This window comes from Sinohyriopsis cumingii, chromosome 3 (assembly GCF_028554795.1).
Source record: "Sinohyriopsis cumingii isolate HCF-2022 chromosome 3, ASM2855479v2, whole genome shotgun sequence".
Lineage (NCBI taxonomy): Eukaryota > Metazoa > Mollusca > Bivalvia > Unionida > Unionidae > Sinohyriopsis > Sinohyriopsis cumingii.
The window spans coordinates 70,079,783-70,368,140 of record NC_142963.1 but is presented as its reverse complement, the minus strand read 5'-3'; the positions used below and the strand labels follow the sequence as shown (position 1 = coordinate 70,368,140).

Below are 288,358 nucleotides of genomic sequence, written 5' to 3'. Positions count from 1 at the left end.
CATAAGTTCAGAGCATAGTCTACATGTCATCTAAAATTATTTTCATGTTAGCGAGTTAGTATTATACTGAATTACTAATTTACACTTTTTTTCTCCCCTTCCTGTATCGTTTCAGTGGGAATGTCATCTAGATACTTAAAATGCAAAATGTTTGAAGCATAGGAAGATAATCATGACTCCTGTATTTTATGTACTAAATGTACATCATTGATGCCATGCAGCGTATGTAATAACTGGTCAGAGGAAGTCTGTGTTGTAGTAGTCTAGGAGGCATCTAAAGGGAAGAAAAGACAGAATAAGTTGAGGAAAGATAGCACTGACATCCTCAGTATACATCCCAAGTCATTCTCTTTTGCAAGTCTTGTGGGGGACGCTGGGTTCCCCCACCCACCAAAAGTTTTTTCATGTGCAACTGTCAGTCTCAGGAACATTATTGGCAGGGGAGGAGGCTCATGTAGAAAGGGTACAACTGTCTGCCTTTTTCTGACTCCATGGAGGATTGTGCCCCCAATTTTAGGCAGCCTTGTGGGCTTAACACATTAACCCCTGGAGGTGTTTGCCATTTTTGCCTGAAAATCAAGTAGGAAACAGATTTTGAAAGCTATTTCTGAATAGACTCGAAAACACCAAATCCCCAGTCATCTTTCAATAACATACTGCCTAGTTGTGTTAGAGACATCATTTTTCGTTGGCTATTGGACTTGCGCATGAGCAGAAGGGTAAAAGTTGGACTTCTTTTCTCTTTTTTTGCTAAACGGAGCCATTATTTTTGTATGGAGACCACTCTTTATTCCAAATGCCCATCTTGTCCTACTTTTTGCAAAGGCTTATCGGTCTGTTTGCAGTTCATACCGGTTTGCCTTAGATCTGAGACCAGTAAGTCTAAAATCCGGACACAAAATGGGATTCCGACCACGGGCGAATTTTGCGTACAAAAAGGTCGGGTAAAAAAAAGGAGGTTTTTCTATCTGTATTTTGTAGTGCAACTAGATATTCCAGATTATTTGGTACCATTGTAGAGCTACATCTGTTTACCTTTCTATAATACCACCCACTTTAGTGTATCCTGCCTGACCATGACGCTACAGAGCTCGGCAGTAGGCTACTACCTCCTGCCCCGTAAAGTCGTCACTAGGGGTTAATGTGTTAAGACCCACCTCATATCGCACCTGTAAGTCAGGATGCATGGGATTTGTAATTGGATCCATTGAATTGAATTCATAATACAACCACATCGTCACCAGCTGTCCTGCCATCACAGGCCAGCCAGCCATCCCAGCATGGGAACCTTTTGTTAAAATAGTCCAACTAACTAAGATTTATAGGGATCTTAGTGACATCCATTCATCTAGCCATACCATTGGCAACATACCCTTACCATGACAAATATTTCAGTGAGAAATCTGTACATCCCGCTAGGCCCTTGGAGCAGCCAGTACCGTTTATAGCCAGACCAATTTCTATACCACCAGTATCCAGACCAACTTTACAAGGGGCAAACCAGCTGGCAGTTCTGGTTGTTCCAGACTTCAGTATGTTCACTACTTATCAACAGCGGAGAGCTAGTAACATTCTCAAAGGGAGTGGAATTGAGTTATCAATGCCACCTGGTATGATTTACCCAGAGTTAAAAGTGGACCCAGATTGGGACTCGACAGGCATTGAGTGTGAATAAGCACTTTTAAATCAGCCATGCTCAGATCCAACCTAAGGCTACAGTCAAAGAAATGTATAGGGTGTTGGCAAATTCAGAATGCCCTTCACCCCCAGTCACAACTCAAGACTAAGCATTGACTGCTTTGGCCAACTTAGACCTGTTACAACATAATGCCTGTCTGCGGTCCATGTTGCTCAAGCCTCATCATACCTAGGCTTTACTGATAACCCATCTTTGAGTTACCATTGATTTTTGGAGGAAGAAGTGACAAAGTTCAGAGGCAAGCAGCTTAGGAAATGCCCCTGCAACTCACTGCTCAATCTACACTGGTGTTTTAAACATTCAGCTGCCACCATTGTGGAGGGGCAATAAGATGCCTTGGGACAAGGGATCTTTTTAGTCAGACTTAATGTCTTGGCCAACACTCTTGCCAGGAGAGGTCAAGTCCTTCACACCGAATGGTCTCTCCATCAGTTGGTCTTTACCCAGATCTGCACCTTGTCGCAGAAAGATCGATCATCAGATGCCCCAAAAGTTAACCACCTTCATCTCTGGAATCCCAGTCTCATAAGCTTGGGCTGTGTATGTACTGTCAATCAGTTGGGAGGGGTTGTGGGCATTTGCCTAAGAACCGCTTCCCAGTCCTGATACCCAGAAAAATCCAGAAGTTATGGGATCAGAAATGCAAGATGATTCTAATAGCCCCTCTCAAATGGGACAGATCCTGGGTCACCGATCTCAATCTAGTGATAGATCTACCCAGGAAGATTCTAGCCAACCCAAATCTTTTCAAACAACCAGAGTCATGGGCGTTCTATCCCTGCCTGGGCTGTCGTCTTCTTCATGCTTGGCTGTTATGAGGGTAGTCTTGCAAGACAAACAATTTAAACCTTTGATTTTGGAGAGGATCTAAGGAGCAAGAAGTCCCTCCACTCTGAAGACTTACAAGGGAAATTGGTGTATTTTCAGGGACTGGTGTCCCATATTAATAATATCCTTCCTCTGAGTGGTTGACTTTTTTCTCTGGCACTTTAAAAAGAAACAGTTGGCCCCAATTACTATCAAAGGCTACTGCTCCATGATATCAGACTTATTCTAGTATCATGGTAGACGTGATATTGAGCATAAAGATCTATCTGACCAGAATCCTTCACTTTGTTTTCAAAATGGAATATTACCTGCATTTTAAGTTGGAGCCTTTAGCGCACACTTTGCTAAAGTTACAATTGATACAAAGTATGTTTCCTGATAGCTTAGTTTCAGCATGCAGGTTAAGCAAGATACATACCTTTTCTGTTCATCCAAACTATCTTCAGATCGGATGGTTCGGGGGTCCTCTTGACACGAGTCATCATTTGCTCGCTCTCTTCCATGGAAACGTTTGGAGCAGTAGCCATGCAAGATCCTGTTTGTGCAATAAAGCATTACTTCAAATACACAGAAACAAGTCGTGGCATAAGTAAATGCTTCTTTCTTCCAGTGAAAGCTGACAAATAGGATATCACTCCTCAAGCTCTTTCTTCATGGCTGAAATGGGTTATATGCTCAGCATACCCTGAAGTCTTAAAGATCAGAGTTGCCTCATGAAGGTTACTGTTCATGAGATTAGAGAAATTTTGTGAGCCTCGTGTTTCGAACGTAACCTTTTGATCCAAGATATAATAGAAGCTGTAGGCTGGAATGCAGAGTCAATCTGTTCAAGTTTTTATCAGAGATTTAGCTTCACAGAGGCAAACTTTGAATCTGGTAGGTTAGGTGGCAGCAGCCCAGATGACCACCAAACACAATTAAAACAGTCAACACAGCCTATCAGCTTCACTGAATTCACCATTGAAATTTTGTAGGTAAGAAGATTTCAATATTCATCTTCTTAACCAAATGTAGAGGTCACAGATAAAGTGACCCTAGGCTGTGATGCTTATTTCATTAAGAAAATGGATTATCATAAGCATGGGGTATCCAGCCATCATTGCCTAAGGAGGATACCCAAGGTAGAAGTCGGATGCTCAGCATTCCCTCCTTCAATTACCTGTTTTCCTAACATAATGTGATTGGGTAATGTATTCAAAGGAGAAAGCAAATGTGTAAGTGAATTGTTTTTCAGAGAATACTTACTGAATCACATTACTTAAAAAACCCTCCAACCACCCCACCATGCGAGCATCCGAGTGACTATGTTGCTAGTGACACCAGGGGGAGGTAATTGGCAAGAGTTATTGCCCTTTGCCTACATGAGAGAAAAATACAATATGTCTTTTTGTAGGGATGGATTTGCGAGGTAGCAGGCTAATATTCCTGTTATAATGTTTTTGGGAGAGATTGTAGAAACATAATTCACATTATAATTTGCTTTCACCAAAAGACTTCTTATGATGTCCAGTTGGTCCTAAATGAAAATGGTGCTGATCTGATGTCCAGTATGGTCACCACAGTGGCCATCCTGAAAATCTTGTTATTGCTACTCCTTCTACGAGGATGGTCATATCAACATGTGATATTTTTACTAAAAACTTCTTATAATGTCTAGTTGATCCTAAATGAAAATGGTGTTGATCTGATGTCTTGTTTAGCCACCACAGTGGCCAGCTTGAAAATTGTTATAACTACACCTCCTACTAGGATGGTCACATCAGCATGGTTTTGTTTTACTAAAAGACTTCATATGATGTCTTGTTGGTCCAAAATATAAAACTTGTACGTCTGAAGTCCAATATGGCCACTACAGCAGCCATCATGAAAATCTTATCACAACTCCTCCTGACATTGGGTTTTCACCAAAAGACTTTTCAGAATAGTTCTTATGGTGTCTGCTTGGTCCTAAGTGAAAATGGCTAACCCTCATTATGGCCACCATGGTGTCTATCTTGAAAATATTTTCTTTACTAGTCCTAAATGGATGGTATGTCAACGAGGTGTTTTCACCAGTAGACTTCTTATGATACCTAGTTTGTCCTCAATGAAATTTGTGATTGCCATATGTCCACTATGGCTGTCATGATGGCTGTTATGAAAAGCGTCCCTTCACTATACCCCATGATCATTATGACCTGGTGTTTTGGTCAAAAGAGTTCTAATGTCTAAATTGTCACAAATGAAAATGGTGCCAATAGAACATCTATTATGTCTGCCACAGTAGCTAAGTTGAAAATCTTATTATCACCAAAGAATATCAGACTAAGATGGTTTAAACACTCAGCATTTAAAAGGAAGAAATAGTCTCATCTTTAATTTTTGGAAATTCTTTTCACCCAGTAGAGTGTCAGTCCCTTCAAGGGACTCTTGTTTCTTTTATTTTCAGAGACACAAAATGCTTGTATTCATCTGAAGTACTATTTAATGTTAAATTTAACTACTGTTAGCTCACTTGTACAAAGTCCTTGAAAGCTTCTTCTGTGACCTCACTGTTGTCAATATTAACAGGTTAAAGTTTGTTAATGTGAGCAGTACAGTATGAACATGTATGAAACTTGACAAATATATTGAAATTACATTGGATAAAAAAATCTAAAAATAAAACGTCTTTCAAATCGCACATTATGAATTCTGTGAAGATGCTACTAGCTTGTAAATAAGATTTTCTTGACTAAGTGAGGTTCTTGATAGTTGTAAAATTTGAACATTTGTAGGAATAGACTGTTGATGCAAAGTTCATCAAGTGACAACTCAAAGTGATATCGTTTTTCCCCATTGCATTAGTATGGGATATTATCACCAACAATTGATCCATGTGTAAAAAGTCACAAAACCTTGTAGTGACTATGAAACCCCATAATGGTTTTGGTCCACAAAGTGCCATCATGTTGTGTAACATATCAAGCAATATTGAGACAAATAAGTTAACTGAATGTAATAATGCATGTGTATCCTTTTGGTTTAACAAAACCAGAGGATGCTGGGATTTGGTGGGGGATATGATATGCTTCAGTGATGCAGTTGTCAACTTAAAATAATGCATATTAAATAAGAAATACTTAAAATAGTGATATATTTTATATTTAAGTTTTGGGCAACAAATCATGCATTGGTGCATATATGTATAAGAGAATTAGCAACTGAAAAGATTTTTTTCAGCTAATAATAATGTAATAATAATGAATTTAATCTGGTACACAGCTATTTAACTTGATGAAACTGCCTCAGAGAGTCTCTTTAGATACATACAATGTTACCTTTAAACTAGGCTCAACAAAATTTGGATATAACCATTCGATTTCATGCGTAAAAAATGATTATTAACAAACAGTGTAAAAGACTGAAGAAGGAAGATGAATTAAGCCCAGTGTGGTTTGAAACATGCATTGATTCAATGACTTTGTACTATACAGCAAAACAGGTAGCGATTTTGATTATAATTGCAGATCCCTCTATAAGTGCATTACATAATACATTCCGTCCTTTCTGAAGTTTGGCAGCACCATTGTTTACTTCAATTAGGTATCATTTTTTTCTTTTTCGAAGCATTATCCTTTAATTTTCAACACATTGTTTCGATTTTTTTTCTTCTTCTCTTTCTATTCGCTGCTTGTCATGTTTGACTAGTTTGTACCACTATATATGTATGGGGAAGGGCTTATCTAATGTTGGGAGAATTTGTGGCCTGTGCCCCTTTTGCACAAATTAGCGTATAAAATGTGTTTAAACTAATATGTACTGGCCTAGCATTACAGTAAAAAGTGATTTGAAGCTGATATCATCAGCATTTCTGACTTCATTTTAAGCAAATAAAAAGGACACAGTCAGCATTTAAGTATATGGGTATAGTGATATGATGACTTTGAAAACTTTTATGAAAGACATGATGACAAACTTTTCTTTTGATCCCTGTAATATATATCCATGATTCCTCTTGTTGTTGTTGTTGTAGGGTTTAACGTCATTTTTCAGCACAAGATAGGCTCTACATGGCGGCCAGTATAAATGGTGGAGGAAGAACCAGGGAAAATCCCGGAAAGAACCACCAACCCACAAGAAGCTACTGGCAAGCTTTCTCACGTACCCACATTGGCAGAGCCTGAAACTCGAACCCACACAGATAGAGGGCAGTGATCTATAACAGTGAGCTCCTTAGACCACTCTGGGCCCTCGAATCCTCTTGTATGTACACCATACTGTATTACAAGGGGGTGTGCAAGACGAAATTTTTTATAAATAAAATGAATACTTTTTTCAGATTGTAGGGTCTCAGATTATAATCAGACAAAGGCATCATAAGTATAATATTATATAAGTACAGTACCTTATATATAATTGCTTTTAAATCTTGTCCAACTGCAAACAACAAATACCCTGATTTGCCATTTCTAAATGTGCTGGCAGATCAGGGTCTGCATTGTCTTTTCTGTCTATTACTCCTAACAATCTGAATAGATAATAGGCCAGTGTATTATGTAATAGCAGATCTGGGTCATTGCCATTTACAGTTAGATCCATTTTGTACACAAGTATATATGTTAGTGGTGGTCTTATCAGCAACTATGTGTTTATAATAGGATTAATATGGTATACTGCTACCTTGACTCATATATATATATATATATATATATATATATATATATATATATATATATATATATATATATATATATGTGTGTGTGTGTGTGTGTGGAAATTTTACAGAAGTCAAGAAACTTGGGGATGGATGAACTTATGGCCTGGAAACACCTGACCAGCAGCTCTCTACAGAACTATCCAGTAATTATTGTACCTTACATTTTCCCATTTCAGATCAAACAAAAAGAATTTTCATTTGTAAGATATATTTTTCAGAATATACATTTACTTAATGTAGATAAGTACACTTAGTATAGACATTATAAAAAGATGGCTATAAAACTGTTGGCTTTTATTACCAAGTTGATACAAAGAGACCCAACATCCGTGGCTGAATAGGGTTTGGTACACTGATCGTTGAGTCAGTATGTTGGCAAAGTACCATGAAATGACTAGCACTGCTCTTGTCCAATACTAGAATCAGAATATTACTAGTAAACATTAAAGTGGTTTAAAAACAGAAGTTCATATTTAATTACAAGTATTAGATTGCCATTAATTGGGGAGGTCAACTTCTTGTGATGTGCCGACTGTGTTCATTTAATTTCTTCTGTAAAATTAGCCTGATAGGTAGGCATCAGTTAAACCCCAGTCTGGTTATTAATCATAAATAATCATCTATTTTATTTCAAACTATGACACTTTTCAATAGAGCTACAAGAATTATGTAGGACTAGATCTCTTATTGCAATATATATAAGCAGGTATTTTAATCATCAAATGATTGCAGGTTTATTCTAGAAAGTGTGATTACAGGTATATTCTAGAATGTGTGATTACAGGTATATTCTAGAATGTATGATGCAGGTATATTCTTGAATGTTTGATTACAAGTATATTTTAGAATGTGTGATTGCAGTTATATTCTGGAATGTGTGATTACAGGTTTATTCTAGAATGTGTGATTGCAGGTATATTCTAGAATGTGTGATTACAGGTATATTTTAGAATGTGTGATTGCAGTTATATTCTAAAATGTGTGATTACAGGTATGTTCTAGAATGTGTGTTTACAGGTATATTTTAGAATATGTGATTACATTATTCACATTAATTTCTAAAAAATATGCCAAAAAATTACATAAATGCATGAAAGTCATGCATCACAGTTCTAAGCCTACCTTTATTTATTTGTTAAATGTCCCTTGCATTTGGAAAATTCCCCTTGCATTTGGAAAATTCTACCATTCAGATATGGGGGTGGGGATTTCTTTCCTAAACCATCAGTTCTAGAATAAACCTTGATGATTATATCATTAAATCTCAGTTCATAACATTTTAGGACAATTCTTCTGTTTTGCAGATGTGGTACCTACACAATGTGAAGGAGCTCATTTCTTTCTTGTTCTTCTGTGAAACAAAAGGCACACTATTATGACAGAAATCAGTTTGTGGTTATTAGCAAATCATGAAATTTGTCATTGTAGTTTTTAATTTTTTTGTGCAAGAAGTTAATCTCCCCTCTCAAGAAGACCAAAAGTGACAACACAACTACATTCATAGAAATTAAATATCTCAGCTATGTACCTGGCATGTTCAATGCCATTCAGATATACAGAACAGTTCCATTATAATGTTTACACATGTTCTTTTACAAATAAAAATTACTATATAGTTGCTTTTTTGTTGGCCTTTTTTTGCTGTTTGTGTAAATATACTACCATGGCATATAGATGTGCACAAAGAATTAGTTTGTGTTAGTTAAAAGTTTCCAACCAAATCACCGTTTTCAGTAAGAGTGACTTCCCTATTTTTGGCACATTAGTCTGTCCATCAAGTCAACACCAATGCATTTATAAATAGAAGAGATGGGCCTCAATCCTGAAAATGTTATGGCCTCAACATAAAAAAGTACAGTTTGTTTATTAATGTAGTCTGTATTGAAAGTAAAATTAGTTTGGCCCACTCTGCAAACATGTTCACGAATAGAAATAGCTTAGATAAGGTGACAGTTTGGCAAGAATGAAGTGATCCTTCAAGGAAACAAATATCTCCAGATGTTACCTGCCTGTCTCTGGCCCTCTCAGTCATTAGAAAAATATTTTAAACAGTGCTGGGACTATATTCATGGTAATTAAAATGGTCTCAAGGTCGGACAGTCCATTTGATCACCTGAGGGTGTTTTAGTGTAGTTAAGACATCTCTGGCCTTATATTCCAAATTAAATGTTTTCTGTTGTTGTTAAAAGCACACATGTTGTCTACAAATTTTAAGTCTACTGAAAATTATGAATTTGTTTGCAAATATGGTGTCTGAAATATTGGAGGGTACAGAAATTTGGATTAATAACAGTAGATGTCAAGATAGATTCTCATCATTCTGGTTTCTACAAATACTTTTGAATAGCAGTGATATACTTCCTACCAATATTGCAATATAGATTCCTTACACAATTAGGGTCTCGAGATATTTTCTCAGTCAAATAACCTTTGCAGTCTTGATCATGAAGTTTGAAGAGTGATTGCTTATTCTTGGGTTTATCTGAATCCTCATCCTGGGATGATGTGATGAGAATCACCTTTTAGAGATCTCATACTACCATTTCCTTTATTGCCTTCAATCTTTGGCATAGTAAAACAAAGGCAACAATTTTTTGTTGAGCTCGACGTGTTAAGTATTCTACCAATATAAGTCTAATGCCAGTTCTTCTGAGGCCATCGGCCTCCAGCCTAACTGATGAATTCAGCAATGAAATATTGGTAGGTAATGTGTTACTGTTATTAAAATACAGATTTTGGAGTTAAAACTGAAAATAATGTACCAGTAATACTTGCATATCAATATTGAATGGACACCCTTCCAGTGGGCCCCAAAAAAGAAAAAGTAACCAGGATATGGGGCTGTGAGACTGTAATCAGTTTATTTTCTAAGTTCTAGAATCTTCCATCCTAATAGGAGGAAGGAATTATGTATGATAAAGTATAATCTATAACTTGGACATGGGACTTCGGAATATAAGCAGTGCAGTACTGGTATGTAAGTATTACCCTCCCACCAAATTAAACTATGTATTCGAATTAAAAAATTTAGGTTCATCGTAGAACAAGTGCTTGCAGCATAAATTATACCTTCAGTAGCTTAGGTATTAGCATTAGGCGGCATACAAGCTGAAGGAACTCAATGAATTTGTGTAAGCAATTAATCCTAGTCTGTATGTACCAGAACATTTGATCTCACCTGTAACCACTAAGGTACAACCCTCACAAATCAACTGATCTTCTCACTTCATGCAAAGAAAATTTGACATGGCATGAGAAAATTAAATCTGCCTTGAAAATGCCCAGTTGAATTTGGTTGATTGTTACAACTGTGCATTATATATGCACAGTTCTATATCAGCCAGATGTATGGTTTGAAATGTAAACATTACTATGTTAAGCATTTTGTATATTGGGAAGACAGTTATGATACATTTTGCTTTGATAAGGAATTTGTTCGCATCTTGGTAAGTTCATACTTTATATTTCTTACTACAAGTATTACCACCACTAAAATGTGCAGTGGTTATGTACAGGGACAACATGGAACGAACAATCACTAGGTGGAAATTCAAAAAGTTAAATAAATATTCCTAGACCTAAAGGCAATAAAGTCATTGGTGGCTTATATGAAATTGTTCCAATGAATTACAAAAGTACTGTGCATTCCATTGCATTGGCATTGTCATAAAGAGAATACAACTACATAAAACCTAAGTTTTAATAAAAATTATTGACAAGAACTCTTTAATATATAGCAGTTATCCCAAATAACACTTCACTCGTCAAATCTCAGCCATTATCTCCTTGCATAATCATTCACTTATTGACTTATTTTACTCTTTTTTTTAAAATTTGCTTCAGTTATTTCTTCTTTGTTAATCAGTAAAGTAAATGTTATATGTGCTCAAGTTCTAATTACAGCAAAAGTTATATAATAATAATAATAATTATATTGAGGACTTTGTATAGCACCTAATCTTTAGAAGCTCTAAGCACTTTACAACATTAGACAACACTTATAACATAAAAACATATATAATGATATGATTACAAAAAACAAACACCATGAAATTAGAAAACAAAACACATGCTGAAAATATTTAAAGTAGGAAACATTATTAGGTCTTTAAGTTTGTTCTTGCAGGCAAAATAATTGAGTTTTAAGAGCACTCTTGAATGGGATCACTGTGTCTTTGTGTTTAAGTTCAGTGGGCAATTCATTCCACGTTGCTGGGCCCTGGTATGCAAAAGAACGTTGTCCATATGACATCGTTTTCATAGTGGGAATAATGAGTATGTGATTGTCAGAAGAGGAGCATAAGTATCTTGCTGGTGTGTACACATGGGTGAGGTTGGATAGGTGTGTTGGACTGGAGTCTGTCAGTGAAACGTAGCACAGAGAACAAATTTTGTGTTTGATTCTGGATCAAATGGATAGCCAGTGTAGGGTACAGAGCAGCGGGGAGGTGTGCTCTGATCATGGTACTCTAAGTATGATCCGAGCAGCTGTGTTTTGAACTTTTTGAAGTTTCTGGAGTAGATATTGAGATGAACCAGACAAATGAGTTACAATAGTCCAGTCTTGAAAGTACTAATGAATACACAAGTGTTTTAGTGACATCAACTGAAAGATATTTGCGAATGGAGCTCAAGATATGCAGTCTTGCATATGTTCATGACATGTTGGTGCCATGTGAGAGTGCTGTCCAGAGTAACACCTAGGTTTCTTACTGACTCTGTGAATTTAATGTTGATGTTGCTGATATTTATTGTTTGAGGTAAAGGATGTGAATGAGAAAGTCTTTATATTGTGATCATAATGGCCTCAGTTTTATCATCATTCATCTGCAGCTTGTTACATGTCATCCATGATTTCACATCAGAAATGCACCTCTCTACACCTTGGATGGGAGCATCAACTTCAGTTGGTTGGCTAGATTTGTATATTTGGGTGTCATCAGCATACAATTAGTGAGACACTGGATGATGATCTATGACACTTGAGAGCGGCTGAGTGTATAGAATGAAGAGAACAGGTCCAAGAACAGACCCCTGTGGAACACCACAAAATAGATTAACTGGGCTGGAGTGTATTCCATTTGCAGACACAATTTGTGTCCTGTTGACCAAGTAGGACTTGAATCACAGTAAGGCTGTATCATGAATGCCAAATACATGCTGGAGACAGTGAAGTAATATATCATGGTCTATTGTATCAAATTCTGCAGACAAATTAAGGAGGGTGAGGACATTAATCTTTCCGCTATCCAAAGCAGAGAGAATGTCATTAACTACTTCAGAAGAGTAGTTTCAGTACTGTGGCAAGGGCAATATGCAGATTGTACATTGCTAAAAGACTGTTTGAATTCAGATGAGATACAAGCTGGGATAGAACAAACTTTTTTAAGATATTTGATATGAATGGGGGATTGAAACTGGGCAGTAGTTCTTTAAATCGTTATGGTCTAGTGTTGGTTTCTTCAGCAGAGGCTTTACAATGGCAGTTTTGAAAAATGATGGGAATTCCCTGAATGAGAGAGAGGTATTAATAACATCAGTTAGTGAAGGCAATACTGGATCTAGGCACTCAAGCAGCAGTGATGTTGGAATTGGATCAAGTTCACGTGACTTTGGTGCACTCTTCATCAGGATTGTATGTACGAATTCCATAGAGACAGGTTTAAATGCTGTGTACCCCAACTGTATGGTGACGACAAGTCAGTTGAAATTGTGGTGTCAAGCTTATCTCTAATGGTTTGCACTTTGTCACGGCAGAAATTTGCAAACATGTCCAGAAGGTTGACTGGAGAGAAGATAGTTGGAAGTGGTGTACATTTGTTCATTGACATTAGCTTGTTAGTAATCTCGAAGAGCTCTTTGCAGCTGGAACTTTCCATGATCTTAGTACTGTAGTGGGATGATTTCGCTTTACGGTGGTCTCTTTTAGCAGTGTGAAGCTGGTCCCTAACACTGCTATACCATGGAGAACAATTTTGAATTGATACTCTGCACTTGGTAGCTGGGGCATGTTTGTCGAGCAATGAATGCAGGTAGTTATCGAGTTGTTCTGCTGTAGGAGGGAAGCAAGTTATTAGGTTTGCTTGGATGTCATGCATTAGTTTGGTTCTATTTATCATACAGAGGTTTCTCTTAGTAGCAGATAAAAGTGGAGGGTTAGGGACTGATATGTCAAGATGGCATACAATGCAGAGGTGATCTGATGCAAGTTCATGGGATACCAGGGAGGACCGTAGAATGTTATCATCAGGTCTGTAAAGAATCCAGTCTAAAATGTGACAATGTTTATTTATGGGTTGGTTAACTGACTGTTTGAGGTTGAAAACATTAATGGAATCTAGGACTTTTGATGTGTTTGGGTTTCCGGGACAGTCGGAATGAAAGTTGAAATCTCCAAGAATAATCAGGTTGCCGCCTATCGAATTTCCATACTCCAGGAGATTCGGAAACTGCTCCAAAAAGAGAGATTCAGTCAGCTTGTTTTCTCTACTAGGAGGAGGGCAGTATAGACAGAAAAAAATGGACTGACCTTTGCTCTAGTGTGAGTGTGGTTTAGACTAGCTCAAACAATGTGTGGTCAAAATTGAATGTTGTGGTGTGGTTATGACGTTTGATCATGGAGTTCTTTGTGATGACAGCAATTCCACCTCAGCGAGAGGGGTGGGGAAACAACTTGATGTGTGCTCAAATTCTAATTACAGCAATATTCTCTCCATGGTATCATCTCCAAGTTAAATTGACACCAAAGTTGTCAATTATTAATCTGCATTCTATTTTCTGCAATTAAAAGGATCAGTAATGATTTTATTGATTTAAACAGGTTGGAAAAAAAAGTTTTTAATATTCCTGGTTTGACAGTTTTATTGCCTGATCAATATTTTCTTGGTTCTTTCTTTATCATTAAGTTTTATTGATTATATATATATATATATATACACACACACACATGCACACAGTAATGGATGTTCATGAATGACACTGCATAACAAACCAATCCAAGTCAAGGTAGTTAACGCAGTTTGTAATTTTTGGACTGTCATACTTGCCATTAATTTTTGTGTTCAATTTTGGTAATTCAGCAAAATTAAATTGTACCATAAATGTAGATTTTTAAATTTTCAAATACTGTTGAACAAAACTGGATATAAAATTTACTTATTGAAGATTTTCTCAATATCTGGCCATTAAAAAAGTCTGTATTTAATCCTTTGCAAGAGCTGCAACAAAAACCCAGTTTTTAAAATACTTCAGTACAGTTGCTTCAAAGTAAATGCATATATTTTGTAAGCTTTACTTTAAATTATGTATGTTTTTTTTTTACTTAAATGTAATTAATATCCAACTGAAATATAGTAATTAATATCCAACTTAATTATGGTAATTAATATCTAACTTAAATGTGATAATTAATAATCAACTTAAATGTGGTAATTAATATCCAACTTAAGTATGGTAATTAATATCTAACTTAAATGTGATAATTAATAATCAACTTAAATGTGGTAATTAATATACAACTTAAATGTGGTAATTAATATCCAACTTAAATATGGTAATTAATATCTAACTTAAATGTAATTACATGTAATATCCAACTTAAATGTGGTAATTAATATCCAACTTAAATATGGTAATTAATATCTAACTTAAATGTGGTAATTAAGATCCAACTTAAATATGGTAATTAATATCTAACTTAAATGTGGTAATTAAGATCTTTTTTTTTTTTTTTTTTTTTTTTTATTAACCCCGTAATAGTTTGACCACTGGGTCGGGGAACCATCCCAGGATCACCTTACAATCAAACATTTCTGGTTATCAGATAATCTAGGGATAATAAATATAATCTACAGAGAAAGTAAAAAAAGAAACACACACACACACACACGCATATACACATGCATATGGCACAAAATCTAGGTGACATGGCTTTTGTGATATTACAGTATTTTGTTCCTGTTTACCCTCAAGTCAGAGACAAGTTAAATGTTCATTGTTGAGGTCCATTTTTGAAGAAATTGGTCCTCTTTTTTATTTACCTTGGCAGTGTAATTTTCAATGTTCTTATGCATTGCAACTATTTGCTTAAAAGCAAAAATAGAAGGATTTTTCATATTGAATCTGCAAGTATAAATATAATATTTTGCCAAAATAAGCAGAAAATTACCCAAACTGTCCAGTTGTTCACTTCCTAAAAATGTTTCTTTTTTGGACAGATGTACAATATTTGGGCAAAAAGGTGCAAAAACTTCAATAAAACGGTACCAAAACTGTGAAGTAATACTGCAGTCATAAAAGAGATGCTCAATACTTTCAGTTTCACTCTTACAGAAAGTACATTTGTTGTCATCAAATATGTTAATTCTTTTAAGAAAATCATTAGTAGCGATTATTCTATGGATTAATTTAAAGTTAAAAGAAATCAACTTGGTATCCTTGGTACAGCATTTTGCCCGGCTATATATATCAGACCACTCCTCACTACTTATATTTTTATTTAATACTTGCATCCAAGTTTCTTGCTTCGCAGTGTGTTGCCTTTTAGCTTCCTGTAAAAGATCTTTGTAAATAAACTTGAGTGAATCTTGTTTTCGCAAGTTCGTTATTTTATCCTCCTGCTTATCAAAATTATTATGTACTAGGTGGTTTTTTATGGCATCTTTCCATGCTTTAGGAATTCTGGATATTAAGGAGAAGTATTTCAAGAAATCATCGCTTCCAGTTTTTTGTTTTATTATCTCAAAAGGTATTAAATTACCGTGAACATCTACTAGATCGTTCAGAATTTCAAAACCAGCTTCTGTCCAGGATTTGTATTGATAGATCATTTTAGGGGGGACAAAATTTAAAATACTCATGGATAGATACTCGTTAGGATTTTGCGGTTCTTCTTTCCATTTAGATACTGCCAAAATTACATCTCTCCAAAAACTGTTTTTAATGAACTTACAAAATTCTTCTAATTTCCTTCTCCCTAAATTCCAAATATCCTTTTTATTTCTGAGTATAGTTGTATTGACTAAGTTCTGCCACGTTCCATCTTCCTTTTCCAGCAATATTTTAACCCATCTTATCTTAATATACCTAATGAATGAAAATATGTGTATCATATTTAGTCCTCCCTCGTTTTCTGGGGAAACTAGTATATCACGTTTTATTCTCTCTACTTTTCCACCCCATACAAATTTAAATAACATGCGATTTAGTTCTGCTTCAACTTTTGCTGATGGGTTAGGAAGTGCTGAAAAAAGATGTATGAATATGGGCAGAACAAGAGTCTTTACAACAATTACTTTACCAACTATTGATAGATGTCTTTGACTCCAGCTTGCCAGTATTCGTTTTGCCTTTGTTAGTTTCTTCATATAATTGATTTCCACCATCTGTTGTAAATCTGGAGAAAATTCTATGCCAAGGAGTGTAAAGTTAGAAGAGGACCAAATTAGGCCCATTTCGGGACATATTCTTTCATTAGAAAATTTCCTGTTTCCAATCCAAATAGCTTTTGTTTTTGTTATGTTACATTTAAGTCCCGATAATAGAGAAAAACCTTGCAAGATATTCATAGTTGCTTCAAGAGAAAAACTAGATCCATCAAGAAGAATAAAAGCGTCATCGGCATACTGACCCAATTTATATTCACTGGCGTCAAAGATTACTCCCCGTACATCCACGTTTTGCTTTAAAGTTATAGCTAAAATCTCAACTCCAATGATAAACAAATAAGGTGCAAGGGGATCTCCTTGACGACATCCTCTTTCAAGTCTGAAAAAAGATGACATATGTCCATTATTTATAACACAACTATTAGAGTCATTACAAAACAGTTTAAACCACTTACAAATGGAATCACCAAAATTAAAAGATTGTAGAGCTTCTTCTACAAAGATCCAGTTAATTGAGTCAAAGGCTTTTTCGAAATCTATTAACAATAATAAACCATATCTGTTTTCATTCTCAAGTTGGTCCATGATATCATATAATAGTCTGGTGTTTTCTCCAATGAATCTACCCTTCATATATCCTTTCTGAGTATCGCTGATTATTGATGGAAGAACCTTTTTAATCCTAGCTGCAATTGCTCCCGAAGCAATCTTATAATCAGTATTTAAAAGTGATATAGGTTTCCAGTTTTTAAAATATCTTCTGTCTTTTTCCTCCTTTGGTAGACAGGTGATGACTCCTTGAGTCTGAAAATCTGAAAGTTTTCCTACAGTATATCCGTAATTTATTGATCTACATATAAATCCCCCCAGAGACTTCCAAAAGAATTTATAGAACTCTACAGTGAATCCATCCGAGCCAGGACTTTTTCCATTTTCCATCCGTTTTAGAGACATACCAAATTCATTAATTGTAAGCAGACCCTCGCATGATTCTCTTTCCTCTCGACTAAGTTTAATATTGTGATTAAAAAATCTATTTCGAGTTTCATGAATAGCCTCATCATCAAGCTGAGCAATTCTACTTTTGAACAATTCCATATAAAACTGTTTTTGTGCTTCTAAAAAATCTATTTGGTCAGATATATTTGTCCCATCATCTAAAATAATTTCCTTTATTGTCTTATTAACATAGTTTCTTTTTTCAAGATTTAAAAAGTACTTTGTGCTTTTTTCCCCAAATTCATACCATCTAGCTTTAGATCTTAATATAACACCTTCTATGTATTTTTTCCTAGATTCCTCTAATTCTGTTTTTTTTCTCTCTAAATTTTCCAGAATTTCCCCATTTATGTTATTCGACAGTCCCCCCTGAATTTCTATTATTTCCTGCTCAATTTTCTTTAATTTTTCCCGTTTCTCTTTTGATTTCCTAATAGAATAACCTATAGTTTCAGATCTTATTTTCATTTTCAAAATTTCAAAGAACATTTGGTCGTTACAGGAAAGAGAAACATGGAGAGAGTCATCTTTATTTCCCCCTACATAATATTCATTTACAGTGTCAGTTATACACTTTTTGACCAAATCAGTATACTCAATGTTCCTCAACAGTTGGGTATTAAATTTCCAATATCCTTTTCCCCTTGGAAACGTTGAAAACGCCACACTCAAAACAATAGCTGAATGATCAGTCTTGTACCCTGGTAAGATACATGCATCAGCTGTATTCATATGAATGTCATCTGATACAAGAAAGTAATCTAGTCTACTTTGTTTCAAGGGAGATTTTTGCCTCCAGGTATACATCTTTAAGTCTTGGTTGGAATTTCGCCAGGGATCAATTAATTCCAATTCGTTTTTCAGGTCTTGAATCGCTGCCCTAGACTGTTGGTGTTTGTCATGTAAAATATTATAAGTATCCAAATCTAAGTCTTGAACAGTATTCCAGTCTCCGCACATTATAATTGATGAGTTCTCAAAACATAAAGTCTCCTCCTTTAACTTTCTAAAAAAGCTAGGATTATCATCATTATAACCATACAAATTCACGAGGGTTATTCTGTTGCCATTAATTGTAATATCTAAAATAATAAATCTCCCTTGACTGTCACATCTTTCTCTATGAATTATAAATTCAAAAGTATTTCTAAAAAATATTGCAACCCCAGCACTCTTACTAGAGCAGTGGCTAAATATACATTTGTATCCCCATTCAGCTGCCCAATATATTTCATCGTTCTTTGTACTATGAGTTTCTTGCAAGCATATTATAGATACATTCTTTTGTTTTACCCAGTGAAAAATATCCCTTCGTTTTAAGACTGAACCTTGCAGGCCTCTAACATTAATAGATATAATTTTTATTTTATTATCCATGAAAACAGCAGAAATTTTACACATACATATTCTTGTACAGGAATGTATGAAGTAATTATCACCTTGAGTTTATCATATGCATGGCTTTCACACTCACACTCACACAGAATACAAACATCCATAATAAAATCATCCATGGTGTTACAGTAAAGGCTGTAGCTTTGGCTGCATTTGACATTGATACAGTATACTATGGACAACAAGTGAAACAACTCCATTTGTGATAACTCTTATGCACCTCTGACAGACCTTTCTGGAGCTAGAGATAGTTTTGTAAACCAAACGGCACAGATTAAAAAGGATATAAATTACAACTTAATGAATGAAAAAAAGGGGTAAAAGGGAAGAAAAAGAAAGAGTGAAAGAGCGCATACAAGGAAGTGGTGGGTGATTGAATGTATGAGCAAAAAATGTGAGACTGAGAGATTTATCATGGAAGAGTAATGTTGAGAAAAGTGAGTAAACAACTTAGTAAATGTGTATATGAGAGTATAAGAGTGAAAGATGATTTATAAACTAGTGAGAGAATTTATTAGGGAGAGATATAACAGTGGACCATTGAATCATCAGACATATAAATTATGGATAAAATTGGTGAGGGAAAGAAGTGTCTTATAAACAAAATATTAAAACAAACTAGAGTAGAAAAAGGAGTATAAAAACGAAAGTTCACATACCTATTCGGTCAATTTCATAAGTTCACAGAATTGCATATTACACTTATAATCTAATTTTCTCATCAATTTCATCATAGATGTCAAATTTTATCCTTTTTCCTGATTTGGTTTTACCATACACAGATCCATTAAAGTACCATGCACTGTCAATTTCTTGATGCCTAGATAATTTATTTATAAGTTCAGTATTCAGCCTGGTTACATCCTCTACCAGTCTAATTCCTTTGTACTGCAGAAACTCCTTCCGCTTCTTGATAATTGGAAGTTTACAATCCAGACTCCAGAATTTGACAATCACTGGCCTTGGTTGTCCCTGTCGACCTGGAATCCTATGCACAGCCACTATGTCCCTGTTATCTAAATTAATTTTTGTAACTTCCTTCACCAACTTCGGAATTCTTTCTCTCAGATTTTCATTTTCCTCCTCCTCCAGCCCTAAAACTTTTATGTTCAGCTTCCTTGAATATTGTTCGAACTGGTTTGAAGCTGCACTTGCTTGCTTTGATCTCCTCTCATAATCTTTCATATCAATCCTCATTTTATCATTTTCCTTCTTTACTTCTTGTAATTTTTCTAACAGTTGGTGGTTTTCAAATTCCAGTGAATCCACCCTGTCCATCAACTCTTCTGTCCTCTCCTTTATTACCCTCTCACTTTCTGCTACTATCTCCTTTCTCAGATCTTCCTTCACATTCTCTAACAGTTTCCTCACAATAGTTGTAACAATTTCTGCTAGGTCATCCTTTTTCACCAAGTCAGCAATAGCAGATGTGAAATCTGCTTTTGAAATGCTCCCTCTGAGACTTTGCTTTATTTCATCCAAGTCCAGCTGAATTGTACTCAAGGTTGATTCACTCATACTTGTGTCAGATGTCTCCATTAGGGTGCCACTCTGTCATCTGGTTTTTATTTGTTGCTTGCCTTGATCTTTCTTTCCACTCATACTTGTAGATAATCTTGTTTGGACTAATTTTTTCTCACTACTCAGTTGTGACACTGACATTTATTACTCACCATGTGCCAAACAATTCTTACAATTGAAGGCAAACTACACTGAAGTAAGTAAATGAGTCAAACAGATCAGGTAGGGAATGTCTCAAAACTGCACCACTAAACTTCCATCTCTATTCCATCATATTTGAATTTTGAATGGAAAAACATATTTTTTTTCAAAACTGATTAAGATCTACCAATAATGTTGTATGTCCTGCATTCCTTGAATATTCACACATAATCCCAACAAGTATGAACCATTTCACTGTAAAAATAACCACTTATAACTGCCAAAATCTACAGAGCCCACTTTACTAGCTTCCACCTATAGCCGCCATTACTGCCATCGGTAATTAAGATCTAACTTAAATGTAATTACATGTAATATCCAACTTAAATGTGGTAATTAATATCCAACTTAAATATGGTAATTAATATCTAACTTAAATGTAATTACATGTAATATCCAACTTAAATGTGGTAATTAATATCCAACTTAAATATAGTAATTAATATCTAACTTAAATGTGGTAATTAAGATCCAACTTAAATATGGTAATTAATATCTAACTTAAATATGGTAATTAATATCTAACTTAAATGTAATTACATGTAATATCCAACTTAAATGTGGTAATTAAGATCCAACTTAAATATGGTAATTAATATCTAACTTAAATGTGGTAATTAAGATCCAACTTAAATATGGCAATTAATATCCAAGTGAAATGTAACTAATATTCAACAAGGGTACTGTGAATGGCACATTATATACCTTCCTTGTGTTTAATGGTCTTCTATGTTGATAACTACCATATATATGCGCTTGTAAGTCTAGTCAAACTGAAAACAAAAATGTCATGATCTGCTGTAGTATAATGTGCCTGCAGATCAGAATCTATGTTATTTGTTCAACTGATTACTCCTAACCAACTGCACAGACCAAGATCTGCCAGTGCATTGTGTGATGGCAGATCTTTCTCTGCGCAGTTTGCAGTTGGATTCATCTTATAAGCCAGTAAATGGTAAGTTTTGGTCCGAAATCATTTTTTCCTCTTTCATTCAGAGTGACTTTTACCATTTATGCATAAGATTTTGACATGACTGTATATGTGTGTGTGTGTGTGTGTGTGTGTGTGTGTGTGTGTGTGTGTGTGTGATTTTGATTTTTAACGTAGCTTTAAAAAAATTGCTATGATGTGTGCAGTGTGGCAGTTTATAGTGATGTCTAGCACTGGGGCATCATACCGAAGACATGTAGCATGATGTCCCACCCAGTCACATTATCCTGACACCAGGCCAACCAGTCCTAACACTAACTTCTTAATGCTGAGCGCCAAGCAAGGTAGCTGTTAGTACCAATTTTGTAAGTCTTTGGTATGACTCGGCCGGGAATCGAACCCACGACCTTCCACATCCAAGGCAGATGCTCTAACCACTAGGCCACCGGTGCGTACATGACTGTATAAAAGATTCAATTGCTGTTTTGCTCAAATCAATCTTTTTTACAACTTACACAGCCATATTCATTATTTGGCACAGATACATGGATTGAAATTAGCTTTCCTACAATGGAGTAACTATAAATAAAAAAAATATTTTAGTATCAAATGTTAGCAAATATTTAATTTTGAAATATCAACATAATTTTTTAGCAAATTTCTAAGGAGCAAATATAATTTTCTTATTAACAATTTACTTTGCCTTTGCAGAAAAAAATATGTTTTAAATATAGCATTATGCTCATAAATATTACTGTTACAGTTTGATTAGAAATATATTATGTGCACAAACTTTGCTCAAAAGGCAGCCTTGTTAAATTTAATAAAACTGTAAAGCTCACAAAAATTTATGGCATATGTGTCACAGTACTTAATGTAAACACATCAAGCTTTAGAAGCACATTGTGAAAACTGGCATAGATTAAATGTGACCTATTTATATGCAGTTGTGTTCTGATGTGCAATGCTTGTCATTTATCTAAAACTGATACTTTATTTTTCTTCATGAGTTAATCTGATTGTAAACTGACATTTCTGGAAACTCACGTTAACTTTTGGATATTGTATCCCTTGTCATAAAATGATGGAACTGAACTAAATATTAATTCACAGATTTAAAATGTAATTTTTGTTGGACACTTTTATGCTTTATTGCCACATGTAGGAGCATCCCTCAATGATTTAGGGATCAACCATTTAAATTTTAGTAGGGGGTGGGGATTTTTAGGTATCTTCTGATTGGGTTTCCCTTTCGATTTACAAGTATGACAAGAACTACATTACTTAGAAATATCACTTTTAATTTTCGGCCAATAAAAATAATTTAAGATCTTGTGATAAGACTTACTGACTCCTAAATGACCAGCCAATGAGTTCCATAGGTAAGACTATGAATTTCCTATCAATATGAGTTCAGATCAACAATTTGAACACTCACTGATCAATCATCACCGACAGGTGGTCTCCGTCGTCTCAAAAGGACCCCATTTTTCAGAAAATAACTAACTGGCACTTTTGTGGCTTCAGTTTTACTAATAGCCCTCTGAAACAAATAGGATATCTCAGGATCTTGTTTATATTCGACAACAAGTGATTGTTTTGTCACCCAATTAGAATAAAGAGAATGAGTAATGAAAAGAGGATCACTGTTATCAAAACCTTCTGGCTGGTCAAACTAGGAGCAAAAGTGACCCCATCAAAAGACTAACCAATGTATCACCTAAAGGAATAATTTCCCAATCAACATCAATCTTAAAAGCTTTTTTTGCCATAGATCTAGTAACTGCACAAGCAAAGGTTATAAATCAGGGATTTTATTTTCAACAGGTTCAACTTTCTGATCCAAACAATGCTTGTCAGTTACAAGTGGATTAACAACAACCTTATCTCCAGCTAGGTCATTGCTTTGTAATAAATTATACCCTCGCAGGATAAAGAACGCACTGTTCCAACAGTCATGGGTCCTGAGACTACGTTTGATGCCAAACTGACACAGTGGAGAGGAACATTAACAATGTCACACTCGACAGTGAATTGCAGAGTTCACAAGCTTTGCCAGTAAGTACAGTTTATAATAACAAAAATAAATGCTCACTTAGCCATTTAAGATTTTCAGCAATGTTCTCAAAAAGAGCAAAGTATTGATATACTTCGTTTTCTTTAATATGGATTACTAACCTAATATTTCTGGTAACATCAAAACCTGTACACGTGTGTAAAGGGGAGGGGGTGTTTTTCCCATCAGTTTTTATTGTTTTAATTTCAATGTACTCTCTCTCTCTCTCTCTCTCTCTCTCTTAAAATACTAGGGATTAAAACTGTTCCGAAACTAAGTGAATTTAATTTTCAAATATTGGTTTTTGGTTTTTATCATATATTCTGACATTTTCTTACTACAGTGATAAGAATTTCAAAGACCTGTACCCAAATCCTTTAATATGTATTTGAATTATGTGGTGGGTCGTGTGCCAATATATTCCCTTAAAAGGCTTTAGATGGGCCACTACTGAACATAGAAATACACATACATTTAAACGAATTATTTGAAGTGCATCTTGTAGCACTCGAAAAAGTGGTCCCCCAAGAAGGTGATTTAGTTAAGCTACAAAAGAAATTAACAGCTGGCAAAACAGATACAAAATCATCAGTCTAATCCCATTGTTCACTCTCAAAAGTCAGAAAAAGATATGACACTAATTACTATAGCTCAACGTTATATTCATCATTGGAATCCCGCATATGATCAATTCCGTTAGGGACTGACCATCTAATTTTCTTGGAAGGTAAGAGTGTAGGGTTGGGGTGCCAGGAATTTTTTTGCTAACGGAGGTTTGTTGTTGTTTTACCTGAATTTTTTTTTTAACTAATAGAATTGATATAAGAAGTTCTTTTTCTCCCCCAGTAAATCAGAGCAGGAATAGTTCTTTCAAAGTATTTTAGGGCATTATTTAACACCCCAAAAAATTAAATGGTTGATTCCATACTACTGCATTCATCACTGAAATAGCATGGAAGTCGATCACAAGTGGGTTTCCTACAATGCGTGATATTTACAGTTACTTCAAGCTGAACAAGAGTCATCAAGCCATGCTCTGAAAAGAACAACATCTGCCTAAAACGTAGAATTACCTAACAAAATCTCAGAGAATAATACAGCATTTGGAAGCAAATGGAGAATGTGATTAAGAAAATTATTGTTTAAATAATTGTCACTACTTGCTATTTTAACAATGGATTTTCTAATGTCAGCACGGTGTCAGACTTTCACAGTAGTTGCTACAGCGTAAGTTTAATCATTCCACTTTAGTTACTGCTTTAGGATTTCAACTAATACAACAAATTACAGACACTTAGTAAATTCGTCTAGTATAAGATACTGGCTATTTCATTTTCGGGGGAGGTTAGGGGACTGTGATTTTTCTTTAGCTGATATACTGTCTTTTCTTTTATCTCAAGGTAATTAATTTTTTTCTTCAAAATAATATCATAGATATAATATGGTCTATTTTGCTATAAATGAAAATAAAAGTTATATTTCCATGTATTGACAGACAGAAATTAAACAACAAAGTTCAGGACCCTGCCCCAGTACACTGACTTGTTGGTTCCTAATATAATTCCAGTATACCGTGCTTTGTATGGCAGTATGTTCAGAAATACTGCTTTATATCACGATTAAAAAAAGTCTCTGTACCAAGCTCTAGTGATCTAACAAGCGTTCAGATCCAAAGCGTCATTCTCGACGTCATTAGGTGGTTGTCATGGGAGGTTGTAAGTATTAGTCTAGCGCCGTGCTTGTATTTAATACGTGTTTTTTTCAGACAGTGATAAATTTCAACAAAATGGTAAATTTAAAGTTATTTAATGGACTCAGGATTAGCTAGTGTATTATCATAAGTACTATTTCACACATCTTGCTTTGTTTTCAATGTCTTGCTTTGTTTCAGATATATCTTTAAAGGATATGAAGGATAACGTAGGTTGCGACATCGGTGTCGGTTACATATTCTCATATAATGTACGACTTTTAAACTAAAAATTTATCAAACAAGTATCCAAGCCTAATGATGTTGTGAAACAACCTGGCTTTATTCCAGTGTTTTCATATCTGAGTCAACATGATTATTAACTTCACTCGTATGCAGTGAATATCTAAATATGTTGCAGCATTAATTTAGTGAATGGTAAATAAGGGAGCCTGATAAGTTGTTAGGCTGTATGCTGTAATTAGTTGTCATTTATCTCAGTCGATTTAACTGCTTAGATGGCGAGTTGGTAAATAAGTCATTTAGCCGCTTGCATAGTTATCCAGCGGTTAGATGGGTACTTAGCAAGGAAGACAGGTCGATGCAGTGTAAGTCTCAACCTCTTTTGTTAGTTAAAATGTTTGTTTGGATCAACCGGATCAATTCACTCCATCAGTCCATGTATCAAGTCATTTATTCATTTAGCCAGACGGTTAGTCAACGCATCTAATGTGTCATCCAGGCGAATTCACTGGCAGGTAGTCAATCAGAATTATCCAGGCAGACATACTTGCAGTTAGCTAGTCGGTCATTCCATGCAACCACTTAGTAAATCGGTCCACCAATTCATGCATCCGCTCAGTTAATCGATTAGTCAACTTATGCATCTAATTAGTAATATAGTCAGTTGTTTCAGTCCACTGTTTGGTACATTGATAGTATTTGAAATAATTGCAACTTTCCGTCTTTATTTCGGGCATTTAGCTGCATGAATAATGGTATTTATTATGTGTTAACTCAAGTTATTAGAATTACAACAGAGCAAACGAGTCATGCATCTCTTTTCTTCAGAGACTTTCCATTCTGGTCCTCTGTGATGCAATTATGTACCCAGCTGGAGAGAGAGTTTGTAGAGAAGGCGGAAAAATGGTGCAAGAATGTGTCTGATAAAGTTAATATTCTGAGACAACTCACCTTTGACTGTAATTTTTCTACATGTTTTGCTGTTTGCTTCTTTAATAAGCGTTGTTTTCTCGATGATATTTTCATTCACAAAAGGAGGTGGGGTGAGGTGCGCATATCATTTCTTCTTTAGTAAAAATTAATCATTTGACCATTTTTACTTGCGAAAAGGAGTAAGACGGATCACCATGCTTTTCAGCTCTAGATGGAACGCTGCTTATTGCTAAGAACCTTTCTGTGTTTGTGTACTGAAACGCCAAGTACTTTATTGTTTAAGTAATAACAAAATACTATAGTTACCCTTCCATCTATCCATCATCTTCCAGGATATTTATGAACTGAATAAATGATTTGTCAACTAAACATGCGACCAAATAAAGTCTATCACTCAGTCGTTCTCCTTCTCCCTTCAAAACATTTATTCCGTCAATGCATTCCCCATACATTGACAAATTCATCACACATAATGGGCTATCTCAGTCTGTTTTCAGTTAGATATATAAATTCATAATCTCTTTTATGATTGATTTATAGGTATAACTCAGACAGAATCTGCTCTGCGATTGGAAATGGAAAAGATGGAAGAAAGGACAGGTTTTGCTTGTGTATCCTCCTGTTTATATGCAGAGGCTGCCAATCTGTTTTTAGGCGAGTAAAATTATTGATATAGTTTGCACCACTCATCAACAAAATAAAACAAGACAGTAATTTATGCAATGTAAAATATCGTATCCTCAGATAAGAACAATGATAGACGACTCATACTTTGTAAAAACTAATAGTACCCTGAAGTCAATAAGTCATAGCACACAGTATTGCTATCTTTGATATTATAAATCAGAACAATTCATTCATTTTTTCAAAGAAACAAAATTATCCCAGATTAACTGACTATAGTGGAAAGCCAATCACTGGACAACTATGACACCATTCACAGTCCTTTCTATGAAAGAAGTATGCTATCGTTCAGTTGTCAATATTGCTAGTAAGAGAGATAGAGGAAGGGGGGGGGGGTATAGTGTGAGACATGAACAGGCAGATATCGATCAGTTGATCAATCGATCGAGAGATCGTCATATTAAATACATTATTAAGTTATTTCTACCAAATACTCAAACTCATTCTTATGGATGTTATCTTTAACTTACGGGTCATATCCGTCCCTATTGTCTTTTTTTTTTTTTTCTTGTTCTAAGGGGACACGGAAAGTTGGGAATGAAATATACCCCAACATGTTATTTTGTAGGGTGGCACTACAGAAGCTACTACAATGCAACTTTCGCAAAATCTTAACAGTATCCAATAATGAAAACTGGATATATGACTTCTATTGACTGTCTGTCATTTTGCTTCTTTTCATTTTCAAACCGAAATAATCAGGTTCCGAAATATGTTGCAAAAGATGAAGATGGAGAAGAAACTAAAGAGGAGAATAAGCCTGTGATTGTCTGTACAATCCTTTCTGTTTTAATTGTAAGTGCCTTTTTGATAGACGTTCTTGAACAAACAGGGATAAACAAATATACAAATAATTTCCACAAAACTCAGAAACTCGTAATAAGATTGCAGCACTCGACGATATTATGGCTGAATAATATACACTCTTTGTTCCCATGCTATTCGTAAATTCATGCAAAGAACGTCTAAACGAAATTAAACAGTCGCAAATTTGCTTGCTTAGAAATCGTATGAAATGCGTTTAATAGTGGGTGCGAGAAATTGAATAACCCTGTAATAGCTGGATATTTTGAAACCATGAAAATAAATTGTAGTTGGGATTAAAAGTAGCTTGACAGTTGTCATATTCTCCCTGTTTCAACTCTTGCGTTGATCATTTTTTGAGTTGGAATAGGGTATTTATCACGTCAGTCTGATATTATTATTTATTTGTTGGCTCTCAAATATCAGTTCTCCGTAGGTTATTGGAAATTATGAACTTCAAGCCAAGATGTTCGTTTAAACGAAGACTTATTCTAATTAACCCTCCAACGCAAATTTAGGAACTTCCTCCAACTGATGAAATCTTAATTTGCTTAATCAGACCAAACGTCGGGGATTCACATCGATGTCTTTAGTTTTTTTATTTTTAAATTTGGATTGAAGGTAGGAGAAGGGTGAGAGCATTTGATCCGAAATCCTGCTTAAATTCATATTAAGTATAATTAAACCAAATAATGAATCGTTAGATATGATATTGTTTTCACAATGTACGTTTACTTTCAACAGATGAACATAGAGAAGAAAAGAATGAGGTGGAGTATGACAATATCCTTACCCAGCCGATAGTTACGATAGACTATAAAATCCCTTCTGCCCAATGGTAAATTAAGCGTCTAAAAATGTTGACACAAATATGATCTGTTTAGACAAATTATGAATAAAACATAATTGATAAATTCAGATAACTTGAAATAGTTGTTATGAGAAATGCCTCGTAACATAAATCAACATTTGTACATATAATTACGTGTAGTTGTAGTTGTTTTGGTGTTGTATTCACAATGAACATTTACGACAGGTATCTGCCACAATGTCTTTCAGCAGATCAATCATGGTGAACAAATGAAAGGAAATTGAGGAGAACAAATCTATTACACAAGCCATAGTTGAAAAATTGATAAGACTTGATACTGTTTTGCTATAAAGTCCTTATATCAAAAATCAACCTTTAGATTTCTCGATGTTGTAACTCCTTATTTTGATAATGTGCATTTAGTCTATTTATTTACCAAACTGTCTTTCGGGAGATGAACATAGCAAAGACAAGAAAGAACTCAAAGGGAACGACCCCATTACCATAGTGGATAGTCACGACAGAATGCATGATCCATTGTGTCCAATGGTAAGTTTCGTATCTAAAAATTTATACACAAAAAAAAGTTTTTATTGAAAAAAGTTGTGACGAAGAATATTTGTTAACAAATGCATAAGACTTAACATTGTAAACCAAAAAACAACTGTTTTACCAATTGGAAGTATTTTTGTTGTAATTGTGATTATTCTTGCTTTCACAATGTGCAATCGGTACAGTTACATGCCACAATATTTTCGAAGATGAACATAAGCAAGAAAAGAAGAAGGTGGAGGAGAACAATCCCATTAGCCCAGCCGATAGACCATATAAACCCATCATGCTCCAGTGGCAGTACGTTCCGTGTTTAAAACAATATGCACAAGTATGACCTGTTGAAATCAATTATGAAGGAGAACATGTTTCATAAATACATAACACTTAATATTGCTATGGAGTTAAAAGCCATGTAACAAAAATGAACCCTTGTCCGAAATGGAATTATCTATGATTGTTGTAATTGTTGCCGCTTACCAAAGCTAGAGTTTCAGAAATTGTTTCAGATTTTGCGCTCATTTTGGTCACAAAATATTTAAGGAAACAATTTGATACACAAATTATATAAAAATATCTAAAACAATTTGCAACATAGCTTGTACAAAGCGCCACCTACATTTTATTCCAGGAGATGAACATAAAGAGGAAAAGTAAGAAGAGCATAAGCCTTTGACCCAAGTTGACAGCTGTGGTAGGTTACATCCATTCTGTTCCAATTGTAAGAGCCTGTACTTATAGCTTCAAATAATATAAATACACTTTATTCCTTAATATTCGTAACGAAAATACCAGTATTGAGAGCATCAAAATGCATAGTGTACACTCTCACTCCAATAAGAGTAAAAAATTAAAAAGCCTTTCAAGCTTATGTAAGAAATTCGAGACTGTTTTATTATTTCAAATGTCTTGATGGATGAACGGAGCCTGATTAGAATCCATTGCTGTTATTTCCTAACAATTTTTGTGTGTGATAGCAATTAATACATCACCAGTAGAGATTTAGCTCACATACTTTTCCTAACAAGGGTTATAGTAATAATCAGTAGATCACTGGTACACATCTAGCTCCACCTACTGTTCCTTACAAGGGTTGTGGTAATATTCAAAAGATCACTGATACACATTTAGCTCCACCTACTGATCCTTACAAGGGTTGTGGTAATAAGGAAAAGGTCACTGATACACATTTAGCTCCACCTACTGATCCTTACAAGGGTTGTGGTAATATTCAAAAGGTCACTGATACACATTTAGCTCCACTTACTGATCTTTACAAGGGTTATGGTAATAATGAAAAGGTCACTGATACGCATTTAGCTCCACCTACTGATCCTTACAAGGTTGTGGTAATAATCAAAAGGTCATATACATATTTAGCTCCACCTTCTGATCCTTACAAGGGTTGTGGTAATAATCAAAAAGTCACTGGTACACATCTAGCTTCACCCACTGATCCTTACAATGTACTTTACAAGCTGTTAGCTTTCTTTCATTAGATCTTCTTTTGTTGGGTGAGAAGACTTAACCGACGTGCAAAGGCTGTGGCTATTAATGAGCACAGAAAGAAGGAATGTCTGGAAATGAATATCAGGTGAGAATTTTAACCTTTTTTAAATTTATTTATCTTTTGTTTTTGTTTAAATTTTTGTTTAAGAAATGTTGAAAAATTCCTTTTTATTTTTCTAAATGCCTATAGTCACTATACAGTACATCCTATAAGGGTCGGTTAAATTAAGGTATCCCTTATTGTTGTTTTTATGGCATTGTTGAATTTTTCAATTTTCAGTGCACATTCTGCAGTTACACATACTTATATCAACTTGTTATAATAAAATTTTGAGCAATCAAAAGCTCTAACAAATTTTGCAGAAAATGTATTCTTTAAAAATGTTTTCACCAATGACAAATAGTAAGAATGTCAATTATTTCCAATATATTCGTGTCGCTAATATGCTGAGTTGACCTTTTACAAAAGTGAATGAAGCTATTACGATTTACGGTGTCTATCTTTTTCTAGGTGACAATGTGGAGCAGATGACACCTCCCAACTCCATAGGAATGGTGTATGGACAGAGGACATCAAGGATCACGAGAAAGAAAATGGGTGGATTGATTCCATCCAAGTGTATTGTACCTGCTTAGAAAAGAATTGCTCTAATATACAGACTCGTGTAGAAGAGGACATTATGACTGATGGTCAAATCTCGATTTCACCTTTCCTCCTTCAGTCATCGTTTTTTTTTTCTTCATTTTATGTGTGGATATTTGAATTGGATTTCATTGTTTTGATGTAAAACTATTCAAACATGAATATGTTAGTTCGAGCTCTCTCACACACTCACTTGGATCTGTTTGTCTGTTTCTCGATCAAAAAATAGTAAGTTCTTAATTTCTTCATATTGTTTGTATGCCATTTTTATATGCATTGAACCGTGAAATAAATAACTAAAATTGTACTTGAAACATTTCTATTTGATTAATTTAACTGACTCTACCCGAGTTCCTTAAGAAAAAGAGTGACGGTACAATCTGTCCTTTCTTTCTGTATTATTCCTTCTTCTGTGACTTTAATTTTGCAAGTCAGATTTCACTTTGGTTATTTTGAAAGACTGTAACCTGATGGAACAGATACTACGATTGGAATTAAATAAATCTTTTGCAAATACACTGAACCCATGTATAATTATTATGAAGATGAATATAAATATGTACATGTTGTCAATAGCATTTTCTTTAAAATTCTTTTAAGCACTAATGCATGTCATAGTAATAGGTGTAAAATGTAGGAGTAAATTCCAAAGTTAAAATAAGAATAATTAATTCTGTTGATCTTACAGAACGTTACATGAAAACCTAAGACAAAATAAGAGGACTAGGATGTGGGTCATTTGCCCATTAAATTCATGAACAAGGTCAGATCTGTTTACTTAAATTTAAGTAAACAACATGACCTTAAATTTCAGTAAAGAACATGACAACCATCAGGTAGACCAAAGTTGTTTTTTCCCCATGGGAAAACCTATTGTTTTGAATTCAGAATCCTAGTAAACAAGTTGTTTACAAATCATCATTATCTTAAAGTATAGTCTACCAAGATGGGCAAAAGTTAGCTATGTAATATGATTTTTACAAATAACAGTTACAATCTACAATCATAGGCAAAAAGTAAACACAATATAGATATACATAAAATTTGTACATAGTAAATACACATATAATTAAATTTACACAGGAAGCTGTCCTATGAATGATACAAAAATATATATAATCTATATTACTTTTATGCACGTGAAAGTACATCTGCAATCAGATTATATTTTTTCTAATATCAATGTTACATCTCAGCAATTTCAAACTCCACCTCCACAGTTTCTGGTTTGTTTTTCGTTTTGTTCATGAAAGTAAGGTGTTTGTGATCTTGAATCAGTACTCCACCAACCCTATCATTATTCGCATCAGCAGACTTTTTAATTATTGACTGAAATCTGGAGCTGAAAGAACTGGTGCACCCGTTAATATGGCCTTTAATTTACCCGTTTTGGTGACACTGTACACCTTGCTATAGACAGTACACATGCAGAAAGTATTATGTGTTTCGGCACAAGAATACATGGAGCACGCCAATTACTTTTACTTGGTTCTATGATATCAGTCTTCAGCAAATACTGAATTAATATTTTCAAACATTCTTCTTGAGAATTCAGCTTGTAAGGATGCTGTTTCACAGGTGTAAAATATACGATTACAACATCATGATAGATTGTATATTTCATGTTTGATCTGGAAACAAGTGCTTGTATTCAGATAAAAGCTGTAATGGTTCACTTTTTTTCTTGTGGATGTAGATATGAACGTTTCTAATCCATATTGTTTAATATTTCAGAATTCCGAAGATTGATTAGACCAAAGTCACAAAAGTCAGATAGCACGCCATCGTTTAAATCCTTTGTGTGTGTGACAGGTGCAACTAAATTTACTCAATGATCAACAGATCTATCTTTATCAACATACTCCTTTAACATGTTTATATCTCAGAGTTGTTTCTGTTTCCTTCTGGCATCAGGGATAATGATATATTTTACGTCACTTACTTTCTTTTCAATTGAATTGAATTGAATACTTAGTTGAAGAGGATTTGAGAATGGTCAAACTCTATGACCAGGCTGAAAACTCCTTCCCTTTGTGCTTGTCATATCTTATATCATTTTTGAATACAGTGAAAATTAGTTCTTACTTAATTACAAACCTTAGGCACTTTATACTTGAAATCAGAGACATAGCCAAGAAGAGTTATATTGAAATCTTTATTTGAAATAAGTTTCTCTTGTAATAACTTCAATGGTCCAGGGACAGAATATTCAAACGCTAGCTCAAAGGGATCAAACCTAATGATTCTTGAACTGACTCCCTAAAAGCAAACAATAGCAAATAAACACCCTCATCCCAATCCGAATTAAATTTGATGAAATCTTTCTAAAGCTCCTTGACTTTCAGGGTGATAGGCAGAAGATATAAACTGTTAGATGCCTAACGCCAATGCATAACTTGCTGGAAATATCCAGACGTACAATTGTATCCTTCGTCAGACTGGAAATCTATTTTAAATGAAAAATAGTGTTTATAAAACTTTATCAAAGCTTTTAGTATGGTTGAAGTTTTAATATTCCTCAAAGGAATTTTGCCTCTGGAAATCTTGTGAATGCATACAATTATAGTTAGCAAGTATTGATTGCCTGACTTGGTCTTATGTAAGGGACCAATACAGTCTAACATTCTTCTGAATGGTTCATCAAATACAGGAGTAAGTTGCAGATGAGCCTTAGGTAACTTCTGATTGTGTTTCTCTACTATAAACTGGGCCTTGTTTGGCTTCAGTTTCACTAATAGTCATCTAATATGAGTGATATAAAGATTTCTGATCAGTCTAATGAGAATTTGATTCCTAATGTTGTGCCAGAGTGAGATTTGAAAGTACTCATATGAGACATATTTTACCCAAACTCTTTCTGAGAAGATTTATTGACATATTGGTCTTGACGTCACTATGGAAGCAATTCTTTGATTTTTCAATTAATATGAGCTGTCTCCATTAATTTTAAAAGGGGCATTAACCTAACATTTCTGGTAATATCAAATCCTGAATTGTGTGTAAATGTTGGGGACGTGCTTTGCCTGCCAGTTCTAATTCTTTTATTTCAACTCTCTCTTGTACAAAGTTGCATTTTCGTGTTTTGTATGGCACTTTACCCTAAACATACTTTATAAAAGCACACATTCTCTTTAGTTCCAACTGCAATTTAAATTAATTATTTTTGCTAGACTTTGAGCATTTTAGCGGTACCTCGTCTTGAAAGCTGAAAAGTCCTTATTGATCAAAACGTTACAGAAAAGAAGATTCACCCCTGAATTCAATGCAGCAATTTGATTTTCAGTCGGGTGACTTTTGTTTGCTTTTTCTATTATTTACAAGAACGCGTTGTTTATTGATATTGATTGCAACATTTTCTTCTTTGCTTTTTACAGACATTTAATATAATCTATTATCACTGATCATGTTTATTGATTCGTGCTTTGGTGTAAATAACTCTTTCTTAGGAACAAGTTGTAACTAACCGTGGTTGGTGCTACTCCCTAATTTCGACATTGATAAAATACGGGCACGCGAATTAAACTAATTGGAAATTATATTGTATATTTAATCAGTTGCGTATTAGTCCACCGTTGATTTAATTCTGTTTAAATATGAGTTAATTGTTCAATATATGTTGTAGGTCTGAAGATTGTACCAACTAGAGGTCAATTTGCGCCTAGCAGCCAGGTTAACAGAACCGTTATTTACTGACTAAACAAATTACAGGTATTTATCGCTATTTATAATGTATTCATGTATGCAATATAATGGCGGCTAGAATGAATACATATCAGATTTACTGGGGACAGTTATTCTGTGTTCAATAGATGTAAAATTTAATTATTAAGACTGACAATTTATTTATGAAAGTTCAGTGAATTGTAAACCAATTAACTTTGTAAATCTGCACAATGTACAGAATAAACGCTGTGCAAATGTAGCATGGTCCTATTCATGGATTCTTACAGTTTGCACAGTGTTTCCATTCATGCAATTTTAAATTATAAGCGGTCAATCCTGATAGATAGATCACGTTTAGAGCAGTCATGTTTGCATAATGTGATTTATGCAATGATGAGTATTATGAAAATATTAGAATGAAAGAAGGATACACAACAAGAGCAAATGAAGGAACTTTTAAGAAGATAGATGGACGAAGTGAAGGAACAAAATATACTAAAATAATCCAATATGCCACTTTCTTTTAAATAATTTGTCTCATGATAAAACCCGTCAATTGTCTTTAGTAAAAAAAGAAAAAAACAATGTTTTTGACCTTTTTTTTACGAAAACAAAATAAGTTTCCAAAATCTATAGAAATCAATATATTGTTGGAATAAAATGCCTTGACTAAAACGAAATTCATGAAGTGATGTAATAATGTCAAAATCTATAAATTAAATGTGATTAAGATTAGAATATCAGCATGTTGGTCGTTTGGTTTATTCAATAATTTCTGGAACAAAGAAAGGATACGTTTTCAGAAATCAATTGCAAAAGATTATATATATATATATATATATATATATACGATGAACTCGCAAAATCAAAGTCTTTATATCATGGAATGAAGGTAACAGATAGAGAACTCCGGCTGCAGTTTCAGAATGATGCAAACAGCTATCATGGCAAACTTGTAGAAAACTTAGATGAGAGATTTCATGAACAATCAATGAAAAAACCTTCAGCTTCTAAAGACTATGCTGAACCCATCCAAAGTCCCAAGAAATGCCAACAGTCTTGATGAACATGGTGAAAATGAACTTCAGGAATTGATCAATATTTATAGTGGTGAGGGTGGAATTACTGATGGTAAGAGAGCACAAACTGATTTCTACCAAGTGAGGGTAGTCATAAAATCATTGAACTGCACACTGACAGACACCCATACAACTCTACTGCAAACGTATAGAGATATCTTTCCAGACTTTGCAGTCCTAGCTGCAATTATATTGGTGTCACCAGTGACAGCTGTGGCATGCAAGAGAGGATTCACTGTGCAGAACAAAATCAAGAATAAAACATGAGATCGTTTTGCAATTGATGGGAGTGAAAGAAAAGGGACAGTGTGGAGGAATACAACTGAAAGCAAAGCATCAGAAAATTTTGTGAAATGTGATACGGATGAAAATGAACTATACTGAAGTTAAATAAAATATTTTTACATGATATTAATTGTAATACAATTTTTTTTAAAGAATAACAAATAATTAAAAATAAATGAAAAAATGACCAAGTTTTGTCTCTTTATTCATGGTAATTTTAATAGACATTTAGCCACATCAACATGCCTCTGGGAGGGGGCTACAACTTTTGCTGGTGGGACCCATATTTATACCAAAATATGAGGTCCTGGACTCCTAGTTTTAAAATCCTAGTGATAAGTAAACTTTCATCATTAAAATAGTAAACAAAAAAAACCACTGCAGACATTCATGGCATCAGCATAATGATTTCTCACATGGACAAGATATATGACACATATACACGAATGAGAAAAATTATTAGCTACTGATGTAGTACCAACAAAGAAACAGATGAGCATGTGGTGTTTAAAAAACTTTTGTTTATAATGTTAATATAACATCACACATTGTTGGCATTGAATCATGTCATGTTCAGTTTTCCAATCTCTTGTGCTGAAATAAACAAACACTTTATCTGTTCTGATTTAATATGAAACTACAATCACTTTTATTCAGAATTACTAATTTAAAGTTTTTCCCATCAATAATTATATAAAACTGTGTTATCAATATCCTAAAATGAGAGATCAACACAAATGTAATGATGCAACATATCGTGGTTTACAGTATAATTATGGATGGTCTCTAATGATCTATTGCTGAAATTCACCAGATGAACATTTTTAAATAAATTCCAATGATTTCTATTTCTTATCCATAAATTTAAAAATTGTGGGAATTCTAACATTTATATTGAAGATTGCTCTAACTATCACGAAAGCAGTAAAAAGTGCATTTCATCAGTAAAACTCATAAATTCTATCAGAGTTTCACAATTTAATTCTTATATTGATTTCAGTGTGGTTGCTGACTCGGAAGACCATATATTGTTCTATTCAATTATAATACATTCATTACTCGCTTATAAGTCAAGTTAAACTGCAAACAACAAAGATCTTGACCTGTCATAGCATAATGTGCTCACATATCAGGGTCTGTGTTGTTTGTTCTACTGACTACTCCCAACAAACTGCACAGACCCAGATCTGCTGATGCATTAGGCAATGGCAGGTTTGGGTCTGTGCAGTTTGCAGTTGGACTTCTCTTATAAGTGAATATATACAGTACACCATGTGAATAGTGGTCTAATTTTTACAACGCCTGTCCCTGACACAATTTTATTTTACTCATCCATATAAAATTAAGACTAATTAATGCCTCCTAGCCACTTTAATTCATTTAAGGACCTTTTCATGGAACAAGAGCATATGTTTGCTGCATTGCTTGAAACTGTTGATATTTTGATTTTAATATTAAATATCCCCACCAATAGCTCATCACTTGTATGCAAAGATGAATTCAAACATATCAATAAAGCAGGAATTATACAAAATATTTACAAAACTTACATAACCAATTGCAAATCGCTTAAAGCATCTAGATCTACCCAGCAAAAATTTACAATAGACCTGCATCGATCATTTTCTTTCTTCATCATATGTAAAACATTCTTCGACAATTCATACATAAAATCTCTGTAAGCTACCATGTAATTTTAACAAGCTCTAAAAAAACTTACAGACAGGTCTATTACCATGTATACTTGCATAAAGGTCAAGTCCAACTGCAAAGACCCAGATCTGTGTTGGCATAATGCATCAACAGATCTGGGTCTCTGCTGTTTGTTAGGAGTAATCAGTAAAATAAATAACATATATTCTGATCTGCCTGCATTTATGCACGGCAGATAAGGGTCCAAGTTTGCAGTTGGACTCAATGTTAAAGCTAGTATATATGGTAATGATGACCCAATGCTTAACTTTTAGGCAATTAAAGAGACCTATGTGGCTGAAGTGAGGTCTTATCCCAAAAACAAACACCAACAGAACTGTATCAAACAGGATCTTTGCCCAAGAACTTTCTTTGCTCATTTTTTATTTTGTTGCATTGGTGGAGTTTTAGTCTCCTTAAAATAGGTTCAAAATAATGGTTACCATATTTGCCAGCCTATAAGACAATACTTCTTTACCAGAAAATGTTAGCTTCATCTTATACTCTGAATCGACTTATATATGGATTATGTCATCCAAATTGCTTTATCATATTTTTGTATGGAAAATAATTCTCCAAGAGTACAAAAAATAACGTGTAAAAATATTTCATTCTGTATTAAAAAATATAGGATCCCACATTGAGTATTTTAAACAATTACATGATCGTCAGTATTAAAAATTAACATAGATCAGTTGTAATTGCGCTAAAGCAGCATGCACCAGTAATGTAAGTTGTTTGTAATATACATTAAATTTGAATGCGTTAGAATTTACAACTTACAAGATGAATAACCATGACAAAGACATATTCCAACACAATTTTCTTCTTGCACCTAATGATCAAATAAAACATATGCCCCATTGAGAGAGAGAGATAGATGTCTTCACGATTGTAAATGTATTGTTCACTTGCCTGATGACTGATCTTACTCATGTACAAGTGCAATACCATATTCCATTACCAATTAATACCACTAGATAAGCAATTCCTTCTAGTTTTTGTTGCCACTTCCATTATTAAAGGAATCATATGGTGTTGTAGTGGTATTTACATGCTAATTAAATATGCTACGGCTGTATTCAGTCAAAGCAAAGATATGTTTGAGGTCAAGATTCGGAAGACCAGATCAGATTAGCAAGGCTACCAATAGGAAATGAGGCTACCCATGGGTATTACGAATGGCGTACCATATACTGAAAAGAAATGCCAGGTGGTTACTAGTGTAAACTTCTCAGCCAGTGACATTTTTTAACTTTCCAATGGAAATAACAGCAATTTAAAGTACATCTAGCATGAGCAAAAATCAAAAACAAATTGCCTCCCAAGTACAGGAAGAGTACATGCAATTTAAACAAAATCTTATTTGTTGGGAATGGAGAGGTCATTATACTTGCAAAGAAAATTATATAACATGCAAAATGGTCAATCTTGGGATTTAACCTAATGGAGACATATACGGATATAACTACTGTGACTATTTAAACCCTGAAGGAGTATGGTATGTATTTTCATAGTTTACATTTACTGTTTCATTTATTAATGTTTTCTCTCTTTGACAAAAACTTCACTAACACATGATATGGTGAGAGAAAAAACACGAAGGGCTGAATTTTTTTCTCTCTCTCTCATATATCGGACAATATCTTATTTTGATCACGGGGTGTAAGAATAACAAACTTGTTTTAACGGATGCAAAACCATCCCATTTGCTGTTCAGGTCTACAACAAGATTTTCAAGATGGTCACATTAAAGGCTGTGATGTTCATAAAAATATCGAAATATGCACATGGAATATAATGTCCAAAATAATGTCCTTTAACTGAAATGATTCAAAACTCAACCTTTCACTTGATCTGCACATTAAGCTTCCATAATGTGTAAACCACCAACAACGTGCATGCAAAACCTCACTCAAATTTCTCATTTGCTGCATGTCTTTTAGCTCTAATTATGACAGGATTCAGTTTTTTAAACATGTCTTTGCTTAATATAGCTGCCAATTTAGGTAAGGTATCCTAAGGATTGTTGTGATATCGTTTTGTACCCCTAGATACATTCACAGGATGAAGAAAAAAAAACATAATGCAACCTGACAATATCGCTTGGATATGTGTATAGAATGTTTTGTAGAACCTACAGTTACCATTTGAAACAGCAGTAGCTTACAAACATAAAATTTGTTTTCTTTTTGTTTTCTTGAAAATAAAATGTTACTCATCAAATATTTCTTAACACACATTTTTCCACCAAAAAAAATTAACAGAAAAATGTTACCAAACAGTCATTATAAGCAAATACATGGAAATATTGTCACTAAAATTGGAACTTGCAGTTCCTGTGTCAATGAATGTCACATGCATGTTCATTTACAGTTACTAATTATGTAAACGAGCCACAAGGTGGCCATGTTGGAGACCTGACAGCCATCATCCAATGGCCATAATGGATGTTGGATCATTTTGACATGAACTGCATATTTCAAGAGAGAAGTGATTACTACCATTTTGGGAGGTTAATATCAGTATCATTTTAATTAAAGACTTATCTCATTTAGTAAAAAGTATTTCATTGAAAACACCATGTCAATACCATCATCCCTTCAAATAAAATGGCAATAAAAATATTTTGAAGATTGTTGAAATTGAAATTTGATTAATATCTGCAACTTTCATATCACATTTATAAAAAGCCATATGAATTAAGATCCCATGTCGATATAACCATATGTTAAGAACAGAAGTTATTGCAAGATTTTCAGGCTGGCTATCATTATGGCTAATTAGAGGTCTGACTGGCACCATTTTCATTTAGGAGCAACTAATAACAGGAAAAGAATCTTTTTTTAAATAGTTAATATGTTGATACAAATATCTGATTAGTTTAAGTGGTGAGAAGATTTTCAAGACTCACCAAGGTGGCTATGATGGATGTCAGATTTGCAGCATTTACACAGAAGACCAACTAGACATCCTAAGAAACCATTTTAGTTTTAGCGAAAATCCCACCCCATGAGGAGTAGCAATAACAAGATTGTCAAGATGACCTCGGTTATGACCAAACTGTATGTCCGAGGGGCAACATTAAAATTTAAGGTCAACTAATCCCAAGAATGAATGTATGTTTAAAATTTTATGGTAATCCTGCTAGTAGTTTAGAAAAAAAACTACTAATGGACAGACAGTTGCTGGATGGACACAACACCAGATGACAGGCCATCTGGTTTTTGACCAGCAGAGGTAAGAAAAGCAGCCGTATGAGAAAATCATGCATCCCACAAAACACCTGATTGTATAATAATTATAGTAACTGTGGTGATCTCTGATGCTTGTTGGCATCCTGTCACTGAATTCCAAACTGACCAATAAATTTATGTTGAAATGTGTTTTTAATAAAAGCAACATGAACTCATTTCATTTACAATGTAATTTACCACTGGTCGTGGTCAGGTGGCATATTTTTAATCAGACCCTGAATCCTGCCGAGGATAATTTCATTAGTTCCACAACAGTCCTCTGGACCATAGGGTGGCTTTATCACTAAGGCATCTGAAATTGTGAGCAACTCTCCATTACTCCCTGACACAGTCACAGGTATCCTATTCTTACACAACCATAATTTCAGCAGCTCCTGTTTCTTTTTCAGCTCCTCCTGTGACAAATTGTTCAAGGTACCATACCTAAACAGGCTATCTAGACGCTCTCTGTTAGTCTCAGTGCTGTCATTTAGAATGGTGACGGTTCGCACAGCATGCCCAAACACAAGCTCCAACTTATATTTTTCTCCACTGAAGCTAATGAGGACAAAAGTCTCTGAGACTGGATCCACAGTATACACCCAACCAATGTGATCCCTTTCATCATCAGTTGTGATGCTCACCTGAAATACAGTCAGAAAGCAATGATTTCTTCCAATCATCATGCATAGATGTAGTAAATTGTTCATTCTTGTTCTTCACAGGTACCAAATAAGGATCTTCCAAACTGACTATATTTATGAAAAATCAATGAATTCTTTGTTTAGTGAAAACTCAGAAATTGTGTGAAAAGAAAATAACTATTCCTTCATTATAACAAACCTGTATATAGAATGAATTTCTGAAGACAACATTCTTTTCTGGATTACAAAAAGACAAAGTTTGGAGCACTAAAGCCTGTCTCTCCAAATTTCAAGGTTAAATTCCATCAATTCACCTCAAAATAATTATGAAAAGCAATAAAGAAATATGTCAATCATCAGTTATTCTAATATATGCATGATTAGTTGTAATAACAATTGTAACTGCTCTGATGAGGCATTGGGCATACATAAAGACAAAGGTGTTATAATAAACAGATGAAGACATCTCTGACCATGTTATTTTTGGATTGCTGTGTGGGTTTCAAAAATAGACGCATCCATTATAATATTCCATCAAGCAACAAAAAGGAACCATTACAATAACAACTGAATGAACTCATCCTGAAAACAAAAATAACTTTTTAGGAGACAATGACTTCATATATCCAAGACAATATGTATCAGCTACATAATAAATCCTAATGACACACGATGCTAGCATGATTAATCATAATCAAGATTTACAGCACTCCAATGGCAACAAGTGACATCTACTTTAGGCAGGTCATCAATCATCAGCAGATGACACTACCTGGAGATTTATGGAAACCTGCAGCCAGACTCAAGGATATTGTTTTTGGGGAATATTTTTTAATTCAAAAGAATCTTGTCATCCCTCAGAGATGGTTGTTACCATGGATTAAATAACAGTAGTGATCATATCTGGTTTTGAAATGCAGTTGTTCACAGTAGTATTGAAAAGTATCCAGTGAATCCCAGCCACAACACAATGGTGAGGATCCACAAAGTTCATCATGTTATGTAACATACATGTGCCATATAATATCCAGACATGCAAGCAACTGAAATATTGTATGTGTATCTACTTAACTATAGAAGATCGCAGTAAGGTGGTGGGGAGTAACCAGCTTACAATGATGCAGATTAAACAAGGCATACTTAAGATGCTATTTACATAATTTTAATTTCATATACCTTTTGGGAAGAGAACCATGCATTTGTACATACATATATACATATACATGCACCTTAATAGCGTAAATAGTTAAGAGTATGTGTATGTAGCAACCAATCCCACTTTATCCACACCAGCAGTAATTCTGTTGTAAATGTGCAAAAAGAAACACAATTTCTCTAGGTTGAATCAGAATCCAAATACTCATTTTCATACTAACTTGAAACACTATTTTATGACACATTCATACATGCCTAACATGTCAAAAGGAACCGATTTTTGACCAAGAATAAAATGCATAGATCTAACAATGGGAAGTTTATAAAACCAAAAAAATTATTTAGATTTAGAAAGTACTTTAACTGAAATCTGCACATGATTACTGACCATGGAATGTACACAAGATTCAGCAGGTGTATAACTGCCTTAACCAAATTTGGGCAAAAAACAATCAAGTTTAAGTAATATTAAAGTCAAAAACAACAGTTAAGTCATTCTCTAAGACAGAAAGAAGAAAGAAAATGAGAACTATATTCATTGAAACATATGCTGACAACTACCATTTTGCACTAATTCAAGCAAAAATAGTGACACATTCCCTCAATCCCTACAGCTTAAATGGTTCTGTTCCAGTAAGTATTCAACAACTGTACAGATGTACACACAACTTGAGCAATACCATGACAACTGACCTATGTATATCTGGGTGATTTAAAGCCAATGTGGGGTGGGTCTTGGGAAGAGGGCAATCTTTACATGTATGTGACAATGACCAAAACTGCTTTTGGCTATTTGGGTTATGGTATACTGGTGTGCATGACCACTGACTGAGCAGGCATTAATGGTCTATTGTTTTCCATTAAATAGTGAGATAAATTCATTTTAGACCACTACACTGTTTGGTACTTGGTTGTGTATGCCAGGTACTGAACAAACATCTGTTAGCCAATGTTTACACTGGACTGAGCAATCACTATACACAGGATGCATTAACAAAACTGAATGAAGACAGTATGACTTATAATGACAATCAAGTCATATTTAGAAAAACAATTATTACATTATTACAGAGGTTACATCTTTTAAACTAAGCACGGAATTTCTCCAAGAATAAAAACACATCTTGCCAAATTATTCAATTAGACTCTTGTATATTTCAGCACTTGTAAACTTTGGTTAGCCACACAACAACAATGTTCTATCAGAATCTTGTTGTAAAAAAGCATGATGTGGCAGGTTCACTGTGGCTGCTAGTTGCATTTTCAGCAGACAGTTGCTCACAACACATATAATGAAAGTGATTCATGTATTACGATACTGCTCATAACAGATGTCATTAAAATCAGGTTTTACTATTCGCTGCTGTAGTAACTGAAAAAGTGTTTACAGAAACTGAATGCTTTAAGAAAGTTCCTGATATAAACACAAAACATAACATGAAGAAGAGACACTTTCTGACCCACCCACATTCATGGTGGGCACATTAAATGCCATGTTTTAAAAAAGGAAATCATTTACTACTATGTAGCATTACAGTTCTGTTGATACCTGTTTGTATACATACTGCATCCATTCTTCCGGATCCTTCTTGAATATCACATGGACATCTTCGCTCTCTTCATCAGTCATTCTGTGGCAATCTTTCTATTCCAGCTTAACTATTCCTAATAGATTACAATTATCCACAAGGAAACAGTATTATGAATGCAGACACAAAAGTCTCACAGAATCTTCAAATAATGATGCTGCAGACAAATTATAAGGTATATTAAAAAAATGATTACAGAAAACAGTAAACGAGATTAAATATCAAATGTAGACAAATTCTTGTATTTCTGCAGAAGTTCTGTTTTATTGGCCAGTTGCTGCTTCAAAATGTCTATCTGTTTAAGCTGATCATCCTTACTGTATTGAGTACCAGGCAGTTTCTCTACAACTTCACGAGCTTTGAGCAACTGGTTTCTGAAGTCTGTCATTTTCTGATTAACATCAAGAGAATCTTTCTCAATGCTGAAAAGAGATGATACCTTAGTTCCTTAATAAGGTCTATCATGTAAAATTATACTCATATACTCAAGTCCAACTGCAAACAAGACAGACCATAATCTGCCACTGAATAATGTGCCAGCAGATCATGGTTTCTGTTGTTTGTGCTACTGATTAATCTTATCAAACTGCACATAACCAGATCTGCCGGTGCATTATGTGATGGCAGATTTGGGTCTGTGTCATTTGCAGATGGACTAGACTTTTAAGCATGCATATTTACTATACATGTCTGTTGTTTAAATATAAAAATCAAACCATTCTCACTCGAGTTTAACCACAGATAAAAATGAACAATCCATACAGTTCTTCTTTTATTAAACATGTACACACAATTGTATGCAGGCATAAGGCTGTAATGACACATCAACAATACTGGTTATCATTACCATAGATTCAACACAAACAAGAAATGTCACAAAATTATTGAAGATTACAAAGCTCTGAGCAGCTCTGAAAATGCATGACGGTGGCACGTTTTAGCAAATAAAACAAGATCAGTAAACAGCCTATAGTGACTCTTTAAAAAATGACTGAATTTGAAATAATACAGCAAATAATATCAGCATAAAATTTCTTACTACCAACATTGTTTGTAAATTATAAGTTATTCTCAAAGCATTAACAAGTAGGCTGTAGTTACTAGCTAACAGAAAGGGAGTGGGGGGGGCACTTGTAACTTTCTTTAATGTCCCAAAATGTAATAACTCTAGGGCTAATATTTGCCAAGTTTTAAAAATCACAACACAAAAAAAGACCAACATCATTTACAAATAATTCTGTAGGTTTTCATAACCTACTTACTGTATGCTGGCCTATAATGATTCCAGATGCTTCCTTACAGAAAGTTTAATGGCAACAGAATTGTCACCGTCATAGCGTTAAACTGAAACCTGCTTCAAAACATTAGTCAGGTCCCAGTTTCTGACCCTGACACTACTTTCTAGGCAAAGCATTTAATTTGTTCCCTGTTAGTAATAAAAATGGTGGACGGTGCATGTGTTTGAATGTTATCTGTGAATTTATCCGAAAAGATACCAAGAAAATGAATTCATTTTTAGATTCAACACACTCGAATTATTCCAAAAACATTCCATTTTTATTTATTCTAAAATTCTGAAAAAAATTCATCCCATGTTGCTATATACATTTATCGTATGTATTGGAAGATTGTAAGTGCCCAAAGTCAGATAGTAAGTATCGGAAAATTATATGTGTACAACAGATTATTTTTTTAAATTTTGTATATGCATGCAATATTTTCCAGTATTGTTAGTATATATTTATTAAAGAAATATAATTTTTATATATAAATATTTGCTTTGTCTACGCTATATGTTAATCGTTTCTATAAATAATTAAATATTTTGATATATGGAAGTTACTTCTATTCTTCATTTTTCTTACTGACCATGAAATGTCCTGGTGTAACTTTTAAAAAAAATTATTTAATTACGGTAACCGTTAAGTGTAGTCCTACAACGTAAGACACATCAGCCGATATTGTTTGTTGGGGGAGGGGAGGGGATGGCACTAAAACAAAAGCAACATATGCTATGTCTTACATTGTAGGACTACCGTAAGTGTTGAGGGAGGGAACAAGACATGCCTAGTCCATCACCCCCTAAAACAAAAGTATCGAGTGATATGTCCTACGTTGTAGGGCTAAAGACACGCCAAGACATAGTCCTACATGTAAGACCTGACGCTGATATTTATGTTTTGGGTAGCACCTAAACAAAATCAACATGTGCTATGTCTTACATGTAGGACTAGCTAAGACACACACACACTGCAAAAAAAAGTATAGTAGAGAGACCGAAACAGAACATATATAAAACAATTCTGCATCTAATAATTATTTGAATCCGTTAAAGAATCTAAACAAAAGATGATAATGAGGTCAAAACATTACCTTTTAATGATGTCATGAACAAGAGGAAGAAAATTCAGTTCATTTTCAGCGGCTTCGGCCATTGTTTTGTTGGAACAACGTTGAAATTCGGAATATATTTGGTTTTATGCTATAATTTTGGATTCATTCGGACTGCATGATCATAGTCTGCTTCCCTGACCTCTCTCCATACCGTTATGAGTGGAGAGAGGTCAGGGAACCAGACTAGCATGACCCTTGCTTACGAGGGAAAAAATGGAGGTCACGCTCAAAAGTTTCGTAATTTGCATGGGTTTATAATTTTAAAGAAAAAGAATTTCCCCGGGTTTCCGCAATGGTTAAACTTGTTATATAAAAAGACTATATATTTTAGGTATTGTTCAAAGAACATTTAATTCCCTTTATTTTGCTTTTGATTGATGGGTATAATGGTAGTCTCTCGAGTCGAGGAAGACAAGTTGTGCGATTTCATTCAACGGTGGATGCGCATGTGGCTCCTGAGTCCAAATTCCGATGCACACAGGCGGTTGCAGGTGGGGCATGGGACACCGGTGGTTGGTGGTATTTGTGAATCAGTTCTGTGACGTCTCTCCCGAGTTGCAGCAAGACGCTGACGGCGGTCATCCTCAAAGGTGGAACAGGCTTTTCTGGTCAGCGCTTGCCAATGGCTTCTGTCTAAGGCAGCGAACTCGAGCTGGTGGGGTTGGAGGTCTGTCCATTTGATGTTCATCTTGAGGTTGTCTTTGTACCTCTTATGAGGGCGGCCTTGGTTTCGGTTTCCCTGGGCTAGCTCGCCATAGAACAACTGCTTTGGGATTCTGCTTTGATCCATGCGGATGACATGGCCAGTCCAACGAAGCTAGGCCTGGATTAGTTTGGCTTCGATGCTTGTTGTGTTGGCTCTGTCAAGGACTTCCTGGTTGGTGATTCGGTCCTGCCACTTGATCCGCATAATGGATCTCAGGGAGCGCTGGTGGAATTGTACCAACTGACTGATATGTCTTCGGTATAGTGTCCACGTTTCACAGCCATACAAGAGAGATGTGAGGACAACTGCATTGTACACTTTCATCTTTGTGACAGGCGTATGTCCTTGTGCTGCATAACCTTGGTTCGAAGTCGTCCGAGTGCTTGACTGGCTTTTTGGATCCTCGCAATGATTACTTTGTCCAGGGAGCCGTCACTAGATATTGTGCTGCCAAGGTATTTTAAACTGTCCACATTCTTCAGCTGCGTGTCGCCAATGGTGATACAGGGTTGTGAGGGGACAGTGGTTGGGGCGGGCTGGAAGAGGACTTCTGTCTTTCCTAAGCTGATTGTGAGTCCAAATAAGTTGAAGGCTTCAGAGAATCTGTCCATGATTGCCTGTAGGTGAGTCTCTTCATGGGCCATGAGGGCACAGTCATCTGCAAAGAGTGCTTCAATGATGAGTCTTTTTACCGTCTTTGTTTTTGCAGCTGGGCGACGAAGATCAAACACTGATCCATCCATGCGATACCTAATGTAGATGCCAATGTCAAGGTCACGGATGGCATGGAACAGTACCTGTGCGAAGAAGAGGTTGAAGAGTATCGGAGCAAGTACACAGCCCTGTTTGACACCATTCGATATTGGGAATTTCTCAGAGGGTTCACCGTCTGAGAGAATCTCTCCAGTCATGTCAACGTGGAGGAGCCGAATGAGGTTGGTAAACTTCTGAGGACAACCAAGTTTCTTGAGTACTACCCACAGTGCGTCTCTGTTGACTGTATCAAAAGCCTTTGTCAGGTCCACGAAGACAGCATACAGATTCATGTTCTGCTCAAGGCATTCTCTTGGACTTGTCTCACTGCGAAAATCATGTCAACGGTGCCGAGGTCTGGGCGAAAACCACACTGAGACTCGGGGAGGTTATCTTCTGACACTGCCGCAATAAGCCTGTTGAGGATGATGCGAGCAAGTATTTTGCAGCTATGGGCAGCAGGGAGATGCCTCTGTAGTTACTGCAGTCCACACGTGTGCCTTTATTTTTATAGACGGTCATGATTGATGTGTCCCTGAGGTCGTTTGGCATCTCTTCTTCCGTCCAGATGCTGATTAGCACATCGTGGAATGCCTCAAGAGTATGTTCACTGACAGCCTTGTACACCTCCGCTGGGATGGGTATAGTATGGGTTATATAGCATACAGCTTGGCTTTATTCAAGATGCGCATCTTTCAAAAACTGCTAGCTCCGCTTGGTCATTTTAACTTCCTGGGTTTCAGAGGTAAATTGTTACAGCAGAGAGAGTGAACAGACCTTTTGCTGAAACGTCATTTTTGAAAAATAAGAGCTCATACTAAAAAAAAAAATACATATAAGCGTAATTACGCTAAACCGAAGCCTCTAACTTACCGAGAGTCTGTCTAATTGGGTTAGTTTTTGTTTGTTACTTTATCTTTGTCGTTAGTGTTTTTCTAAATTTGTATGTACGTTTTCGTTTACCCGTCAGACGTTTTATTGTGGTCGCACCCTCTCTGCTGCTGTAAATGTGTGAGTAATTAAATCATTATTAAAGCAGTCTCTCATCCAAATATTTTGTCAAGACCTAAACGATATCGCGATCGAGGATCGTGTAAATTTAATGTTATAAATCCGTGTGGAGCAGATTGTGCTTTTGAAAAGATGTTTTTGAACCTAATCATGTCCATATCCTCACTACATCAAGTCTGATGAATATTTCGCAGAGTATGTGTATCAACTCCATTAAACACAACTAGAATATTACAGTTATCTCTGATCACTTAAGGTATTTGTGTATCTCGCTGAGTAACATAAATCACATCAGTATTTTTATGTCTGCCTCGAGAAAATATTCTAGATGGATTTGATTGTCCAACATTACTTCGTCATATACTACTAAATTATTAATAAATCCATCATGGTCATCTACAGATGGGGCTTTATCAATATCGGTGATAAAATTAATATTATCATTACCATCTTCGTCCAATAATTTTGCATTTTCATTAAAATCTTTAAGAACATCGTAACATCTCTGTTCATCAACTGACGGAGATACTAAATACAACTTATCCCATTTGATCCATTTCATTATTAGATTAAGTAATAATTGCGTCTTACCCGATGAGGATGGACCTATTATCATCATTTTGATAGAATTCGGTAATGCTGAAATATGTTTTACTGGCTCTTGTTTTCGTGTCGCTGAGGAATCAATGACATTCATGTTATACAAATATAATAACTAATATGGATTCATTTTGTGTTCGATGTAGAGCATCCACCCCCACAAGTGGATTAACAGCAATAACAACAAAAAATAAAAAGCGTGCACTTACATGTAAATGTGTGAAATGTGGTAAAAATACATATAAATTTATTTCTAATAAACAAATTGGTGATGATATCGCTGCTTCATTAGGATAATAACCAGGAACTCCATGGGCTCAATACCCAGGAGAAAAATATATCACTGGATATAATTATTTTGGTTCTGGAATCTGACTTGATATACAACTTGACGAGCGAGATCAACCAAGACCTTAAAAGTATCCAATAAATGCTATTGATCAAGCATGTCACGCTCATGATGTAGCTTATAAAAGTAAAGATCTTCAACAACGACATATTGCAGATGGGAAGTTGATTCAGTCTTTAAATTCCATAAAAAAATAAATCTTTCAGAGAATCATTTGCTTATTGGTTGGTAAGATCCGCGATGAAAGGTAAACTAGTATTAGGAGCCGGTAATTAATCATCCGATTAATATAAAATAATGGAATCGATATATTATAGCCCAAGAGGATATTGGAAAGGTAAAGCACTATTAGTAAACTCGCCGATGCAGCAAATGTTACACGTTCTGTTCCTGCAAAATAGTTAGCACGACAGACAATGTGGCAAATTTATTCACCACCACCTAAACAAATTCCACATGCACATTTTGATTTCAGTGCTCCTAATGAAGTTCATCAAGCAGATATTTTATTTTTACCACATAATACTATTCAAATTGGTAGACGTCAATTAACATACAAATACGCGTTGACTGTCGTTGATGTTGCAAGTAGATATAAGGAAGCAGAGCGTTATCAACTAAAACAGCATTTGAAGTTTCTTCTGCTTTTGAACGAATTTATCAAAGAGGACCCTTGCGATGGCCACAATTAATACAGGTTGATCCTGGCAAGGAATTTCTTGGTGCAGTATCATCTCTGATGAAAAAACATAACGTCAGTAGCTAATGGGGTCACTTTAGCAACAATGAGACTTTAATGTTAAAATAGGGGGTTTGCACTTTGGCGACAATGGGAATTTAACATGGGAATGTCACCTGGAGGTCAATGGGATTTGAACATTGGGAGGCGTCATGGGATTTATAGGGTAGAAACTTTTTATAGGGTGAAATATATTTGTAGGCACAAAGAGTTGATAGGGACAAACATAGACATACAGAAACAAACAAAGCGTCAATGGAAAACCCAGTCAAAAAGGTCGTGGGCCACTGTAGCTTCGAGGTAAATTGAACATGGGGAAATTAATGGGCCATTATAGCGTCAAGGGGAATTCAACATGGGAATAACGGGGTGGTATAGTCGTTATATGTTAGCTTAAAATGTAAGAGAAGGAGATACAATCTCACAAAATAGACGATCTCTAACACTGCCGAAAATGCTATCTGCAAAAACGCTAGTATCTAATTATAGTCACCACTGGTAGGAAATTCCTTCTGAAAAACCTAGTATCTAGTTTTAGACCAATACATACACACTTCAATCGTTGTGTTTCCTTAGAATGTAAGAGAAGGAAATGAAGTCTCACAAAATATCTATCCCTTGCACCACAAGAAACACTACACATTACACCCACAATACCATCCATTATATCATACTCACTATCCAAACGCTTTGTGTTCGCTTAGAATGTAAGAGGAGATAAAATCTCACAAAATACACTCTCTTACACTAACAAAAACACTATGTGGAAAAACGCTAGTATTTATTTGCAGTCACCACTGGTAGGAAATTCCTTTGGAAAAACCTAGTATTTATTTTTAGCTACAACTTGCGGGAAATTCCTTTGGAAAAACGAACTAAATAGACTCTTACACTAACAAAAATACTATGTGGAAAAACGATTCAATGACATCACTGTACTAGACACTAAGGGAATAATGGGAAAAGTACTGCGAGTGGCTGACCTGAATACGTCTTACTGTAGATAGATAGGTAGGTGAAATGAATTTGATAGAGATAAAGGAAGTTTTATATGGACAAACAAATACCAATACATACACAAACAAACGTAGCGCTCACATATACACAAACACATATACACACACACAAACGTATGCACTCACACATACACAGATAAAAACACACACGCACGTATGCGTACGCACACATATAATAATACACATACACACACGCGCAAACACACAATCACAAAATGACCAATACACATACACGCTTCAATCGTTATGTTTTCGCTTAGAATGTAAGAGAAGGAGATGAAATCTCATAAAATATATCCCTTACACCACAAACATACTATCCATTACACCCACTATTCCATTCATTATAACAAAGTCACTACCCAAACGCTTAAAATGTAAGAGGAGGCAATAAAATATCATAAAAAAGACTATCTCTTACACTACCAAAAGTACTTTGTGGAAAAACGCTAGTGTCTTTTTATTGTCACCACTTATTGGAAATTCTTTTGTTGCAAGTGGCTGACCTGAACACGCGCTACTTTAGGTAGGTAGGTCGGTGGTATGAATTTGATAGGGATAAAGACAGTTTTATAGGATAAACAAAGACCAATACATACACAAACATATGCGCGCACACATACACACATACAAACACACACACACACGTACGCACATGTGCACAAACGTAAAAACCAAGACAGATAAACACACACACTTCAATAATTATGTGTCAGCTTAGAATGTAAGAGAATGAGATGAAATTTCCCAAAATATCTATCCCTTACACCACACAAAATACTACCCATTACACCCATAATACCATCCATTATATCATACTCACTATCAAAACGCCTTGTGTTCGCATATAATGTAAAAAAAGGAGATATATAAAAAATCTCACAAAATAGTCTCTCTTACACTACGAAAAATACTATGTTGAAAAACGATAGTATTTATTTATATTCACCACTTGTAGGAAATTCCTTTGGAAAAACCTAGTATTTATTTTTAGCTACAACTTGCGGGAAATTCCTTTGGAAAAACTGTTTATTTATAATATCATTCTGCAGGAAAGTCCTATGAACTAACATAGTATCTATTTATAGCTACAACCTGTGGGAAGATCCAAGTCTATATTTACAGTCTCAAAATTTCCAGCTTTAATGACGTCACTGTACTAGACACTAGGGGAATAATGACAACGGTGTTGCAAGTGGCTTACCTGAATACGCGCTCATGTAGGTAGGTAGATAGGTGATATGACTTTGATAGGGATAAAGGCAGTTTTATAAGGACAAACAAATGCTTATACACACAAACACAAACGTACACGCGCACACATACAAACACACAAACATACACGCACACAACAAAAAGACCAAGACATACACACGCACACACACACACACACACACTTTTCAATCATTATGTGTTAGCTTAGAATGTAAGAGAAGGAGATGAAATCTCATAAAATATATATCCCTTACACCACAAAAAATACTATCCATTACACCCACTATACCATCCATTATATCATACTCACTATCCAAACGCTTTGTGTTCGCGTAGAATTTGAGAGAAGGAGATAAAATCTAACAAAATAAACTCTCTTACACTACCAAAAATACTATGAGAAAAAACACTAGTATCTATTTATAGTCACCACTAGTAGGAAAATCCTTGTTATATTAAAACAATACTGCATTCTTATGCAAAAGCGTAGCCAATGCAACCATCTTATGTACAATTACCTCTGGCGATGTAGGCCAGAGTGGCTTGCCAGGAACAAATCCAAAATGATTGGGTACGGGACCTGACCCATTGCCTCCACAATGGCAAACACTAATGATGTTTACGAAAAACAAAGGAACGGGTACAGGACCTCACATGATATTTCCCAAGGTGGGCAGATACAAAAGACATTGGAACATGTTTTGGGAAGCCACTCATAAGACCACTTGTGAATAATAAATAAGAACAAGGATATCCTGGAATATGATAATTAATGCTGGTGGGAGTTGTTGGAAAAACACAAAAAAATATTACAGGGAGCCCCTATCATGTAGGCTAGAATGGTTGCCAGGAACAAATCCAAAAGGCTCAGGTACAGGACCTGACCCAGTGCCTCCACAATGGCAGACTGAGCCCTATAGAAGGCAGATTTGCTATTCTGGTCCCTTAGTGTTAAATAAGGATAAGCCGACACTTCTGATTGTATAATATCATTGACCTGCTTTGCTAAGTGACAGGACATATCCATGTAGTTTTTACCGGCTGCTTCATTGTTATGGTTAAGTATTTCCACGACCCCCACTTGGTCAAACGTTGCCGGGAATCTAGGTATGAGCTGACAAAGAACGATATATTTAACACCATATTTCTTATGTAAAAGCATAGCCAATGCTACCATCTTATGTGCAGTTACCTCTGGCGATGTATCGGCGTTTACATCGTTGTCCTCCATACGTAGAATTACCCCCATGTCGGCCAATTCTGCGCGTCGAGTAATTCTGCGCAACGAGAGGTCATTTCTGTAAACATTGGATCACGTGTTTTTTTCGGTCAGAAAACCATTTTGTATCAAGAAAGAACGATCGTACTTTAATTAAGGAAAGTGATATTCATAAAGTGTACAAAAATATCCCACATTTCAACTTGAAATGCATATGAGAATGTGATTTCTAAATGTCAACATTAAGACCCACTCCATGACCTTTTTGAACCGGTAACCCAGAAAATCCGATTTACTATAAATCTTTTAAAATCATACAAATAAATAAATTATATAAAAGATCGAAATGTATATCTTAAAACAATATTGTATTCTAATCCAAGTTTCCATTTTTTGCAAGAAGTTGTCCCACACGTACAAAATCGTCTGCTACCCAACGTGTCAACTTGCCTCTAGAACATAAATTCTCAAGAAATTCCCCGGCGTATAGTCTGTTTTTAAATTCTTTAGTAATTTTTCCCCATCAGCAAGACGTTGTAAACACATTACATCCTATTCATTGTTGTTTCTAGTCTACATAATAGCTTATTATTTTTATATTAAATGTTGACCTCTACTAACTTTTTTGTACAAGATCGGTTTAGTTTGCTTAATATATCTTGCCATTTATTGGTATTTTTAAGTTGAATTTTGTAAAACTATAAACCTGACCTAATTACTTGACTGAATTGCTGAAAGAAACAGTCCAAAGTAATGCATTTCATTTATATAGCCCGATTAATAAATATTACATTATTTCAACGCTGTCTACAGAAAAGGCCGACATATCGCGAGTCAGGAAAACATGGGGGTGGTATCTCCTGTGTCCAAAATTAGTATTATTTTGAACAGAATATTCTGGTGACAATTGCCTCTTTCAAATGGTAAGCATTGCTGTATTTTATTTTGGTCAATCGGTCGAATTCGGTATGCTTTTTGCTTCAATATTGGAGACGGAAACCTTAGGTGCGCAGAAATGCCCGACAGCATTGTACACTATCGGCTTCTTAAGCGCACTTCGTTCATGTCAAGGCTAAAAAAACTTGTCGATTGAGCTCCTTCCGACACCCGTCTTGTTTACATTACAAACTTCCATTATGCTGAAAGACGGAACTAGTCTAAGATCCGTCCAAAACCTCAAGTACCGATCCAACCATTAACAAAGGGAATGACCCATAATAAGTGCTTTTGTCGTTGTCTTTCCAAAAAATAGACGAAGGCTATGTACAAAAAGAAAAATCTACAAACATTATCCTTTCCAGAGTGCGAGCAAACAAATGCTCCTTACAGTTATGAGGAATAATAGTGCACATAAACAGGAAGAAGTAAAGGGAACGCAAGGAAGAAAGAAGGGAAAATGTAAAAACCATGATCGCAAAATATACAACCCGTATCTCCAAGAAATCTTTTGCAAGTGACGCTACGAATGCTGACCCATATATTTGTATACCTTAAAACTATATTCCATTTGCTGAACGAGTCATGTGATCCCATTCCTGGATGTGGTTGACCCCAGAGGGTCTGTATTGCTTTGTTTACAGTGCCCAACAAGACCCATTCACCCCTCATCAAAAAAATCCTTACGCTGGCGCAAATAGTTTATATATATATATATATATATATATATATATATATATATATATATATATATATATATATATATATATATATATATATATATATATATATATATTCTAACAAAGAACAAATGCAGCTGGCTTATGGTAGGCTCTACAATTCCTTGTGACAAACGAATTCTGCGGGTATCATTTACAAAGTGTACGGATATGGAGTTTATGATCTAAACCGTGTTTGAGATGTGGTGTTGGAGTTAAAGAAGAAACGCAATTGTGTGTGTGCAATGTGGCGCTATTAAAGCAGAGAACTGAAAAGATATTATGATAAAAAATAACAACGCTAATAATGATAAAGTTATAAGAAATGTGAAAGAATATCTAGCTATATTTTAAAAAGAATAATTTAGAAAAATAATCATTTAAACAAATAAGATTATATATAAATAGAACAAAACGAATTTATGAAACATCCTATCATCAGACACTGTCAACTAAAAAGACTTTTGGTCGGAAACGTTAATAATTTTGGTTATCCAAGATTTTCTGATGGGAAGAAAAGATATTTATGTCATAGATTTATTTTCGAATGTTTCAACGGATTAATTGAAGATGGTCTTGTGATCGATGTTATTGATTCAAATAGGATAAACAATAAATTATGTAATTTGCGAGCTGTAACACAAAGTTAGAACTGCAGATTTGGAAATACTGGCAGTAATGATGATATAGCCACAAGCAGTTATATCTACAAATGTAGAAATAGGTGAAAGAAAAAACAATTTCGATCGAAATATGCAGCTGCTAAGCATTTCGATATTTGCAGGTCTTCAATGCATTCTGTTGCAAATAAAATATACAGATCTGGATTTTCGAAGAAATATAAACAAGATAATTTTTCATTATTGTTGAAGGGAGATAACTCTGTCGATCTCCGGTAGAGTAATTAAGTAGTGTTGTCACTAATATTATATTACTATTTATTTTATTTAATTATTGTGTTACTCTACTCATTGTTATAATAATTATTGTTAGAATAATTATTTTTCACTCCGTAACTTCCATCGTTGGTGGGGAAGCAACCATTTTCATGTAATATATACTCACACATTTATAGCAGCAGAGAGGGTGCGACCTCAATGAAACGTCTGGCGGGTCAACGAAAACGCGCATACGTTTTATAAAGCACAAATGATAAAAGATAAAGTAACAACAACAAAAACTAACCCAATTAGTGAAACTCTCGGTAAGTTAGAGGCTTCGGTCTAGCGTCATTACGCTTATATTTGTTTTCTTTCGTATGAGGTCTTTTTTTTTAAAAATGACGTTTCAGCAAAAGGTCTGTTCACCCTTCCTGCTGCTATTGTAAAAAAGAGCCGATAACTTTTTTTTACATTTTATATATGTAGTTATTCATTCATTGCACTTTCAGAAGCTAGTATAGTCTAGCTAGGTAAAATATATTTTCGATATTTGAATAGGCAGTGTATCCCCTAAGGATGCAAGACTGAGAGTCAAAAATCTCCTTGGTGTCAAACCTGGGGGTCAAACTGAGTAATAATAAAAAAAAATTGGTATCAAAACTTGGGATAAAATTAAAATTTGGGGTTTTATGAAGCGCAAATGAGGGTAAAGGGAAACACTGAATAGGTGCTAAAGACAGTGTACTTTCAACTCATTCAGGCTGATTTGTTTTAGCACAAAGGAGCAGTCATTTTAGGTAGCAGTGTGCTTTTATCGTGTACAATTTCCATAAGTACAATATCCAAAGAAATGTCAGCCACATTACATGAAATTAGCATAAAGGTATTTCAACATTCTCTCCACTGTGCATGTTTCAAATGCAAACAACTTCATCTTACATACGTCACCCTCTCAAAAATACATAATAACTGGTGAGCGCCCCCATAACTCCCAGACGCCAAAATTATTAAGTTCTCGTTTCCCTGTAGCAAGAGGGTGAGTATTCTGGTACCCTGCTTCGTTAGTCTGGTTCCTGTTTCGTATGCTACCAGCGTTGCACACCGCTATACGAACATTCGTATCGCGGAGTGCAACGCAGGGATCATACGAAGCAGGGAACCAGACTATGCTCGCATGATGTAGTACTAATATTAGTACCCCTACTCCTACTTCGTGGACACATTCACTTTGGCGATATTGAGGGAGTAACGTCAGAGCCCTGGCTGGTATCTTGACGGAGTGGTATGTGGGTACATGGGAAAACATGCAGCACGTGCGGTAACAGGGACCCACAGAATTGTGGAAGAAGAAAGACAGAAGTCCGGTAATACCTGCATATCAACGAGTTTCCTACTATTGAATAATAGAGGAGAGTACTGCTGTTGTTAAAAGGAAACTTTACACTTCAGTATGCAAGCAGATTACCAGCTGGGATGTTAGCAGTCCAATGGACTGGTGGACCCTCGAGCCAAAGAGTGGTACTGGCTGACTCGTGTGGACTGACGATAGCAGCGCTGTAAATCAGGTACTGCCTTACTTTCTGATGACCCCCGGAATCTCGATATGGAAAAGGTCGAAGCTTCCTGCCAAAATTGACCAAGTGAATTATGCAGTTTCCAATTTGGCTGTAAACTCCTTTTGATAATATCTCTATTTTCAGTATCCCAATATGATCCGTTCGGTTACCGCCATCAAAATTTGTATTCTCTACTTTTTATTGTGCGTGATACAAACTATTCATAAGTAATTTTGACTTTACCGATTGGTACTTAATTAGTATATTAAATGTACACTCTGTACACTAAATTCCAACTTCATAATGAATAATTTTCAAAATTTCTGACTTGGTTGATTTGAACAATTTCACAGGTGGATTACACATTATTGTCATTTTTTATTGTCCATTAAAAAACGACTCAATTTAATCAAGTACGGGCTGGCGTTTGATGGCTCTTGTGCGGTCGCGCCTTTTTTGCCAGGATCCTTTCCATCTTTGCCTATCCCGGACTTTCGTACATTGACGGAGAAGTGGAACTATTTCCACCCGTCTAGCCTGGGTGTCCCGATGTGACGTCATAGTGGCGACCAATCGCTACCAGCGTCACATACTGCTTTGGTCGACACCTAGCTCAGTGATGGCAGACTGAAATTCTTCTACTTAGGCATGAGTGTGTGTTGTGTCCATTCCCACTCATGTCAGCCCTACATTCAGGTCGTTAGGGACTTAAAATAATAGTCCCACGACCTGACGGCTGAATTAAACAGTGTTTTGTGAACACATAAATGCCTGGGGGGATGAGGCACTTATTCCTTCCCCCAGGATTAAAACATCCCGCTGTGCATGAATTAAACCGACGTTCATGCCCTTGTTGGGCGAAAACGTCGTTAATTCAATATATGTAAGTAACCTCGTGGACGGGGTACTAACATGAGCATATATGTGACAATGGAGCAAGCCGGGTGTGAATCACACTCGGCACTCTTTTAGCCTAATCTCAACAATTTGAACATATTCCTTGTATATAATGATATAAACTGAGTAGTCCACTTATTTGTACGAGAGCTTGACACCACAGTTTCAATTGACTTGTCGTCACCATACAGCTGGGATACAGAATTTGAGCGGCAACCATTAGCAGCATTTGAACCTGTCTCTATGGATTTCGTACGAACAATCGTGGTGAAGAGTGCACCAAAGTCATGTGAACTTGATTCAATTCCAACATCACTGCTGCTTGAGTGCTTAGATCCAGTATTGCCTTCACTAACTGATGTTATTAATACCTCTCTCTCATCTGGGGAATTCCCATCATTTTTCAAAACTGCCATTGCAAAGACTCTGCTGAAGAAACCAACACTAAACCATAACGATTTAAAGAACTACCGCCCAGTTTCTAATCTCCCATTCATTTCAAAAATCTTAGAAAAGGTTGTTCTATCCCAGCTTGTATCTCATCAAAATTCAAACAATCTTTTTAGCAATGTACAATCTGCATATCGCCCTTGCAACAGTACTGAAACTACTCTTCTAAAAGTAGATAATGACATTCTCTGTGTTGGATAGCGGAAAGATTACAGTCCTCACCCTCCTTGATTTGTCTGCAGCATTTGACACAATAGACCATGATATATTACTTCACCGTCTCCAACATGTATTTGGCATTCATGATACAGCCTTACTGTGGTTCAAGTCCTATTTGGTCAACAGGACACAAATTGTATCTGCAAATGTAATACACTCCAGCCCAGTTGACCTATGTTGTGGTGTTGCACAGGGGTCTGTTCTTGGACCTGTTCTCTTCATTCTGTACACTCAGTCGCTCTCAAGTGTCATACATCATCATCCAGTGTCTCGCCATTTGTGCGCTGATGACACCCAAATATACAAATCTAGCCACCCAACTGAAGTTGATGCTACCATCCAAGGTGTAGAGAGGTGCATTTCTGATGTGAAATCATGGATGACTTGTAACAAGCTGCAGATGCATGATGATAAAACTGAGGCCATTCTGATCACAACACAAAGACTTTCTCATTCACATCCTTTACCTCAAACAATAAATATCAGCAACGGTAACATTAAATTCACACAATCAGTACGAAACCTAGTTGTTACTCTGGACAGTACTCTCACGTTGCACCAACATGTCATGGACATATGCAAGGTTGCATATCTTGAGCTGAGACGCATCAGCTCAGTTCGCAAATATCTTTCAGTTGATGTCTGGTTCATCTCAATATCTACTCCAGAAACTTTAAAAAGTTCAAAACACAGCTGCTCGGATCATACTTAGAGTACCACGATCAGAGCACACCTCCCCGCTGCTCTGTACCCTACACTAGCTATCCATTCGATCCAAAATCAAACAAAAAATGTGTTCTCTGTGCTACATTTCACTGTCGGACTCTAGTCCAACATACCTATCCAACCTCACCCATGTGTACACACCAGCAGGATACTTACGCTCCTCTTCTGACAATCGTATACTCATTATTCCCACTATGAAAAGGAAGTCATATGGACAGCGTTCTTTTGCATACCATGGCCCAGCAACGTGGAATGAATTGCCCACTGAACTTAGACACAAAGACACAGTGATCACATTCAAGAGGGTTCTCAAAACTCACTTATTTCGACTGCAAGAACAAACTTAAAGACCTAATACTGTTTCCTACCTGAAATATTCTCAGCATGTTATTTATTTTTTAATGTTTTTTTTCTTCTAATTTCATGTTGTTTGTTTTTGTAATAATAGTATTATGTTTCTTATCTTATAGATGTTGTCTAATGTTGTAAAGCGCTTAGAGCTTCTAAAGATTAGGCGCAATACAAAGTCCTCACTATTATTATTATTATTATTATTATTATTATTATTATTTAATATCGGAAATATTGGAAGTCATTGTAGAAATAGTTGTAAAATCTTGTTTACCTTTCTTATCCGATATTTTTGTTTAGATCGTCCGCCATATTAGTTCAAATAATGATTAATTCCGTTTTCAGCCTCGTTTGTTTGTGTGCCATATAAGGACATTGAGGTCTTTTCTGGAAACGCACACAAATCGTAGTAAAAATATGACGCGGTTTGATTCAGAAATTCTGCGCATTAAAAGTAAATAAGGTTTATCAGCAACTTTGAAATTCCACCAAGAAGTCATTATTCGCCACTTGATTGATAGCAACATAGCGTAGAATATTTGAAATGGTCTGGCAAGCCATATATAGAAAAGGGGTCACGGCGATGGTCTCGCGTTATCTGTCATGGCGGACACAGTGAGGTTAGTGTAACCATGTTAATTTATTTTATCGTGTAAGGCCTTAATAAATTCAAAATAAGTCAAACTTCTTTCGCAACAATGTAGTAGATTTCTACACTATTTGTTTTTCTGACTTTAGTGATGATTTTTTTGCTCCATTACATGATATGGGATCAGTTCGTAGCCTCAACCACAACAAATCAAGTTGAGGCTACGATATCGTAGCTACGTATGCTCCTGTTTTGAACGCCGACGCCATATTGTCACGTGATCAAAACAAATGTCATGAAGAGATATAGTTAATCTAACCGTAGCACATTTATTCCTTTAATATTTTGTTTGTTAGTGATACAATGTGAACTTTACTAATACTTTCGATCTGAGCTAATTATTTTTAGAAATTGGCGAAGATGAAGGAAAAGGGTTTATTATATGCTCATTTTTTTTTTCTCCTTTAACTTTACATTATCAGAATCGTTCAATGTTTTACGATATTGTACACCTTCATATTGCACCCACGCGCAGGACACGTGTGCCCAATGGTGTATTAGGAACTACTTTGTAAACAAATCATGTACATTCGCATAGAAGGCGCAATACGTTTTGGTTGATTAAATTTGTTTCTGAATGAACTAAAGCAGATGTTTCGTGGACTGCAACATACCAACTGCTTTGCTACATTACACGTTAACATTTTGATACATTGTTTCAGATTTTGCGATAGACACCAGATTTCATAAAATTGCTTGGTACCTACAAATAGCATGCAAGCCATAAAGGCATAAGCTGTCTCCTATAGCTGGTAATACGAATGGCAAAAAAAATATAATTACAGTTTTACATCCAGAATTTCCTCAAAATGTACTTTCTTAGTTCTGCAAATCAGAATTACATGAGCCGTATCATGAGTTTGATTACACGTTTCGAAATTTTACTGTAATTTCGACTATATTCCATGTGCAATTCCATCTTCCTTACTGTACTCAAAATAAAATAAACATTAAATTTAATAGCATGTTTTTGATGATTGCAATTGAAACACTTCATATTGTTCCAACATTATGATTTCAAATAGTCAACGACAGAACAAACACTTGCTGATGTAAACACGCTTCTTCGATCCGATGTATTTCATGTACAATTTGCACAGATGAATCCAGTCCAAAAACACGAACTTTCGTAGAATCGAAATAAAATACCAAAATCTATTCATTCCAGATCAAATGGAAAAGTTGTTTCAGTGCACATTCATTCACAATATGACTGCAAATTTCAATTTTAACTAGACACGCCATTTTCTTTCGAAAGTTATGTCGAGCGCGCGACTAAGTTCAAATTTATCTGGGTGGAGTTATGTGCGCATTAATAATGCTGTTGTGTAATGATGAATCTGCACTCGTGTATTTAGTTTGGAATGCGGCATACATTTATTTACGTTGTTTCTTGTAGTATATTTTGTTTATATAATTAAGTCTTAGGTCGAATAAGAAAAAGCATATAATAAAAAGGTTACTGCATTTGTATGGGAAAATATGAACTCGTTTTGTCGGATGGATATAATTCACTCCCAAGGTCGTGCAGTATTCCATCCCAAAAGCTCGACCATATTTTCCCATACAAAAGCAGTAACCTATAAACACACAACAATATTTTGTTAATATTGCATATTTTATACAGCGTCATCTCAAAAATTCATTCTGCAACTGATTCCTTGATCAATTTTACAAAGAAATTGATATGAGGTGACGTACGTCAGCCTAATTTTTGGCCCAATATTAAGACGATAATATCACATCTCATTTACGAGGGGGTGATGGTAATGATCGTCTTGCAAACATTGTTGTAATAAATTCCTTGATTAATTTTAAATCGATATTGATATCTCGTTGTACATGATTCCTCAGACTTTGCCACATATTAGGATCTAAATAGAAACCCTATTCTCTGAGGGGTGAATGTGACGTTATTTGGTCCGTTATTTCTACTGCATCATGTATTTTGTAAGAGATTCCATTTGCAATGAATTCCTTTACAACTTTTACATCAGAATTGATTTAAGACCAAAATACTATTCCTTCTATGAAGACGGACGGTTAAGGGAAGGGGTGTGTATTGGGTTGTCTGGGTGAAGCATTAATGATTGAATAAAACTTACGTGTACTTGCCAAAATTTGTGATCGAGTTTTCATGGTACTAAGTCTTGTATAAAGGAGAACTGTAATATTATTGTATGTTTAATTAATTAATGTTATTTAATTCATTTTAAAAAAACAGCAGCACGTTAAAAGTTCTATGATATTGACGCAAATAATGGCCTTGCCTAATGACACACAATGAATATAATGTATATGAAATAATATATCAGTATCAATGTAAAATTGTTCAAGGAATGGCATAGCAAGAAATTAAAAGACTTACTCCACCCAAACTTAAATCTGGGGCCCCCTCACCCCCAAAAAAGTTGTTTGATTGTAATTTGAGCTCCAACCCCTTGTTGTGAGGGTTGCTTGGGCGGTTGATAAGCCACTTTGTACGGTCTTCTAAAATGGTCCTTTGCAGGTAACGTTTCTCATTCAGTAATCTCTGTTTGGCAGTATCGCGTTTATCAAACCAATCTTGAATGTTGTGCATGGTGGCTCCGAGGGTTTCGGATGCTGCTGTGTACGCAAAGTCTCTGAAGGATGCCCATTTTTCATCAACATGCTCTGAGTTTGCATCAGTTGTTTTTAGCTGGCTGCACAGTTTTTCAAGAAATGTGAATTTCACCTTTTGTTTTATTTTGGAGACATGGGCTTTTTTTAAATACTTTTTTGCCATGGTGTCATCTGCCAAGGCCGAAATGGATATTAATCATGGAGACAAGAAACATGTGGTTAATCCACTATTCTACACATATAATCTTCGTCACTCTGACATTCTGTGTGTATCTTTTCCTGATTAGTATGTAAAGAGTAAGGGGGTGACAGTGCTTGGAGAGCGGGTGCGTTCAAAATGTCATGTTGCAGTTTGGCAGGCGGAAGGTTCTGCTGGTGGTTAGAGGTTGTAAGGTCGTATGCAGCGCATTTCCAGAGTCAGAAGAGTACTTTGTTCTGCATTTGTCAACGCAGTGTTTGCCAGTGACCCCTGACCATGTCTGGTGATCTATACCAAGTCTAGCGTTTAAGTCACTAAGGATGATATGCTTGTTTGCCCTTGATCACATCTGGGTTGGTTATGGTGTGTGCGCTGTTGATAGTTGCATGTCTTTTATCAGACATTGGGAGTCTCATTTACATTAGTCTGTCATTCAGGACCTTTTTTTTAAAATTTATGAGTTTGCTGGCTAGCTCTCATTTGATGGGCAAACAGCGACAGCTGCTCGTATTTTTCTTTATTTCGGCCGTTCCAGAAGACGGTATTGCCAGCTGCTGCGTCGGTAACTTGTCGCTCCTCAATTAGGCAAATTCCAGGCATATCAACACTTACAGCGTTGGATTTATTTTGGATTACTGCTAACGTTTATTCAGAGCATTAATCATTAGGGCCAGAAATCACATGTTCAAATAGTGACTAACAGTGTTAATATACAATTTGTTGTTTTCAATTGCGTTCCATTTTTCGATCGCGTATTTCTGTCATACCGGCATGTATAGGAAACACCGCTCAATACATAAACATCTCGGAGGCCTGTCAGATTTGGAAAAACCCAAGCGTTGATGGGCATGTGTTCACATTTCAAAGTGAAAAGGTAACAACCGACATTATTTGTAAACTTTTTTTGTGTATGAATTTGAATGTTTGGGTTTGACAGATAAAAGAAAAATGATGGAACTAAGAACGATGTGCATAAAATATGGAAGCATACAGCTGACGATATTGAATTGGGAATTTTACATCCCTAAATTGACCCTGGAATCTCTTCTTGAAATTGGATTTACTGCAGTTGATATAATCGGCGTGTTTAACGTTTCTTAAAGTACAGTATATCGTAGGATTAGGCGCCTTAATCTAGGTAAATAAGTGATGAATACATGGATGGCGTAGTTTAAAGTAGCCCGGAAAGCTGCATTATCTCTTTACTTAATGTTCTTATCGGTACATATTCAAACTGTTTTGCTATTACTGCTTACTTATAATTCATAATGTTTCAACGACTTTCTCTCTTTCTATTCTATAAAAAAAATCTTTGTCAAATCGGAGCTCGTAAAAAAAAAAAAAAAAAAAAAAAAGAAAAAGCATATGGTGGCTGGCCCAGAATAACGTTCCACGGGGGAACAATTCTATATTATCGCGTTAGTTGCCAAACTTACGTATGGTAGCACGCAGGTATTATAATAAACATAAAATACAACTTGCCTATGAGAAGAAATGTCAACACTTCGACTGGCATAATATTTCCACAATAAACGAAAGGATCCAATAATAAAATAGAACATAAAAATGTAACTCAAGTGTAAATCTATATCGCTGCTTCATTAGGAAAATACCAAGAGCTCCATGGGCTAAATACCCCGGAGAAAAACATCTTCTTGGATATAATTATTGTAATCCTGGGACCCGACTTGATATCAGACTTAACCAGCGAGATCAACCAAGGCCTGGAGAGTATCCAATAAATGCGATTGATGAAGCTGGTCACGTTCACGATGTAGCGTATAAAAATAAGGATTTACAACAACGACATATTGCAGATGTGACGTTGATTCACTCGTTAAATTCCCCCAAAATAAATTTCTCAGAGAATAATTTGCTAGCTTCGTAGTAATATCCGCGATGAAAGGTAAATTAATATTAGGGGCCGGTAATTAATCAACCGAGTATTATTATTTATAATGAAATCGATTTATTATAGCCCAAGAGGATATTGGAGGGGTAGAACTGCGATTAGTAAACTTGCTGATGCAGGAAATGCCACACGTTCTGTTGCTGAATATTGGTTATCACGACAGGCAATGTGGCAAATTTTCCACCACCTAAACAAATTCAGTACGCACATTTTAATGTCAGCTCTCCTAATGAGGTTCATTAAGCAGATATTTTGTTTTTACCGCATGATACCATTAAAACTGGTAGACGCCAATCGCGCACATACAAATAGGCGTTGAATGTTATTGACGTTGCAAATAGGTATAAAGAAGCATAACCACTATCAACTATAAAGAAGCATAACCACTATCAACTAAAACAGCAACTGAAGTTGCATCTGCTTTTGAACGAATTTATCAACGAGGATCCTTGCGATGGTCACAGTTCCTACAGGTTGATCCTGGTAAGGAATTTTTTGGTGCAGTATCATCTCCGATGAAAAACATAACGTCACATCGTGATCATGCAAATGTTGAACGATTTAATCGAACACTTGCTGAGCGAATTGGTTGCGCGACTACCAAGTGTAATAGCTGCATTAAATAATCAAAGTACTCGTGCAATTTCTATGAAACACATCAATGCAATCACAAAAAACATATACCAATACAACGACATGACTCCTTCTCAAAACAACCAGTACTAGGTAATGTGACTGTAAGATATTTATATGAACCTGGTGAACTTGAAGGTGGTAAAAAAGAGCAACTAATCATATTTGGAGTGTGACAACGTATACAATTTCCAGCGTGGTAAGATCCACGGGTAGACCTGCAATCTACAGACTAGATTCAACTGCTCCTCAAGTTGGATTTGTACGTGAACAACTACAAGTAATTCATGAAGACGCACAATTACCTCCGCGTTCACTTTTGTGAGCTAGCACCTCGACGTCGATATTATTCAAGACAGGTCAGCATCACATTTTCGTGTGTATGACCAAGACTACTATTAAGTCTATCTACGGGAAACTGTCTTGGATTATTATTTGAATACTGCCACAACATTACTGTGTTACAACTCACACAATGATTATTATATTTTTTCAATGTCATGATAAAGTCAGCATCGAGATCAAAGTCGCTCTTATTTTGTTTGTCATTCTATGTATAACTAAAAAATTTCTTACTACATCATAGTTAATTTCCTGAGTTTGATTATTATTCTCTGTGAAGTCTATGATAACCTCCGCAACTGAGATATTCGTCTGACTCGAGACACTGCGAGATAAACTAAATTTGACCATTCGACAATCCAAATATTAGTATCCGAAATAGTTAATCATTGTGACAAATAATTCGTTATAGCATATAGCAGCGTCCATGGAGTTTTTTGTCTATTGTTAGCGCTCTCCCAACAACACTGACATGAACTAAAACAATATCATTTAACACAAGATTTTGTTTACTACCGCAACCTGGAATTTCAACGTCGATATTTTGCCGTCGAGTATGATGGGCGATAACACAATGGTAGACATATATTTGAAAACTTTACTTTATGTAACAGAAATAATTGTTGTTGAAATGTATCAAGAACTATCTTTCTACTTGCAACTATCAAATTATCTGGTATCCACATATTCCAAAAATAATTCATAGGAGTTTCTGAAATTATCTCACGCATTATTTCACACTGAATTTGATTTGGTTGTAGTCTGAATAATTTATTAAGCTCTCTTAATTCTGGATCATACTCTCTATGATATTTTTTTCTTAATAATCCACGAACTTTTTCAGCCACTAAGGTGGGGATGATCCAACAAAAGGATGTGCTTGACCATGATAGCCACACATGATAACATCAGTATTTTTTGTCAACAACCAATTAAGAAATATTTTAATGTCTCCAGCGAGACTGTACATATTTTATCCCATATAATAATCTTTGGAACATATTTTCCACCCATTCGTTCAGGAAGTTAGGTATCTCCCTTCCATCGAAAGAAGTTGTGATAAGTATGAGAATTTATTCCTCGTTCTTTCATTTCTTAGGCAAGCCTGTGTGTACGGGTAAACACAATTATATAAAGTCCACGAACTAATTTGATCACACGTGTTGTTTTACCAGAACTCCCGGTCCATTAAGATAAAATGTCTTGTCTGGTCACAGGATCATATACCGATGGTGCAGATGACAATTTTGATATTTGATTATCTTTGTAATACATATCTTTAATGTCAACGTCGGCAAATTCAGAATAATTAGCTCATACTAAGGTTTGTCAATACCAGTCAACATCCCTGGTTTGGAATTTTAACGTAACAATATTTCCAGTGTAAACACGGACAGGGTCACGTTGTCACGGATAATCCAAGTATCGTTTACTTCCGCGGTATCTACCGCTACAATAATTGTTACTCTAAAACAATTTTTTTATTGTCGAGTAATTAATAATCGTTGCCGCTTGTTGGTCATTCATTGTAGCATCGACAACACCATCGGTGTTGCGCTTGATTCTGAATGTTGACCACACATGAGATGCACCATTGCCGCGAAATACTTTCTATGCGCCACGAATACTTTCAATCAGATTATTCATTGGATCAACCAGAGCTCGCCTCGTCAAGTCAGGGGTTCTTCTGTCAAGATCGAATCTAGCTTTAGAAGGTTCATTTGTACATAATCTCTCAAACTCTTCCATATTATAATTAAGGCAAATATATAGTTAACTTGAGGTATGATGGGAATGAACATTATTACTCGCATAAGTTTATTTACGAGATTTTCCACGGAATACTCGAAGATGGTCTTGTGATTGATTCAAATCCGAAAAAAGAATTATTTCATAAACTTAGGCTACTACACAAAGTCAAAATACTGCACGTGGTGATACTGTGAAATATAATAAATTTCGTTAGGTTGTTAAATCTGTAAATACAGCCAAAATAGCTAAGCCACCGCATCCAGTCAAACTTAAGTTGTTCAAATCTGAAAACTGTTCCGACTTGATTGATGCAAGGGGAACACATAACTTGAATGGATTTATAAATAAGCACTTTTCCACTGCCCGTCCCTGTTTGTACATATACCTTTCACTTAAATACACCTGTAATGGCTTCTCTCTGGAACGTAGTCATACTGTCAATGTTAAACTTACAAAGCATCTTATGAAGTCAATTGCCGCCACCATTTTCGGCCGGTACAATGCACTGCGGTTACACACTATTTGTTATTTGGCATTGAATACTACGGGAGGCAACTCATGAAATCCAATAGATGTCGCTATGACAAAGCACTAAAATATCTTCTCTATCTATGATAGGCTTACTATATCAGAACCGTGGCTAGCGAATATGCCAGCGCCGCACTTCGTACATGCCTGTTAACAGTTGAACATGTCTTAGATTACTTTTGCACAAAACAGATGTTGTGAGCGCAATGCGAAAAGACCGTTCCTTTTTACATTATTTTGAATTTATTTTGTAAAACAATCATTTATTGAATTATTATGTTACTTGTGCATATGCTCTTTCATTATATTAATTTAGCGATTGTTTTTACTATTAAATACAAAACTGATAGTATTTCAACATCTGACTGCTGCTGTAGGACAAATAAATACAAAATTAATAAAATAGTATCACATCCTTTCAGTCATCGAAACGTGATAAATGAAATTTAAAAAAAAGAACTGACTTTTACTTTCTTAAGTGTTAAATCTGTTTAAAATATATGTTCTAAATGTAATGATATTCTTAACATCGTTATATCAATATTATTCATGACTCTATTAGTGTTTATTAATACATTTTTATTTTCTGTTCGACCAGTCATGCTGTGTGTTTGTTTTGCGGCTCCCATTGCACATGTAATAAAGTAAATTAAAGCCCTAACGAAAGTCAACTTTTTCAGGTAAATATATTTTCAATCTGATTAAAATCAGATCTCCATTGTCATAGGTGAAGATCTGACAGCGACAGCTCAAGGATCATGTTCTGTGACCTGTGTTATTACCACAAACGCCATTTTTTTCCAGCCAGTCAGATGCACTCTCATAGACATCATGCCGATGTAGTCATGTCATAGCATAATCTATGTCGTACATAGACATCATGCCGAGGCAGTCATATCAGCCTACAACGACTTGCATTTTCGCGGGAAAATATGTAGTTTTCTGCATTGATTCAATATATCATTCATCTTTCGACGTGTTTATTCTTCATTTTAATTTAGCCAAATTAAGTGTTTAATTCGTCATTTATTACACATTTCAATGAGACGAGTCATATTCGACAAAGTGGTGTCATATCCGCGAATTTGATTCATATGCTTGCTTTAGCTATATCGTTTTATCATACTACTAGGAGCTTTTGTTTCATTTGGAAGACCTTGGAATATTGAATCATTTGAATGATATGCATAGTTTTACATTGCACCATGTCTTTTGGCAAAACATAAACGACAAGCTGAAAGTCTAGCGGTTAGCATCGGCATGGCCCCGTTTACGGAGAGTCCATTCATTTCCGTTAAAAATGTTTACAGCCAGCGTTTTAAATCAACATGTTTACGTAGCTACGTTAGGTTCTGGAACATATGGTGTTGATGGTGTATCTGGTGCAAATAAAGAGAAAGCAGACAAAAACCCTAGCACAATATTTACTTAACCGACTGGTTCATTAACAACAAGCTGTCAAGATGAATTGATGTACAATGTCCGTGGAATTGGTTTTCGTTGAACACTGGTATGGACATTTACAATAAAGTAATATATGTTCTAACAACAGTCACCATGGACACTTGATGATATTCAAGTCAGACGGAAAACTGTAGTTACTTTCTAAATTACAAACATGTCCATAGACATACATTAGTTTCAAGGTTCTGTGATTACTAGCAAATAATTTGCTATGGTTGACAATTATATTTTAAACTGGATATACTGACAATTTGTTTTACTGACTATATTAAGTGATAGGATACTTTATGAGTAGTTCAAAGGTGTTTCTCGATGTGTTACAATTTTTATTATTATGTTCTAACAACAGTTAAATTTTGGTATCCATGTTCTAACATTTGTTATGCATAAATTTCATGTTTAAGAGTGTTTTTTTTTTCATAAATAAATAATTAGAAAATGTTTAAATTGTTATTCCAGTATTAGTTTCGAGTCTGACGTTGGTAATGGCAAGGAATTTGGCAGTGAAAAGAACTATTGTTGTCTCGTCCATGAACAACATAGTAATATTTCCGAAATACTTCCAGCCGGTCCTGAAACTTTGGGCGTTATTGCATGCCGCCCTATAGGAGGATTACATTTATAGAGGTGCAACATTAAAATCTGAACATAATTGTGATCTGAAAATGAAAGATAAATATAATATTAAAACCTGCAGGGTGTATTTTTTATTGACAAGCAATATGTTACTGGTCACTAAACAATAATAATTAACATCTTAATATGACATTCTACAAGATATCGGCCGATTCAAATATCTTGTAGGGGTCTCAGTGTCCGAGTGGTCTAGGTTGCTGACCAAAATTCGCTCGCTTCTCACCAGCTTAAGCTTATTTTATTTCTTTGTTTTCTGGCTTTAAAGAATATACAATAGAGTTAAATGGCAGAGTGTTCAAAATGGTAATGTTATAAAGTGCGATTGTTTGCATGACTATTAGGCTGGTGAATATGCTTATAAATAAGGTGCATACATTGCAAACAAACATTTTTGGTGTCAACAGGTATAATGTGTATTTATTTGAGCGTTTTAATTAGCAGAGACGTATGCCTTAAATTCAACAGTATAATTTAAAACAAAACACCATAAAACAAAACACCAACAAATCCATTGGTAAGTTTAAATTACAAAAGATATGATTGAAATTAACATCATTGTAGTGAGCTTTTCTTATACAATGAGAAATATAATACTGAAAAACAATAACCATAGTGTCTCTACGACAACCATGTTTTCTTGGTTAGATGTGAATGATCTGTCAAATGATAGCTGTTTAAAAAAAGTTGTGACGAACACGTGAAAGTTTTACGTATAACTATTGTGAAGTGGTATAAGTAACAATTTTGCTACCTTCAAGTCTCATTGAAATTCATTGAAAACTCTAGAAGGAGCTAACCTTTCAAACAGATGAAACAAGGGCAATAAATTGGTTTAAAGTCCATGAACCAGAAAGTTCTGGTGATATGCCAAATTTCAAAACATTGGTTGAAATCCGTTTAAAATTATTGGAGTTAAGCGGCAACCATTTAAAAACATGAAACAAGGCAAATAACTCACTCAGAAATCATTGAACCGGAACACGCCAGCGATATGCGAAGCTTCAATTGATACCAAAGCTTCCTACCAAGTTTTGTTAAAATCCGTGGAAAACTTAATGGGAATTACGAAGAAACAATTTTAATAGAAGAACAAGGGCAATAGCTCTCAAAAATCATTGAACTAAAATGTGCTGGTAAAATGAACAACTTAACTTGATACCAAAGCCTCCCACCAAGTTCGGTTGAAATCCGTTGAAAACTGTAGGAGTTAAGCGGAAACGATTTAAATATATAAAACAATAAGTCACTCAAAAATCATTGAACCGGAACTGAAAGTTTCACTTAACAGTATTGAGAACATTGCATAACTGTTAAATCATCAAATCAATTAACTGAAGTTTAACCCAACAGTATTCTGAAGACTGTGTAACGGTAAAATCCTTAAATCCTAAAATTGACAGTCGAACCTAACAAAATTATGAACACTGTGTAACTATGAAATCCTTAAACGTTGAAATTGACAGTCTAACCTAACAGTATTATGAACACTGTGGAACTGTCAAATCCTCAAATCATGAAATTGACAGTCGAACCTAACTGTATTATGAACACTGTGTAACTGTCAAATCTTCAAGTCATGAAATTGACAGCCAAATCATGAAATTGACAGTCTAACTTAACTGTATTATGGACACTGTGTAACTGTCAAATCTTCAAGTCATGAAATTGACAGCCAAATCATGAAATTGACAGTCTAACCTAACTGTATTATGGACACTGTGTAACTGTAAAATCCTCAGATCATTAAACTACAAATTATAGTATAACCATATAGTATTCAGAACACAGAATAACTTATCAGCAAGCCATAAAACTGACAATTTAACACAACAGTATTCCAAACATTTTAATACCTAATATGATAGCTGGTTACTAATTTGTTTAAAGCATCAGCAAATGCAGTCATGCAACTTAAAAAGAAACTCTTGTCCAGGTAATGGAATTGAGTCGATTAATGCATGTATTGGAAGTTGGCAAAAATGAAATTTATGTCGCTATAAACATGATAGATGGATCTTAAGAGTATATAATCACTGGTGCTTTCATCTGATCATGTGATAAAACGAAACATTTTTACTTCTACCACCTGCAAACAACAAAAAGCATCTTAAATCTGATACTTATAACACTAATATTTCTTATTTGATTTACTGGCACAGGTAGATAATTTACTGCAATAAACTAAAACAATGAAAATAAGATTTTAAATAAATTCCATGCTTTATTCTGTTCCATTGGAAATCTCCATTGCACAATTTAAATTGTCATGATGTATATTAAACAAGAGGCCAAATGTCATTGAATAGTTCTGCTGATTTAAATTTATCCCAGGCCATCGTTTGACCTACTAATTCCCCAAATAAAAGGGGTTTCGACTTTTACCAGTACCTAGGTAAGGTTTTTTTTTTTAAAAAAAATTATATATGAAATGTTAGATTCATGGATCGAAGAATAACCTACTTAAGTTCATCTACGGAATAAATTTTCAATAAATCAAGGACCACAGTTATGCCTCTTAACGTCGAATCTGATTGATCAGTTGACGAGGCGTTAAAAGGATATAAACAACTGGGTTTGGTAGAGATCTAATAGTGCTAAAGACTGCGCACACATTAAGAAATAAACCCTATGGTTCTTTTGCCAGAAGGGCTAAAAAGAAAGCCTTTTTTTAATAAAAACTTTTCAAAATATATACTTAATGTTTCAAGTTAGATTTCGTTAACGTTTAAATAAAGAATATATTCAGGTGTCACGGTTTCGTAACTCAGCTGTAATAATTAAGTCGGTGAAGAAACACACTGAGTATAATGTGGCTAAAGTATTGATTATGCACGCCGTCAGTGGCCTTAAACAACTAGTCTTGAAGTGCATATGCGAGAAACTTCCATGTTGTCATATTATTTGATAAATGACCCAGTCCCGTGAAATTCAGGCTTTAAGAGACTAATTAGCTTCTTGAAGGTCAGAGGCACACAGGTCTGGCCCTAGGGCAAGGCGAACGAGGCAACCGCCTTGGGCACCGCGCTCTCACACAATGCAATGTTTTTGCTTGGGGCCCCGCGCTCATCGCATGCTGCCTTGGGCCATGCACATCCAAGGGCCGAGCCTGGAAGCACATGGCTTGGTCTGAAAAGGTGAAGAAAACTTCAGACAGAACTGACATAGAATCCCTGTTTCGCTTCAAACTCAGATGGACGCTGATATTGAGTCAGATGTTGGTGGCAAAATTGTACTATGTCTTTTTATCTGGGCAGACATTTCATCTTGTCCAGGCATACAGTTGTGTTGTCAGTAATGGTAATCAAAGGTCATAAATCGCAATCACACTTTGCTTGACTGACCACAACTGTATCAATATATATTATGTCAAAGAACAGCATTGTCAGTATCCTGTTCAAGACAGATATTAATCCTCTGATTGTGGGGGTTGGGGAGTTACTTCAATTACATTTGTCACTAATTGTTATGCATAGTTTCCACATGAGATTTTAAATGTAGTACATGAACTGAACTACTTTGTTAGACGGAGCATTAAAAATATTAGTATTACTAATTGCAGGCTTGTTTTAAATGTGCCTATTCAAAAACTACTTTAATAAAATTTAATAATACGGTTTTCAGAAAGTTTACTTTAAGCATAACTTTTTGTGAATAAAATTTAAAATACAATTTCATTTTACTAAAGGGCTGAATTTAAAGCATGTTTAGTAAGTATTTTAGTTTATATAACCCAAGGGCATCGACGCCAAGACGCAGCTTCTGAAGTGCAGGCCTCAGACTCTCGCTTTCAAAAGGTTCAACTATGATGTCTGCATTAAGTGCTGTTTTCTTTGTCTTATAAACGATGCTTAGAGCTTGAATAAATACAATTCATGTATGAAGTAATTTTGACCATGTTAAAAAAGTACCACCTACTGTGGCAATAAATGTTTGTTGCTTAAATTGGGAATTTATTGTATGACCTTCTTTGCTTTGGAGTCCACACATTCCCAAATACAACAATTTAGTTTAGCGATTGTGAGTTCATTGTCTTACCGTTACTAATAAACATCACGTTAGACTTAAGGTTTTAGGAAATGAACGTTTTGGAACATGTAATCCTTTAAACAAGATAGGTTTTCTCTTTTATATCATACTTATTAGTGTGTATATGGAAAGTTACAGAATGTTTTTAATGCGTACACAGGATTCATTAGGCTAGTTAATGGTTTGACAGCTGAAATGTTTGATGTTATCTGCCAAAATTGTTCAAACGATTCTAAATTCAAACCTATCGTTTCCTTTTTTACATAAGCATAATAAAAGTGTAACAATATATCGTTAAATCGATATTTGTGTTGTTAAACTTGTACATTCTACATTTTTGAATATGTACAATGATTGAATTGCAATCAATAAAGGACATTACCATAAATATTTATAACAGTCTCATATTCCCCACTGATAATATTACTAAATGGTTCAAAGTACATCTTCTGTGTTTGTTGCATCATCAGTTTAAAGAATTCTTTGCGAGGGCCTGCTAAATCATCTGCACTCTGGAAAAGTACATATCTCAAAAATCTAAACAAATACATTTGCTGTTTTGCTCGCCACATTTGTGCACGTTGTTGTTTTTAGCTCCTGCACATCAGCTAACAATGTTTTTTTTTTTTTGGGTCAAAATCCTCTGTACTGGCCTTAAATAAATTTTGCCCTGAAAACCAACCTGGTTGATAAAGTCTGAAGCTCACGTCAGTTCTGACTGCATTTTAAAAATTCATATCGCCCAGCATGTTTAAACTGAAGAAATTCAGTTTCTATTTTCATGTTGTATCTATCGCTTCAATAATTCAAGTTAAAGTAAATTCGTCTGTGACCCAAGCCACACACACACACACACACACACACACACACATATATATATATATATATATATATATATATATATATATATATATATATATATATATATATATATATATATATATATATATATATATATATATATATATATATATATTTATTTATTTATTTATTTATTTATTGATGCAGTAGTTAACCACTAGCATCTATCTGCACATGTTTGGATTACGGTATGCCAAACGCAAATGTTCCAGTCCGGATTTTCTGATTTTTTTTTCTTTCCGTTCCTTTCGTTCCTCGCTCCTCCAGTATTACATCTAAATAGCATTGATTGCTCCTGTATACAGTCAGAAGCACTTATTTCAGCTAGACCTGCAGCAATAATTAAAAGACAAAAAGAAAACAATTAAATACACTGGTATAGCCTACTACGTCTGCCATAAGCAGAATTCGTTTGAAGGGTTGAAACATTGTTTATAGCTGAAGGAAATAACATTTAGGGAACCAACAATATGAAAATGAAAAGCCAGTTTGCAACATTTCACTGTAACGTCAGTGATAAAAATTTTAGTGCAACGTGAAATGTCTCCTCGCACGAATTCTCCCACTGAAATATATAACCTCAACAACAATATATTCATCTCGGTATAATACCTAAGCAGAATATACACAAGTTTAAAATAATAATAATTTGAAAAATAAGTTTGACAAACAGTAGAAAAACCAGAATTTATTTCAAAAGATTAAACAAGGGCAATAACTCTGTCATAAAGCACTGAAAAGAATGTGCAGGCACTTTGGGGAAATACACTTGATAAGGAAGCTTTCTAGTTTCGATGAAAGCTGTTGAAAACTATAGGAGATATTCAGTAAACTAATAAACAGAAGATGCCTTCAGAAAACCTGCTTAAAGAAGCGTGCTGACAAGTCTGGCACATATTATTAAATCTGTTTGAAAGACAAATACTAGAGTGAAAAAAGTTTGAAAATCGGACATTGGTTGATAAATATATTCGTTTTAAATCCATCAATGTGGCCGAGAGTGGACGCTGTCGTCATGAAGATTATGACGTCACCTACCCAATTTTAGAGAACTAATTTCTAGTTTTGCAAACATGCTCATTAAATTTTCATCACATCTTATATTGACACGTCAGATTATTTAAATAATACAGATTGAAATAAGAAGCCGTTTCTTGCAGAATAAAGAAAATATATGTGCGCCATTTTCTTTTTTTGCGTTGGCACGGAAAAAAAGTAGCTGACAGTTGTATACAATTTTTAAATGAATATATTTCCCTTATTTCTGTAACCTATTTTGAAAATTCTTTCAATTCCGTAAATGGTTTTAAAAGTTGTTAATTTTATGTCTATTTAAAAGATAATTTCTAGCAATCATGCAAAATTTCTCTTGATGCTGCAGTTTCCCAACGAGTTTTGCTGAAAATATTACGATAAGTTAAGTGGCAACCATAACAAGAACGTTTGAAATTAGTTGGGTTTACGGCACACCAACACAATGCATGCTATATGGCGCCAAACAGGAATGAAGATTTCGGATTCACATCTCATTTAAGTCGAGATAAAAATATGAGATATGGAACCAAAACCTACTGGAATCCTAAGGGGAAAAAAAATTCTAAGCATTCATACCATTTTAGTCGTCTGTTACGATCATTTTAGGGTAATAAAGTGACTCCGATTCTAATCTACTACCAGGAAAGTCAAAGAACCACACAGGGAAATAAAACGAAACTAGGACAATAACTAAGTCAGAAATCACTGGCCCGCATTAAACATCGGTAGGATCAATATATGCAAATATACTGTTGATACCGAAGCTCACCTCGAAGTTTTCTTGAAATCCAGCAAAAATGTAGGAGATGTCTGGAAAACTTTTAACAAGAGCTCCGCCTAACACGGTGTTAAACACCCGTGTAAAGCATTTTGAAGAAATTTTAAGATCGAGGATTCGTCACAAGTTAGTGTCAAAGTACATATGTGAACAAGATTTAATTTTTGGGCCTATAAGGTGTTTGCGACACAAAATTATATTACATATCTCACATATCCTAAATCCGAAAAGAGTCAAACTGTAGCAAACTTCCCTGGAATTAAATCCCTATGACATATGTACACCCACACTTTGGGATGAACATGTCGAGCAAGTTAGATCAAGAATTTGTTTTTGTCTAAGAGGAGTATGTGCCACAAATTTCATTATATATCTTAAATACCCTAAGTACAAGAAGGGGCCATTTTCGCTAGCCAAGGTTCCGATGTGATAACCCTATCTACACCTTGGCGTATCGAGCAGACATTTCTGTGCTGGGAGTCTGTGAATTTCATCAAATCCAATCAAACTTAAGATGTTCAAATTTGAACACTCTTCCTACACGATTGCGACAAAGGGAGCATACAACTTGAATAGACTAATAAATAAGCAATTTTCCAGTGCTGGTCCATGTTTGCAAAACTACCTCTCACTCAAACATATCTTTAATGGCTTTCCTCTGGTACATAGTCATACTTATGATATAAAACTTCCAAAGTACCCATTTTAAGTCAATAACCACACAATTTATGCACAATGCACAACAATGCACCACGCTATTGGTTTGTTGGCATCATATACTAAGAGAGGCCACAAATGAAATCCAACAGATGTCTCTAGGACAAAGCACCAATAGATATGTTCGATCCGCCAAGGTGTATATAGGGTTATCACATCGGAACCTTGGCTAGCGAAGATGAAGGAGCATACCTCTTGCACAATGAATCGGAGTTAGTTCTCCTTGTCACTGGCACAAGTACACTTTGAGATGAGCAAGACCAATAAATTTTGCCATGACAGCAGTTGTCGCTTAAGAGTAGTAGGCGACTCAACACTATACTTTATATCTCTTATATATACTAACTCATAACTCTTGCCAAAATGATAGGTATTATTTCCACTTGTAACATGTACAATTTCACATTGTGGTGAACATGCGCACTAAATTTGGTCGAGACATACCTTTGAAAACTGTAGGAGAAGATGCGCAGACACAGTTACATATAATGTATAGATAGTATAAGTCAATAAAGGGCCATAATTCTCGTAAAAGTGATCAAATAAAAAATCCATAAGAGCAGTGCAAATGTTCCTAACATGTGATTTGAATGTCAAGCCTGAAGACAATCCCTTGAAAACTTTAGCTGGAATTGTGGAGACACGATAAACTTAACGTACTGACAGACAGAGACGCCATGACATAATGTGTCCCTTCAAGCTTATAAAACGTCATGATGGCCAAATGACCTTACCGACTGAAAAAACATATGAAATGAATACTTCATAGATCTAAAAGTAACAGAAGTACATAATTCAGCAAAAATAAAAATTCAGTAAAGCTTTATGTTACTATAAAACATCAGGGATCAGAAATTAATTAAATGTTCAATCTTTTTAATTTTTTCTTCAAAAATATCAACACATCAGCAGCTTGGAAACTCAGCATATTGTAATAAATTCGGAGTATGCACATTTAGTTATAGCTCCCCGTTTTAAGGAATTCTTAGATTTTTGTGATTACTTGTTTGATTATTGGAACTCGGTCTTGTGGAAATATTCCTAAATTAGCCAATTACTAGGAGCGAACGTCACGGAGTGAAGTATTAGCTATTTTCCATGATGCCATGGTTTACTTTGGTGAATTTAGGTCAGAGCTGCATGAGTGTCCCTGTCGTTCCATAGTCCCTATTAAAATCTAGTGGTGTACATTGGTTTTGTGACACCATGACGCGGTATTACTAAACATCTTAAGTGTGTTTTTCGACTCAAATTTTGAGATTTTCCTCAAGATTTGAGATTTTTCTCGAATCCGGTTTCACAAAGAACAAATGAGAAAAAATCTAAACTCAAACTGGAGAACTGTCCTCAATTATCTGTGGTAAATTACACAACGGAATAAATAAGAAGGGGCTGTTCCGTCGTCGGCAGATACTGTTTATGTCACCATGGTGGCAAATGTGACGCAATTAAAGGCGAAATGTGGCTTAAAAACCATTGTCTGTCTGGCCTAAGGTGGCTTTGTAAAAACAGTTCCCTCTGTTAGGGGAAGTTGTATAGTTTTACGGCGTGAAATGCTGACGGTACGGAAAGTTGATAAAGAGAAACCATGCAGATGTTCGGTTGATAGACAATTGGAAAGTTGTGAGATCTGTGGTCTTGTATTGATTAGAGAAAAATTATTTATAGAATAGATACGTTGGGCTCTCTAATTTACAAAGAAGTTGTATAGAAGTCTTTGGAATTTGGGTAAACGTATGACTTCTAGCAGAATCGCGCCGGGGTTTGACACCACTCGGTCAGAGCAAATACCCCTGGTTTGTAACAATATTTAATTAAATTTTATAATAAATTAAGCAAACATGGTAAAATTAATTTACTCCCACAGCAAAGTCCTTGAAGCAATGAAATTAGAGAGATTGCGAAATTAGATTTTATCCGAGCAATAAACGCTTAGAGATCTTCAGTAAAGGAGGTAGCTAATGACACAAGTTTCGTGAATGTTTATCGATCCGGGATCAGTATTCCCACAACATTTTAAAATGTTTTTTGTATCCCTGACCACGGGAAACTTGGGTACATATTTTTAACGAGGGTGGGGGTGGGGAGTACACATAATGTATGAATATTAAACACTGGTATAAGTGTAATATACTGAAGTCCTTAATTAATGCATCCCAGTGATTAATTTAATAATCGTAAATGACACTGACACAGATGCTGCTGAAATAACTAAATTATAATAACAGTAAGTCGTATCTGCCCTGTACTATCCGAAAATAAATATACTCTCGGCGCTTTTCTGACTTTACGTTTTCCTGGATATTTTTCTCATGTTTATTTTGTCAGAACATTAATTCATTTTAAAATAAAGTTCAATGATATTAATTTCATTTAAAACTTAAACAATGCTCTTATATTCAGCGGGAAATGCTGAAAAATATGTTAAAAATATGTACCCCAGTCTCCCGTGGTCAGGGATACAAAGAACATTTAAAAATGTTGTGGGCATATTGCGTCAAATATTTTGTTCCCTTGGCTGTTTGACGCCATTTTGAATTTTATTGTCGAAAATACTATATTTTCGTAATTTAAGCATGCATAAAAAATGGCTTCATAATGTTATCCTTTTTTATTCAGGGTGAATTCCGAAGGATCGCAACTACTCCGATGTTCCCGTAAGCAAAGAATTTTTGCCGGGGACTTCCGGCATTTTGCTAGGCTCTTTTCCCCCAACATTTGCTGGAGGTTTTAAATGTTTTTGTCACATACAAATGATACATGCACGTTTTTGATACAAATTTCAACTTTAGTAATTTTGTAACATCTGATACTTTTGAATTTATTTGTGCAACATGAGTATTATTATCATCAATTATCTTTGGTAAAATCTCAACCCTTTTTCTGCTTTCATTTAAAAATATATATACTTGCTTGTAAGTAAAGTCAAATTTCAAACAACAAAGATCCCGTTCTGCCACAGCATAATGTGCCTGCAGATCAGGGTTTATTTGATTGTTCTAATGATTACTCCTAACAAACTGCATTGACTCAGATCTGCCAGTGCATCATGTGACAGCAGATCTGGATCTGTGCAGTTTTGCAGTGGGATTTGTCTTATAAGCGAGTATGAAGTAGTGAAGTATTTCCACATTCTTGTCTTTATGTTGTCAAACGTTTCCAATGCCCATCTGTTGGAGTCAGTCGAAAATTAGTCTGTGTTTTCCTTTTTCAGCAAATCCTTAACTTTCATGTGGCAGAACTCTTTTCCCTCAACACTGCATCTGTTCATGTTTCCTCTCTCAGAAAATTTCTTAAAAAGCATCATGTATGTCATCGTTTTTTTGTTTGGACTCTTGTGAAAAATAAGTTAAATGTGGTTTGTATCCATTTGTTTTCACCAAAAAAAAAAAGAATCAACTTTTCCTGGTGTAGTTGTCATTTCGGAACTTAAGATACCAATTTAGACTCTTTATTCAGTCACATTTTAGGTGTGTGTATAATTTCAGAGATACTGGCTTTCAACTCAATACATTTGCAAAATAACCACATTGCTGGGGAAAGATGTAAACTAGAATATCTTCTAAAAACATTTCTTATATTAAGTTCTCTAATGAAAAAGAATTGCTACAGTATGGGCAGATAGAACAAAAAGTGTGCATGTCATCTGGTATTAAACTGAATCATATCATCACTTAGGAACATAAATAGTGCTGTGGAAATAATTTGGTTCACTCCACCTTTCTCTATTAACTGAACATCACAAAGAATCAAGATTGTTAATCAACATCAGCAATTTTGTGTTGCATCTGAGTTCCACCCTATTTCAAAGACATCATAACACCACAATACATGCACACACACCCAATAATCCATTAATGGAAAGTCATTTTTATCAGACACAAGTTGTCATGCATACTTTTTAAAAACACTATGCTATTCCATCTGCTTTTTTTATATATGTTAATAGAAGCATGAACAAACTTTTCCACACCTGCTCTACATCTGCTGAATTCTTTTTTGTTTACATAATCTGATGCTACAAACTTCTTACAAGTCATTCACAAAAGTCAGACAAAGGAAGACGCAAAACAGAAAAATTATATCTGATCTTTATTAGGATCCACATGGATCACAGAACTGAAATATTCGATAAAGTGACATTCATTTTTTCTTCATAATATACAAGAAAATGTTCTGTTTTTTTATGTGAAACATTGTGTGAATGGTTCATGATTATCCATTTAAATAGAATTCAATGAAGATTGATCTCCTTTTACTGCATAAACAACACATACATCTTATGTGTACAAAAGAATTTCACAGTAACTTTAAAGAGACTGCATCATTATTTGATGATTTCACATACAAACAGAAGAAAAAAATCATATGTATATTACATTCAAAAATGTATAGCCCATACAACTTTTTTTGTACCTAAAAATGTGTAGGTAAAATGGTTGATTTGCCCTTTCTGTGTGATGATATTCCCATCATCTTAAAACAGATCAAACTTATTTCAAAGCACACTCAAAATGCCATATTTGTCATGAGATTTAGCTTCATTTCAGACTAGTGGAGACGGAGAAAAATGTCAAAAGTATCAACTTAAACATCTATCCTGCAAAATATATTATGATAACATGAATCTAGTTTTCACTTTAATTATTAGTGGAAAGTCTAAAACACAACAACTTTTCCTTCCAGCTTGAGCAGTAAATGAAATTAGGCTACAGTGTGCATGCTTGTGTGCATTGTATATTAAAGCATCATGCATGGAACAAATAATACCTTTCGGTAATATTTAAAGTGTTTCACAGAATATTGTGCCTCATGTGAGGAGTTTAGCCTGGATCATCTGACCCATACTGGTGTTCATTGCCATGCAATGAAAGCCAAATCATTGTCTGGGGGTTAAAATGGAGTGAAATCAAAACAAGGCACCCAAAATACTGGGGGGCATTAGGTGGAGCTGTGAGTGTCAAGATTAAAGAAGTTAAGAATGAGAACAAAGCTTACCAATTCAAACCTTTATGGCAAAGGAAACTCAAATTTATAACAGGAATATTATTGTAAGAACAATTTAGTTGTATACATGCCTAGCATCACTGTGATGTCATGTACTTTTTGACTTGTAATATTGTTGAGGTCAATGGTTTCTCAAAAAAAATATCCACTTGATTAAGCAAACTGCATGGGAGTGTCATGTTTACTGTTTACCTAGTCAGATACAGTCTGAGACGCAACAAAGTAATGTTGAATCTACTATGCTTTTCAAAAACTTAAACATCAAATCTCACTGTTACTGACACCAACGCTGCCAGCAGCTCTGTAAAGCATATCAATATTTCATCATTTTATAATGGAAGCATGACAAAAAGAGTCTATCAAGGGGCCTATACAGAATTTGGTTTCCAAAACATTATGATGAAATAGAGCAAGATTCATCAGTACAGTGAAATATGAGAAGAAAAATAAAATCAAATCATGAATTAAGACGTTCTACTAGTTAATAGTTATGGTAATTAAATAGCCTATACCAACTGACATCGGCAGCAAACGAGAAATATGTCCCAATTCTGAGTGCCCCCTTTCTTTAATCAAACTGAAAAATGTAGCATTAAGGTAGAGATCAAATGGGAAGGAAAAGAAATAGTGTAGACAGGCTATCAGCACAAAATCACTCTAACCTACTACACCTAAAGCAAGTGCATCTTTCCCCCATATTTGTAGTGCTTTTTTCTTTTTAATAGTATTTTTCCCCATGGAAAAAGATAGCAATATTTATCAGCCTATATAATCATGTGATTAGTTCTGTTGTGTCTAAAAAAATTTATCTGACAAGTTATTATGCATGTGCACAAAAGATTCTCTATAAACCATAGTTATGAACTGTCTATTTCTTTATTTCTTGAAAACAACCTCACAATTTTGTTCCTGTAAGCTCATGAATCAATGTTAAGATTTTTCATTTAAATATGAGCATCCAATTCATTCTTAGACTGGTAACAGAACTCTTTCTCTCCCCTTTATCCACAAGAAATTTGGTCATGAAATACTTCTTCCATTACATAATTAAATTCATATTATTTAGGGCACAAATCAAGGCACATCTTTTAAGAGTACATACACTATACAAAGACAATACTTTCTGTACTGATTTTATACAAAATGAAACTCTTGTGCATACACTTCTTATTTTGAACTGTATGTTGTTTGAGAACAGTACTCTCATGTCATGTCTAATAACAAGATCTCATAACAATACAATAAATAGGAGACATTATTCATCTCAATGAGTGTCAAATTGTTAATGTCCCACCAACACAAAACAGATCAGAGAAAATTGTGTAAAATTTTTCTATTACAAAGGGAAACTGTGGTAGTTCAGTTGTTAGGGTGTGAGACTCATAATACATGGGTTGAAGGTTTGATACCCACCCATGTGAGCCCAATTTGGCTACCTTGGTGTGTCCCTAGGAATGGCACTTAGCTCCCAGTTCCTTGGCATGATACAGCCAATAGTGTGCCAAAGGTGCCATTACAAACCAAGAATAAAAAATATATCTATTGCAAAATAGGTTCCTGTGAGTGAAATCAGTGCATATAGCTTCAATCATTTACAATAATGCCCTTGTTACATGAAAAGTTATGAAAAAGTTACTACTTTCCTTGTAAAAAGACAGAAAATTTGTAAAATCCACCACAATGATTCAAAAACCCTGTCATAAGTGAAGGAATAGGTTACATTCCCATGTGATATTTCTTAGCAAATAGCAGTCAGTTTTGTGAAAAGACAAGTCAGATTCCATTTATCAAACCAAGCAATCCACAACCAATCAACCACTTCTACTAATTTGTATCATTTATATATTTATAAACTGATACACATTTCTTATCACATTCATTCACGAACCACAACTTGATTTTAAACATATCACATTTAACCATCAGAAGCACCTGTTCTGTATGCTAATTACTGAGGGTCCTGTGATAGACACTCTAATATATCATGTGAAACATCAGTCTTGGCACAATTGCACTTGGTACATGACAACACTTGTATCATATCAACAAAGTTTCTTTTCACCCTCTTGATGAATAAGCTGATTATTCTGATGATGATGATGATGACTATGATGATGATGAGAATGATGATGGCAGTAACAAAGAAATATGATGCTGTACTGTGATGGTTCTTTTTCAATGTAACCCACAACATCATTTTATTTCCAGATGACAAACTTGAAACCTATCAAGAACTGAAAACATCCCTTGTAATTCCTCAACACACATAACAAGAATAAATGTACATTATCCTTATCTGGCAGTTGCAACTGATGATTTGAGTTTTTCATTAGTCTTTTCTTCTTTTTCTAACTTGTGCTTCTTCTTCTTGTGCTTATGCTTGTGTTTCTTGTGCTTCTTGTGTTTGGAATGTCTGTGTTTATGTTTCTTATCTTTATCTTGGCTTTCTTCATCCAGCCTTTGTTTCTTAGCAGGACTGGTATCTGAGCTGGGGCTCTGACTTTGACTGGCACCACTTCCTCTGCTGCTAGCTGTCTCTTTGTCTGTGTTGCCCTCCTCTGAATCACTTGTCCTTTCATCATAATCAGGTTCAAATTTTGACTCGTCTATAACAGACTCTTTCCTGGGCAAGGCTCTATGAGTTTTCTCAGGTTTTCTTCCCTCTCGTTGAACTGGGGTGGCTACTGAACTCAAAGTATGTGACCGCTCACTTGATCCTTTTGAATCTCTTGATTCTCTTGACAACTTTCTGTCTCTAATGAGTTTATTACGGAGATCCTCCTCTCCAGTAACTGTGCGCTTCTCTGCACTGGATGACACAGTTATCTGAATGGAGTTTTTAGAAACCCGTCTTTCTTCAGGTTTGCCCTCACTGTCCAAAAAGACGCGACGTCCAGTTTTTGCAGGCTGAGGTTTTATGCTTGTTGTACTCACTGCTGAAGCTAATGTAGGTCGCATAGGCTTCTGTGATAATACCTTCTCTGCACTCTCTATGACAGACCTGTAAAATAAAAGCAAAATATTTATATTCTCTAAGCTGTAAATTGATTCCCTTTCCAATGAATCTGCAATCAAGAAGAAGCCCAAGTGGTCCTGAGGTTACTCACATGGCTGACCTCTGTCTAATAATCAAATGCAAGCACAGTTGGGGAAAAAATCTGGTTCAGTAGAATGATTTATGCACATATTTTTTTCCACTGCGGTTGATGAATTTGTTAAGAAAACAACCGTTTCAAGTCTTCTTTTGTATCTTTATCCATATTTGATGACACATCAGTAGCATCTCTCCAATACTGAAAAGTCTCTCTATTCCAAGATGCTCTGTTAAAGTTGGTCAAATTCTGTAATGTTTATTTTGTTGGGGGGGTGGGGGGGTAAACATTTTTCAAGTTTTGGTAGTGGTGGCCATAACTGATGATGCAATGCATCAAATTTTGGAAGGCCTTCATACTACTATGCTTTCAGCTGAATTTGTTAAAATTCTGCTAAGCGATTTCGGTTCTTTTAAAAAAAATAGGTTTTTAAAAAAATTTCAATATTTAGTAATATCAGCTAAAACTGATCATGGCTTGGCATGATTAATTTAAAATTCAAAGCCTTTCAAGTTAAGATGCTTTACATCAATTTTGGTCTAATTCTGTGGAGTGGTTTCTTTGAACAAGTCATTCAAATGATTTTGTATTTTTATTAATGGCAATCAGATCTGCATTATTTGTGCAATTTTTGTTGAAAGCCCTTAATGTCTAGACACTTTGTTAATGATGTCACATTCTGCTAAGCAGTTTCTATTTTTCGAGTAACAGAGGTCATATTGGTGGTTGGAATGATCTATACAAATCTCAGTAAGCTTTATCCAAGATGCTCTCCATTAAATTTGGTCAAATGCTGTTAAGCAGTTTATGAGAAGTCACTTCAGCATTTGTCTGTTTTTAGTAAAAGTAGCCACATCAGAATGGCATCACTTGTACAAACCTGAAAGCTCTCAATGCCAGGATGCTTTCTGAAAAATTTGGTAAACTGCTGTTGAATAGGTTTTGAGAAGTCATCTAAAAATTTCTCTATTTTTAGCAAGATACCATCGATACTGTATCAAAATGGGAAGCATTAGTGTATCATCGTTATTCCTTGTTGCCCAAAGAGATTTAATGATATAAGGAAAAAACAAAAGAAATGTTATAAACAATGAACTATGGCCTTGATCCTGAGGATATGATACAATGCTACTCATTTTCTATTGACGACATATAAGTACATAGATTACATTCATCTATTTGTCTAAACAGTCATTAAGTTAAGAAGCAGAACGGTAAACAACCTAAAATATATACATGTAACCTTGACCTTAATATAACCCCCAATGCTGTATGTGATGTACCTTTTAGATTTGATGTACATATGCACCAAGTTTCATCCCTTAATATCATAGTTATAAAATGAAAGGGAAAGAGTGACTTAGAATGTAAAATAGTAAGCCATGACCTTGACCTCCAAGACAGACCCAACACACCTTCTAGTTATGATCAATAATTACATCAAATTTCATCCCTTAATCTCAAATAGTTTAAAGATCATAAAGTGAAGGGAAAGTGATGGACGGATTGAAAAGTTACAAACATCAGAAGAATTTTGCAAGAAATTATACATAGATTAAACATTGTTTTGTTTCATGTTTTACAACACAGCAGCACAAGTATTTAGTGCTGAAGCAATTAAAGTGCCTTGCCCAAGGATAAACCACGGTCGCCAACCCAGGCTGATCTGATGGTAGAATTTGAACCGGCACACATCTGGTCACAAGTTTGGAATGCTAACTGCTGTCCTATATAATAGTGACATTTTATTACATGCAAGAAGGCACATCAAATTTACTCCACATCCCCAAGCATGCATTTGCAATATATTATTTATTTGATGTTTTAAATTAAATATTGGGGCTTTATTAACCAGGCATGTGGCCTTGCATTTGATGCTTTGTTGACAGAGACCAACAAAATGACATGCTTAAAGCCAGATTCATCTGATTTTCAGTGGAGAAAAATAATATAGGTATTTAAATAGTCATGACTGTCAAGATGTCAGAATGACCAGCTAAGCATTGTTGGATTGAACTAAAATACATTATAAAATTAGTCTGATTGAGTATGAATCTGTGTCAAAACCTACATTAATGAAACGAAGAAAACAATTCGACAAATTGAATAATCTTGTGTGGTAATAGTTTAGTCATGCAATCTCAGACCCTATATCACATAATCTTGATCTCTCCACCTAAGCGCTAAGAGAAATATTTCGCATTTGCTAAAACCTCACTAAACTGAAAACCTTGAGAAACTGAAATAAGTGCTTTTGATTTTGAGGGGCTTCACTCTGTGTCTGTATTCCACATTTCTGTTTTTCTGGACTGAAAACTGAGAAGAACAAGAGATCACAATGAGCCTGAGATCACTTACATGACAGGCATCTACCTAAAAAGCAAATGTTTGAAAAGCTGGCCAAGAAGTCTGGGTTAGTATGATGCTTTCTGACATTTAGGGGTTTTTCTGACCTTTTTAAATGGCAGCTATATTGGACGATTTATCCAAATCATTTGTTTAAACTTTGAATGGCCTTGTACCATGACACTTTATATGATGTTTGGCCATCTTCTTTCCAGTGCATTTTAATTATTTTTAAGCAAGAGGTCAATATAATGATTTAATTGTTATTAATAATGGCCATAATAAAACAGCATCATTTGTATAAACATGAAAGGGATACAAACCACAATGTTTTCTGTCAAATATGGTCAAATAATGGTCTGCATTTTTTGTGAAGTTGTTTCAAGTGTTTTTATTTTTATTTACTGAGACACAGTTGATAGAAGAACTAACTCAAAAGATATTTATGCCAGGATGCTGTCAAATTCTGTTCAGCCGATTTCGAAAAGAAGCTGAAAACAGCAATTACTCATTGATGAAGGATGATATAGGTCATAAACAGGACAAAATTAGAAATTCATCTGGTGAGCAACAAAAACAAAAAAAAAATTTTTGGTTGTTATTGTTGGTAGGCGTGTTTGTACCTTGGCAGTGCTTTCTTCTCTAGGGCAGCTTTCTGGGCAGCTTTGCTTTTCCGATCTGGTGAAGAGTCTGTGAACCTCTCCTCCTCCTTTTCCCATTTGGAGATTTCTGGTGGATCTAGCATCAGCTGGTCCGTCTCTGGAACTGGCAGAGGCTCAAGCTCTGATTCAATTTTATCATCTGTGGATGAGCCCACCTCATTTTCTGCAGAAGGACTTGGTTCAGTTTTCTGCCTCTTAGCAGGGCTTGCATTCTCATTCTCATCCTTGCTAGAGGATGGCACTACCGCCTCAAGTTCAGTTTTCGGTCTCTTTAAACTGGGCTTAGTTTTCTTGTCAGCCTCCGAGTTGGAGTCACTCTGTGAAACTTCAACCTCAGATGGAAGGGGTGGCTTCAGTTTACGTTTCTTCTTGGCCTTATTAGTTGCATTCTCCTCACTGGTAGATGGTGGTTCTGATCTGGCTGTGGTCCCTGTGGTCCCTACTTCTGAAGTAGATTCTGGAGCAGCCTCAGTCTTTGGCTTAGATGCTGGCTTCTCATTTTCTTTCTCTGCTTCATCACTTTTGGTTGCTGCTTCTTTAACTTCTGCAACCCTCTTTGTAGGTGCTTTCTTAACTTTAGCTAAAGTGTCACTTTCCTCTTTCCCAGATGAAGTTTTATCTTTCTTTTCTTTTACTACTTTCACGACACCAGGTTTAGTTTTAGTTGCTACAGGCTTCTTTTCCTTAGGTGCAGCTTTAGTGGCTCCTTCTTTCTTAAGCCCTTCTTTAGTGTTTGCTGTTCCCGGTTTGATTTTATTCGAGTCCGTTTCATTCTTTGCCTCTTTTTTTATTCCTGGCTTTGCAGCCTTCTGCGGCTTGCTAGAACTTTTTTTGTTGTTATCTCGCTTAGGTCTTTCATTACTCCTGTCTATGTTCCTTCTCTCAGGACGTTGCTTGTCTTGATTACGAGTATCTGGACCTCTACCTCGGAAAGGACTTCGGGTTCTGAAAATATTTAATATTGGTATACTAGTATGCTAAATATATTATAATCAAAATACACAAGCTACAACTCTAATCACCACAACTGCTTTTTCATATTTATCAACCATGGATGAAAAGTAAACCTTTACATATATAAATATCTCAGTAATTAGTGCCTCTGCAGCATCAAGTATTTTGAATTATTGAAAAAACATGGCTTTATAAGTTGTTAATTTTGCTAATATACTACAGGAAAAACGATTGAGCAAATATCTAATATTGGAACTTCTGCTTATATGCAATTGACTGACATGTTATAACATTTACAGAATAAGAACAGGTTATCTTAACCTCCTGATGATCATAGGAAAGCAACTATACATAAGTACAAGTTTAAATATCATGGTACTGACTGATCCATGTGATTTTGTCAGTCTCCACAGGTCTCCAACTGTATTTGTAAGATGTCAATATTTACAACTAACATTTGAGCTACTTATGAGAAGAGCAAGGACAAGTCAATGTTATTCCTCTACTACAGAATAGAGCACCAATTTCCTTTTACAACTTTATTTTCAAATTACTTCATAGGCACATCACTCTGTTACACAATGTAATTCTGTATACCTGAGCTGATATTTCAAACACTACTTTACCTCTTACATTTGGCTTGGTCTTTTTAATATCTGCCTAGATGGTAAGGATGCAAGTATTTGAGTTTAACAGCTATATGGTGCTAATTAAAGGTACAGTTCTAAAAATGTAACTATAATGAATTGTGAATTGCACAAATAACTATAGGAAGATAAAAACCTTCCAAATAAACATAACCATGAAGTGCTAAAAGATAAAAGATACAAATATACATAAAGAGAAAGAAAAACATTCAGGATCATAAACCCATCAGAATAAATGTAAACATGAAGAGCTACAAGACAAAATGGTAAAGATGTAAGAGAATAATGGAACATGTATCATAAATTGACAAAATGCCAAAGTTTATGCAAACATGATAAATTTCATTTATATTTAAAAATATAAATAAGACAAATATACAATCAGGCAATTCTGAACAGGATGAATGCACACTCTGGTAACAAACAAAAATGTTCCACACACCTTGGTCCTCGGGGAGGAGGTGAATTTGGCCTGTAAGGTCCAGGATGAGACACATCATGGTATTGTGACACCCTGCCATATGTTCCTGGGGGTGGGGGAGGAGGGAAGCCATATCTCTGGTAATAGTCTTGATAATACTGGTGGTAATTCTCCATCGGTTGGTCATACCTAAAATAAAATACCTCCAAAATGTACTGTTTAAGTTTACCTGGTCCACCTTTATATAATTATGATATCACAACTTTGACTTAGTGTCTCTAATTTTAACAATGCTTTCATGCTGTATGTGAACTATGCTGTAATGTGCATTATATATGACTTACTTGTGAACCATGCAGTAACATATAGTACAGTGTATATGACTTGGCTGTCAGGCTGTAATGTATAGTACACTGTATATGACTTGCCTGTGAAACCATGTTGTAAAACATACACATACACACACCCCTACTCTCTCTCTCTGTAACACTGTACCTGTAGTAGGGATCTCCAGGCTGCATATAGCCATAGCTCAGCTGGGCCTCGGTGTAGCGCCCCTGTGGATATCCCTGCTGAGGTGGACTTCTGGGACTGCGGTAAGGTGGCCAGTCATTTCTGAAGTTATCATGATATGGTGGAGACCTTGACCTCCTTCTCGGTCGAGGTGACAAAGATCGTTTTCTTGGTGGCAAGGGAGACCTCTTTCGAGTAGGACTTTTTGATCTCCTTCTTGATGGGCTTTTAGAGGATCTTCTTGGTGATGGACTTCTAGAGACTCTCTTTTTACTTGGACTTCTAGAGAGTATCTTTTTACTTGGACTTCTCGAGAGTCTTTTTTTACCTGGACTTTGTGAGAGTATCTTTTTACCTGGACTTTGTGAGATTCTCTTTTTACTTGAACTTGGAGAGATTCTTTTACTGTCAGGACTTCTAGATAATTTCTTCCTTTCTGGACTTTTGGGTAAATCTTTCTTTCCTGGACTTTTGGAAAATCTCTTACTATTAGGACTTCTGGACAGTTTTCTTACACTAGGACTTCTTGAAAGTTTTTTAATACTTGCACTCCTTGAAGGTCTTCCCAAAGAAGGACTTCTGGATGATTGAGGTCTATTTGGACTCTTTGAAAACTTCTTTGCAACTGGGCTTCTGGAAAATCTTTTCTGCAATGGACTTTTAGAACGAGATCGACTAAATCTTTTTAAAGACCTTCTACCTGGACTTCTAGATCTTGACTGGCTAAACCTCTTTATGGATCGGCCACGAGAACTAAATGATCTGGATCGACTAGATCGTTTGGGAGGAGTGCGTGACCTTGATCTTGATAAAGATCTTGACCAGCTCCTTCGCCTAGCAGGAGAAAGAGATCGTCTTCTGGATAGACTTTTGCTTCTTGATCTAACAGGAGTGCGTCCTCTGGACAGAGAACGGAGACGAGATCTTGAACGGGAGCGTCTTGGAGAAAAAGATCTTGACCTTGTTCTGGATCTTGAAAATGATCTTCTTGATCTTGAATGAGATATAGATCTAGATCTTGAGACCCGTCTTGGACGAGGTGACCTTGATAACGGTGACCTAGAGAGCCGACTTCTTGACCTAGGAGTGCGTGAACGGGATCTGCGAGGTGTAATAGATCGTCGTAATGGTGTCCTTGAGCGAGATCTGCTCCTGGAATAGGATCTGGATCTGAATCTTGCCCTGGACCTTGACCTAGATCTTGACCATGACCTTGACCTGTATATATAAAAAAAACGAGTTGACAATTGTTATACTAAATGTGATTTATTTTTTTGAGCACTGCATTAGTACCTTTAATAATAGCAGTGACAGTGGAAATCCAACCCCAAAAATAGAAAAGCAAACATAGCTGCCAGTTTCAATGGTTACAAAAAAGAAGTTTTTCTGACTTTTCAGAATGGGAAAAAAAATTATTAGGAATTTAAAAAAAGAATGGCTGTTTCAGCATGATTTTGACTAACTTTATACTGATGTACAGTAAAACCTGTAAACATAAAACCTAAAACAAAATACTATATGTGAGTAAACTAGGCTTCTCGTGAAGTCTAACTGCTGTCTGGAAAGTTGGTTTTTAGTGATATTATCAACATATTGGTTATATCATGTTAGGAAAATAGGGACTAAATGCCTTTCCAATGGTAGACCAGGGCAGCTGACCTGAGCTGACAAACCTGCAACCCATGGATTATGAGTTTTATGCTCAAAGCAAGCTACTACAGCTCCCCAAGTTTAACAGACTAAAAAAAAATATCCTTAGTTACTTGGTAGCTCATTTTATGTGAAACAGGTAATACAGAGTTCTGTTAAATTGTCAAAAAACTTTTAATGGGATACACGATTTACAATAGTTTTATTGACTTTAAACATTCATAAATCATTGTATCTCGCTTGATAATTCTTATAACGGGAATATTCTGAATGATTATTAATCAACCAGCAACAATTCCATAAATTAAACTTCGTAATTCAAATTATAAAGGTCCATGGTGTTCCTTTTTTTTCAATACAGGATTACTGTGTGACAAATGAAACCAATTTTATGGTCAGAAATATAATGAAACATTCTTTTATATTTTGTTGGGTTTAATGACATTTTTTCAGCACATGATAAGCTATACATGGCAGCTAGGAAGAACCTGGGAAGAACTACTAATCCACAATATGCTACTGGCAAGCTATATCACATGCCCGTGTTGGTTGAGCCGAGACTCAAACTCACATGGATAGAGATGTGCAATTAATCTGTAAAAGCAAGTGCCTCAAATCACTTGGCCACCCAGGATCCCAATAATGACAAAATCAATTATTTTCTAGTTTTGTTCACAATGAGTCCCCCACCACCAAATAAATACAATGGAGGAAGAAAAAAATTCCCAACATTTTCTTGTCAATGTATGTAGACTATAATTTTCAAATGAAATATCATTTCACTTTTCTTTCTCAACTCTGACCAGATTGGTTAACCATTCTGAATGAAAGACTTGCAAGTATTAAACAACTGTATACAATTAATAAAACAAGGATTATTATTCAAGATAAACATTAGGCCCTAAAGCTTTTTACTCTCCTAATTTCAAATCTGAACTAAAACAACAAGTTCCCCAATTAAAATTCCTTAGTATCTAAAATGACTATTCTCAATGAAATCCATCCAGACTATCTGGTTCAACTTGTTTAGTTTTGGGGAAAGTCCACTGATTCAAATACTAAATTATAAATAGAACAGGTTTTAGGTTGGGCACAAACTATCTATTAGTGATGTTGGGACAGACATAATATGGACTCGACATATGGTTTTGTGAAATCAAGTAATCATGGGTGGACTGTGTACCACTGCATGTGCCTTGCTAATCTCTTCACTGATTTGTTTACTGGTCATCAGTACTGTGGAAATCAATATAGATTACAATGGGTACAGGGATAATTAAAAACAAAAATACAAAAAATTGTCAGGTTCCAAAGGTGGAGCTATATGATTAGTCTCCATTTGGTTGGGGGCCTTACAACAAATCCTGTCTATGCATCATTTACTACTACAGCGGATTACATGCTCTTACTGGGATATAACTGCAATGAGGGCTTGGGGGTGGGTGGCGTTTCTTTACCTGTATGACATCAGGGAAGTATTATCAAAGAAACATTTTTTACTCCAAAAACTGGTTTTGTTCTTCAAATGCATTACCAATCTTTATGGTCTGAATGCAACCATGCAATGTTTTGATAATTTGTTAACATACGAGAATTATACGCCCAGGGTGTACTTAACAAAACACCTCGACTAGAAAATATTGTGCTGTATGTATAATCTTACGTTATTTACCTTACAAAAAGTAATAAACATACTTTGTATTAGAAAGAAAGCCTTTACCTTGACCTTGATCTAGATCTTGACAATGACTTTCTCTTGGTCTGATCTCGTTTGTAGTCTAGAAGCTCTTTTGCAAAATCATCAATAAGATCTCTCTTCCTGAATTAAGAAGAAACAAAGTCAAAATAACAGTGAAGGTTCTGTGGAACATGACATCACACAAGATGTAACTAGACTGTCTGAACTGAATAAAAGAACAATACAAAATAGTAAAACATGATCTTGGTGCTGATATTGCAGCCATTAACTCAAGAAAGTGATACCTTTGCCTCACTATCCACTAGATGTAAAATCATGCATGAACATGAAGAGTTGTAAATTGCCGTACATTAATGTTAAAGCAGAAGTACACAATTTTCACAATAACCTCTTTCTTACCCAATATCTAAATTATCCACATACTGTGGTGAAGATAACTGGTTAAGAACTGAAATTTTAGTGCAGAAACCATTTTTGTTTTTTCGGTCACAGCATCCTTGGGCTTTTAATCCCTTTCTTACCTTAACACAACCTTTTACAGCCAAGGGCCAGATTGCATTTTCTAAGATTACTCTAGGGCTACAAACACTAATTTCTTTAATATAATTACTGTTCATGGGCCAGATTTCTGTGTTGTTTTAATTTGCACTGAGGGCAGGACAAAACATGTTTGCGGGCCAGATCCGGCTCATGGGCCAGGGGTTGTGCACCCTTGCCTTTAACGAAGGTCATCCAAACTTTGGTGAAAGTACCCAGTCAAGAATGGAAATTTTAAGCAGAACATTTTTTTCTTGGTTTTGTCACAGTGACCTTGGCCAATGACCATTTGACCCGAGATCAATAGGCATCTTCATTCACCCAAATGCAACCCATCCACAAAGTTCAGTCCAGGTCTAAGATGCAGAATTAATGTTATTGTGCATAAGCCAGTTTTCTTATTTCAGTCAATATGACCATGACCTTTGATCTTTTGACTGCAAAATCAACATTTTTCTTTCTTTTATCAAGTCATTACATGTAATGTTTGGCAAATGTTGGTGCTGTAGAACTTTAGGTATTGTGCATAAAAGTAAGTTAATGGAAAGCATAACAAACTCAACCAATCAGATGCAATATTACATCATAAATATTCATGGACCTTACTCCTTAGAGAATCCATCTCAGATCTTAATGACCTAAGTCTATATTACATTTTGATCAAATTCAAAATAGACATACAACTTCCCTAGAAATAAGAAGCTCAACCAATCAGATGCAAAATCACTTGATTAACATGCTTGAATCTTGCTCATTATTGAACATTGCCAAGATCTTGATAATATAGGCCCATATTCTTAGTCTGAATAAAATCACATGAAATATATTATCTCCACAGTGGTAAAAAAAATTGAACCAATTAGACATATCACCTCATTAATATACATGGAATTGTGTCCAAAAGTGAAAGGCCCATTAAAGACTGGACACTTTATCTCAAGAACAGTCAAATTCTGCTCAGTGTTACTTTAGATAAAGGTGTGTAAATATGTTTCTACTTTTTTGTAATGGTGGCCATATCTGACAGTGGAACAGCATCATTTATATAAATCTGAAAGGTGTTCAAACTAGGAGGCTTGTTGTCAAATTCTGTCAAATACTGTTAAGCATTTGTTTGTAATTTATATATATATATATATATATATATATATATATATATATATATATATATATATATATATATATATATATATCTTTAGTAGCAGCAGCCATATTCATTAGGGGATTTTAATCATTTAAACAAATTTAAATTACATTAATATCAGAATGCTTTCCATAAACATTGGTCAAATATTGTTAAGTGATTTTTGAGAAGTTATTTAAATGATAATTCTGCTTAGCATTTTCTGAGTATAAGTCATTGAAAGTAATTTCTAACTTCTTTGTAATAGTGGCTATACTTGATGACAGATTGCTATGTATTGCTTCTTTGTAATAGTGGCTATACCTGATGACAGATTGCTATGTATTGCTATACCTGATGACATATTGCTATGTGTGTGCATCAACTCAAAGACCTTTCTGCCAGGATGCTGTCTGTAAATTTTGGTCAAATTCTGCTCAGCAGTTTTTGTGAAGGTCATTTAAAGGTCTTGCTAGTTTTTAGTAATTTGAGTCATATTTAATGGCAGTTCAGAATCACTCCATACAAATTTTAAAACCTTCAACGCCTGAATACATTACCTCAAATTTTGTTGAAAATGTCACTTCAAGTTTTTTCTTTCTTTCATAACAGTGGTTAAATCTTATATGTGTGTGATTTGCATTTTTAACGCAGCTTTAACAATTTTTCAGTCATATCGCTACGATGTCTGCAGTGTGGCAGTTTAGTGATGTCTAGCACTGGAGCATCATGCTGCAGACATGTAGCATGATGTCCTACCCAGTCACATTATCTTGACAACCAGACAACCAGTCCGAGCACTAACCTTTTAATGCTGAGCACCAAGCGAGGCAGCAAATATTATGGTTTACTGACATTACTTGTTGAAGCTGAACAGTCTGCATACCTGGATGCTTTCTGTAACTTCTGGTCAAATTCTATTTTTTACAGAAGTCATTAAATATTCTATCTATTTTAGGTACCAGTGGTGAAATTTAATAGTTGTACTGCATCCTCTGACAGATGACAAACTGATCACTACTGTCAAGCATCTGCCAAGCTCTGTTCAATACAAAAAATGATTCCTACTGACAATAACTTACTTTTCTTTAGCTTCCTTTAGCATTTTCTTGGTTCTGTAAAATTCCTCCCTGGTCAGTGGTTTTTCTGCATAGACTCCTGGGGGCGGGAAAGGCCCTGGGGGTGGTGGGAATACTGGTATGGGTCCTGGGGGAGGAGGCAGGAGAACAGGTGGAAGTGGTCCAAGCATTACTAAAAAATACAAGAAAAATAAAAATTATTTTAGTTCCTATCACCCTGTATTTAATAGACTTCAATAAGAAATCAGTCTCCCTGGGGTTCATTAGAACAGAGCTGACAGAAATTTGGAGTTCAGGAACATTAAATGGCAGATAAAACTAAACATAAAGAATAAATTATCAGTTTTTAAAACTATGGTATATGGCAACAATGTATTAAAGAAGTAGGATAAAATAATACCTATTGCCTATGTAAAAATACTGTAAGAGAAGTAAATCTAACATGACTGTCTAAAGCTTCATGTTACTGTGTTCACCCCATTATCACATTTTAAATCTTACCAAGACATTTATTTTAAAAGATACAAAGTTAAAAAAATGTTCAACTTGGTGAAAGCAAATAAAATGAATCCGACTGAACTTGATATTATGGCATACAGCTATACTATTAATGACAAAGGTTCTGCCCAACACTACTAACTAGACTAAAATGTAAAGTACTTCAATTCCTACATACATATAACTTTGAAAACCTTAAACAAACTCATAACATTGTTGCCACCACCCAAAACTGATACCTTTGGCTCACTATGAATGAATGCAAACAGTAAAAGAGAGTGAGATAATAACCTGCAGGTGGAGGTCCTGGCAACACTTGGGGAGGGATAATTCTAGGGGGCATAGATAGCATTGCCCCAGGTGGTGGCATGTTGGGAGGTGGAAATCTTGGTGGTGGTGGTCCTGGTGGTCTCATGGGGGGCCTTGGAGGTAATGGCCTACTGTGGGGAGGTGGACCCCTGTAAATAGAAAGCAAAAAATGAAAATAAAATAAAAAAAATAAAAAATGGAAAAATTCAACAGAATGTGACCATTTAGACTCTTTTCCTTGTGTAAGCTTAGATCAGCTTAATAATATCTGTGCTATGGCAAAATATTCAGTACATAATATAGCAATTTTTAAGATAACAGGTTTCATATTTTTTCACTCATAAATTCTACTATGTTCTTCATGCCATATAGAAAAGAGTAACATAATTGTGTAAGAGCAATGTCGACATATATTGTCATCACAATGTACCATCATCAGATTTTTTATCATGGCATCAGCACAAAATAAAGGTCTATTTTAAGTTCACTGCACTAATACACAGTAGAATGTTTTACCATAATCAGCTGTGTCTTCTACATTAATGTAGTCAGACTTGCATTGTCACCTTTACACAGCAATCACCTTGTCACAATGGCCATTCTAATTCTCCCTCTCCCTCAAACTACCTCAAGAAAAGTCAGGTCTTTTTTTTCTTTTCTAAAAACCAAATAATGGTTGTCTTCTTGCTTTAAGTGACAGCTGGGTCATAGAAAGAATGACTATTCTAAGCATGCAAAATTAATTTTTTGTTTAATGAGCAAGGCACTATTTAGATCAAAGAAATCATCTGAAAAGATGTGTAAGCATTTTTTAAAAATCTCACGTGAATTCACGATACTCTGGTCACACTGTGTAATTCGAAGGTGTCAACTGGTCAGATTTGAAACTGAGGGGCTGACCATTTAATTTATATAAACTCTTACTCCATTTTGTAGACAAAAAAGAGCTTTCCATCAAATCTTGGGATGAGACCCCCCCCTTTGAACCTGGTTGTAAACATGATCCAAGCCTTGCCCCCCCCCCCAAAAAAAACTAAATGGTTGCTCCATTAGCTGAAAGGGTAAATTTGTTTGCTGGAAAGTGAAAAATGGGAGTTGCATCGTTGCTCTAGAAGCAGGAACCACAATTTGTGCCAGCATAATATATATAGTTCAATATCTTCATCTATTTTATTTGCATATAAATTAATGCTCTCCCTGATGAAAAATTCATCTTTGAGGAGACAGAGTTACATCACTTTTCATTAGGGTTAAAAAATCATTCAGTCTTTACAAAACTTGCCTGTAAAGGAAATCAAATTTTCATTTCATGTGTTATTAACAATAGTCAGTTTTTTTCCTTCCCCTTTTATAGATAAGCCAGCTGTAGTTTGCTCTTGGTGAGTAAAGCAATTGGTTAATCCAGAGATTGTCTGAGGAGTGATCAGCAGTTTTTAAGTCTAAATATACAAGCTTGCTGACCAAAGAGTCAGTCCTCTTAAAGATGGGTCATAGTGACCAAAAGCTAAACATCATAGGATACTGCTTAAAGTTTGCCAGTAGCTTCTTGTGGGTCAGTAGTTCTTACATGGGTTCTCCCTAACATCTGTTATACCGGGAGTGATGTTAAGCCTATCATGCACTAAAAAGTGACACTGAATCCAAAACAACAAAGTGTTTAAATATCCAATATGGTCTGATTTGGATCAATTATATTTTATATATCTTGCTGACAAGTAGGTGTTTTAGTCAATGCACAAACATGTACATTATCATCAAGAATAGCCCATATGCTGGAAAATGCATTCAAAATTGATTTATTCTATATTCCCATATCTCTGATTCCTACCTTGGTTTAGGAAGGTCCTGTGGATCAGGCCTCATTTGTCTCCTAAAACCAACAGCCGTCTTAATTGTCATCCCCTAGTACAAGAAACAAGGGCATAACGTTAATACAAGTTGGAACAATTATTCGAAACTATTTAGGCAATAATTATTGTTGTTGCACAAATCATTATATTGAGGGAAGACATATCCAACTATAACATTAAGTTTCCACGCAAAAATTCATATTTGCTTCTGTAGTGCTATAAAAAAGAAAAGTTTAATGCTGGAAGTGCTACTGAGAAAAGCCTTGAACAGCAACTCTGGGATTGAGTTTCAGAGCAATAATTATTGAAATAATATAAAATGTACTTTAAAACATTTTATGTAGAAGTAATTAAATATGCTTTTCAGTAATTCTATCATCAGTTGTTCAGAATGTAGTCAGCCAATGTGAAATATATAACAAAAATCACAATAAAAAAGCCAATCATTTTTCATCTTCCTGTAAAAGCCTATACATATCTGTACCATCTAATCAAGAAAATTGGTTTATTCATTGCTACAATTCCTGAAGCATGAATACCTCCAAAACCACTGGCCAAAACCTACAACTACAAACATTAGTTTTTATCACAGTTTTACAGCTTCTTTCTGTTCACTTCTGCAGCCTTATTTAACTCATATACTTTCCTGCTGAATGGTTTCTTTCTATTTGGTTTTGAAACTGATAAACTGTTTTCTATGTAAATGTCTATTCTGCTGGTGCACACTTTTCACACTACCTTGTCCATATAAAACCTTCTTTCAAAATTGCATTCCTGATACTCATGATTTATCATAATTTTATCAATACAATTCAGAATGCTGAATTTTCACTCAATATTTAAATTCATCTTTGTAATTAAGTCCATGAATGTTGTTGTAAAGAAAGAGATTATGTGTGTACAATGTTTTGCAACTCAACTAATACTTAAAAAGACTCCCTTTTTTGGTCAGCACTCTGGTGGCCTAGTGGTTAGAGTGTCTGCCTCAGATGCAGAGACTTTATAAAATGGTACTAACAGGTGCATCACTTGGCACTCAGCATTAACAGGCTAGTGTTAGGACTGGTCGGCCTGGTGTAAGAATAATGTGACTGGGTGGGACATCATGCTACATGTCTGTGGCATGATGCCCCAGTGCTAGACATCACTATAAACTGCCACACTGCAGACATCGTAGCAATAATACTGAAAAATTGTTAAAGCTACCTTAAAAATCCAAAGCCCCCCCTTTTTTGGTCAAGTTGCGCATTCATTTAACTAGAAAAGTAAATAACTCGAGTACTGAGCTTAATCTAAAAACTTAAACACTGACCATAACCTAAAGGCATGGTTTGTAAAGCCCTGGAGTATTTCATCTTAGAATTTTCTAAGGAATTTTCAAATTTCCAAGGACATCCAAATGTTTTCAAGAGGCATTCTGAATGCCAGTTGAAAATGTGACTAGCATGTCACATCATCAAAGAGATGCTACTCAATCTTCATTGGCCCATCCCCCCATTAATTTTTTCTCCTCAAAATATATAAATTACAAGAATTCTGAATTTAAAATATAAATTTAATTCAGTTTAACATTCTTTATTTCCACAAAACAATAATTAAGTTTCTGGCAAACTGAAGGTTTCAATAAATTCAACAATAAAATGAACTATTTAAAAACTCAATTAGTTTTCAAGGCAACTTCTCAAAAGTTCAAGATTTTTTTTTCAAGGTTGTATGAACTTTACAATATGGACAGTTGTTGTTGTTGTTGTGGGGTTTAACGCCATTTTTCAGCATATGATAGGCTATGCATGGCGGCCAGTATTATTGGTGGAGGAAGAACCCGGGAAGAACCACCGACCCACAAGAAGCTACTGGCAAGCTTTCTCACATACCCACATTAGCCGAATCCTAGACTCGAACCCATGCAAACTGAGGTGAGATGGCAGTGATCCATAACGGAAAGTGCTTTAGACCACTCAGGGCCCTTACAATATGGACAGATAAATGGACACCAAGATGAACTCAACAAAATTTGAGACTTCAAACAGAGGCATGATTTGGGATAGTCTGTAGATTTGCATAATGGTTTTATAATCTCTTGGTGGCAGAGCCTGTTGAGTTGGAACACTACTGTAATTATTCTAATTGACACTTTTCAAACTACAGAGGAAGCATTACAGATCTTGGTCTCAACTTCACTTAAAAATGTCAAATCTTTGTCTCCAGGTTACTTAGCAATGTGCCAATTTATTCCCATTAGGAATGACAAAGCTTTTAATGCAAGTGGACAAAAGATAATTAACAACATGGTGGCAGTTGTGTTTGTAGGGTTCAACACCACTTAAGCACCATACTGGCTACATGGTGCTGATTAAAAGAACATGAAAATGTGTCTATTGGTATTTTTATAAATAGTGAAAATTACAATTAATGTGAATGACTGCAAGATATTTTATGTATTAAGAATACCTTGGCTAATTCTTCATCTGTGACTGTTGTCTGTGGAACAAGTGGAGCAACTTCATCTTGGGTTGGGGTGTTGGGGGTCAGCTGCTGAGGGGGTGGAGGCCTGCAGAGATAACAATAATATAAAATTAACTATTGTGAATATAGGCAGTTTTCTGCCCTCATTTTTATATATTAAAAAAATGAATCTGAAAAAACTTCAAGATCACGATCCTGCCTCATTGATTGTACAAATCAAATTGTTTTACACTAATTTTGTAAACTGAATCCTATTTCATTCAAAAAGAAAACAACTGAACATGGGCTGGTATATTGGAAATCACAATTTTAAAACTAGCTTGTTCCATGAAGACATTTCAATGATTCTAAAACATGTTCAATATATTGCTGTGATGCAAGGTTGCACTGGTCTAAAACCTAAAATCTTAAAAATGTACTGCACAACATTTGGTATTTTGTGACTGTTGTATCATATTCACATTTGAGTTTGATAACCACTATGTGTAACCCTTCCTCCCCCAAAAAACTGCAGCTGCTCACTGCATCTTTACATTTGTTCCATGCAGAAACAAGCACATTTTTCCCTCCTTGTGTGGCTTGATTTTTCCTGGAGGGGTGTAAGCAGAAATTTATAAGGAACTTTTTAAAAAAACACCCTTTAATTACTGTACAAATATTTTGTTCTTCATTCATAGTTCTCATCAAAATATTACATCATTCACAAAAAGGTATATACCACTAATAATAAAATGATCATAAACATTTCATTTTATATTTGAAGCTCAAATGCAGTCTGTTGGTGCCATAGCATGTGCTCTTCAAGCCTTAATGCAAGGAAACCAGTAGCTGATTGTAAGAAACCAGTAATTAGACTTAAACTTTCTTTTATGGTTTGGATTAATCTGCACAATGACAGAAAAACTTCCAAAGCGGTTGTGATTACAAATGATCAAAGAAAGGTCAATGGTATTTATGTTTTTGGTGATGTGGTCATTCACAGCATTGTCAAAATGCATATTTTGCCCAAAAATCATGGTCACTGGTCATATTCAACATGTAGTCAGTGATGACAGTGCATTTATGTAATAAAATCGACCAACGCATGACACCTGTGGTTATAAATAACACTGCTGATCAGAGCACAAAAGATCAAGACATGTTTTACAGAAGTAATCACAACTGAGTAATGCTTCATACAGAACCCTCATCCAACATACCCTTGGCTGCTTGAAGGAGGCATCTGCAGTCGAGGTAATGCATTAGCCCCAACCGGAGCCCCAGCAGGCCTTGGTGGTGGCATGTATGGCATATGTGTGACGGGGGGGCCAGTCTGTGCTCGCAGTGCAGCTCGTGGCTGCTGTGGGCTTGGCCCATTATGCTGGGCATGAATCACAGGTTGAGCTGTAACATGTGTAGTTTTCACTGTGGTTCCTGTTTCATTGTAGAAGCTGCTGATTGCTGTACGCAGGAAACGGTTTGGAATCAAACGGTCCGGTGAAATCTCTGACTCTCCACATGTTGGACAAATGTGTTCCTCTGTTTCCAGGAGAGCATTTCTAATACCTGTAAACAAGACAGCAAGTTTTTATTTGAATATGATCTCAAACCATTCAATTATCATAAAAATTACATAAGCACTTTGATAAGTTTTTTGAACACTGCTTTTACAAGTAGATCTGATAACAGGGATGGTCCTGGGCTTTGCCAGTGTTACAAATTGTGATTTTTTCCCCCTCATTGGCAACAAAATATACCATCTGGCGATTTTTTAGGCAACAACCTTTTTGTAGATAGTCATGTATTTGGAGTGGAGACATTCAAAGGGACCACAAAAGGAAGCCACAAACCTGGATACACAATGCACTGGAATTAATCTGTTACATAAACAAATCCTTTGTTCGTATTGACAAACATATCATTACAGTACATTGTTACATCATAATCTGCTTATGCTGACATCTGGCATGAGTACTGTATGCCGTGATACACTCAGTAATGCAATCAGACTATACCTACAATCAACCGACCTCTGAAGACGCGAACAGAAACAGCTACAATTGAACGATGGCTAATCCTTCTGTTTTTTTTTTAAACGTACCAAAAAAATAGTTTTATATTAAATGCAGCCATGTTGGATAATGGACCAATACCCTCTGAACAAATTGGGACAGCGCATAAGCATGGAAAATTCGGTCAAATTCTGTTGAGAGTTTTGTAAAAAGTCATAAAAAAGAATTTAATTTTAGTAATGGCAATATTATATAGCAGACTTGAATCATGTGCACAAAACTTAAAGCCACTTATTCCAAAACGCTTTCTCTCAAATAAGGAAAACTTTGGTTGCTTTTGTTGTTATAGGGTTTAACGCCATTTTTCAACACAAGACAGGCTATACATGGTGGCTGGTATAAATGGTGGAGGAATAACCTGTATAAAACCCTGGAAAAAAACCACTTACCCACAAGAAGCTACTGGCAAGCTATCTCACATACCCACACTGGCTGAACCCCGAGACTTGAACCCATGCAAACAGAGGTGAGATCCCAGTGGTCCACAATGATGAGCACTTTTGACCACTTGGCCAGCCAGGGCCCCGAAAAATTTGGTCAAGTGGCTATTGAGATTGAGCAGTTCAAAGTTATGTTTATTTTTCAGTAATGTCAGCCATGCTAGAAAGTACACATATGTACAAACTTGTAAGGGCTTGATGCCAGGATACTTCCTAAGAAAGACTGATAAATTGGATAAAAAAGCCATTATGCAAGGATGCTGTCAAATTTGGGCAAATTCTGTGGTTTCTGAGAATATGTTATTTAAAGTATTATTTTTATCATTTGGATAAACATGAAAGGCTTTTATGCAAGGTTGTCTTATTTTGTAAAGCAGTTTTTGAAAAGCTTTTAGTGTTTTGGTAACAGTGACCACAGCAAAGAGACATAATTTGTATAAAATGTGCAAAGGGCCTGAAACAAGGATGCTTCCTCTAAAATTGATCAAAATTGCCTATGCAGTTTTGAGAAATTGAAAACAGCAAATAGAGATATTCATCTTTTCTACAAAAGTACTATAGGCTTGATAACAGTGAAAATAGCAAAGAGGCATCATTTATATAAAATGTGCAAGGGCCTGATACAAGAATGCTTCCTGTGACATCTGGTGAAAACTAGCAAAGCAGTTTGTTAGAAATAACGATGGACAGACAATCTATAGTTACTTGATGACAGATGCAAGGCTATGGCATAAGCTCACGAGTTTCAGCAAGCTTGGAATATTTTGCACAAGAAGATCTTATTAACCTACACAACCCTATGCATTATTACATGTGCAGAAAATCAGGGTGGATAGGAATGTATGTAGTTTTCAATACAAGAAAACCTGTTCAAAGAAAGTGCCTGAAGTGTGGAGATATGCATGTTTGTGATTGTTTGTGCATCTAGTTATGGCATATGAGAATATTACATTCAATATTGTAGTTTGAGAATGCAAGGTCGTTTCCAGTTAATGTTATGCAAACCACAGCCATTAAGTATTCTGAATACTTCTTACTATTTGATAAATAGGTTCAGAAAAATCTGAAATAACTTTAAATGATCATGTCATTTATGGCATCATATCAAAGCAATAGTCAGACAAATAAAGTTTATTTTATCAGATTGTACTGTACCAAAATAATGGCCATAAAATTGTAGCTAAGCATGACAAGGGAGGCCTTACATTCATCGCAGTAGCTGTTGCCACAGCAGGGTATGACCACTGCATCTGTCATGATGCTGGAGCAAAGCAGGCACAGGTAGTCTTTTGGTACTGGTACTGCTGGCTCCTGTTCCTCCCGTGTCTCATTTGGCAGAAAGGGTGGACGCTCTTTCTTACCCTGAGCATATGCCACTCTGGAATTATGAAGTGAGGAGATACAGGTGTATATTAGTTCCATTTTTTGTGATTCTGGGTTTACCTAAATTTTTAAAAGTGGAAGTCAGGGTCTTGCTGGGTTTGAAATTTTGGATACTGAATGACAAGAATCCAGACTATTTTTAAAAAAATGTTTTAAAAAACTCTGACCGATTGTTGTATTCGTTTCATCAGTAAGATAAAGATTAAATGAAGCACATAACCCTATACATGTACTGTTCTTACCAGTTCCTAAATCCATAAAAAGTTACATATTTTCAATATAATCAAACATTTTTACTTTTTATGTTCATATTTACTCCAGTAAAATTATTTTTTTTGTATACAGGAGAGCGCATATCAGGACTTTGTGATCACCACTGCATGTTGGATGATTGTTAATGATAAAAAATTTAAGGACAATATCTTCTTTATTTTTGAAATAGTTTTTTTCTCTCCAGGCAACATCATCATATAGCTGCATCACATCTCTGTAAATACTATGCATAAGCATGTCATTCACAAGTCCAAATTGTTTTCCTGTACAATCTGATGAAAACGTTTCTTCTTTTGACCATGTCAAAGCAAAGGCCAAAAGATTTTTATATCCTATTACACTGGTTTTACCCAGTAGTACAAACTCATTAATTTTCAGAGCAGACCAATAGCTGTTTAAAATGAATTATGCTACTGATTTCAATGATTACTTTCTACTACTCCAGCAGGTTTTGAAAGTTTGTTTAAGCTCTGGCCCTGACATAACTACATGTATTTTTGTATTCTAAGCTTGTGTTCAACATAATAATTTTTTTTATAAACCGGACAATTCTATTCTAATCCTCATATCATAAAGATTACTATACCTTCAGTGTGTACTATCTATATTTAATGTGCAAGTTTCCAATACAGACAACAAGTTCCATTTCTGATGATATACAGAAAATGTGCTAGCTGTATTTCATAGGATCACTTACGCATCAATGGCAGGTACAGCATATCCTGTATTGGTTTTGTAGGCTCCTGGCATATTTGGATCATCTACTTTAATCATGAAACTCTGAGGAATGCCTGTGCTTCTCTTCATCCGGTTGTCCTGCGTAGTTGTATCCTAGATGGCAAAAGTATATTATAATGTAATATCTTTGAAATAAACACAACCACAGTGGTTGGTAATACCTTCATCTCTAAATGACATAACATTAAAGAGTATGGCAATACAATAAATCATCATGTATTGGTCATTTTAATAAAGAAATGACCTGTATGTTTAGGTCAGTGCTGTACTAAATACTTACCTGCAAAGTAAATTTTAAACAAGGTGCTTACTCACAAAATAGCTACAGATCAGTGTTCAAGTCTTTCTGTGAATGAGACTTATGGACTTGAAATTCAGAGCTCCAGATATAATGAATAACACGAACTTACAATCCCAGAGTGAATCTTCATCATTAAATGGCTTTATGACTAGGACTAATTAAAGGTTCATTTCAATTACATCTCTATATACAAGTTAGTGTTCTCACAGTTCTTAAGTACTATCATTTGAAACCTGCATGACACATCTAGAACTTCCTGCAATGCATCCACACAGCAATTTTTATGTGAGCAAGTGAAGTAGTATTCAAGATACTGAGGGTGTAAGAAAGAAATGAGCAAATGTACAAAGAAGCAAACAAATGGGCAAATACTGTCTCACCCACCCCTCACTTCAATTGCATGGGCATAATAAGTCCTTTTCTTTTCCCCTCCCATATGTATTCATTTCACATGAATCCATGAGTCTATAATCTGATTTTTTATTGAAATTGCATATATCTTTCCAAAATAGTTTAATGTAAAGTAATAGTTTTGACCACTGAACTGTCTCATAATGCCATCACCTACCCCTTTAAAAGGACACATGTAGATGTGATGCTGTCCAATCTGTCCACACTTAAAGCAGACATAGGTGGAGGACACTGGGCCTGTAGGGTACTTCTTGTCATATCTACAATAAATATCATGATAGCATTGGTTAACAGTCATTTCAAACTAATAAGTGCAGACTGGGTGAAAAAATATAGTACAAATTGTAACGAGACAAATGACATTCACTTCGTTCAAGAAGACTGTAACACCTTCCATACTGCAAAAGTACATTTAAGCTGTAGAATTTTGGGAAACTTTTCAAACTGTATTGCCCATGTCTGAGCTGCACATGATTACAGTAAAATGAAATGTTTCACAACTTTATTAAATTGCATCCACAGTGTGAAGTTTTCACTACCAATAAAAAATATATCTCCCATGAATACAATTTTTAAAAGAAAGTATTATGTTAAGAAGTGGGCATAGTTATCAATGTTATTGTGACAGACATGTCAAAAGATTGAAAAACCAGATGTGCATTTGTCCAGAAAGTTGAATCATTTGGAGAAAGAAAATTCAATTTAGTTTGCATTATCATGCCAACAAAGTTTTTGACAATTTACTTTAAGAACTAAAAAAGTTAAGAATATGTAATAAAAACCTGACAAATTACTATTATGGCCTGAAAATCTAACAAGCTAATCAAGATATGAATACAAATATTCAAATCAAATAACCTATCATATCGTTTCTGCTTAAATGTGCCAATAATATTAAGTCTAAAAAGGAGATAAAAATGTGTAAAATATTGAAAAACTGTAATCTTGTCAGACCATGTACCTAGTATACATATAATGATATGATTTCATTGCCTGCCATTAGTAGTTTTTGCCTATTCTTGCAAACAGGGCTTGTATCAAAATAGTCTGAAAAATTTAAATGTGTAACAAGAAATGAAAACCACTTGAATGGTCTATAAACTTAACCTGGTGATCATATGCATACAAACAAGTTTCATTTTTGCCGTCTTTGATAAGCTTCTTGGGACTTAGGGTCTTTTTTGTTGGTTTTAACTGCACTTTTAAAATATCAATGACTAGAGGAAATGGAAGCTACGTGTCTTTCCCATAGATACACGCAGGCAGCTGGCCCAGACTGGTATCAAACCCATGATGCAGCCAGAACCAAATCTAGATTTCTATCTGCAAGCAATGGGTTATAAATGGGACTGAATCTGATATAGTATAAACTTCAATTAATTATCATAATGGTAATTTCAGCCAATTATATACAGAAAAACCTGTCTTGGCAACAGGAGAGAATTTAAAAACCTCTTTTTGTCTATTTCACTATGTCCTTTATAGAAAAAGTTCCACTTAATATTATGAACCTGATCATTGTTACATTATTGTACTGTTGCTTTTCTTGGTATCAATATACTAACTTAGATGGATCAAAGTCACTGGTGGACTGCCGCATCATTTCTTTAATCCTGTCCATCTCAGAGATAGGGTGTCCATGGTCAAGCTGGAAAAAAATAATAACAAACACCTGGCATGTCAGACTTTATTTTGTAAATGTATAAGAACTATTGAAAAGGTAGTCAATGAAAGTACTCTTGAAATGCGAGCAAACATAATTTACATTACTTTCTTTGTTTTTATTGAGATTAAGTAATTTTTGGATGGTGGTGGGTAGTCATATGCAACAAGAATTCTGCAGAAAGCTATGCCTCATAAAACTGGGTATTATCTACAAATCTTGCAAAGTCACTGCAGCAAAAAATATAATATTACTGTAATCTATTTTTGCCTGTGCATAAACCAAAAAGGACAATGTTGTTGGAAAAGTGATACTTAATCTTGTCTATGCTTTGCAGCAAGACAAAAAGTACAGTAATTTTTACGCACTTTAAGATAGGTGACTGTTTGAGTTCGACTCATTATTAAAAAATGGTTCAATACAATTAATGAATTATGTGTTAGTGTATGTGCCCTAAAAAGAAGGTGAGATAATTACAAAAAGTGTCAAAGAATGGAAGAAGGCCAGGATCTGCACGTCTAGCCTGTGATCATTCATTATAGTAAAAGAAAAGACCTTGACCTGAAGGTCAAAAGGTTGAGCATGCATGTTGCAGAATGGTCTTCACTGCATAATTTGAATGGTCTTCAAAAAATTCTAAATATCAGTTCTTTATTAGTAAACAGTACACAAGTGGAGACCTTCAAAGTACTCCCCATGTACATCTACACACTTTCTCAGTATGATCATCCAACTGTTTATATGCAATTTTGTTCCAACTTTTGGTATGTAGTTCATACACTGGAAAACTGCATTTCCAACTATGTGGCAGTTTTCAAATTGTCTGCACCTCAGTTAATTTTTGATAATTGGAATCTGCCTAAAATCGCACCTAAAGCAGGTCTCTATGAAGGATGTATGTGACAGTGATTATTATGAGCACATGGATAAAATGTGTATCTGTGCAAGGACAGGTAGTTTAGTATTGTCCAGAACTTTTGGTAACACTTTGTAGTCATAAAAATATCTATTGATGAGCAGATTCAGGCATAGGTATAAAGATGCACAGTATAGCATTGTCTGACATATTCATGTCATGGTCATTTACCTATGTTGCATCACATACTTATCTCTGCAGGTGTCTGGCATGCTTCATGTGCAGCTCAGATAATTTTTACAGGACATTATTTTGTCTATCAAGAAGCATTACATTTATTGACAGATCCAAGGGAATAAACATGTAAGAAAATATTCAGAACTTTTCAAATACTTTTTCTATGTAGAAAATCCTAATAGTTCAGGAAATAAAAGCAGATGACACAAATTTCACCAACACTTAATTGTAAATTGTCTTTGACCTTGACCCCAAAGTCAATGGGGGTAAGCTGGCATGATATTCGTAAATGTAACATGCAATGCTGGCAAGCTCCAAATGTGATCCTTCTCTTGAATTTAATGAGAAGTCTTCTATATGACACAGTAGACAACAAAAACACATACAGGCTGCACAACAAATGGGGGGGGGGGGTCATTAATACACTTAATATTTGTCTACAAGTCTTACTGAAAAATGACTGCTGCAAAAGAATGCCTTATGACAATAGTCATATAGGCCGACAAAATTTGGCATAAACAGTAGTAAAGCAAGAACAGATAAAGAGGCTTAGGAACAAAATCATACTGAATAATTACACAGGCCTGCAAGAGATAAAGCCACATCTGCACTAAAATTTCAATACAGACAATGCACACAGAGAATAAAGATTTCTTACCTCATGGTGTTTCTCATGGGAAACATTTTCATGCTCCTCGATCTGAAAATTATACAAGAGCATAGACATTTATTGAATAACGAAATATATCTAAAACCCAGCACTAACCTTGACCATTAACCGGTCAATCAAGGGACACCCGAGGTATTCTAAATCACTTTATGAATCCATGTGAAATTTTCAACTCCAGTCCAAACAGATTAGTCATTTTTCAATACATCTGCATCATACTAAACCAGGTGGGGCAATAATCGGGTTAAATTGTCAAAAAACATAACCCGGCAAAGGTCTACTTAACACCCCTCCTTTACTGAAAATCTGTATGTAAAAAAAATAATTGATATTTCATGGTCTGTTTGTGTGAATCTATAGTTCATGTTGATCTTGATCATGAAAGTTTGCACACTTTAAATAAAGGAGAATGAAAAGTAATTATTTCGTCACTGAAATTTTATCATTATTTGACCTATTTCATCATGAAATATACCGTTACCTTATAACTGTGAAGTAATGGAAGTAATAAGATTTGGTGAATGAATCAGTACAAGAAACGGAAGTGCCTCAGAGTTATTGCCTATATACTGGTTTGTAACTCTGCAAGTAATTGGAAAGTCTATACCTCTTTGCTCGTGGCTTTTGGTTTGGTTTAGTGTATGTTAAAAAAGTCTGAAAAAAACACTGCAATGCATGGCTCTTGTTCTTGAACATTTTATTTTGTGGTATTTTGTTTTGTACAATCTATTTTCGTTATATTTCAATGTTTTTTTTCATAAAATTATTTTCTAATGAACATCTATGCTAAATCACTCATCCTATCAATATCTAATCTTGAATTTCACTATCAGATTTCCAATAATTTTCATGGTTAGTTTATCCTCAAAATGGGCAATTTACAGTGTTTTTTCATAGCCTCAAACCATGAAATATGACCAACATAAAATAAGATTTTCATGGTATTTCACAGCAATAACTACTATCAAAACAAGAGATATGGCCAAGTAGCACAACATTTTTACAATCATAAAAACTGGGATGAAATACTTCAGGTTTTGTGAAAAGTGTCACAAGATGGGACTTAAGATATAGATGGATACAGAACATAAAATATATATCTTTATTCAATTTGCAAGAACTTCATTTGAAATTCTTGTCAGTATGCTTTGTCACCAACTCCTCTTGCAATAATTGCTTTCTTTGTTAGATACACACTGAATGATTATTCATGGGTACTCATCTGTCAGTCCTTACAAAAAATGAAGTAGTGATTTCGCTGTGTGTGAGATTTGATCAAACCTGACCGAACTTTTATGGCTACCTAGAAATGATACCTGTATTCATGGACAATAAATGTGATTCCTTTTCAAACAAGTTGTCCAAGTGGGGTTGATATTAAAAATTCACCATTTCACTAAACAGTTTTATGCATAAAGAAATAACACTACATAATCACCCAAGCTGTACTCGTTTCACATAGGTTTTATCTCCTTTACTTGTCTGACAGCATCGCTGATGTGTTGCTCTGGCTCAATTAAGTTCTTCCAAGATCCTGACGACATAATCTATTTGCCAAGTTTTACAAAAATCAGATGAGAAATGCAGCCTCCAAAGAAGCAGCAAAGAAGCTCAACCAGTCGGATCAAGAGAACTTCATCAATATGGTTGAATACAATTGTTAAAGTACCCTTCAAAAGCCAAGAGTATATATCGCTAAGCTTTTTTCATCAAGTCTGTGCAGATTCCAAATTGGGTCTTGACGGTAACAAGTTCAGCCAGTCTAACAAAAGATTGTGCAATAAATATGTATGGATCTTGCACATAATAACTCATCCAACATATTGATGTTATAAGTTCATATTCCATATTTTATCAAAACTGGACCAAATATATGATTTCCAGAGTGGTAATGAGCTTAGTCAATTGACTCTGATCAATATCCGATCATAAACAGAATCACTAGAATGTTAAAAAGCCCAGTCGATGTGATGCAATGTCACAGCAGAATGTATGTGATCTCGTACATTATCGTACTTGTCTGAGATCATCATGATCCAAATCCATATTTCCAGATGGATGAAAATCAAGTCAGATATACGGTCCCCAAAGTGGGTAACAAGCTCAGCCAATCTTCCAATGCAAATCACCTATTTTTATGGGTAGATATCACTATGGGTAGCTTATACCAAGTCTGATCAAAATCAGACAAAAAGTATGGCCTCCATAGTGAGAACATGTCGAGGAAATTAGAAGCAATACCACTAATCATGAACAAAAGTGATCTTCCTCATTCTCAAACTCATCCTGGATCTTCAAAATTTAATCAGAAGTATGGCCTCCAGAGAGGTGTCAAGCAATTGTTGATGGGCAGAAGGAGAATGGATGCAGTCACACCCAAGGGCATACCTAAAGTATTTGGCACCTGGGGCGGATCCTTCCTTTGGCACCCCCACAAATAATTTTAGAATGTAAACACTGAAACATTTATGTTTGCAAGTAGATTTTTAAACAGTACAGTGCTGTCATAAGCAATTTGTAAATAACTTTTACTTTGGAAATTTTTTCATTTGGTTTGAAAACTTGTTCTGGCATTTCAACTCTCCCGATGGCACCCCACCTTCTGGCTGTCTCCTGGGACAGACTCCCCACTCCCTCGCATCCCCCCTCTTAGTATGCCACTGGTCACACCATAAAGTTAGGTGGGCTAAAAAGAACTGATCACTACTGGTGAATTTCAGTGGTAATATTAACAGTGTAAACTAGAGGTCAATTTATTTGTAAGCAAATGTACAACTTCACAGTTGAAAAGAAAAACACCAATTTCTCTAATAGATATGTCAAACAGCTGCTCAAAAACTGCATTATTACTCCTGGCTTCATTGTTAAAGGGAAAATAGTATTCAAGTAACAGCTTCCAATTACAACTTTCAAAAATGATCCCCCATGACATTTGATACTTTGGGACAGTCCTGCTAAAAAAAATTAACATGCTGACTGTGATGGTCTTAAAACTAAGATATTAACAGTTACTTTTATTGGCAAATGACATGGGCAGCTGACCATTTATATAGTGAGTCAACTGACAGTTACATAGTGATAACCTCTGGTTTGTACAAGTTCCTCCTGTCTAAACTCTTGACAACTGGTGAAAATTTCCTTATATAACATCTATACATTCATCATACTACAGCTTTTCTAGTTATGGGCCTAATTTTGATTTAAAAAATGTAAGACTTTGCTGTGCCAGTCGACAGGTCAATTATCCATCAGTAGCTGCTACATATATGAAGACAGTCCAGGTACTTGAAGTAATGTTGGCAAAGACATGAGGTAGTCAAAGAATGTATGGCTTCCAGATATGTGGATACTAGGTTCAAGTCCCAGTCCACTGTCATATCTCTATTAGAACATTAATACCCTTTTACCTCTGCAATCTAGCAGTTCAATTGGAACTTACTGTAATATCATATTTTCATTTGTGAAGTTTTAAATTCAACTAGAATCCTGTGCTTTTATAATGTGTCCCTGTGCTCCCAAGCTTTGATCTCCAATCTAAACTTTGAGTTTCTTGGAAAGGTCCCTGAAATTAAGGTCATTTCTGGTGTGAAACTTTAATGGCATTTAAGACATTAAATGTGCAAGTACATATACAAAGACTATCTCAAAATCCATGTTCTTCCTTGAATGTGTGGGAAAATTATCCACTGCACTTTAGTGTTCCTGATTCAGAAAAATGCAGCAGGGGCTCCAGTGGCTGAGAGGTCGAAAGTGCTCGCATTCACTATCACTGCCATCTCACATCTGTTCACGTTGGTTTGAGTCTTGGGCTTGGACAAGTGAGTATGTGAGAAATCTTGCGAGCAGTTCCTGTGGGTTAGTTGTTCTTACTGGGGTTATCCCTGTTCTTCCTCCACCAGTTATACTGGTCATCATGTATAGCCTATCTCACAGAAAAATGTCATTAGACCTCAAACAACAAAAATGTTTTGTAAGAGGAAGTGCTGGGATAATTATACACTGAGGTTCTTGATTCAGAAAAGGTTATGTAAGAGCTCAGCCACATTGCAAACAGACAGCGAGACAACATGTACATTACATGTATCTTATAAACTGCATGTTGACTATGGGTATCTTGCATACTGCCATTTCTCTCCTTTACAGCAGAGTGAAATTATTTCAGGGCATTCACATTCTGTGTGATAATTATTGAGCACAATATAAAGCATGTTACAAATTTAGGTAACTGTGGCAAACATAAGTGTATTTTGATACTGTTAACACGCAAGGCAAGGGCCGATACATTCAAATAAAAAATTGCAGCGATTCTAAACAATTTTTTTTAATACTTGATTTGAATATAAATGAAGATATTATTTGTTTTACTGATTGGTAACGGAGGCAACTGCAATTGAACCATAATGATTGGATGCAAGTTTTTCGAATCCTGCATTTTCAGCAAGATCTTAATCAAATCAATTTTATTAACGTGTCTTGAAGTCTTGACTTGTGCAATCTGATTGGTAAAATTTAAGCCCAACTTAAACAAAAGCCCATCAGAAACCTAAAATTTAAACTAGAATCCACACTAGTTCTTGTGAAATTTGGGCGAGATTATTGTTAGAGATAGGTTTACGATTAACAAGGTCCTAGTGCATCTTCCAAGTTATTTTCAAAATTAAATTATGCTTTCACTTTGTTTCTTCTCTTCCTTGCCTAGTTGTTAGCAATTACCCATGCTTTTGTGTGCATATTGCTCCTTATTATAGCACCAACATTCTGATGACTCCTTTTAGTCAAATCTAAGAAAACTGATGCACTATTGAAAAAGCAAACTCTGGTTTGTTCATGAATATAAGACTGTTAAAATTAGAGGGTTTCTACTTGACATCTGGCATAATAATTGTGAGCTTCCTTAAGTGTTAAAAAAGTCACAAATAAAACACACATTTCAACATTTATAAAAAGAAATTTATTAGGAAAAATATAACCTTATATAACACATGTAAAGTGTATAAATAGAAAAATATAAAAGTTGCATATATCAACATAAAAATAATGACTAGATATAAAATATTTGCCATAAAGACATCTCAATCTCTGTTATCTTGGCTCTTCAGATCTTCTGTACAGCCTCAAATGTACACTTGCATTTACAGCGCATTTAATATTTAATGCATTTTTCTGGACTAATAGTGTTGATGTGACAGTTATTCTGCAATTATTGTAGATATTTATGACCAACTAGATATATACACTTGTACCTTAATACAAAACTATGTAACATTGTGAGCATACCTTTACTTAAAACAGCCTGAAATAGCATAAATGAACATAATGGAAAAAATTGTTAAATCCTGTCTTACATATTCATACTGAATTTGGACACTGCATTTTTTCACTATTAAAGAACCATACCGAACTGTTACTTTGACCATATAATAGAACATCTACTAGTTGGTCATATGTACAGTGAAAAGAAAAAGGTTCTGGCAAACACATTTTGTTTGTGAACCATACCTCTGTGTAATCTCTAAAAACGACAATGTCACAAACTGCTCACCTGGCTGGTATCCACCTAATAGCCAAATGCAAGAAAGTTCTGATGTTTTGTCAAACATTTCGGCAGATTCTGCTAAATGGTGATGACAAAGATTGTTTGAAACTTGTTTGTAATATCTACAGCCGTATTCAGGAATACTTGGTAAAAAGTTAAAAGGCCTATACGGCTACATTCTAAGATACTTTCGGTCAAATTCTCTTCTGTGGTTTCTGATTAGTAGTAACGTTCTTACATTTTAGTAATACTGTAGCAGTTGTATTTGATGGCAGATCTGCACCATTTGTATAAATGTGAAAGACCTTTAAACCTGTGGCTTTCTTTTGCACTTGGTCAAAATCTGTTAGCAGTGTTTAAAGTTTTGCTGTGATTAGTAACAGCAGCCAAATCTGACGCAGAATGGCATCATTTGCATAAATTTAAAAGGCCTTTATCCCAGAAAGCTTTCTGTCAAGGTTGGTCAAATTCTCTATTATTAACGCAAGCCATTTCTGATAGTTCAGCAAAATACCTGAAAACTCTTTATGTCAAAATGCACTTAGCCAATTTTGGTAAAATTGGCAGTGATTTCTTCTTAGAAGATGCAAATAGCAATCACTGATAGATAATGCACACTGCATGCTAGAAGTATGACCTTACCATAAGATCACTTGGCTCAGGAGAAGGTGAGCTAAAAGAAAAAGGCTGTGTATAATCTACCCATTTCTCTGAACAGGCACATTGTACAGAGGAAGTTTTCATGTCAAAACCAATCCTGTGAATCTATGGTAACTGTTTCCCTCAGAAAACATCAGCTTAGCACAAGGGGGGGGGGTGTGTGTGTACAATTTTAAACTGAGAAGTTACAACAGAAGCTAAACTAGTATAATGATGATTTAATAGTATTACACTTATATTCAGTGATGTATTAGTTTCTTTCATTGCTGACAAAAAGGCATTAAATATACCAAGTGTTTCAAGGTAAAGTCAAAAGTAATGTCAATTTGGTTCTGTAACACACGTAAGTATTTCACTGACAGACTTTGTTGTATTTAAGCATTGTATAACACTTAAGGTAACAATTTAAGTTATCAAATTCTGAAGGTACACATTGCAGAATACAGCTTGAGCATGATGTCACAATGAATGATCCCTGTGTAAAGATGAAAAATGGGGAATCAAATATCAATAAAACACAAAAAAACACCTTTCATTGGTGCAAACAAATTATATGGTTTATATTCACCTAAATAAAAAGCAGTTTCTTCTTCTATACTGTTTTACTTCCACAGCTTAAAGAGTGATTTCTTTGTATTTTCATTCTGATTCTCCATTTTTCTACATACAATGGAATCATCCCTTATAACACAGCATGTAGTATGAAATCAGCTTTCTCTGCGGTTTAATTTATTTTTGATAGTTTTTTTTTTAAATCCCAAACTTAATATCTTAGGAAATGTGTATCCTTCTGATGAAACTACAGGCAAGGTTTTACCAAAACTGGCCAGGTAAGCAAGAACAACATGGTTGTGGCCCACACGCTGAACCAATGATCAAATGGCGACCTAGACACCCAATCAAATCGACAAGTGAGCATGTAGTGGAATGAATTGTCTACATTCATAATGAATCACAAGTATGAAAAAACATAATGAGGCAAAGGAGACATGCCACACAATGATTTAGCTTCATAATTTGTTCTGTGCAAAATTGTGAGGATCTATACAGGGATTATGTAATGATATGCCAATCAAAAACCTTAACAAAAAACTAGAACAAAATAATGACATAGTAGCATCTATAAAGTGATTACTTTGTCTCACTTCTCACCAACGTGGATTAAAAAATGGTCTTCAATACAGATAAACAATCATTACCATCATAATTTTTTAAAACCAAGAATCAACAAAATTATCTTTGTATTTCATAGTAAAAACATAACAATAAAAAACAGCTATCACCTTGTTATAACTTTGGCAATGCCTAAATGCAATAACCAGAATCTTCATTCAGACGGCATACATAAAGGTTTCTACAATTGTACAATACTCAAGTAAAGTTAAATATTTTTTTCAAAAGTTACTATTGGACACCATTTTCAGTGACATGCAGACATAAATATTACTAAAATATCATGGATTTCTAATACAAAAATATATCAAATAAGCATCATTTAGCATGAAAATATGTTTATATATATAAAAAAGAAGATATACAAGTAAGATTTTTATAAATAAACCTGGAAACTTGCAGCAATGCACTCAGGTCTCCAAGCCTTAGAGGAACCATCACCCCACACCTGTTTCCCCCCACCCCCTGCAGAGAGACAATTTAAACAAACTCAGCACATTGGACCAAAAAAGCCTTGTATCTGAAGAAGCCGACAGTGGTTTTGCTGTTGCAAGTGGTTACTTGTGATGAATACTACCTCCAGCAAAGTGAATATTTGAAAACCAAAGTGGCGGACATATATTTAACAAAGTGCAAGGGCAGCTAACCAAGAAATCTGGGTAGTATGATGCTTTGACATTAACGGTTTTCAACATTTTAAAAATGATAGAGGCTTTGGATGTGTGCATACTTGAATAGACCTTGTGCCAGAATGGTTTCTGTGCAATTCAGTCATTACAAGGTTTTTATTCCATATGTTTGAGAAATTGGTTATTCTGAATAATGGATTTGCATCATTTGTGCAAAAATTTAAAGGTTTTTACTCCATTATTCTGTCAAATGTGGTTGAAGGCTGTTCAACAGTTTTTTTTAGATGAAGCAGTTTAAAATAATTCTATTTTCTAGTAACAACAGCCACATTTGTATGAACTTCAAAAAACTTCCAAGCAGAAAGCTTTATTTAAAATTGTCAAATTCAGTTCACTGGCTTGTGAGAAATTATTTAACGGTTTTCCTATCTGAAAAACTGATCATACCAGTATTTGATTAGCATTACTGTAGTACTAACGTGTAAGGCCCTCTTGCTATAATACTTTTTATCATACTGGATCATATGGTCTTTAACTCTTGTCAAAGTTTTCTATCTTTTTTAAAACAACATTCAATAGCATACTCGCATTAGTATAAAATGAAAAGCATCCAAGTCAGGAATTTATTACACCATTTCAGTTTTTTTTCTTCTATTTTTAATAATGGCCATACTGTATGGCAGATTATCATCAGATCTTGATGTTATTAGTTATTAATATTCTCAGCATGTTTTTTTTATCTTTTTAATGTTTTTTCTAATTTCATGGTGTTTGTTTTTGTAATAATATTATTATACGTTTTTTATCTTATAGGTGCTGTCTAAAGTTGTATAGCGCTTAGAGCTTCTAAAGATAAGGCGCTATACAAAGTCCTCATTATTATTATTAGTGTTATTGGCCATATTGGAGAACAGATCTGCAAAAAATGGACAAATTTGAAAGGCCTTGATTCCACAATGCTTTCTGTACAATTTGTTCAAACTGCTCAATCAGCGTAAGTTGTCCCAACTGGACCTGACATTGCCCACCTGTCTTCAAACCTGAACAGTGGACCATTTTGCAAAGTAGGCTTATATTACACTACATGTACTGTAACAAAGCCTAATTAAACTATGAACTAAACATTAAATCATGTCGATGTTACCAAGTTTAGTCCTATACAAATTATTTCATGCTCAAAACAAAAGTCATCAAAAATCTAAATGACAAAAACCCAACTGCCAAATTTTATTGGAAATGGATGAGAAATATTGTCTCCAGATCTAATGTGGTAACAAGTTCCATCCAACAGAATCAATATTTTAGTAATATGCACAAATTTCACATACTAAGCCTTTTTACCAGAAGTCAATAATTAAAATCTGGTCCAAGATACCAGCACTTGAATGGTAGAATACTCGGCCGGTCAGATGGAAAAACACCAGATATATACATACATCACTCCTATTAAAACTTAAAATATATTCATGATATAAACCTCATTAAGAGTTTGATTAAAAACAAGACCAGAGACTGATTAAAAGTGGAGGCAATCAGATGCAAATCACCTTACTGATATGCAGATCTCACTCTTAATACCCATCCATATATACTAATGTTAGATCAAGGGGGTCTGTGTAGCCAAGTTGTCTAAGACGCTCATCTTTAGAGATAAGACACATCCCAGTGGGTTCTAGTCTTGTGCTCGGCTAATGTGGGTATGCGAAAAAGCTTACCAGTAGCTACCCATGGGTTGGTTGTTCTTCCTCTACCAAAACTACTGGCTGCCGTGTATAGCCAGCATATAATGTGCTAAAATAATGGTTTAAATCCAAAGAAACAAGTTTCTTCAAAACCAGGTCAGAAATACAGACTGGTAACAAGCTCAGTTAATCAAATGAAAGATCATATCATTAATATGCATAGATGTCATTCACATCTGATGATACATGCCCATATTTTATGTTTAATCAAAATCAAAGCTGAAATAGTCTCTAAAGGGGTAACAATCTCAATCACAGGCAAGATCATCCCAATAATGTGGATCCAACAAACTGTATAATTAATGCAAGATCTTTATCACACAAGCCCATTTAAAGGTTGACAAGATTCAGAAAAAAATGGCTTCTGGACTGGTAGCAAGAACAGCCAATTAAATACAAGACTACTCAACATGCACATATCTTGCTCATTGTTAAGCTTGTTCAAGATCTTTATGATAGACATATATTAAGGTCCGATTAGATCTGGATCAGAAATGCAGCATACAGAGTGGTAACAAGCTCAGCCAATCTGACGCAAGATCACTTCATTAATATGCATGGATCAAAAGCTATTGCCATCTTGATGGTATCAGCATATATGAAAAGTTTCACTGAAATTGGATCATAAACATGGCATCCAATGTGGTAATAAGCAAATGCAGATTCGGGCCCACACCATAAGCTCAACTGGTCTAATGGCCAGAAAGCTGTTCACCACCATTAACATATTCTGTGTTATCCACATTCAAATGTAGTTTTGAATATTTTTTGGGAAAAATATGCCCAAGTACAAATCTTTGGTACTTTGTCAGACTGAATGCAATAATATTACCATGGCATCAAAACTTCTGAAGTTAATAATGGAGAAATCATGCAAAATTCTAGCCTGTCTTGATCCCTTATCAGAGCTAAAACAAAAAGCTGAACATTCAAAGCAGAATGTTTTGTGAATGTTCCAACAGATGATTGGTCATCAAATAATTAATTACCAAGCGAGTAGTACAATATCTAGAACCTGTCAATGAGCATTCCTTTCGGTCAACAAATAATGGTGAAAATATTGATAACACAATCCACTTCTCCCAGATTATTGCACAATTTACTAGTAAGAACCAATCAGTTTAATGGCCACATCTTTGTTTAGTTTCTCCATTGCTTCTTGTGTTTTCTGCTTAAGCCCATCTTTGAGAGTACATGAACTCAATGTGTTTTGGTGTGAATAGGCTACTTTCCATTCTGATTTATTGTTACACTTCACTCAAGAACTTGTCTTGACCAATAGCAATGATAATAAATAATCAGAATTAAAAGAGGCCTATTCATGGCATAACATTAAAACTCACTGTATAAAACCAGTGATATTGTCGATAAATCCTCTTTGGAAAGTAACTTATATAGGAATTTGAGCATTATTTTATTATATGCATACAAACCTTAATTTAATCTAAACAAGATGTTAATTTGTACAAAATCAAATCAGTACACAAATCGTATTCAATTGTTTCCCGTCTATCAAGTTACAATGAACATATGTGATTTTTATTGTAAAATTCATAAAGAGCTTATTTTTATAGTCTCTGCATTTTATTTAAGTAATTAATGGTCGATTTTTAAATCCTATAACAGGTCTTTTTCAACACTAAATGAATATTTTGGTCTGAATGGAATACAAATATGACATCATTACCCCCCCCCATTCTTCTAATTATTTGTCTATATCAGGACTGCAGAAAAGTCATTTAGAATTAAACAGAATACTCTGCATTTTCAATGCAGGGGGATGTCAGTGGGGTGATGGGGGGGGGGTAATCAACAGAATACCAAGGCAGACACGCAAAAAAATAAGCAAGAATAACATAATTTCATGGCTTTATTAACATTGACATATATTCAAATTCAATCCAAATACATGTCATGAATAATCAAATGGCAAATTTTGGTATTTGTTTCAGCTCTACTAATCATACCTCAAGAATGCAGTGAAACAAAGCAGAACTGGTTGAAAACATATACCAAAATTACCAAACCACACGGATTTAAGTACAGATGTTAAATATCATATAGCCTCTTTGAATCTGAGGTATTTTTTTTAAAGCAAATAAAAAACACTCAGAATGGCAATTTCTATGCCCATGAAGCATAGGCATCTATAAATCTCTGTTGTGCTAGTAAACATGTTATTTGTTCAAATTTTATATAGAATAAAAAGAAAAAATGTCTTGAGATTAACAATATAAGCTATGTAAATAGATCAACAATAAAACTGTCTACCCCACTCCTCCCAAACAGCTGATAAATAATTCAAAGTAATTTGATTGGTATTCTGTAAAACTCGAGCTTGGCATACTTGTCATGTAATATTCATGTAGAGAAACAATGATCATGTATGCAATAAGGTATGATAGTCTAAAAATGTTATACAAGTGCACTATTTTACTCATCTGCAGAGAAGATGTTACTGCTACTACCATGTTAGTGAGACCAAAACAATTTGCTTGTTACATAATTTTAAAAAAAAAAATTGATTTGCCACATCAGTTCCAACTTGCTCTGTAAACTGTTACATGAAAATAATACTCCCTCTAAAGAAATGACATCTTCTGTCTGTAAAGATGTCTTCGTTACAACTGCCAAGAGATGAAACCACACCTGATATACATGCACTTCACTAAAACCAGATTATCAAATTGGCTGCTGTGCTGGCCATACTGAATGTCAGGTCTGCACCATTTTCATACTGGACCAACAAGACATTATTAGAAATCATAACAATCCATCATGGAGTAGCAATGACGAGAATTTCAAGATGGCCATTACAACAGCCACATGGTATGTCAAAAACTGCACCATTTTCATTTAGAACCAACAAGACATCAAAAAAGTCATCTGGTGAAAACCCCCACGTTAACAGTCATCTAGTAGGAGTAGTGTTCATTTTTATATATATAAAAAATGGCTTCCCTGGTGGCCATATTAGACAAAAGAACAGCATTATTTTCATTCATGACAATTAAATATTATATAAAATACTTTGGTTAAAAAACCCATGTTCAAATAACCATCCATCTTAGGAGCAGCATCAGCAATTTTAAAGATGACCATATTTCAGGTCAAACTGGACTTTTGTTTTACTAAGTATCAACCAGACACGAAATCTGGTGTGAATAAGATCTTCCATGGGGGTGGGTAGCAATGCAATTTTTTAAATGGCTGCCATAGTGGCCACAATGCACAACAGACCTGAACCATTTTCACATAGGACCAACTAAACAGCTCCAGAAGTATTTCAGTGAAAACACCATGTCAGGGTTCACACAGAATTCTGAATGACAAATATTAAGATTTTTCCCAAACTTTCCAAAGACCACAAAATAGATTTCCAAGACATATTTTCGCTAACATTTTGTATAAATGTTATGTTATATGAGAAAACAACAAATGCAAAATACTACAATATCGTTCAATGATAAAATTCCCATTCCTAAAATACATAACCCCTGTGAATCCTGCCCTATGGAAAGAAAAAGTTTGTCTTTTATATCATAACAACCTTGGATAATTTTATTTGTGACTATGGAAAGAAATTATAATGTGTGGGTTTATTTCAATTTTCAAAGACTTTTAAAGACCTCCGGGTAATCTCCAATTTCCCAAACGTTCAAGGCCTTGAAAATGCTACCTCATTTTTCCCAAACTGTCCAAGACCGTAAGAATGTTGATATCTGTTCACATGGTAAATAAATATTTACAACATGGCCAGTGTAGCAGCAATATTGAACGTCCATGTGGAATAATTTTTACGACAATCCTCCTGGTAGTTAGAACAAAAAGCAACAAAAAAAAACGATCAGTAGAGCTATAAAGTAACATGTGACATGGATGGGGCTTTCTTCAAGGTTGTTAGTTGAGCAAATTGTAATTTAATACAGCCTTTGATGTTACCAAACACAACAGTCCTTGTACCAACTATGCTTCCTAATGTATTGTGCAGCTAAAAAAATGGTGTGCATTAGGCTGGGAAGGGGCAATAGCCTGATACATTCATCATGACACTTGGAAGCCAGTGACAAGCTTTACTAGTATTGAAAAGAGTACAGTTAATGGCATGTTATAAGCTCACTCCATGACTCGCAGTCATTTATGTACATAACTTAAAATTTCTTCTTTCAGAGCGACACTGATCTTTGACATGGAAATCAAGAGGCCTCGTTGCCCAAAATGTAAACAATCCAGAAAGTTTTGGCCATTTTGGCGATATAGAATGAATGATGTGCTAAAACAGATTTTGCATGATACTATCAGTGATTTGGACCATTGACCCCAAATCAACAGTTTTGTTCTGTACCCCAATTACAAGATGTCCACAAAGTTTGGTTGAAGTATGTCTGTCATACATGTTATTGTGTATAACAATCCCCCCCCCCCCCACCTTGACTTTCTGGACTCCAAAATCAATACAATTCTTACTTGCACGAAGTGCAAACCATCCACAAACCACAAAGATTTGTAACTGTAGGCAATAAATGCAGCCCAATCAGCATATTTCAATGGGTCAAATCACAAGATCCCCATACTGATTCAACCAATTAGACAATTTTAATTAAAGTCAATTAACATAGGTTTAGTTTCATTAACATTATCAAAATCTATGCCATGTTTTGAAATGCCCAATTTTTTTTTGTTTCATCCAGTTTCAATAAATAGATCTCAACGCAAGTCGACACATGTACAAAAATAAAGCAAAACATTTCAGTCAACAGCCTTTTGATCCTGGACAAGTACATTTTGACGGTTTGTTTGTGGACAAGTGACAATGTTTTAGAATTCTTTTTCTGTCCAAATAACATTTTTTGCCTTTAGAAAAAGAGACATGAATCTGTCTCAGAACTGGGGTGTGAATAGCTAATATGGAGAAATATACACTAAAGTGATACGCATGGAAGATGAAGCTAACTTTGCCACAAATTGGTACAACCCTCCTACCCGAAACCAAACCAATTGAAATTCTAATCCTTACCTACAAATATAAAATGGAACAAATACTGTAAATTCATTTATTCTGATGGTTTGCAAAAACTTGCATCACTTCAATTCATGGGTTGGAGAAGGGTTCCTTTTGCTTCAATGTAAGACTCATTGTTTATTGGTCTGTAGCAACCATGATCTTCATGAAAATTAGTACTGCATTTACCAACCTGTAAGTAAATTCTTTTTGACCAGAAAATCTGTGCTTTGTCTTAATCTCTGAATCGACTTGTGTATGGATTGTCATATAATTTTTCATATGTAAAAATAATCTCCAAAAGTGTGTGATTTGGATTTTTAGCATAACTTTAACAATTTTTCAGTCGTATCACTACAATATCTGCAGTGTGGCAGTTTATAGTTATGTCTAGCACTGGGGCATCATGCTGCAGACATGAAGCATGATGTCCCACCCAGTCACATACTCCTGACACCAGGCTTACCAGTCCTAACACTAACCTCTTCATGATTAGTGTCAAGCGAGGTAGCTGTTGGTACCTTTTTTGCAAGTCTTTGGTATGACTTAGCCAGGGATCAAACCCATGATCTCCCACATGAGCTGGATGCTCTAACCACTATGCCACCAGAGCGATTATCTCCAAAGTACAAAGACTAATGTGTAAAAAAATATTTCATTATGGGGATGAGATTGTGTATGAAAACAGGTATCAATCATCTATTTTCAGAAGCAGCTGCCTATTTTTAAGGTTACTGATATTCTATCTACAATAAACAGCTGATTTTCCAATTCAGTATTTTAGTATTTTCATAAAAGATTTTGTGTATTTTAACAATATTCAACTTGTACAACCAGTAAATCATAGCTCTAGCATTCTTCTGACATCTCACTTTTCCCACAATTTGGAGTCTGGAATGAACATTGTAGCTACTGGTGTGAAAGCTTCTCAGCAAACGATTTTTTACTTTTATGATTTTAGAAAAGGTTTACCAAACTTCAGGATAATTTTCCAATCATTTAATGAAAATGTCAAAATCTGTTCTGTTTGACAGCTGCAATATGTACCAGGTTTGCGCAACTATAACTACTTCGGAAACTAGAGGCATTATTACTTGATTACAAAAGCCTGTGGTGCATGCATTATGATAGGGATAGGAACATTTAGTTCTAATAACAGCATTAGAGGAAAACAAGATAAAGTCAGCCATCAAGTTAATCTAAACATGCAACACAATTTATGTAAATCAGTTATAAACATACTGACTGAAGTTGTCATGTTAAAAATAAGTGCAATTATGGACATAAACAGCTATTAGGCAATGATTGCAAAAGCCATACCTGAACAAATAATATTTTATTAAACTTAATTTTTTTAAAACTGACAATGCATTTGTGAATAAACATTACCAAACAGAAGCAAGTGTTTGCGTTAGGCTCATATTTTCAAAAACTGTCTGAATTATACTCCAAAAACATATTCTAGAGCACAATTCAACATAATAAGTGTACTTTACTATACTAGAGCTGGAAAGACAGTTTTTGATAGTTTAAATATCAAGTCATTGTAAGAGCTGTAACTATTAACTTTTCCAAGGTGAAATAAAAAAGAGGTATGAGAGAGAGAGAGAAGGTACTTTTAATGGTTACAGGCTAACATACTGCACACACACCTCCACTACAATGGCCATCTGCATACAAGCACCACGTGTGTATACAAACCTCTTTTCACAGGCACTATTATACATCAATAAAGTTTTAATCAAATATACAGACCACCTGCATAAACAGAACTTTTACAGCTGATCTAGACATGATCATTATACACAGGTTTGATGTACTTAATAAATGCACTATATTTAATGAAAACGTAATGATGCAGATGATGTTAGTTCATCTGTGATATTCAAGAGCTCCTTAACCACTCAGTCCCAATATCAAAAATAGACTACTATAGAATATACGTACACAGACAGCACGCATGCATAACACAAGTCATGTAATTGCATCTACTTTTGAGATGCTCACGCAAACATTCATCTGGCTACAGACACTTATATAATTTGCATTGAAAATGTTCTCATGGAAGAATAGTGCGAGAAATATTGAACATGAATATAAATTCATCATTAATGTTAAACATGGACATTAAAAATACTTTTGTAGAAGGTCCAACATAAATGACATGTTCAAACTTTCAAAATATAGTTTAAAAAATAAGACAATATTGGTGGTATAAATACATTTTTGTTTGTACAATGAAAAAATGCAGAGTGGAAAGATACAAATATTCAATATTATTGCACATGGTTAACAAATAATGTACACTAATGCTTCACATGACTGATCTGTTGCAACAAACATGTAACATTGCATATATTACCATACAAAATCAAATCAAAAAAAGCATTCTAAGAAAATTCAATTACTGCCCTAAATCATATTTGTCATACAACTCTAAAAATGATTAATGATGAAATGTCTAGAATATATATTAAAACACAAGAAACAATGGTAATATGACAACAGACCAATGTATATAACTGGTTTAAATGTTGGATTTATGCATTTTCATATCTTGTTCAAAGGCAGAAAATGTTCAAGTAATTACACAGTTTTCACATGTCTTATATTCAACACAATGAACAAGCTATAGGTACAAGCTGTTAAGGTCCAGAACATGAAAAGTCATCTCAATTTGTAAAAGCTGAAATGATGTTAAAAACGGAACTTTGTTTTGTCAAGTCAGCATTTTAATTTAGCAAAGAAAAAAAACCACTGAGGTTAAAATCTATGATGTGGATGGATATAGGCAGATAAACATGGATGCCAAAGTGATTGGTAGTCAAGCTTTTGCCATGGTGGGGCAAAGAAGTCTAAGAAAACATCAAAGATGATACAACTATGGATAAAAAGCATTTTGTCCCCTGAACATGGAAATTTTCCTTCAAAATAAAAATTACTCGAAAACTGAAGACTGATTTCATAAAGAAAATTTATGGAAAAGTATGTGCAATAAATCACAAGAAATTCTTTAACTACATTAAGACAAGAGCAAACTTTCACCAATATTCCAAGACTGACCTTGACCACACAAGATCAAAGGGGCTAGCAAATATGTCACAAAAACATTTACAAATATTTTTGTTACCAACACAATTCCAAATCCTTGATCACTGATGATGCCACCACTGGAAATAAAACTGCAATGTCTTGCTTTCCTACTACTGCAGTGGGCTCAGCAAAAATTGGCCCAAAATAGATGGATAAATTGGGAGCACAAGTTTAACTTTGATGAACACTGTCCAAGGTCTTCTTGATGTTAAAAGAAAACTCATCAAATACAGACAGTAATATGTATTTATGATACAGGGTGTTCAAATGAGCATGGGTAACACATTATACACCATCCATTTTGATCCACACTGGGCTTATAAAAGACCCCCCCCCCATTACAGACAGTAGTATGCATTTATGATACTGTCAAAGATGACGTGGTGAAGTTTATTTTGTAAATCTCAAATTGAAATTGTTTGCATGATTTGCAGCATGTATTTCAAGCCCGTTAGACCTACATATCTTATAAACCAAGAAATACAGAACAGCTGATCCAATATAGAAATAAGATTTTTTAAAGCAATTTATAACAAAATTTAAAAAAAATTTTTAAAAAGGATTTATAATTGTAGTCCTTTTAGCACTGGTTGGGGTGCTGGTCAAGAACATAAGGATAACTTGTGTACTCCTGATTATTATACACTTCACATGCAGCAACAAGGAATCGTTAACAATTCACCTATGGAATTACAATATCAGGCATAAGAATAGCTTGTATAGTATAAAACTCTACAATCCATCAATTTGTTAGTGCATAGCCATTAAATAAACCACTGCTTTACATGTGCCAACACAAAGGTAAATTAAATAATTATATTTTCATGACAAAACCAGGAAACTTTCACTATAACAGGTAATACATATATCTACACAAAAACAGCGACTACCAATGTCTGCGTAGGTGATGCACAATATAATTGGAATTTTTTTTGGAGGAGGTGTCCATATCTGCAGATCTTTATTCATTATTACTTTTATCATTACACAACAGAAACAAATTCTCATTTAAAATGGAAATGGATTATATTCGAATCAATGAATTTGTCTGCATCAGAAATTTAAATTACAGACAAGCCTGAAAAGAAATCAGTAAATGTTTTTTATATATAAAAACATGGTACATGTAATTGATGTGAAATTTATGATTTAAATTTTATGTAATTTTGTTATACTATACCACAACATATAATATGAACACGTACTGCAGCTTGAGTTGTCATTCGAAAGGCCTCCCTGAAACGAGAAATGCAAGTTATAAGATTAAAAAACAAGAAGATCTGACAAAACCTCGCTTAAACAAAACTGTAATATAAAACTATCTTCAACATTTAGGTAATCAATCTATTCAGGCTTATGAACAAGTCTTTATACAAGATAGAGCACTTTAAAGTATAATGCCAACCTGGCTATATCCAACTGTCTTCAAACAGATTACAATGTCTATACAAGATTTGAAACAGTTCCAGGCTTACTTAAAACTACATGCTTAACAAGTCTCATGTTGCATGTATTGTTGATTTCAATGTCTATATTTACATTCCCTGTGAAATCAGTGGTCAAGCTAGACTTGAATTTTAGGAAGAAGCAACTTCTGTTGGGCAGAACAGAGAGAAGTGGAAGCAAAGCAAAATGTGCAATATATATACATAGCTGCCAACCTTCCAGGCTCACAATTAGTGAAAATAGGGATAAAAAGTCGTGAATTTGGACATGAATTCGTGAAAAATACCATGACAATAACTCCATCTACTCTGACTACTCTGACCGTCAATACTACACTGTATCAAGTTTGCAAAATAAAAATAAAACACTACATATATGCAGAAATATTTATTTATCAAGACATGATACTGTGGCAGACTTGAACTTCCTCAACTGCTTGATCGTAAATTTGTTTTCTAAACAGTTCTGACTTCTTGCCTGCTGGTTGATCTTGGGGACTAAAATTGCTGACAAATTTTCTGCAGCTAAGGAGGCCTTAAAGTCTGTCTTTTTTTCCTCACTAAAGAAAATACTCTTTCGCTGTCACTGTTGCTGTGAGGAATGCACAGGAGCTGCAGCATTTTTGGTTCTTCCACAGGAAAATTTGGAAGCGATTTTCGAGTCCGGAAACATGTCAGAACAAATGTTTAGCATGGTCTCCAGCTGATAAAGGTAGATTGTGTTTGACACAAGAAAACTCACAAATAATGCTTAAGCGTTGGTAGCCTGCGGGTCTTCCGCCAATGGTGTAAAATATTCCAGAGCTGAAATCTGCGAATTCTTAATTTTCCCAACTTCTACGTGCTTTTTGCAACCAACATTCTTCCTGACATCGTCTCTGCGATGGCACACTGAGTGCAAAAAGCATGAATGAATATCAATGTTTAATGGCAGAATGCACGGCCAGTTTTTATATATTCCAAATTAAACTTCACTTTTTGAGTAATACATTTCTTTTTCCTTGGTGGTGAAGACATTTTCAAAATCTTACATGCGATGCTGAACGGCAACTCGAATCAGTGTTTTGATGCATGCGCAGAGCAAATTTCTGGTTAGGCCCCAGTTTCTTTCAAAAGCACTTGTAAAACTACTCTTATACATATAAATTAAAATGGGCTAAAATGCTTGCGACCGGGCCAACTGTACTAATCGGCTGTAGATCTACTAATATCGTGACCAGCGGTACCGGACCGTTTCGGCAACTGCAAAAATCACGACTAGCGCTTAACGGGAAATCGTTTTTTTTATTTTTTATTAAAGATTTTAAATAACTGAGGATCGGAAAATTCGTGAATTTTTGTCTTACGGCGTGAATCCGTGAATCGCTGAAAAAGTCGTGAAATTCACACCAAATTCGTGAGGGTTGGCAGCTATGTATATGTATGTATGTATATATATATATATATATATATATATATATATATATATATATATATATATATATATATATATGTATATATAGTACATGTGTATGTGTTTTCATTCTCTTATTTGAATTATGCCCTTTATTTCTCAGTATGCGCATCTCCATTTAAGACATTTTAAGCAGTTGTACATGTATTATAAACACATTTAGTACGTGTACAAAAATCATCTTATTCATATGCAATGTATTTTGGTCACAAGACTGAGGAGCACTGTGAAAGCTATACAACTTATGAATTATTGTACTGAATTTTAGCTGGTATATGAATGAACTAAAATATTTCCAAAAGAATTGAAAAAGCCAACATGTGAGTATTAAGGCCTCAAATTGATTCTTTTCATTAAACACACATTGCTATTTACATACTTATGTTTTAAGTTTTTTAAGAACAAATGTGCTTTATTATCAAGACACATAAAACATCACTTTTGTAATTTACTTGGGCAAAGGGTTAATCAGCAATCAAAATACATTCCTATGAACATGCAAGAGTTTGTCAGTGCAACTGAAATCAACACCAGCTATTTGATGGCTTGATGTCTACATTTCACCTCGAGTAGCACCTCCAGAAATGAATTGGAAAAGGCAAGAGAGCATCTCAAAATGTATGGTCATTCAATGTACATCTAAAAAAATTCAAAGTGTGAAGTCATTTTCGCTTTCCTAACAGAACATGTGAATTTCTCATTTCTTAGGTGACTTATTTGCCCACAAATAATGTGACTCTTGAAAATATTAAAGAAAATGGTCACAAAATTCATGAAATATCTTAAAAGATTTCTGAAAATGTCAATTGGAAGCCCATGCATGCAATTCAGAAACATAAAAATAATGGCTATTTATTTCCATATAAAGACAGTTCCTCATAGGTACACCACTCCCTTGATAACCCATGCCCTTATAAATCGTGAACCCGCTTATAATCGTGGCGTCGGTTCCCATTTCTTTTCAACGAAAAATACCCCCCCCCCCGATCCCTGTTTATTGAACTTGAAGAAAATCGCAATCAAAATTGCTAACTGAAATATTGATATATTGCTCATTTTATGGTAAAAAATGGTAGACAGGACATAGTAATTTAAATCTACGTTTTGAAATCATCAGCTTTTAATAAGTCATATAATTAGTTATTTTTTTTTTCTTTTCAAATGGCATTCTTATGTCACTTAAATAATTTTTGCTTTAATTCTATCTGTTAGCTCCTCTAAAGTGAATCATCATAAATGCAGTGTGTATTTAACTTAAAATGTGTCAATCGACCATAACAGTTATGTATGCAAGCTTTTCTCAGAGAACTTAAGTGACGTGTTTTGATAACTGAATTAAGTATTTGCTGTACTGTTGCACTGAATTAAAACCTAGCCTCATTTGTATTATCATGTTCATTATGTCTTTTGAATCAAATAAAAGTGGTGGAATAAAAGAAAAGTTAAAAGGCATGCAAATCCATCCTACTTAAAATCTAGCGGCACCGGTCATATATTGAGTGAACTCGCGTCATTGATCAATAGAGCAATGTTATAGTGTATGTAACAAACTACCTTTAAGTAACCAACTCATTCATAATTGTGATCAAAGACAGCAAGGCAATCAAGCAAAATGAATACTTCGCAAAATAAAAAGCATGGTTTCACATTTACGGACCATTGTGGGCAAGTGAGTTTCTGAGAATTCTTGAACTGGCGCTTAGAGATATCCTCAAGGATTAAAAGAAGTTTCACTATTTCTTCCAATGACATCAATAACAATACAAAAGTTTTGATGTAGACGATTGACTCATGAAATAAATGTTGCTAGTTCTTATTTTTAAAAAAGGAATCTAGTTTGGTGTTGTATAAACAGATAGTCATGTTCTCTGCTAATCTGACTCCTGACTTGGCATTATACTATTAAATTCCATGGGAACAAGACTAATCAACAAAACAAAAAGAAGTGACGTCGTATACATGTTTACGCATTCACTTAATGGTAGTTGAAACCTGTTGGAGCGATCTTTCACATGTGGGACATTTGAAAATAAATGTTATTTATACAGAATAACGAAGAACTTCATTAGAAAAAGTGTGTTATTAACAACTATCATCGATGTGATTGTAAAACGAGGATTCAGTCACTAAACAGCCCAGTTCCCTACCCCCATAACTCTTGCGTTTTTCAAAATATAAGCAGATTTTTCAATTTATTTAAGTCCCTCAGTAACTTGCGCCCTCGCTTATAATGATGTCCATGTTTATGGACCTCGTGTATAGACAATAACTTGTGGGGTGGGTGGGAGGAAAAGATCTGATGTAAAATACCCCAAAAATGTCACATGATTATTACAGAATTGTTATAAACATTAAGATCTTTATATGAAAACTGTAGTTGTTAATTTGTAGGCGATTAACAGGAAGCTATTGTAGCTTTCGTACCATGATACACAGTACAGACTCTTCATATGAATAATCATCAACAACCATTTTCTTTGTTTTACAAGTAATGTCAAACCCTCATGCCAACACAGCACTATACCCACTGGGGACAGCAGGTCACATTACATATTGGCTATCTAATATGTCCATAATAGGGCAATTTTACTTCAAGTGATTGAACATGACAACTTTTCTCTGAAAGTCATTTCGCAACACCATTCTTTGCTCCCATCTTCACACCTGTGCCATCCATACTGATACAGAAAAGGTGAGGGCTACAATGTGTGTTGTCAGAAACATCAAAATGTATGTTGAGGCTATAAAGTCCCTTCTTAATTGCAGTAAAAATCCATCTGAATCTGAGCTTTCAAGATGTTCAACACTAGCAAGCATTGTAAATGGACTGATCAGGGTCTATATATCTAAACCAGAATGCATTCTTGATCTGTAACTGCTAAAACCAGTACTAGCATCTGAAAGGATGGATATGAATTTGCGCTAAATATTTTATCCTTTTCAGTAGGACATCAGATGTACTGTAATCTATGCAATCTATGCATGCAGTTCTGCTTTTGATCTGTTCCCTTTTTTACTTGAACCTTGCAAATTCATGGTCTGAAAATGATTTTCTCTCCATTGCTATGGCTCATGTTGAGCTTTCAAGATGTTCAACGCGAGCAAGCATTGGACTATTCTGGTCAAGGTCTACAAATTTAACAAGAATGCATTCTTGGTCTAAACTCCTGAATTAGCACTAGCATCTGAAAGGATGGGTATGAATTTAGCTCTAGATATTTTACCTTCCATAATTTTTCAGCAGGATATCACATATAATGTTGATGAAATCTATAGATGTTTTGTTGATGCAATCAGTTCCTAGTTCAACTCCGTATTTGATTTGAACTGTACAAAGAAATTAACCCTTTACCTCATAGAGCATATGCATTTGTAGGCAGTTAATATACAGTGCAGTGAGCTATAACAGAACACCTGTTATCTATATGATATCAGACCTGCCTGTTGACTTTTATACCAGTGTAGTATGTTAACAATAATTTAAACTTTTTTGTACAGAAGTATTTAATACAATCTGATCATTATAGCTGTATAATTTTTTTGTGTGCTTTAAAATCTTTAGAGAACCTGATCACTGTCAAGCTGCTGAAGTAGTGTGACAAACCATCACTACCATTTCTCATACTCGTAATTTACCAGTTCAGTCTACTTCTATATCAGAACCTCTGATCATTATAGCTGTATAATTTTTTTGTGTGCTTTAAAATCTTTAGAGAACCTGATCACTGTCAAGCTGCTGAAGTAGTGTGACAAACCATCACTACCATTTCTCATACTCGTAATTTACCAGTTCAGTCTACTTCTATATCAGAACCTTTACCTAACAGGGATTTTGCCTGAAGGTGGCACTATGAAAACCAGCTCAAAATGGCTGACAATTACAGCAGGTATACGAGGCACTTCCATGAGAATGGCAAAGAAAGTCCAAAGGCGCTTCCATGAGAACTGGATAGAGGCATCCAGGGTGCTTACACGACAAAGGGTTAATAGTCCAAAAAAGATTTTCTCTGCTTTGCTATGGCATATGCTGTGTGAAACAGCAAAACAGCATCTTGTAATACTTGGTTTGGCTCATGTTGTATTTACCAATCACACTATAAATCAACAACAACTCTTTTCTCTAATTTGGCAATTCATTATCAAATTTCCTTGTGATAACCTGCCCATCACTGGTTTTGTCTGCAGCTGAGGGGTATCTCTTATGTATATTAGGAGATGTGACTGTTCCATCTTCGCTGAACTTGAGCCAAGGAAACTCATGCTACCAAGAACTTTTGAACTCCTGTTTCCGTTTCTTTATCACATTCCCTGTCATAGCTAAGTTTAGTTTTAACCCGTTTTGTTGACTTTTCATTGAAAATTTCTATATTCTGACTTCTAAGATTTAAAATAAAACAATCCCTCCAAATGCGTTCCTGGAAAATTCATTGTAGTTGCACATAATAGTTGCATGGATTCCAGCAATCGGGTAAAAATTAGATTGTTTTGGGGAAAACCTATCCACCAGCTGATGATATCAGCAAACATTTCTGATTATCTTTTGATTTTCCACCCCACCCAATTTCAATGGAAACTTATTCTCATTTGAAAGCACTTACCATACTTTGTCACGACTAACAGCAGGCTCTCGGGCATTGCCTGTGTTAACTGGAACTCTGGCTATCACTACAGAGGTATTCCTTGGGATTAGCTGCTCATTGTCCTTGTACTCTGTGAAAAATGAAAAGAAATGTATCACTACAAGATCGAAAACAAGAGCTGACATAAAGAAACTGACATGCCATCTGCCAGAAGAAGTTTGTTGGATCCACAAGACAGTTTATTCTATCCCTTTGATCTTATCAACTGAATAAATCTGTTCACATATCACAGGTAAAGAAACCAGGAAAGCTCGACTACATCTGAATCTAACAACCTTGGACAATTTTATTTGTGATTATGTAAAGAAATTAAAGACTTTTAAGACCTCAGGGTAATCTCGATTTTCCCAAACTTTCAAGGCCTTGAAAATGCTACCTCATTTTTCACAAACTGTTAAAGACCTTCAAAGATCTTAAGAATCCTGTTTCATGAAATGAAGCTATCTAAGCACTTTCTTTAATATTAGTATATTTTTATTAGATTTGTTAAAGAAACATTTTCAATTTTATCAGATTTTGTCATTCCCAGCATCCACCACATTCCACTTGATTGAAATATCGGTAAATGGAACTTTAAAATACTTCCATTTCTCTGTCTGTATTTCAATCCAATAAGAAATGAGATCATATTAAATTATATTAAAGCAATGGTTCCCAACCTTTTTTTGGCCTCATGAACCCCTTTTCACATTTTCAAAACTACTGCCACCCTTTAAAAAAATTGTGACCACTCTTTGATCACAGGGGTTCGTTACAAAGAAAATTTGGAGTATCTGTCCTTGAAAGGGGTGGGGGTTCTAACCTGTAACATGATAACAATGGAAGACACCAGTCCGTACCCCTCAGTAGTTCCAACATTGAAAGACAATAGATTCTTAAAAGTAAATACTTTTTAACACACTTGCTGTAAAATACTGCGGATTGTCTGGAATTAGTTCAAAGTAAATGCTGTCAACGAGTCCAAAGCAAATTGCACACTTTGCAACACATGCATTTCCAGGTGGAAAGGATTCCAAAAACTATACGACATCAAATCTTGTCCAGCATTGCACGCACATAATCGAACATGGCCTGTCTCTGGCAGATAAATAAGAAAAGAATGCTGCGCAGTTAACCTCAGCAACTCCCTGGGCTATTGATGCCACGCTGGACCAAAAGCTGCCATTTTGCATTTGATTACCAGAGAAAGAGCAGTTGGTACAAAGCTATTGCAGAGTTCATGGCAGTAGATGTGCAACCATTTTCTGTTGTTGAAGACACTGGATTTCAAAGTCTGATGGCCAAGACATAACCGAGCTATAAAATTCGAAATCGGAAGTACTTTCCCACAGCTTTGATACCTGACATGCATAAGGCGATATAATGCAAGGTGCATGATTTAGTTTCTGCCAAATCTGACCTCAACATGACCTCTGATACGGGGTCAGACCTGTCCATCAGCATAGCCTTGTCGAGTCTTACAGCACAATGGCTGATGCAAGCCTTTCATCGGAATAGGTGATTTTAGCAGCAATGCCACTCAAAAAAACTGAAATTGAAACAAACACCACTGGACCATCAACGTCGCATCTCTGGGATTTTTTCTGTGGCCTGTAAAGAACCTGTCCATACCGTCAATGAAACCCACGTGGATGACGCCACTGATGCTCGATTTGTTATCTGGCCATCTCTTTGTTGCCACGAGAAGACATAGCTGGTGGAACGCTCACAGGTTTCAGTTCCACATCTTGGCCAAATTAGCTAGACACGATTTGTTTGCACCAGCTTCAAGCGTTCCGAGCAAGCAACCGTTTAGTGGTGCAGGCCAGATTGTTTTGGATTGTTGTGGATTGCTACTTGTCGAGAAGGGAGAAATGTTACTGTTGCTTAAATACAAGCTACCTCAACTTGGCTTTCAGTATTAGTTGCAGTCAGAGTACAATGACATCTAACTTTAGCCTTAAAGCAAGCGCATTATTAATTTTAATTATTATTGGGCTCTCGTTATTAACATTTTTTTAAAAGTCATTTATTCAAAATCTAGTAATGGCGACCTGAACGTCAGTTAAAAGAGTAGCTCAATACATTTTCGTTCATTTATATCTCGAGTTGGCAAACCCTAAGTTTTATCAGTGTTAGTTTTAAAGTTTTATGTTTATGTGATTGTTGTTTTCTATAAACAGCAATGTACTTTTTAACCGTTTTTTATCATATAATAGTTTAAATTCACTTGCCGCATAAACAACCTCGTTATAACTCACAGTAAAATACCTGCTTGTATTACACTAATAGGTTTGTTTCTGAACCAGTCATTGTTATAAAACAAATAATAATGAAATAATCGGACTCATAATCGGTAGCGGCAATTTTAATAATTGGCTATACACTGTATTGGCATAATCAGCAAAAAGTGACATCAGTACAGCTTTAATTGCTACTGACACTGTTAACTCCTGAAACATACTTACTGTTGAACTACAGCCTCTAGGTTGTTTGGATCTTACCTTTTGGTCAATGATGATATCCAAGACAATCTGAATGCAAAATGGCACCTCTCGAAGGCATTTGTCCAGACATCAAAATAGGCAAATAATTGCATTTTCTCCATTATACCACAAACGGAACAAAGTTTGTTGAGCTATTCTGAAAACGTGAACTATTCTTGATTACGACTTGCTTAAGTTGTAAATTAGATGCAATTAGGATAAACTAGCAGTGCGGAAACTACCGAGGGGTGCGGACAGTTGTCATCCCTTGTGCTATATTGTTACAGGTAGAACCCCCATCCCTAGATTCAAGTACGGGTACTCCAAATTTTCATTGTAACGAACCCATGTGCTCTTGATTGTACTTGCAACCATGTGGTTGGTAACCACTGGACTAAAACCAGTATACTTTAATTTGTGCAAATGTGTCCATATGGGCTGCCAAGTGAAATATATCCAGAAAATTTGGCCTGTCGTTTCCCTGTAAGTCGACAGGGGAACATGCTTCACAATGCCATTTATTAAGGCAGTAAGACGTGGACAAAAATATCAGCAAATATGTCTTATATTGTACGACTACCTATAGGCCATGATCAAACAAGAAATGCAAAATAATAGTGGTAGTACCTTCCCTGGTCTGGGCATTGATAACTTGAAGGTCGACCTCTTCACTCTTCAGCCTCTTCTTCTGTATTATAAATTTCTTTAAATCTTTCAACGACAAGTGCAGGCCATCAAATGTGATGGAATCGTAGTCCAAGCTATTCTTGAATTTGAAATGTATTACAGACATGACTATCAAAATAACTCAAGTCCTGGATTTGTTTAATAGTCATGAAATGGACGAAGACCTCTGTGCGTCGATGAACGCTGGAAAAATATGAATGACCAAATGCATCCATATTGTACCAAAAATATTAAAGATGGCGACCACGTTGCTGCGACGGGTCGAAATAAAAGTCACCAGTCTTCATTCTTTCTGGAAATTAAATTTTGAATAGTCTTCTTCGAATATATCAAATACAGAATGAACTGAATCTTAATTAGCCAACGAATTGTGTCATAAATCTGACTTTAAAAAAAGGCGCTGGAAAATAAACGTCCAATGTTGCTCCTCCAGCGTCGACAGATCCCGTAGTTTATCGCAAATGCTCATGCACAATGCCCGGAATGGTTCATTAAAAAGTTACTAATTTGTGCTGTGTAAAATTTTTTATTTAAACCAGTCAAGACATTCGTGACATCATCCTGACATGGCGAAGGAAGTTCCGTCAGGTGAAAATATAGAAATTCGTTCGAAAAAAATATATATTTAATTAGAATAACGATTTTCAGGATTATTACAGTGGAATGCAAATATTAAAAAGTAATCTTTTTTCGTAACCCTTTTCATCAGGTTGCCATTGACTTGTGAGCCGTACAACACACCGTCAGCTAATAATGGGAGAATCATTTACTAAACAATGACCTCAACGTCAACATAGGCAAGATCTTATCCAGTAATACAGAACGTCAGGCTTGATGATTATTGTTATGATAGGCTAATGCCTGATCAAGACTTATGAATTTGACAAGTTTTTATGTTTGCTAACTGTCTGGCATCATTTAAAAGCATTGCAATTACACGGTGCAATTTAATAGACGTACATTGGTCCTTCACTCTATTAGTGTATGTCTCTGTCGTTACGTAGGTGTACGCATTTACACATTGTAATTTATTTGTTAATAGATGCTTCCCGATAGGATCACTAGCAGCTGATATTCTGCCCATTTTACCTAAATGATTGGCAATCTGGCAGTTTCTTCTATATGCGACCAACAAATTTTACCATTTTGAACAAGGCACACTGAAGCAAAATCAACATAGAAATTACAAATATAGATACTAACAGAAAGCCAGATTTGTGTTCTGTTTATTTATGTATGCTTTATAATAGTATCTTGAGATTCAATGAATTTATTTCATCTTCCAAACAACATAGAAATTCAGTGGTAAATCTGATTGCATACCACAAATATGGCTGCTGATGACATCGTTTGGGAACTATCTGTTGTTGTTGTTCTAAAATGTAATACTAATATAGTTTAACCAAAGTCTATTCAATCCTGATTATTTAATGTTCTGTTCAGAAAATATTTACGGTGGTAGCCAGATAATGAACTGGGTAAAGAAAAGAACACACAGGATCTGATCTTCACAATATAGGATAGTACAAAGTTTTGTTTATTCAGCATGTGCAGCTTTCATTTTGACATTTCATTTTCAGCTGACAGTACAGCAATCAGTCCAGTTTGTACTGGATCACACCTTTAGGTTGACCTTGTTCTAAAATATCCATGTATTTTAACAGAGTTTTGCCAAATGTGTTTGTTGGGGCATGTAAACATTTACCTTCCAGAGGAATTTGGATGTATAATGATTCAAATAAAGTGAGTAATTGCCAATTAATGGTATGTGTAATCAGATTCTAATAAAGACTCTAAAATTGTGGGTTCTGAACGCATATATGACCTACATGACTTTTACTCTTGGTGGCATCTTGTAAAACATCTATTTGCATGGATCCGACTTAATTGTTCCGGCCCAAAGTGGCGGAGTTTTCTAAAGCACTCTCTGTTATGGATCACTGACATCTCACCTCAGTCTGCCTGGGTTCGAGTCTCAGATTCGGCCAATGTGGGCATGTGAGAAAGCTTGCCAGTAGCATCTCGAGGGTCAGTGGTTCTTTCCGGGGATTTCCCGGGTTCATCCGCCACCATTAATACTGTCCGCCATGTATAGCCTATCGTGTGCTGAAAAATGGCACTAAACCCTACAATAACAACAACAACAACCATCTGAATTGTATGAATTTATTTTATCATTGCTGTTTAATAATATGTATTGTGCATGGCTTTAAAAGAAATGTAAACATGTAACATTAGTTATCAGCAATTTTGTCCACAAACAACAGAGCTGAGCTTGGATAAAGTATATTAAAGTATCTTGACTTTTAACAGTACATTGGCACTGGAATTTGTACTAGTGAGTCACTGGCTGAGTCAGATGTGCTTTACCCACTGAGCAGTTAAGTTAAATTATTCCAGTTTAAATTGTTCTATGAAAATGAGAACCAGCTGTAATGTGAGTTAATTTTAGTAATTGCTCACTTTTAGTTTTTATGACACAGACACTATATGGCTCCCATATGTGTATACCTCATACGAAGATGGTGCATTGTATATATTGATAACTATAATTCCGTAATACATTCTAGCATAGTTGGCTCACAGTTTTTGCCCTCTTGACCACTAGTTGTAATTTGTGGCCTGACATTGTCAAACTTTAGCATGTTTTATATTGCAGACTTTATTATTTATACCGGAGATGGATGAAGATTCAGGTCCAGGAGATAAAGAAACCCAGATTACCAGTGTCATCGTATCTGATAGTTTTGATAATGGTGACAAATTAGATATACAGGATATCATATCTAGAATCAGCAACTTTGTAAAGCAGGTTTGCAAACAGTTTGCTTCATTCAAATGAATAACTTTTATTCTTAGACCAGTGCTAAAATAATCCTGATAGCCAAATGCTCTGGGGCCCCAGTAATTTCAGATCTGGCCCCTCATGCATTCTGGCCATCAGGCTTCACCAAAAAAATATATGCCCGAGGAAACCTTGATCCTGCCAGCAAAATTTGGAATTTTATTTTCAAGTTGATGACGGACTAGTAAATTATTATTTATCCCCATGTTAGCCTCATACCCTTATGAAGATCATCTATTAGCCATACTTCTAAAAGTATTGTTATTGGGACTCATATTTTTAGGGCTTGGACTCCCAATTTTTTTTCTTCAAGGAAGGAGTCCTAGATTGCAACTTTAATAATCCTATGGAGATCCATGCATAAGTAAATATTTGTATTTTTCCAGCATAAATTAACTCTTATTGAGTTGCCACCATTTACAAGGTTTTGGTTGAGAAAGTTGATTTTGTATGGATTTTGTGTAAATTATATGTGAACAAGAAATAATTTACTGCCTCTAAACTGCTTTGCCTTACTCCAGATGGGTACCTTTAAAAAAGTATAATTCTTTTGCATACATTTGTTGTAGTTAATATTAATCTTAATATAGATAGATATAAATTTAGAAATAACAAAAATAGAGAAGCAGTCTAAGAAATGTTGACTCCTAAAAATATTTACATCCCAGCTGGAGCGATTTGCTGATACAATGCCACGTAAGAGAAAGGGAATTATTTAATTTGTCTAGGAATAGGGAGTTAACATAGTATGGCCCTGTGATAAATACAGTTTAGTCTACAACTTGATTATCTGATATCCTGATTGGCCACAACTTTGAAAAATATTACAATAGTTTAAAATTTAATTTGTACAAATATATATTTTTCTTCACAAATTATAAAGTACACAGTCTTGGTCATGCTATTGTAACTAATCTTTTATTAGCTCTTCCTCTAACAGTGTCCTTCTTTTACAGAGAAGCTTTCAAGATGCTCTGGAGTTATGTGACAATGGTAAGTTTAACTGCAGGATGGAAAATTCATTGTCCAGCAGAATGAAATTATCATACAATTTTGCTGGGCAAATCAAATTTCAGTCACTTGCCCACACTTCTGTATTGAATATGAAAAAAAGTCAAGGTTTTAGGCTCAGAAAGTATCTCTGGGGAAGAAGACCATTTTGGGATGTTTTTAGACTTTTGCTGTCATTTGTAAATGAGGAATTAAACTTGATTTGATAGTTCGAATAGCACTGTCTTTTTAGGATAATGTTATTTTAACAATTTCTTTTGAATTCATTTTCTTCTTAAATTGTTCATCATTTGTGAATTTCTGAAGTTTGTCATATTCAGTTTCACATCTGGCCAGTTTCTTTGACTATATCAAATTCCTTAAATAATTGGTGATGTCTAAATTACACATTTATTTATATCTTGGACCATTCCACATTCTATGCTAAATTCAGCATTGAACAAAAAATGTTTTTCAAAATTTAATTTATAATTCAGGAGCAGATGAAGTAAAAAAAATGGATCTTTTAAATATTTTCTAAATGCAGGTTCATTTAGTAAAAAGATGTATTCATAGCTTGTTCAGAGTACACTAAAATACTTAATTCAAACTTTGGATGATATGCGATTTTTTCCTCTGTGGTATATAATTTGAGTATGCTTAAAACAGATTTAACTATACTATTTGTAAGGTCCTTTCTTTGTTCCAGTTGGAAAATGAACAGCATTTAAAGACTTAAATTGGGAATATGCAGAGAGGTCAGGAATATAGCTTTTTTTTGTTTTGTGTATTGGGAATGGGTTGCATACCAGCTGGCTACCATATATCATGATAGTTCATGCATGTCCTCTTGTCATGCAAGAAGATAGTCCATGCTGTTAGCTTTATGGTCACTTAAATATATGCAACTATAATACAAAATTCTCCAACCTCACTGTACCAAAGTAAATACATAAGGCACAGGTGAAAGGGGAGGGGGCTGATTCCATCTGGGAAAATGGCTCATTTCACCTGTAACTCATTGTCTACTGAATGTAAACATCCTTCTTTGATGATGAATTGTCATTTTTATGTTCAGTAATATTATAATATTACTGTTATGTAGCTTACTCTTTTTTTGGATGGAAAATACTCTCATCCATATGACGAGAATTTGTTCTCCCATTGGGTGATTCAGAATGCTTTGGGTTACAGAATTTTCATTTTGCAGAGATTATTGTTTCTTTTAATAACCTTGAAGACAGTGCTGCTTTCACTTCGAGTTGTATGCCCTGATTTGAGCATTATCTTTATATGCATTGTTTTTATTGTCTTGAATTACACATAATCAAAGTTCTTATTTGCCACTTGGAATTATTGTATTTTTCTGCCTACAAGTCTGTGTGGAGTGTAAGTCTTATTTACTAATTCAGTGAATTTTTCGTCATTTGTCCATATATAAGTTGATGTGGATCATACGATGAAGTCAGATCAATACCTTGGCTTCATTTTATTCATTAGTAACTTCCAGTTTCATGTATGACAATGCTATTCAATATTAATTTCCTAAAAAACAGGATTAAGGTGGCCCTCTACATTTTCATATTTTGTATGAAGTTAGAATTGTAAGGAAAAAGTATTTCTCCAGGTTTCTTCACTGGCTGTTTAAAAAAGACCTTGTATAGTTTTGGTATTGTTCAGAGAACCTTTAATTCCCTTTATCTTGGTGTATGATTAATGGGTGTAGTATGGGTTTTAGAGTATACTGCTTGGCCTTACTCCAGATGGGTACCTTTCAAAAAAACTGGTCACTTGGTCATTTTCACTTCCTGAACTTCAGAGGTAAATTGTATAAAAAAAAGAGCCAATAACTTTTTTAATATTTTTATGTATTATGTAATTCATGCATTGCTCTTTCAGAAGCTGGTATTGTCTAGTCTGGCAAAATTCATTTTCCCTATTTTAATATGTGCTAAAGAAAGAATACTTTAGACTAATTCAGGCTGATTTTTTTAGTACAAAGGAGCAGTCCTTTTAGTCAGCAATGTGCTTAGATCATATACAATTTCCACAAGTACAGTATCCAAAGAAATGTCAGCCACATTGCATCAAAGTAGCATTGAGATATGCCAACATTCTCTCCACTGTGCATGTTTTCAGTGTAAACAACTTCACCTTACATACATCACTCTCTCAAAAGTACATAATAACTGGTGAGCACCCACTAATTCAACTAGGTCACTCTGATCAGGTATTTTGAGTAGCTTGTTTTGCTAAAGACTAGATGGAATATCTCTAACATAAACTTCTCTGTGATATATGCAGTGAAACTTCTTATGGGAATCTCCATACCTCTTTGTTAAGGCCTCAGCTGATATTTCAGATTACACTATTTTATGGTGGATTACAATAACTAGCTTATGAGTCCCTTAATGACCTATCATTAATCAAGCCTTCACTACCTCATGGTAACTCACGCATCTCTGGAAGATGTGATGAAGTCACATTTTGGTCATCTCACATCCTTTTCATCATTCTACTTTCATTGGCTCACGAACACGAAGGCATATTGTTCTCGATTCATAGCTCTAAAAGTGGCCCATGTGGATGCCATCTGGGAATTTTCTCATCTACAATGAAGATGAATATTCCTTGTTGCTTGTTTGTCCTTCATCATTTGTGGGATCATCAGTACCACCCACCCACCCCAAAACTGGCAAATTCAGTTTCACAACAGGAACAGGTTCCTTATTTCTGACATTAAAATGAATACTTTGCAGATTTAATAATTACCAGTTGCTATTGCCACTTTCCTTCCATCTACCCAACACTGATGTCCCACTGGTTACAACCATGTCCTGAAATAGAATGATGGATAGTGCACATGGGCAAGGTTTCTACTGGTTGGACTCTAGAATATTCATAAATCCAAAACAAGTCAAATCACATTTTGGGAAATGAATTTTCATCTTATGTTCAAGGGTATTTTCAATCCAGAAAAGAGTAATAGCAGCATAAAAATTAGTTTCTCCCTATAAAAAAAACTTCTTTAACTTTGATGTGAAATTCTAACTAAATGCAAAGAGCAGACTGACATATTCAGTTTTGTCACTCTTGCATCCATCTAGATAACCATTTTAAACCACCATTTTAATTAAACCTTTGCACTTGATGTTTGGTTATATCAGGTGTATAGTATTACTGTAATTCTTGTTTATTTTGTCATCATTTAATGCTGGTTTCAGTAACAGTCATTTCCTGAAAAAGTTCACAAATTTGCAAATCATAAGTAAGTATAAAAAATATGAATTGGTTTTGATGCACAGTTAGCTGGCATGGTAACTTCATTTCCTCTACAAAAAGGTAGGTGAATCATGCATACTATCTGTTGTCAACCTTTGTAAAGGAAACAAACCAAAAAAAGATCCAACAAATAAGTTGTAGAATAAATGTTTTTCATAGTAATAAAGAGAACTCATTTCCATGATATTGAGTTTTTCACGTGTCTTTAAAAGTCATGATAATAGATGACCAGCTAGTAGTGGAACTCCTCATGTATACCAATAGCTTAATCCCTATGATAAATAACACTAAGGACTTTGTATATGAATTTTGTATTATACCAGGTTTAAAAGCCAGTCCCCATCATGAGAAACTGTTGGAGAAGAAGATCAAAGTTCTGTGCCACCAGGGACAGTTTGATGAAGCTTACAGTCTGGCCCTGCAGTGGTTACAGAGGGAACCCAGGGTAATTACACAATCATGTGAATAGTGGCATGCTGAAATAAATGTTAGTTGCATTTTTCTTTGTCAAATACATTGCCTGATGATAGCATGGGGAACATCCACTACCTTGCTGCAAGTCCAGACTTCCCAAGCAAAAGCTGTTAGCCATGTCTCAATAAAAAATACTTTGAACATATCTGTTTGCTTTGATGAAAAGTCAGATGATAGTGGTCTCTTCTTGAATAGAGTGATTAGCATCATATCTTGTCATATATTGGTTAGAACTTCTGACTGTTTGCAGTCGGCATACTCTTTCAGAGGTCTGGTGGATACCTTCCGTTTTGTGTCTTTTCACAAGTTTGAATGGCCCTGTCTTCTCATCTGCAGAAATCCTCACAAGAAAGTAATATTACTAACATCAAATTTCATACTGAATTTTACTTTGTCAGTATTGTAGTATTTTCCATTTAGATGTCTTTTTCCATCGTATAACTTGTTACCTGGTGTAACGTAATTATCTTCTACTGCATCTTACTTGCAAGCAATGCATGATTCCTTTCATGTGTTGTCCAAGTAAAAAATTGATTTAAATTTGGTGGGTAGATAGAGGAGTTAATCTTTAAGAGCTGCTTCACAGTGTTCATATTTAAGTTATCTCTAATGTAAGGTGATAAGATAAATATTATAGGAGAAACATAATTTACAAACAAAAATTGATTTCCTCACCTCTTGGGTCATATAAATATGGCCAGAGATTTTGGTTCCTTGTTAATGAGACCTTTGCAGTTGTCCTTTATTTCAGTGGTGGTAAAAACTTTGCCCACATGACCAAATGGTCCATGTTTTAAATTGCATGAGGTTTGATCTCAGCAAATATGCTAGATGACATCTCTTGGCTAACAGGAAGTCACAGTCTGCATGGATGCACATATGGCTGGGGTGCCTATCTACTACCCTCATTTCAAGATGTCAGTAGCATTTGATTCCTTCAAAATCTCTTGAATCCATAAGAAATGGTGATTCCCAGGAAAATTCTGCAATATCTTTTCCTGCTGAAAATCACATTTAGTTTTCCATCCCAACCCAGAAATGCTGAACTGGCACACATGATAATATCAATTCCTAAAAAAAATATATTCCTTCTTTGTCTTTTTGACAATAAAGGACTACAGTTCCATGATTTCCACAATGTTTTGACATCATGTAAGTGATCACATAGGGCAGAATAAAGTCCTAGGCAATCTTCTAACAAAGTTTTCTCTACTGAAGGCCTCAACATATTTTTCTGTTAAGGAATCTACTGTGGTAAAGGAATCTACTTTGGGTTCAGGTGTGGTTTGACAACTGTCTAGGGCCTCCCTACCTCGTATTTCACACAAGACCTGCTTCCTGTTCACCCTAGCCTCAAAAGACAGAGTTACTGAAAGTCAAGCATTCATTGATTGACCCACAGTATCTGCTGTTCTGCGATGATAGTTCAGTTTTTCTCAAAATGGCACCTTGTTTTATAGCTTAGGACAGGCTTCCACTTGTGGGACAGCAGTCTTTCATTTTGAAACTTTTATTTTGACCCCTGTTCCCATTAGGACATTTAAATATATTGCATGATCAGCTGATGAGGTTAGGACAGTCACCATCGGCATAAAATTTGAGTGTAACTGATCCCAAACCAACATCAAGATGTGAGGTGGAGGTCTGATAAGATATTCTCCAGCTTCTGTCTGAGACCACTTCCATCCCAAAGGGGTCAGTTACACCTGGTTGGAACTATATCAGCCACCATAGGAGCCATCTTGAAAATGGATGTTCATATTCACAGATGGTTTTCACCCAAAGATGACTAATGATGTCTGGTTGCCCCTGATTGAAAAGTGTGCTGATATTGACATCCAGTATGGCTGCCACATCAGCAGATTTGAAGAACATATTGCTCAGATATAACAGGTTGTTTGACCACTCAGCAGTTTAAAAATAAGAAGTGGTCTCGCTTTTTATTCCAGGAAATTCTGTTCAGACATCCAATATGGTCATCACAGCATTGATCTTGATGTTACCTCTATTCCTTCTGAACGGATGACCATAGCAACATGGGTTTTTCACTAAAAGACTTCTTATATCTTGTTGGTCCTATTAAAAATAGAACTGATCTTATATCCAGTATGGTCACCTTGACAGCCATCATAAAAATCATTTTGCTGCTAATTCTCCTGAACAGAAAGTCAAATGAGCATGGAGTTTTCACTGGAAGACTTCTTTGGCATCTAGCTAATCTTCAGTAAAAATTGAGCTGATCTGATATCCAACATGGTCTTTTTGAAAATCTTGTGGCTACTCCTAGATGGAAGCCATATGAACATTGGGTTTGACCAAAGACTTTCAATGATGTCTAGTTGTTACTAAATGAAAATGGTACTATTATGACATTAGGTATGGCCACCATCTTTCAAATATTGCTATTCTAAAATGGAATGTCATATTGATGTTAGGTTTTCACTGGAAGACGTTTTATTGTGTCTAGTTTGTCATTACCAAAAGTATGCAAATCTGACATCCATCTTGAAAATCTTCTCAACTCCTCCTAAATGGTAAGCCAAATCAACATTAGGGTTGCCACCAAAAGACTTTTTATGGTGTCTGGTTGGTCCTGAATGAAAATAATGCTGTTCTGACATCCGTTATGGCCCCCTTTGGGGCCATCTTGAAAATCTTGTTTTGGCTACTCCTGCAAAATTAATGGTCGTATTTGCACAGGGTTTCACCCGAATATTTCTTAAGATATCTAGTTGGTCCTAAATTAAATGGTCCCCCAACATATATCCAGTATGGCTACCACAATAAACCTGTTGAAAATCGTGTCACTAATTCTCCTGAATGGGTGGTCTTTTTAAAATATAAGGTTTTCACCAGAGCCTTTTAATGGAGTCTTGTATATCCTAAATATAGATAGTGCCAATCTTACATCCCATATGGCTGCAACAGAGGCTAATTAGAGCATTTTTCTAAGTCAGTAATATTGGGGATGGGGTCAGCACTCAGCAGTTATAAAGAAGAAATGATATTTTCTGGTTTCCTGACAAGAATTCAGTCAGCAAAGCACCAATTACTGTATATGTTCATTTTTAAGTCAAGTCAAACTGCAAGCAACAAAGATCCTAATTTGTTGTTGCATATTTCACCTGCAGATCAGGGTCAGTGTTATTTATTGTACTCACAAACTGAACAGACCCAGATCTGCTGGCACATTATACAACCCCAGATCTGGGTATGTGCATTTTGTAGATGAGTGAGTATAACTGGTACTTCAAGGGATTTCTATTTTGCATTATTGTAAAGTCGTGTGATTACTATACTTTGTTGATAGCATTAATGGCAAATTTATTGCAAATTAAGTGTATGTCTTTCATCATTTTAGCATCCCACAGCAATAAAAGAAGTAAAGAGACTGAAGGTAGTGATTGATGCCTTGAAGGATCAGGTATATGCAGCCATTGCCTGGGAAATTGTCAAAAATGACAAATCTTATTTCCTACATTTTGTGTAACTCTCGCTGCTTCCTTTGAGATAATTTATTACTGTCATAATATTTATTCCTTTTTTAATTACCACTTTGGTAAATATTTACCTGTTACAAAATAAGTCTGCTCATACTTTTCATGTTAGAAATCTGTTTGATATTTATTCATTTAGTTTTTCATCTTCAACTAACTCGTGACCTTATGTGGCCTGAAGGGCCATGAAAGAATAATGAACAAACTGGAAATTATCTCTTTTTTTCTCGGGGTTTTGTGGGGTATAATTTGTTCTGGTCAGTATTTAAATTTGTGGAAATGCCTTGGTCTTGAACAAAAATTAAATGAATGATAATAAAATATTTCTTTAAATTCAAGGTTTGTAGAAACCATGAAATCTTCAAAAATGAATAACTAGTGAATGAAAGAAATCTTTAAAAAAAATGTAAATGTTCATCATCTTTGAAGTTTTTACACTCAGCTGCCTTTTGCTTCAAGGAATCAGATGAAGATGATACACCTTGTGATGTCACAGCATTACAATCTGATAGCACAAGCCATGTGGCAAGCATGCCAGCTACAGCAGTTAGTTCCATGCAAACAGACTATGATAATAGCAGAGTCAAACATCCCTCAGGTGGAACTGTCAATGTGCCTACCAGTACAGGCACCTTAAGTAAGTTTGACTTGAGACTGATCATTCAAATTTGAATTTACTGATTCTACAAACACTGAAAATTTAAAACGGTGATATGGGATTGGTAGCTGTAAAATACTGGAAATGCAGACCTTTAAACCCTCTGAACTGAAAAAATATACAACTGTATACTAAAAGGATATTTTCTGTTAAGCAAAGAAAGATTATTTTTATGTTGCTCACTTTAATTTTGAATATTTTCATTTGTGATAATTTCCGGACAAGAAAAGGAAAGCAAATGAATTGTCCTGAATTTGTATAGGATTTAACTTTAAATTTGGGTACTGTAGTCTCTTCTACTCATTGATTTTAGTTGCATGCAGATTGGATTGGCTTCAGACTTGGTATGCTATCAACAACTTAAATTTTTTATGTTGATGTTATTGTATTAGAAGTGAAATGACTAGATATTATACCAACTTTGAAAATCATAGACAATATTATACTTGATGTTTTCAATCATACTTGACTGTAATTCATCTAAGTGCATGTGCTGTTACCAAACTCACAGTTTAAACTGCCCATTTAACTTGGTTGATGTTGTATACTTTCCCAATTTTGTTAGTATTGCTTGAAAATGCCCAGGCTTGAATTAGTATCTTTTAAGTTCTTGCCAATAATGTTGCAGTGTAATTGTGTCTTGGGGAAAACTGTCTGTCATGCACCAGAAGAGGTAACAGTGAGCAACTTACCAGGTTTATTCACAATGAGCAAAATTATACATTTGTGTCATAGAAGAAGGGATATATTGTAAGTTCCTGCATATTGTTGGATGCAGTAAGGTTTTGATGATGCAAATCATTGTTATGACTTCATGTTCTTAAACTAAGTAACAGAAAGAAGCAAAACCATCAAGTTGATTCAAATTAACAAATAATTTATTTCTCTAAGTTACAACTTTGTGAATTAAATCCCAAATAATCCTAAATGTTTTATCACAAATCCGAAAGGTATTGAGTGTTCCAAATGAATTCCAATATTGACTGCTAATGCACCAGTAGTCTTGAATATTTTGATGTAGCAACAGTTTTGATGCATCACAATGAAATAATCCGGAATATCTTTGAATGAATTCACAATAATCCCAAAGCAGTGTTTTAGACCAAATATTCAATGAGCACTTTGTAATTCCAAACAGCACATTAAATAAATGATTCCTGTCAAATTATATCTAAACACAACAGTAAATGATTCCACATTCTGAACATAAAACAGGAATGAATAATTGTTTACCTCATCCTATATATAATAATTTCACTTGACCTAAGACACAATACAGTTTTCAGGATGTAGGTAAATTTTAATGGAAAATTCACTAATTCATACACAATGTCAGGCCTTAAACTTAAATTCAAGTAAACAACATTTTTTTAAAAATGACAAAAGTGAGGTAGACACAACCTTCAGCCAAAGCTCTACCCACATCTTATAAATTAAACAAAACATGATGTCTTATGATATAAACATTGTGTGATCTTTTTCTTGATATTGTAAATAAATATGTCTCAGTCAGAACTGTAGAATAAAGATCTGACTATGAGACAAATTGGATAACACCAGAACTTCACGATGTTGTTAAAGAAGGAGATTGAATGGAGGCTTTATGGAAATACCTAGTACATGAATAATGTAGAAAGAAGGCAACTGAGCATATCAGAAACCCAGTACATCATGCTATCAAAAACTTTGTAAAGAAGATAAAGGTATTCCTAGAAAGTTCCTGATGACTAAGGAGTGCCAAGCATAATGATGAATCAAACTGTCAAAGACATAAAATTAGTGGTGTATATATAGATAATTAGGATTAAATGGAATTATTTTTTCTTTTCATTTTTGCAGATATTTTATCCAAGATATAAAAAAACCCACTCAGATTCTGACAAATACGTTCTCTATGTATAGACAAAATTTATGTCATTATTGAAGATATCATACCTCAGGTTAAACCAGAATTTTTAGAAATTATTTTTTAGGTTAATGTGTTAAATAATTAGTACTTTGACTTTTAAAAGCTGCAGTATTTTAAATAACCAGAATAATACAAAACCACATAACCCAAAGATATGGATAACTGTTTAAGTTTCATCAGCATGCATAATTGGGACACAATAAAATATCAACAGTTTGAAGCCATTATCTATTCTCCCTACTTTTTTAAAATCAGATGGTGTCCTGAACATTTTGAAATCTACTAAGTCCTGTTCCAGTAAAACATACCTGGGACTCAGGGAAGGCACTTTCAACACAGGCTAGTCACCCACAGATATGATTTAGAATTGTTATCATTTTCACACAAACTATTTGAGTAATTACACTATTCTGTCATATATTTTGAAAGAAAAAAGATGCTTTTCCTAGGTAATATGTATGTTTGAATGGAACAGCCCTAACATTTTTAATGAATTTATTTTATTTTTTCCATGCTGTAGGCAAAGAGGAGGCATTGTACTGTGTATTTTGTGACATCAAGTTTGAATCGGTACATGAACGGGACACACATTGTCGCAGCGATGAACATAGGGAAAAGATTAACTCTGATGAGGGTAAAAGTTGGCGATACAGGCCTCCACCTCGTGGTCTTGTGTGTGAGGAATACAGTCTCTGTCAAGGGTAAGTAGTCATACTTTTTTTCACAGCTTCTATATCATCTGTATATTACATTAACATATTTATTTAACAGAAAGTTAATCATACCTCAAGTAAAGCATTTAGCTAACAACTTTTTCATTTCAATGCTTTTTAAAAATGCTTCAGGTATACAATGATGCCCTCTCTATGTTTTACTGTCTGTATGTTAGCAGTTGCCTAATTTGCTTTTGATAGAAATTCATAAGACTTTGTACTTAATGTTGTCCTTATGGTATCCATCATTGATAGGAGTAGTCATCCTTTGTTCCTGTCCCTCGGGTCCATTAGAGGGAATTAAAGGGCAAATATACACAGCTTTCAGTTACAACGACAGTTGGTTTTAACAAGACTTCATATATTCAGTCATAACAGAAAGATGTGTCATGTGTGACAAATTTTGTGACCCCGGGTTACTATCAGGGGATGGGGTAAATATGAGGAAGGGTGCTTGTTATTGGAATAAGCTGTAAAATGTTTAGGGACTTGCAATTGTGAGTCTTTGCACCTGCTCAGATTTTCTTCTTCCAAAATATATTTTTATCAGATTTAGATGCAAAGTTAACTCTGCCCCAATTTTACCAGTTTGTTTAATTTTAGGCCTTGATTGTCTGGTTAGGGTGAGTATGCTGAAGCGTGTTGGACAGTCGTTTAATGGTGCTTATGCACAAATGAAAAATGTGAGCAGCATACCAGTTTTGTGTCTTCGAGGTGAAAGAATGTACAGGTCAAGAAGAGTCTAGTGTATTTCTTTGATGTTTACATTGTCCTTTTTGTGGTGAAATAGGTATTTTGTTTGATTCTCATGCCAAAGTGAAAAACCAGTTTGTATAGGTATTAATGGTGAAACATCTATCTCAAGGACATTTTGAGAGTTTTATCCCTGGCTAGATCCATTTTGCTAAAATTAGATGATAATGGTTCACTTTGTTTAAATATTTTAGATTTCAAACCACCCTCTCATAGCTGTTTCCATTCAGTAGGCTTTCCTTGTGTAAATTCCATGAAGCTGGTATACCTCTTGGTGATCATGACTAGCTTCATTTATGCTGGGATGCTTGATGAGTCTATTTTGAAAAGGGTGAACAGGTCAGGACAGGACCATTTTACAAAATGGCCATTTGTCTACTGCATATCAGATGCTAACCAATGGGTACGACATTTCTCACTCCTGCAAACTGAACCTGATTCACTCGTTCAGTAATTGAAGTTTATGAGGGATCATGATAGTTAACAAACATCTAAATCAACAGGACCGACATGCTGTGGAATTAACATAACATAAGCTTATCACTCCAGATGAAAACAGATTCCACAGGATTTCCATCAAGATGTGAAAGGTTGGTTTGAAAATCTAAATTGTTTAAAGAAGTGGATCATTTTCTTCTTCAGATACATTACTCGATCAAAATACTTTAGGAAAAGTACTACTACTGCCTCTTAAATCCAGCCTTTCCAGATTTCAACATTTTAGCTAAAAAGCTAAATGTTATCTGCCCACCTAGGTGGCAGTCTCTACAGACAGAAACCTTGCAAAATCCATAAAAGCAGTTTGGAAGTTTTCTGCCTTAAAACAAGTTGGTCAGGTTTCATTTTCAAAGGTATATATACTCCATCTATAAATGTCCAACTTTCCTGCTCTTTCTTTTGTATACAATAAAGTTTCTGACTTTCCTTTGTTACCTTGGGCAGCCTTGGTATGTACCTCACGGATTATGCTGGTGTCCACTCACTGCTGTAAACCATACTGTTAAGTGCATGTCTGGTACGTGATATAGAAAATTAATTTAATGTTGCAGTATAATTTCTGCTATATCCAGATTCATACAAGTAGTTTTCTGATTGCTCCGGTGGCCTAGTGGTTAGAGAATCTGCTTCAGATGTGGGAGGTTGTGGGTTCGAACCCCACCAAGTCATACCAAAGACTTATAAAAGTGGTACTAACAACTACCTTGCTGGGTGCTCAGCATTAAGAGGTTAGTGTTAGGAATGGTTGGTCTGGTGTCAGGATAATGTGACTGGGTGGGACATCATGCTACATGTCTGCAGCATGATGCCCCAGTGCTAGACATCACTATAACCTGCCACATTGCAAGCATCGTAATGATATGACTGAACATTTTTTAAAGCTTCCTTAAAATTCAAAATCACACACAAGTAATTTTCCATATTATCTAGTCTTACCATCCACTTCATTGTTACATAAATGATGCATTGCTGATTTTACCTGTATAGAATGTCACTGATGATTGGGCCTTTACTATAGGTAACATTGTCTTACAGTGGATATTATAGTGTCAACTTCATAAACATCAATATTGATTACTTCAGGGCCTTACTTCAGGGTCTGTTTTATGTTTTTATGGTGTGTACCATAGAAAACCTACTGTATGTCTTCTGCCATGATGTACAGGTAAGTTTCCTATATGTGGTTTATTCATCATCCACCTCATAAGTGATACTTCAGTGATTTTACCTCAATAGGCAATGAAAAATTGGCCTTTCTACAGGTAACTTGCTACTAGAAATGGTTATTTAGTTCCCACTTTGTATGTATTAATAGTGATGGTCTAATTCTGTACCTGTATAGGCCATGTGTACTCTTCAACAGGTAATTGTCATAGTTTGTTGCTCTGCACGGATACTACCATGTTCATAAAGCAGGGCATGTGCTGCACTACACTTTTATATGTTGTCTGCTCTATGGACAGAAGTCAATTAGTGGCAATTCATTGGGTACTAAAGGGGAAGGTACAGATGCACAAAGACATCATCAGCTTGCACACAAGGGTTCAAAATAATGTAATTCACTGGGAAGTGAGATAGAAAGCAACAATGGCCTCATCTATCATCTCGCTTATCAGAATTATGGATTGGCTACATAGATCAATATCCCATATGCTGTTCCTTTACAGCCGGACTCAGCCATATACCCTTTATTGCAATGATCCACAACCACAATTGATTATAGAGTATGAAGCATCAGAGGAAAAAACTATTTCATATTCTACGACTCTCATAGTGCTGCTTGGCACTTTCCATGTACGATGCCCAGTTTAGTGCCTCAGTACCCAAGAACCCAGTTCATAAACCTAGTTATACAGCAATCTAATCTACATGGTGCTGCTATGCATTTCCTGCAGACAACCTACATTTTATACATGCTCTTTCATGGATCAGTCTAACAGGCATAGTGCTGATAGCTGTTTCCTTTGGCCAACATTCAGTTCATACAAGCACTCTCATGGATCAGTCTCACCTGTATGACTTCCTGCATATGATGCACAGTAAAATACAGGTACTCTCTTGGATCAATCTAACCGACATAGTGCCACTCAACACTTCCAGCATAGGATATCCAGCTTGGTGCCTTGGTTACCAAGAGATGTCTCTTAACTTGTCCTGAAGTCTTTGCCACCCAGAGGGGGGACTCTACTTAGCGACAGCTTGGAAGTAATGGGACATAACTCATGACATGCTGCAAATTTACTGAGCCACCATCCTCAACATTCTTCTACAGCTACTTTGCAGGTTACACATGAGACATAAACTTCACCTTATTCCAAAAATAATTGAAACTGGCCCTTAAGTTCCCTCATTGTTAATTAGCTCTTGCTAAGAAGAGTCAGTCTTACATGTCCGGACTGAAGAAGTTTTCTGTCCCCTTCCATTTGAGTTCTGTCCTCCTCAGTTCTCTACAACATAGGACATCAGGTGATCATTGACTCAGGAAGAATCTTTTGCTTCCAAAATCTGACAGTTACTGACATTTTGGGATGCTTGCATCATCGATTACCGTACAAGTCCCAAGCATCTACCGATACTTTCTCTTTCAGATGCCTTCCATCATATTGTAGTTGACAGTTCTACCAGCCCCATGCAGCAGTTTTCCATTTGAATACCCAGCAGGTCATGTGTAACATCATTTGATTGTAATCTCAATGTTGGATCTAGTATCTGTTGTGGTCTTTCAATAGGTGGAACACCCTGAATTTCACCTGACATGAAATGGGAGCCTGTTTATGGAATGGCCCACTTAGTAAACATAGAGGCCCAACATACTATGGTCATGGCTGTTACAGCATCTGTGAACTTAAAACTGGTAGAAAGAGACGCAATACTCTCTAGCCCTCTTTATTTAAGACCATCATAGGCCAAGCTACACTTGCAACCTTAATCATCTAATCTCCTCTTTATAGATCAGGTTGAATGAATTCACAAACAAGCCACTGGGGGTATCTTCTTTCCGTCCTTCATAGAATCATCTGCAGAGGAGGGATTTGCAAGGCAATCAGCAAAAGATTGCAGGGTTGTCCCAAGAGCACAGGCCACTGGGAGGCAGTCATAATGAATTTATAACTGTCAAAAACCACAGTTCTTCCAAACTAAAGTGGAAAGTGCCAAAGTGAGGGCTATCATTTTTGCTAGCATTTCTCTCCTATATCAAAATGACAACTTTAATGCTGACATTATCACAGATCCCAGAAGGGGAAGGCTCCAATCTTTTGCTGTCAAATGGGGATTATTTACTATGATGACATGGATAAGAAAATTGGTTTCTGGGGGTATTTGGTATCATGTTCAGTGTACCACCTCCTTAGCTACATAGGTGGCATTCTTCACTTGGTCATCATCCTAAGTGCATTCAGTCAGCTCTTTATGCTGTTTTGGTTGATGATGGAATGCAACAACTGGTTCTAAATGTCATTCATTGGGGAGATGCGAAATCAGTGTGGACATGCAAGAGGAATGATTTCACATGCCCACTCAGTGGCTTCCAGGAAGTTCTGATGATCCACCAATATAAACTGCATGCTGTAAAACAACAGACAATATCTTGGAGCAAGATATGATATCATTTGTTATTCTCCTTCTCATCTTTGACCTTGTACCATTGCAAGATTTTGGACATCTTGGCCTGGATTCAACATTCAAGTACAGATAGTATATCTCCCACAGGAACAAGAATTGAAATAGTACAATGTTGGATTCCTTGCCTATAAGTAACAGTCCACCTTCTGGAGAATTCCTGCAACTGCTGGGTTCGCAGCCACAGACACCTTAGTCCAGGATTGCCATCTTGGGCTCCCATTACAATTGGGTTTTTTTGGTGCCCAAAATGGATGCTGGACCTTTGACCATTGTACCAACTTTCACAACATGCATAATGAGGTTCCATCTCAAAGGTAGGGAAAGCTCACTGGTCTTAGGTCAGGGGTGTCTCTTGTTATATATATTTAATTTGCGTTGTTTTTGCTACTTCTTTTAACATTTGTTTATATCATTATATGCTGTGGGTAAAGAAATATTGATTCTAGTGGCTGACATTGTTCGAAATCAGTGACAGGTTTGGTAAACATTTGTTTTCTCAGAGTTAGTATCATTAACTTAAGCTGAGTCAAGGACATTGTAATTTTTTATAGCTAGACTACATGATGATTGTCATATGTTTTATTGCGATTTTGGTGAGGGAGTTTCTAATTATAACTAAAATCTTTCTAGAACAATGTACTTTCGACCATTATTCAGGATCTCTTAGCGGGGGCCCTGAGTGGTCGAGTGGTCTAAAGCGCTCACCGTTATGGATCACTGCCATCTCACCTCTGTCTGAATGAGTTCGAGTCTCAGGCTCAGCTAACATTGGTACGTGAGAAAGCCTGCCAGTAGCTTCTCGTGGGTCGGTGGTTCTTCCCGATGTTTTCCAGGGTTCTTCCTCCACCAATTATACTGGCCGCCATGTATGGCCTCTCTTGTGCTGAAAAATGGCGTTAAACCCTACAACAACAACAAAATCAGGATCTCTTTTTACATCTCTTAGTTTAAAATATAAGTCTTGTTTATTTGAAAATTAGTCATTTGTGCTTTAAGATCTAGCAGAATCAGTGGTATTGTTATTGTCATTTGGGCTGGAAAATGTTTCTTCAAATTAGTCAGTTCCAGTGATTTTTTCAGGAAATACATAGTGGTCATAAAAAAATATTGTTCTTGATCAGAGACATTCACTGGGATTCATAGTAAATTCAATCCTGGTATTGTTTTACTATGTTTTAACAAAAGCCTTTCAGCATTTTAATATTGATTTCCATTAAAGCATGTTCAGAGCTTTTATTATTAGGACTTGTGTCTATAATTCTAGGATTATTTGGGATTTAATTTGCAAAATACTCTTAAGTCCCTGGGTTTTTTTTTACACTTTATTTTGTATTCTTGGAAAATAAGTTATTTGTTGAATTTTACAAAGCTTGTTGCTTTTCTCTTTTATGGTACTTATTTTAAGAGCATATACTCATAACAATCTCCAGCAATAATGATCTGTATGGATGTGAATACTGTGGAATTGGAGGCTCAGGTCTCCTTCAATTATTATGGGATGCCAGTGGAGTGGGGCCCCCTCATGATCATTATTTACATATCAACATCTCAAGATGAAAACCTTTCTGAAAGCTTTTCATTGGTGATTAGAGAACCTACATGGGTTCTCTAATCAAATGATGGAGAAGGATAAGCAAATGGAGGTTATTTACCCAGAAGTCCCTTTAAATGATAAATTAGGAAATATTACAGAAATTTGATGAGTATGCCCTCTCCTTTCACCTCATAAGCTGTGGTATATCCTCCCCCCCTTTTTTGTGGGTGGGTAGGGATAGGCCGTGTGAGAGTTCCACCTTCATGTAAACTCATGGGTGCACCTCACTAACATAGGAAATCATCAGCATTGGAAGAAATTTCTAGAGAAAGCATCCTACTGGCACAGATTTATTGGTCACAACTACATGGTTATTTTGTTATTAGGCAAATTTCAGTCAGCTGAGCAATCTCAGACTCACTTTAGCCTCTTTTAATCAGTTTTGCTCCTTAAAACCTGAAAGTATTTTGTTTTCATTTTGCAGATTTGTCGAGACAGGGCGCTGTTCGTTTGGGGAAAAGTGTACACAGGCTCATTCTCAAGAGGAACTGGAAGAATGGAGGGAAAGGTTCCAGTATCGCAGACAGCAGTTACAGAAGGCCAGAGAAAAGCACCTAACGGGAAGCACCTTCATTGAACAGCTGCTGGAGAAACTTATGACCACAGAGAATGTCAATAGTGTGGTAAGGGTCTTACACCATGAGGACACTCTGTGACCCAGGAGAAAGTATAGACATAATGAAAATACCTTTTAGTGGTGTGCAGTGTGTTAAAGGTTAAAGAAAGCATCGGAAGGAGTCCAAAATTTTTTGTGGAAGTACAGCTTATTTAAATTTACTGAAGCATCTTCAAAGTATATCAATATCATTGATTACAATATTAATGTTACTAAAGGTTAGATATGTATTCCTCTCAATTGTTCACAAGTACAGCATTAATACAGATTAATACATAAAAGCACCAGGAATAAACGCAGCTGTTGAAACTTGGAAATTTTAAAAGATTTGAGATGATGTAGATTAAAAGTTTTTCAGCTTGTCCAGAAATTTGCCTACAAGTGTATGAGTAACTGATGCATTCTGTAAGTCTGATTATTTTTTTATGCAAGCAAGTTTTAGTGCATATTCAGTACCTAAACTATTTCATCTCCTGCATGACATATAAAGCTGAATTGGTTTTGTTTACTATTTTGTTGAGTCTGCCTTGATATAAGTTGACACAGCATGTGTAGATACATCTGGATGTGTTTAACACCGATTTGCCAGAAATCTCCAAAGGCTGGCTCCACATGCAAGTCATGTCCAGTTTCTTGTTGGTTTGTACAGACTGTAGCATTTTCGACATACATTTTCACACTGAAAGTGACTGCTCATGTGGCCTAGTGGTTTGAGTGACTGCCTTGGATGTATGAGGTTGCAGGTTTGAACCCTGGCAGAGTCATTTGCAAAGACTGATAAAAATGGTACTAGAAGCTGCCTTGCTTGGCATTCAGCATTAAGAGGTTAGTATTAGGACTGGTTGGCCTGGTGTCAGGATAATGTGACTGGGTGGGACATCATGCAACATGTCTGCGACATGATGCCCCAGTGCTAGGCATCACTATAAACTGCCACACTGCAGACATAGTAACGATATCACTGAAAAATTGTTAAAGCCACATTAAAATCCAGATCACACAACACACACACACAGAAACTCACAATGAAAGCAGAATTCATACTGAACTAGGCACACTTACTAATACTATTGGTGATTTGTTATAATTTCATTGAAAAGATTATATAAGAAATATAAAAAGACACAACTTATTGAAAATGTCTTATTAAGGTGGCAGGTTTGTTAAGCAGTATTTTATCTTACTAAACCGAGCATCGACAACTTCGGACATTGTGAACAGAAAATGGTAAGCTACTTGAACATAGGAATCCCTTGGTTATTACTGAAATATAATTTTCTAAACAATATTGTCCGAAAATAAAACTACAGTATTGACTTATATCCTACCAACTATTGATTTACATATTCAGTTTGAGACATCTTGTAAGAGCAGTTATGGTAAAGGAAATATATTTTTTTTAAAACTTTAGATAATTTTAAAACAACCTGTATCATTGCACGTTTTTACATTTTGTTCATTTCCAGATGGCAACAAATGTTGACTATGCTAAAGTAATTGTGAACTCTGACCTTAAGGTTAACTCAACCACAAAGAAATGTACAAATGCCTGGACATTTACAGTAACAAGTAAGGTAAGTTGGGTGTTGGTCATTGAAGATTTTTTTGGATCATTTATCATATGTTGCCTTAATTTTTCTCGATTTTGGACCCAGCAAATTACTGCTGAGGATGAATGTTTCAGAAATCTGTTTATACGGAAATCAAGAAAAGAAAACTCTTTTTCATATCTAAAATTAAACTTTACCTCTGAAGTAAATCTATAAGTGCTTTGCTTTTTTCCATGACCTGAAATGTTTGCAGATCTAAAATATGGAACAAGAATGAAATTAGATAAAGCATCATCTTTTGACAGCTGTAATTCAAGAATGAATCTTTGTTTAAACAGATTAAGAGTCTTGTAATCTGTCTAGGATGTACAAGGATAGTAGCACTGTGTAATAGACCAATAAATCTGCCTTGATAACATGATTTTTATTTTGATGGTCTTTATTGAGATAGTCATCTGTATTGTACCTTTGTGAAGGAAGGCCACTAGTATTAATCTTATGAAACGTCATTCATTTTCCATATATGTTCTGCAGTAATGGGCAAGAGACTAATCCTTAACAACAACAATAACAGCAGTAGTAGTAGTAATAATAATAATAATAATATAATTACGATGACAATGCTACTACTGCTACTGGTACTACAACAACTGCTACCAATAAAAATGCAAATAAAAACAGTAATCAGTTTATGCTGATCTGATGTCAAATTTGGCTACCTTTGAACAACTTCTCAAAAAAGTGCTCAGTAGAATTTGATCAAATGAGACAGAAGTATCCAGGCATAGTGGGGTTTAAGATCTGTAGAACTGATTTTGAAACATCGCCAGATATGGCAGCCATTACTAAAGTGGAAAAAGACTTGAAATGACTTCTCAGATGTTGAAAAGAGTTTGACCAACCTTGAAAAAGCATCCTGTGATTAAGACCTATGAAATCAGTACAAATGATGCTGATCCACCATCAAATATGGATGCCATAACTAAAAGCAGACAAACCTTGGAATGAACTTTATCAGACTGCTGCGTTCAGTTAGCCTAATCTAGATGGAAAGCATGCAGCAGGAGGAGGATGATTCAGGTTTTTACAATGATGCTATCTGTTGTCATGTATGATCAGCGTCACTAATAATAGAGAAACATTTAAAATGATTTCATCTCAGAGACCGCTTAATTGAATCTGACCAGATTTGAAAAAAGAGAGCATTCTGCCATACAGGTCAGATTTATAGAAATGATGCCAGCACACCACTACAGGTAAAGAAAAAACTAAACATTTACACAGTTTAAAAAAACAACTGCTGAACAGAAGTTGACCATCTTTGACACAAAGCATCAAGGTATAGAGGCTTTTCAGTATTGGACAAATGCTGATATACCAGCAAATATAGAAGAATCAAGAAATATTTGTTTTCATAACATATGCATTCAACAGCAGTGGAAGACATTATAACCGATGACATCAGCTGACCTAGATATCTTGGGCATCACATGCCAACTTGGGATATTTGTTTTATCAAGGCATGCATGATCATAATAAATTGTGTATATTTGATACATTCATAAGATCTTATTTATCTGCATGGAGTCCATATTTTAAGTACACTTTAGTAAAGTCATTTTATCCTATCACTTTTTTTACAGGTGTACAGTATGTATAGAGTCCTTTGGCATGGTTTGCTGGGGTTTCTTTTGTCCTTGCATATTAACATTAGTTAACATTCTTTTAACTTTTCTGAAATTTGTTTCCACTCAGTAACTTTTGAAGTATTTCTTGGGTTGAAATCAGATTTGGTATGAGTCTTTACACTCAGATTTTGGTCAAATTTGAATTTCACTCTTTTCTGACAAAATGTTATGGAATTGTGACCCCCTTTTTGACTTGGGACTTGGTCTATTCATATTCAGTCAAAACTTTTGAAAGATTTCATGGATTGAAACCAGAAGTCTTCACATTAGAATATTATGTGTCAGGTTTAATTTTAATCATTGTTTTGCAAAGTGTTACTCTAGATATGACTCCCTGTTTGACCTAATATTTTGCCATTCAGTTTCTGCTCTGTAACTTTAGAAGTGCATAATGGATTAAAAAATTCTAAATTTTACATTGATACAGCATGGATCTGGTTTGATTTTCATTGTTTTCTGGTAAATATTTTGGGAGTTGACTTGGAACTTTGTCTAGTAGTTTCAACTCACAACTTCTGAATTTCTTCATAGAATGACACTAAATTTGCCATGAGGTTGTATATTAAGATGACCCAGGTCAGGTTTAACTGTTGTCAAGCCTGCCTTGGCAAAAAATATAAATAGAGATCACTTTGTCCTTAGTAATCATGTCCATCAGTTTTTCTACACCTCATTATCAAGCTTTTTATAGGTCTTTTCTAACTAAATAAATGCTCACATTATTTGAAACTCAAGAGGAACTCAACATGCAGGCCATTGGTAGCTTCTTTTAATCATTTTTCAGCAAACAATATAGGAAATTAAGGTCTGTTTGACTGAATCATATTGGTAATGGCATCTTTCCTCTGGACACATCTCTGGCTGTACATATATAACTGCAAAATCTAGTGGTGTGCTGTATGGAGTTTAAATGGTTTTTAAAGTTTAGATTTCCAAGAAGGAAATTTCTCCTTATCATTGGTTAGCTCCTCTACTTAGATTCAAAAGAAATAAAGAGTTACCATAATCATTTTTATGTCAGCCATATAGATTTGCGATATATGTGCATCCTTGTTTTTGTAAAACCTATCAATGATTGCCAGTTGATATTTTCCACTTTTCTTTCTGTGATCAAGGTCCTTGTTTTAGATATATATATATCTGATAGAAGCTTAGAAAATATTGCTGCCCAGGCTGTCCAGGATGATATAACATGTCAATAAATATTTGCTTCTTTTCAAACTAAGTTGCCCCTTTTTTTCCTGGTGACTTACCAGGGAAGGAATTAAAGTTTACCCTATTTTGTTTTCTTTGTCTTCTCAACTTGGCATGCTCCAACAACTCACATTAGTTTGGTAGTACTGTTATAATTCAGTTATAATACTACTATTCCAGATATGTATACATCATGTTGCCCTATTGGACGAGTCCAGCAGCAGTTACTTCCACATCTCCAGTACGTCTATTGGCCCCAAGAAGACTCAGAAGTACTTGAATCTGGAAACCCATTGCCAGCTGTGGCAGAATGTCGATATAGTCAACAAAGCTGGAGAATATGTATACAGAGTTAAGGTATGATAAAAAGATGGTCAAGTCTTCCAAAGTCATTAGTCTACTTATATGGGTGAAACTTTAGTTTTAATGATATGAAGAGACTGTGATTGGATGACCCCCCCCCCCCTTTGATGAAATACCAGTCTGTAAGAGGGTAACACCTCTTCCCCAGCAGAATCTTACAGCTGGATTGGGGAAACATGGCATTGGCTATCAAGATCTGATCCGATACAGGGGAAATCCCCCTCACCCCTCAATTTGAAACAAATATAGAAGGGCTTTGAATGAAGAAGTAAAGGTAGGGCTTACAAATATATGAACAGTTTTAATACATTTAGTTTAACTTTGGCATGACTTTTTATGAATTATTGTGAATCATGCAATTGCACTTCTAGAACAGTCCCTTCTTGGCCCCAAGAAGGCAGTATTCCTTGGCAGTATTGCCAACAGAACACGAACCTTAACCATTTATAATGAAATCCATTTGAGCTTGAAACTCAAACTCAAGCTTCAAGTAAAAAAATGTTGACCTTCTGTAACTTTGATTATAATCATGTAAAGCTCGTATAATTTTCAGTACCTTCTTAATGCCAAATTTCAGTCAAGAAGTTGTATTCAAAGTATCATATCTGATTTGTAGATTAACAGTTTTTTGCCCAGAATGTTTAGAAAATATGGTACCAGGTCAAGAAAAGGAAAAGTAGGGAAACAATAACAGTCAGCATTTCAGAGTCTTCCATAATTATTTAACTTCTTTTTTATGGATTTTCCAGGGTACAACAGTGTCATTGTTGGCAGTATCCATGCACAGCTAGGGAATATGCTTAGTGTCATCAGGGGGTGGGTTTATTATTATTAAAAACTGAAAGCCATTGTCAATCAAATTTCTACATTCCCTGTTTTGCCCACATAATTATGAATAGCAGGGATAATTTTTATATGCTGTGCACTGGAGCTTATTTCTCTGATACTGTTACCTTTTAAACTGATCAAAACTTGTATTATCTATAGAAATTCTACACTGTGCCACCGTAGATAATTTTTGGGTAATAATTTTACTTGGCAGAATATCCTTGGTCATATTGTGCATTTGAGCTGATAAAAAATATATTCTAAGAAAAATTTCTTTAGTCTGGATGTAATCTACAGCAGGTGGAAAAATGGTTGGTAAAATGCCCATAAGCTTCCATTTCTTAACAAAGAGCAAGCTGTGTATCCTTTTCAGGTGGTTTTCCTTGGCAGTATTGCCAACATTAAGATTTTGTGATAAAATCTTAAGTCATATATCATTACACAGTGAGAAATGAAGACTGTGTTAAGTGAACCTCAAGCATATGCACCATTTGTCACCATAATATATATTGATCCTTAACTTTCAGATTCTATTCAAGACTGACATTTATGGGACATTTAAGCAGACATTGGTGTTTGATTTTGGGTGTGAACCAGTCTTGAGCAGAGAGATGGAGGTCCAGTCTGCTCCAGTTACTGACCTGGAAATGGTAACACGAGAACTCCAGCTGAGTGAACAGGGGCGATGGAATAACTCAAATGTTACAGTGATTGAATATGAACCTAAGTAAGAATCAGAGAAATATTACCTCCTCTTTATTTGAGAAATATTGAAATCCTGATCAAGTCCAGTTCTAAAAAAAAAGCCAACCCATAAATAAAGGTTTAAGTCTTCCAGTGCACTCACATAGTTTTTTCTAACAGTTATTTTTTTAAATATCTCGCCTAGCTATAAGACCAGATGGGGTGGCCCTGAGTCCATCATTTATCATCTGTTTGTTTCTCATTCATCTAACAATAATTGTTTGTTACACTCTTGAGGCCATATTTCTAATCTGATCTTACTCAAACTTGGGATGTGGACCTATATTGCATTTAATTGGCTGTGCTTATTACCTCTTTGGAGACCATATTTCTGATCCAGTTCTGATTTGGGGCCCCAAGTGGCCGAGTAGTCTAAAGCGCTCTCCATTATGGATCACTGCCATCTCACCTCTCTATGCGTGGGTTCAAGTCTAGGATTCGGCCAATGTGGGTATGTGAGAAAGCTTGTCAGTAGCTTCTCGAGTGTCAGTGGTTCTTCTTGGGGTATTACTGGGTTCTTCCTCCACCATTAATACTGGCCTCCATGCATAGCCTATCATGTGCTGAAAATGGCGTTAAACCCCACAACAACAACAACCAGTTCTGATTTGACTTGAAATATAAGAATATAGGGTTATATCATTATGAATGTGTAAGAAATCTACATATAATAATGAAGTGATAATGCATCTGATTGGCTGAGCTCACTCAGGAAGTAACATTTCTTGATTATTTTTTTTTTGTTTCTCTATCTTTCATTGAGAAGGCAGGTTCTTCTTGATAAAAGGTTACCCACCTCCCTCATTTCTCTGCATTATTATATTTCTCTGTTCACTCAAACTGTAAGCCTGGGATTTTGGAAATGGGGTTATGAATTAATTATAGATGAATATTGGCCAATAAGCCTGATTTTACTTTAAAACTGGATTTAATTTTATGTTCATGCATGTACAATTTTTTTGCAAAGATTCTACTGGACTGTAAAGTAGAGAGAAAGCCAGGCAGTTTAATACTTCATGGGTCATTCAGGAAAAGCAATGCTAGTAATTTTAATTTGGACCAAGTACCATGTGGCATCCATCCATTATTTGAATATTTACTGGGGAAAAAGCCCCGACTTTTCCTTATTTATAGCATCCCTTCGCTACAACACTTGACTGGTTTAACCTATGTATGCCATTGTTCTCGTGTCTCTATTTACAGGTGTTAACACAGTGAACAGGATTAAGTATGTGTCGTACAAATAGTAAAAGTTATCTAAAGACAATAACACTGTTTGTATCAGTTGTCTGGGATTCAATTCAGACCAAACATGCTCACACACTGGAGTGAGGATGTAGTGGCAGCCATAAAATCCAAACTAACTGAGGTAAATGAAGGAGCTAAGAAATGCACTATCAAGGATGCAGATGCCACCAGCATTCCTGTCAACACTATTGTTAATAACTTTGGTCAGAATCCTTGAGGGTGAAAAGCTTTCAAAAGAAAATTTGGCAATCCACGCCATCACAAACCTCTCACACAGCACCAGACCTACTGTTTTCATCACTGCAGACAGAACAATATCTTCACAACACTGCCTCTATGGCCAATACTGATTTAGAACAGTGACCGATCTGGATCAGCAGTGGATATATTAGCAAAACAGGTATACCCCATAACTGTTTATGGTGATCTTTCCTGAGATGGCCATTACCAGACTTGAGCACCAGATACTGATCAGTTATGGACCATGCCAACTCAGATGCAGCCTTGTCCTGTGCCATAAATTCCCGGGGTTGAATACATATATATGTACTACACAAAGTAAACACCTGGAGATAGTCATGTTCCAATGTGAGATGATCCCATGCTTTTTTCACCATCCCACATAAGCTGCATTGCCAGCTCAATCATTCTGCATGTTGCTGGAGGCTTCTCTGTCACCACACACATTCATGTTTAAATATTCATGCTCTCTCATCCGGTGTATTCCCATCAGTTTTCAAAACTGCCATTGTAAAGCCTCTGCTGAAGAAACCAACACTCGACCTTAACAATTTAAAGAACTAATGCCCAGTTTCTAATCTCCCACTCATATAAAATATCTTAGGAAAGGTTGTTCTATCCCAGCTTGTATCTCATCTGAATTCAAACAGTCTTTTTAGCCATGTACAATCCACATATCACCCTTGCCACAGTACTAAAATTACTCTTCTAAAAGTAGTTAATGACATTCTCTCTGCTTTGGATAGTGGAAAGATTACAGTCCTCACCCTCCTTGATTTGTCTGCAACATTTGACACAATAGACCATGATATATTACTTCACCGTCTCCAGCATGTATTTGGCATTCATGATAAAGCCTTACTGTGGTTCAAGTCCTACTTGGTCAACAGGACACAAATTGTGTCTGCAAATGGAATACACTCCAGCCCAGTTAATCTATGTTGTGGTGTTCCACAGGGGTCTGTTCTTGGACCTGTTCTCTTGGACCTGTTCTCTTCATTCTGTACACTCAGCCACTCTCAAGTGTCATAGATCATCATCCTGTGTCTCACCAGTTGTAGGTCGGTGGTTCTTTCCGGGTTCTTCCTCCACCATTAATACTGGCCGCCATGTATAGCCTATCATGTGCTGAAAAAATGGCGTTAAACTCTACAACAACAACAACTCACCAGTTGTATGCTGAAGACACCCAAATATACAAATCTAGCCACTCAACTGAAGTTGATGCTACCATCCAAGGTGTAGAGAGGTGCATTTCTGATGTGAAATCATGGATGACATGTAACAAGCTGCAGATGAATGATGATAAAACTGAGGCCATTCTGATCACAACACAAAGAATTTCTCAGTCACATCCTTTACCTCAAACAATAAATACTAGTAACACCAACATTAAATTCACACAGTCAGTACGAAACCTAGGTGTCACTCTGGACAGTACTCTCACATTGCACCAACATGTCATGAACATATGCAAGGCTGCATATCTTGAGCTGAGACGCATCAGCTCAATTTGCAAATATCTTTCAGTTGATGCCACTAAAACAATTGTATGTTCATTAGTACTTTCAAGACTGGACTATTGTAACTCAGTTCTGTCTGGTTTATCTCAATATCTACTTCAGAAACTTCAGAAAGTTTCAAACACAGCTGCTCGGATCATACTGAGAGTACCACGATCAGAGCACACCTCCCCGCTGCTCTGTACCCTACACTAGCTATCCATTCGATCCAGAATCAAGCACAAAATTTGTTATCTGTGTTACTTTTCACTGACGGACTCCAGTCCAACATACCTATCCTACCTCACCCATGTGTACACACCAGCCAGATACTTATGCTCCTCTTCTGACAATCATATACTCATTATTCCCACTATGAAAACAAAGTCATATGGACAACATTCTTTTGCATACCAGAGCTCAGCAACATGGAATGAATTGCCCACTGAACTTAGACACAAAGACGCAGTAATCCCATTCAAGAGTGCTCTTAAAATTCACTTATTTTGACTGCAAGAACAAACTTAAGGACCTAATAATGTTCCCTACCTTAAATATTTTCAGCATGTTGTTTGTGTTTTTTAATTTCATGGTGTTTGTTTTTTGTAATAATATCATTATATGGTTTTTTTATGTTATAGGTGTTGTCTAATGTTGTAAAGCGCTTAGAGCTTCTAAAGATTAGGCGCTATACAAAGTCCTCATTATTATTGTTATTATCTTCCTTACTTGATATGATGATGTCCAGAAAAGATTCAGCCTTGTGCACTGATCAAAGAGGCTTTGCAGAATCTTGTCTGCCTGCATTTGAGAAGTTTCCAATTTACCAAGGTTTTGAAGATGTGGAAAACAATCTATTTCTGAGAGCTTATGTGACAAGAGAGAGAGAGAGAGAGTGCAGTTACAGAAGGTCATTCTGACACCTTGACAAGTCAGTGAAGACAAACAACGGTTATGACTACTTAAATACATGTATGTAATAATTTTTCTCTATTGAAAATCATTTGAGTGAATCTGACATTTGTAATACTGATTTGCTGGTCTCCATCAGCAATGCATAACAAACAAAGCCACATGGCTGGTTAACAAAGTGCTGATATTTAACTTAAAAAAACAAGCAAATAATGTTCTATTGACCTTGTATCCAAATGAATAGCATCAATCACAATTAGATAATCAGCAGATAAACATAATCTTTCTCAATTGGCTTACCTATAAGCATTTAGTTATTAATACATGTAATGAGCCTTTAAAGTTGACTCTTTTGTATGGTACAAAGACTTTGATTAGCCTATTGTTAGCCCTAATCACTGTCTACGAGTTTGTAAAGTGTTGTTTTAACCATGCATGCCTTGGGTCAGTTTAGGGGCCTTTTTCTTGTAGATCAGACTGCCTGTTAACTTGAATTAATCAGCATGTGTCAGGAATTTAGCATCTAAAATATATTTCCAAGTTTCAACTGAGTTTCAGTTTTATTGTGTATATTTAAGTGTAAAATTGAAATTTGGGATAGAAAATTGTTCTGGTGTTCAGTGTTGCGGGGTTTCATTTTACTGGGGGGAAATGATGATATTAAAGGAAAAGTTTGGACCAAATAAATTTGGTCTTGAGGAGATTTGGGTATCCTGAGGGTTTGGTTTTGAGGAGTTTCATTCTACTACATTCGTTTAAAGGCACTTCCTAAGTCCAAGTGGCAGCTATTTTTTTCTTCATTGATGACTATCTTTAAATTTCAACCTGGCTTTATAAACAACACTTGTGCTGGTGTTTCATAGTCTTGTTCCAGCTATCCACAGAGATGTTGCAACCCTGGAAATATACGTATGGGCCACATGCCCCTCCATGAGGCTCAACATTGTATCCATTCACTGCTTAGTTTTGATGGCTTTTTTTCCCAGCAGTCTGAACACAGTCCATACCCTTCCATGGAAAATACTGCTAATATTCAGACTTGTATGTTGAATGTTGTTAACAGAGTAGCTAAAAAGTCTTTTTCCCCACACAGTATGTGTTAATATTCTGCATGTGAAAAGAGGTGCCTTTCCATATCTGCTTTCCTCAAGATCATTACCAAGCTTTTCTCAGATTGCAGCCACTTTCTTCTAATTTCGTCTTCACCGGCCAGATTATGAAATATGAGATTATGAAGTAGGCTCCCAAAGAGGAAAACTTCTGTAGGCTAAGTAACCCTGAGCCCCACCTTCACTTGCAAAGAGTAATCAGAGAAATAGGAGTGACCCTGCCCACCAGCCCCATCGTCCACCTGCAAAATCAGAAAAAGGGCCCAAGATGGCATGGTGTTCTAAGGCACTCTCCATTACAGATCTCTGACATCTCAAAGGCTATCCATTTTCTTTCTCCAGCAGCCTTTCTCTTGCGTAACACCACAACACTTTGCACAGGATTGTGAAGGACTCAGCCCTGACAGTCCATGGGTCTTGCAAATCATGTTCAGTGACTCTCACTTGTTTTTTTTTATCTGACATATATCCTAAGAAATTCATACAAAGCCAACATTCTGCATCAAGAGATAAGCACTCAGCATGCAAACTCACAAGAATATTACTCTTGAATTTTCTTAACTCCCACAGCCAGTGGCAGGCTTTTTCCAGCCATAGGTCTAAGTTCTCTCATTTAATTCATTCAGCACAATGGTTGAGACTGAAAACACTGAGACTTTAAAGTAGCCCGTTCAGTTCTTCCCAGAAATTCTTGAGGTTTGCTTTCAGGGACAGAGTTTTCCAATTCAGGGCACCCCCTTTTTCATATGAATATCCATCCGTCCCTCTGTCTTCATGGAAACCAAGAATGTCCATGACTTCCATGTTCCTTGACAACATTCTACAAAAGCACCATTTGAGTTATATTTTTTATGAAGACATGTAAACCCTCTCATGGACCTATTTGTAATGAGGTGGAATACAGAGCTTCTGACTTTTGTCTCTCCAGTCCCAAATCCAGAAACCATGTCAGTTGACACTTTTTCACTGACTGGATGTTTTAATGCATATGCATTTCCACCAACTGATGTGATCCCTGAAACATGGCAAAATGCTAGAGGGGAAATGGAGAGTTTTCTTCCATTAGTATGAGAAGAAACACATCTGTCCCATAAAAGCCTCAGTATCACAGATATAAAACACTAGAAACTTGCTCCCAATTTACTATATACACCATTCAATGCAGCTTGTCAATTCAGATAAAAAGACTTTAACCTTAAACAGACTCTTTATATTCTAATGGCATTAAGTCATGTGGAAATTTGCCTTACCTTATGGAAATTTGCCTTACCTTATGGAAATTTGCCTTATGGAAATTTGCCTTACCTTATGGAAATTTGCCTTACCTTATGGAAATTTAGTAAAATTCCAGTCATCTAAGGTAGTCAAGTACTCTGTGATACAAATGATAGAAAAGAATATATAAAATTATTACATACCTCTAGATCTGAAAGATTTATTGGCATAAAGGAGACAGCATCCTGATACAATAGCAATGCAGTTTGACTCTAATGAAAAAGTAGAATTCTGTAAACAGGTACATGGTGGGAACCATGGATAGAAAACATGAGATGAGTTTCAACCACTTGCACTTTGTACATGTCACAGTAAGTCAGTCAACTAAATAAGTAAAACTAAGCATGTCACAATCATCTGACAGTTCTACAACACACAGCATGGTTAATGCTGTATGTGGCAATAGGACGCATGCTTTATTTACATTAAAATAGAATACACTTTTATTTTGCACACAATTCAGTGATACACAATCATGACGTGAGCTTGCTTATGATTATCCAACACATTTGCAACTACAGTGTTTTGAGCAACTTTTGCTATGTGCGACTGCCAGTCTTTATGACCATAATCATGATGCACTCATCAATTTTATTATATAAATGCACTCTCATGAATGTCCAACAGTGGAATGTGACCAGTAATTATGATTTTTAGGCAAAATGAATGATTTAACACTGCTGTGAATGACCACATCACAAAAACATATAAAAATAACTAACCGTTATTTATTCTTTTGTAACCACAACTGCTTAGGAGGGTCTGCAGGCAAAGTGGAGATCATTTTCAAACAACACTGCTGTAAATGACTGCATTGCAAAAACATAGGTAAACACACTGACTTTTTCTATTTAATTCTTTGTAAACACAACAAGTTCAGTCTGGCTTCCAGTTTTCTAAAACATACAGGTTATGTTGGTAGCATCATAACCTACAGACTAATACATAATACTGACTACTTTAGTTCAGTCATGTAAATCAAATTTACAATTAACCATTCCTTCTTCAGAGGCAAGAATGCCAACTTTCAGTATAACAATTTGTATTGTTTCTGTATCTTTTTCAATAACCACACAACCCCAATAATGTCATAATTTGAAACCTTACAGCTTAGGGCTCACTGTAGCATTCAGGTACATTGTATGTCACTGGAGTCAATCTGTAATCCCAGGGATGACTGAGGTCTTTGTCTTTGACTTTAATAAGTGATTACTGTTTTCCAGATTTGATTCTTTTTGTAAAAGGTTTGTGTTGTTTGCTGCTTTTTTAATGTAATAGTTATCAAAGACCACACCCCAGGCCATTATCAGTACACCATAGTGCAGCTGGTTACACTCATTTTTTTATCGAGTTAATATCTTTATGTTGTTAGTGAATTAAGCCTTTGGCCTTTGTCTCAATAAATTATTTTGTTTCTGGATGAGTTAATTCTGTTTTCTTTTAAATTTCATTCATTGGTACATGTTTATGCTATATTTAGCCAAAGATTGATCAAAGCCGCTAATTCATACACAGGATGAGTAATTGTTATCATTGCTAACTGTGCAGTTCGTTTACTACATTCAGAGGAAATCGCTTTGGTGGCCTGATTGTTGGAGCATCAGCCTCAGGTGCAGGAGGTCGTGGGTTTGAACCCCGGCTGAGTCATACCAAAGACTTATAAAAATGGTACTAATAGCTGCCTTGCTAGGTGTTAAACATTAACAGGTTAGTGTTAGGACTGGTCAGCCTGGTGTCAGGATAATGTGACTGGGTGGGACATCATGCTACATATCTGCTGCAAGATGCCTCGGTGCTAGACATCTTTATAAACTGCTACACTGCAGACATCATAGCAATATGAATAAAAATTTGTTAACGCTACGTTAAAAACCCAAATCTCACACACAAACACACTCACAGGAACTTGGAATTTTATGACTGTGTGAAGTTACTTTTGCTAGTTTTGCAATTTATATACTAATACTTGTACACCGAATGTTCAAATATTAATGTGAATATTTTTTGATAGATGTAATTCTTTATTGCTTTATAAAATTATTTAGAAATAAAATGAATCCAGTATTATAACAGGAACTATGAATAAAGAACAAAATGCATGTACAGTAATTGTAGGTATATATCCTTCTCAAGTCTTGTTGAATTTTGACCTTGAAACTTATCACGTAGCACAAACCTATTATGAAGGACCACCATCCTTGAGAGATTACATTTTGGTGGCAGAAATGGTGGTTTCACAAGACAGTTTTACTGTATATTTATGGTTATATTTAATCAAATTGTAACTTTTCAATTTGAACTACTCTGGTGGCCTAATGGTTAGAACCTCCACCTCGGATAAGGGAGGTCGTGGGATTGATTCTGGCTGAGTCATACCAAAGACTTACACAAATGGTACTAAAAGCTGCCTTGCTTGGTGCTCAGCATTAAGAGGTTAGTGTTAGGACTGGTTGGCCTGGTGTCAGGTTAATGTGACTGTGTGGGACATCATGCTACATGTCTGTGACATGATGCCCCAGTGCTAAACATCATTATAAACTGCCACATTGCAGACAACGTAGCGATATGACTGAAAAATTGTTAAAGCTACGTTAAAAATCCAAGTCACACACACACACTTTTCAATTCGAGCTAGTCTTTATCTTTTCATTCAGAGTATAAGTCTGGTCCTATATTCGCTGCATTCAGTCTGCCATTTCACAGAACTGTGCATTTAACTGTGCAGTATGTCAATATCTCAGGTGTGCTCTTTTGAAAAGAAGGAAATAAAGGTAGAATGTACACATATGATATGTCATGCAGTGACTACATGAGTTTTAAAAAAAATGAAAATTTGATTTAAAATTGAGTTTTAAAGTGCGGAGATCAATATGTCAGACAGCAATGAAGAGGTAAGTGATGGCATTAATGTGCATGCTAAATTTGATGCAAATATAGACACTTTCATGTGGAAAATTTACATTCAGGCAGTGTGGATTATGCTTTTTACTTTATCAAAATGAACTGAATTGACCACCTGCAGAATGGTTTGTTGAAATTTATTATTCATAGATGATATTAACGCATTAGATGAAGTAGCAGACAGTACTGAAGTGGCAAGTGATGGCAGATGGTGCTGCCAATTTTTATGAAAATATAGATAGGTTTTTTTTGGCAGTTTGATCATGATCTTGACTTTGACAAAATGAAATGGGCCAATGATACCTGGTTAGTAGACAGTTTTGTTTGAAAAATTTTCACATGCGGGGATCAAAATGGCAGACAGTATAGAAGTGTCAAATGATGGCAGTTATGTGGGTGCCATTTTTTATGAAAATATGGACAAATTTGTGGTGGAAATTTACTTTTTAGGATGTGGGGATCTTGATCTTGACTTCGAAATTAACTGAGCAGATGATAATAGCTAGATATTTTGACTGATATTGACATTGATGAAGACTTTGATGGTTTTCGACTAACTGGACAATTTGATCTGATGTGGAATCACGATCTTTCACAAAATTTAGTTGCATAAACAAACCCTTACACACTTTTGAATTATATAAAAAAGTAGCCCATAATTTCCAAACAGTTAAATGTTTAGAAATATAAATATGTGTGCATAAAATTATTATAACTTTTACTGCAGTCTTAGGAATAAATCAGAAAAAAAAAACGAACAAAACACTGTTGTAAAATTTATTACAAAAGAGAAACTAAAATAAATTAACAGCTTTGTTGACTTTCCAGTCAGGATCTGTGTCTCCAGCTTGCTTTCCAATTCTCATGTGAATAAATAGACCTAAATTGTAAAAAACCTTTGACATCATTCTTGATAGATTTGGCTTAAAAACCATCACATTTAATGTTGCTTACATATTGGAAGTAAAATGAATATTTCAGATAGAAATTGCATTGAAAGGAAGTTTTAAAAAAGCATGTTTGCTAGTTTACTTAACTTTTACGTTGTACTGAATTTTTACATCTGAAAATAAATTTAAAAAATGTCTTTGTAGAAACTTTCATGTTTTGTAAAATGGAATATAACTTTGAAAAGTTTTTTTAAAAAAACGTGCACCGTGAAATCAGATTATGATAAATATAACTGCATTCTCTCATGTGATACACCACTGACTAAAAAAGCTTCCAGTACTGCACAAGAGCCTGTCTGATTGAGCTTAAGTATAAAATGGTCTAAATAGTCCTATAATATCAAGATGCTGGATGAGTTTGATAATGAGTAGGATTACTGATGTAATCTTGCATCTAATTGACTTAGATTGCGACCATTTCAATCAGATTTGCACCAACTTGGTAATTAAACTTGTATCATCTTCTTGGACAGGTAAGTGAGATCTGCACATATTAACAAGATGATTTCGCATCTATCAGATAAGCTTTGTTTTCCTTTTGTAGGTGGAGACTATATTTCATTTCTCATTCAAGTTTGATAAAACTTGATAAGTTCATTTTTATTAAGATCTTTTGATGAATTTGATTATGAGCAAGAGACTGTGTATTAGGAATGCCATTATCCTGGGAAGTAATTTTTATCAGACTGTAAAACTGACATAAAATAAAGTTTGGGAGATAGCTTATGTAGAATGTATTCTTATAACATTCTGTATGCTCGATTAGTGAAATTTGTCAGCTTTTAAAATATGTATGCAAGGTGAGTAGTGCCAGATCCACTTGGGGCTCTTGCACTGTTCCAGGATGAGATGCTGCTGTGAGTCAGTGATATTTCTTGTTTCATTTTCTCTGTAACTTGAGATGATAACCATTTGTTATGATTACATGGGTTAAAATCTTTGACTTTCATAGATTTCAAGTCCATAGCACAACAGTGCATAAGACACGAAGCCTGAGATATTGGTGTGAGAATGTCCTTAGGTTTGAAGTGAATTGAATTTATGGACCACACATGGGCGTTCTATTAACCTTTTGTGCATGCAATAACAATTAGACCATTATGCCACATGAATCAGGTTAGTTGTAATGGCATCCACGTCAATTTGCACAGCAAACTCCTAACTCGTTTAGTATATCTCTGACCATTCATCAGGAGCACAAATCTTGACATGCTGTTCCTCACCGTTGAAGGATCAACCTTTTGTCATCTCAGTGGCATACTTGCTTTGAACAACAAATTGTATATGAACATTTATGTGATCTTACTGTATTAAGCTAAAGATAATACTTCTGATAAGATTTGAAACTTTACAAGAACTTTATGTTTAAAGTATGATGAATATGGTAATATCATGAATCTTAACTACACTTGAATGGAATTAATATTTGGAACAAGAATTGGAAATGATAGTGTGGCAAACCTTGGTGGTGGGGGTGATCTGAATTAAGTAGTATTTCAAATATTAGACACTGGGAAATAATGTATTGAGTTTAAAGCATATTGTAAATGATGGAATGTACATAGGGACATGCACTGTCAAATAAGTATAGTTTTCCTGACAGATATAGATTTCAGATTAAATGACTTCATCATTATTATCTGGAAAACATTAACCAAACCATCATTTATGGAATGACATAGGGGTACAACTCCCCCATCCTAGGTTGGACTTGCTTGATATTCATCCAGAAATACAACTATTTTGTTGAGTGTTTTTATGCCCTTCCTTGGCAAAGGAAGAGTATGTATAGCAACCCTTTGTCTGTCCATCCATCCATCCATGCTTCCATCAACCACACCTTGTTTAAGTTCTGCATTTAGATCTGTTTTCAGGCACTCTGGTGGGCTATCTGTCTTCCATGAATACGGTTCTTGGTATTAATGTGTTAGTGTTCTTGATGTTGGAGAATTTGTGACAACAGTTTTATTGTGCTAGATTGAGGTAAAATATGTGCAATTCTTTTGAGTTCTCTGAATCATCTGCTGATGTTTGAAATCTATTACAGACCACAGCAATCTGATGAAGGTGCAAAACAGTTGTTAGACAAGTATAGTCTGCCAGTGCTGGACAAGTTTCACTTCTCAGAAATTTTGATGCAGCCCCCTAGCAAGGAGAACTACCGACTGTGGATGCACCAAATGTTGTACATGGAAGAGAAGGCTCAGATGGAAAAAATTTTGAAGTATGAGTTGTCGTGTTACTTGAAAAATGCATTATATTAAAAATCAGATATAGCCATAGATGTTTCCTTATGTATACTTGCATACATATGTACACACATTCATACATAAATGTATACACACACACACAAATACTTTTTCTTTTATTTGGTATGCTTCATCTGTCAGGTATGAATATATGTTATACAAAAAAATATCTATTTTCTTCCATAGCTTATGATTGATTCCTGCTTGCAATTATACCATGGTACTTGATAAACTGTGACAGTGGAGTCATAAAATCCAAGGTATATGTCAGAGGGCTGCATATTAGAAGGAACTAAAAGATAGAACAGAACTCTTCAGTGTTTATGCATTCATTGGTTCCAAATGTTTAATGATAGACAAAGGATAGATGGGTTTGGGGTGGGGAATATTTTATAACAATAGTTAATATATTTTGTATCCAATACAACAGAATAGCAGTGGCTGACATTATTGCAAAAGGTCTGCAGGAGTTTTGTTAACATAATTTATTATTGAACCTGCTTTGGTAAAAGCTTGACATAACAATTTCTTTGTATTCATGTCCATTCATCCATCTATGTATTTCTATCCACAGCATATGCTCACTTATAAGTAGAGTCAAACTGCAAGCAACTTAGATCCTGATCTCTTCAGCATCATGCGCCTGCAGAAATGGGTCTATGTTGTTTGTTCTACTGATTACTCCTAACAAACTGCATAGACCTAGATCTGCTGGTGCATTATGCAATGGTAGATCTGGGTCTTTGTAGTTTGCAGTTGGACTCAGCTTATAAGTGAGTATATACAGTATGTACTTTCACAGCATAGATTAAGGTCAATATTAGAGAAGTTTACATTAAGCTAAATGTTTGGGTTTTTTAGTGTTAATATAAGTAAAAGATGGTTTGATCAAAAAGGAAGTCTCATCATAAAGTATAACCATAGTTTAGAGACCAATATTTCAATGAAATTGATACATTTTATTTCAGATACAATGTAACCACTACCCTCAAACTTGTGGATAAGTTTCTTTTGATACCTGGAACTATGTCAACCGCTAAATATGCACATGAAGGAGAGTTATTCGGCAAAATGACACTGGATGAAGATTTATCAGAGGACTCTGTTGGAGGTCGTCTTATTCTCCAAAATTCCAATGTAGCCTGGATGACACCTAGAGATTCAAAAGATGGCCGACATAATATGCCAGAGAAGGTAAAGGGCAAAAGACTCAAACACCTTTTATGTTAAACTAATTTTTTGTGTAACTTTTTGTTTGTAATTCAAGAGGAAAATGTCTTTAGCAAAGATTGATTGGGATGGCTGCTGGCTCTTTTTAAATAATGTTAAATACTTGTATTGAATTTATGATTGAACAGCTTTTTCATTGCAGGTGTACGAAATATTATGTGAAGAAAAAGGGAAAAAGTTTATATTTTTCCGATTATCCAGTCAATGTACAAGTGAACTGGACCTGAAAGCTGATAAGGAAATAAATGTTGAGGTAAATATTTTCAAATTTTGTGAGATTTAAGCCCAACAGTGTTGTTTTCTCACTATTTATAGTTAATATTTTTCTCCTTTTTTTCAAATCTGTGTGATGGTGGTTTGTTTAAATTTTCTTCAAATGTGCTAAGTTGGCAAGTTTTCATCAGTGCTTTGAAAGTGAAATTTCGGAATTGTCTTAGACTTTTACATGCACTTTTACTTTCTGTACATGTTATACATTACAACAGAATGCAACACCATTCAGAATGGCAGTAAGTGTTCTGTTTTGCAATGTGGTAAGAGTTACTTCTCATACAAGTCATTTACTGTAGTGCAAGATATAAATAAAATAAAATGACCCAGAGAAGTGTTCTAGAGTTCTAGGGATGTGCAAGTCTTTGTGCCATAGGTATATTTGTAGCACAAATTCTATTTTCTATGTGTCAAGGTGAGATACGGTATTATCTAGAGATAACCATAACTCTGGATAAAACTGTGATTAGAGACCATCTAGAGCAATCAAGTAACATATGATGAACTTAATATTCTCACAGTTTTTAAAAAGATGTGTTATCTTTTGTCCCGCTGTCTCTCTGACCATCATTCCATATGCCATCTCTTAAACCATGGAAAGGAATTTTATGTTGCCCTGTTTTAGCCATCTTATTGAGAGGATGCAATCATTTTTACAATATTTTTCATATTTTTAACCAAGCTCTCTGTATATAATCATTGCAGGAAGATGATTCTATTTGTGATATATTTGATATACAACTTCTGTGCCACTGTTGGCGTGGGGTGGAAAGTTGGAAGTTAGTAATATGCAGTAAAATGAGTGGGGATTTGTGATGGTGAGCCATTTCAGTTTCTTTATTGTTCTATCCTTAGATTCAGTTCCAGTTAAATCGGACAGCTATGTGTGAGATGCATTTTGCAGTTGATAATCTACCAACTCTTGATATTGTGTTTCCATCTCTGGAGAAAACTATGATTACATCCACAGAAGATGAAAATTGGTAAGTTAAATTTACAATAAATAAAATATAAGTATATGCTGTCCCCATGCTTTAGTCTTATAAATCGAGACACTGTCGGTCTGTCTCTTCATCCATTTGTCATTACATCTGTTTGTATTTTTGTCTGTTTCTCCAAATAATACATGTATCCACTACCTTCCAAATCCAGCCTTCTCAAGCTTAGAGTTTTCTCCCTTGGGTAGAGGAACTGGCATCAACTTCTTTCAACTGTTGGTTACTACTTCTGCTCATTTCCAGAGGCCTCACAGATAACCGAATTCATTTTGACTTTCTATCAGTTAACTGATTCTTTGGTATTTTCCAATCTTGGGATAGTATACTAAAGCTAATATCTTTTTTTTTATCTTCATTGTAGACCAATGTTTTGCATTTCATTGGTCTATTTTTGTCCTAGGATGAGGTTATCTTAATTGACTGCCCTATAGTTTGTAGCCCTTTAAATTTTGCTCATTACTGCACTTTGTTTATGAATTTCCTCAAGCAGTTTATTTGTTATTATGTTATTTGACATGTTTCTTTATTCACTGACTCCCTTTTGCAATAAGTTCAACATGACACTGAACTGATATCACCATTGTATGACATTGTTTGCTCTCACCATTTGCAGGTGTCAAACAGTGGGTAGGATTTAGTGCATAGTGTGCAAGTGGTTCATTTTTTGCCAAAGACAATAAAGTTACCTGTATCAGTTGTATGGGTTGCAGTTCAGTTCATACATGTGACGACTTTATGCAGGTCTAGGGATAAATGGTTCACTGCCATTGCTTACAACTAGCAAGGGCAAATGTAGGTACTATTAAATGTATGAAAAAAATGTAGATACCATCAGTCTTGCTGGCAATCCCATGTTGTTCAAAGTACCAACCCCACTGTCACCCTTGTCACAACAAACCGAAAAGATCTTCCCTCTTCTCTGCACTAACTCCTAGAGAAAAATATAATGACCAGACAAGCATAGTTGGTGACACGTATGTTAATTGTTGACAAAAAAAGCAGTGTGTAAAAACAGACCTGGTCACCTTTGAATTAAGATTAGTTGGAAACACATTTGTTGTTTGTACAACAAAGAAACAATCTGTAAAGTAGACCTTGTGAGCTTTTAATTTTACCTCATTAATGTGTTTATTTTTACATACCAGTGGATAAATAAATCAAAGAGGAATTTGAAATAAATTGAGACCAGTCATAGATTTGAGTGTTTTGCTACCCTGAAATTCAGAACGGAAACAGCAGGAACTTTCACTTTTCATTGTGACACAATGAATACACAATCAGTTTTAATCTGTTTGATACCTGTTCACATGATATTTTGTAAGTTCCTTTACTTCTTTTTTCTATTGAGTTGGTGTAGTAATTCTGATCCCTTCCATCAGGCCTCAACTCTAGTCTTTGGGCCTTTGCAGAAGTGATGGACTATGTTATCCCTTCCATTAGGCCTCAGCCTTAGCCTTTGGGCCTTTGCAGAAGTGATGGACTATGTCATTCTTCCATCAGGCCTCAACCTTAGACTTTGGGTCTTCAGAGAAGTGATGGACTATGTCTTATCCCACTCAGGATGTTCCAAAGCGGTGGTGGGATACCTGTATGATATTCTGCAAATACGCTTAGTAAGTTCAGTTTTAATTCAGGGCCCAGGTGACTGAGAGGTTAATGGTGCTTGCCTTTATGGATACAGAGATGCTCCCTAGGGTGTGCGATCTTGTGATTCGCACAAAATTTGTAGGAATTCACGCACTTGGAAAATGGTGATGCATGAGAACCCACAAAATAATTTCAAGTCACACATATGAAAGTGCACTCTGCGCAATATACAGCTTTATTCAGCTGTTTACCCTTAAAGTGCTTGTAGAAATGGTTGCAATATTGTCACAATGTATTATTATTTTGTAACTGTTTACGCTGATTTTAGCCACTTGACATGAATGATTCTTTAACTAAATTTGATGGCACATTGGGCCACGTTAGAACCACTGTGTTGAAGTTTGAACCTTGCATCAAAGAAGTTTTACAAATTTGTGATTATTATATGGGCTATCTAGAAGACCCAAAATGGCTGATTCCCAGTATTGTTCATCTTTAGATGATGATTTAGTTCTGCAGATACTTGTGGATCATAGTAATGAAGGCAATTTTTACTTTTAAAGTTTGGAAATATATCAGATTATAGGAGCTGGGAAAATGTTAATGGAGATACCAGTGGGTGCTTTGAACCCCAAAATGGCATTAAATATGTATCCAATGTGCATGGTGGATAGACAAAAACAGATGGCATTCTGTCATCCCCTGATTTCAGCAGTTTTTCAAAATTAGATGTAGAAAAGGCAGAAAACAAACCAAATTAAAATACAGATAACTTAAAAGTAGAGTGCATTTTTTGTTTCATTTCTTGTCACAATTTAGCCCTGCAGGATCATGCGCTACAAACCTTATAACCCTAGCATAAAGGTTACGATAAATTGAACAAATAAGAATCTAAAAATGAAATTAAAAAGTAAAAATATTTATTTGATCAAAATACCTCCATTTGAATATGTAGACTATGGCTTTAATGGCCTTAAAATCCTAATACAACAGTAAATCTGGCATTGTAGTCAGTAGAGTGCAGATTCAAGAAATTTAAACCTGACAGAGCTTATGTTAGCGAAAAATCTTATTCTGGAGCAGAATATTCCAAAAGACAATACCTGCGAGCTGTGAAAGGGGGTTCTACATACAGAACAATATTAATACACAGATAAGGAACAGACTAAGCTGAGAAAAAATGAACAAATTAATGATTATACAACTAGAGGCAACATCTTTTAAAGATTTTGATTTTAGTAGGAGTCTTAAAGAGTGGATCAGGAAGAAAGAGATGGTATCAAAGTATTATTTAAATATTCATCAGTGACCTTCCTCCCAGTTATTTTTGTTCTACTCCCGCCTTATTTTTGTGACAGTGGGGGAAGGGTATCCCACCTTATGATAAAATCCTGGGAGCATCTCTGCAGATCACACATCTCACCTATGCCTGCATGAGTTTGAGTCTCGGCTTGACCAATGTTTGTATGTGACAAAGCTTGCTAGTTGCTTCCCATGTCTTATTGGTTCTTTTGAGGGTCTTGTTGGGTTCTTCCTCTATCAAATAAATGGGCCACCATCTGCAGCCTGTCTTGTGCTGAAAAATAGCATTAACCCCACAAAACTGAACCAGTTGGTTTTAGTTTAGAATATGAACAACCTTCTTTCCATCCTTTGCAGTTTAGGGTGGATAGTCAGGGTGGTGAACTGCCTCTTCATACAAGAAGGTGGTGAAATCAGCAGAGCTCTGCATTATGGTATGGGAGTTACTCCACTGGTGTGCCCAGAACTATATATGCATCCAAGCCTGACACATCTCCGGCAGGTACACTGCCTTGGCCAACTCAATATCTTACAAAGTGGTCTCTAGTTGTAACAAGGTGGAACAATAAACTGTCTTTGTCTTGCCATTCCATCTCATAGCTCTTGGGTCATCAATGCAATGTCGGTCAGTTGGGAGAGAATGTAGGCTTTTGCCTTCCCAGCCAGAATTTTTAATACTGAAACTAGTGAGAATATAAAGGGCAAGATTTGCAAAATAGTTCTGATTGACCCTCTTTAATGGTCAGATCCTGGGTCAATGATCAGCTTGATCATGTGACAGACATACCCAGGAGAATCAGTGACCCCCTCAATGCATAAGCAGCCGAGATCATTGGCATTCCATTTGTGTCCAGAGGAACTCTTCATTCCTATCAGGACCTTGTCTGCGAAAACTTATGTGAAAGGGAGTTCTGTGCTTCTTATGTGGAGAGGATATTGACAGCTTAAAGGCTGTCCACTTTGAAGACATAGTAGGGAATGTGGTACATTTTGACCAACTGGTGCCATATTAACATGTCACAATAGTCTTATCCTCCATCCACAAGTTGGCTGGCTTTTTTTCTTTTTCTCTTTTAAGAGTTAGCACATATCATAAAATCAAGGTATACCATGCCATGATTTCAGAGATGTTCAGATATGATGAAAACAATCATTATTATGACAAAATATACAATAATAAGCATTATATATTGGAGATAAATTTATAAAAAGTCATTGCCCTATCATTATTGTAAATTTCAGAACTTCTTTTTTATTGATGTAGTAGCCATTAATTGCATTGGCACAAATGGAAACTTTCGGCTAATGTGGGTATGTGAGAAAGTTTGCCAGTAGCTTCTGGTGGGTTGGTGGTTCTTTCCAGGGTTTTCCCGGGTTCTTCCTCCACCATTAATACTGCCGCCATGTAAAGCCTATCGTGTGCTGAAAAATGGCGTTAAACCCTACAACAACAATAACAACAAATGGAAACTAGAAAACCATGCAAATTGATTGTTTTTGCCTTAAAAAGCCTAATGACAATAAAATCAAATGATACATACATACATACATACATACATGCATGCATGCAGACAGACAGACACACACAGAGATACATAAATACTTTCAGATGGAGCGACTTGAGTCCTCAATGCCTTGTCACGTGAAAATTCCATGCTGTTAGATTTACAATAGGTCCTTTGTTTTGGGACTTAATTGACTATGCATGTTCAACTCTTTCACTTTGGAGGAACTATAGAACCAGTTTGTCTTTACTGATATATTTTGGTTGTTTCTCACAGATCTGTTTATTCACAACATCATCCACTTTTGCATTTTCTCTTCTAGATAGTCTGGTACATACTCGGATTTTGTTATTCTGGCACCTGTTCTGATTTGTAAGTCTGGTACATATTCTGATTTTGCAGGGAGTGGAAGGATGATATAGATGGGAAACTAAATGATAAACAGAAGGAGGCTATATTCCAGATGGCCTCCCACCCTCACACCCCACGTCCACCCCTCCTGATAGTGGGACCATTTGGAACTGGAAAAACATACACTTTAGCCCAGGCTGCTAAACAGATCTTGTCAGATCCTGACACTAGAATTCTCTTATGCTGTCACTCAAATAGGTAAGTGCATTTCAGTATTAAAGAAAAAAAATGTAATAATCTATTATGCTCTTAGCCCTGTCTTATCACTGTTGTTAACTAGTTCTCCAGTTGCTAATAATATGCCCTTCCCATCAGTTTGAAACACCATCATCCTTAGATCTAAACATCATCCCTTCTGCCCCTAAAGTCTCTCTCTTGCTTTCTATAGCAGATCAGTCAGATGGCTTGTCATTGTCAGAGCCCACATTGGCATCAGCCTGATGTAACTTTAGCAATAACATGCATTTCTATATGTCTGTCAATCCACACCCCAGAAAGATGGCTATATTAACATGGGGTTTTCACCAGTAGACTTCTATGATACCTAGTTGGTCCTAAATAAATATGACACCAGTCATACATCCAATATGGCTACCATAGACAGGCCATTAATGTTTCATGGATGTAATAAACATTTTGAGAATGCCCCTCAGATAGTTCTCCCATGCATTCACACTTTTCATTGAGTGTCACTAATTATGCCGATACAAGTTTCAGCTTCCAGTTGGAAAGACTACATCCATATTTCAGCAAAAGAAATATCTTTTATATGTTTTTAAATGTCATCTGCACTATTTTTATCATAGAAGGGTTACAAAGCTTTGTTAATTCCGCAATTTGAAAGACAGGGCAGGTCTCGATGCATGACAAATGAGTTGCAATTGTTTTTGAAGAACATGTTCATATTTCTGGCTTTTTGGCTTCTAATTCAACTAAATCGTTGGTGACAATGGTAAATTTCTAAGGTTGATACCACAGTGTATATTGAGCTGTAAATATAATAAAATATGGCATTTGTTTCAGCACTATTAGTTATAGGTATAGGCTTTTACAGAAAGATGGAAAATGATTGTAGAACATTGTTTCTTTTACCAAACATGTTATCCATAAAACTCAGGCTACGTAGATTCCCAAACCTTGATTTAGAATTCATGTTAGGCATGGTCATCGTTTGGCATTTTCCGTTGAATACACAAAGCAGCTCTACTTTTAATTGACTGTAACAATGCAACAGACACTTGATCACATTAAGGTGGAAGATGTTGTACTGTCTCTGTACTTGTCTATCATGGAGCTGCATTTTGCCTTGCTATGCAATAGGCACATATTGGCATGCTATTGCATTTTGGTGGTTGTTGTTGTTGTAGGGTTTAACGCCATTTAAGCACACAATAGGCTATACATGGCAGCCAGTAATAATGGTGGAGGAAGAACCCGGGAAAAACACCGGAAAGAAACAACGACCCACAAGAAACTGCTGGCAAGCTTTCTCACATACCCACATTAGCCCAATCCGAGACTCGAACCCATGCAGACAGAGGTGAGATGGCAGTGATCCATAATGGAGAGCACTTTAGACCACTCGGCCACTCAGGGCCCCCATTATGGTGGAAAATCTGAGGAAGTACAGAAGCAGGCATGACATGAACTGTTGCTTCAACTTTTCTTGCCACCTGCACCTACTTTCAGGCAGAATCAGGTTCAGCCACAGCATAGAGATGATCGCCAGCTGAAGGATAGGAGGCCAAATAATGCTCAGAGGCAACAATTTTGTCCTCAATCCAATTTCAGGCAGCAACAGAATCAATTCCCAATGAGTTTGGCAAACTCCAGAAAATAACGGCTGACATTGACTTGCCATCCCATCTACCCACAGATGGTCTTCCTATGGGTGCCATACTCCTTCATTTGTTACCCATGGAGATTGATCTCTTTCTCAAAAATAAAGGAGTAATCCAAATTATTTTGGAGGGGCTTTGTATTTATTGAAGTAGTTCACAAGACAAACTTCTCAGGCATTTACTTGAGGTTGTTCCTGGTACCCAAGACCAACTTGAATCTCACACTAGTCACAGACCTCGGCTGACTGAACAAGTACATATCCATACCGAGGTTCATGAAAATTAAGCCTTACTTTTGAATGGAATTTGTCAATCCAAGATGTCATGCTTTTCCATGTGGCAAAATACTGTTTTTCTTCAGTGCACACTTTTTTTCTCCCTACCAGTGGACAGATTTTTAGTAAAGGTAGTGAAAGCCTTCAGATGGGAGTTAAATTTATATTTTAAATTGATGTTTATGACAATCAAAATAGTGCAAGGTTTGTCAAGTTGCAATACAAATTTACTTGTGACTGTTAATGTTAAAAAAAAATCAAAATTTCTAGGGTGAAAAATGTGAAGAAATAGTGCTACATTTAATCAAGGAATTATTGGTTTTTGAAGAAAGAAAAAAAATCTTTTAAAACACATGACTTATTAAAATAAATGACAGTAGATAATGAGTTTGCACTAAAGTCAATTGAAGGCAAGATTTGGAACACAAAATTCCTTAGTGCAGCTCTTTTCAAGCCAACTAGATATTCAGACATATGAATATATTTGTGGGTTACTTGAGTACATGATAAAACGTTTTTAACCATAATACAAGTTTCCAAGGAAATGAAGATAATGCAGTGCAAACAAAAGTTAAGATGGCAAAATTTTAAAAGCAGCAAAGATTATCTCATTTTTTTACCACTGCTAATGCATGAAATACTATCAAGTAGTTTTCTTGTCACTTTGAAACCTTGTTTGTCTGCCTGATTTGGAGAAGTGGGGAACACGTTGTTCCCTGTCTTTGGAATCCTGGGGATGGGGGTGTATTTTAATGGTGGAGAAATTTGAGTTATATAGCAGTCTTATGTTGAGGTCTCAACATTTTTGACATTTCTTGAAACTCGGAAATGAAAACATGATTAAATAGTGTTCTGTCTTGTCCATTGTTGTGTCATTCTTAATTATCACTCTAGATTGAATCCAAAGATAATGTTTCTTCCATCCCAAACCACCAAGTCTTTGGTAATGGTCCATACATTGAGAAAGAAAAAAAGAAATGACTTAATGGTCATGAAATAAAATTATTAATCTCTGGTTTTGTTTTGTTGTATACTCTGAATGAGGACCTGTAGGGACCGCTTGTCTGCTGCAGTGTACATTATTGAGAACTGTTCCTTACCATTTACCTCAGTCACCCAGTTTTTATATTCTTTAGCAAATCAAGCAACCAATAGGCAGGACAGAATGTATTCTTGTTTCTAAACCCTTCAAGAGCTCAGATTAAGCAAAACCCAATTGTACCATTCTTTTTTTCAAATGGGGTAGACTGGCATGTCAGTTAAATGACATAATCCAAATGCATGATTTGTTGTTCCTATTATTTTCTCTGTTCATTGTTGGACAAGTAATTTTAACCTGTCGTCAATAAAGTTTATTGTAGTTGAGAGTGATTTTGCATATATTAAAAGGACAGTTGTTGCTGGGATTAGAAAATACTTCTGTTGCTTCCCCACCACCAAGATTAAAATTCTCCTTTATTAGTAATCACTAAATATAAATTAGAATCACTAAATTTCACATCCACACAAATAACCTTCTTGGCTATATTTTATAGTAAACTGAGTCATGCAGTGGGGGGAAGGGCAGGGTGAACTGGACATTGACTACATTGAAGAATTCATAGTGACGTTTTTTTACGTGTTGAACCACTCTCTGTTTCAGTCACTTTAAAAGCATACCTAAAAGGACTGGAAAATTCTTTTATTATTAACGTAGCTACCAAAACTCCTTCTATTTATGATACGAAACGTTTTTTTGTTGTTGGCTTGTGGTGGTTGCACATGTTACAGAAATGAGGTAAATTTAAAAATTGATGCCCTTGTTAATAATAGATTTAATTTTCATTCCAGTGCAGCAGATTTGTATATAAAAGAATTTCTGCATCCATATATAAAAGAGGGTAACTTGGATGCTAGACCACTGCGTGTTTATTATCGTCACCGATGGATTAAAACTGTATCAGAGACAGTCCTTCAGTACTGTCTTGTGGAGAGTCAGGGTTCCTTAGCAGGAACTTTTCGACCTCCAGAGATTGAAGATCTCCAAAAGCACAGGATTGTCATTTCAACCCTGAGTGTTGCACGTTACATTGCTGAGGTCAAACCACCACCAGGTGAGTTATCATAGAGAAACACCAGTCTGAAACTTGGGTTTGTAAAGCTAATATCCGATTCTTTCCAAGCTGTTTAGATAAGCTTATGTTAATACAATTTTCATTGTACAATAGTAACAGTATGCAGATTGTTCTTGTGAATGAAAAGTCCAGGCTCCAGAATATGTCTGTTTTCCTTTTTTGTTGAGTTTAACTTAGTGGGAAGCAAGACATACTAGTCATTTTTGGGGCAATAGCTGCAGCATCAACAGTTTGTTAAGCTTTTGCTTCAAGTTTTACATTGGTTTTTATTTCCCAATCGTCATGTTAGATTCTCATCATACTGTTCATGAAATCCTTTGAAGCTAAATAATTTATTCTGTGATACCCTTGCTTGTCCATTTTCCCTTAGGATCAAGGTGCCTGTCATAGAAAATTTTCATTATGGTTTTGATTAAAGTTTTTTTTATTGATTTATGTTTCCTGATGCCTTGAATATTTTTTAGGGCATTGTCAGAATCCATTATGAAGCTAAGATAATTCATTCTGTGTCATGCTTAATCAATCTTTGAAATAAAGATCACAAATTTTACAGCAGTGGTTTCATCATGGGCTTAACATACAGGCAGTGGCTTTCTTGTGTTTACCTATTATTCCAAAGAGGATAGAGAAAAGTTAGAGATTTTGCTCTGTGCAAGTCATCCATATATTGAAATTATTATAATTAAAAGTTGTTCATAATTTTTTAGATAGGTTTGCTGAAAACAATGACAACATATAATGGACCTTTGCCAACGTTACAGGGTTTTTCTCACACATATTTCTGGATGAGGCTGCCCAAGCCCTGGAGACTGAGAGCCTGATACCTCTATCCTTGATGGGACCAAATACACGACTTGTACTGGCTGGCGATCATATGCAGGTCAGTCTTTTGTAAATGTTCATTACATTATGATGTCATTAATCTGGCATCTTGTTACCTCTAGTAGGGAGATTTTGAAAGTAAAATGAAATGGTTGTGACTTGTACTTCATAATAAATGACATAAAAGAAAAATGATTAAATACAATTTAAATGATTGAAATAATAGTTTGATGAAAGAGATAAAGTCAAGAAAAAACAGAGACATTTTTAAATATTACCAATTATGACCTGCCATAAATCAACCACACAGATTTTCTGTTCAGACAAGTGATGTGATAACAAATTAACGTGCCAATTTTCACTTTTCTTTGTGTATTTGATAAGAATAGCCTTTTAAATGCTCATTCAGTAATTATTTAATGTATAATTGGCGACAGGTAATTATTCCCATCAGGGTTCCCATGCTATCAGGAAGAAGTTGGGAGAAATGACAATCTTTTTCCTGACTGTGAAAAGTCCTTTTATTTTGCAAATATTGACAAAAGTCAGGAAAAACCCAGGAATTTTCCTACACAATGTGAAACAATTATATAATTGAGCCGGAGTTATATTTATCGAGCTCTAACCAGATATTACGTGGTTGCAGTATGGATCATTTGGGTGCTTACCATAAATATATTTGTTGAGACAATCCAAATGCTCAGTAGATTAGATTCATCTAGTAGACTTTTTGTTTCACAGACAGCTCGATATCCGTATTTTTATATACATGGAAGATATGATAACCAGTCTAGCATCACAAGAGGCCAACGTGATGGCATTAAAGCAAAGCAGCTTAGTGAATGTGCTAGCAAACTTAAACGTTGTTAAATCGAGTTATACCTGCATGAAATCAATATGAAAATTATTTATTTTCTCAGAAACTGTTGGAGTATTAAAATCGTTTTATCTTTAATCTGCTGAAAGATGATGAAACGAATGCATTGATGAAATTTGAGCTAGTATTAGCGATTTCGATAGCATGTCCCATGAACACAGAATCTCACAACCATCTTTTTCAAATATTGTAGAAAAAAATATTAATGAAAGTCATATACTGGTTGTAATAAAAACGAAAGAGCACAAAATTCACTATATTTATTCCAAGACCAACTTTGGAGTTTTGTTGTATCACGTGACTACCACGTTGACATGTGCTCTCTCTCTCATGCAGGGAGCATACAAAGCAGGGAACCAGGCTACTCTGCTTGATGAATCAGGCTGGCAAAGTTTCTTGTAGTTGTTCTCAATATAAATATGTTGAGAATTATATGTTCTTTCTGGTTTTTACAAAAGGTATCAGACTTTCATTTAATATAATTGAAATTTTGTACAACAACATTAAAAAGGAGTTTGTTGTTGATATCACTTGACTATTGGACTTCGATGTCGTTGTTTGAGATTTGTGAAGTCATGTGACTATTAACGCAAATGGCAAGTATCGGGTCAGGTTTCATCTATGCTGAGTTTTGTCTAGTCTGTCAGCAGATTAACGACATCACAATTAAAATACTTAACATTTTTTAGAAAATAAATAATTTTCCTATCAATTTCATGCAGGTATAAGTCGATAGAACCTAGTTTAAATTTGCTAGGCCCACTGGTAAGCTATCTTATGGTAGCAGCAGATTCAAATTTGTTTTAATGTAATTGCTCTGAACCCACACGTCATCCAAAAGATCCAAATGTGAAAAATGGGGTTGGAATATTCGGCGGAAACCCGGATTAGAAAAATTTTGAATCTCTGAGCTGAACTTTGGTGCAAAACTATTACACAGTGACATGTAGCTTGAAGCATTGGTTTCTGGTCATAAATGGAATGCAGGAGAAATGGGAAATTGTTGTCCTTTTTATTATATATTAAGAAACAATATAGAGCCCATGTATCAGTACAGGTTTGGGGACTGGTTTATTGAACTACAAGCAGAGAAGTTGATTTTATAGAAAATTCAGTCCTTGTTTATATAGCAGTATATAATTTTGAAGATCTTGTGTCAAAATTTAAATCAACCCTTTTGTAAATGTCTGTAAATGATGGAATTTTTTTTAACCAAATCGTCTTTAGGAGTTTAGGTTGGTTGAAAAATCTTGTTTGAGATTTTATTGGCACACATAATTTCAGGGTTAAACCTTTTTTTGCTACAAGATAAGATTCTAATACTTTCTTTTATTGCATTTTTTTCATACAGTGATAGGAAATGTTTACTTTGTATAATATAACATGCACATATAATGCTCTAGAATTCTTTAAAATTAAAGGTTTGAAAGGAAACAAAATAATTTATGCTCATTATGTTATTTCCTTGTGGCAACATAATGCAGGTCAGCAAAGTAAAGTTAGAACTTGTATTCTGTACATTGAGATGGCTTTAAATGCCAATTTATGGGAATATAGTCAGATTTGTTTCGTATGACTCATTCTGTGGTTTTGTACATGATCATCTTTTCTGACATATATGTTTTGCAGAGTCTTGAAAGAGAAACATTTTCAGATTTGGAAAATTCATGTTTTATAATCCAAAATGTTCTTTAATTTCATTCAGTAATGGTTATATGTTAACCTTGAAAAAATTAATTTCATCCTGGAAAAAAACCTGGAAAAGACCTGGAAGTTTATATTTAGAAAATTGTGGGAACCATGTCCCATACTTCTCTCAGTAATGACCCTTACTTGGAGACATATTCAGCTTAAAGAAGCACACACAATGAACACTAACCTATACATTTTATGTTGTTTTGAATCAAGTGGACCCATAGTCATGTAAAAGTATCCATTCCTGATAATTAAATATGCCAACATTTCACAAGTAAGATTAATTTAATGATTTTGTCTTATTAGTAGATAACCCAAAACAGGTATTACTTTTCTGACAGAAACCACAGTTATTTTATCATTACTATTTAAATGTAAGTCTTTGTGTTTGTTCCAGTGTTAACTTCCATAACCTGGACACTGTTACAAGTATGGTCATGAATTTTGTTAACGCATTCAGTGATGAGTACTATCAGATCAGAAGTAGGTCACAATGGCCTGCTTTTCATGTTCCAGTAACTAGGTTCAGTTTTGGGATCACGCAGCATGAAGCAGGATCCTTGGGATCCTTTTTATCTCACTTTGATAAAACACATTTTAAATACAGCTTCATGTCAGTCTCACATAAGGTCATCTACTTTGAAGAATCACTTTTTAGTTACAGCTTCATGTCAGTCTCACATGAGGTCATCTGCTTTGATGAAACACATTTTAGTTACAGTTGCTTGTAAGCCTTACACAGAAGGTCACCCACTTTGATGAAACACCTTTTAGTTACAGCTGTGTGTCAGCCCCACACAAAGGTCACCTACTTGATGAAAAATGTATTAGTTACAGTTGCACATCATTGCAACACAAAGGTCACCTACTTGGATGAATCACCTTTTAGTTACAGCTGTGTGTCAGCCCCACACAAAGGTCACCTAATATGATGAAGCACATTTCAGTTGCAAATTCATGTTAAACTCAGATAATGGTCACCCAATTTCATGAACCACATTTCAGTGACCTGTGGATGTCAGCCTCCTGTAATAGTCACCTTTCTTTAAAAGCCACATCTTGTATCTAACCTGGCTTGATTTCCACTCATCAAAGTAACAAATTAAATAAAATCTTCCTCTCAATACTTGCCAGTGCCTATATGCATCCACAGCTGTTCCATTACATGACTAGTTTGAAGAATGGGGTGTTCATTTTATGCAACAACAAAAAAAACCAATAGTAAAGTCACACATTGTATATTGTTTTACATGAAGTACTTGTTACATGCAAGGGGCCCCGAGTTGCCAAGTGGTCTAAAAGTGCTGTCCGTTATGGATCACTGCCATCTCACCTCTGTCTGCGTGGGTTCGAGTCTAGGATTTGGCCAATTTCCAGGGTTCTTCCTCCACCATTAATACTGGCCACCATGCATAGCCTATCGTGTGCTGAAAAATGGCATTAAACCTAACAACAGCAATGTTACATGCATGCTACTGTACCAATACAGACATAAAAATTTGTGACAGTTCAGTAAGAATGTTTCCTTGTTATATAATTGTTTTTGTTTTTCATGCTTCATCATGTAGTAAAACCTATATATCACCATTCGTAGAATCATTGTCAGTGATATTAATACTTTGATTAGAAAGATTTTAAAGTTTCAGGGTACATCATAGTGCAAATTGTTGGCAGCATATTCTTTTGTACTATTGTAAGTGACATTCCTTGATTAATTTCTTCAGATTGGTCCAGAAGTGTATTCAGATTTTGGACGTCAGCAGCTGTTTGATCGAACACTGTTGGAAAGACTGTATGATCTCTACTCAGACTCCAGTCCATTTAAAATAATGCTGTGTGAAAATTACCGTTCAAACTCGGCTATTGTGGACTTCACTTCCCATCTGTTCTATGACAATCAGCTTGCAGCCAGTGGAAACCCAGAGCCTCATGGTGTGTACTATCCCCTTACTTTCTTCACAGCTCGTGGAGAGGACATTCAGCATGAAAACAGCACAGGCTACTATAATATTGCTGAGGTAAAAGTATATTTCTTTCTAAATCAGTTGATTTTTGCTCCTCTTCTCAACATTATTCAAGTTGTGTTGACCTTTTATTTATAATTAAAGGCCTTTTGAAGTCTTTATCACCTGTGGTTAGTCTTTAAATCTTCATTTTCTGCCCCAGAAAACTCAATATTGCCTTTCTTTTTTTTTTCTTCTTCTTATTAAGCAATTATTATTTGTATTGCGATAATAGAGGTCTTTTTAGTGGCCCTTCTTTTTCCTATTTTTTCCTGCTGGTACCTTTTCTACAGTTTTTATCTCAGTTGGTCATAGATCAGAATAGCTTATGCGATATCTTTTGTTTGGCACCTAACATCAATCAGTAAATGTTTGTTATTGCTACTTCTCCAAAGCCATTGGGAGGATTGCCACCAAACTTTGGAGTCACATTTATCCTGATATCTAGTGGATCCTAGATGAAAATGGTGCCTCTTGGGCATTTAGTATGTCCAGCACTGCAACCATTGTGAAAATCATGTTATTGCTACAGCTCCAGAACAGATGGTCATATTGTTATGGGATTGTCACTTCAAAACTACTTATGCTAGTTGATCCTGAATGCAAATGGTGATGACCTGACATCCAAAATGTGGTTGCGAAGGTGACTGCCCTGAATGGATGGTTGTAATGATATTGGGATTCAACTAAACAACTTCTTTCAATGACTGGTTGGTCCTAAATGAAAATAGTGCCCTGATAAATCCATTATGGCATCAAGGTAGCTACCTTGAAGAAGAAAAAAAATCATGTACCAGAAAAATACCTATATATGAAATTTTGGGAACATTGCAACAATCATATCGGAATTTGTGTTGTAATGTAGAAAGCTATAGTGGGGTCATACTGTATCACTACCCTTTCATAGTCATAAAATTTTATTTCCATTACTAATACAATCGGAAAAGATTATAGGTTCAATATTTATATTTAGTAATTGCTTCAGCAGTACTTATTAAATTTGTTACATGCCCATTTCTGTAGTTCTTGAAATTTATTTCCTTTTTTCATCACATTTAAAAAAGATGACTTTGCAGTATTTGTGTAAATACTTACTTTAGCAGTAGATATAATTTCAGCATAGGGTAATTATTGCTACCCTTTTGTTTTTCCAAAATTTTAATTTCATTGTTATCATCCAGTTGAAAATAGATCATATGATAATAATTGTACAAGTACAAGCTTCATCAGTACTATTAATATTGTTGAATGATTACTATAATTACTTGCTGCAGTACATATTCTAATTAGGATATTGGATAATATTTTTTTATTTCAGAGTACTTGCTTCTTTTAAGGAAAATATTAACCAGATGGGGTTGGAATGTTTGGAGTCCTGTAGGGCTCTGAATAGACTCCCAAAGAGTATGATATCTTCACTTTTCAGGAGGATATAGGATCTTTCTTTTCCCAAGAGAAGAGTACTACTTCAGTGAGACAGTTTTTTTCAGAGTTCTGTGGGACTTGGAACATAACTCATATGTCCTAGTAGCATATGGACCATCACTGCTCACTCCAAGGAGTGAATGGGATCTGTCTCAGTTAAATCAAAAGACACAGTGTTCCAGGCGAGTCACAGAACTTTATCAGGGTAGGCACTCCTCAGTCTGAGTTCTTGGGGATTCAAAAGAAAGACTCCTTGACCTCAGGAGGATATCTGATCTTATCACTTTGATACAGAGAAGAGTACTCTTAAATCCCAGGAGGGTATGAGATCCTTCTCCATGTCCTTGGAGACTCATTGTAAGACTCCTTGACCAGACCACAGGAGGGTATGAGATCTAACTCACTATCAATGGAATAGTACCACTGTTTGATGGGGTATTGATTTTTGTGGATTTCTTTGTTGCCCCTGACCCAATGAAAAATTTGTCACATCTGACAATAAAAGCAAAGCCTGCCCCCCCGCTTTTTTTTACTTACTGTGATTCATTCCTAGAACTCAACAAAGCTATTTGATAAATAAGCAACTTTTGTTTCCCCAGTCCAAGATCTGAAGGCAAACTGTTCTCAGAAGTGATGGAGAGAATTGCTCATGTGAGAAGGCCCACCACTTTGCAAGTGTATAAAGGGAAGTGGAGAATTTTCTTACAGTGGTACAAGGAAGGATACTTTCTTTTGCTTAAGGCATGATTACCCCAAAATGCTAACTTTCTTCTATAGCTTATTGAGATGAAGAAGTTAGATCTGTTCACAATTAGAGGGTACTGTTACACAATCTCAGATATACTGTGTCACTATAGAAGGGAGGACAAATGAAGAAATACTTTTACCTTATGAAGTTCCTTTATGGCCAGGAGATCATCATTCCCTTCCAGTGACTTTATTCCTACTTTTTCCTGCTTTTCTTAAGTTTATCTACTTTTGTTACTTCTTGACTTTCCCGCTTTTCCTAAGTTTATCGACTTTTGCTACTTTTCTGGACTGTGCATGTGGGCCAGCTGTTTATGCACCCTTTTTAATGACACAAAACTCACTGGCACACGTTTCCAGTCTTAATGACTCATAGTATTCAGATCTCAGCAGAGACGAGTTGCTTCCTGTATCATTGGCAACATTAGTATTGGCTATAAGCAGGACTTCTTCTGGAATCTCCTTAGCCAGATGTTTTGATGCCAGCATGCAAGGTTGTGGTGCCTACAAGTTGTCTTGCTTCACTAGATCAAAAGGGTCCTTCACATAGATATTCAGGAAATAAAGCCATAATTAATACCTTTTTATGGCAGGTTGATGGATCTGCTTTTTGGAAAGATTGCCCCCATAATGTTGTATTATTCTATTTTTTCAAACAAAGGGAAAACAAATCACTAGATCTCTTTTCTGGTTTGGAATTTGTTTCATTTGGTGCTTCTTGCACCAATTCAGGGTTCAGGTAAGGCACATCTCAGGCAGGCTCTCCATCAAAGAAAGGTCAAACACTGCATATGTAGTGGTTTTTAAATGTCAGTCTTCCATCTGATTTGTGTTCTTTGGTGGTCATCTGATGTTACAACCAATTGTTAATCAAAGTCTGTCTGCCTCTGGTTTTGGACCCAGTAGCCTGTAGAGTGGACACTACATTTACTGTCATTTATAGCTGGAGCAAAATCTTGAGACAGGGCTTAATGCCTGCAGAGGCCCATTCCAAGAGTGATTCGGAAATGAAGGGATCAGATTTGCAAGATGATTCTGGTTTACCATCACAATTGGGATAAGACAAGAGTCAACAACCTACTCAGCATAGTTATCACCCATCTCAGACAGATCCAGGTGTTTCCCAACCATCTCGTATAGCAGAGATCACAGGTCCTCCATCCATGCTTGGTACTCGTCAGGAGAGCCCTGCACATAAAGAATTTAAACTCTTCAGATCGTGAAAAGAATCACACATGCCACATCATGGGGAGAATCACACAAGTGTAAAGGCCCTCCACTTTGAATGCATGTAAGAGAAAGTGTTATGTCTTTTCATGCAGGTACAAGGACAATGAAATAATTCTTCTTTTGGGTTTTCATCCATGAACTGGCTACTTTCTCCCTATACCTTTTTGAGGAAAAATGTTACCACTGGTAAAAAAATGAAGGTGGTTACAAATAAAGGTAATTTTAATGGTATCTTGGAAGAGTTTCTTCCCAAAGATACTCTTATTCTGGTTTTTTCTTCTATCTTTGCTGTTGAGATAAAGTTTATGTTTCTTATAATTGCTATCCCAAAGATGACACATTCTTTTACCAGTACATTGCTCACTTCTGTAACCTTTGAAGGTGAAGATAGTTATTTTCTTGATATTAGGCACTTGTTAATTTTCTTGATATCAGGCACTTGTTATGTGAAATTCAGTTTGGGAGTGGGAAATATGAAAAAGATTGAATTAAAAAGTAACTTGATTATGGGCAGACCTTTATATGATTCAGATAGACTACAGTATGTTAGGCCATCCAGGGAGATCAGTTGTTGCTAACAAATTATTATTATTATTACTACTACTATAACTACCACTGCTTTGGGGTCTCAGGTGATCCATGATCACCTTTACAAATACTGCCATCTCACCTCTGTCCACGTGGGTTCGCTCTCTGGTTCAGTCAATGTGGATATGTGAGAAAGCTGCCAGTAGCTTCCCATAGGTCAGTGATTATTACTGGGTTTTCCCAGGTTCTTTCTTCACCAGTTGTATTGACCAGGATATATGACCTGTCTTGCATTGAGAAATGGCATTAAACACCCAAAACAAAACAAACTAATAACACTGTTACTATTGTCATTAAAATTTATTATTATTGTTATTATTATTATTATTATTATTATTGTTATTATTATTATTATTATTGAGGTATCACTTCCATTTTAATTGGCAGATGTAACAACAGATGAGAATAGCAGTCAGAAAATTGGTCCTTTATTTACCTCTCAGTCTAACAATCAGGCATCAGACTTTGGTTTTCAGAAGTGCACATAATTTTACCAAACTGTAGTGAAGATTTCAGTAAAGACCTGCAGGGTTATATTGCAGTGTATAAAATGAAAGTTTGGTGAAGGGTCATATTTGTGCAGTAAATTTGGTGTATTCAGAGACTAAAAATAAAGTTTTATAGAGGCATATTATATATATATATATATATATATATATATATATATATATATATATATATATATATATATATATATATATATATATATATATATATATATATATATAAACACATACATCTGTATAAGAAATTTTATTTTGTAGGTGTATGAGGTGGTGGAGCAGGTGGAACACTTACATAAATACTGGCCTTCACAGTGGGGAGAGAAGGATGAGAACTCAATTGGAGTTGTCACCCCATATGCTGATCAGGTTAGACACTGAAGGTTGCCATTTGATTTCTGGCAAAAATGCACAGAACTCTCATTGCTTTATATACATGGATTATGAGACCTAGTTGCTTATTTTTCTTTTAGTGGTATTGTCGGAATTTTGCTTTTATAGTTTTTAATGTAATTACAGAGTAGTCAAAAATGTCAGTTCAGTAGATTTCTTAATGATGGTATAAAGAAAAGTTAGAAGAGAAATATTTTCAGTAAATGTATTTTAATCTTCTCTTTCTCAGAATGGTGAAAAGAAAGTCTAGTCATGTCATCTTTTGCATAGTTGCAACATTATGGTTATATTGCAATGCTGCTGCATTTTTCTGATCTAGTGGCCAAATATAAATGCTCTAGTGAAAATGTCAACACTGCTGTTAAAATACCACAATGGATGCTCTTATAAGTCTAGTCCAATTTCGGAGAACACAGACCCTGATCTGCCATCACATGTATCAGCAGATAAGGGTCTGTGTTGTTTATTGTATTTATTACTCTTAACAATCTGCATAGAGCCAGAGCTGCCGGTGGATTATGCAACAAAAGATATGGGGTTTTGCAGTTTGCACTTAGATTCAACTTATAAGAAAGTATATGTAAGGTATTGCTAAACATGCAGACCTTCTGACCATTTGATAAAATGACTAATGGAAAAAATGTCCAAAAGATATACAAGTATTACATTTATACTGTGTGTCAAAGATCAAAAATGAATTTATATGACATTGGAGCCTCTGTATACATTTAGATGTTTTCATTACAGAGACTCAATAAATAAAATGTTAATTTTAATAACTTTGCTCATGATGTTTTCTATACTAATAGTCTACCTTATATCACACTGCAAAACCTTAAATTGATGACATTTATCAAATTGATTGATATAATTTGTTCTTACATTGAATATGGCTAATGCTGTTTAATTCAAAAAAAATACATCGTCCTAAAAGGGTAAATAAATTTTGTACTGCTGCAGGTGATACGAATACGTTCAGAAATGAGGAGAAAAAAGATACCCAGAGTTACTGTCGAGAGAGTTCAAAATGTTCAAGGTGAGTGTTGGGTACTTTAAAATAGCTGCAAGATTTTATTTATGATACTTTTGAAAACTGCTAAATATGAAATGCTGACAAATGTTTTAGATCTTAAACATGAGTTGCAAGTGGACTGAAGAAAATGTGTCTAAGATTGTGATGAGAATTACTTACACTCGTATGAAACCTTTTTTAACTGTACCTATAATTACCAATTGTTCCTTGAGCATAATGTGTAGAACCCATTGGATAATATGCCACAATATTCTCATTCCAGACCTACCTTTGGTCTTATAGATCCCGATCTGCTGTCATATAATGCACCAAAGTGTACCAGGTCTAGATCTTTCATCACATAAGGTGCTACGAGTTGATCCAGACTTTGAATATATATCTTTTCTTACTTGACAAGCAGACCACTCCAGTGGCCTAGTGGTTCGAGCATCTGCCTCAGATGCAGGAGGTCATGGGTTTCGAACCCCAGCCAAGTCATACCAAAGATTTATAAGGGCATTAGTCTCAGTGGAAATAGAAACATTATGCTGTGTTATGAAGTGCTTTCATTATTATGCTAACAAGGAAATGGCATTCGTCTCAATCGAGATAGGAAACATTATGCTATTTTATGAAGTGCTTTTATTATGCTAAAAAGGAAAAAGCATTAGTCTCATTGGAGATAGAAACATGTTGTTATGATGTGCTTTCATTGCTTTGTTAACAAGAAAAAGGCATTATTCTCAGTGGAGATAGGAAATATTATGACTGATAAATGAACATGATGACACAGATAGTCCAGAAATAAAGTCTAGAGTTCACAGATTAGAATTAATTTAGATTAATGCTAAATCTGCGTGCATGTGCATTGAGGCACTTTAAGATTTATCAACATTGAAAACTCCATAATGATTAAAATTATGTTCATCTTACATTGATTTCCTTGTGTTCCCACAGACCAGATTTATACAAGTTCACAATTTCAGTTAAAGCTATTCTTAATTTTTGCACATTATATTTTTATTTGCTGTTTCTCTTCTGTGATAGGCAAACAGTTTCGGGTAATCTTCCTGAGTACCGTTCGAACTAGACACTCCTGTAAGTCAGAGAGCGCTGTCTCAGAGTTGAATCTTGGTTTTCTATCTGATGCCAAGCTTCTGAACACTGCTATCACTCGTGCACAGTCTCTTGTCGTTGTGGTTGGGGACCCTGTCTCATTATGCCTTATCGGTAAATGCAGGTAAGTTGGATAGAATACATTACCAAACTATGATGTGTAGTATCATAAATGTACTAATGCATATTAGTTACCTTGCTTGTGCAATCAGTGATTGGTCAGTTGGTGTCTAAAACAGGCTTTCTTGAAGACCTGCCAATGCTTACGATTTTGCCATAAGTCTTATGAAAATGACCCTTACAATACGGACTCATGGAATAAAAGCATAAATTATGGAAAAATGATTGTTGCTGAAGTATCTGGATAATTGGTTCATCCATGTTTGATTTGGATCCGGGTTTCATCTTAGAATTAGTTGAATTAGGGAACCAGACTAACTTTACAGAAGTGCCTCAGATACTTTAAACTGCAATATTTTTCATGCAAAGCATCTGTATGATCAAACTTTTGATTACAGAATTTTAAAAAAGTTGTGGCCAGCATATGATGCATGTTGAAGACAAAAGGGGAAACAGATCTGTTAAAAAGTATAAATAATAGCACAGAAGAATATAAAGGAATATTCAAATTCTTGTGAATAAAAGCAGGAAGGGACACAATTACATTTATTGGACATCATGTGTCAGTATGGGTCTGTCTCGTAGCGGTAGATGTGATTCCTGTTGTCATGTGAAATAGAAAAAAAATCCAAGAATTATGTCAGGTTGAGAGATAGCAACAAGCCATTGAGCTGCATAGAGTGTGGAACTGAAGTTTGTCCAACTGTACTAATGGTAAATAAGGTCTATGTGTACTTTACAAACATATTAGTTGAACATGCATGTTTCAAATACCGAACTTTTAAATATGTTTTCCAGCTTTACAATAGCAGTTTATAATATTTTGTTACACCCCTTACTGAAAACTGATCAAATTTATGGAAAAAAATCAACTGCCTTACTGAGACGGTCTTGTCAAGAGTTGGCAGGTCTGTTGTTGTTTGACATACAGAAAAATTTGAAAATTGTGGATAGAATTGTATGATTTTCATGCATTTGAAAAACAGTCAAATTTCAAATAATAATATAGATAATACAGATGCATAAATCCATGAATATAAATAATATCATGGAAATTTATGTAATGTGTACAATGGCAAAAATGTTGATTATTTTCAATTTTGATATCCCGGTTTAGTTATTGGAGGCAGTAAGCAAGTATTTTATGTGTTAGTGTTGCAAGTGAAGCTCTGTAAGTTCATTAAAACTCATTTTATAATAAGTGTTGAAGGATTTATACATGTAAAGCTTTTATAACTCACAAAAGACTTGTATCCATCTTGGGCTAGTAGGGACCTTGAGTAGCCATTGGTCTAAGGCAATCATCTTCAGAACTTTCCTTATCAGCCATGAGCTGGGCAGTTAACCTGGCTACTTTTACTTTATGCCTAGCTGCTTTTAAAAAAAACTATATCCTGATTGGGGGAGGTCCTCCAGAGCCCCCTGCCTACTATTTCAGCTCACCCTCCAACTTTGACCACTCCAGTGGCTAAGTGGTTAGTGCATCTGTCTCAGATGTAGCAGGTCGTGGGTTCGATCCCCGGCCAAGTCATACCAAAGACTTACAAAAATGGTACTAACAGCTGCCTCGCTTGATGCTCAGCATTAAGAGGTTAGTGTTAGGACTGGTCAGCCTGGTGTCAGGGTAATGTGACTGGATGGGACATCATGCTACATCATGATGCCCCATTGCTAGACATCACTATAAACTGCCACACTGCAGACATCGTAGCAATATGACTGAAAATTGTTAAAGCTACATTAAAAAATCCAAATCACACACATACACACTTTCCAACTTTAATGGAAGGCTGTGATCTTAACAGCTCACTGACATGTCACTTCTGTCCACATGGGTTCATATCTCTGCTAGGCCAACATGGATATGTGAGAAAGCTTGCCAGTAGCTTCTCATATTTTGGTGGGTTTTTCCCCAGGTTCTTATGCCACAAAATGTTACCATGTATAGCTATCATTTGGTGAAAAATGGCATTAAAACCACACAAATAACCAAAAACAACTTTGGCCAGTATATTTATAGTAATTTGTCCTACTAATGTAGCACTCTGTTTATCAAAATGAAAGGACGCTCTTCTTGTATATAGCATCTTATTTTTGGGGGGGTTTTAATGATTGAAAATGTAAAATCTGTTTCATATATCAGCTATGTTACGTATCTTAAGAATCATTAAGTAGAGCGGAAATGTGATGCTGTTCAATTGGATCTTGGTCATTGGCATAACACAGGAAAAACAACACATGCATAACCTAAGAATGACAAAGTTAAGCATAGACATAACCTAAGAATGACAAAGTTAAGCATAGGCATAACCTAAGAATGACAAAGTTAAGCCTAGGCATAACATGAGAATGACAAAGTTAAGCATAGGCATAACTTGAGAAAGAGTTAAGCAAAGTTTTGACATGAGAAAGTTAAGCACAGGCAAAACATAGGAGTGACAGAATTAAGCAAGATATAATAAAGGAATGACACAATTGCAGGCATAACATGAGAATACAAAGCCATGCTGAGGCAAAACGTTGGGAATGATAAAATTGACTATAGGCATATCATGAGAATGGCAGAGTTGAGTACAGGCATAACACAAAAAAGACAAGGTTAAGCTCAGGCATAAACATGAAATAACAAAGTTAAGTACAGGCATAACATGAGAAAGTGAAGTTAAGCACAGGTACAGCCTAGGAATGAGAAAATTAAGCACATGCGTCACATGAGAATAAGAAAATAAGCACAAAAGTAGCAAAGGAATGAGAAAGTTAGGAATGACAAAATGAAGCACAAGCATAACAGTAGAATCACTGAACTACTTTCTATTCCAACTTTCATGTTTAATCTCCTTTCAGCAAAGTGTGGGATTACTACTTGGAGGTTTGTAATGAGCATGGGAGTTTCTTTGGAATGACCTGGAACCACCTGAGGTCTCTAATGAACAATGCTGAAATGACCAAGTCCTATATCCTTAATCCCCATGCACCTGAATTTGTACCTACCAGTATCATTAACCCCAATCACCATGGACAACCAATTTATACCATGCCAGGTCACCATGGTGGTGCACCATACACTTACCATCAGTGGCAACCACGAAGTGCAATGTCTGCACAGTATTTACAACAGGTATGTGTTGCATGTCATTTGTAGATTTAGGTGCATTTGGTCTTATCTTGGGTTTTTCCAAAAAGGGCTTCACCTATTTTGTATTGGTAAACGTTTGAATTAAGATTTTAGTTTCCTGATATATCTTCACTTGTAGACTATTGTTACTGCAGTATTGGTTACAGTAGAAAATGTGAGATTTTATGCTATGAATATAACGTGAGAGAGAGAAAGAGGGGGAGGGAGGGATGGAGAGGGGAAGAGAGATTGCTTACTTAATGTTTTACAGTCACCTCTCCAATCTAAATGCTAGATGCTTTAAATTTCTGGATATGAAATGAAACATTTTTACACTTAAACAGTAGATGCTTTAAACTAATAGATATGTAATAAAAAAATTTAACGTAAAGTTTCGGAACTTCATTCCACAACTATAGGGATGGGATATTAGGACTTAAATTGAAGGGGTGGTAATTCAAACCTGGGAAGAACACGTTGGCATGCTGTTTTATTGCATATTATTAGGTTCTCCTTAGAACATAGTAAATTGTTATTTGTCCTCATTTTGTAATATATTCTAAGAGGTTACAATGACCAGCTCATTAAACATGGGTAAAAATTTACACAGGTTGAGAAAGCATTGTACTTTCTAAAAATTTAACAGGGCTTAAGAAAGAAAAATACCCACAGTTACCATAAATGCTTTTTATTTATTATTCATAGTTCCTGTTAAAATATTGCATTAGCTTCATCTCGAAATAATTAAATTAGCAATAAAGATATACATCTGTCAAGAAACATTTGCATTTATATTTGGAGATTAGGTATACATGCATTCGCATATGAATTTCAAAATTACCTAAATTAATTTTTGTTTATCCTTTCCTAACTTCATATATCCAAAAATTTCAGAGGTCCTTCAATTGTAGCATAAGAATTTAACAGATATCTATAAAAACACTTGTTATCTATTGTAAATAACCATGAAATAATACTTTGATACCTATTTTTTTTTTTTTTTTATTAACCCCGTAATACGTTGACCAATGGATCGGGGAACCATCCCAGGGTCACCTTACAATCAAACATTTCTGGTTATCAGATAATCTAGGGATAATAAATATAATCTACAGAGAAAGTAAAAAAGAAAAACACACACACACACACGCATATACACATGCATATGGCACACAATCTAGGTGACATGGCTTTTGTGATATTACAGTATTTTGTTCCTGTTTACCCTCAAGTCAGAGACAAGTTAAATGTTCATTGTTGAGGTCCATTTTTGAAGAAATTGGTCCTCTTTTTTATTTACCTTAGCAGTGTAATTTTCAATGTTCTTATGCATTGCAACTATTTGCTTAAAAGCAAAAAATAGAAGGATTTTTCAATTGAATCTGCAAGTATAAATATAATATTTTGCCAAAATAAGCAGAAAATTACCCAAACTGTCCAGTTGTTCACTTCCTAAAAATGTTTCTTTTTTGGACAGATGTACAATATTTGGGCAAAAAGGTGCAAAAACTTCAATAAAACGGTACCAAAACTGTGAAGTAATACCGCAGTCATAAAAGAGATGCTCAATACTTTCAGTTTCACTCTTACAGAAAGTACATTTGTTGTCATCAAATATGTTAATTCTTTTAAGAAAATCATTAGTAGCGATTATTCTATGGATTAATTTAAAGTTAAAAGAGATCAACTTGGTATCCTTGGTACAGCATTTTGCCCGGCTATATATATCAGACCACTCCTCACTACTTATATTTTTATTAAATACTTGCATCCAAGTTTCTTGCTTCGCAGTATGTTGCCTTTTAGCTTCCTGTAAAAGATCTTTGTAAACAAACTTGAGTGAATCTTGTTTTCGCAAGTTCGTTATTTTATCCTCCTGCTTATCAAAATTATTATGTACTAGGTGTTTTTTTATGGCATCTTTCCATGCTTTAGGAATTCTGGATATTAAGGAGAAGTATTTCAAGAAATCATCGCTTCCAGTTTTTTGTTTTATTATCTCAAAAGGTATTAAATTACCGTGAACATCTACTAGATCGTTCAGAATTTCAAAACCAGCTTCTGTCCAGGATTTGTATTGATAGATCATTTTAGGGGGGACAAAATTTAAAATACTTATGGATAGATACTCGTTAGGACTTTGCGGTTCTTCTTTCCATTTAGATACTGCCAAAATAACATCTCTCCAAAAACTGTTTTTAATGAACTTACAAAATTCTTCTAATTTCCTTCTCCCTAAATTCCAAATATCCTTTTTATTTCTGAGTATAGTTGTATTGACTAAGTTCTGCCACATTCCATTTTCCTTTTCCAGCAATCTTTTAACCCATCTTATCTTAATATACCTAATGAATGAAAATATGTGTGTCATATTTAGTCCTCCCTCGTTTTCTGGGGAAACTAGTATATCACGTTTTATTCTCTCTACTTTTCCACCCCATACAAATTTAAATAATGTGCGATTTAGTTCTGCTTCAACTTTTGCTGATGGGTTAGGAAGTGCTGAAAAAAGATGTATGAATATGGGCAGAACAAGAGTCTTTACAACAATTACTTTACCAACTATTGATAGATGTCTTTGACTCCAGCTTGCCAGTATTCGTTTTGCCTTTGTTAGTTTCTTCATATAATTGATTTCCACCATCTGTTGTAAATCTGGAGAAAATTCTATGCCAAGGAGTGTAAAGTTAGAAGAGGACCAAATTAGGCCCATTTCGGGACATATTCTTTCATTAGAAAATTTCCTGTTTCCAATCCAGATAGCTTTTGTTTTTGTTATGTTACATTTAAGTCCCGATAATAGAGAAAAACCTTGCAAGATATTCATAGTTGCTTCAAGAGAAAAACTAGATCCATCAAGAAGAATAAAAGCGTCATCGGCATACTGACCCAATTTATATTCACTGGCGTCAAAGATTACTCCCCGTACATCCACGTTTTGCTTTAAAGTTATAGCTAAAATCTCAACCCCAATGATAAACAAATAAGGTGCAAGGGGATCTCCTTGACGACATCCTCTTTCAAGTCTGAAAAGAGATGACATATGTCCATTATTTATAACACAACTATTAGAGTCATTACAAAACAGTTTAAACCACTTACAAACGGAATCACCAAAATTAAAAGATTGTAGAGCTTCTTCCACAAAGATCCAGTTAATTGAGTCAAAGGCTTTTTCGAAATCTATTAACAATAATAAACCATATCTGTTTTCATTCTCAAGTTGGTCCATGATATCATATAATAGTCTGGTGTTTTCTCCAATGAATCTACCCTTCATATATCCTTTCTGAGTATCGCTGATTATTGATGGAAGAACCTTTTTAATCCTAGCTGCAGTTGCTCCCGAAGCAATCTTATAATCAGTATTTAAAAGTGATATAGGTCTCCAGTTTTTAAAATATCTTCTGTCTTTTTCCTCCTTTGATAGACAGGTGATGACTCCTTGAGTCTGAAAATCTGAAAGTTTTCCTACAGTATATCCGTAATTTATTGATCTACATATAAATCCCCCCAGAGACTTCCAAAAGAATTTATAGAACTCTACAGTGAATCCATCTGAGCCAGGACTTTTTCCATTTTCCATCCGTTTTAGAGACATACCAATTTCATTAATTGTAAGCAGACCCTCGCATGATTCTCTTTCCTCTCGACTAAGTTTAATATTGTGATTAAAAAATCTATTTCGAGTTTCATGAATAGCCTCATCATCAAGCTGAGCAATTCTACTTTTGAACAATTCCATATAAAACTGTTTTTGTGCTTCTAAAAATCTATTTGGTCAGATATATTTGTCCCATCATCTAAAATAATCTCCTTTATTGTCTTATTAACATAGTTTCTTTTCTCAAGATTTAAAAAGTACTTTGTGCTTTTTTCCCCAAATTCATACCATCTAGCTTTAGATCTTAATATAACACCTTCTATGTATTTTTTCCTAGATTCCTCTAATTCTGCTTTTTTTCTCTCTAAATTTTCCAGAATTTCCCCATTTATGTTATTCGACAGTCCCCCCTGAATTTCTATTATTTCCTGCTCAATTTTCTTTAATTTTTCCCGTTTCTCTTTTGATTTCCTAATAGAATAACCTATAGTTTCAGATCTTATTTTCATTTTCAAAATTTCAAAGAACATTTGGTCGTTACAGGAAAGAGAAACATGGAGAGAGTCATCTTTATTTCCCCCTACATAATATTCATTTACAGTGTCAGTTATACACTTTTTGACCAAATCAGTATACTCAATGTTCCTCAACAGTTGGTTATTAAATTTCCAATATCCTTTTCCCCTTGGAAACGTTGAAAACGCCACACTCAAAACAATAGCTGAATGATCAGTCTTGTACCCTGGTAAGATACATGCATCAGCTGTATTCATATGAATGTCATCTGATACAAGAAAGTAATCTAGTCTACTTTGTTTCAAGGGAGATTTTTGCCTCCAGGTATACATCTTTAAGTCTTGGTTGGAATTTCGCTAGGGATCAATTAATTCCAATTCGTTTTTCAGGTCTTGAATCGCTGCCCTAGACTGTTGGTGTTTGTCATGTAAAATATTATAAGTATCCAAATCTAAGTCTTGAACAGTATTCCAGTCTCCGCACATTATAATTGATGAGTTCTCAAAAAATAAAATCTCCTCCTTTAACTTTCTAAAAAAGCTAGGATTATCATCATTATAACCATACAAATTCACGAGGGTTATTCTGTTGCCATTAATTGTAATATCTAAAATAATGAATCTCCCTTGACTGTCACATCTTTCTCTATGAATTATAAATTCAAAAGTATTTCTAAAAAATATTGCAACCCCAGCACTCTTACTAGAGCAGTGGCTAAATATACATTTGTATCCCCATTCAGCTGCCCAATATATTTCATCGTTCTTTGTACTATGAGTTTCTTGCAGGCATATTATAGATACATTCTTTTGTTTTACCCAGTGAAAAATATCCCTTCGTTTTAAGACTGAACCTTGCAGGCCTCTAACATTAATAGATATAATTTTTATTTTATTATCCATGAAAACAGCAGAAATTTTACACATACATATTCTTGTACAGGAATGTATGAAGTAATTATCACCTTGAGTTTATCATATGCATGGCTTTCACACTCACACTCACACTCACACAGAATACAAACATCCATAATAAAATCATCCATGGTGTTACAGTAAAGGCTGTAGCTTTGGCTGCATTTAACATTGATACAGTATACTATGGACAACAAGTGAAACAACTCCATTTGCGATAACTCTTATGCACCTCTGACAGACCTTTCTGGAGCTAGAGACAGTTTTGTAAACCAAATGGCACAGATTAAAAAGAATATAAATTACAACTTAATGAATGAAAAAAAGGGGTAAAAGGGAAGAAAAAGAAAGAGTGGAAGAGCGCATACAAGGAAGTGGTGAGTGATTGAATGTATGAACAAAAAATGTGAGACTGAGAGATTTATCGTGGAAGAGTAATGTTGGGAAAAGTGAGTAAACAACTTAGTAAATGTGTATATGAGAGTATAAGAGTGAAAGATGATTTATAAACTAGTGAGAGAATTTATTAGGGAGAGATGTAACAGTGGACCAGCGAATCATCAGACATATAAATTATGGATAAAATTGGTGAGGGAAAGAAGTGTCTTATAAACAAAATATTAAAACAAATTAGAGTAGAAAAGGAGTATAAAAGCGAAAGTTCACATACCTATTCGGTCAATTTCATAAGTTCACAGAATTGCATATTACACTTATAATCTAATTTTCTCATCAATTTCATCATAGATGTCAAATTTTATCCTTTTTCCTGATTTGGTTTTACCATACACAGATCCATTAAAGTACCATGCACTGTCAATTTCTTGATGCCTAGATAATTTATTTATAAGTTCAGTATTCAGCCTGGTTACATCCTCTACCAGTCTAATTCCTTTGTACTGCAGAAAATCCTTCCGCTTCTTGATAATTGGAAGTTTACAATCCAGACTCCAGAATTTGACAGTCACTGGCCTTGGTTGTCCCTGTCGACCTGGAATCCTATGCACAGCCACTATGTCCCTGTTATCTAAATTAATTTTTGTGACTTCCTTCACCAACTTCGGAATTCTTTCTCTCAGATTTTCATTTTCCTCCTCCTCCAGCCCTAAAACTTTTATGTTCAGCTTCCTTGAATATTGTTCGAACTGGTTTGAAGCTGCACTTGCTTGCTCTGATCTCCTCTCATAATCTTTCATATCAATCCTCATTTTATCATTTTCCTTCTTTGCTTCTTGTAATTTTTCTAACAATTGGTGGTTTTCAAATTCCAGTGAATCCACCCTGTCCATCAACTCTCCTGTCCTCTCCTTTATTACCCTCTCACTTTCTGCTACTATCTCCTTTCTCAGATCTTCCTTCACATTCTCTAACAGTTTCCTCACAATAGTTGTAACAATTTCTGCTAGGTCATCCTTTTTCACCAAAGTCAGCAATAGCAGATGTGAAATCTGCTTTTGAAATGCTCCCTCTGAGACTTTGCTTTATTTCATCCAAGTCCAGCTGAATTGTACTCAAGGTTGATTCACTCATACTTGTGTCAGATGTCTCCATTAGGGTGCCACTCTGTAATCTGGTTTTTATTTGTTGCTTGCCTTGATCTTTCTTTCCACTCATACTTGTAGATAATCTTGTTTGGACTAATTTTTTCTCACTACTCAGTTGTGACACTGACATTTATTACTCACCATGTGCCAAACAATTCTTACAATTGAAGGCAAACTACACTGAAGTAAGTAAATGAGTCAAACAGATCAGGTAGGGAATGTCTCAAAACTGCACCACTAAACTTCCATCTCTATTCCATCATATTTGAATTTTGACTGGAAAAACATAGTTTTTTTCAAAACTGATTAAGATCTACCAATTATGTTGTATGTCCTGCATTCCTTGAATATTCACACATAATCCCAACAAGTATGAACCATTTCACTGTAAAAATAACCACTTATAACTGCCAAAATCTACAGAGCCCACTTTACTAGCTTCCACCTATAGCCGCCATTACTGAACCCCTCCTTTGATACCTATTTGTTTAAATAACTACAGAAAGAATAAATGTTAAGGAACAATAGGGTCATGTTGATTGGGAATGGACCATATTATTCACTGTTCAATTGATTGTTTGACAGTTGTCTGATAACACCACAGTACCACATGCGCTCGCTGGCAGCTTTCATTTTTTAAAAATGTTCTTATAAATCTGTCAGCTTTGTTTGAACAGTGATTGTACACAGGAAGCATGAAAGACAAATACAAAGAAGACATATTGGTCTTGTTATTCATTTTTCAGTGATAATAAGATTAACACATCAGATTTTTAATGACATATTTAAAAAAAAATAATAAGTGCTGTGATTGAATATTGTTATTGCAGGATTTCACTGTATATGGATTGAAAGTACTAGACCATAGGGTACTAACATAGCAGCAACACATTAGAGTACTAGACCATAGGGTACTCACATAAATTGTAGAGTACTAGACTATAGGGTATTATCATAAGTAGTATCAAATTTAGAGTACTGGAAAGTGTGGTACTACATAAGTAGTATCAAATTTAGAGTACTGAAATATAGGACACTATCATCAGCATTAAATTTAGAGTGCTGGAACATAGGGCATTATCATAAGTAGTATAAAATTTAGAGTAGTGAAACATAGCATAATAGCATTAGTATTAAATTAAGAGTGTTTGAACAGAGAGTATTATCAAAAGTAATATAAAATTTAGAGTACCGGAATATAGGTTACTAACAGAAGTAGTATTAAATTCCGAGTGCTGAAATATCGGTTAATTCAAGTTTGAGAGCAGGATATTTGGAGAGGGATGAAGGATACGTGATCTCTTGATTCTTGTTTTTCAGTTGATGTTGATTTGTAGCATGTATGGCAAATACTTTTACCTTCCCCACCCCACCTCAAAAAAACTACAACATAGCCCTCATATGACTTAAGAAAATCTGATTGCCTCTTGTCCAATACAGGTTGGGGAAAAAATGCAATCGTTAAACAAGAATTGGCTTAGAATTGTTTAGCTAAAAACCACTCCAATAAACTGACCTACTTTCATCCTGGAATACCTTGTTAATCCTTATTAAATTTGGAATTTAAAAAAGACAAGAAAATGGAACTTAAAATGTAAGCAGATTTGGATTCTATTTTTGCTTGAGTGTTTTTCTTTTATCTTTGCTTTCTTTCATGAACTGATTTTAGTGTTTCCAAAGACCTTGAAGCAGTGTTTTGTCTTGGCTGCTTTGTATCGGAGAGACTTAAATAGCACTCATTTTGGCAGCAGTGTCAGCAGCTTTTAAGGTTTTGGTTAGTATTTCAGGCTGCATTGCAAAGCAGTTAGGGCTTATGGATTGACGATTTCCATTTGTCCATTCTTACATTCGTCTATCAGTCACTTCATGCATCCATATGGCCTCAGAATTACAATTTGCATTTGGGTCTTTTTTCACCAAAACTTGCTTGTAGAGGCATAAGAAATAATACAACTGTCAGTGAAAATTAGGTCACAGTGATATGGTTTACCTGGTTTGGTGATTTGTGGTTACCTTTGTTTTGAGTTCGGTTGTTAGCTGTGCTGGACATAGACCAGAGGAGCTTATTGAATGGTTAGTTCTCAAGTCATCATTTGTCAGGTGTCCATCCATCTATAAGTACAAGTTTGTTATTTCAGTTTCTCCTAAACTACTTGGCAGATTACCTCAAAACTTTGCACACACATGAATAACTTAAGAGTAGTTGGTTCTAAATGAAAATGGTGCTGCCTGAAATAGAAGTCATATTAACATAGGGTATCCACCAGAGGACTTATCATAACGTTGGTTCTAAATGAAAATTGTAAGGATCTGATGTCCAGTTTGGCTGCCACAGCATTTATTTAGAAAATCTTGTTATTGCTTCTGCTGTATTGAAAGTCATAATGACATTGGCTTTTCACCTGAAGAGTTTTCAAGTTATCTAATTGTTTCTAAATGAAAATGGTTTCAGTATTATATCCAGTATGACCACCAAGGCAGCCATAACAAATATTCGTTATTGCCATTCCTCCTGATTGCAAACTCATATTGACATGGGGTTTTCACTAAACAACTTGCAATGTCTGAGTGTGTCTTAAATGAAAAGGATGCCAGTCTGATATCCAGTATGGCCACCATTGCAGCCATCTTCAGAATCTAGTTATTTCTACTCTTCATTCATAGAATGTTATATTGACATGGAGTTTTCACCATAAAGACTTATTATTGTGTCTAGTTGAACCTAAATAGAAAAGGTGCCACTTAGAGATCCAACATGGTAAAGTTTTCAGTAAAAGATTTTCTATATGATCAGAAGGAACAAATCCTGGGACAGAAGCTGTTATACTTGGATTGTGTATAAAATTAGTAAATATTGGCCTTTCGTAACCCTGAACCCCATACCCTTTCTCTGACTGTTAGATCATCAGAAAATATTCAATTAGTTTTTAAAAAGTTCTGCATAATTCCCAACCCAGAGAGGAAATTCTTTCATTCTGTAAATTGGAAAATGTTAGTGAGGATTTTTTCCCCTCCATAAAGTAGATATCATTATCCTCACATCTCAAAACTTGAATTCATGACCAAATGACCTTAAATTTAGTTTTGCAATTTGAGTAATTTTTTTGCAGCCTATCTTGATGAAAACACTCTTTACATGAGATAATAAAATGTGTATCGATAAAATTAGAACTTATTCATGTCCTTTTTATCTGTACCAAAGAGTGTAAAATACTATAATGCATGAAATTAACAGGAAAATATACATGGCAAACAAGTGAATATCAATTTCATGGTTGTAATTAGTGATTATTTCTTAATTATCATCTCAGTGCAAAATAATTTCACTTAGCATGCCTGTAGGGTTAGCTGTGAGATGACCTCAGAATATGGTCAAATGCAAGTATAAATGTTAATAAGTGTTGCATTCACAATCAATCTGACAACACAGATGAAGAATGAAACTGAACCAAAATTCAAAGGCAATTCTAAGAGTGGGAGATAGCTGGATTTAAGTCTCAGTACTGAACTTAAATGTGACACCATTGTTACTACAATCCAAAATTGAGCAAATTTACATCTGAAATATTTTATTAATCTTTTTTTAACAATTTTTGATGTTTTAAAGAATTTGTTTTAATCATCAGTTCTACCAAGCATTTAAAGCCTGTCTAAAGAGCAGAGTTTATTTCATCCAGTGTCTGATTATTTCGTCTGGCATATAGTGGCTGTCAGTTACAGTAAAAGAGTAATGGGTGCTGATATTTTCTCTGTCCAGAAGAGCTAAAGAGATGGCTTGTTATACATTGTATTTCCGTCTGTTAGAACAAGTTTGTTATCAATATTCCTTCTAAAGGACCTGGATGATTGCCATGGCAATAATATTTATGTACATCTTATGTTATACCTGAAACTTTTAACACTTTTAGTTATTAAAGTTCAGTGGAACTGCAGTAATTACTTGCATCTTACATTTTAATTTCAGATGTACCACCAGCAAGCTTATTTCCCTTTGGTTTACCCCTATCAGCCGTATTATGGACCAGTCTTCTTTCGTCCTCGGTACAATCTTCACCATAGCAGAGGGATGCCCTTTAAGGGGCCTCACCAGGGCCAGGGGCACCGGTATGGCTGGCAGCCGGTTCATTCAGGAAAACAAAGATATGGAGCTGAAAATGAGGATTACCAAGGGGATGGAGGAGTCGGAAGAAAGAGCCATGTTAAGACAAGACCCGTAATGTATATCCCAAGAGTACCTATGGGGTTCCATCCTTATTACATGTACCCCTACTGTATGCCAGATGATTCCCGAATCTTGGGAGCTCAACCACCGTACCAATATAGTTATCATCCGGCAAGCTATCCATCAGTGATACCCATTTTGAGTTCCCCATATGGATCTCCAATACCATCAGGAAATGTGTCCCCAGCCAGCTCATCAGAAGGGTCATCTAGACAATATCAGCAGAGGTCACCAGAAACAGTATCAGCAGCAGGCACAGGACATATTAGAGATACACGGTCATATTCTCCATCAACCTCCCCCAACTCTGTCTCATCTGGGCAGCAGATTCAACTCCTACCCAATGTTAAACACGTTCCACCTCACCTTCTGACTAGTTCCAGTGATGGATCTGCCTGCACTTCAAGAACAAGCACACCAGTCAACACCAGCTCTCCTATTCCAGCCAGTATCTCTGCAGAGGACACAACAACTTCCCCAGGTGTAGAGAGCAAGGTCACTGTTGGATCGCCAGTAAATGACATGGATGGCTTGCGAAGAGTTCATATGACCAGTCCCATGACACCAAGTTTTATCCATGACCAGCGGCATAGTCCAGTGTCATGGAGCAGTTTCAGGGGTTCTCAGTCTGGCCCTATTTCTCAGACTTTTAACAAGTCTCATCAGTCAAATCCACAAGTGATCCCAGTCCAAAACAAAACTCATAAATCCAGTGTACAGTCTCAGATTTCCAGTGAGGAGGAGTTAATCCATGAACACTCCCAATCTCCTGTGTTAAATGGGAGTCAGAGTGATAGGAGTTCTGGTTACCAAAGTGACAGAAGTTCTGGATGTTCCCAGACAGACTCTGTAGCTTCATCTCTCCCAGAAAGACGTCTCAAATTGAAAGTAAATACAGGGTTCAGTAGGCAGTTCAGTGATGATCTTGGAACACCAACAGAAATCAAGAATTTAGTCATGATGATAGATGAAAATATAGATGAAAAAGATGACGAGGAGTTGTTGGAAAGTTCAGAATCCTCCACACCTCAGAACAAGGCAGTTGGCCTGTCAAATACAGGACATCCTTCTCCAGGAAGGTTGAACTTGAACATTTCAAAGCCTGCTTCATTTGAGAGGACATCGCCCCAGAATTTAACATCTGATGATGGTAGGCCCACATACGCTGGGGTGTTAAGGAGACAACTCCCAACTGTCAGCCCACAGAATCGGGCAGAATTTGATGTTGAAGATCTGGAGCCACAAACTCCTATGACCCCAGCTGGTTTTGTTACACCTGGTACAGACATCAACACAGACCCTTTGTCCATCCTCAGAAACTTAAACATCAATCAGGGTACACACAGCTCTCCTTAAATACTGACAAGGTGTCATAACAGGGTACTAGAATATTTCAGTCTGTTAAAATAAGAAATTATTTTATGTATCTTTGATAAAAAGGGTGTGATGGTGAAGGGTTTCCCCTTCTAAAAATTTGGCTTTCTAACTCTTTCAAAAGTTATTTCACTTCCAGGCCATATACTTAAGCAGTTTTGAATACAGGTGATGCTTACTATATGCCAGTTTACACGCCTTCATTATCATGTCATTTGTGAAGAAAAAAATAACATTCAGTTTGCACCATTGTGCTCATTTTTTACACCATTGGTGGTGCTATATGCTGTGACTCACATATACGTGCATGTACACGCATCTCATTGCTCACAGAGAGAACACAGTTACTTTTGATTTATGCCATAACCTCAGGAACACATTGGGCATAAATCCAGCATCACCTGTATATATTTAATTATCATTGTGTCATTAGAAATATGAAACAAATATAGGTTTTTGATGTAGAAGTCATTCAAATGAAAAGTTTTGAATCCAGTATTTTCATTTCATCGGTTTGCATAACACTTCATTGAGTGGACTGTTTTCCAGAACTTGATTGACAGTTGTGAAACATTGGTTTGCAAGAAACAATTTACCATTTGTGTAAAATATCTGTAATTTAAGATTATATTTTCAAATCTCAAAAATTGTTTTAATTACATCATGCACCTATTTTGCTATAAATAAGTTTTTTATTTATTTTTAAAGAAAAAGATGCTCATAAATTTTCTTTATGAATTATTTCAAGTTCTGCAAAACATTTGGAGCAAAAGTTTATACAGATGTATTTTTTAAATGATATTTTGGATTTTCGATGCATCGTTCTTCAAAGAGTGCCACACTGAAAAAGACTGAATATCCATCCTTACAGTCTGTAGCGAGTTGCTCATCATATCCCTACATACCCATTGATAGCAAATATAGTGTTGCCTATGTCTATCCTGCAAGATTCTGTATCATCCTGTCGCAAATTTTGTTTCCACATGATAACCTTTGAATGACTTTATGGACATGAAATTTGATATAAAGCTTTACCTAGATTCAGTTTTATTTTCACAATTTTCTGCCCCTGTATAACTTGGTCCTACAGGCCTGTGAGTGCTTAATAACTATTGAAGGGTTTGATGGATTCAAATGAAATATTGTATGAGCTTTACGTAAAGAAGACCTAGGTCATTCTCTTCATTTTCCAGGAAGAGTCTGCCATGTTATGGTACCTGTATGACTTGGAACTTTGCCCTTCACTTTAATTTCCACTTAATAACTTCTGAAGGACTTCATGGATTGAAATATATTTGGTATGCAGCTTTACTTAAAGAAGCCTAGGTCAGGTTTGATTTTCACCGTTTTTGGAAAAATTTTATTAGCTATGACTGACCCAGTTCACTTGGGACTGTAAAACCACAGTATCAAACACAAGTTGATAATTTTGGCATATTTGTCCCTCAGATGTTTTCTGTACATATTTTCTATAATCAGAGGTTTCTTATATATTTTTTATTGTTTTCAATATAATTTTATTTAAGTGGCTATAACTGGTTTTGGATGCAATTTTTTAAAATTTCATTGGCATTTCTGTCTTGATTATAAGGACTAATTAATACAAGGTTAATTATTGCCCCCCCTCCTTTCTGGTATGACCCCAACAAAGTAAGAGAGCAGTTGAACCTTTCGTCAGAAGATATTCGTTAGGGCTGCGTCTCCCTGAGAAGTAGATATAGTAGTAGGCATGAAATGTATATGTCCTTGGAGTTAATTGTGTTATTCTTCCATGGCACAGATGCATGCACAGCAGTGCCTATTTTTACACATGACAAAGCCCTGATGAATATTTCACTGAAGTTAAAATGCTATGACCATCATGGTCAACTGATGTGTATTTTTTTTTTACAGTGTGTTTTTGTATTTTGAGGGTTATCACACTTACTAAAGCAGACATGCTGTTGTATATTAATGACAGAAAATGTACCTGTACCCATGCATATTTAGGGGAAGGGGTATATAGTAATCCTCTTATCCACCCAGCCATCCTTCCATCTGGAATTCAAATGTGCAACTGCTGGCAGTCCTGTAATTTTGTTTGGATTCCTCTGAAACATGATAAATATCAGGGTTATCATTTGAAGATTCTCATATTGATAAATCAGTTTTATCTTGTGATTTTTGTTTGGGTCCCCAGATGGCTGAGTGGTCTAAGGTGCTCACCATTATATATCCCTGACATCTCACCTCTGTCGGTGTGGGTTCAAGTCTTGGGATCGGCCAATATGGGTATGTGAGAAAGCTTGCCAGTAGTTTCCCATGGATTGGTGGCTCTTACTAGGATTTTTCCCCAGGTTATTCCTCCACTAAATATACTGGCCACCATGCATAACCTATCATTTACTGAAAAATGGCATTAAACCCATAACAACTGACCAATGAACCAACAAACAAACCAATTTTGGAGTTATTGGTGTTTTGCCTTTTAACAATGTTTGCCACAATCTTGTTAGTGCAAATAGTCCTGCAGATTCTTATGGATTACCATGAAATTTGGTTGATATTATGGTCATCACCTGAAGCTGTGCATATGGACAAATCATTTTGCTTCTGCCAGTTTTGTAAGATTCAGCCAATGTGGGCATGTGAGAAAGCCTGCCAGTAGCTTCTCGTGGGTCGGTGGTTCTTTCCGGGGTTTTCCGGGTTCTTCCTCCACCATTAATACTGGCCGCCATGTATAGCCTATCGTGCTGAAAAATGGCGTTAAACCCCACAACAACAACAACAACAACTGCCAGTTTTGTTAGAGTTGTATCAAATGTTTCTTTTAACCATGTATGACAAAATCTCGCTAGTGCAACTGATCCTGTAGTTTTTAATTTAATGGGTTGCAATGAAACTGGGCAGATCTCATAGTCATCACCTGAAGATGTGCATTACTATGGTCTCAGCAAGTTTTGTTAAGAGTTTTTGCTACTTTTGTCTTGAAACTTCTTGCTGTGTATAACACAATCTCAGTGCAACTAGGCCCTCAGTTTTTCATGGATAGTCTTGAAATTTAGTAAATACTACTGTCATCACCTGAAGATGCACATACTAACAAATCACTTTGCTCCAGCAATTTATGTTAGAGTTGTTGCTAGTTTTGTCTTGTAGCCTCATATAATATATGATACAATGTTGTTAGCACAACTAGTCCTGCAGTCTTTGATAGATTGCAGTGAAACTAGATAAATCTTAATGCCATCACCAGAAAATTGTTCCCACAAATTTTAATGAAGTTATTGACCTTTTTGTCTTCCAACACAGTATATGACACAATCTCATTTGCATAACTAGACCCACAGTAATTGATGATTGCCATGACACCTGGAAAATATTATGTTTTTATCAGAAAGATGTGCATATCAGCAAATCACTTTGCTCTTACATTATTTTAAGTTACAGTCCATTTTGTCTTGTAACGTGTATGACGCAATCTCTGCACCCCTTTTTCAATGGATTGCCAGAAAACTTTTTTAGTCTTATGATTATAATCATCACCTGAATATGTGCATGTCAGCAAATCACTTTGCTCATGTTAGTGTTATTTCTTTTTGTTTTATAGCTTAATGTAGTGCATGACACAATCTCCTTAGTGCAATCTGATTAAAATCAGATCTCCAATGGCCAACATGAAGATCAAACAACAACCACTTCAGGATCATATTCTGGTGACCTTGAATTATCCAACGAAAAATGCAGCTTTCAGAAATTTTGAAAATGAATCAGATCGTTTGGCACACATTGATGCTCTTTAGCCATACTGCTCAGTCTCCCAAATGTGAAAATATAAGACTTCATCTTATTGGCTGATAAAGTTGGTGATTATGGTAAACACTTAGGTCACCAGAACATGACCCATGAGCATTTGCCAGTCAGATCTTCACATGGAGATCAGATTGCTGCTTAGTGAAACTAGTCCCTCAATTTTCAATGTATTGCCATGAAACCTAAATCTTACGGTTATTGTCATCACATGAAGATGTGCAGGTCAACCAATTTCTTTGTTTTTGTTAGAGTTGTTACCCTTTCTGTCTTTTAGTTTAATGCAGTATATGATACATTGTCATTAGTTAAACTAAACCTGCATCCTGCAGTTTTTGATGGACTGCCATGAAAGTTGGTAAATATTTCAGTTGGTAAATACTGTATTATGGTCTTCACCTGAAGATGCACAGATCAGCAAATAATTTTTTTAGAGTTAATGCAATTTTGTATTGTAGCTTAATGCAGTTCATGACACAATCTTGTTAGTACAACTAGTCCAACATTTTTTTATGGATTGACATTAAATTTGTAAATGCTATGTGCATTTCAACAAATAAAATCACTCCTACAATTTTTTTATAGAATGATTACTTAATGCAGTGTATGACACAAACTTATTTGCACAGTTAATTGCACAGTATTTCATGGATTGCCTAAATATTATTGTCATCACCTAAAGATATGTATGTCAACAAATCACTTTGCTGTCTTAAGTTTAATTAAAGTTATTCCCCTTTTTGGCTGGTAACAGTGTATGCCATAATCTTTAGTGTAACTAGTCCCACAGTTTGAGATTGATTGGCATGAAACTTTTTAAATATTGTAATTTACTTTGTCTTCAAAATTTATGTTAGAATTATTGTCCTTTATCTACATGTAGTTTAATACAGTATATGACACAAACTCATTAGCAAAGCTTGTCCCCCAGCTTTTGTGATAAAACATGGTCAGTCTTAGGGTCACAATTTTTATTAGGATTATTGCCCTGTTTATCTTTAAAGTTAGTGGAGTGTGTGATGCAATATTTGTTTTATAGATTACCATGAAACTTGGTAAATATAGTCATTACCAAAAGATGTGCATAAATCACTTTGCTCACACAATATTTGTTTGAGCTATTGCACTTTTTGTACAGTAGTTAACAAGGGAGCCTACCATTATGGACACATTTGACAGTTCCATCCCTTTTTACAATGGAAAGATTGTAAATACACTAATAGATGTTTATTGAGGATGAGCTTGTTATTTCAATGAAAGTATAGGTCAGATATGAAGAAAAGAACATATTTTATTGTCTTGCACTTGATTAAAAGAATAAATAATATTGTACTGTTTGTTAGTGGCTTGGATATTGCTTAATAATATCATTATATTAAAACAGAATATGTAGCAAAATTTTGTTTTAGTCCTTTTGTTTGAAAACTATTTAGTTCTTACATATTCCTTAGCTTAGACATAGCGAAAATATACTTGAATTGTACATGGTCAAATGTTTGTAGATTTTTAAGTTTATTATCATATTAGCTTCTCAGCAGCCAATGTCATAATTGTATTATGGTTTTATACTCATAAATCTTGAGTGGTGTAATTGTCACTCTTGGTTATTTCATTACAGGTGGAGACCTCCCTCACTATTATTAGTACCTTATATAGTTGCTTATAAACCAGGACCAACTGCAAATAAAATATACCCTGATCTGCCATCAGATCAGGGTGTGTGTGTTGTTTGCTCAGCTGAATATTAATTCCCAACAAACTGCATAGAACCAGATCTGCCAGTGCATTATATGATGGCAGATCTGGGTCTGTGAAATTTGCAGTTGGATCTGACTTATAAGTGAGCATATACAGTACTCTGTACATAAAGGTTACATAACATTAAGCTTACTGTACAAGTGACACAAAAGTACATGCTGCCAACCTGTCCACATGAACCTCACCATATGTAAAGTTTATTTTTCTTGCATATGCCATATCAGTACCTAGATGTATTGTTACAGCATCTAAGTACATTGCATGTGATAATGATGGCCACAGAGTATACTACCATGATCAGAAGCTAAAATCAGGCTTTTTAGATTTAAGTGGTGATTTAGATCTATTAGCATAATGAAGTATAATACTTAGATGAAGATTTGTAGTTATTGTTGTAATACAGAGCATATCAGTATGATCAATGAATACATTTATTTTTATTCCACAATGTTGTAGCTAAATATCAAGTATGGTGTATTATTGTATGGCATTGTCTAGCCATCTGTCTCTCCTTTATTATTTGCATGTTTAGTCCATAATGTTGTATCGGTGAGAGATATCTTCATGAATCTGTTTATTTTATGTCTATTCAGTGTTTCAGTGTATCACACGCCATAGCCACATCTCCTGCCTCAAGGTCAAGGTCATGGCAAAGGAAGATGTAATTCTGACACATATCCTCGTTTGGAGCATACATTTTGAAACACTTAAAATATTTTAATGAACCTTTGTGCAAGTATATATCATAACGGTATGGTGTGTTGCATGCCATAGCCATACTCCCTATCTCAAAGTCATGGTAGGGAAACGTAATTCTGTGGCTTTTATCATTGCTTGGAGTATCACTTTTGATCAACTGAATATATTTTAATGAAACATTAGCCATTAATAAAATTTATATAGATGGTGTGTCACATACCATAGACATGCTACATGCTTAAAGGTGAAACTCACTGAAAAAGAAAATGTAACTTTAGCTTTTGTCTTCCTCCAGAGTACAACTTTTAACCACTTAAGATTTGTAAAGAAACTTTAGTCAGTTATATATCATGTATAGATGGTGTGTCACATGTCATAGACCTACCCCATGCCAGTGAAGGTCAAAGCAAGGAAAACATAACTCTAACTTGTATCCATGTCTTGAGTAGAACTTTTGAACCACTAAAGATCTTCATGCAACTGTAACCAGTATATATTATATATCATGGCTTGACACTCTATTGCACACCATGACCACTCCTGCAGCCATAACATCAAGGTCACAGCAAGAGGATATATGCCAGTGATTTTTATCTTTATAGCTTTTGAATTAAACTTTAGCCTGTTGTATATATTTTTCTTGACTGTCACTTACATGTTTAGTCATACTGCCTGCCTCAAGGCCAAGGTCAAAACAAGAAATGGTGTATACCATTGTCTTGTGTTTGTATCCAGGCTGTCACTTTAGTACCTACATATATTTTTATTATGAATTTTATCCATGCTTTATCATAAAATTGATAAGTCTCTAGCTCAGTAGTCAAGGTCATTGGTAGGTGAAGGTCACAAGTTATGTGTATCAGTTGCATTATTCTTTTTGATCTGTGTACATTTCTTTGTAATTTCAAGATTGGAAATGGAGAATTCGATTTTTGTGTCTGTTTTTTCATATAAATAGTCAAAAATCTTACTCTCAGTCTGTATCAGTGGTATATATAATTTTCTGTAACTTGTTATTAAATGTGAAGAAAAAATGAATCCAAGAAATGTTGATAATTTTAGCATGCTTGCTGTTTTGCTTTGATGTTGAATACATTAACATGAAGATATTTGTTTACATAAAAACTGAACAACGTTAATTTGTCAATAACATTAGTAGACATTTCTAACAAGTGAATAATTCTCATAACACTGCAGTTTTTATGAAAAAATTTCCACTAAAAATTCCATGTATTAGGTCATAAGGATGTTAAGTTCACCAGATTTTTTTGCTCACCTGGTCCTAGAGTCAAGTGAACTTACGGTGTGGAATTGTACCCATCATCTGCCTATTGCCTGTATATCAACAATTGCTATTTACCATTCTGTAGGCCACATTTCTGATCAATTTTAATCAAACTTGGAATATGGGTTTCATATCATCAAGATCTTGCAGGAGTTTGATTATGGTTGAGATCCACACATTAATGAAAAAGTCTTGCATCTGATTGGCTGAACTGTTACCATGCAGAAAACCATGATTGTCATGAGATGTTGATTTAGGTATATATCATTAAGATCTTGTTACCATTCTTGAGGCCATATTTATGGTCTGATTTGGATCAGATTTGGAATATTATCTTGTATCATTATGACCTCTTACAACATTTGAGAATGAGCGAGATCCACACATACAACAAAGTGCTTTTGCATCTGCTTTGCTGATCTCGTCAGCACCCCAGTAACTATTTATTCTGATCAGAATTGTTAAATTGTCATGTATGATGAAGATACTGGACAAGATTTTTATGAGCAAAATCTGCACTTATTTTGGATGTAAACTTGTATCTGTTGGGTTGAGCTGGTTACCAGCCTGGAAATGAAATTAAGATTGAATTTTGGTGAAACTTGGTAAATAAGCTTTTATCATCATGGTTTTAGACAGGTTTTGTCAAAATTGAGATCTTATCTTAATGATTAGCAGATCTTGTTGCTTTTTTCTAATAACAACTGTTTCTCATACAGTTTCAGTAACACTTCATAAAAAGGTCTATGTCATGACGACCTTAGATTACTTAAGCTGTGAGCTAGAGCCATGTGTGTTATGTATGCCTTCAATTTTTTGGAAAGAACATTTTTCATACTAGTAAGTAGGTAATATGGAAATGATACTATGATAGGGAGATTGCTTTTACAATTCTACATTAGTCCCTATGTGAAATGTTTATTGGTTATGTTATGCTAGTCAAGTGAGCAATATCAGGTCCACATGGGCCTCTTATTAAAATGTAGCATGTGCATCAGCAGCAGACATAGAACTGAAATGAATTGAACAATCTTTTCATAAAGTTATTGAAGTTATTAAAGTGCAATTTTTGAATCACAAGTGAACAGATCTGATATAAAGAGTTTTGGTGTCTTAAATTTCTTTTCATGCATAATCAGTATTCCTGCCAAGGGCGGTGGGCGTGCTTATATAGTAAATGTTTCCTGTTGTATGATATAACTGTATTTTTTTAAAGTTCTGAAAACATTGATTTATGTCTCAGTGTATCCACTTTTCACATTTATGTCTCTTAATGTATCCACTTTCACATAAGTATGGCTTCATTTTTATTCCTGAGCTGGGACCTAATGGTAACCTTGATCCAAACCATACATGAGCTGTTTATAATCATCAGATATGTTGGAGAAAATATAAAAGCAATGTTGGTGTATATTTAATTGAAAACGAACAGTGCAAGTAAATACATCTTTGCTAGCTAAGGTTCTGATATGTTAACTCTGTCTACTCCTTGGCAGATTGAGCAGATATTTCTGTGCTTTGGGTCTGTAAATTTCATTGGATGCAGTGGCAAGCTACTGCATCCAATAAAAATTAAGTTGTTCAAATAAGAACACTTTTCCTACACGATTGAGACGAGGGAAGCACACAACTTGAATGGATTCATAAATAAGCACTTTTCAACTGCCGGTCTTTATTCAAATATCTTTCACTCAAATATACCTGTAATGGCTTCTGTCTGGTACGTAGTCGTACTTTTGATTTTAAACTTACAGAGTATCCTTTTGAAGCTAATTGCCTCCACCATTTTTGCCCGATGTATAATGCACCACTGTTACATGCAGTTGGTTAGTTAGCTTTGCATTTTGAGGGAGGCAATGCATGAAATCCAATAGATGTCGCCAGGAGAAAACAATAAAATATCTGCTCAATCTGCCAGTGTGTAGATAGGGTTAACATATCACAACTTTAGCTTGGAAAGATGAATAAATAGAGTAGTGTATCATTGTAATTTTACAATTTTAGTATTTGTTGATAACTTTTAAGGTATATTTTTTGTAATTTTCACAGATGGCAATAGTTTTATATTTTGGCAATATTAATTGTATATTTATGGTAGTAATAATCACATATAGACTGGTTGCATTATTCCAATAACAGGTGTACATACTTTATATCAGATTGCTTTCAGTTGGCATCTGGCTTACCCATGATGCATTTGGCATGGATGTGGACTGGAAATATCTAAGATGGCCATGTTTAGTGGTCTAGAGGTTATTTAAACAGACTGGATACCCAATCAAAAGATTATGATAAAAGTCAATGTTAGATGCAGAATGGCAGCCTTATGAGATTGATGTTAATATTTTTTCGTAGCATGTATGCATTCTCATAGTTTTGTACATATTCCTAACTTTTTATTTTCTCGAAAGTGGCATTGTTTGTGTACTTATTTTATATGATTGTATTTAACTTAGACTTCTAACTTCTGGGTGTGGTAGCCATTCTTCTGTTAGGCCTGTTAAACCAGGGTCACACAGTCTTCTTGACAATGTTTTACTTAAAGGGCACTATTGCTGAATAATTATTGACTTTATGATTATGGAAAAGATAGATATAGCTGAAGGTAAAATGCTGTGAACAAGTAATGCATTATATTATGCAATCATAATATTGAGAGAATGACTGTTGACTGAGCTCCATTCACTCTGAAGGCCCAATATAATTGGTTTCAAGTATAACCAATATCTAGTCTTTCTCAAGATTATCTAAGATTTCAGTTACGATGTTGAATGATTACTGTATGTACTTGTTTATAAAGTTCAGATCAACAGCAAACTGCACAGACACAGATCTGCCATTGCGTGATGTGCCAGCAGTTCTGGAGATATGCATTTTGTAGAGAGTAATCAGTAGAACAAACATAGACCCAGATGTTCTGGCACATTATATAATGGTAGATTAGGGTCTGTTTTGTTTGTAGTTTGACTCGATTTGTAAGCAAACACTGACAGTAAATTGAGAAAGCTAAGATTTTGTTAGAGTACTATCATTTGTACTGTTGTAAATCTGTTGTAAAGTGTCCTTTAAGTATTATAAGTCATTCATGGTACATTTTCAAACAGAGCTATTGTATTTGTACGTCATGGGAACAAACTTAGTAACCTACATACTTGTGATGTTGTGACTACATCGGGCATTCCTTGTATGAATTCCCTTCTGCCGTTGTACTATCTAGATTTAGTATCCTGTCATAAAGGTTTCCAACAGAAACCAACACACTTAAAACAGGAACTGTTACAGTAGATGCAGTTGCTTATTGCTGTGTTTGCAGGGTATTGGCAGGCAAACATCATTTCCTCTATCATGTACCTTGTTTAAAAGGCTCCATAGTGTAGGTTTTTCTGAGAATAGTTTGGAACCAGAGTTGTATGCGATGGCAAATGGTGATGCACTTTAGTGGTCATTCTGTCAAAGCATCCTCTTTTTTTTAGGAATTTATGTAATCTGATAAAGCTCACAAAATGGGGATTTGTGGGTGCAGCATACAAATTGTACCGAAAAACATATTGTTCAAGACCTTTTTGAGCAACATTTAGTTTATCAATTTTAGTTTGTCAGACCAGACATAATATGATAATTAGAAACTGCTTGTATGTGAATAATCAGTGGTTAGTTTGAGATGTAGTTGATGAAACTGGCTTAGCAGGCTTGACCAGAGAGAATGTTAGGTCTATTGCACTCTTTTTAGAGTATCCTGTTAATAATGAGGACTTGATAAAGCTCTCAAGCAGCGTGTAAACATATATAGAACGGGAAGCAGTAAACAAAATGCTTATAGCAGAATTGTATGTTTTTTGTTGTTCTTTTTGCTAGTCATCTCTCTGAATATTGTAGGCCTCAGACACAAATATATCCTGCTCCAGACAATTTCCTTCTCAATTTAATATATTCATCCACTAATAATATACTTTTTGTTAGTTTTGGTTCCCCACAACACAGCTGCACCTCCATATGTTAATACTTCCTACAAATGTTATTAACCTTGTAAATGGACAATTATTGAATGCTTGAAGCAGAATGTGACACATTTTCACTGCACTTTATCTATAATTTTCTTCATCTGGAGACCAGCAGATTATTTTTATAACCTTTTCTCCTTTGAAATAAGAACTACTCTGCAGAGACCTTGGAATAAAAAATGATTAGATTCATACAGAAAGCTCTTGATGAGAATGTCAATGAGAAAATTTGATGATGATTCATTCATTTTTAATCGGCAACCCACTAGATGTAAATCTTTCTCCCCACTTAATGAATTTGACGATGAAGCCAGGACGTGGGAGTATTTTCCAATGTGTCAACTGTCCAGCCAACCTGATCATACCTGCTGTTGTTGTTATGGGGTTCAACGCCAATTTTCAGCACAAGATAGCCTATACATGGCAGCCAGTATTAAGAACCCAGGAAAACGCCACCGACCCATGAGAAGCTACTGGCAAGCTTTGTCACATACCCAGATAGGCCGAACCTGAGACTCGAACCCACGCAGACAGAGGTGAGATGGAAGTGATCTATAGTTGTGAGTGCTTTAGACCACTCGGTTATTCGTGGCCCCGATTGTACCTGCAATACCAATGACAGACTTGTATATGGAGATCCAGCAGATCCATTTCAATCCAACTGTCTGTGCCTAAGCATCATCATAGTTATACCAAATTCAGTCTAGGAATGCTTCAAGTTAGGCTATTAACCTTTCCAACCATATCTCTGGCAATGCACTCTGATGGTAACATAATTGTAATTGCCATAAATACCATGGATTTGCACACTGGAGGCAATCCAGTTGAGATGTAGTTGATGAAACTGGCTTAGCAGAAGCTGCATGATGCGAAATTTCTTGAGTTGTCTGAAATTAATAATGGAATATACAGAATTTAGTTTCAAATCTGTTTTTATTTTTTATTATTTTATTTATAAAATCTTGCCTTAAGAGGATTGCTGTGATCTTCTGGTGGCAAATATTACCTATGAGGTCAAGGTTTCTGTATATATTAGGGGTCTCACACACGTGGCCCATGGGCTGCATGTGGCCCTCCAAGCAGTATCCTGTGGCCCACATAATGACTGGCATCACAAGGTGTCATGAGAGATAACAAATGTGGTGCAGCCCTTGGGCCATCGAAAATGCCCTCATGAGGCCCTCAGGGTGGTTTGAGTTTGAGACCCCTATTATATGTAGATGATGATGATGATCATCCATCTTTCATCTGCAATCTACAAAGATCATGGAAATTACTGCTCACCTTTCAGATAAGATATATGACCCTAGTAATAGTAAGGCTTCGTTCTCTTATAGTCTACTTCCCTTCACCTTCTCACATTGGTATAGGTCTCATACCAAGACCATACTGATGTGCCCAGTCTTGACAAAGACATTATGGCCATGAACATGTCTGCCCCAAAAAGTTATAATGTGGACAAACAAGTATTCAGTGTCACATCGAAACAGGTAAGAAATATGGTTTCCATTTTTTTTCTTTCCCCCATTTGGCTTTTTTGATTATATACACTGAGCTAAGAAGGCTGAAAATGATCACATTTTGGGATGCTGTCAGCCAGAGCACCAAGGTCATCAACAGAGTTGCCCACCACAAAATGATGACACTCTGCTGCATACTGCTTCATTGAAGCTGCATGATGTGAAATTTCTTGGCTTCCTCCATTTTGGTTCTCCACTCCAGTTCATCAGGCAAATTGAGGAGGTAAGAAAACAGGCAGTTCTAGAGTCATGGACACTCCTTCACCTTTCTGTTCAGACTTCTTGGCATATCCTCATCAGGACCCATCTCAGAAAAGTACATGCCATAGGAATTAAGGGATTACCCTCAGCCACAGCAAAAATTTGGAGGCTAAGCAAGCAATAGGCAATCACACCCATCAACATATCACAAGCAAGCATTGGTGGTGGTGATGGGAACAAGTTTTTCCCTGCCCATAATCTCATGCTCCAAACACCCTCATGCAACCCTCCTGTGGGTGCCTGACTGTTTCACAACACTTAAATAAGTCATTCCCAGACATCAGTTGGTTGAACCAAGTAGTTACATAGGGGCTTCAGACCTCATTAACCAAAACCCCTTCCACAGTCATCATTCCCCTTCATGACTGAGACTCAAAGCAACACTAAGAAGGCAGACACATTACAGAAGGAAATGGAAATTTTACTATCCAAATGGGCAGTGGAGATAGTTTGAAAACTATACTCCATGGGGTTTTATTAAAGGCTGGTACTGATTATGTAATCCAATGGAAAGTTAAGACTGGTCATAGATCTAAGCAAACTTGAACAAATCATAAAAGCCCCTCAATTCAAGATGGAATTGACTAGGTTTGTCCATTTGTCCACTTCATTTGATTAATATGAATTAAGTCTTGCCCTGTCCAATGCATATTTCAATATCCCTATTCATATAACATATAATGCAAATACCTTTGTTTTGCATACCACATAGTAGTGTATCAGTTTGGTCCTAGTCTCAGCTCTTGGGCCTTAATATTTTCAAGTTTAATAGGGCTTTTAGTGGTAATACAGCAGTAATAAATGCCTCTGTCCAGTATGGGTGTTAACGCTTTATCAACACAAACTGTGCAAACACTGGCATATGCTTATTATTGTCTTTCAGTCAATCTATTTCATGTCTAAAATCATCCTGAAAAGCATTAATTAATAAATAATTAGTATTTTAACAAATTAAGCTCTAAAAGTAGGGCTGTTTACCATTTATACATGCTACAGGTTACAGACATATACTAAAGTGGTGTTCCTGTTTTTTTAAATAGCTTTTATGTGTGAAGATGACTGAAAATCATGTTTTTATCAAGACACTTCCTGTTTTCAGGTCTGAGACATATATCATTAGGCTCATATGTCCTTGACATGCATAATGTTCGTGTGTACTAAACCCTTATGTATTACTAGTGCCTCATCTTTCAAACGGACGTTTAAAATTGGCCAACATCACTAATGCTACCTTTGCTAGCCAATATTCTGACATATTAACCTATGTAGGTAGGTTAACATGATGGGACCTTTACTAATGAAGATGCAATAACACAAACTTAATGTGTATATCATTACCTAATCATACACTGATGCATTTTTACAAAAAATGTGCCTCTTTCTGACATACCAGGTATATAATTCTTGCACCTGCAGCTAGTCCCACAGCCTTTGAAGAATTACCATGAAATTTGGCAGTCGTATTGACATGAGGACAACATGTGCATCTTTTTCTGTCATCCTTTTATGATACATTTTGATCCGAGTTAAGCCTCTGTGTCAAACGCATATGCTGGACAATATATTTCTTGTGCACTCAAGTAGTCCCACAGCTTTAGATGAATTGCCCTGAAACTTGACATTGACATGAGGTCAGTATGCACAAATTATTATTATCAGCATTTTTTCCCAGGTTTATGCCTCATTTTGGCATGCAATGTGTATATTACATAAGATAATTATTGCTCTCATTTTGTAGTACTTCCTGTTGATTTTTAATAGTTTATGTTCCTAACATCTGTTTGCAATTCAGTTGAGAATACAAAGCTAGTACTGTGCTGATGTACCATTAAAACTTAATACATACATTCAAACCATTTCTAGTCTCACAACTTTTCATGCAGTGCTCTGAAACTTGGCAGACACTATTTATCACGAGACCAATATTTGCATACTGTCCACTCATCACACTCTTATATGGTTTTCCAGAGTTATCCTCCTGTTTGGTTTTTAAAGGTACCATATGTAAAACATCTTATATTGGCAACTAATACCACAGATTATGATGAATTGCTCTGAAATCTGACAGCCATTACTGATATTTGGTGAAAAAGTTCAATGTCAAGATAATACAGTGATTTTATTGGAGTTGTGCTACATTTTATTTTTTTTTCCACTGTTAATGTTATTTTGTATGTTCATACATACATTCATACATGCTGTAAAGGTTATTTCTCTTTTATGCTTGAAGCATTCAGACAAAGAAGAGGTGGTGGAAATATCCATGTCCTATGGACACATTTCTTGTTATTTTTTGTGTATACCCAGTCACATTAGTGGTAGAGGCATGGAGTGTTACCATTGTCTGTCAGTCTGTCACAGCTTGGTTTTACAGTTAGAACAGTTTTTGGGCACTGTGGTGGGCTACCCATGAGTACATTTCTAGTTTTCATAATAAAGGTTTAACATACAAATCCCTGCTGACAGCATGAACTGTCTTGCCTTTTGAGGCATATATAACTATGCATTTTATTGTGGAATTTCAGATTATACTGGAAGTAGGCAAATGGAATAATATAAAGAAAGCATTCTCAGCCTAAAATGTACAGGATTTCTACTCTCTATGATTGATAAACAGACATACATATATACTGTACCTCAAAAGTTAGCGGTGGACAAAATACTCATTCAAAACAAACAATTTTTTGCAAAGAGAATGAAGCTTGAAACACAGGTCTGTTATGTATATTTGATTTAATTTATATCTGATTTAATTGTTTGTAAGTTTTAAAATCTTTCTATTTTTTAATTTCATTATATATCAAAATAATGTAGTACTTTTTAGTAGGAACTCGATACTTTTCCAGAAAAGTTCAACCTTGACTTCATTTTAGTAAACGCATAAGGCTGATCTGGTTCCTGACCTTAATTCAAAATTAGTAACAGCCACGTGAACAAGTTATTTTTAATTTATTTTTATTGTGGAAATAATAAGGCTGAGATTGAGGCTGTATTAAATACATGACCCTAGGCTTGTAAATAGATTTAGTGAAGTAAGCAACTTTTTTTCTTGGAGTAAAATGCTTGGTTTTTATCAAGGTCATACTGGGGCTACATTAGTTTTTATATGTAAACATTATCAGGTGATCTTCTATTTTGCAATTAGGCATTTCCGAAATTGCGCATTACTTAGTTTTAATAGTGATGTTTAGAGAGAGATCTCAGTCTGGGCCTAAAAACAATTGATGTCAAGTCGTTTCCTTCTGCTGTAGCCAGTTTTTGAGTTTTTCTTCAGATTATTTGGAATCTAAAAGTTTAATTCATTTCTCTGGAAATATTTTTGTGCTCATAAAGAATTCTTGAACAAAGACATTTCTTAAAAATTTTATTTGGATTTCCAAAACTGAAGGACTATTTAATGTGTTTCTACAAGGAACTGTAGACAACAACATTGAACAGGATACAGCTTATGTCATTGCCTTCCATCTTGGATTCTTTGTCGGGACTTGAACTTCAAATCATTAGAACATTTTATTATTAGGACTTCTAAAATTTTATTTGTGGATTATTTTTGGATTTGATTCTTAAAACCATAAGTTCTTATTTTTTTTCATTTTTACAGTATTTTTCCAAGGAAATAAATTATTTGTTAAATTTTTCAAAGCTTGTTGCTTTCACTCTGTCTTGTGTTACTGTTTATTTGAGCCTAAACACGTAACATAAGAGGTCATAGTGACCAATTTTTGAAATGATGGTGCCATACATTTGCAGAGGATCTGCACAAAGGCACATAACCTGCAAGCAGCATGCATGAGATACTGACCTCAACGCAAAGCACAATCGTTGGTGTAGTACTCTACATAATGAATCCATTGACAAAACTACATGACTATTGGTATACACTCCAAGTTAATGGACATTCTCTGACCAAATGCATAATGTAAAAGTCACTTAATCATGAAATGTATGACATGCTGACCTTCTTTTTGCATGTCAATTTACTTGTCTATATGTTGGATCCATGTGTAAAGACTATGCATTTATGTGCCTCAAACATTGACTAAAAACTAATGCAGAAGTAAAAGGGGTATCCAGTCTACATGTAACAGACTTAAACATAAACAATCAATTACTATCTACATGTAACAGGCCTTAAAACACAAACTTTAAACATGACCCTACTGTCTACATGCTTGACTATAAAGTATTGTCTACATGTAGCAGACTGAAACACAAACTTAAAACTTTGTAACTGTCTACATGCAATTAGATTTAAAGACAAACTAGAGAGACTAATGTCTATATGAAACAGACCTTAAACTTTAATCTGCTGTCAACATGTAACAGAATTTATTCACCATCTTTAACCTAAAACTTTTCACTACATATTGCAAAAATTGGTAAAACTATGAAGAAATAAAAGTATCAAACAAAATTAAGCACATGCAAATTCCCCAAAAAGTAATTAACTTTTAAATGCATAATTCTCTGGCAGACATAATCAAACCTTAAATTCAAGCCTGAACTTGTTGTCTATATAAAATGCAAATTTTCATCTAAATTTCATTGTAACAAATTACAAAAATAAAGAAGACTAAGAGTATCTAAAAAAAAAAACGATAATATTAGTCACATGCTAGTCAACACTGAGAAGTAAAACTTTCTGCTAGCCATAAGAAAAACCTTAAACTTTGAATGCTTTTGACTTAAATTTTTCCACACAAGTTGCCATAAAATGAAAATAGGTAAAATTGGATAAAAAGTATTAACAAGTTACAAGTTAAGGTATATGCTAACACAAACGAATGAAACAAAAATGCATAATTCCTTCATGTAAGCAAAAGTAAAACCTGAATTTCAAATTTCAAACTGCTCTCATAACATTCAATGTAAACGATGCTGATGCTTATGCCAACCATAGCACCAGTTCTCACACACTTCCTACAAGCAAGCTAAATTGGTAACCTAGGTGTTCATAAAGTAAAAGTAACCATTTAAAGATCACATTTGAAGTCTGCTCTCTGTCTTCCTCATCCATAGCTTGTCTTTTTTAAAGTTTGGTCTTTGAAATCCATTGTTGACAGTCAATAAAGGAAAATCTGGGCTAAGGTGTAATATATACTTTAGTTAACCGAGTTAACTTTATTACATCTGTAAACTCTGAGCACAACTGGCTCATTAGAAGTCAGCCTTTAATATAACAACATGGGAGGTTTTCAATTTTCGCATAGAGGTCATTGCATTTGTGACATGTAACCTCCAGTTATTGCTATCTTAGCTCTATCAGGTTTGCCATTACAAGTGCTAAAAACCAAACTCCTCTGGTTAATGTCCAGTTGGTCACCATATGTGCTGGTCTAGCAGACAGTACTAATTGGAAAGAAAGAATATTTGTTGTAATTTGTAAAAGTCTTGATTTGTCTATAGGCAAGATAATAATATTACATGCGGGATTATCTTTTCAATGAGGGTGATAGACTGGTCTAAGGCACTCACATTTACAGATCACTCACATATCACCTCCATCCACATGGGTTTCAGTCTTGGCTCAACCACTGTGGATATGTGATAAAGCTCACCAGTAGCTGGCCATCGGTTAGAGGTTCTACACTGGGTTCCGCCAAATATACCAGCTGCCATATATGACTCATCATGTATTTGGATGTAATTAATATTCATCATTATAGTGGGCAGAGATTTAATTAATACAAAAATATAGAAGTTGTCTGCGGAATATTAAGTCAAACAAAAACATTTACATCATAATTAATATTACTGGTGAAATAGGTTGGTGGGACGCCATTAGAAGAGAAAGGTATTAAACTGAGTTCATCCTGAAGCACCTGGCGAGAACAAACAGTGCATCAATGTGATAGATAAAATTTTGTTTTATATCTTAATTATCTAATTAAGATCAGCTATAAAAATTGGTATGATAGCATATAATTAATGACAATATGTACAGCTGAACAAGTCTGATGGCCAGATTTTCCCTTTAAATTTAAATTTTACTTAATGCTGTTCTATAACAATCATAGATCATAAATCCTTCAAAACTGTCATGTCATTCGCTAAATAATTTCCCATATAATTTATTAATTAGCCTTTTGAGATTACATGTTTCTCGCTTAAATATTGACAAGAATAATGGCCCTCTGTTTTCATATTTTCATTTATATCGTTTTTTCAATAAATGACTGTACCATTTCTAACATTACACATAGTTAGCCTTTGGAATTTTGTTGTCATCCACCTGTAAAGCAGATTTATGGCAATTCCTGTAAGGTTATCATATGTTTTGGGGCTTCCTTTGATTATGCCATACTTTAAAGTTCACATAGTTTTCTTTTCAATCTTTCCAAGCAGTGCAATACATGAAACTTAAATACTTGTGGATGTGAATGTTCAACATTTTATATGAAATTCACATAAAAAGGAGGGTTTATTTTGGCGGGTGTCATGATAAGTTTCATTGAAATTGTTTAAATATGAACCAGGTGCTTGGTAGGCACCTTCATGTAATAAAAACATGACAGAATATTTAAAAATTGTTTGTATACATACACACATGCACACACACATACACTGAAAATGTCATTTATGATTTACACTCTACATGTTTCAGGTTTAATCTACACATTGTCAAACAAAGTCTATATAATCCAGATATCTTTTCCCCACAAATAAAAGCAAGGCCCCTGAACTCAAACCAAAGAGTATTCGAAGAATGGGAGATTCTGGCATCAAGGTTTTGCATACTCCCCACAATAACACTGATCCAAAATTAAATATTGCTGTCCCAAACAGGCTGTATACAATTCTCCACTGAACGGGTGCTCTCTGTAAGTGTGGACGCTGATACAGGTAAAGTCCTACACCAATATGAGCATTAAACCATAGTACATCAGCTGCTCTCATGTGATACTTTCCCCAGAACCTAGAAAGAAAAAAAAATCAGCTGGGGTTTTAAAGTCCTGTTGATTAAATGTCTAGACTGTAATATGCAAGGATTTGGTCTCTGCATACTTGATAAAAAGTTGTTATCAACCATAATATGTGTCACTGAACTGTAAGGGCTGTTCCATTAAAACATAAATGGGACCCAGGGAAGGCACTTTTAAATTGGAGTACTCACCTATAGATGCAATTTAAAAATTTCTTATCATTTTAATATGAACTCTGTGAAATCAATGTACCCTGTCGTATATATTTATAAAAATTGCCTTCCCTGGATAGCATGTATGTTTAAATATAAAAACCCTAAGAAAATATCTTTGTATTGTATATGAACAAAAATGGGCTTTGTTGAATGTACAGCAAAACTATGTGTGTGTGTGTATGTGTGTGTGTGTGTCTTTAAGTTTGGCAATTTTTAAATACTCACTTGTATTTATTTACTGCAGCATGCACAAAGCTCTAGCAGCAGGGAACGATTTACTTGAGTTCTCTGGCCATAGATTTAACCATGACCACAGTATTTATACTGGTTTTTTTTAAATTGTCACAGTATAGATGAGTCCTTTAAGGAAGCTGTCCCCCCATGGAAATTTTTAATCATCAGCTATAGAGCTGTTATGAGAGATGATCAAATTCTGTGGGGTGGTATAGCATGGATGTTGGGGTCAAAGGTGAATATGGTTCAAGGGACAATACCAGTTAACTCAGTCTGAGGTGCCAAAGATTCTGGGTCCTTCAGTAGGGTGGGAAGAGCAGACTGCACATAGTCATTCTTTAACCATTTGTCAGGAGCTGTGGACTGGAAATATTAAACAAAGTAAGTCTACTCAAAACTGGCTTAAATATGCAAATGTCTTTGTGACCTACTGAACAAAAAAAGTTAGTGGTATTTGTATGCAGAAAAGTGAGCATTCTGAGAATTCAAAGCTGAGGTCAGTGCTAGTATATGTATTTGCAGCATGGTAGCTGACTCTGATCCAAAAAAGAATAAAATTCAGTGACATATCATCATTTGGACTGGGCACAGTTCTTCTCCAGAAACAAGAAAATGGTGTGTTGAGATCATCTGCCTTCATGTCAATGCCAGTAATAATGTGTTACACGCAGATCAAAAATTAGGCACTAGATGCTGGGCAATTTATCTGATAGGTATCACACTTCATTTTGCCATTGGTTTCCATCTTTTAATCCTAAGAGATAAGTGAACTGCCACCACAATAATTCAGAGGTTCAGGATGAGATTAACAATGTACAGGTTCAAGATATCACATGTCCTAGGTAACAACTAGATTACAGCTGACACATTGTCAGGTGTTTCAAGTTTTAAAAAAAGCATGAATAGTGACAATTACAAATGTCAAGAAGAGATACATAGTTGCATTTGTTAACTGTGTAATAATACCTGCCTTAGAATCAAGACTAGAGCAAATAGCTTGAGAACAGGATTGTGACCCAACCGTCAAACAGAATTAAGGACATTGCCAAACTGGATGGCCAAAGGAATCTGAATGAAAATTTTAGAATTGTTTCAGCTTTTGTGGAGAACTGATGGTCCAGAATGGTATTGCTGAGATGCATAGTAATTCCTGTATCAATGCAGCTAGAAATATTTTACAGAATTTGCAAGGTCGTTAGAGAATTGTAAAATATAGAGAATGTGCATCTTCCACAGTTCACTGAAAAGGTTTCAGTAAACAACTTGAAAACCTCGTAAACTGTCACAAATGCAACAAGAACAAAAAACTGAATGTGTCGAACTGCTTCATTATTTGCCATCAACATTTCCAGAAAGGCCATGACCAGCTGTAGTTGAATGGCCCAACATATCTTCCTGTAATAGACTACCGGCATTTCTCAAGTTTCATTTAAATCAAGAAACTGACATCTACAATTTCAAATGCCATAATATGCATATGAAGTCCATCTTTACAAGACAATGGTCCTCATTATGGCTTACAATTATTTACTTACTTTACATTTACAAAAGATAAAGGTTGTTTTGCATAATGAGCAGTCCAATAAGCAATTTTAATGGAGAGGCTGAATGCAGTGTTTTAATACTACAAGGGATGCCAAAAAATGCAACTATCCTAACTGCAGTCCTTAGCATACTGGTCAATTCTATTGAAAAAACAGGTACAGTCTGAAATAATTAACTTAGAACAACACTCCGTACCCTGCAAGACACTAACTTACAACCAAAGCTGATGAATTTAAATACTTTAGGAAAGAGGGAGAACAACAATAAAGTGAATCAGAAAAAGAGATTTAATTAATGTTATAGAGCTCTGGGTCAGCCTCACTTCTTGGCCACCATGAATATCTGTGTTAAAGATTGAAAAAAAGAAGAGATTGTAATTCAAGATCCAGATAACATGATTCCACAGCCATACATTGTGAAATCTCATAAAGCAATCATGTTTAGTAATGGCTAGGGGAGAAATGGTCCCAAAATGCATCACATATCCATGTGAGAGTCCATAGGTTGTGACTTATCAACTTCTGAAAATTTACCATAAAGAATTCTGAAATGCAAAAGAAATAAGTTCATTTCACCAGTTTCAATGTTCTGACAGACTTTCAGTCCCACCTAGGTGATTCGATTTGTGTTTCCAGTAATAACACATAGTAAGTGACTTGCCAAATAAAAATATTCAGATGTATGCAATTTTCAAAACAAACATTATAAGTTGGTATCCATTTGTCAGTAAAGGTAATGTTGTAAGTGACTTTGATAACAAGCCTAATTTAACAGGCTCAGATTTGATATGCCAACACTCTCAGTCTGAGTCCTTTGTTGAGACTACAAACTATCTGGTACATGTGAATAAAACAATAAGTGATTATACATTTTTTGTCTTGCTAATGAACTCTATTTAACTAACATAATTGTCACCCATGTCCAAATATTTGTGCCCTATGGGGTCAGGCCTTGGGGAGAAAGAAAAGACTTGACAACCAAAGTTAGTTACATATAAGAATTTAACTTTTCAGGACCAGTAAATGCACGTAATAGGTAATGTGCAGGGGTCTCAACAGTTTCCAAGTTACGATCCAAAACCTAAGGGACTGATCATTTCATTTTCTTGGGGTGTGCCTTTACTTTCAAACTATTATATTTTTTCCAATTTTAACCTCAAAATATATTTCAAAAATTTCAACTAATATATAGTTGTAGTGGATATAATTTGAGGTCTTTTTTTTCTACAAATGAGAGCAAGAAAATGTTTTTCAATCTATTTGGGGGGGACAGATGTTTTTTTCTTTCAACAAAATTCCAAGTACCCTCCAAAAATTAAAATGATTGGTCCCTTGGGCCAATGGCTGTTGCATATATAAATCTGTCTTTTCATGCCCGGTAAATTAATGACTTCTCTGATGGCCTAGTGGTTAGAGCATCCGCCCCAGATGTGGGACACCGCGGGTTTGAACCCATGCCTAGTCATACCAAAGACTTCTAAAAATGGTACTAGCATCTGCCTTGCTTGGCGCTCAGCATTAAGAGGTTAGTGTTAGGACTGGTTGGTCTGGTGTCAGAATAATGTGAATGGGTGGGACATCATGCTACATGTCTGTGGCATGATGCCCCAGTGCTAGACATCACTATAAACTGTCACACTGCAGATATCGTAGTAATATGATTGAACATTTTGTAAAGCTACGTTAAAAATCCAAAAACTGAAACACAAACACACACCAGGTAAATTCCAAGTTATGAGTAACCAACATGGATAAGTACTCCTGATTGAACTTGCAGTGGGAAGTCAACCAGATGTATGACCCAGAATAAGTTGTCGAAGTCTTATGTATTAAACCTTAGTCATCATCCATCACAACTACTCATACTTGCAAAGCTTTTGAAATATAATTTTAGTGGCATCTATGAAGTCAAATTATCAAATGATTACTCCAGGGTCCACCCTAAATCGAATATGATAAACTCACTGTTAATTTAAAGGTGCACAAAATGGGTAAACAAACAGTTGTTATTTATTCATGCAGAAAATGTGCCACATACTCTCCTAGTCATGCTTAGTCCACTACTGTGAGACTATTAACCCATCAAGGTTAGTTCCCCTACCATGACACCATTAATCCATCATGTTTAGTCCACTACTGTAACACTAATGATCCATCAAGCATAGTCCACTACTATGACACAATTAATCCATCATGTTCTGTCCACTAGTGTGACACTATTATCCCATCAAGGTTAGTCCCCTACCATGACACCATTAATCCATTATGTTTAGTTCACAACTGTGACACCATTTATCTATCAAGCTTAGTCCACTACTATGACACCAATTAATTCATCATGTTTTGTCCACTATTGTGGCACCATTTAGCCATCATGTTTAGTCCACTATTGTGACTATGTTTAATCCATGATGTTTAGTCCACTATTGTGAAACCATTATTCCATCATATTCATTCCACTACTGTGACAGCATTAATTCAACATGTTTAGTCCAATACTGTGACACCATTAATCCATCATATTTAGTCCACTCATGTGACCATTAATCCATCATGTTTAGCCCACTACTGTGACACTGTTTAATCCATAATATTTAGTCCACTACTGTGAAACCATTAATCTATCATATTCATTCTGTGACAGCATTAATCCATCATGTTTAGTTCAATACTGTGACACAATTAATCACAGTTACAACTCTATGGTTTAAAACTAATTCACAGAAAAGAGAAAAAACCAATAAGTTTTGTTGTTGTTGTTGTTGTGGGGTATAACACCATTTTTCAGCACACGATAGGCTATACATGGCGGATAGTATTAATGGTGGAGGAAGAATCCGGGAAAACCCCGGAAAGAACCACCAACCCACCAGAAGCTACTGGCAAACTTTCTCACATACCCACATTGGCTGAATCCGAGACTCAAACCAGCACAGACAGAGGTGAGATGGCAGTGATCCATAAGAGAGAGCGCTTTAGACCACTCGGCCACTCGGGGCACCAATATGTTTTGTAAAATTCAACAAATAATTTATTTCCCTAGGCTACAAAGAGAAAATTTAAAAAGAACTTACAGTAATGTGTATTAAATCCCAAATAGTCCTAAAAGTTCTATCACAAGTCCAAAAGTATAGAGTACTGTCAATGAATTCCAGCGGTATTCTGAATGAATATCAAGTTTGAATGTGCTGATGTGCCACTAGTCTTGAATGTGCTAATGTGCCAAAAATCTTGATATATCACAACAATATAGTCCAAACGTCCTTAAATGAATTCATAATAATTCCAAAATAGTGGTTTAGTCCTAAATAAATGAGAACTTTGTAATGTCAATGAATAATTTAAATAAATTATTTGAATCCTCTCAACTAAATGCATCTAAAATGTACTCCACTAAGACTGATATTAAGACAGAATAAATAATTATATTTACTTCAAACTTACATACAGACTGTCACCTCAGATTTATGACACAACAACATGTACTGAAACTAGGTCATTTACAGTGGAATTTTCCATGAAACTGTAAACAAAATTTGTTTCTAGAAAATTCTAAGGTCAGATGCAAAACTGTATCTGGAAGTCAAGCCTAGTAAAATTTGTTCACCCTACATGATATTAGATTTGTAGGCCCAACTTCTACCCTCGATAAAGGTTAATCACACAATATATATATATATATATATATATATATATATATATATATATATATATATATACACACACACACAAAAACCAACACACACTACAAATGAAATTTACATAACACCACCATATTCAGTCCACTACTGTGACATAATTATTCCATCATGTTTACTGTAGTAATGTGACACCATTTAATCGATCATGTTTAGCAAATACATGAAGAAAAAAAAATGAAAAGAACAGAAAGGAGTAGCCCACTCTCTTTCCCTTTCCTGCAAACCCAAACATGTATTGGTGTTGTACTATATCATCTGAGTACTTAGAATAAGCTTAAGCCTGTCTTTTAGCTTAAACATACTTTACAAGGTTCTTATTGCTGACATGAAAAAAATACATTTCTTGGTGATAAATTCCTACATACATTACACAGTATATTTGTTCCATCAATTTACTAATAATTTCTACTCTAGACAGATGCTGATCAACTTAATCCCACATGTTTTTGCAAATGCTATTATCTTGCAAAACATTCCTTTTCTTGGTGATGAAATATTGGAGCTGGAATATACCAAATGAATTGTTTTAATGTTAATCTGTCACTGCTTGAAATATATTCATTAAAAATATTAACATAATTGTTTATTTTACTACATGTAATGCATTAATTACTTTTACAAAAGTAATGCATTAAATTGCTTTAGCCAAAATATGTTACCGGTAACATGTTTTCAAAAAGTAATGTGTTACTTCTGTTGTGTAATAGTAAACTTTCTGCCTAAAACTATACTACCTGTTTTCTTAAAGTAACATTTTTTATAAATACATAAGAAAAGTAAAAAGTAATGCATTACAATATTTATGCATTACATGTGACTTATGACATGATGTAATTCATTTTTTTCATATACAGAATATTTGAAATGTTGTTTTTTTTACATATGTACAAAAGATTTTTTGGGATAAGTGAAATATTCCATCCATCCATCCAGATCCATCCATCCATATATATATATATATATATATATATATATATATATATATATATATATAACCTAATTTCATATATTTTCAAGTCTTTTTAACATATGCACATTATTTTACATATGTGAAAGAGTATTGTACGTACAAATACTGTAGTTATTTTACATAAAATTGTGAGAATATTTCATACTTGCGAAATACTTTTTGCATAGGCTGCAAATTTATTTTAAACACATTTGAAAGTTTGACTTTATATTTGTCAAAAATAATTTCATATATTTAAACTTTTTTCAAGCATGTGAAACATTTTTTTTACATAAGCACGCGTTTCACTTAGACCTGTATCATCTTACGTCAAACAATTTTACGTGTAAAGAATTTTTTATACCCAAAAGAATTTATTTAAAATGCTAAAATGAACTGTACAAGTGTGAATATGGGTTTATCTTACCTATGTACACATATTTTCTTTTTTTAATATGCTTAACATATAATTACTTGTGAAAATTAAAATTACGGCTAAAACTGCTAGGCCTATCCCACTCGGAAAATAAGCGGTTTTGAGAAAACACCGGAATTGTTAAGTTTGTGGATATCCAAATCACATTTGGATCAAATTCACTTTAATTGAAATTTACAACAACACCGTCTAAGACACAAAAACTGCTTACTCTGAGAATTTTCTCGGTTGCATGATGTTCGTTGAAAATATTTCATAGCTTATAGCCCCCACAATAGGAATATACTGTTCATAAATCTTGCTCATTTTCTTTCTATCATTATTCATTGTACTTCGCGTACGAGCTCTGTCTTGTGATAATATTGGATGACGTCATATAATATTTGGATTACTTCAGGTATTTTCCCAGTAAAGTTAGAGTAAATAGCACATTACATGTAGGCTTGATCGTCTAAGATGAAATTGGGGACCGAAAAACGAAGGCAGACGATAGAGCAAGAAGATCTGAAAAACACCAAATGCATGCAAGAAGCATGCATTTAATATGTGACATGATAGAGGCATCAGAAAGTCAGTATTAGTGGTTGAAGTTAGCGAAACTTGGCGTGGATGAAGATATCTGGATGCTGAAGCTGAGCTACATTGTAGATTTGTTCAGGGAATGCCATTATTTTATCCGCAGCATTAATTGGTTTATATAAATCACCAGTTAAGTTTCTGCAGTTAAAATACTGTTTAAATTTGTAATTAGACATTTCTACAATGCCGAATAATAGGAAACCTCGATATTCAAGTTCAAGGCACACTGGAGGTGATACGAGAGTCAACTGTGTTGTGAAGTATCTCATGTTCGGATTCAATGTCTTGTTTTGGGTAAGCTTCATTCATATTTGATATTTAAAAAAATAAAAGAGAAAGGTTTTATGAAGAAAAATATGTAGAGGAAACACTTGCATTTATATACACATAGTACTGAATCAGATTTGTCTGTTTTAAATACATTCTAGAATTTGGGGCATGCCTAGGTAGATGGTTAACTTGCCTTAGGCGATTGCAAAAATACTGACAAGTATCCTGATATCAGCGAATTTAAGACTGATTAAATCTGCTGACCAAGTGCTAAAACGCTGATCTGCCAGCCATTGTAATTGTCTATATATTTTCATTCGTATGCATATTTACATGATAAACATGGACAGTTGGGGCTATTTTCTCATCACTTGTAAATAAGGTCATACAGTTATGGATAAAATAGCAGAATATTTTAAGACCCATTTCAGAAAATCTCCAGATCATGCTGTATAATCTGATACAACAGGTACAGTGTGACTGTTTTAAATGATAATAAAAAGCACAATAACTGACCTTAATCATTCTTATTGTAATTATTATACCTGTGTGACATAATAGTATAATCACCTGAGGAACAACTTTGCACATATCCAGTATAAGTTGAAAAGTAGAAAAACAATATGTTTGCTTTGTGTAGTTTAATTATCTACTATCCATAGTTAATAAGTTAATGAGACTATATTTTTTATTCTGCCATTCTTTCATTTAGGCCTTTTGTGTATCAATAAATGATGGAGTGGTAAAAAAATTAAAGCAAAATACATTTATTGCATTTCATACAAAGACACATAGATGATGAACCATTTTAGGGTAAAAAATGGGCCTGAGTGACAACAAAACAATCTCAAAATCATGCTGAATTTTTTATTTTAGGAATTTAGTCCTGAAATTGTTCTTCTCAATCTGTTCAGTTGTTTACCAAAATTATGAGCCCAGTCCAGCTTATCCAAGAAAAATCCCAGTAAAGGACACCTGGCTGTACAAATTTGTTTCCCAGCTTTGTTGTGAAAAAAAGTGGCTGTGGAAACATGTCTTAATGGGAACAATTTGTCCTATTTATCAATTCCATAATTTTCATATCCCCTGTGGGTGCCTAGGTGCATATATGCATCCATCAACATATAAGAGGTAATTAACTCTCGAACTGTCTACGACCTGGGAGGTTTCCTCCTTGATTGTACTTGACTTTTTAATAGAGTGCAGTTTATACCATATATTGGACTATGCATTTTCAGTTTTTTTAAAAAATCTCCATTTTTAGCTCTATTGGCCATAGAACTCATGGGAGAGCCTGTTGTCAAAACATCCATCCTATTTGGAGGATTGCCATGAAAACATTGCACATGCATATATGATTGCAGTGAAACAGTTCATGCTCAGTGATCCCAAGATTTAAATAAAAATTGTAACACTTGAACCTCCAGAATGGCTGCCAAAGTGACAGTCTTAAACATCTTGCATTCTGCTGCTTCTGAATGTATGAACATTTCAACAATGGGTTTTAACTGAAAGTTTTCTTAGATGTCTGCTTGCTTCAAATTGAAAATGGTATCCCATGACTGCCATCTTGAAAATCTTGTTACCACTGTTCATCCTAAATTAAACGTGATAACAACATGGAGTTTTCACCTTGTCACTTCTATGGTTTATCCTAAAAGATATGATGCCAGTCTGAAAAGAAAATCTTGTTATTGCTACTCCTCTTGATGTTATCATGGATTCCCTTGAAGGCACTAATATTTTCCTTTTTCTTGTTTCATGTCTTTTTGTTGATATCTTGACTTCTAAATGGATACTTAATTTTGTTGCAGTATGCTTGAGAGAATCTATAAATAATTGTTGGTATTTTAGCTATGCTGGTCATATACTAGACTAACTTGTAGGATTGCCTTTGGTCCATATTTGGTTGTCTAAATCCATCTTTCCATTAGCAACAAGTTTGTTATCACTTCTCATTGTAAACTACTTTGAGGATTGCCATGAAATGTTATGCACAAGTTCATCCCAAGGTTTAGTTGGTCCCGGATGAAAATGGTGCTGCTCATACAGTCATTATGGCCACAAAATTAGCCATATTGAACATCTTGTTAAAGCTACTCTTCATGTTTGGGGTTTTGACTGAAATACATGTTATGATATCTAGTTTTTCCAAAAAAGAAATAGTGCCAATCTGATGTCTAATATGGCCACCATGTCAGACAGCTTAAAAATATTGTTATTGTTACTCCTCCTGAAAAGAAACCCCTGTTTGCATGGGGTTTTCAGCAAAAGACTTCTTATAATGTCTAATTCTCTAAAACCTTTTTATGAGGTCTAGCTATATGAAAATGGTGTGAATCAGACAACTGATATGACTGGCGCAGCTGCTATCTTCAAAATCTTATTACTGTATTGCTACTCCTCCTGAGTGGAATGTTACCAACAAGGGGTTTTGACCAGTAGAGTTGAGGTGTCTAGATGATTTTGAATAAAACTGTGCTGGTTTGATATCCAAAATGGCCACCACCATGGCAGTCTAGAAATTTTTTTCAATTCTTCTTGGTGGAAAGTCATATAAACATTGTGGAGCCACAGTGCCTCAGTGGTTAGCATGCCTAACTCACTATCGAAAGGATGCAGATTGGAATTCTACTATTTTAACAGCCTGTTTCAGCTACTTATCCTTGGGCATGGTACTTTACTCCAGTTGCCTTGACACTATTAATAACCTATTCATGTTGCAGTGCCGTAAAGCACCAGACCAAACCAATCATATCAACATTGGGTTTTCACCTAAAAACTTCTTATAGTGTCAAGTTTTTAATAAACAAAAATTGTGCCAATTTGACATCCAGTATGGCAACCATGGCACTAGTCATCTTGAAAGTCTTATTATTATATTATTACTCTTAAATAAAGATCCCAACAGGTATCTGGCTACTAGGGTACCAGCCCATTGATAATAACCCAGGTAATAAAATGAGACATAGGGTACATGTTTACTGTATACAAGTTTTCTACCAGTGCATGTGAAGGCAGCACTCACTTTATTTTCAAGTTGATAATCCTTTTGACTGAGTTGTGAATACATGTACTTGATCAGTGCCAAGCAGAGGTCTGACTCTTCCAGTAAATAGGTGACATTAATCCAGCAGTGTATCCCCTAGGGGTGCAAGACTGAGAGTCAAAAATCACCTTGGTATCAAAACTGGGGGTCAGACTGAGTTAAAAATAAACTTTGGCATCAAAACTGGGGGTCAGATACAAAATTTGGGGGTCTCTGAAGCACAAATGAGGGTAAAGGGAAACACTGAATCCAATAAATTGTTTTCCCACGTGATAATTTTTTGATTGCACTGTGAGTGTCGTACAGTGAAAAGTAACAAATGGTGGTTATTTGATCTTGCCACGTTGATTTGTTCAGTTGCAGCCTTTAAAAGATTTCACAAACTGTATGATCAAAGTGTTACTTACAAAGCTCAAGCTCAGTCTCATAGTAAGCATCCGCATTGGCAGCGAGGCCAAGGAAAGGGAGTCAGACAATATTTATGATGACCATGACAGTTTAATAGACACCAGAACTTGATCAGTGAAGATGAATTCTTGGACTTTGTAGAGATTTTTATCAGATAGTTTGAATTTTAAAAAATGCAGACTTAACTTCAGGTTTGTACACATTTAATACTATTTCCATTTGATCAGGTACCTGGGTAACTGATCATTACTGTCGACAGGTACCAGGTAGAAGTTTTTGAAGATTTTGACAGTTATACTCTTAAATGGAAATTCATATTGACATGAGGTTTTCACTAGAAGAATAATTGTGATATCAAGGTAGTTCTGAATGAAATAGTATCAGATGGAGTAAAGTTTGGCCACCAAAGTAATCTTCTTGAAAAGTTTGTTGTTGTTACTAATTCTACATGGAAAATCCAATTTACTTGGGTTTTCACCAGAAACACATACACTATCATGTTGATCTTGAATTAAAACAATGCCGATCTGATGTCTGATATGACCACCATGATGGTCATGATGGGCATCTTGAAAATCTTGTTATTGCTACTCCGTCTTTAATGGTCATATCAACATAGGCTTATCACCAAAAGACTTCTTACGATATCTAGTTGGTCCTAAATGTGAATGGTGCCCCACAGATATCCAGTATATCTGCCACAATGAACATATTGAAATCTTGTCACAAATTCTTCCAAATGGATGTTCATGTTGGCACTGTTTTTTTCATCAGAAGTCTTCTAATGGTGTCTTGTTTGACCTAAATAATAATCATCATTATTGGTGCCACTCATACATTCAGTATGGCTGCCACAGTGGCTAAGTTGAAAATCTAGTCACTGAAGAGTTCAGAGATAGTTTGAATAAACAACAGTTAAAAAGAAGAAATATTCTTATTTTGAAATTTTAGAAATTCTTTTTGAGACAGTTGTGTCAGTCCCTTAAACGGACTCTTGTTCATTACATTGTTGCATTGACTTGGGTATTTACTTATAATTGAGCCAGCTGCTTCAAAAGGCAAATGCTACTCACTGATGGCAGCAGCACAATCAGATTCAATTTTTTAACCTTATGATTATGTTAACAATAACAAGACATTGTTTGTAAGCACATATCCCCAAATTCCCATACTGACCCAATTTGTACCCCCCCCCCCGGGCCATAAAATTCCCCAAAATAAATATAAGCACCTTAGGCTCAAATCCCAGGGATAAAAAGAAAGGATGGACCCTGTGGCCAATTTTCATGTCTGTCTAAATTCATTTTGTTCATGTCCAGTAAATAAATATACAATATGCACACAGTTGATGACTATGTTATGCTTATATATGTATAAAGTGCAGTTCAGTAGTGTAGACCAAGCATGCTGGTATTCTATTCTGGTACTGGCTGTGCTACATTTTACCTGGTGCAAATTACTCTCAACTTCACAGGAAGACATGGAGTTTACCAAAAGCTAATTTAAGGATTACCTTGAATTATTATAGTGGATTATATTCCAATAAACACTAACAGCAAATGACACTCAATGGATGATGTTCATAAATATTGATCCTTTGAATAAATGAGGCTATGAAGGTAGAAACAACATCAGTGTAATGCACAAGTTTATGTCCTGTGGGAAGTTAGCTACAAAGGCAAATACCCCGTAGAGGCAATCACGATTTCATGGTGCTTTAGGATAATAGTGATAATATATGTAATAAGCACTACGGGACCCAAAGTATTTTGATGGAGTTTTAAGCTATTGGAGGGACTTTGAAGAATAGGCTGTGTAATGTTCAGAATCACTGAAAATCTATTCCTTTTGGTTTTTTCAACTGTAACAATTAACTTGAAAGGGTCAAGGATGCCATTGGCATTGTTATCACTTATGATACTTTTTCTTATCACAAAGCATTTTGATTTAATACTGCATCTTTGAATGTCTGTATGTGAACTTTGTGTGTTTGTATGTGTGTAAGAGAAATGGAAGATAGGGAGAAAGAAATAGCATTTGGTACACAAGTAAAGTACTCAAGATAAAGAAACTAATTAAAGTTAAAAATTGAATTATGGTATGCATGAAATGAGCACAGGAGAATTATTTAAACATAATGGATAAGTTTGATTAGCTTGACCCAGATCTGCAGGTACACACATTGATTGCAGATGATATCCAAACATAAATATGACTCACATTTATCTGTTTTCTTTTGTTTGCTCTTTGCCAAAGTTGTCCATTACTATTGTTACAGTTTTTCTAGAATTTCTAAAATGTATATTATGTTAGAATGGGATATGTGAATATAATGGAATTATGGGCAAAACATTTTTGAAAAATTATGCCAAGCTTGTTGTTAAATGAAAGCAGCAGGAAATGATTACAGAATTTGAATATACAGTCTTCTGTTTTCTGTTTAATAAAGTCTACAGGAAGTGAATTGTATAAGTCATTAACTTTAGTTGTATAGTCAGGTATTAAGATAATGATTTCACACTGGGTTGGTGGAAGAGATGTTGGCAAAGAATGTTGGGGAGGCAACAAAGAATAGATTGAAAGAATGAAACTTAGATATGCATTTGGATATTGGACCTGGAACTGTCAACACATCAGATAATGTCAGAATGTCATCTACATCTTATATAAACTATATTATTAGTAAGGGTAGTAAAACACAGTGGCAGATAAAAAAAGGGGTTTGACAGGTTCAGTCCGAGTCCCTCCCCAACTTTTCCTTTTTAAGTATACAATTTTCACTGTAAATTTCAGAAAGTTTGCATTTTAGATACAGTGAACTGCCTCATTCTCGAAATCAAACCACTGATGTAAAGTTCCTGAATCCACTCCCAAAACTTTACTTGAAAGTCTAATGTTGTGGAAATCCAGAGCCATGAAAGATCAGAGTTTACATGAAAGTAGCAGCTGTGCTATATATTGCACTGACCTCAGTGAGAGACCACCTGTCCTGTCTTATGGGACCGCATATTGTTGGTAGACAGTATAGTCTCTCTAGACAGGTTTTACTATACTAAGTTCATACAATTAAGTTATTTTTGATCCATATTTATTCCAGTTAATTGGGATGGCCATCTGTGCCATAGGTCTGTGGGCCTGGACAGAGAAAGACATGTTCACCAACATTGGCAAAATAACCCAGATTCCCATGGATCCTGCCCTGCTCTTCATTATTGTGGGCTTTCTTATGTTTGTTATTGGCTTTGCTGGCTGTGTAGGTGCCTTGCGGGAAAACACGGCTCTTCTGTTGTTTGTAAGTACAATTAGCTTTGATGGTAGCCATAAGTCTGGTACTTGAATGTTTTCTTAATGAAATGTGTACAAGTTAGAACACTATCTGCAACTATTTTTTGACACTTTCATTCATTCAGGGACAAACAGTAGAAAGATTTCTTCTTATATTAAATTTTTTTATATGATTGAACCTATGGTGAAGCTACGCTTATGTAGTGAAAATATGGCCTAAGACGGGTGACTCATAAGTATGGGCAGGCACTTGTTATAAGGCTACTTCTTTGTATTTGGCCATAATAAATACAAAGGAATTAACCTGAATATTGATTGAAAAATCGGAAAAGCAGGACCCATGATGTTTCAGTCTGCTTTCTTTCTTCTTCTTTGAAACCATAGAGAAAGTTTACATGTATGATCTTTTCTTTTGTGTTCAGTTTACTTATATCTACTAAATTTAAATCTTTTCTTTATTATATTTTCCTCTAAGTATCATACAAGTGTGAGTGCAGACAGTTCCTCACATTTAATGTAATAAGAGATACCCTAATAAATTAATTTCTGATGAAAATTGAAGGAAATTATTCTGTTGTGAAACCTGCCTTAGTGGACACTTTCAGATATAGAGCATCTGTTTTAAGGACAACATTACAGGAGCAAAAATTACAGTTTTACTTAAATAGACTGGCAAGGATGATGCTGGGAAAATTATCTCAGGGTTAAAATTATCTCTTAGTTTTGCTTTTTAAACATTGGGCTTCTTACCGTAAGAGAAATTTCACTTGCCCAGTGATGATTTTAGTTATCCAGGCTAGTTCGGCAAGGGAATTTTCATCTGAATCAGGAAAACTTTTTTTCATTTCTCCAGATAGTAATTCCTCTTTATGACGCTTTTTTTTAAATACAGTGTAGCCATAATAGCTCAGTTAGAGTGTCTAATTATTGAAGGGTCAGATGTTCAATAAGCAACCCAAAAAGCCTGGTCAGTTGCCTTGCTGTGTTCTTGGGAAAGCCTCTTAAGTGGTAGCTCTCATTTCCTCAGCATGATATAGTCAATAATGTGTTGAAAGTGCCGTTCAAATAAACAAAACAAACTTTTTGAAAAGGACAAATATTGGGGTCTGTTGATTGCCTTATGTCAGCGTGTTTCAATGTAGTTAAGTAGAACATTTTGAATATTATAATAAGCTGAAGATTTGCAGATTGCTAAAGCTGCATTCCATTGCTAAAAATAATAAAATAAGATGATGGCATGAGATTATTTTGTGCCACTTCTAATGAATAATCAAGCAACTGATGCACTGTACTGATAATATCAAGCTTGGGTATTTTCTAGTATGTTGTTCATAATGTGCACGTCAACAAACCAAACTAGCAATAAGGTCAAAATGGCACATACAGCTATATGTAGCCCACTTGTAATTAAGATTAGCCAAGTAAATAATGGTCTAGTATGCATGTTGTCAGAATCTTATATATTCATGCATATGGCCTTCTATTAGATGTAAAGTTGGAGGGTGAGTTGCCAAAGTAGGCTGGGGATTTGGAGGACCTCCCCCAATGGGATATAGTTTATTTTTAAAAGTAGATGGGTATTGTGTAAAAGTAGCCACATAAATCACCCAGCTGATAAGGTAAGCCCTGAAGGCATTACGCTCTTTTTAATACCATGTAAAGATCTAGTATCATGTATGCCATATTTTGATTATTGTTGGTCTTCATTTTTGCATTCTAGAAGTAGATAAATAGTATGCAGAATGTAAAACATGCTGCTCTTGACTTGGTGATTATTTATGCCCAGAAGGGAACTTAAAGAAGACACAGATTTTAAATTTATTTCAAATGTAAAAGCATTCTGGTGCATTGTATTTGTGCAGTGGTAGCCATCATATGAGTCACCCAATCAGGGACTGCAAAGATTTCCATAATAAAATGGATGGTCTCTAAAGAAGGGGACAGTTGTAAAAATTACCATTTTATGTTGGAACTCTGATGATAGGTTGCCCTTGTTGATTGGGAAACCACTGCACTGTAGCTTCAGATTATACAGGATTTATTAAAAGTTATTTATATACTCCTGCCACAACGCTAAATAATGTATTAAGGAGTATATATTATGATGTCAGTCTGTCCATCAATATATAGTGTATCTGGTACCTTTTTTCATTTCCACACAGTGATTTTGCTTATACACTGTCTACCTTTACCAGACTTTGCTCATGGCTTGCATTTAGGATAAAAAGAAGCTTATTGATTTCAGGACCAAAACTTCAAAGGTGAAGGCCATTGTAACTGAAAGAAGAAAAATAGTTTCAGCACAGTAGCTTTACTTCTACATCACAGACCCGGATTCATGTTTTGGTTGGTTTCCAATTGGAATAACAATTAGGCCTATTTAATTGGCATCAAAATTGTCAAAATTCGTTGTCACTGGGATTGAAAAATGAAAAATGGATTATGTACCATTTCATTTATTGACCATGTACCTTCAGCAAGATATGTGGGTACTTCAGGAAGGAAAGAAGTGTTGACACTGGGGTCAAACATCAAGATCACTTTGACTGGAAGAAGAAAAGGGGATTTTGCATAATAATTTGAGTTGTAGGCAACATACCAGTAACTTCAACAGTGATTGTAGAAGGCTTGTACTTTTGGGTAAGGATTGACCTTGGGGTCAAATCTTCATTGTGACTCAAAGAAAATTGGCTTTGCACAGTAACTTTTTTTAAAAGTTTCTTGACCAAGCTTTGTGGATGCCTTGTAAGAAAAAACAGATTTTGGGATTAAAGATACATGATCAAGGTAAATCTACGAAGGAAAAAATGGTTTCCGTACAGAAAAGTTTGTTTAAGACTGTATTGCTTAAACAGGGCATAGGAATTTAAGGATATTATTCACTGTATTCTTGTTTGTAACATTTATTTTATACACCTTCCTGTCATTGTATTGCTTGTATTAGCCATTTGCCAGTGATGAGTATTATTTCTTGGCAGTGACAGCAGCTGAAGCACCAACATTGATATTTGCATTGAAGATTTTGTTTGGCAGAAATTCACTGAAAGTACATATGAGTGTGTCTCACATCAAGACATTTGAGCCACACAGTTCATATACATGAGATATGGTACATATTATTCTGCAAAGTTAAAATGGAAAATATATGTTCAGATTCAGTCCCACTCTGTTATTTCTCATATCTGCCTATAGCTTCATTTGCTTGGTCCATTCATTTGCTTGGTTCATTTAGCCAGACTTTTAGCAAGGTAAAAATTCCTGGACCTGGAAAGTAAAAAATGCAGATTGTGGACCTTGGACATGCAGAATTTTCAACCCTTGATAATGTTTCATGCAACCCTTGTAGTTAATATAGATCACAAAGTATCTCAACATTTTCCTTTTTCATTTCAGTTTTGTATATTTGTTGGGCTGATATTCTTTGTAGAGCTTGTGATGGGCATCCTTGGATTTGTATATAAAGAATGGGTAAGCATTTGATATTTATCATTTATATTCATATACTATACATGTATTTGTGTTAATACAATTTATTTAGAATACTTTCTTTCAGTTCAACTTTTATCATCATTCTGTAATAGTGTTGTTAATGGAATTAATTTTTAGGTTGATGCTTCCATCCATGTGTCCATGTATCTCGGTCCATCTGTCTGCTCATCCATCACTGTTACCTTTTAGCTAAAACTCCATCTGCACCAATTAAAGGAGAGTGGCCATGTTGAATTGATATTTTTACAAGGATGAGTAGATGGCACAAAAGTTTCATATCCACAATGGAGCCCCTCCACAGTGGAAAGGGTGGGATCAAAAGTCAAAGTTACATAGGCAATATGAACTCTTTGTTGCCTGAACTATGTAGATTGAAGAAGGGCTGTCATATTGGTATGATTCAGAATGTTGAGTAGATGGCAATGGTTTAAAATTCTGAATGAAGGCGGGGGAGGGGTTGGGTAGGGACAGACAAAATAAAATTGGAATTTTATGATGACCTGGGGTAGAAAAAACTGATCATATTTAAATGCCTTTTCCAGGTACATCAAGAAATTAAATCTCAGGTGAGGAAGATGATCGTGAACTACAGAGAAGATCCAGATTTCCAAAATTTGGTTGACTGGATACAGCAAGACTGGGTTTGTATACATTTATGATTGTCCATTATATCTGATCATATTGTTTTCTGAAAGATGCACAAGAATAAAAATTGACTAATAAGGATTCATTTAGCTAGTCATCATATACCTTACATATCTCCATAGTATATTTGTCACTTTTCTAGGTAAAAGATGAAATTTTGCAAGAACTGATTGTTTTAATAATATAGAGCAGAGGTGGGGAAACTTTCCAGTGCAAGTGCCGCATACACAATGTCGCGAGCCGCATAGTTCATTAAGTAAAATAATTAATATTTGAAATAGCAAAAACGAAAGGTTTTTCTAAATAACCTCTGATTAATTTTCAGTTGTTAATGTGTTGTTAATATTTGAAAAATTAAGCTTAAACTTCAAAAGAAGCACATTTATTTGATAAACAGAGTAACATAAGCAGAATCAGTGCAAATGATGACTTGTTCCTAGGCCGCATGAAAACCCTTGGCAGGCTGCATGAAACCCATTGGCGGGCCGCATGCAGCCTGCAGGCCGTAGTTTGCCCACCCCTGATATAGAGATACTTAGTGGCATGGACTAAAACTAATCTCAGAATATAAAGTCTAGTATTTTGGTACACTTAAGATGATAACAAGAACCATAAAAGCTTATGAATTTGTACCTAAAATTAAGTCAACAGAAACACATTACAGCTTGAATCTAGTGTAGAGTAATAAAATATCTTTTGTTAAAATAAATTTAAAAACTGAACCTCTTGAAATATTATTTTGTTTGACACAGTGAATAAAAGCTTTATCAATGTAATTATGAACAGTATGTTTTGAATAAAATTGTTGCCTTTTAATTTTTGTTTTACTATACAGTGGACTTGTATTATATACCTGAGTAATAATTGTCTTTAATTTTTTTTTAGCCAGTTTGTTTTAAATAGCTAAATATAACCCTCATTTAAATATCTTAGGTCTAGAGAAAAAAATGACACCATCATTAAAAGACCATGTAACAACGATGTGCTTCAGGCTACATTTTGAATACTTCTTTGTGAATTTTTAATTTGCATACACAATCTTGCATGTCAATTAGACCACTCCAGTGGCCTAGTGCATAGAGCAACTGCCTCAGATGCGGGAGCTCACAGGTTTGAACCCCAGCAGAGTCATACCAAAGACTTATGGGGCCCCGAGTGGCCGAGTGGTCTAAAGCGCCGTCAGTTACGGATCACTGCCATCTCACCTCTGTCTGCATGGGTTCGAGTCTCGGATTCGGCTAATGTGGGTATGTGAGAAAGCTTGCCAGTAGCTTCTTGAGGGTCGGTGGTTCTTTCCGGGGTTTTCCCGGGTTCTTCCTCCACCATTAATACTGGCCACCATGTATAGCCTATCATGTGCTGAAAAATGGCGTTAAACCCTACAACAACAACAACAACCAAAGACTTATAAAATGGTACTAATAGCTGCCTCACTTGGTGCTCAGCATGAAGAGGTTAGTGTTTGGACTGGCCAGCATGGTGTCAGGATAATGTGACTGGGTGGGACATCATATTGATGTGACTGAAAAATTGTTAAAGTGACATTAAAAATCCAACACACACACATGTAATGCATGTCAAGTACCCAGGTAAACAATATTAGAACCACTTTGGGTCTCATGCTCAGTTGATGTCAGTATTCCATAAGATTCCAGAATGTAAGATTATTATACCAAACCAGATTGCAAATTTTGAAAAAATTCGTAATTCTTTTATGTCAACAACGGTTGATTTGAAAATCTTGTTATAGCTGATGAATATCAAAGATGGTTTCAACACAAAATGATAATAAAGTGATAATTTCATTCCCTTTCAGAAAAACTTTGAGAACTAATTGATTCTGTCAATCCATGTGCTAGTACCCTTAATAATAACACTAATATTTATTTTATGAGGGTTACACAGTTACAGTAAACTATTGTCAACTAAGGTGCTCAAAACAAAGAAGGGATTTTACAATGCAATTATAAAAATTCTGTATTCAAGTCATGACAAGCACCTGTCTAAAAATGAAAAGGCTACATATATATTACGACAAAATATTTTTGAAACTGGAATTCACAAAAGTCTATTCTATGAAACAATATAATTTGAAAAAAAATACCATGGGTACTAAACTTATGAAATCAAAAATGCTATTCACATGTTTCAGTGTAAGATCATTTAAATTGATTGCTAATTAAGTATTCTTTAAGAGTTCATTCCATATGATACTTTGAATTCATTTATTTTGGTGGGTTTCAGTTTTCATGTTTTTATTTAGCTCTAGTTGGTCCTAAATGAAAATTGCACTGATCTGATGTGCAGTATGGCCACCACATTGGCCATCTTGAAAATCTTATCACTACTCCTTCTGAACAGAAAGTCATATTTACATGGAGGTTTTCACTTCAAATTACAGCATTGATGAAATTTGACCTAGTACTCGCCATTAGAACTGCTAGTCACATGACTGCACAAATCTTGCAACCTACATGCCCATGTAGTTATGTGAGATCAACAATAAATCCCTTTCCAATGTTATACAGAAATTCTAAAATATTAAATGAAAGTCACATACTGATTTGAAAAGAACAAAAGGACACATAATTCTCCACATTTTTATTCCAAGAAAAATGACCAGAAATCTTTCGCTTTCACAGTAATTTGGAGAAAATCAGCTTCATCAAGAATGGAGCACATGTCTATGATGGTTTTGTTTTATCATGTGACTACCACACTGATGTGTTCTCTGCCAGATAAACATGGATTTGTGGTAGTGAATTTCAACTTTTTGATGGGCAATTGACTCTCACCCTACACCCCAACATTAATATCTAAATATCGAAAATGGGGTGAGAAAGGTCAGAGGAAACTAAGATGAATGTTTTAAGTACTAATAACAGGAAACTTTTTTTTCATTCACTAATCATCACAAGTCACAAATAAAAGCCGACTCTCATTTGAGTTTGAGCAATGCTTAATCCAGCAATTGTTTATGGTGTACAGACATGGTTCAAAAAGTCACTTGTATGTTTTACAGTTACCAGCAAACTGTCAGTAAGATATTTTACATAGACTCCATTCCTACTGGTAATGGGATACAAGTGTTTGCATACATGTGTGTGTGAGAGAGAGAGAGAGAGAGAGAGATAAATGAGTTCATGTACACAGTTGCAGTTTTCTTAATTGTTGCTAAATAGCTAAACAAAATACATGTCTTGGTACAGGTATCTTGGTAGCATGCTTCTGCTGCTAATAGTAATACATGTGAAATAACGATAATACTATTCTGTTCATAATGCCTGTCTTGAACCAAGTTTGTGAGCTGTACCTGCCTTCAGAATCCACTTTTGCTTTTTCCATTTGTGGCTGTTATAGACATGTTTGACTATATATATAATTTCATTTAAAATTGTATACAAGATGAGTCATAAATAATTTAAAAAATGGTCTTTAGAATTTCAATGTTTTCTTTTCTGCACTGGAGCATCAATCCCATCAAGGGATTATTGTTTAAAAATGTCAGTTTTGTTGGTATTTAAATTTGTGGGTCTTGGAATTTGTTCTTTGCTAATACTGTTTGTTGGGTCTTTAAATTCGTTGTTGGTAGCAACCATGAAATCCATGAGAAGTGTTGTCCACACAAAATTATTGTGTCACAGTATTATCAGAGTTGGCAAATTATTTTTTGCAAAGTATTTTGGTTTTCGTGACAAGTGGTTGTCATGTGTAATTGATCTGTACTGAAGACCATCTTTTTAAACATATTCTGTAAGTACGTTTTTACAACTTTCATTTTTAACTTTAAATTGTTTTATAGATTTGCAAAACTTTGATCTTTTCACCAGGTGTGGGCAGTTGGTAAGAGAGAGTGCATAATGGGACTGGCGAAAGGTATGAAAAACTAAGAAATGTTTGGGTGACCTGGCTGTTTGCTTTAAGTTTTTAAGCTATCTGCACACTTTTTTAAGCTAACATAGCATGAAAAATATCTTATGCTCCAGATTTCAAAATTTGTCAAATGTAACAATTCCTATTTGCAGCTATATTGTTGTGGTGATGACAGTTTCAGGAGCTGGGAATACAACATATACTTTAACTGCTCATCCCCAGGGAGAGAGGCCTGTGGTGTTCCATTTTCTTGCTGCAAACCCAATAATGTATGTACATGTATAGGCATTTTTTTGTGTGGAACAAAACATATAGACATTCACTGTGCATGGTGTTTCTTCACATTAACTTTGGAAAATGAACTTGGCTACCTCTTGAATCCAGTCCTCCAAGAGAGACAAATACTTGTGTCTTTCCTGTCAATATGTCATATATAAAGGAGAAGAAACTCCCCCAGATTACTGCTGCTAGCCACCAATCCAAATATAAAGTTGGTACAGTATTGTTAATTAAAATTACTTTTTTTATTTTTATCAATGCGTATTTTTCACAGGTTGTGGACTTTGTCTCTAGTCAATGGTGTAGCAACCACCTACTCCCACAACATCCTTAGGTGGTGGTGGTGTTGGGATGCAACGCCAAGTGGGGGTCCAAATTTTCCACCAGACAGTTAGGGGAAGGCAAATTTTTTGCTTCGGTGGCTTAAAATTTCTTGCTACAATACTGTCTCTAGCTTTGCATTCACACAGGGTATTGTTAGAATTCACAGTTTCCATGTTTCTCTGTAGACACTGCTTTGAATCACAAGTTCTTTTAGTTGAATGCAGTTATTGATATAGTTGGCAAGGATGTTATTTTGTCACTTTTTGCTTCTGTTTCAGATACTGTAGTATCACTTATTTTCATGGGTACTTGAATTTGTGGATTCTACATCTGTTGGTATTTATGTTCATGGTTTAACCTCTTCAACTATTCAAAATAATAAATATAAAAGAATAAAACTCGGCCAATGCAAACAGCAGTGACAGACAATAACTTGAAGCCAATTAGTTATTAAAGTATGTCTGTATGATCTGTTACTTAAACCACTGTCCACAAAGTTGCACCATCAGTACTTTTTGATGATCATAGTATTAATGCAGTGACTAATGAGTGGTAAAATTCATCTTAGCCTCCTGCCTGCTCTGATGTCCTCATGGTTAGAGCATCCGCCTCTGGCGGGAGGTCACAAGTTTTAGCCCTGGCAGGGTTATACCAAAGACTTGTACAAATTGTATTAACAGCTGCCTCGCTATACACTTGGCATAAAGAGGTTAGTGTTAGGACTGGTCGGCCTGGTGTCTGGATAATGTGACTGGGAGGTACATCATGCTACATGTCTGCGGCATGATGCCTCAGTGCTAGACATCACTGTAAACTGATACACTGCAGACATTGTAGCAATATGACTGAATTTTTTGTAAAGGTGTGTTAAAAATCCAAATTACACACACACACACAACTCTCTCTCTCTCTCTCTGATTACAAAAATAATCCAGAAGTTAAGGGGTCAGAATGGCAAAGAGTCATGGGGGCACTCACCAGTTATTATGTACTTTTCAGAGAGTGATGTATGTAAGGTAAAGTTGTTTTCATTTAAAATATGCACAATAGAGAGAATGTTGGCATACCTCTATACTGCTTTGATGTAATGTGGCTTTGGATATTGTACTTGTGGAAATTGTACATGATCTAAGCACACTGCTAATGAAAATGACTGCTCCCTTGTGCTCAAAAGATCAGCCTGAATTAATCTTAAGTACACTATCTTTAGCAGCTATTAAAATATGGAAAATGAATTCTGCCAGATTAGACAGTACCAGCTTCTGAAAGTGCATTGAATGAATTACTAATGTATAAAATGTATTAAAAAAAAGTTATTGGCTGTTCTTTTTATTACAATTAACCTCTGAAGTTCAGGAAGTGAAAATGACCAAGTGGAGCTAGCAGTTTTTTGAAAGGTGCACATCTAGAGTAAGTCCAATCTGTATACTCTATAACCATATTACACCTATCAATCAAACACCAAAATAAAGGGAATTAAAGTCTCTTTGTTCAATACCCAAGATATACAGGGTCTTTTTTAAATAGCCAATATAACCAGTGAAGAAACCCAGGGAAATTCTTTTTATTTAAAATTCTAACCCTTTGCAAATTATGAAATTGTAGAGCACCACCCATATCCTTTCTCAGCTGGGACGAGTCCTGGGTCACCAATCTACTCGTTATAGCAATATATCTGCTATGGAAGATTCTGGCCAACCTGAATCTTCTGCAGCAACCAGTCACGTATGGTCCTTCCCTGCCCAGACCATCCTCTATTTCTACACAAGTGGCTGTTATTAGGATAGCCTTGCGAGACAAACAGTTCAAGCCTTTGACTGTAGAGAGAATCTTGAGAGCAAGAATGTCCTCCCCTCTGAAGACTTAAGGAGGAAAGTGGCATGTTTTCAAGGACTGGTGTAATACCACCAGCATCATCCCTCTGTGTGCCTCAATCTCTCAGTTGGCCGACTTTTTTCTCTGTCTCTTTGAGCAGAAACACTTGGTTCCAATCTCTGTCAAAGGCTACTGTCCAGTGATGTTGGACACATTCCAGCATCATGACATATGATTCTGGGTATGATTTAGACCTATCAGTTCTTTTAAACCTTTTTGGTCTCTATCAACCAAAATCCATCACTCTGTTTCCAAATGGAACCAATCCTGGGTTTTATGGTGGCTGATTTTAAATCCATTCAAACCTCTTGCACATATTTCAGTAAAATCACTATCATACAAATCATGTTTCCTGATAGTTTTAGCTTCCACATGCAGTGTAAGTGAGCAGCATGCCCTTTATGTCAACCCAACCTCTCTTTAGTTTAGAATGGAGGGTTCAGTAGCTCTCATGACACAATTGGCTTTGTAGCCCAAAATAAGGTACCATCAGTTGGTAACCAGAGTTGTCGCTTGCTCTTCCATAGACAGGTCAAGAACAGCAGCCATGCAAGATCCTGTTTGCTCTCTCAGGCACCACTTGAAATGCACAGAGACCAGTCATGGCACGCACAAACATCTCTTCCTTTTATTGTGAGCTGGAACACAGGATATCACTGCTCAAGCCCTTGTTTTGTGGCAGAAGTGGGTTGTACACTCAGTATACTCTGATGTCTCATCAGATCAGAGTTGCCTCATGAAGATTACTGCTCAGAAGCTTTGAGCCATCTTTTTGAGCCTTGTGATTGAATGCAGTGTTTAGATCCAAGATATATTAGCTGTTGGCTGACATAGATGGTCACCAGACCCAACTGGATCAATCAGTACAGCCTGTTAACTTCGCAGAATTCACTGGTGAAATTTTGGTGGTAACAAGATTTCAATAGTCATCTTCTTAACCGTATTTTAGGGTCACAGGTCGAGTGACCCCATGCTGTGTTGCTTATGTAATTATGAGAATGGGTTATTATTCACATGGGGAATACAGCTATTCTTCCCTAAAAGGATACCTGAAGTAGAAGTCAGATGGTCAGCATCCCTCCTACTACTTCTTATTCTCTTAAAGTAATGTGATTGGAGAACGTATTCAAAGGAGAAAACAAATATTTAAGTAAATTATGTTTCTCTGAGAATACTTACCCAATCACATTACTTTTAAACCCCTATCAACCACCCTGCCATACAAGCATCCTCATTAGTATCTTGCTCAACTAGAAACTAGCAGCACCTGGCAGTGTCAAGGGGAGGTAATTTTGAGGGCATTTATCTTGCCTTTGTAAAAATGAACTTGCCCTGTAAAATGGGAATTCTAAAGGAGTTCTAATTAACTTTATTCCTGTACATTTTAGTGTTGATTCCTACGTTTAATTCCCTTTACAATCCTTTAAATTCAATTATTTTTATCATACATTTTGTATGCATCCATTGCATACCAGCCAGAACATGACTTGTCATGTGAAAAACAGCAGTCTTGTTTATTGAACCACAGTATTCAGTAATCTTATGAAGATAATAAGAGAAAGAGATACCTTTCTTGACACAATGATATATGCCCGTAATCTGTATAACAGTACAAGACCTGCTAAGTGCTCATGGAAAACTACCACCACAGGGAAGTTTATACAGTTGATTGTCATAGAGGCAATTAGGAGATAAAGGTGGTCAGAGATAAACAGCCACCATTATAAAGATTACACAAATGATGGACAATAGCTATGTGTTAAGAGTCCTCTTAGTACTGCCATGGGGGAACCCATTAGGGAAATTTGTATCGGTAAAGTAATAACCCAATTTGTTTGAAATTGCCTTGAATGAGAATGTTTTAAACCATCTTTATTAAAGATTATTGGCTAGTTCATAATCTGCAGCAACATTTTTTTGAAGACCTATTGTACTCCATATATCATACGCAAATGTTGAGGGCGAAATGTCAAAACACAGCTATGATTCAGGGAAGGATGGATGGGCTATCTGCAAAACGTGCAGAGCCCAACAGAACAAAATTTCAAAAACTTGACATTGATGACTTTATAATGTACAGCAGCAATAAGGAGCAGTTTATTATTTTTATTATTTGCACATGTACAAACACAATTAATCATTCAGGAGTGTATGACATCCATTGACATAGTAGAACCACCCAGCTTGAACCCTACCCCCACCCCCATAACCCACTGTTAAACGGATTTTTGTAAGATCAGAAACCTGGTGTATTTTATATTTGATGTGTGTGTATATTGTGATAATATCAGTGCATCCACATGTGGGTGTGTGCTGATGGTATTAGATGATTATAAGTCTACAAACTATTTTTGTTTGAAAGTATCAAATGCCTCAAATAAACCATATATTTTTATTTTATGTTGTTTTATTCAGATTTGAATTTCCAGTCATTTTCAGTAGGCTTATTTGAGTGTATAACTTCTATTGTCATTTGTATGACGTCACTTTTTGAGGTCAAGTGCACTTAGCCCCATGGGACCTCAAAACTTTTAGTCTAAAAAATTCTCCAACACCATATTGAGACATGATGTTGACTTTGCGCTCTTTCTTTCAGAAGCCTATTATCAACACACATTGTGGATATGATATGATGAAAGAGGATTTTGTAAGTAATCTTAAGAAGCTCTCTTCTTTCATGGTTTTTCAACATTGTAAATTTTTGCGGGTAATTTATTTGTAGATATATCTCTGATTGTGGAAGAAGGTCCATATTATATTCATAGATTATTGTTAAGTGGGTCTCAAAATTAGTTGTTTTAAGCAATTGGAAATCCAAGTATATAAAAATATTTAAAATACCCCAAAGTATTGCACTCGTCTAATTATCAAAGCATCAGCATTTGCAAAACAGAATTGTAGAGGCAGGAAATTAGCTAAGACCTGGAAGCAATTTGCCATTGAATTTTTGTGCCTGTTGTAAAATTTGAGTTAAAAATGATTCAACTCATACATTAGACACTAGAACTACATTAGGTATAGAATTCAACAATAATGACCTGTCCATTTGACCTTTCATTGGAAAATTCATCAGAGTTGAGACCACTTGCAAAATAGGTGTTGGTCTTCTTGCATTATACTTGTGTGGTCTCAGGGAATTATATTTTGCCCATGAAGCATTCACAATGCATGCAGATCACTATAACCTTTTGTCCAAGGATTTTGTTTCTAATGTAAGGTTAAACAGTTAATTCTTGTAATTGGAGACATCAGTTCTCAGCAGAGAAATGTACAGATGTATTTACATTCATTTACTTAACTCTGTGTCTATTTTCTATTTTGATGTAGTTAATTGTTATTTATTGTGGGTTTTTTGCAGGAGAGTGCAAGAGCTGTAAAGATCTATACAGTTGGCTGTATTCCAGCAGGGGAGAAGTGGTTTGAGGCCAATCTCATACCTGTAGCCTCAGTAGCAGTAGGGATAGCTGTGTTACAAGTAAGTTTTCTTCATGTTTATATTCATGACTCGTACCATCTTGATGTCATCAAAATTAGAGCACATGTAATAATAACCTTTATTTAACATAGTTTTTATTTTCAAGAAGTAACATTAGCTGTTGTCAGCAATTTGTGCACAAACAACAGATCTGGCAAGCTAAGCTGAGACAGGGTACCTTGCTTAGGAGTACTGTAATCAACCATTGGCACTGAGGTTCAGATTTGTGACCCACTGGCTACGAGTCAGAGGTTCTACTGACTGAGCTATCCCATTCCTTAAATAATAGGTACTTTTATTACACCTAGGACATAATGACTATTAGCAGTATCCATCTGCATATGACAGTTTGTATGTAGATGGTATTGAATTTCACTTGTGAACCAAGTTTAGTTGGGTATTTCTCATTGGACATCATTGACTGCCTTTAGGTTATGGAGAGGAGGGGTTAAAATTCACTAAAGCATGCAGTCTGTTAAAGCTAGAGTTTGTCTCCATTTCCATGGCAGCAAGTGACAGAGATCCCATCCCTCTCATAAACAGGTGTTTGTATCCATTTACAACTTGGTTAATTTAAAGTGTCTTAAATGCACATCTGTGATGACCAGAAGAGGATGCCTGGAAGCCATAATGTGATTTTGAGTCCATTATACTCCTCAAATAGGCATTATTGTAGTCTTTGCAGTTCCATATTAATTGAGGTTATTTATCACAAAGTCACCATATATCATGGGTCACAAAATTTTGATGACAAAATTACACTTATGTTGTTTTCTACAATACTTTATGTTGGAATGCATGCACAATAGGGGGGCGGGAAGTTGCCAGGTCTCAAGTACAAATTGATCTACCAGTAGGCCAACAAAGACAAACGCTTTATCAGACATATGCATTGAGATATATTCATTTTAATATGCCATTTCTCCAGGCAAGCAAGAACTGTAAAAAGAAAATCTTTTGAGAACCATACTGTCTGCCTTTATCTCAAGTTGAGCAGGGCAGCCTCTTTGTGTCTAAAGAGGGAGTCAGATCAACTTAAACTCTTACAGTGGCATTACAGACTTGATTACCTAGGACTGGTTGAAGCAATTCTCCATGATACCCCATGACAGCTATCAAATCCTCTTGACTGAAACTTTATAGGGTATTGAGTAGCACCTGAATAGGACAGCAAATTGTAGCTTTTAAACAGATAGAACAAATTCATACAGTTTAGCCGATATCTAAAGAGCAATGTAGAATCTCCCTCTTTCACTTTCTAGCATTAATCATTTGGGCCATGCAGATGAGTGAGATATTGTATTTGGAAAAAGAACAGTTGGTAAGGTTTAAAGTGCTGATTGCTTCTGTCATCTTGGGCATTATAAACAAAATGGTATGAGTTTGTCTTGAATGTATTTTACCATGATGCAATACAAATTTCCAATAAGTTCAATTCAGATAAAAAGTAGTTGAATGGGTGTGGAATGTTGCACTGGCTTTGTAAAACTGCATGCATATGTATGTACAGTGTTTAAGATAGAGACTTGATACTCTTTGATCCAACCACTATATGCTGGAGTTTGATCCTAGGGGTGGGGTGGGGACACTTTTACATATATGTAAAATGGGGAGAAGTGAGGTTTACTTATAACTGAAAAAAGATGTGGATATTTCTTCTTTGCTGTAGTCATCTAGAATAGTTATTAGATATTATCTTTTATTTCCAGATTCTTGGAATTTGCTTTGCTCACAACTTACGGAGTGACATCAATGAACAGAGACAGTTCCACTTCTAGCACTCTCAGGTTGTTAAAATAGACTTGAAATTTTATCAGTGTTTAGTATGTACTAATGTTTTTTTATGGTTTTCAGAGGCATTTTACTGTTGATGCTATGCTCTAAATCCTAAGCAATATGATTAAAATGTTGAGCATTGCATCTAATTGAACTGTACAACCTGAGTGCACGATTTTCTCTTAGGGAGTTTGTGTTGAGTTAGCCAAGATCCCAGCTATAAGATGTGTGTAGACTTTTCATTGTTTTGTTATTTTTTATATCAAAATCACAAACACATACACACTAGAACATGCTTGAAAGTCCATGAATTTTTAGAGCAAGTTCAAATGTTACATGCACAATTTCTAGAAGAGTTGTAATCGTGTTAATTATTAGCATTGATTAAAATAGAAACAGCCAATATTCTAAGTTAAATATGTTTTTCCATGATGTGAAAACAGTCACATAATTGATCCAATATTTTAAATTATATTAAAAAAGAAAAGAGAAATCATACTGTCTTATGATACATCATGAATTAAGTCCTTGAAAATTATTACATTGGTTTTGGAAAGTTCTAAAAAGTCCTTGAATTTCATACTTCGAAAGCTGTATAAAACCTGCATTATTTTATCTTGGATTCTTCAAATCAATTTAAATTAAATCATTGCCATTACTGATGTTATGACTGTGATCTTAAACTTAGTAACAGTAAAGAATGAAAACCAACAAGTTTTGTAAAATTCAACAAATGATTTATTTCCCTACAACACAGAGTGAAGTTTAGATAAAAAGAATATACAGCAATGCGAATTCAGTCCCAAATAATCCTGAACGATTTATCACACATCCAATCATATAAACTTCCTACTGAATTCCAGTGGTATTAAAAATAAGTTTCAGTATTGAATGTGTTGACATTGTTGTACTCTCAGATATGCTGTCACTGGCCTATAATGTGGCAGTGTGCTAACAGACTTTTGATGTATCACAATAATATAATCTAAAAATGTTCTTGTCTGAAATAACTATAATTCCAAGAATATTAAAGATGAGCACTTTGTATTTCCAGTGAATAATTTTAGTGAATAATTCCACCGAAATGAAATAATGAACTCAGCAATAAGACTGATTCTGCCTCAGATGTTAAACGCAAGAACAAGTAATTTCTCAAGTAAATAAGATTATAGAAAATGCTAAAACACAAAAGTAGAACCTGGATGAGGGTCAAAATTTAATTTCTAGAATATTCTAAGTTGTCATCAAGATAATGTCTGTTTCTAAAATTATAATAAACAACATGGGAAACATCAGTTACAACATGTTCTTCATGGGAGAATTCCAATGTCCTAGACCCAGACCTGAACAAACATATTTACCACCATTGATAATGATCCTAATAATTAACCCACACTTGTAGAGAAATATTAACTATGTGTTATTTGTTTACAAAGTAAAAGTTACTGGTAAGTTACACAATGAACTTGATTTTGGACAAGATCAAGTCCAAATACAATTATAAATAACATATAATCATGGAGAAATCAACAAACAAATACAAATTAAATATACATAACACTAAGATGCACACAATTTCCCTGAACTTTGAGTTTGATCAGAAACATTATAAACATTATATTTTGTAAATATAAAGGCTACAGGTATATTATTATTTGTATACTTTTACCTGTAGACAGGTGATCCAACCATATTTTTGTGATTAAAGAGGCAATTTTGGCACCACAAAAAGTATTTTCAGTTGGATGAGTAAATTACTGAGAAAAATGATATTAACTTCTAATACATTTGGAAACAACAAAATCTAATACATTTGGAAAAAATAAAAGATAATTGAGAAGAAAGAAGGCTGACGATTTTTTCAGAAAACTTACGGATCATAAAAAGGATTTATTTAACATTACAATCACTTTGACATTATTGTGTGCCCAACAACAGATATGTTCATACATGCCTTAGAAAAGGCACATGCAACCTATAGCCCAATCTGGCCTGGTTTTATCCGCTTATTCGTATCATAAGGTGTGGCCCGTGCCCTGGAGGCTGTTACACATGCCTGCCTAGGTTAAGCTTAATGTTAAAGTATTTTGGATTATGCTTAACATTAAAGTTTCTTCTACTTTCTTGCTGAATAAAACTTAGGCTTAACAAAAAGAGGTTATCTTTTACTATAAATTTTTATTACCGTTCATAGAGAAACATGACTTTCAAGCCTATATTATGACTTTTATTAAGTTTCAGTGTAAATCAGTTTTACTTGTTCCCTCAAGTCTTACATATTTTTTTTTTTTTGCTTTCAGAGAGAACTAACCTCATCTGCCTGTCAATCTATTATTGATACAATGGTTAAGTATTGCAGTACTTTATTTCAGTTTACCAGGCACTTACATTTTTGCTGTCATATAGTTTGGTGTGGGGATCCAGTTTGGAAAGACAAAAAATTTTCCTGAATTAAAGGTTTGGTCACAGAAATCTGAAAACAGAAAACAAATCATCGCATGACGGAACATCTAGTCAAATTCAGCTGTTCTTTGAATGCAGTAATTGGTCACTTTGAATAAAAATGAAGGATAATATTAAATCCTTGTCCTAAAAAATATTTTACTTATGTTTCATGAAAACTGTTCGGATTAATGCACTGAATAGTTTCATTCTTTTATTGACTATCCAAATGGAGGAGAAATTTATAAAGTTTTAAGTTTAAGTTTATAAAGACAAGAATATGTTTTACTCTTGAAAGTCTTATTTAGTATCTTGCTCAGGTTGTATTTCATTCCATACATTTTCTTAATAATGACTGTCATGGAATAGTTTTTAAATAAAAGGATGATTTGAATGTAGTTAAGGTTTTGTAATAAGCAGTATCCACTTGAAGAAATCAGTGCATAGAATAATTAAAACTTTTCTTTGTAGCTATATTTGGAGGGTTATATTTACAATTATTTATGACAATGCTACACGTAATGATGTAATTTTGAATACGTTATATTCTACATCAGATTATTATATTGGGCAGGGAGGCTTGGTAGAGTTTTGTCTCGCCTTTTTTGAAAAATGTAAGACATTGTTAGCATGATGCCGTCCACCAACAGCATCAACTTGGTGTTAACGTTTTCATAAAAGCCAGTGTTGGGGTTTTTGTAAATCATTGTTACAGTATTTGTGCAAGTAAGTGTTAAAGTTTTTGTACAAGCCAGTGTTTAAGTTTTACTGTAAGCCACCGTCAAAGTTTTCATGCCAATTAATAACTCAAAAAAAGGCGAGATGTGATGTTCACAGATAAACCAAATATGTTAATGTTTGATGTAATGTGCAGTACAATACGGTACAATATATATTTTCTGTGTTACACATGATATTGATCAGCTCTGTTTTCTAATAATGGTCACATTGTATAAGAATCACTGTACTTTTTAAACATTCAGGACTTGGTTTTCTATAATCTGTAATTCCTGAAAATATTATATCATGAGAGACATAAATGAGCAGAAATGATGTGGTCTGGAAGTGGTTTTGAGGCAACCAAAGAAAGAGGGAGTATTGGAAAACTGATGAATTTTTGCATTTGCATTAATGCTTGTTAAGTTGGAACAAACTTGTTTGAGAGCTTGTAAGTGCCAAACTTGATCATGCATCAATTCCATACATCGTAATCCTTTTTAGTTTAAATTGGGGCACAAGATGTGTCTAAATTGAACAACTGTTATCCACAAATAGATATTTATCACAGAAGATTTTTCCCAGAATATTTACTTGTTCATTGTAATGCTTTTCTTAATTTTCACTTCACTTTGCAGGACAGGCTTATGTATTTAAAAATTTCAGCAAAAATTCTTGAATATACTTCAGAATCTTGCTGCTGCCTTCATTCTTTTGATATCAAATTTTAAAAAGACAAAAACATGCCAATCTGGATAATTGTGCCTTTTTCACAAGTTCATCATTAACATTCTCTTTGCATCAAATTAATGATTTCATTCACTTCCATCGGCTGGTAATCCTTCTAAGCATAGACTTTTTTGTTATGGTAGGATCAAGAGAATAAATGCATGTAGCATCTTATATATAGGTATATAGGGTCTGTGTTCAATGTTTTGTGCTTATACAGGCATGTTATTTTATTCAAATGAATTTGATTGGTTGAAATTAGGAATTCCTGGCATTTAATCTGTGTTTAATAGGCATGGTTGATGGCACATGAAACATCATATAAATACATAACACAGGTTAACGGATGTGGAGTTCTTAAGGAGATTCTTTACCGAATTAAAAAAAAATAAGTCAAGTGTGTTAAAATCAAGATTAGCATGTTTTTGTGTATAGGGTTTAACAGATTATCTACACAATCTTGGCTATTTACTGCCAATTAAAAGCTGAGTTCCAGAATTTTGAAGTTAAAACTTGCAAAATGTTTTGGAAGAAAAACCCTTTCAAATAAAATTGAAGAACATGTAGTCCTACAAGATAAAATGTAAGGATTCTAAGGTTCTTAGAAAGGTGCATTAAATAAAAGATATACTTTAAAAACTTTAAAATCTTTCAGATATAGGGTCAGTGTTTTAAAATAAAATATATACTGTAAAAACTATAAAATCCTTAAAGCATAAGGTCAGTGTTTTGTTATACAGACATTCTTTGAAGAAGTCTATTTCCAGTGATTCATCATGAAAAGGATTTGTAAGTTTGAATAAAAAAAATTGTCTCGTAGGGTGGAAAAACTCCATTGATTTGAACAATTTGTGAATGTGAATCAGTGATAAAATTGTTGTGATAATTATCTTCACAAAACGTTATGTAAATTAAAATGTTTCAAGGATTGGTAACTTTATGTGATTGTGTTGTAAGAGATACATGAAAAATTTAAATCACATTATGTTTTCTTGCAGCCCAAGATCATATTTTCTTGTACAAGATATAATGCTCTCTGATAAAGTATTTAGGTGCCAATTTAAAGACTAAAATATTTCATAACAAATATTGCTGTTTTTTACAGTATATAGAAAAAGCATCATAAACAATACCAGTTGAAAGCATTAGTTGCTATCATGGCAAATGTGCAATGAAATCTCAAACCAGGAGTAGATAACAAGATTTGCATTTACCTATTGCTAAGCAAGGTTTTTATGTAATCAGCTAGTCAGTCCTTTAATAGTGAATTTTTTTTTTGTTTTTCTTGCTTTTTTTGGCACAGTATTAAATATTTTGCCTGTGCTGGCCTTTTGTTGTCTATTTGAATTATTTGATGCTATGGCTGCTGTATGTATACTTGTATTTCATTGACCACTGATTTTTGTTAGCCCTGCTGGTTATAGACCAGAAGATCTTATGGGATGGTCTGTTTTCCATTTTCTGACATCTGTCATTGATCAGTACATTGGCACAAATTTATTACCACTCCTTAACTACTTGCAGGAAACTTTTAAAGCACAATAATCTGATGATTTAATTGGTCCTACATGAAAATAGCACCCACTTGGACTCCAATATGGCTGCCACAGTGGACAACATGAAAATCATGTTGTCACTACTACTTCTAAATGGATGTCAGATCAGCATGGGAATTTCACTAAAAGATTTCTTATGACGTCTTGTTAGTCCTAAATGAAAATGTTGCCACAGCAGTCATATTGGAAATTTTGTTTCTGCTACTCTTCTGAAAGGAAATTAATATCAACATCGGGTTTTCACTGAAAGACTTGTATGATATCCATTTGGTCCTAAGTGAAAATCATGCTGAAAGTCATGTTATTGATACTATACTTTTACAGATGGTCTTATCAACATGGGGTTTTCACTGAAAGACTGTTTATTGCGTCTAATTGGTCTTTAATGAAAATGATGCCACTTGCACACCTAATATGGCTGCCACATCAACCATCTTGACAATTTTGTTATCACTATTCCTCCTGAATGGATTGGGCATGGTTTTTACTAAATGGCTTTTTATGATGTCTTGTTGGTCCTAAATACAAATATTGCTGTTCAGACATCCAATATGACCACTACAGTGTTTAGAGATCCAATATGACCACTACAGTGTTCAGACATCCAGTATGACCACTTCAGTGTTCAGACATCTAGTATGACCACTACAGTGTTCAGACATCCAATATGACCACTACAGTGTTCAGACATCCAATATGACCACTACAGTGTTCAGACATCCAATATGACCATTACAGTGTTCAGACATCCAGTATGACCACTACAGTGTCCGTCATGAAAATCACTACTCTAGAATGGATGACCAAGTTATTTTTCACTGAATGACTCATGGTGTCTAGATTTTTTGTAAATGAAAAAGATGCTGATCAGACTTACAATATGGCAGTGAGAAATGGAAATGGTGCTAATATGACATCCAATATGTCATTGTGGTAGCCATCTTAAAAATATCTTCCAAAACAGAAAGTCATAGCAAAACATGGAGTTTCCACCAGAAGACTTCTTATGACATTTTTGTTGGTACTAAATGAATATGGTGCCATTCAATATGTCCACCACTAAAGCCGATTTGAAACTATTCTTGCCAATGAATAGCATTATCAGAAATAAAATTTTAACACCAGGCTGTTAAAAGGGAGAAATGTTCTTATCATCAAATCCTGAAATATAATTCTTTTTAGATAGTAGAGTGTCAATCCCTTTGAGGGACTTCTTTTTTTGTTTTACAGTGACATCTTTAAAATAAATTGTAGCTTTTATCACAAATTTAATTTACAATGCAATAAATTGGTGCTAATCATTCAGGACACTATATTTTTATTGTTCATGTTAATTTTACACTATAACCCTGTTTGTTAATTTTGCTTTTTTTCTTCTTGCAGTTTGCAAGGCTGCATTTTTATAATTAAAATGTCTTCATATTTATAAATTTAGCTTTTTATGCTATGCTATCCTAATGATAACCCTCCCATTAGCCAGATAAAGCGGACTTATTTTGTAAATTGATACATTTTATTGTTTACATAAACATAAACTTCTTTTTCTTTTTATATGACCTGTTATTGGTTTTTGGAAAATGTGTTTGGCTGTGTTTAGATGTATTCTGTAATATTTTGCATAAAGGTTGTAGGTTTGGAAAGTGATATGGAAATGTGGTGATTTTCTTTAGAGGTTTGGTAAATAAGAAATACAAATTTGCTTTTTTCGTGCATGGCCTTTTCTTATAAACGCTCTCAAGCTCTGATCAAAGAAAAGTTGAATGAAATGTAAATGAAAATATACATGCATAAATACATGTAATTACACAATACAGTTGAAATATGTTATAACAAATTGGGAGTTTAACAGGTTGTATCTATAAACAGGTTGAAAGCACTGATACATTTTATTTTTCTTCTGGTAGTCATTGAACAAAAGAAATACTCAAAGTTTACTAGACCCTGCCAAAGATATTTAACTATACTATAACTATTTTCAACCACATTTCATTTTCATCATCCAGACATGAAGACTTTGAAGTGTGTAATATTACTAAAACAAAAACATTTCAATGACTTGAAAAAGTGGCTTTAACAGATTTTGAATCAATTTGACAGAAGGCATCCTGGCACTAAGGTCTTTGAAATTCATACAACTGATACCAATTTGCCATCATATATTTTTGCCATTGCCAAAAGACAAAACCTTCATATGATTTATCAAAAATGCAGAGCTGATTATTTTCAAAGTTGACAGAAAACATTCTGGCACAAAGGCTTTCAAGTGTTACAAATGATGTTCGTACCATAAGATATGGTTCCTGGAACTAAAAGTATGAAAAAATAACTTAGTTATACCTTCTTTGCCATTGCAATCCTACTCTATACACAAAAGTAGCATGTATATTTTAGTAGGAAAATTGCATTTGCACATACTGTTTTAATTTCCAGTGCCTGAATGATGTTTCTATTTTTGATTTTAGTGGACTACTTCAGCAAAGAAATCTAAAGTACATGTACATAAGTACATTCGAAAAACAGAATACTTGTGCTATTGGTGTTGTAAACACAATCCTCACTTATTGTCACATATTGGGAGTGTCTGTTTGGCAGTAAATTGTAATATGCATATGTTTAGAGTATTTTCATTTATTTGGTTAACGTTTAGTAAAATTTTTAAAAATATACAAAAAGAAAAGGAATAGACTTCATTTTCATATGTTCTGGAAATTTAGCATATCATATAATTAACTTATATAATGATACATGTGCAAACTTAGACTCACATATTTTTCAATTTATGTATGTAATACTCTAGTAATAGATATAATATAAAAGAAAATTATCATTATATGTATCCTAATTCAGCATGGTAGACAATATCCAGTTCTATATTAAGATCATTGCAACTTGTACAAATGATGCAGATTTGCAGTCCAATATGAGTGTTATTACTAATAAAGGAAAAACCTTTCATTTACTTACTTGATTAAGTTGCTTTCTATGAAGTAGAGTAAAGCTTGTACTACCCCCCTCACCAACATCGGCACAAGTGTTGGCATCATTGTCAACATATGCACAAACGTATACATTGTACAGCCTCATTGCTTCGCAACCATTCTTTGTTCCTAGATCCTTGGAAAGGGTTTCTTAGTACTTGCCCCCATGAGAGGGTGCGGACCTTGTGCAGACATGTACATTATTTTGCACATTGTTGGTTAAATTTTTGCATTTAGTTTGGGGGGGTTGAGGGATTGCACACTGTATTCCTACTGTTATAACAAGAATCCTGCAACTTGATGAGGAAATGCATTTGACTTTAATATCCTCTTCGTAAAAGTCTTTTATTGACCCTTGTTTCATGCTCCACCGGCTCTGGCTAAATGTTGTTTTAAGTTGTTTTTCTTCTCAAACTCTGTTAATACTGGAATCATTAAACTAGATGACTTTATACATCTCATTAGTGCCACACCATCATAAGAAAAGGTCACAATAACCTACATTTCACATTACTGTTTCTGCATCATGAAATTTGGAGAAGTGATGCATCTTGATAAATACTACAACCTTATTGTAAAGGAGGACTTTGTGACCTATATTTGATGCATCAGTGACTTTGTTGAAATGTTGTGTTTAAAGTTCATTATTGGGATAGTGTTTCAGTTAGAATCATGAAACTTTATAATTGAATGCATGTTAGTAATAGGCCTTTACAACCAAAGAAGGTCACTTTTACATTTTATGCTTTATCAACATATGTTAAGTATTTGTGTTTAACTCATCGCCAAATTTTTTGTATGCTGTATGCATCCTATCTAACACAGAAGGCTCTTTCTGACTGATATTTTTGGGAGTAGGAATAAATGTTTATTCAGTTAGAGACTTTCTATAACAGTCATTTTACGTTATATTGTTACCCTCATTGGATTACCTGTGTGTTGCACATGTGAATGAGTATATGAATTAGATGAGTCCGGTGCATGCATTTTATGCTTGGCCTCTGCTGTAGGGTACCCCATTAATTACTGATATTAACTGTCTTTATTAGTGGTCATACTGGCTGTCACACCAAGGTTATTCAAGCCTGTGATTTTCACACAGTAAAATTGGGCTTCTGAGGTGGACAATGATAACAGGTTCAGAAACGGGTTTTAAGAACAATTTAAGAAAAATTAATCTGATATTTACCAGATTTTTATAGTACCTCTATATTGATATAGAAAAGAACATTCTTTTTTATTGTTTCATATTTTTCTATATCCAGTCAAGGAGACCAAACACGTCATTGTCAGGATCACACGATCCTAAATTAATTTCCTGCATGATGTTTGCAAAGGCTTCTAGAGACTAGTTTAAGTTTTGTAGTGGCAAGCTGTGTAATTGTTGATTAAATTCTTCCTAAGATAACTTAAAAAATTTGCAAAAATTTTCAGTATTCTGGTATGAAGGCCCTTTAATTGCATACAAATTATCTGCAATAAAATAGGGCTGAAATAAAACTAGAGAAACCATCAAACAATATTTTCTGCAGTAGCAGTGAGCAGATATTGAAGAAAGTTTGAACAAAGCAACTTCCTAACCCAGATTTAATTGTCAACCACTTTTGTTTTTGGTTTTAGGTAAATGCAAGCCAGATGATCAATCTAAGACAATTTTAGCCTCATGTTAACTCATGTGTACCCTTTATTCATGGAATGCATTACAATTCACTGATATGTAAACTTTTTTGCATTATATAAAATGTTTACCAGTTTTCCTGGCAATAACCAGAAAATTGTTTTGATCTCTTTTCATGAGTATCTTTTTGAGTTTTATTGTGGATAAAGAATTCCCTTTTGTTTTGAACATGAATATTAAATCTGGAAGGATTTTTCTTCCAATGTACATGATAGATTGACTTTACAGTTTCAATATGTCCTGAAAATACTGTTTTTAAAATTGTTATAACCAATGGAAAGGAAAGGAAATTTAAAGTTTAAGCATATACGGTACTTAGTAAAGTAACCCACATTTATGGACATAGTAAGTTTTCATATAATCTTTGAAGAAAATGATCATTTTGAATCAAAATATTGGATAGCTCAGTGTAATTATTGAATAATTGCTAAAATTATTTTACCTGTCTCAAACATTTAAGCATTTCATTTTGAATTGCATACACACACACAGACACACACACAGAGAAATGTAAACATTTTTAGAATTGTATCTTTACTATCAGAGTTTAGTCTTGAAATATATAACAAAATTTAAAACATTTTGCACATTTAGAAAAAGGTTTGGAGTCATACTATCAGCTGATTGTATAATAAAGTTTATATTATGGATATATTCATATATCGGATGTCTTTAAATCATACTTTCTTACCAGAAAAAGTTTTTGAATAAAGTTGGAATGAATTTAAGTCCTAGAAGTTTTCTTTAATTGTTTGAACAAATGTTGTGGAAGATAGAAACTGAAAAAATTCAAACACTTAATAGGTGTAGCCACTGACAGTGAACAAAAGCCAGAACATGTTTAAAAAAGCATTCCTTTTTGCTGATGCTGTTGAAATTAACTTAGAGAAAAAACTTAATTTGTTTAGTATATATTTAGAGTAAATAGACATGTATTGGTAAAGAATTTGTAAAAATCACTAGGAAGAGTAAATGTAATGCCATGTTAGCCTAAGCCTCTTCGCCCCTCCCCCTCCCCCAAATTAATCAAATGCCTTTTATCCATGTTTTCAACAACTCTGGTTTTTTATTTGGTCCTGTTATCATTTACCAAATAACAAGGAGTGATATCTTGAGAGGTTTTGTCACCCGTGTACATTAGATAATTGATGCTTAAGACATGTAGAAAATGATCCTCCTCATGTCCTTTCCTGATATAAATTCCTAAAATGTGACAGTTCATATCGCAAAGGAGCCCAAAGTCTTGGCTTTGAATCATTTATCCAGGGTCCCTATTCCTGTCCTTAAAATCAATCATGTGTTGAAGCATGTTGAACAGTGGACATGTTTTATTGGAAAAGGTTACATAAGCTGTTTGTGCATGTGACATAATTGTGTTTTTGTTCCATCCTTAGTTTCGCTGCAGAGGTAAAACTTTCTTTCATAAATTGTGATTCTTCTTTGAAGACATTACCCAATCATAATACCTTAGGAAAATTACTACCACCTCTCAAATCTAGCCCTACCAGATTGAAAACTTTTAGCTACAAAACTAAAAGTTATCTGTCCATCTAGGTGGCAATCGTGCAGAGTTATCCTCCTTGTTAGAGGGATTAGCAACAAATCCAATGAATATCTCAGTTACTAAGTCTGCTTGTGCTAAGAAACATGCTATCACCACAAGAGACCTTGCAAAAGCCAGAATAAACTTTTGGAAGATGTACCATTACAAGCTGAAAGAGTCTTTTCACTTGTAAGGAAAGTATACTCCATCAATATTTCCAGCCTTTCTCTCTTCCTATGCCAGTGAAGTTCTGCCTTTACAGTTCTCTAACACTTTGTTGTCTTTTCACATTTAATAGCACTTAACACATGTATCCTATGCAACTTCTCCATAAGTTTGGGTTATAATTATTTTATACAAGTACAATCCTATAGAAAACTCTTTCTATAAAATAATTCTTTAATGACCAGTTACATACAGGTGAGTTTTCTATAATAAAGGCATCCTTAGAGGCCATGGGTAACCTTTCCAGGTCGTTTGACAGCTTCATAAGATGCAACATCAGGCTGGATTTGGGGGAGAGGGCTGATTTTCCCTTTTTGATGCCGCATTTGGGTTATCTAGGAGCTATCTCACCTTTGGGATAAGGGGATGTGCCTTCCTCCACCTCTTACCTATTCTCTGAAGGTATTATGGTTGGGTAACATATTCAAAGAAGAAATTAATTTTTTTCAAGTAAAATATGTTTCTTAGCAAATACTTACCCAATCATAATACATACACCCACCCAGCCTCCTCACAGTTAAATCCATATAGTGTGCATGCCTTCCACTGCAGTAGTAAGAGAGATATTCAGGTGGCACTCTACTGTTTCGTATTTTGCATAGGGTTAGGATTTTAAAGAAAAAGAATTTCCATGGCTTTCCTCACTGGTTATACTGGCTATTTAAAAAAGACCTTGTATATCTTAGGTATAATGCAAAGAACCTTTAATTCCCTTTTTTTTTTTGTATGATTGATGGGTGTACTATGGATTATAGAGTGTACAGCTTGGCCTTACTTCAGATGTACACCTTTCAAAAAAGTGCTAGCTCTACTTGGTCATTTTCACCTCCTGAACTTCAGAGGTAAATTGTATAAAAAAAGAGCCGATAACTTTTTTTACATTTTATATATTTGGTAATTCATTCATTGCACTTTCAGAAGCTGGTATTGTCTAGTCTGGCAAAATTCATTTTCCCTATTTTAATAGCTGCTATGTATAGTGTATTTTAGACTAATTCAGGCTGATTGTTTTAACACAAGGGAGCAGTCATTTTAGTTAGCAGTGTGCTTAAATCATGTAAAATTTCCAAAAGTACAATATCCAAAAGAAATATCATCCACATTACATTAATGTCGCATAGAGGTATGCCAGCATTCTCTCCATTGTGCATGTTTTAAATGTGAACTACTTCACCTTACATAAGTCACTCTCTCAGAAGTACATATTATCTGGTGAGCGCCCCCTCATGGAATTTGGTGCCAACCATGTACCAAGGGGAGATTATTCTGCTTGACCACCGACTAGATGGGCAGATAACTTTTAACTCTTTTTAGCTAAAAGTGTTGTCTGGGAGGGCTGAATTTGCGAGGTAGTAGTCGTTCTTCTAGAGTATTATGATTGGTTAGGTATTCACAAAGAAATAGATTTTGCTAGAATTAATTAGTTTTTCAAATCTCTTATTTCTTAATTGGAAACAATAAATATTAACTAAATATTTAGCAGGAATTTAGATAGTTTCAATATGTCACATGTTCTTCTGAATAGGGTCTTGTTATATCTGTGAGGAAAATTTGAGGATTCTCCAAATTTCAGAAATTCCTCGTTTTCTTTTTCAAGATTGAAGATATTGCCAGGAATAGATTTCAAAGTATCAAGTTATTTTTCCCTCATGGCAATGTGAACAAAACTACTGAGTATATCTTGCCTGGCGTATACATAACATGTGTACCAAGTTTTGTAATACATCAGATCATTTTAAAACTGTTCTTTAGAAAGAAACAAAAATAAGGAAATTTGCAAATATTCCAATGCAGTATCAATTTTTACACCAGAAAACGCATATAGTTATGGCACGTGTAGAAATATAAAAACGTATGGGGGTCTGGGGGAGAGACCTCCGTTACCACCATATTGGCCTCCAAAGGCAAAGCAAAAGACTGTACACTCATCACCCCCACCACCACTACCATCGCCAGCCCAGATAAAATATAAATACGAATTATATCGCTCACTCGGGAGCCAAAAAAGCAATTACCAAATGTAAAATCAAGCTACCTTAGCAAGCAGTGGTGAAATGTTTGTTGCAAGAAACATGTCTGGCTTATGAGTGGGAGAACTTGGACTTCCCTTGCAATGATTTGTTCCCATCCTTTTCTTGATATTAAGTGTCACTCATTGATCATCTTGTCACGCCTGCAACAGAAGGATCAAACAATATCTCAACAGCTTTCTGTTTCATAAAGAAGAAAGTCAACACACTATTATGTATACATAGAATGATCTAGTTTCTGATGCTATACGTCTACGGGTTCATTATTGCTTGTGGAATGCCAGCTTACTTCCTGATGAAACGAAGTGCTGTAGCTGTAACGTGAAACTTCTGTATGACCCAGTACTATCTATGGGGAGGCTGCTTTGAGCAGGAAAAGATAGACTTCACTGAGATGTAAGGATCGCCTCCCCCCCCCCTTTGCTGTCCCAGGTTTCTAGATAGCCCATTTTATTTCAAAGAAATGTCTCAATATAGTTAAAACTATAAATGGAAGAGAACAATCGCTGAAAGTGGTTGATGACTGGGAGCACTGTTTGTTGCCAATATTTGTGTTTGTAGGATTACTGTAAAGTTCACTTTAAAAAACGAAGGGAAGAATTCCACCTATGCACTGCCATTTATGTGGAAGGGTCATGAAATCAGAAACCAGGCTCTGCCAACCATGTGATAGCGATTGAAGCACCACTAGCTAGTATATACAGAAATAGGACTAGATAACATCTATGGTTCATATTAGAACAGTTGCTAGTGTCTTGGCTTCCTATCTAGAATATTATTTTTAGAGACCAAAAATGTAGACCTTGACTTATAACATCCTCTTCATGGTACCAAGGAAGTGTTCGATGTTGATCGTGCTGCACACGTTCTTAGCACGTTTCACCCCGAAAAGGAAGACCCACTTGAACTTATTGACAATGCCGAGATACCAAGCCCGAGATGAATCACCTAATCTTCAATAGTCAAATTACCCGCACGCACACTGCCATCCTTCTTACGGCCCTTCCGACAGATAATGGGTTTCTCATTCAGATTAAGTTCCTCTTCAATGATGTGAAGAAGGGGCAGTGGATAGTAGTAGATAAGCATGACCTGTTGAAGATAGAACAACACAAGGGTGAATAGGCGGTTGAGATTTCCGGACATGAAACAAAACCTATACTACTTACTCGCATCGACACGCTTTACTATGAAAATGCTTATCAAGAGCCCTACGCCGACAATGTGACCAACTTTGAGGGAACGGTGGTCGAAACTACTTGTGGTAAAATACTTTGTAAAAGCCCTAAGAGGGCAAGACGTAATAGAGGCCCGTCACTAAAAGTTTGGGATGTGGGAAAGGTAAGTCAGCGAGACAAGTGCAACTGTCAAAGATGAAACTGGTCTGGAAAAAAAAATTCAATCATCCTGTCGTTCTGTAAGCTGGTGACAACATTTACTTCAGCGGTCTCTACTGATGTGGGAGGGAAGTATGGTTAAGCCTCACATCCATAAAGGCCTTGTGTGGCATGGGGACTCTCGCTTCCCAGTGGCTCGTCGTGTTAGTTTTCACTACGACAGTACAGAATATGGCCAAAGGCGGTTTGGGTTCTCGGTGCAACCCCCAAAAATGTATCATCAGCTCATAGTTCATGATGGCCTGTGCTTCAGAACAAGGGTGAGGTAGCAGCAGATTATCATGGCCTGCAGCAAGTACACGACACCTTTGAGCAACTGGCGTCCAATATCTTTAGCAAGAGAAAAGATGGAAACCCACCCCGCGTCCATACTGGGGGATATTCAGTGGGCATTCGTCGAGTTTTTGCACATAGATGTCTCTGGATCAGCCCAGATAAATACATGGTGTCTAAGATCATGAGCCTAGACTTGGTCGCTTACTATCCCGCAAGTTTCTTGGGTCACAAAGAGTGCATACCACACTTAGAGGTTTGGCCACCCGTGCAACGGAATGACCAGTATTGGTATTAACGAACCACTAACTCGTGACCTGATGCCGCATTGTTGCGCAGGTCTAGAGGACCAGCAAATTAGTGGCTTTGATCTAAAAACGTGTATGTTGACTGATTGCCTTACCCGGTG

General features: G+C 35.2%; 7 protein-coding genes across 7 annotated transcripts in view; 3 read left to right on the top strand and 4 right to left on the bottom strand.

The window, feature by feature from the left end:
* Positions 1-8,823, top strand: part of LOC149803072 (DNA repair and recombination protein RAD54B-like) — a 113,499-nt gene extending 104,676 nt beyond the window's left edge. The window contains exons 26-27 of the mRNA XM_089952644.1: positions 7,274-7,348; positions 8,510-8,823. Of these exons, the coding sequence (XP_089808770.1) occupies positions 7,274-7,348; positions 8,510-8,584 (150 nt within the window). The 3' untranslated portion in view covers positions 8,585-8,823. The remainder of the gene's footprint in view (positions 1-7,273; positions 7,349-8,509) is intronic.
* Positions 8,824-36,778: 27,955 nt separating this feature from the next.
* On the bottom strand, positions 36,779-45,005 carry LOC149803071 (gem-associated protein 6-like). Its single transcript, XM_089952642.1, has 2 exons — positions 44,867-45,005; positions 36,779-42,162 (listed from the first exon to the last, which is right to left on the bottom strand). The coding sequence occupies exons 1-2, from the start codon at positions 44,945-44,947 to the stop codon at positions 41,713-41,715; spliced, it is 531 nt and encodes a 176-aa protein (XP_089808768.1). The 5' UTR covers positions 44,948-45,005; the 3' UTR covers positions 36,779-41,712.
* Positions 45,006-45,105: 100 nt separating this feature from the next.
* Positions 45,106-47,361, bottom strand: LOC149803070 (mediator of RNA polymerase II transcription subunit 9-like). Its single transcript, XM_089952643.1, has 2 exons — positions 47,280-47,361; positions 45,106-45,328 (listed from the first exon to the last, which is right to left on the bottom strand). The coding sequence occupies exons 1-2, from the start codon at positions 47,339-47,341 to the stop codon at positions 45,121-45,123; spliced, it is 270 nt and encodes an 89-aa protein (XP_089808769.1). The 5' UTR covers positions 47,342-47,361; the 3' UTR covers positions 45,106-45,120.
* A 36,495-nt stretch (positions 47,362-83,856) lies between these two features.
* LOC149803069 (uncharacterized) lies at positions 83,857-142,645 on the bottom strand. Its single transcript, XM_089952641.1, has 18 exons — positions 142,121-142,645; positions 138,987-139,098; positions 132,696-132,726; positions 113,644-113,685; positions 111,795-111,877; positions 110,387-110,489; positions 109,477-109,610; positions 108,329-108,501; positions 105,832-106,177; positions 104,618-104,717; positions 102,145-102,218; positions 100,299-100,465; positions 99,513-99,681; positions 96,792-96,890; positions 93,404-94,639; positions 92,930-93,097; positions 90,848-91,831; positions 83,857-87,787 (listed from the first exon to the last, which is right to left on the bottom strand). Exons 1-18 carry the CDS (start codon positions 142,284-142,286, stop codon positions 87,079-87,081), a joined length of 4,896 nt encoding a protein of 1,631 aa, XP_089808767.1. The 5' UTR covers positions 142,287-142,645; the 3' UTR covers positions 83,857-87,078.
* Positions 142,646-142,728: 83 nt separating this feature from the next.
* On the top strand, positions 142,729-224,507 carry LOC149803068 (ATP-dependent RNA helicase with zinc finger domain-like). Its single transcript, XM_089952637.1, has 24 exons — positions 142,729-142,768; positions 144,840-144,992; positions 145,982-146,018; positions 149,621-149,742; positions 153,133-153,195; positions 153,728-153,905; positions 156,356-156,536; positions 163,442-163,640; positions 165,100-165,207; positions 168,246-168,422; positions 169,784-169,983; positions 182,185-182,361; positions 183,355-183,580; positions 183,759-183,869; positions 184,742-184,869; positions 189,681-189,887; positions 193,636-193,898; positions 194,681-194,799; positions 199,038-199,331; positions 204,071-204,178; positions 205,163-205,238; positions 206,262-206,454; positions 209,295-209,568; positions 220,108-224,507. The coding sequence occupies exons 2-24, from the start codon at positions 144,861-144,863 to the stop codon at positions 221,719-221,721; spliced, it is 5,187 nt and encodes a 1,728-aa protein (XP_089808763.1). The 5' UTR covers positions 142,729-142,768; positions 144,840-144,860; the 3' UTR covers positions 221,722-224,507.
* Positions 224,508-239,329: 14,822 nt separating this feature from the next.
* On the bottom strand, positions 239,330-249,483 carry LOC149803067 (uncharacterized). The gene is made up of 2 exons (XM_089952639.1): positions 249,266-249,483; positions 239,330-241,968 (listed from the first exon to the last, which is right to left on the bottom strand). Exons 1-2 carry the CDS (start codon positions 249,379-249,381, stop codon positions 241,674-241,676), a joined length of 411 nt encoding a protein of 136 aa, XP_089808765.1. The 5' UTR covers positions 249,382-249,483; the 3' UTR covers positions 239,330-241,673.
* Positions 249,484-249,668: 185 nt separating this feature from the next.
* LOC149803066 (tetraspanin-5-like) lies at positions 249,669-283,209 on the top strand. The gene is made up of 9 exons (XM_089952638.1): positions 249,669-249,927; positions 256,458-256,652; positions 260,039-260,113; positions 260,677-260,775; positions 264,805-264,921; positions 269,727-269,777; positions 270,489-270,605; positions 272,315-272,392; positions 274,682-283,209. Exons 1-8 carry the CDS (start codon positions 249,817-249,819, stop codon positions 272,381-272,383), a joined length of 834 nt encoding a protein of 277 aa, XP_089808764.1. The 5' UTR covers positions 249,669-249,816; the 3' UTR covers positions 272,384-272,392; positions 274,682-283,209.
* The last annotated feature ends 5,149 nt before the right edge of the window (positions 283,210-288,358 follow it).

Excerpts from the sequence above, each read along its gene's own strand:
- LOC149803069 (XM_089952641.1), bottom strand. The coding sequence starts at position 142,286 with ATGTCTGTAATACATTTCAAATTCAAGAATAGCTTGGACTACGATTCC. Across the intron at positions 132,727-138,986 it reads GTTAGTCGTGACAAAGTATG|GGAGGCCTTTCGAATGACAA; the intron begins GTAAGTGCTTTC and ends TTCTCGTTTCAG. Across the intron at positions 94,640-96,791 it reads AGATCTAGATCAAGGTCAAG|GTCAAGGTCATGGTCAAGAT; the intron begins GTAAAGGCTTTC and ends TTATATATACAG.
- LOC149803066 (XM_089952638.1), top strand. The coding sequence starts at position 249,817 with ATGCCGAATAATAGGAAACCTCGATATTCAAGTTCAAGGCACACTGGA. Across the intron at positions 249,928-256,457 it reads GATTCAATGTCTTGTTTTGG|TTAATTGGGATGGCCATCTG; the intron begins GTAAGCTTCATT and ends TATTTATTCCAG. Across the intron at positions 269,778-270,488 it reads ATATGATGAAAGAGGATTTT|GAGAGTGCAAGAGCTGTAAA; the intron begins GTAAGTAATCTT and ends GGTTTTTTGCAG.
- LOC149803071 (XM_089952642.1), bottom strand. The coding sequence starts at position 44,947 with ATGACTGATGAAGAGAGCGAAGATGTCCATGTGATATTCAAGAAGGAT. Across the intron at positions 42,163-44,866 it reads TGCAGTATGTATACAAACAG|GTGAGCATCACAACTGATGA; the intron begins GTATCAACAGAA and ends ACTGTATTTCAG.
- LOC149803068 (XM_089952637.1), top strand. The coding sequence starts at position 144,861 with ATGGATGAAGATTCAGGTCCAGGAGATAAAGAAACCCAGATTACCAGT. Across the intron at positions 168,423-169,783 it reads AATATGTATACAGAGTTAAG|ATTCTATTCAAGACTGACAT; the intron begins GTATGATAAAAA and ends CTTAACTTTCAG. Across the intron at positions 199,332-204,070 it reads GCTACTATAATATTGCTGAG|GTGTATGAGGTGGTGGAGCA; the intron begins GTAAAAGTATAT and ends TTTATTTTGTAG.
- LOC149803070 (XM_089952643.1), bottom strand. The coding sequence starts at position 47,341 with ATGGCCGAAGCCGCTGAAAATGAACTGAATTTTCTTCCTCTTGTTCAT. Across the intron at positions 45,329-47,279 it reads GTTCATGACATCATTAAAAG|CATTGAGAAAGATTCTCTTG; the intron begins GTAATGTTTTGA and ends ATCTCTTTTCAG.
- LOC149803067 (XM_089952639.1), bottom strand. The coding sequence starts at position 249,381 with ATGAATAATGATAGAAAGAAAATGAGCAAGATTTATGAACAGTATATT. Across the intron at positions 241,969-249,265 it reads CAACCGAGAAAATTCTCAGA|GTTCTGGGGAAAGTATCACA; the intron begins GTAAGCAGTTTT and ends TTTTCTTTCTAG.